Source organism: Ranitomeya variabilis, chromosome 2, assembly GCF_051348905.1.
Source record: "Ranitomeya variabilis isolate aRanVar5 chromosome 2, aRanVar5.hap1, whole genome shotgun sequence".
NCBI classification, from domain to species: Eukaryota; Metazoa; Chordata; class Amphibia; order Anura; family Dendrobatidae; genus Ranitomeya; species Ranitomeya variabilis.
Window position 1 is genome coordinate 79,755,835 of NC_135233.1, and position 246,797 is coordinate 80,002,631.

At 45.6% G+C, this 246,797-nt stretch overlaps 3 protein-coding genes and 1 long non-coding RNA gene across 4 annotated transcripts; 1 reads left to right on the forward strand and 3 right to left on the reverse strand.

Moving 5' to 3' along the window:
- Positions 1–773: 773 nt before the first annotated feature.
- On the reverse strand, positions 774–77,890 carry LOC143804467 (protein CEBPZOS-like). The gene is made up of 5 exons (XM_077282583.1): positions 77,631–77,890; positions 67,688–67,787; positions 63,184–63,228; positions 46,250–46,331; positions 774–1,352 (listed from the first exon to the last, which is right to left on the reverse strand). Coding segments are annotated over exons 1-5 (249 nt in total). The 5' UTR covers positions 77,652–77,890; the 3' UTR covers positions 774–1,351.
- Positions 77,891–77,949: 59 nt separating this feature from the next.
- Positions 77,950–161,954, forward strand: LOC143804468 (HEAT repeat-containing protein 5B). The gene is made up of 36 exons (XM_077282584.1): positions 77,950–78,023; positions 81,906–82,057; positions 85,115–85,326; positions 89,679–89,787; positions 90,409–90,552; positions 91,656–91,827; positions 92,999–93,156; positions 94,792–95,041; positions 95,203–95,358; positions 95,425–95,675; positions 96,355–96,466; positions 97,128–97,280; positions 99,054–99,153; positions 99,667–99,776; positions 101,314–101,477; positions 101,771–101,946; positions 108,407–108,512; positions 114,089–114,279; positions 114,596–114,755; positions 114,879–115,068; positions 115,603–115,772; positions 116,515–116,659; positions 133,299–133,478; positions 133,761–134,012; positions 136,579–136,760; positions 140,137–140,205; positions 140,294–140,473; positions 144,441–144,678; positions 144,991–145,245; positions 145,445–145,572; positions 146,717–146,861; positions 146,988–147,260; positions 148,414–148,638; positions 149,175–149,326; positions 157,368–157,581; positions 160,181–161,954. Exons 2-36 carry the CDS (start codon positions 81,932–81,934, stop codon positions 160,483–160,485), a joined length of 6,153 nt encoding a protein of 2,050 aa, XP_077138699.1. The 5' UTR covers positions 77,950–78,023; positions 81,906–81,931; the 3' UTR covers positions 160,486–161,954.
- Positions 161,955–173,066: 11,112 nt separating this feature from the next.
- On the reverse strand, positions 173,067–184,272 carry LOC143809115 (uncharacterized). The gene is made up of 4 exons (XM_077292271.1): positions 184,184–184,272; positions 175,318–175,459; positions 174,452–174,596; positions 173,067–174,345 (listed from the first exon to the last, which is right to left on the reverse strand). Exons 1-4 carry the CDS (start codon positions 184,241–184,243, stop codon positions 173,550–173,552), a joined length of 1,143 nt encoding a protein of 380 aa, XP_077148386.1. The 5' UTR covers positions 184,244–184,272; the 3' UTR covers positions 173,067–173,549.
- A 15,719-nt stretch (positions 184,273–199,991) lies between these two features.
- On the reverse strand, positions 199,992–227,981 carry LOC143809116 (uncharacterized). The gene is made up of 3 exons (XR_013222076.1): positions 227,948–227,981; positions 201,232–201,393; positions 199,992–200,089 (listed from the first exon to the last, which is right to left on the reverse strand). It is a non-coding gene; the product is annotated as an uncharacterized LOC143809116 (long non-coding RNA).
- Between the last annotated feature and the right edge of the window lie 18,816 nt (positions 227,982–246,797).

The following is a 246,797-nucleotide window of genomic DNA, read 5'->3' on the forward strand; positions in this document are numbered from 1 at the left end:
TTAACTCTTCAGCCTAGGAAAAGGCCAGCTGATTTTCCTACGTTGAAGAGTTCATTTGAGTACATGCTGCCAGGGGGCCCAGCTTCGGTGACGGCACCGCTAGTCAAAGGAGCTCAGCTAAGTGCCGGAATAGGCACATCTTACAGATGCGCCTTTTCTGGGGTGGCTGGGGGCAGATGTTTTTAGCCGGGGGGGGGGCAATAACGATGGTCCCTCTGTAGTCTATTAATATCTGCCCTCAGTCACTGGCTTTCCCTCTCTCTGGCGGAGAAAATTGCGCGGGAGCCCATGCCAGTTATTTCCATGAATTAATCCTTTAATTTAACACCTACAGCTCCCAAGTTTTACACACACACACACACACACACACTACTAACATTATTAGTGAGGGACATATAAAAATCTAACGGATATACAATGGTTTACCGTATGTAAACCATGTCTCATATCCTGTCGGGTTCTGCAATGATTTTACAGAACCCGACAATTGAATTATCGGCTATTCTGCCATCTAACTCTCTATGAAATATAAAGATTATATATATGTGTGTGTCAATGACATATATACCTATACTATGCGTAGACATTTATTTTATCTATTCTAGTCTAACCTGTCAGTGTGATTTTACTGTACACCGCACTGAATTGCCGGCTTTACTAAAAGGACACCGCTGCGTATTTCTCGCAAGTCACACTGATGGTCTGTGTGGTGTGCAAGTTTTTCTTGCAGTTTTATGTTCTAAACTCGATGTACAGAAATAAAAGAAAACACCTTTTATTTGTACTTTTTAATCATTCTTGCTTGAGCAAATTCAGTTGAATACAAAAAGCCATAGAAGTGTGTTAAAATAATGTAATTCACAAACAAAATGCCACTCAGGCCTGATACAATATGTAAAAGCAAAGCACTGGCGCTCCCAAAAAATTCTAATAGAGGAGAAAGTCCTCTATGTAGAGTGCTGCTGGTGATTGTAACAGGTTCTGTGTACACCTGTTGTGTATATAGTTTGGTTAATAGATAGTATTCACCTGCGCTGTCTACATTAAACTGAGCAATGCGGAATGAACCTGGATATTAAAGTAAATATGAATTCAAAGGCACTTACTGTTGGATATCGTTGGTGATAATGTAAGTTGCAGATCCTATTTGATACCAGTTACAAGTAGAGTCTTATAAAGGATAAAGGAAATGTACGCTGTTTGTAACAATTACACTTGTGGATGAAACAGAATGGTGAGATACAAACAATTTAAGCAATTTCCAGATCATGATAGAGTCCATATGGTGAAACAACATAAAAAATAAAAATCTGTTCGATCTGTATATTGATGTACTTGGCTCTGGAGCACATCTAGAAGAAAAAAAAACATGTATTTTTAAATTTAATATTTTTCTAGCATTTGGCTAAATGTAAATTTAACAAAAAAACTATATATTATATTTTTTAAATTCAGCAACATCAAGTATCCAAACTCTAAAACCATCAACCATTTCAAAATGAAAAAGATAATCATGACTAACCTCTCTGCAAATGCTAAAGGAGTTTTCCTGCTATGCAGGAAAATCAGACAATGTCTGTCAATAAGGATATACATGTACAGTGGTGCTTGAAAGTCTGTGAATCCTTCAGAATTTTCCATACACTCCCGGACAGAAGTTATGTCGCTTATCCATGTTATATAAATAAAAGCTTATAACCTGACGTTAATTTATACAACCAATGGATGAATTTATTTTTTTTGAAAGCTGAAACCCTCCGAAATGTGGTTTAGGTAAAGAAAATAAATTGTCATCCATGCAGAAATATTGATCAGTTAATGGACACAGAATGGTCAGATTTTGACAAGACAAAAGTTTTGTCGCCCACAGAAAGTAATGTGATACACAAATAATTAACTTAAAATACAAATATATGTTGCATAACATTGGTGAATGAAGTTGTGGTGCTATTAGAGTCATATTTAATATTTTGTGTGACTTCCATGAGCTTGAAAGACTGCATCCATGCGGTTCAACAATGATTCATGCAATTTATTAATCAAGTCATCAGGAATAGCAAAGAATGCAGTCTTACATGCCTCCCAGAGTTCATTTAGATTCTTTGGTTTTGTCTTCCAAGCTTCCTCTTTCATCCTACCCCAAACATGCTCAATGATGTTCATGTCTGGTGACTGGGCTGGCCAGTCCTTGAAGCACCTTGATCTTTTTTGCCTGGAGGAACTTTGTTGTGAGATGGATGTATGAGATGGAGCACCATCCTGCTGCAGAATTTGACCCCTTTTATGATTTGGAATATAAGAGGTAGCTAATACTTCTTGATATTTTAGGCTATTGATATTGCCTTCCACCTTGCAAATGTTTCGCACACCCCATACTGAATGTAACCTGTTGTGAACTCTGTTTTCAGGCTCCCTCTTGTGGTCACTGGTGGTATGGTGTGACTTTTGCTTTGGGCTCCCCCTGGTGGCTTTGTTTGTTATCCTGCTGGTCTCTGGCTATCAGCTGGTTCGTTATCCTCTGGGAGGTTCCTATATAGCTCTGTTTCACTTCCACTTGTTGCCGGCTGTCGATGTAATCAGTGCTACTCAGATTCCTTCTGACTACCTCGCTCCCAGTCCATCCAGGACAAGCTAAGTTTTGTTTGCTCATTTTTTGATCAGCAGTGTTTATCATGTTTTCTTGTCCAGCTTGCTAAAATGTGATTCCCTCGCTTGCTGGATGCTCTAGTGGACTGAGTTTCTCCCCACACACCATTAGTTGGTGCGTGGGTTCTTGAAATCTCAGGATGGATATTTTGTAAGGGTTTTTTATTGATCGCATAGACCCCTGCTCTATTTTCTGCTTTCTAGTACTAGTGGGCCTCTTTTGCGGAATCTGATTTCATCCCTACGTATGTGCCTTCTTCTTACTTCACCGTTAATATTTGTTGGGGGCTTCTATATCTTTGGGGATTATTTCTCTGGAGGCAAGCGAGGTCTTTCTTTCTCTTTAGGGGTAGCTAGTTCCTCAGGCTGGCTCGAGACGTCTAGGAATTTTTTAGGCACGTTCACCGGCTACCTCTAGTTGTGTTAGATAGGTTCAGATTTGCGATCAGTCCAGTTACCATCTCCCTAGAGCTTGTCCTTAGTTTATTCACTTGTTGGTCTATTCGTGATCCTCAGCCACTAAGGATCATAACAGTAACCCCAGACCATGATCTTTCCACCACCAAATTTAACTGTTTTCTGGTGTGTATTTTGGATCCATACGGGCTCCAGTAGGTCTCCTGCAGTATTTGCAGCGGCTGTGGTATAATTCTACTGAAGATTCATCAGAGAAATCCACCTTCTGACACTTTTCCAGCGTCCGTCTGTTTAGCAGGCTGTGGGATTTTGCAAATGCCACATGGTTTTTTATTTGCCTTTTGTTTAGTGCTGGCTTCTGGGCACTGATTCAACCATGGAGGCCATTTCCAGACAGAATTCTACAAACTGTTCTAGTTGACACAGGGACTTGAGGTGATCAGGCCTGTTGGAACTCTGCTGCAGTGGAAGAGGGGCTTGCTTTGGATTTTCTAACCAACAAACGTTCCTCCTGAGCAGTTGTCTTGCGGGTTTGCCTGACCTGGGCTTGTCAAACACATCTCCAGTCTCTTCAAATCTTTTTTTAATTCTTTGTACTTGAAGTTGAGACACATTAAAGGTGCCAGCCACCTCTGCAGTGGATCAGCCTCTTGATAATCCAGGGTTTGGTTGCAGGGTGGATTTTTGGCATGTTGTCAGAGCTCAAGTTGCAGTTCAAGTGAAGGTCTGGGGTGCTGGGTTTCTTTTTATACACACACACACACACACACACACACTAATTAACCGATCATTTACTGAGCACAGGTGAGGATGTATACTAGGATTGGGTGCATTATATGACAAGGCGACAAAACTTTTGTCTTGCCAAAATCTGACCATTCTGTGTCCATTAATTGATCAATATTTCTGCATTGATGCTAATTTATTTTCTTAAACTAAACCATATTTCGGAGGGTTTCAGCTTTCAAAAGAATCATTTATACAACCAATGGATGAATTTAACGTCAGGTTATAAGCTTTTATTTACATAACATGGATAAGCGACAATTTCTGTCAGAGAGTGTATTTCTACATAAATTAGAGTTAAACTACATCAGATTTTTACACAAGTTCTAAAAGTAGATAAAGAGGATCAAATAAATGAGTCTTATTAAAGTTTATAATTTCCTATAATGGAAAATGATCCAATATCACATCTGTGAATAGAAAATTATATGATCCTTTTCTTTCAACATGTGTGACCCACATGTGCGGTAATAATCATCTGAATGTTTCCAGTAATTGTTGACTACTGCTGCACACCGGCTTGGAGGAATTTTAGGCCATTCCGCCCTATAAAACAGCTTCAAATCTGTGAGTTTTCTCCCATGAACTGCTCAATTCAGGTCCTTCTGCAAGGATTAAGGTCAGGATTTTGACTTGGTCATTCCAAAACTTTAATTCTTCTTTAAAGGGAATCTGGCATCGGGTTTTGACCATCATATCTGAAAGCAGCATGCTGAAAGGGCAGAGAGAGGTCCTGATTTCAGTGATGTATCATTTACTGGGCTGCTGTTACTGACATACCACTGGAATCAGGATCTCTGTCTCTACTTTATGCTGCTCTTAGATTAGATAGTAAAAATCTGTTGAAGAATTACTTTAGTGTCATCGTCTTTCTGTATGATTCACATTCTCTTGAGATTCTTCAGCTTATGGACGGATATCCTGACATTTAGGGCTTGTTTCCACTTGCGAGAAACACGTCCGTGTCTTGCATGTGGAAACCAAGCTTTGGCGCCGGCACGCCAGAGCGGAGCGTGCGGCCGCATAGGAACACATGGAGCCGCACGCTCCGCTCTGGAGTGCCGGCGCCACAGCTTGGTTTCCACATGCGAGACACGGACGTGTTTCTCGCAAGTGGAAACAAGCCGTTACCCTTAGAATTTGCTGATGAAAGAATTGTTCCATCAATGATGGCAAATCACGCTAGCCCAGCAGCAAGGAACAAGCCCAAATCACAATGCTACTATCACTGTGCCATGACACAATTTCACAAACCAGTGCTGTGAAGATCAGACTTTGTTGGATCCCTGTTCTTTAAAGGGAATATGTCACTTCCTGGGACACAAGCTATTACTATGGGCATACAGATGAAAGAATGGTTAAAATACCTGTATTCCTGATAACTGCTGTCTAGTTGTTGAGAAATTGAATTTTAAATGTTTTATGTTAAACCTGTCAGCAGGATTTTGCTAAATAAACTACAGACACTGTCATGTTGCTGCTGTTATACTGGTTAAAATGATACCTGTGGTGATGAAATCCGTCTTGTGGTTCTTGCGTAATCAGTGTTAGAATTTTTCAGTTAATGAGATGCTCATGCTCCGGGGAGGGAATATAGACAGAGTCATCTTCCTGTTCTAAGCCAGATAAACCCGCGGGCCGCACTTTGCCCAGGTCTGATCTAAAGTTCTAATTTTGTCACCATAAATCCAAACGCTGAATGTAGCACCCAGATGTATGCAGCTATGTGGTAGGCTACGTTCACATTTGCGTTGTGCGCCGCAGCGTCGGCGCCGCAGCGCACAACGCAAACAAAAACGCGGCAAAACGCATGCACAACGCTGCGTTTTGCGCCGCATGCGTCCTTTTTTTCATTGATTTCGGACGCAGCAAAAATGCAACTTGCTGCGTCCTCTGCGCCCCGACGCGGGCGCCGCAGGGACGCATGCGGCGCTAAACGCAAGTGCACCGCATGTACATGCGCCCCCATGTTAAATATAGGGGCGCATGATGCATGCGGCGCCGCTGCGGCGCCCGACGCTGCGGCGAGGACCGCAAATGTGAACGTAGCCTTATTCAGTTGCATATAAAGACCTGCCAAAAAATGCATACTAAGGGTCCAATTTATCAAATTGTTTATTGCCAGTTCTTTTATTTTTTTACATAACTTGAAGTTGTGACTTTGTTTTTACTCCAGTTTCAGGCCAGCTTGGCCAAAGCGAGCGGAGCATTTGCGAGTCAGAGGGTGGTTAAGTTGGCACGGCAAACTAATCAGAATTTACGCCACTTTGAGGGGCGTGTCCGGATGCCAAGCTGAACGGACCCATGTGGGAGGAGCTCCTACCGGGCCAGGATTGGAAGCGGCTTTAAGCGCCTGTCCTGGCTTACTTACCCGGTTATTCAGATAGTACCCAGGAAGGTGAAGATGTCAACGCTGGCGGGATTGACTCCAGCGGCACCCTTGACAGCTCTCGATGCATTTCTCCTGAGGGAGCAGGCAAGCGCGGGAGTCTAGGCGCCATCTTGCAGGGAGGAAGAAGAAGTTGCAAAGCATGTAGGGCAGGCTGTTCCAGAAGGTACGAGAGGAGAGGATTCTCAGAACTCTCCCGGGGTGTGCATGCTTGATGGGGGTGGAGAAAAGGCACAGCTTGGAGGCACATCACAGCAAAGGCAGGCTCAGGGAGAGCACAAGGAGCTGAGATTCCTGGGACATCATCCTCTCCAAGATGGCGAATCACCACAGGGAGATGCGAGTGGGTACCTCTCCCCCCTTACTCCACTATCATACAGTACACCTGAGTCTCCTAAGCCCCCCAGAGATGAGAAGACACCCCTGTGTGAGGCTGGAATGGACAGGGAATGATAAATGGTGGCTTCCCAGAAAGGTCCCCTCAATAGAGCTCTTACTGCTAATAATTCAGGGTCTTATAGTGATGATACTGGGGACTCCTCTGAGGAGGAGCATCAAATGGAAGCTCCCCCGTAATTATCATCCTGGAGGAGGCTTCTTTCACAATTTCTTTCTAATTTTCCTTCCTTCACTAATTGCAGAAGTCAAAGAGACCTGTAGGTTTGAGATTGCTTGTGTGAGACAGGATTTACAGCACCTATCTGGCTGCATAGACTCTTTAGAAGGTGATCAGGATACCACCAGATCTCATGGTGCTGAACTGCATCAGTTAACCATTTCACCACTAAGGAATGTTCGATATTTATGAGTTCAACTAGAAGACCTGGATAATAAGGGAACGAGATGTAATATTAGGGTTAGTGGCATCCCAGAATCTAAGGATCAAGAAAATCCCAAAGCAGTTCTTCAGGTGATCTTTAACTCAGTACTCGGAGATCTTCTCTTAACTCCTATCAAATTCGACAGAGCCCTTCAGGCCCTACAGCCTAAAGGGTCATCTCCATACCCACCCGTGATATCATCTGTTGTCTCCATGACTATGAGACTAAGGAAGAGATCATGGCAAAGGCCGGGACTCAGAAAGATTATATATTCTGGTACTCTGGTTCAGCTGTTCCCGGACCTTTCCCGTTTCACTCTACAGAAAAGACGGCTCCTCAGACCCTTGTTGGCCGGTTTAAAAGACCTTCGTATCCCGTACAGATTTGGTTTTCCCTTTGCACGGACAGCTCGAAGGGAGGGAATCTGCGAGACGCTGCGCTCTTTGAAGGACCTGACAGCTTTCTGTAAAGCCATGGGGTTGCAGATCCCTAAGATTGTGGACTGGGATGCTCTATTTGTGGGTTCACCTCCACCCCCAGTTTGGAACCAGAAGAAAAGAAAGGCTAGAGGAGGAGTGGGAGACTGAGCAGATAAGGCTGGTTTTACACTTGCGTTTTGATCTGCAGCGTTTTTAAAAAAAACGCATGTGGTGAAAAAACGCATGAAAACGCATGCAAACGGTGCGTTTTTTAGACGCATGCGTTTTTGCGGAAAAAAAACGCGGCAAAACGTGGCGTTTTCCCACGTTTACATGCGTTTTTTTCCCGCGTTTGCGTTTTTGAAACGCATGCTGAGAAGTGTGTGACAGCTGCCAATCATCAAAATCAACTAGAAAACACACTAATAATAGAATTAGCTAGGGTTAGGGTTAGGATCCCTAGGGTTAGGGTTAGGGTTAGCTTTTTATTAGAATGTCCTGGTCACCAGGTCACTGATAAGCCACCCCCCACCATCAAGGTGATTAAGGGATCCAAACCCTAACCCTAACCATAGGGATCCAAACCCTAACCCTAACCATAGGGATCCAAACCCTAACCCTACCCCTAACCATAACCCTTGGGCTCCTAACCCTACCCCTAACCCTTGGGACCCTAACCCTACCCCTAACCCTAACCGTTACCCTAGGGATCCTAACCCTTAGGGTTAGGATCCTAACCCTAAAGGCCCCGTCACACACAGCGACGCTGCAGCGATACAGACAATGATGCTGATCACTGCAGCGTCACTGTTTTGTTGCTGTGTGGTCGCTGGGGAGCTGTCACACAGACCGCTCTCCAGCGACCAACGATGCCGAGGTCCCCGGGTAACCAGGGTAAACATCGGGTTACTAAGCGCAGGGCCGCGCTTAGTAACCCGATGTTTACCGTGGTTACCAGCGTAAAAGTAAAAAAAAACAAACCGTACATACTCACATTCCGGTGTCCTTCAGGTCCCTTGCCGTCTGCTTCCCGCTCTGACTGAGTGCCGCCGTAAAGTGAAAGCAGATCACAGCGGTGATGTCACCGCTGTGATCTGCTCTTACTTTCCGTCCGGCAGTCAGTCAGAGCGGGAAGCAGACTGCAAGGGACCTGAAGGACACCAGAATGTGAGTATGTACGTTTTTTTTTTTTTTTACTTTTACGCTGGTAACCACGGTAAACATCGGGTTACTAAGCGCGGCCCTGCGCTTAGTAACCCGATGTTTACCCTGGTTACCAGTGAAGACATCGCTGAATCCGTGTCACACACACCGATTCAGCGATGTCAGCGGGACCTCAACGACCAAAAAAAGGTCCAGGCCATTCCGACACGACCAGCGATCTCACAGCAGGGGCCTGGTCGCTGGTACGTGTCACACATAGCGAGATCGCTACTGAGGTCGCTGTTGCGTCACAAAACTTGTGACTCAGCAGCGATCTTGCTAGCGATCTCGCTATGTGAGACGGGGCCTTAACCCTAAGGGTTAGGGTTAGGATCCCTAGGGTTAGGGTTAGGATCCCTACTGTTACTAGGGATCCTAACCTTAGGGTTAGGGTTTGGATCCCTATGGTTAGGGTTTTCTTGTTTTTTTTTGTGTTTTCTTGTGTTTTTCTATAAAAACGCATGCGTTTTTAACGCAAACAAACGCATGTGCTTAAAAACGCATGCGTTTACATAGACAGCAATGCATTTTTTTGCCGCGAAAAAACGCATGCATTTTTTCACGGCAAAAAAACGCCGGTAGAAATTACTACAGGTTGCATTTCTGCAAATGAACGCACGCGTCAAAAAACGCATGCGTTGCCGAAAACGCGTCAAAACGCATGCGAAAAAAACGCATGCGTTTTTAATGTTAAGTATAGGGAAAAAAACGCATGTTTTTTTTGCGTTTTTTAGCGCTAAAACGCAGCTTACAAAAATGCAAGTGTGAAACCAGCCTAAGAGAGGATTGCCTTCTAACAGACTTCGTGAGAAAACCCTTATCTATGTTGTTTGAAATCGTTGTTGATCATCTTATAATATGTTGGTGAAGGTTCCTTTAGCCTTTTATTTTTCTTCAAATGTGTTAGGTGGTCCAGTCACATTTGTATGACAGTAATTTAGTTTTATGTAGCTGCTTAAATGTTTGCGGAATATTCCGCATGATTTAATTATTAGTGGCCTAGGGGAGCTCTGGGCCTCTGAGTCGTTCATACTTTGGGCCCAGCCCCCCCCTTGGTGACTTCCCTGGGCTTCAGTTGCAATTCTCTCATTTCTGGTTGGGTCAGCTTGATCCACAGGAATTGACCTGGGCCAGGAGTTTCTCCTGGGAATTGTGGTACTTATGTTACTAAAGTTCGCTTTCTGTTTTTTTGTCTGTCCTTGTCTTTTCCTTGCCCTTCTGTTTACACTCTTCCCTTTTTATCAGGTATGGTCCCTTGGAGGGGTGAAAAGAGAATATCTGATAGATCAAAGAATGAACGCCTGCGGAGAGGCCTGAGTAGGGAGACATTTGGGGTTTACTGCTTATATGCGTATTTAAGTCGCTCAACGTATAATATCAATGAATGTTAGGGGTCTCAATTCCCCTAGAAAAAGGAAGCTTACCCTACGGAAATTGAAGTCTCAGAAAGCTGATATTGCCTTTATACAGTAAACCCATTGCAATACTGGAACGCTTAAGCTTGCCCTCAGCAAATTTCCTGAGTCTTATTCGGCTTTTAATAATAGTAAGAGGGGAGGAGTAGCAATATTAATATCTTCATCGTGCCCTTTGCAAGTGCATAAGACACATTGACCCTGGGTGTAGATTTATTGCTCTGGAGGCATTTCTGACGGGTAGGCACATTATCTTATGTAATCTATATACCCCCAATACAGGGCAGATTCGCAGGCGGCTTTGTTAGCTGGAGGGGACTTTAATATTCCATTTTCGGAGGTATTCGATGAGCATCCCCTTGGGCATAGGCCCCCATCACACAGATTAGCGTTAGACTTCAGGAAATTAATTAGAGCTAATTCTCTCTTTGACCTGTGGAGGATAGACCATCCTAAAGAAAGGGGCTTTTCTTTTTACTCCCCTCCCAATCAAACCCATACCAGAACGGATTTCTTTTCTGCTACTATCATATCTCTTAGGATACTGGAAAGAGTGGAGATGGGTCAAATTACCTGGTCTGATCATGCCCCGGTCGTGCTAGATCAAGGGTGGGGAACCTCAGGCCCCATTTACGGCCCTCGATGTCTTTTTATCAGGCCCCCAAGCAGATTCTCAGGGACCATATTCTTGGGCAAGGAGCTATATTTTGATTGCCACAAGCTCATTAATTTCTTCTTGCTGTTAGCACACACACACAGTGTTCACTACTGAACATTGAAGGGCATGCAATGAAAGATTACGTCCTGAAACCAGTGCCAGAGTCAGGATGTACTTTGTGGGCAGAGTTTGTATGGCCCCCGAAGGATGGTATGAATATCCAAATGGCCCTTGGCACATAAAAGATTCCCCACCCCTGTGCTAGAGCTTAGATCTGATCAACCTCACTCTCGGGTCTGTCATTGGTGTCTGATGAGCTCTTAATTAAGGACCCTACTATTAGAAAGACGTTATTGGGCCATCTTACTGAGTTCTATCATCTTAACGAGGGTCCAGTTTCTTCTCCTTCAGTTCTGTGGGAAGCCCATAAGGCAGTGATGAGAGGTTATTGTATACAGGAGGGCTCCAGAATGAAAAAAAAGCTAACTTTGAATATGAGAAACTTACCTCCCAACTTAGGGAAGTTGAAAGAAAATTGACGGCTTCACCCTCTTTATGGGTATTGAGGAAGGTGGTGGGGATTAGGAATAGGCTAAAAGATATTGATATACATAAAGTAGATAAACTACTCCTTTATACAAAACAAAATTATTATGAAAAGGGTAACAAAGCTCACACATTATTGGCTAGGCAGTTGAAGGAGAAGACCTTGTCCTCTAATCCCCAGGCTCTTAGAGGGAGTGATGGTACGATCAATTATAATCCAGCGGAAATGTAAAACTTATTTTTTTATTTCTACCGCAAATTATATAACCTGAAGGATACCCTTCCCCTAAATAAGGATGCTAGAGGCAACCTATTGCAACGCTATTTTTTTAGGTCTAAACCTTCCAGTGCTTCCCCTAGAAGCTATAACATTTTGTAATCAACCAGTTACTAACGAGGAAATTGTAGACATCTTAAAAGATCTACCCCTGAGTAAATCCCCTGGTCCAGATGGGCTGACTTATTTATATTACAAAACTTTTGCAGAGGAGCTTACTCCCCATATGATCAGGATGTTCAAATCCTTTATGGAATGTTCCCACATGCCGGACTCACTGTAACATTCCTATCTGATCCTTATTCCTAAGGCTGGGAGGGATCCCTTGGATTGCTCTAACTACCGTCAAATTGCCCTATTAAATTTGGATCTAAAAACTTTCACCCATGTGCTGGCCAATAGGCTTAATTGTTGGCTGCCTTGACTTGTTGATAGAAATTTCCAATAGAAATAATGTACAAACCCTTATTTTGAGCCTGGACGCAGAAAATGTGTTTGATTGTCTAAACTGGCCTTATTTGTTTGCATCTATGAGGGCGTTTGAGATCTTGGGTGCCTTTTTAACAGCTATAAATGAGCACTATACAGATCTCCTTTAGCCTCAATTAAACTGCCTTATCAATTCTCTCCTTCTTTTAACATCTCAAATGGCACACGCCAGGAATGCCCTCTATCGCCCTTGTTATATGATATGTGTATAGAACCTCTAGCAGCCATTATAAGACAAAATCCTAATATTTCAGGGGTGGAGGTTAGGAACAAAACTTACAAGATATCATGGTTTGCAAATGATGTACTCTTGACCCTCACTAAACTTCTTACACTTCCTAATCTGATGGATGTTTTAAAAGTGTATGGGGCCTATCGGGATATAAGTTGAATACCACCAAGACAGAAGCCATGCCTTTAAATATTCCTCTGGAGATTCTAGACCATTTAAAATTAAACTTTAAGTTTAGATGTAAGATTGAAGCTGTCAAGTACCTGGGGGTATATTTATCCTCCTCCTACATTACCCTATACTCTTGCAATTATCCGCCATTATTTAGGGATTTGAGACAATTACTGGATAGGTGGATGCTGCTCTCGCTTTCCTTCACAGGCCACATTTTTTCAATTAAGATGTCTCTCCTCCCCAAGGTGATTTATTAATTAGAAACTCTCCCGGACAAGATCCCCATGGGTGAACTTAAGTCTCTCCAGGCAGCTATAATGAGGTTCATCTGGAATGGTAAGGGTTACTAGATTTCTAAGCAAGTCCTCATCTCCCATAAAACGCAGGGGGGCTTTCTGTTCCTGCATTGTGGGGTACTGTTGGGCAACCAATTTGTGTAGAATCCCCTCCTGGGCCTGTCTGTTGGCTTTTAATAAATGGACAGAAATAAAAAAACTATGGCTGGCCCCAATCCACCCGAACTCCCTAATATGGACAGCTAAACCTATTAATGTTCCAGTTTTGTTATTGGATCCTATGCAGTTTACGAGGGAGGTTTGGCTATAGTGTATGAAGAAGTTTAAACGGTATTCTCCCAATTCACCAATGATATCTTTTATCTATCAACCTCTGATACCAAACAGCATGGATCCTGTGATAGTCCACCCTTGGATCTCGGTGGGTTGTTAAGATTTGTGGATCTGGTAGAGGGGGACAAGCTGGAGGTCCTTTCGTTTGATGACATTAAGTTTGTCATATCTAATAGGGAGTTTTTTCAGTATATGCAGATTAAACATCTTGCTCTATCGCTATACGGAGGGTCAAAGCTGTCTCTACCATCTGATTTCAAGAGGATTTGCAAAAGAGGCCCATCAACTAAGGGATTGATCTCAGTAATATATAGTGAAAACAAAAACAGTTTAGACCGCACCAACGCCCCTACAAATTAGCCGACACTGCTCACCTGCAGTGGAGGTCCAGTCTTCAGATTCCGGGTGCCGTAGACAAATAAACAAGTGGAGTAATCCGAAGCAGAAGAAAAGAGAGGCATCACTCACCGATCTTCCGAGACAGGTAAATTTATTACTCACAATAAAATCTTCACGGCCGGGGGTGCTGGAATTCTGAGAGCGGCAAGCCTGACGATGGCCGTTTCGTGCCTGACGGGCGCTTCTACGGGTCAGTGAGTGAGTGCCAGAAACGCCGGGGGAAGTAGAAGGTCGGAGCTAGACGCTCCTCCCTCCACCTTCACCCCTTGTGACTCAGACACACCCCTCTCTGTGACAAAATACTTAAAACACATTAAAAACAATACACACCAAATGAAGTCACTGACATTGCTATTAGACATATATCAAACAGCTTATTACACTTATAATGACTAAACCTTAACACTTACGTTGGACCCATCAGATTCTTATATACTACCTTGTGATACTTTTATTCGGAAAAACTGCCATATAGTGCAGTTTTGTGAGGAGGGACCGACACTCTCGATACCTGCACAGAAGCTAAGACACAGAGAAATGTCATCTTCACAAACTTAAATTGCGCGGGATTGCTCTTTAACGAATAAGGTGAGTATATCCCAAATGTGTTCATCTTATAAAAAATGGACATGTCAACTCTATCGTTGAAACCTAGGGGGCCCATGGCATTTGTCTGCATAATCCATCGTGCCTCCCTTCTTAATAACAAAATATGCAGATCTCCGCCTCTTTTGGGTAATGTTACTTTGTCGACTCCTGCGAAAGTCAGCACATTGGAATCGCCCCCATGTGTATCGCGAATATGCTCAATTAGTCTGGGGACTCCTTTCCCCGTCATAACAGATCTGCAGTGCTCACGGAACCGTGTGGTGTAAAGGCAACGTATGGTTTTCCCGATGTAAAAACGCCCACAGGGGCAATACACTACGTACACCACGTACTTGGCTTTGCACGATATAAACGTATTAACTACATGTCTGATAGAACCTATAGTGAGGGTCTGCCCTGTGACGTGATATTTACAACCTGGACAGTGTCCGCAGCGATGATTGCCTTTTGGTGCACTGGAATCTAGCCAATTCCCATTATGGTTATGTATCTGGTTACGAACCAGGACGTCCCTTAGTCTTGCGCTGTGCTTGCTTGATATTAATGGACCTCTGTCTGCTATTTCTACAAGGTCTCTGTCTTTACTGAGAATATGCCAATTCTTCCTGATGGCAGTTCTAATATGCATATCCATCAGGCTAAATTGGAAACAGAATGTAAAACGTTTCCCAATGGAATTATTGGATTTCGGACTTTTATTGTTGGTACTTATTCTATTTCTAGCTTTTTGTAATAGCTTTTTTGGATAACCTCTTTTTACAAACCTTTGACATAATTCAACCGATTGTGCTTCAGCTCCTTCTAATGTGCTATTGGTTCTCTGTACTCGTAGGAGTTGGCTATATGGTAATGCCTGTTTTACGTGGGGTGGATGGTAGCTATTGAAATGGAGTAGTGAATTGGATGCTACTGGTTTCCGATATAAGGTTGTATTTAAAGTATCGTTTTTAATTTCTATGGTGACATCTAAGAAATCAAGTCGTAGCCCACCAAATACTGATGTGAACGACATGTTCATCGCATTGAGATTCAAGTAGGCTACAAACTGGACGAAACTCTCCTCAGGTCCATCCCATACGAATAACCTGACATCCACATATCTACAGTAAAATTTGATGTGTTTCAAATACGTATTTTGGATGGCATAAATATATCTTTCTTGAAAAGGCCTAAAAACAAATTAACAAAAGTACATGCTACCGGAGTCCCCATGGCAGTCCCGCTTGTCTGGATATACCACTGTCCCATAAAAGTGAATGCGTTATGCGTCAAGATAAACTTGAGACTATCACATACAAAATCAACAAAAGACTGAGTGCGATCGGTAGTGTTAAGTATATATCTAATTGCTTCAACCCCTTCTTCTTGGGGTATTCGTGTATATAGATTAGCTACATCTACTGAAGCTAATGTAAACCCTGGTTGCCACTCAAAGTGTTTGATGTTTTTTAAGAACGCATTCGTATCCTTAGTATAAGATGGAATACTGATCAATATAGGGCGTAAAAGCCAATCTATATATCGGGACAGCGGTTCAGTAATTGATCCAATTCCGGATACGATGGGACGTCCGGGTGGATCTACTATAGACTTGTGTATCTTAGGGACATGATACCAATGTGGTTTCACGGGGAACTCCGGTAGCAATTTTTCGGCCTTTTTTTGTGAAATTACGCTTGCTTCTACTGATCGTTTTAAGAAGGATCGTAATTCTCCCTTAAATTTCTGTGTGGGATCTTTTAATAGCTTAACGTACGTATTCATGTCTGCCAATTGTCTATTTGCTTCTTTTATGTACATTTCTCTGGGGATCAATACGGTTTTGCCACCTTTGTCCGCTTGTCTCACTATTGTGTCAGACCAACCAGTGATATCTTTTAAAGCCTTCTTTTCAGAGCTGGTTAAATTTGGCGGCGCCTTCTTGTAAATTAATGCCTCGACATCTTTTATTACTAATGTCTCAAAGAGATCAATCACGTTACCCGGTGACACTGGGGGCATATATTTGGAAGGCACTCCTCCCATGAAAGGCACCCTTGGCAAGAAATTATCACTATGGGGGGGAGTTGCCCCTGCACCCGTTAAACTTAACAGTAACTCAGCATCCTCCCTACTATCAGCCAAAGTCTGAGCTCCTGCGCCTGCCAGGAAACCAAGTGGTCCAATGCTTACGGGTTGCTCACCCTCTTTTATTACTGGAACATGTTGATTAGAGCTAAAAGTCTTATGCAGATGCATCTTTCTAATCGCTTTAAAGAGATCAATTTTAAAGTCTGTGAGGTCAAAATCCGCCGGAATACAATAAGAAAGCCCTTTACTCAGCAAAGACAGATGTTCAGGACCTAGTTGATGATCAGTTAGATTAAGTACATGTTGGTTGCGATGAACATGTCGTTCACATCAGTATTTGGTGGGCTACGACTTGATTTCTTAGATGTCACCGTAGAAATTAAAAACGATACTTTAAATACAACCTTATATCGGAAACCAGTAGCATCCAATTCACTACTCCATTTCTATAGCTACCATCCACCCCACGTAAAACAGGCATTACCATATAGCCAACTCCTACGAGTACAGAGAACCAATAGCACATTAGAAGGAGCTGAAGCACAATCGGTTGAATTATGTCAAAGGTTTGTAAAAAGAGGTTATCCAAAAAAGCTATTACAAGAAGCTAGAAATAGAATAAGTACCAACAATAAAAGTCCGAAAGCCAATAATTCCATTGGGAAAAGTTTTACATTCTGTTTCCAATTTAGTTCGAAGGATATGCATATTAGAACTGCCATCAGGAAGAATTGGCATATTCTCAGTAAAGACAGAGACCTTGTAGAAATAGCAGATAGAGGTCCATTAATATCAAGCAAGCACAGCACAAGACTAAAGGTACCTTCACACTCAGCAACTTTACAACGAGAACGACAACGATCCGTGACGTTGCAGCGTCCTGGATAACGATCTCGTTGTGTTTGACACGCAGCAGCGATCTGGATCCCGCTGTGATATCGCTGGTCGGAGCTAGAAGTCCAGAACTTTATTTGGTCGTCAGATCGGCGTGTATCGTCGTGTTTGACAGCAAAAGCAACGATGTCAGCAATGTTATACATGGAGCTAACGACCTGTGAGAACGATAAGTGAGTCACCGTTATGTCACAGGATCGCTCCTGCATCGTTGTGGAGCTGCTGTGTTTGACGTCTCTACAGCGACCTAAACAGCGACGCTGCAGCGATCGGCTCGTTGTCTATATCGCTGCAGCGTCGCTGAGTGTGACGGTACCTTAAGGGACGTCCTGGTTCGTAAGCAGATACATAACCATAATGGGAATTGGCTAGATTCCAGTGCACCAAAAGGCAATCATCGCTGCGGACACTGTCCAGGTTGTAAATATCACGTCACATGGCAGACCCTCACTATAGGTTCTATCAGACATGTAATTAATACGTTTATATCGTGCAAAACCAAGTACGTGGTGTATGTAGTGTATTGCCCCTGTGGGCGTTTTTATATCGGGAAAACCATACGTTGCCTTTACACACGATTCTGCGAGCACTGCAGATCTGTTATGACGGGGAAAGGAGTCCCCAGACTAATTGAGCATATTCGCGATACACATGGGGGCGATTCCAATGTGCTGACTTTCGCAGGAGTCGACAAAGTAACATTACCCAAAACAGGCGGAGATCTGCATATTTTGTTATTAAGAAGGGAGGCACGATGGATTATGCAGACAAATGCCATGGGCCCCCTAGGTTTCAACTATAGAGTTGACATGTCCATTTTTTTTTATAAGATGGAACACATTTGGGATATACGCACCTTATTCGTTAAAGAGCAATCCTCCGCAATTTAAGTTTGTGAAGATGACGTTTCTCTGTGTCTTAGCTTCTGTGCAGGTATCGAGAGTGTCGGTCCCTCCTCACAAAACTGCACTATATGGCAGTTTTTCCGAATAAAAGTATCACAAGGTAGTATATAAGAATCTGATGGGTCCAACGTAAGTGTTAAGGTTTAGTCATTATAAGTGTAATAAGCTGTTTGATATATGTCTAATAGCAATGTCAGTGACTTTATTTGGTGTGTATTATTGTTTTTAATGTGTTTTAAGTATTTTGTCACGGAGAGGGGTGTGTCTGAGTCACAAGGGGTGAAGGTGGAGGGAGGAGCGTCTAGCTCCGACCTTCTACTTCCCCCGGCGTTTCTGGCACTCACTCACTGACCCGTAGAAGCGCCCGTCAGGCGCGAAACGGCCGTCGTCAGGCTTGCCGCACTCAGAATTCCAGCACCCCCGGCCGTGAAGATTTTATTGTGAGTAATAAATTTACCGGTCTCGGAAGATCGGTGAGTGCTGCCTCTTTTTTCTTCTGCTTCGGATTACTTCGGTAATATATAGGATTATGTATAGCCCACAAGGAGGTCAACAGTTAAAATATTCGTACATGAGCAGATGGGAGTCTATTTTAGGTCGGGAACTCTCGCCCCAGGCCTGGCAGCACATTTGGGAGAAGTTGCCAAATCTTCTATTTGTTCTCTTTATAAGAATCAGTATAAAATTCTGATGTTCTGGTATCCTATCCAGGACAAAGGTCCTTCGCGGCGCGCAATGCATCCCTGGGAAAGGAAGCCACCGCATCCATCGCGGAGAGCCGGGAGAACTCCGGGGGCCGTCGGAAGGTAAGTATATCCATATTTTTTTTTTTTTTTTTTACACGAATATGGATCCCAGGGCAGAACTTGCAGAGAATAAAAAATGCAACTGATTGTCAAAAAACAGACATACAAGAAAGACAAGAGGGAAGAGAAAGGAGTGGAGGGAGCAAGAGAAGAAAAGAGCAAGCGAGTTAGAAAGAAACCAAGTTAGGTTTAGACATGGGGAACTAATATAAGGTGGGAAGTCAGTAGTGAGGACCAAAGTTTTTGATAAATGTAAGTGGGACAAGTAATGAGACAGGGGAGACGGGAATAAGGAAAGCAAGGGACGTGACTTGCGCCATTTCAAAATACTTCTGTAGAGGGAGTAGGAGAGAAAGGCCTCCCAGTGAAAACATTTAGAAGCAGTGGTGGTCTTTACTAATTGAGTGGGCAAACAGAGATTGCATACGGTAGATTGTGGCTATTTCAGCAGACCACTCTTCCAGAGAGGCAGGGTTTGTTGACTTCCAGTGACGTGGAATTATTATTTTGGCGGCCTGAAGTAGATGTTGCATCAGCCCCTGAAACTTCTGATGGAAGTACACGCCATTTGCAAAGATACGCCTAAGTCAGGGAGGGGTGTTGCTAGAGTCCTAAAAGATCAGGGGCCCAAGCCCCAAAGTACGTGTTTGCCTATACAACCTCCCCGCCACTTAAAAGAGGATCTATACATATATAATTACAGTATACCACTGTTGCTGATCTAAAATACTACAAACAAAATACCAATATTACCAAAATCACTACTATACAAGGACAAAATAATACTGCTACACAATGTCCACTACCATCACCACTACACAGTGACTACAGCACATATTATAATATGACCATTGCGGCTACATAACACACACTGTACAAAGACCGATAATACTGCCATACACCTACCATTGCATGACTGAAATGTATTAAGCTATTAATAAAAAAAGAAAAAAGCGATATAATCGCCATATGGTAAACATGTCATGTAGTGGTGGATTCCAGTCCTGCCAACAATACTACAGAGATTACTGTACAGATATATATAGTACAGGGACTTACAGATGACGTTCTTTCTGGTGGAGTCATTTTTCTCTACTTTTTAATTTGACCCAGACAGACATGATGACCTCTTCCAGCCAGGACTCGGCTGCACATATTACAGCAAAAACACTTTTGACTTCTCAAATTTCCAGCACAGTCCCCATCTATTCCCAACCTGCACAACCTCCCCATCCTGCCTGCTCTTCCAGCATGGAGGAGTGACCCCAATACTTAAAACATTATGTAATATCTACGAATACTACTACTATTACCCTTCCATAAATTAATGCTGCAAACACAACTTGCCAGATAGAGGGGACCTATAAAAATAATAGCGCCCCATAGAAAGTAGTAAGGCCCCCAATGTGCTACCTAGCAAGTAATAAAGCTAAATATGCTCTTCTGAAAGCTATAATACCCGAAGTGTCCCCTCCAAGCAATAAATACAATTGAGTATCCCCTTTAAGTAATAATGCCCCCTGAAATCCACAACTAAGACAAATAATGCACTCATTTAAAAGAAATAATGTCCTGAGTACTCCCACAGCTCCCTACATACTGCATGATGCCCCCGACAGCCCCCTACACACTGCATGATGGTCACCACAGCTCCCTATACACGGTATGATGGTCCCGACAGCTCTCTAAAAACTGTATATTGGTCCCCACAGCTCTCTATACACTGTATGATGGTCCCTACAGCTCTCTACGCTATGTATGATGCTCCCCACAGATCCCTATACACTGTATGATGCCCCCATAGTTCCACACTCTGTATGATGGTCCCCATAGCTCCCTACGCTCTGTATGATGGTCCCCACAGCTCCCTATGCACTGTATGATGGCCCCTACAACTCACTATATCCTGTATAATGGCCCCCCGAAGCCTGATATATACTGTAAGATGGCCCCCTTTGTACACTATATTATGGCCCTCACCCCCCTATAAGTAGTATGATGGCTCCACTGCCCCTATCTCATCAGTACGATTATGGCAATACCAAACTTGTGCAGTTTTTTCAATATTTTTGCTGTGAAAAGAAAAATTGCAAATTTGTAAAATATAATATACACTCACTGGCCACTTTATTAGGTACACCTGTCCAACTTCTTGTTAACACTTAATTTCTAATCAGCCAATCACATGGCGGCAACTCAGTGCATTTAGGCATGTAGACATGGTCAAGACAATCTCCTGCAGTTCAAACCGAGCATCAGTATGGGGAAGAAAGGTGATTTGAGTGCCTTTGAACGTGGCATGGTTGTTGGTGCCAGAAGGGCTGGTCTGAGTATTTCAGAAACTGCTGATCTACTGGGATTTTCACGCACAACCATCTCTAGGGTTTACAGAGAATGGTCCGAAAAAGAAAAAAAATCCAGTGAGCGGCAGTTCTGTGGGCGGAAATGCCTTGTTGATGCCAGAGGTCATTGGAGAATGGGCAGACTGGTTCGAGCTGATAGAAAGGCAACAGTGACTCAAATCGCCACCCGTTACAACCAAGGTAGGCCTAAGAGCATCTCTGAACGCACAGTGCGTCAAACTTTGAGGCAGATGGGCTACAGCAGCAGAAGACCACACCGGGTACCACTCCTTTCAGCTAAGAACAGGAAACGGAGGCTACAATTTGTACAAGCTCATCGAAATTGGACAGTAGAAGATTGGAAAAACGTTGCTTGGTCTGATGAGTCTCGATTTCTGCTGCGACATTCGGATGGTAGGGTCAGAATTTGGCGTAAACAACATGAAAGCATGGATCCATCCTGCCTTGTATGGAGCATCTTTGGGATGTGCAGCCGACAAATCTGCGGCAACTGTGTGATGCCATCATGTCAATATGGACCAAAATCTCTGAGGAATGCTTCCAGCACCTTGTTGAATCTATGCCACGAAGAATTGAGGCAGTTCTGAAGGCAAAAGGGGGTCCAACCCGTTACTAGCATGGTGTACCTAATAAAGTGGCCGGTGAGTGTATATACACACACACACATCGATATATATATATTTTTTTTTATTTATTATTCATGTGTCACCATTTCCAAAGACCCTTTATGTTTTTATTTTTCAGTAGATGGAGCTGTGTGATTCCATATTTTATGTGGAGCAAGACTGTTTATTTTCATACAATTTTGAAGTAGATGATATTTTGCTCACTCCTTACTGTATTTTTTTGCAGCTTTTCTTTGCATTTTTTTTATATTCAATTGCTAATTTATTATTAGAAATTATAATATTGAATAATATACATTATTCATTATGTAAAATAGGGGGCAGGTCAGTGAGGGATCAGTAACCTATTATAAGCCATACAGAGTAATATGTAAGCATAGCACCACATGAAGACCCCCCACAGGTTGCCTGTGTTTTAACTCAAAACTGAAAATCAACCCAGGTATCATCAGTATAACAGCGCCGACCTGACAGAGCCTGCAGTTTACTGTGTAAAATCATGCTGACAGGTTCCCTTTAAATAGACATCACATGTGAGGGCAGCACTTGTCTCTGCAGACCAGGTATTCTTACAATGTGCACTGACAATGCACTCTCTTGGCAGCTCATTAATTTTGATCAGAAGCGGCGAGGAGCGCACTGTCACTTGTGAGGATTGTACAATGACAAGAATCTACTGAGCATCCATTGGAATTCACAAAACTCATGCTCAGTAGAGCATGGACTAGCCCAGGTCTCTGAAACGAGCCTCACTGATGATACTTCGTTTCAGGGAGAGGGCAGAGTCTGTGGTAGTGACCGCATCCTCTGCCCCTGATGACGTTTTGTTTGAGTATTTATTTTATAGCTGCAAGCACTGGGATTCTCCAAATAAGCGTCATCAAAATAGTAGTAAATTAGTAAAAAAATAAAGCAGTTCAATAGTGTAGTGAGGTAATGCTAGGGAATTATTAATTAAAGTATACTAGAAAATAGATTATATTTTGGTATTACATAGATAGGCATTTAGGATGAAAATGAATTTGTGCTTCAGACCACCCCTTTAAGTGACTACACTTGTAGTGGCACAAATGGGGCAAAATTCACCATTTTAAACAATACATCCGTAGAATTAAAAATGCTTAAAAACTTATGATCAACACGGGGTTAAGTTTGTAAGGAGATGACAATGGCTGGAGTGAGCGCTGCTTGACCTGAATCTGGCCCTGTACTACACACTCCAAAAATCCGCCCCTTCCCCCCCCCCAAAAAAAAAAATCTGCACATGAATATACCCTGAAATTGGCCTAATACGGCAGTGTCCAGTAGAGCAATGTTTCTCAAACTGTGAGGCGCCCCCTAGTTATTAGTCAGGTACAGCAAGAGGATGTGGGGTCAGTTTTTACAGTAGTGATGTCTGTCTGTTTTTGGGTTTCGTGATAATTATGCAGTAAAAACGACATGGCGACATGATTCTTCAGGTTAGTATGACTACAGTAATAGCAAATATGCATACTTTTAAAAAAACCATTTTTTACTTGATTTTTATTTTAATCCTCATAGGGGACTTGAGCCTGCAATCATTTGACTGTTTGTACTCTATACCATAGCAGCCCATTGGCCATCCGTGATGGATTCAGGGGGTTGATGGGTGCCTGGCAAGGCTGGCGTCAGCACCCGGGCAAGTGTTGGGGCCTTGAGCAGGCGGGGGGCCCCACTCGCCGTCAGAGACACGGGCGCACTATGGGGGCCCAGCACCCGCGAGTGGGCCCACCCCATTGCTCAGGACCCAGGCACTTGCAATACTTACCTCTCCCTGTTCCACCGCTGTTGTGTCTTCCGCGTCCTCTGACCGTGATGTTTCAGGTCAGAGGGCGCGATGACATCACTACAGTGCGCCCTCTGCCTGATCAATCACAGTGCAGAGAGCCGGAAGTTGTCGATGCTGAGTAGTCTGGAGCAGAGCAGCGAGGAGAGGTAAGTATGCCATTTTTTTTAAATTTCTTAATGTTTGGAGCATCTTATGGGACTCATTACTCTGTATGGAGATCTATGTGGTGGCCATAATACTGTATGGAGGACTATACTGTCCAGTTTCTGAGCTATTGTAAAACTGATATCTACAATAGATATCACTCATGTAATGTAAGTAGTAAGTGAAATCTTTGGCATTTTACTATACCTAGATCTCTCTGCTGTATCTGTGCATCATGAATTGTATTATGTGTTAAAGGGGCCCACTGAGATTCTCTCGCCCGGGGCCCACGAAAACCTGGAGCTGTATGAATCATATGATTTCAATGCTGCGGTAAATGACTGACAGTGATATTTAAACAGGCTAACAGCAGCAACTGGACCTCACTCTGGTAGTTGCTGTTGGAGGCAGATGTTGGCTGTGTAATACAGTCAGTATTTGCCTTACGAGGAACAGCATAAATTCCAGAGCTCAATCCATACACCAGCATCCACTCAAATAAAAGTATGTCATTGGGTAGAAAGGGGTTAAACAGGCAGTTTGATGACATCACAATGCACATGACCATCATAGACATCATATGACATCACAATTGGTATAGAATGGGCAAAGTGTAACACCCGAGCCATCTTGTTTCATTAGAGCCTGACAGCTTGAAGGGAACAAGTCCAGGTAGGTAACTCTTCACTTATGTCCCGACTTCCAAATTATATAGATGGGGGGTTAGTAGTGGGATTCGGAACTGCATCACTCACATTAAAATCTCAGCAAAACACTCTGTATCATGTGTGCCTTGTTGTGATTCTTAGAATGATTCTATGATTAAAAAAAAAATGTTATTAATGAGATTCCAAGGAAAATATGCACACTTGGGTTCGTTAGTGAGTGAGTGTGAGCCCGGCCTGACAGGGGTTACCAATGTGGACAAACCCTTCCCTAAATGAGGACTTGCTGGCGATCAACTGATCATGTGTCACTGGTCTTGAAGACCCTCAGCAATCGGCTGGTTTTCAGAATGCATAAAGGTCTAATCCTCAACCATCTTGTGTCCCCAGAAGGAGCAGCTTGAGGAAGTCCCGGTAGGTAGCTGTTCACTTAACACTAAGGCCCCAATCTCACATTGTGTAGCTGTAGGGTGCTTGTGGTAAAGTTCAGAACTGAACCATTTACCCCTAAAAAATCTTAGCAAACATCTCTGAGTGACATGTTCTCTCTTGTGTATCAGGAGGATTCCTTAAATAGGTTCTATAATATCATTTTCTTTTTTGTAATGATAGGTGTTATGCTTCATTTAGTTCAGATGAGCAGCTGTAAAGAAGCACGGACAGATGACGGTGGCGCAGCAGGATGGCCGAGCAGAAACAATGGAAAATATTGGAGCTTGATGGCAGCAGGAAGACAAGAACTGGAACCACAGGATATCATGAGAATTGGGGCAACGGAAACTGGCGCAATAGAGTTACAGACTCTAATCAGACTTTCATGAGAGAGGCATCAGTTTTTCTCAGATGTGCAGATGGAAAAAAAAAAAAGGTTTCTCCACCTTCTCCATTCTCTCAGTCTATGAAAATCGGACCGGTGATGTCCAATTTTTTCATGGCCCCATAGACTTGCATGGCAGATTTTGATAGAACCCTCAGAGGAAAATTGGACTTATCTCCAGTTTTTTTGGCAGACCACTCTTTCCGAGGAAAAAAATCTGATGCAGCCCCAAAGAATATCATAGGTAGGAGTGCTAATCGTCAAAACTACGGTTAGCACTTGTACGAGAAAATCGTTGTATGCACGAGCCCTTATGTGAAGTGCATCAGTGGGGTACGGGGTCCTGAGAAATCCACTGATTGCTCAAAACAGCTGCTCTTAGTCCGGTTCACTATGTAATTTCGCCGGAATTTTCTGGAGAGTTTCAAATATGTACATTTTTGGAAAGGCTATGGTATAAGCAATAAGAAAAACAATGTTTCCATTTGCCCCGAGTCCTAAGTGGCCGCCATCTTGGATTTTACAAAATGGCTGATTTACATCGATTTTCGTTAATATCTCAGCTTGTAAGTAACGTAAAACTTAAATTTTGACAGCTAAACATACATTTTGAGTACTAAGAAATGCAGTGGTATCCAAATAAATACTCTATATACGACTACAAATTGTATCGGTTTATATTTGAACAAATTTTCGAACTCGAAAAGCAGAGAGTTAATGTTTTTAACTTTTGAACAACTAGAGTGTCTTTACATATCGCCACCATCACTGTCATCATCAGTTTCATATTTGGTCTGAGTGTCCTCGTCATTCATACACTCGCTGTCACACTGACAAAGATCGGTACAGGATAAGTTATTTTTTCGGCACGAACACCTTGAAGAAGAACAGTCATGTTTGCATTGACAACTAATCATCTCGATTATTGCTTTTGGAGCTGGAAGAACATCTGTCATGGTTGGTTTCAACTGTCCATCCAACCCTTTGTGATAGCCATTCTTCTCGGGATCCAGCTGAGAATCCTGCAAAGCAATGTTAGCTTGTCCCCACACTCTGGCTTGGATATGGACTCTGAGGACATGTTGTTTTAGAGCTCCGAGTGTAGGAGGTAACCTGTCACTTTCTGCCATATGCTTGCAAAATAGATGCCATCGCAGTTCGGGAATATTCTTAATAAAAATGCCTTTTGGAGAGTAAGCAAAACATACGAAGGTAGCAAGAGTTGACAACATAGTTTCGCTCACTTCTTTTTCAGTCGAAAGCATCTGCAGAGAACTGATTACATCTGGTGTTGCGTTCATGTAAGCTTGCAGCCAGATTGCTTTGCCAATTCGAGAGAACCTTCCAGTTGTGTCAGCACCAGTGAATGCATGGAAGGCTGTCAAAGCCTTTGCTCTGTCTGCCCCTATGACTCGCCTTATTGGCTCTATCTCCATCATCCCAGAGACCATTGAAATCGATGTATTCTTCAGCATGAGGTCATAGTTAGCTATGACCAACACCAGTACATCGGTATCAGGGGAGAAGAAAACCATCCTTGCATCCGGTGGGTTTCGTTGTGTTGCCAAGACAGCTTGGTAGATCAACAGTGTGTCTGCTTCTTCGTGATTGTTGTCGTCGAAAACTAAGTTTTTGTTGCTCCTGGTACACCCTGAAGAACAAGTGATGACCAGTTTTTGTGATGAACTGTTGAACTCTAGAGTCTTTGCAGCAAGATAGTTGGTCAGGTCAGCCTTTGTCTTGTCATGTGAAAGGAACCTGTTCATTGGAATATGATTAATGTTTGTTTCATCTCTGACCTGGTACTGAATTGGTGCCTTTCCTTTTCTTCTTTTATCCCTGGTAGCATCCTTGAGAGAATTTTCCCTATACGTATCAAACACAAGGATTATTTCATCGTAATTTTCTGTGAGAGACATAAGCCTGTCATTGAAGCAGTAACTGAGATCTTTGACTGTCACTAGTGTTGCCGGTTTCTTGGCCATCTTTTGCAGAAGAACCATTCCATCTACCAGGGCTATCTTGCGACTTGGAGCATCTGATCTTGTGTCCATCCTATCTTCTGGCTGCAGATCTTTCTGTGGAGTTTCTACTATAACCAACTTGTTAAGGAGACTGATCAGTTTTGATTTGTCATGGCATGGTAACATTGTACCATCTGGAGCAAAAAAGGCTCTTGGGGTCAGAGTGAATTCGTAGTTCCCAATGGCCACTTTCTGGTTTATGTCTCTGTTGGACCTTGCCAAAACCATCATTCTTCCATACAAGTCCTTGGTCTCCTTAAGATCAACAGTCTTGTCTCGGAGTTTTACTGTGGTTTTCTTGTTTGCCGACATGAACATCCTGTTGTTCTCCTTCTTTACTGGTGCCCATAGGCTAACATCCCCATTGATTCGCGCCAACACATAGTCTTCATACAGCTTTTGACCTGTCTCATCTGCATTCAGGATCATTTTTACGTACTCATCAGGGATGTAGGCATGGGTGATTACATTGTGCAACTTGTCACCTACAACAGCAAATGGGTTGCCATGTTTCAAAATTGCTTCCTTAATCTTGTCAATAACATGATGACACTTCTTGACTGCACTTGGCCCAAGATCGTGATGCTCTCTGGTTTTGTCACGTTCTAAATCAAACTGTCTGGTATATTCTTTGACAACTCGGGAGAGTTCAGGTGTGGCCATGAAGAATCTCTGACGAGCATTGGCATTGTTCGAGATGCCGACTATGCCAGCATGGATTTTCATCAGCTTGTTCAGATGCTCGCATGCATGGTCCGCCCCAATGGATACAAATGGGATAGCACTTTTCGTGACTGAAATGTTACCCGCTTTCATTTCTTCCCATGTTTGATGTCAGATGTTAATGAACCTGATTCGTCCATTTCAGCACGTCCTCTTTTTAATCCTCGTTTCTTGGTAATGTGGCTACCAGTAGCTAATGCATGTGCATAACGGTCCCGGGCTCGTTGTATTTGGTCGTTGTTAATTGCATTTGTGTAACAACTTCGATGGTAGACTGCCTGATGTGTAGCGATTGTGTCTTTCCTGTTGCTAATCCGTCGATGGATATCAACATAGTTGCCATCTTGTAAACTTGCCCTCTCTGCTACTATGTCCAAAACGCGCTGGTAAGACTGTATCCGAGGATTTTGCACCAACTTCTCATTGCCATTGGAAGACTGACAGAGCATACATAGCTTCCAGTTGATAGGTGCCTCACCTTCACAAGTGACTTCAGTAGCTTGTGGTTTGTCTGTCATGTTCAACTCCTGTAATAAAAGAAAAAAAAAAACATGTGATTCCTGTCATTATGTATTATTATGTCAATACTAATTAATTATAAAAAACTGCTGTAGTAAATATCTAAAACACATCTGCAACTAGTAATATTGCATTTCTTAGCCCTAAAATGTATGTTTAGCTGTCAAATTTTATTTTTATGTTATTTATAAGCTGAGATATTAACGAAAATTGGTTTTACGTCAGCCATTTTGTAAAATCCAATATGGCGGTCACGTGGGACTCGGGGCAAATGGAAACATTGTTTTTCGTATTGCTTATACTATAACCTTTCCAAAAATGTATAGTTTTCAGACTCTCCAAAAAATTCCGGCGAAGGCCTAAATCAATACATAGTGAACCGGGCTATCTATAGCATGCTACTCAACAGGCAGAAGCACAGAGCTTCAGCCTGAGAGGGCTCAGATCTATGTACGGGCTCAGGAGAAAGTCTATAGGCCTGCACTCCGCTCTGTGTGCAGGCCTATATACTTGTTCAAATACGCACACACACATATATGTATGTATATATATATATATATATATATATATATATATATATATATATATATATATATATATATATATGTTACGATTTTCACAGACTGACAGAATGGAGTGGGTTGAGAGAAAAACTGATGGCACGCTCATCAAACTCTGATCAAAGTCTGATCAGAGTCTGCAGCACTATTATATTATATATGTGGCTGCAGAACAGAGGCATACCTAAGGGGGAGCAGCTGGGGCACGTGACCCAGGCGCAGCCTACAGTGGGGCGCAGTCGGGCCACCTAATGTGGCAGTCCAAAGTGTCTCCCTCGGCGGCTGAATTCTGCAGCCCCCCGGACTGGGAGTCAGCCGTTCTCCGAGCTGGATGTCAAGCTGACAGCCGCCTCACAGAAGCTGCAGTGCACCAGCTCCCAGAGAATAATTGTACGTGGGTCTTACAGACGTAAAACAGAGTACAATTGAGGCTCTGACCGCCGCGTCAGAGCGACGCCAGCAGCGTGATCAGGTCATGTGATCACACTGCTGATGTGGGGGTCATATTTTGTGCAGGGAATATAGTGAGGGGCAATTATGTATTCAGGGTCTGAGCATAGGGCAGATATTTTTATTCAGGAGCTTTATACTGACACAGCTGTATTTAAGGGCATTGTGTGGGGAAGTCTGCAGAAATGAGCTGTGGATGAGAAAAGTCATCATGGGGTCTGGACAAAATGAAGATGAAAGGAAAGAGACGCTGTCTCTGTAGTTGTTCATCTAAAAAGGTACCTGGATGTAAAAAATGTTTGTGATACTAATTCTCAATTTCATTTCTGTTACAAACATTAAAGGGGTTGTCCAAGTTAGCGATGAGACTGCAGGCTTCTGAATTCTCACAGTGCGCACTGCACGCTGTCAGGATTCTCTCGTGCCGGCGATTTGCATACATGCAGTCACATGCTGACAATGAAAATTAATTGAGCGAGGCCGGACATGTTTAATCGGAATGCGGCCAGAAGTATACAAATCGCATACGTATGCTCACATGACTGTCCACTCTTGCCATCGGCAAGGAAGAGTCCTAAAAGTGTGCAGTGCATGTGCTGTAAGTATTCAAAAGCCTGCAGTCACATAGAGTGACTGCAGACTTTCATCTCAAACCTGGACAAGCTCTTTAATTATAAACTGAAGCCCTGCACCACGCCAATCCTAACAGCGAGTCATATAGTCACTGTCAGGATTCAGCTCTTTTTGCATGTTCCAGCCACTTCACTCACTGGTGATTTTCATGCTTAGGGTCACATGACAACAAGCTTCCTGCTTCTCTCAGTTTTTCACTGAACATTGAATCAGGGTGAGCAGCTCGTTAGCACGTGACTGACTGTGCAAATCGCATATGTGCTTGGGGGGGGGGGGGGTTGGGGGGGCACACTAAACTGAACTCTTGCCCTGGGTGCCAGAAAACCTAGATACACGTCTGCTGCAGAAGCAGGGGACCGCTTTGTGAATGGACAACTGTCCAGTTTGTGCCCTTAACGCCTGCCTTTCATAGATGTTTAGCAGCCTTGTGGTGCAATAAATTACCCGAAGTGCAGCCTATCCCCACTGGTTGACTCGGCTTCGGATATTTAATGAACGATTTGTAATAAATCACTCAGTGTGCATAGGCTGACAATATTCTCGGCAGCACATGCCCTGTTTACACAGTATTATGTGGAGTACAGAACAATGATCTTTTTGAGCAGCACAAAAGATAATTTCACCTGATGAAAGTGTTTTGCTCATTCATTGGATGATCAGCAGCCTATTTAGACGGCACAATTATTGTGAACGAGCGTCCCTAGGAAACTTGTTTGCCACAATCGTGCAGTGTAAATGCACCTTTGGCAGCAGAATATCTATTGCTTATTAGATCATCAACGTATTCATGGCATCTATAATATAACGGTGGGAGCGTCACTGTCCGAAGCCTTTATAGACTGCGCAAGCGCGACGCACTGAGCCTGCGCAGTCTGGACCAGAGTGACGCAGCTGAACTTACTTATCCCCCCCCCCAATATACCGGCCATGGGGGCTCCACACACCCGTGTATCCCCCATAATATAGCGGCCATGAGGGCTCCATGCTCTGCAGCTCCGGTCAGGGTAGATGTAGAGCCCAGCGGAGCCCCAGGACCTTCGATGATGTCACCAGCATGTGATCAGTGACGGAGTCAGCCCTCGCTGTGCTGGCTGCAGGGGTGCTGTATCCATTATAGCCAGCGCCGCACTCAGGCAGTAAGTACAGCCACACTCATGCAGTACAGCCACACTCAGCCGCACTCACACAGTACAGCCACACTCAGCCGCACTCACACAATACAGCCACACTCAGCCGCACTCACACAGTACAGCCACACTCAGCCACACTCACACAGTACAGCCACACTCAGCCGCACTCACACAGTACAGCCACACTCACACAGTACAGCCGCACTCACACAGTAGAGCCACACTCAGCCGCACTCACACAGTAGAGCCACACTCAACCGAACTGACGCAGTACAGCCACACTCAGCCAGTACAGCCACACTCAGCCGCACTCACACAGTACAGCCACTCACACAGTACAGCCACACTCAGCCACACTCACACAGTAGAGCCACACTCAGCCGCACTCACGCAGTAGAGCCACACTCAGCCGAACTGACGCAGTACAGCCACACTCAGCCGCACTCACACAGTACAGCGACACTCAGCCGCACTCACACAGTACAGCCACACTCGCACAGTACAGCCACACTCACACAGTACAGCCACACTCACACAGTACAGCCACACTCACACAGTACAGCCACACTCAGCCGCACTCACAGTACAGCCACCCAGTACAGCTACACTCGCATAGTAGAGCCACACTCAGCCGCACTCAAGCAGTACAGCCACACTCAGCCACACTCACACAGTACAGCCACACTCACACAGTACAGCCACACTCACACAGTACAGCCACACTCACACAGTACAGCCACACTCACACAGTACAGCCACACTCACACAGTACAGCTACACTCACACAGTACAGCCACATTCAGCCGCACTCACAGTTCAACCACACGCAGTACAGCCACACTCTGCCGCAGTCACACAGTACAGCCACACTCGCACAGTAGAGCCACACTCAGCCGCACTCACGCAGTAGAGCCACACTCAACCGAACTGACGCAGTACATCCACACTCAGCCGCACTCACAGTACAGCCACACTCGCACAGTAGAGCCAAACTCAGCCACTCACGCAGTAGAGCCACACTCAACCGAACTGACGCAGTACAGCCACACTCAACCGAACTGACGCAGTACAGCCACACTCAGCCGCACTCACAGTACAGCCACACTCACACAGTACAGCCACACTCAGCCGCACTCACACAGTACAGCCACACTCACACAGTACAGCCACACTCACACAGTACAGCCACACAGTACAGCTACACTCGCATAGTAGAGCCACACTCAGCCGCACTCAAGCAGTACAGCCACACTCAGCCACACTCACACAGTACAGCCACACTCACACAGTACAGCCACACTCAGCCGCACTCACAGTTCAACCACACGCAGTACAGCCACACTCTGCCACAGTCACACAGTACAGCCACACTCGCACAGTAGAGCCACACTCAGCCGCACTCACGCAGTAGAGCCACACTCAACCGAACTGACGCAGTACATCCACACTCAGCCGCACTCACACAGTACAGCCACACAATACAGCAACTCACGCAGTACAGTCACACTCCCACAGTACAGCCACACAGTAGCCACACTCACGCAGTACAGCCACACGCAGCCGCACTCACGCAGTACAGCCACACGCAGCCGCACTCACACAGTACAGCCACACGCAGCCACACTCACACAGTACAGCCACACTCGGCCGCACTCACAGTACAGCCACACTCACACACTACAGCCACACTCACACACTACAGCCACACTCACACACTACAGCCACACTCACACACTACAGCCACACTCACACACTACAGCCACACTCACACACTACAGCCACACTCACACACTACAGCCACACTCACACACTACAGCCACACTCACACACTACAGCCACACTCACACACTACAGCCACACTCACACACTACAGCCACACTCACACACTACAGCCACACTCACACAGTACAGCCACACTCACACAGTACAGCCACACTCACACAGTACAGCCACACTCACACAGTACAGCCACACTCAGCCGCACTCACGAAGTAGAGCCACGCTCAGTATAGCCGCACTAATGCAGTACAGCCACACTCAGTATAGTCGCACTCAGGCAGTACAGCCACACTCAGTATAGCCGCACTCAGGCAGTACAGCAACACTCAGCCGCACTCAGGCAGTACAGCCGCACTCAGTATATCTGCACTCAGGCAGTAAGTACAGCCACACTCACACAGTACAGCCACACTCACACAGTACAGCCACACTCACACAGTACAGCCACACTCAGCCGCACTCGCACAGTAGAGCCACACTCAGCCGCACTCACGCATTACAGCCACACTCAGCCGCACTCACGCAGTACAGCCGCACTCAAGCAGCACAGCCGCACTCAGTATAGTCGCACTCAGGCAGTACAGCCACGCTCAGCATAGCCGCACTCAGGCAGTTCAACTGCACTCAGTATAGCCGCACTCAGGCAGCACAGCCGCACTCAGCACAGCCGCACTCAGCACAGCCGCACTCAGCACAGCCGTACTCAGCACAGCCGCACTCAGCACAGCCGCACTCAGCACAGCCGCACTCAGCACAGCCGCACTCAGCACAGCCGCACTCAGCACAGCCGCACTCAGCACAGCCGCACTCAGCACAGCCGCACTCAGCACAGCCGCACTCAGCACAGCCGCACTCAGGCAGTAGAGCCGGAGAGAGAAATATGGGAGCAACATATGGCAGAATGGAAACAGAAACAGGCAGAATGGGTGCAGCACATTACAACAGAATGGGGGCACAGGATGGGAGCAGCACATGACAGAATGGTTGCGCAGGATGGGAGCACCACATGACAGAATGGGGGTGCAGGACGGGAGCAGCACATGACAGGATGGGGGCACAGGATGGGAGCAGCACATGACAGAATGGGGGCGCACACATGACAGGATGGAGGTGCAGGATGGGAGCAGCACATGACAGGATGGGGGTGCAGGATGGGAGCAGCACATGACAAGATGGGGGCGCAGGATGGGAGCACATGACAGGATGGGGACGCAGGATGGAGCAGCACATGACAGGATGGGGACACATGTTGGAGCAGCACATGACAGGATGGGGGCGCAGGGTGGAGCAGCACATGACAGGATGGGGGCGCAGGATGGAGCAGCACATAACAGGATGGGGACGCAGGATGGAGCAGCATATGACAGGATGGGGGTGCAGGATGGAGCAGCACATGACAGGATGGGGACGCAGGATGGAGCAGAACATGACAGGATGGGGGAGCAAGATGGGAGCAGCACATACCAGGATGGAGACCATATACCAATATAAATGCTCGCCATCCGGGCGTAGAATGGGTTCAATAGCTAGTTATATTGTAAACTCCTAGGAGCAGGGTGTAGATTAGTCTGTAAGCTCTCAGGAGCAGCCTGTATAGTGTATATTAGACTGTAAGCTCCCAGGAGCACAGTGTAGGTTAGTGTGTAAGCTCTCAAGAGTAGCCTGTATAGTGTAAATTAGACTATAAGCTCCTAGGAGCAGGGTGTAGATTTGTCTGTAAGCTCTCAGGAGCATCCTATATATTGTATATTAGATTGTAAGCTCCTTGGAACAGAGTGTATATTAGTCTGTATGCTCTCAGGAGCAGCCTGTATATTGTATATTAGATTGTAAGCTCCTAGGAGCAGAGTGTAGATAAGGCTACTTTCACACTTACGTTGTTTAGAATCCGTCACAATGCGTCATTTTGGGAAAAAAACGCATCCTGCAAATTTGCCTGCAGGATACGTTTTTTTCCCATAGACTTGTATTACCGACGGATCGCGACGTTTGGCCACACGTTTCGTCGGTCGTGCACTGGTTGAGTCAGATTTTGGCGGCCCGTCTGGCCCGTTCAAGGGAACGTTTTTCTGTGCGTTGTATCCTGTTTTTCCGTCTGCGCATGCCCGGCAGGAAATCTCTCTCTCTGTCTCTTTCCTCCCCGGGACTGCAGATGGAAATGTCAAAGGACACACTTCCGTCGATACGTCGCGCCGACGCTTTGTGACGGGCGACTACCAATGGAGATGTGAAAGTAGCCTTAGTCTGTAATGTCTCAGGAGCAGCCTGTATAGTGTATATTAGACTGTGAGCTCCTAGGAGCAGGGTGTAGATTAGTCTGTAAGCTCCCAGGAGCAGCCTGTGTAGTGTATATTAGACTGTAAGCTCCTAGGAGTAGGGTGTAGATTAGTCTGCAAGCTCCCAGAAGCAGCCTGTATAGTGTATATTAGACTGTAAGCTCCTAGGAGCAGGGTGTAGATTAGTCTGTAAGCTCCCAGGAGCAGCATGTTATAGTGTATATCAGACTGTAAGCTCCTAGGAGCAGGGTGTAGATTAGTCTGTAAGCTCACAGGAGCAGCCTGTATAGTGTATGTTAGACTATTAGCTCCTTTGAGCAGGGTGTATATTAGTCTGTAAGCTACCAAAAGTAGCCTGTATAGTATATATTAGACTGTAAGCTCCTAGGAGAAGGGTGTTTAGTAGTCTGTATGCTCTCAAGAGTAGCCTCTATAGTGTATATTAGACTGTAAACTCCAAGGAGGAGGGTGTAAATTAATCTGTAATCTGTTTGCCTTTTCCTTCCTAGGGTTGGCTCTACTGATCTTATAATTACATGCAGATATACAGCAATATGCAGCAGGACTGACGTGATCCAGGGAAATATCCGATCGCCACAAGTGGGGTCAGGAAGGAATTTTTTCCCCCCCTGAGGCAGAACTCTCCGGGGGGTTTCTTTGCCTTCCTCTGGATCGTTGGATCCAGTGGCTCTCAGCCGGTTCTCAATTACCACAGCTAGTTCTGTGGTCTCCATGGGGCCTGACCTGAGAGTCATTGTGATCATGGTTTAATTTCTTAAAAGGCCAGTAAGATTTTTATTACAATGTTGCTTATTGCTATTCCAATAAAAAAAGAAAGTAAACAAAAGTGTCATGTGAGTTTTTATCTCTTGACTTTTTTTTTTTACACAGTTACAATGATGGGAGTGATCATAACTACTCTCATTATTTCACAAGTAGAGCCAGGAATTATGGGGGTGTCATTTACAGAAGGCAGATCACATACAGTATAACTCCACCGATTGTGGTAACAATGTCAACTCCTGTCCCAAGTTACATTATAAGTGTTATAGGGGCCAATCTCTATGATGGAGCAGGGTCCTAAAATGGTATATATCCTACACAACAAACTACATGAGCACATGGAGGACTGGGACACAGACGCTGAATACAAGAGACACAAGGTTCTTGTATAAAAGTAGGAAACAGACTAAAGAGGTCTGGAACAAATGGCCATCGGGGTTCATGATGTTTACCTTTCAGGTTACTTAAAGCACCACTCCAGGCATTTTGTTTTCTTTCAGCGCTGAAGTGGTGCTGCTAATATAATTTCCCTGCCTCTAGTCTTATACTTACCAGCCGCCATCTTCAGCTTTTCCCGCTGCCGCTGATGTCCACTACCTTGTGACCACACCTTCTGACTGACAGTAAGTCTGAGGTGACAGTCACAAGGGCTCAATGTGAGGCTATGAGAGTCTCGTTCTGGCCTCGTTCTGCTTCTGCTTATTACAGCACCGCGAGCACGACGCAGGATGGCTGATGGGCACACATTGTTAAAGGGGTTGTTCAGTGTTTTTGCTAAATCTCTGTAGTCTCTGTATGTGTCTGCGACTGCTGAATCATTTTATCACGTATGAGGATTCTCTGGTGCTGACAGTAAGAGAGGGCTGTCATGTGACCACAAATATTTGATTTCTAAATTTCTGACCATATTCAGACAAGACGTGCCTCGCTCAATACACGTCTAGATGGAATGTGGCTGGAAGTATAGAAATCTCATACTTATGGTCACATGACCGCCCACTCTTACCGTCAACACCAGAAAATCCTCACAGCATGTGAAGCTCGCTGTGAGGATTCAGAAGTCTAAAGACACAGAGTGACTACAGATCTTTAGAATAAGACTGGACAACATCTACAACTGGACCGAGCCTGCACTATAATGCTGCACTATAATGCTGGCTCAGCCTGTGAGACCGCTCAATGCACCTGCTCCCGACTTGCACCGTATATGTATGGCGAATGTCAGGAAGGGGTTAAAGTGACCATGATGCTTGATAACAGATGTGAGTGGGGCTGGTTTTGTGCAGGATAAATTTGGGTTTTTATTGGTAACATTTTGGGGTACCTAATATTTTTCAATCGCTTCCAGAATAATGCGGGGATCACATTCTTATGTTCTACGCTTTCCGGGTAAATCATACAAAAATGCGATTCAGGCAAAAGCCCCCAACAGAACCAACCATCATGAGGCAGATGGAGGCACTTCGTACTCCATTTGGGGTCTGCTCTCATGATCTCCATCTTTCTAGACGTGCACAGATCTGTGATCGCCCACACTTGTGCTCTAAAAAGACGCCTAAAATAATGGGACACCGCTGGAACAGAGACCAGTCCAAAGAGACTCCATCTGCATCATAAGTGAGTGGTTCCATTGGAGGTTTTGTCTGAATCGTTGTTTGGGGGAATTGACATGGAAACCCCAACGTAAGAGATAAGCGGAGAGCGGAGGATAAATGGGAGGTAAAATGAACAAATAGACAGCAGTACAAGAGTAGTTCTTTTTATTTTGGCGCAGTTCACTGTGCGGTATAAGTGATAAGGCGGATTTATTCTTCGGATCAGTGCGATTATAGTGAAAATACTTTTTTTTTTATAAAAATTATAATTTTTGTTACCATATTCTGAGAGCTGAAACTTTTTTATTTTTTTGGTGAATCGAGCTGTATAAGGGCTTATTTGTCGCACTACTTGAAGATTTTTTTAGTACCATAGTGACTCTGAAAAATATGAATAAAAAGCGGTCAAAAAACGGTAATTAGACCTACCGGTAATTGTATTTTCAGGAATCCATCCTGACAGCACCATTGGAGGACGTCCTTCTTACCCTCAGTGGGACAGGAACAACAAGCAGTTAAAAGGACCCTCCCCACTCCACCCACCAGTGATTTTCTAAGTACCACATCTGGATGGATGCAAAAAAGAGTTTATTAACAATCATACACCAATGTTACATCACATTAGTCTATAATACAATTTTGCAGTGGGAGGGAACTAGTAGTGCTGTCAGGATGGATTCCTGGAAATACAATTACCGGTAGGTTTAATTACAGTTTTCCAGTTCACCACCTGACAGCACCATTGGAGGAATACCAAAGGATGGTAAACTAGGGTGGGACTACTGCATGTAATACTTTTCTATCAAAAGCTAACTGATCTGATGAGACATCTAATTTATAGTGTCTGGCAAAGGTAGAAAGGCTGGTCCAAGTCGCCGCCCTACAGATCTGGTCTGCTGAGGCTCCCCCTTTCTCTGCCCATGATGTAAAGATAGCTCGAGTTGAGTGGGCTCTAAGAATGTCCGGGGGATCTTTCCCTAGGTCTGTATACGCTAGGCTTATCATGGTTTTAATCCACCTAGCAATGGTTGATTTTGCTGCCTTACAACCTCTATTTGGGCCCCTGTACTGTATGAACAAGTTAGTGTCTCGTCTCCAACCTTCCGTCGCCCCAAGGTATTTTAGAACATTCTCCCCAACGTCAAGGTTATGGTAGACCCCTTCCTTCGTGTTTCTAGGGTGTTGGCAGAATGAGGGAAGGATTATCTCCTGATTTATATTTGTTGAGGACACTACCTTGGGGAGGAAGGCTGGGTTAAGTCTTAAGACTATTTTGTCATCAAAGACCTGAAGATATGGATCCTGAGTGGATAGAGCCTGCATCTCTACCAATATTTTAGCTGACGTGATGGCAATCAGGAAGGCTGTTTTAAAAGAGAGATTGGCTATGCCCATATCTTCTGATAATAAGTACGGGGTTTTACACTTAAGGACCAGGTTTAGGTCCCAAGGAGGAGTTGATTTTCTTACAAGTGGTCTTATTCTCTGTGTGGCCCTGGAAAATCTTGCTATCCAAGGATGGGAGGCTATTGACATATCAAAAAAGACACTAACAACTGCAATCTGTACCTTTAGAGTACTAGGCCGGAGGCCCTTCTCAAACCCGAGCTGCAAGAAATTGAGGATTCTGGGAATGTCAGGTTTTGAAGTATCTACAGGAACCTCTCCTAGGAAGGAACAATAACGCTTCCAGATTTTGTTATAGATAGCTGAGGTCACCGGCTTTCTGCTCGCCTGGAGTGTGGTAATAACATCCTCTGACAGGCCTCTGGATGTTAGAGTTCGCCGTTCAGGATCCAAGCAGATAGATGTAGAGAGTCTGGATCTTTGTGGAACACCGGCCCCTGTAGCAGAAGGTCTTGTCTGTTCGGTAGTAAGATTGGTTTCTCTGTTGCCATTCTGGATAGTAGAGAGAACCAGCTCCTTTTTGGCCAAAAAGGAACTACCAGGATTACGGTTGCTCTCTCGTCCCGTATCTTCCTCAGTGTCTTCGGTATCAGAGGAAGAGGCGGAAATGCGTACAGGAGACCTTCTCCCCAATGCTGAGATAAGGCGTCTACTCCTGTGGCTCCATCTAGAGGATTGAGAGAGAAAAATGCTCTTGTCTTCGTATTTGACCTGGTGGCAAAAAGATCTATCTGAGGTGTTCCCCACTGCTGGCACAGACTGCTGAATATTTCTGGGTTCAGTTCCCATTCTCCGGGATGTACAGGCGTTCTGCTCAAGAAGTCCGCTACCTGATTTTTGGCGCCTTCCAGGTGAACTGCCAAGATGGATCTGACCGATTTCTCCGCCCATCTGAAGATCTGGTCTGCTAGGTGTTGCAGCGGTGGATGTTTCGGACCTCCTTGGTGTCTTAGAAATGCTACTGCTGTCACATTGTCGGACAGTATCCTTACGTGTCTGTCTCTGACCTGTGACTGGGCCTGATATAACACCTTCCAGATCGCATATAGTTCCCTGAAATTTGACGACCTTGCAGCAATCTGAGGACTCCATTCTCCCTGGTAATATGTTCTTTCTACATGTCCGCCCCATCCGAATTGACTGGCGTCTGTGGTAACAGTGACACAGGGATGAGGACCCATGGAACTCCCTCTTTTAGGTTCTTCGGTGTGGTCCACCAGGTTAGGGATTTCTTTCCTGATGGAGAAACCATCATCTTCTTGTCCACGGAGTTCTGTCTCGAGAGTGGAATTGGCTCCATTTCACACAGGATATGCATGCCATCATTAAGCCCAGAATCCTCATTGCCTCGCTTATGGAGGGGGGTACTCTGTCTGAATTGGTGTATGTGCCTGATCAAGGCCTTCTGTCTGTCTTCTGGTAAGTACAACACATGTAAGCGTTGATGGGATCAAGTTTCCCGTTCACTAGCACCTTACAACCCAATTCCAGTCATGTGCTAGCCATTCCTCTACTTGTCTTCTGGTAAAAACGATGTTCTGGCATTGAGTCTAATATGACACCCAAAAATTTCATTCTGGAATTTGGGACCAGGCATGATTTTTTCCAATTCACAATCCATCCCAGGTCCTGTAGAATGGAGAGTGTGAAGCTGCAGTCTATCTTGAGAAGTTTCTCCGACTTCGCCATTATCAGAAAGTCGTCCAGATATGGCACTATGGCAATATTCTGGTTCCTTAGATAGGCTACTACTTCCGATATTAGTTTGGTGAATATTCTGGGCGCAGAGGCAAGCCCGAAGGGGAGACATCTGAACTGGAAGTGATACATTACTCCTTTGTTCATTAGGGCAAATCTCAGAAACTTTTGGTAGGAAGCGTGTATTGGGACATAGTAGTATGCATTGCTTAGATCTAAGGTGCATATCACCATGTCTTTGTCTATGAAAGGCGTTGTGGACCTTATGGATTCCATCCTGAATCTTTTGTACCGGACCCACTTGTTTAAGGGTTTTAAATTTATGATCGTTCAGGTTTTTTTTATTGAAAACAAGTGAGAATAATGACCCTTGCCTCTTTCTCAGATGTGTACCGGGATGATTGCCTCTAACTCTAACAACTCCTGGATGTTTGTCCACATAGATGAGTCTGAGAGCGGACAGGGTCCGGTTACTACAAATCTTTCTGGGGGACGGTTGCAGAACTCTAGTTTGTACCCCTCAGCAATTACCTGCAGAATCCAAGGATTTGGGGATATTTTCTGCCAACCCCCTAGAAATTTCTGTAAGTGACCTCCCACCTTGATGTCATTTGTTTGGCTTTCCTGCACCTGTACTTGGGAAGATGGATTGTCTACCTTTTCCACCCTTGGGATAAGACCACCTCCCTGACTTCCCTTTCCCTTTGTAGTCTGTCCTCTGACCAGGTCGGGATCTACGAAAGGGTTGGAACTTTTTTGTGTTTTCCTCAGGGAACTCTTTCTTTTTATCTGAGGCTTTTTCTAAAATGTCATCTAGAATAGGCCCAAATACTTTACTCCCTGAGAATGGGATTCCACCCAGTTTATTTTTTGACTGGATATCCCCTGACCAAGTCTTGAGCCAGATAGCTCTTCTGGCCGTGTTGGACAAAGACTCGCTTCTGGCGGCGAAGCGTACAGATTCAGCTGAAGTGTCAGCCATAAAGCCTGTTGCGAGTTTTAGTAGTGGAAGGGATTTGAGAATAACATCTCTAGAAGTCTTAGCTTTGAAATGCTCCTCCAAATCGTCTATCCACAAATTCATGGACCGGGCTACCGAAGTTGCCGCTATATTGGCCCGTATTATTGCCGCCGAGGATTCACAAGTTCTCTTGAGCAGTCCTCCTGCCTTGCGATCTATTGGATCTTTTAAAGCAGAAGAGTCTTCAAATGGAATTGACGTCTTCTTTGCCACCTTTGCTAATGGCACATCTATCTTGGGAACTTCATCCCACACCTTAATATCCTCTGGATTATAGGGTAAATAGAGTCTGAAGTCTCTAGGAACTACTAGTTTCTTTTCTGCTTCCTGCCACTCCTCCAAAATCATGGAACGGATATGATTGTTTACTGGAAACACTTTTGTGACTTGAGCATGTAAACCGCCAAACATTTCATCCTGGATTGAGGTCTCCTCAGGCTTATCCTGTAACTGCATAGTGCTACGTACAGCATATAGGAGTTCATCCGTATCTGCCGCTGAGAAGAGATACCTCTTTCCTCTTCCTAATGGTTCCTCTCTTCCTTCTTGGTCCGATTCAACTGAATCCTCTTCCTCCAAAGGACTAGAGTCTCTTGGTCTTTTCCGCGATGTTTGCGGTTCCGTCTGGCTGGTGTGGGGAAGATTCAGGCTCGAGATGGATGTCTGAACTTCCTGACGTATCATTGTTCTCATATTACTTAACAAAGAAGTCTGTTCTTCTCCAACAATTTTGGATGTGCACGACTTGCATAGTGGCTTTCGCCAATTTTCCGGGAATTTAGCTGCACAAATAGGGCATTTACTATAGGCGCAGGGACGGGAGGCTCAGCCTAAAACACATAGAGATCCTAGTATGTAGGGGAGTAGGGGAAAGGATAAGAAGACTTTTACAGCAACGGGCTTGGTGAGTGCGAACTACTTTTTTTCTTTTCTTTTTGAAAGGATAAGAAGCCTTGTGGTATGGCTTTGATTTAGCCCACTCACGTGCCCCTGTGGCTGATCTGGCCCCTCAGGTCTGGCTGCTTCCTCCATTGTACTGATACCTTAGCCAGGGTGCACCTTATCAGGATGGCGGGCGGTATACAGACCCCCATAGATTGCTTATATATGTTTTACCTGGTTGATCCTGCCCTCCTTACCGCGTCCTCGTGGCTGAATGTGCTGAAAGGCCTCTCCTGAGGCCGGCGCTGCCGCTAGCGTCCCTCTCACCGGCACTCGCCGCGATCGGAAGTGACGAGGCCGTTGTGGCCGGTAGTGACGCGGCCGCTGTACCTGGAGGCAGCCGCCGCTGATGGAGGCGGCCTCCACTGATGGGAGCGGCCGCATGCCGGAATCGCCGCTGCACTGGAAGTGGCGCCGCACTCATCCCCCAGCCGACGAGCACCCGGACCGAGAGCCTTCTGTACGGAGGAAGCGGACCCGACCCCAGGAGCAGCGCTACACTGGGGAGGCTGAGGGACCCCCCATAGCAGGTATCAGCCGCAGATACTTGCAGCGGGGAAGGGAAAGGCTGGGCCCCCCGATCCCCACCATCTGCACAGCACCTTCGGAGGGAAATCTTGCCGTTCCTATCCACAGTGGGACAGGAAAAACAAAGGTTGGTGGAGTGAGGAGGGTCCTTTTAACTGCTTGTTGTTCCTGTCCCACTGAGGGTAAGAAGGACATCCTCCAATGGTGCAGTCAGGTGGTGAACTGGAAAATGTTATCAACTACGTTACATTTTTTTATCACTTTTTATCCAGACTTTTCAGACTCACAATGAATAAAGACCAGCTGAATTGCTGTCGTTGTTTTTAGATTTATTTTTTTGTGCGGTTCACCGTGCGGTAAAAGTGATTAGATGACTCTATTCTTCAGTTCAGTGCAATTACAGTAAAGCCAGAGAGATATAAAATCTATCTATCTATATATATATATTTTATGCTTTGCTACTTTTCAAAAATAAAAACAATATTTTATAAAAATTAATTTGTTTTTCCATCGCCATATTCTGACAGCTGTAACTTTTTTTTGTTTTTTTGCTGAATGAGCCATATTAGGGCTTGTTTTTTGCAAGACAATTTGGGGTTTTCATTTTTTTTCTTTTACATATGACGTTTTGATTACTTTTTATTCCAGTTTTTGTGACAGTATAATGAAAAAGTGACATTTTTGGCATGTTTTTTATTAACTTTTTCATGAATGGAATATATAACATCATTTTTCATAGATCGGATCGTTCCGGACGTGTAGATACTAATTATGGGTACTTTTTTTGTTTATATTCATTTTAACACAAACGCTGCATTATTAGTGGTGAAACAGCTTTTTGTGATTTTTGTGCAGATTTTTTTTTACTTTTTTTTTTCCCATCTTATTTAACTTCTTTTTACTTTTTCACTTAGTTCCGTTGTGGGATATTAATATTTTTTGCTTTGATAGTCGGTCTCATACACTGCAGGACTTATGTACTGCAATGCCTGAGACCTGTCAATTCTGTACTGATTCAGCCTGTTAGAACTGGCTTATAGCTGGGTCTAACAAGCCACCATCGGATGACCTCGTGGTACCATGGCAATGATCACGATTAAGATTGCGGAGGAACTATGGTGTTAAAGGAGGTGTTTTAACCACTTCGATGTTGCTGTCGCAATTGACAGCAAGGTTTAAGGGTTTGCTGCAGGGTGTCAGTTGTCATATATAGCTGTCACCGAGGGATTTTCGCCCACTGGGGACACGTTACACTCAATCCTCGGCGCCGTGAGAAAGCAACGCTAAGGATTGAGGTCCCTTAATAATCTCCGTCACAAGACGTATTCGGTGGTTGTTAAGGGCTGGTGCTTACACATATTACATGTGCAACTACTCATTACATGCTACCATAAATCTACACACACACACACATAGAAACACACATTCACATAGAAAACACACTCATATACACAGACAATGATATACACACACCAGTGTATACACTCATATACACACACATCTATAAACACAATGATACACACACACACACACACACACACACACCAGTTTATACACTCACATACAAAGAGAACAAGACCAGCACATCCAAACTAGTGTGAACAGGCGCCAACCAACAGGTGCCCAGTGTTCCAGTTTGTCATACTGATAAAATAGATATTATCTACTAAAAATTCCACGTACAGATTGCATGGTGGCCATGAATGCGAGTATATTGCCTTCCTGGAGTCCGGTGTTCGCAGGTGTGGTCTTTGGACAGATATGAAGAGTTTGTATGTTCCCCCTGTGTTTGTGTCAATTTTACAATGGCACAAGCTTTGTAAAATAAAGATATACCGTATTTTTCGGACTATAAGACGCACCCAGGTTTTAGAGGTGGAAAATAGGGGAAAAAATATTTGAAGCAAAAAAGGTGGTAAAATATTTAATAACATAAACATACTATTATATGTGGTGTTATTATATATAATAGTATGTTATTATATTGGAAGCTGCGGGTAGAAGATGTTGCTGCGGGACCAGTGTGGCGTCTGTAAAGTACTATATGAAGACGCTGGAGGGTGAGTATAAAAATGGGGGCACAGGGCTTAAATTCAAAGCACCACTCCAGCACTAAAAAATAACACTGGAGTGCTGCTTTGAGATCCCATTGGGAGAACTATAACTACCAGCATGTCCTGCAGATCCTATGGCATGCTGGGAGTTACAGTTCACCACAGAAGTGGCAGAGTGCTTTATTGTGTGTTGTAGTAACTAACCTTTTAATTGTGGCAGCCAGCCAGCTGTGGTGAGATAAAATGCTGGAGCATCCCATCCATGACACCACAGAGCGCTCCCTCTTGTTGCCTCTCCACAGCACCGGAGGAAGCCAGCAGATTGTAGTGTGGTGTCTGCAGGACCTGTGATGATATCAGAAGAGGGAGGGTTCTGTGCTGCCTTGTGATGCTCCAGCCCACCCACTCCTGACATCACACAGGTCCTTGTGCTGGAGCACTCAGCACAGCCCCGACAGGCAGGTATGCCGCGATTTTGTGTCTCCCCTCTGGCCCCTGCTGCTGCCTCCTCCACCAGACACACAGATCTTCCCAGCTGCTGCAGAAATCCAGCGCTGGGGAAACCGTGTGTGTCCCTGTTTCAGTGAAGGAGTATTCATTTGCTGCTCCCAGCTCACTGCTCAGCTGACAGGTGGGCGGGGAAGCAGCTAATGAATATTCACTGCACTTTAATGATTGGGACCATGTGGTTTCCCCAGGGCTGATTCCTGAAGCCCAGCAGGGACACTTTTCTGCCTCCTGCCTCCCAGTGCAATCACACTCGCTGCTGCCCCCTCCCCACGTTACATCCCTACCATAAGACGCATCCACACTTTCCTCCCAAATTTGGAGGAAAAAAGTGCGTCTTATGGTCAGAAAAATACGGTAGATCTACACAAATCTGTATACTGTACAAGGTATAGCAAATATATAACTTACCATTTCTTCTTGGTTTCCCATGTTACAGCATCTCGCTCCCGGACTCCCTGTACGCCGGCCCATTCATTGGATTTATAGTAAACTGTTCACAAACCAAAGAAACATGCAAAAGTCCGTTACAGCTTCTGTACTGATCTGCATCAATTAAAACTTTGCTCTGCAGGGAAATATTCTAGGAGACGGCATACACATAGCACTGCCCATACCTAGTCATTTTCTATTTTCCACCTCCAGTTTAGAGATCACCCCTTCACTCCCAGGCGATTTTTAGTTTTTGTGCTTCCGCTTTTTTCCTCCCTTATTTGCAAAAGCCATGATTTTTTTATGTTTCCACCATTCATTTTGTTATACAATGTAGTGGAAAAAGGAAAAAAAATTTCGAAGTGCAGTGAAATGGTAATAAGAAGATCTCTCAATTCCAACCCTTTTTTTCTTTCACGGTGTTCATTGGGCAAGATTATTTTCTATGTTCGTAAGCTCGCATAGATACCAAAATAGTAACTGCGTTTTGGGGGGGTGCCTCCCCCCCAAAACGCAGTTACTATTTTGGTAACTGACTAGTAGTAGCTGACTAGTGGTAGCTGACATTTTCATCGATACTTTTTTAGGTCACGTTCAGTATGTGATCAGTATTTTACATCAGTATTTTTAAGACAAAACCAGGAGTGGGACAATTAGAGGAAAAGTATAATAGAAACACATCACCACTTCTGTATTTGTCACCCACTCCTGGTTTTAGCTAACAAATACTGATGTAAAATACTGACCAAACACTGAATGTGTGAACATGGTCTTCTTCAGATACAAAGTTTTGATCGCTTTTTCTTGCAATTTCATTTACAGATGCTTGGTGAACAATAAAAACGAGATCAGGAGCCAAGTCTGCTCCTAAAATGCCGACATCTACAGTGCCTTACGAAAGTATTCAGCCCCCTGGAACTTTTCAACCTTTTCCCACATATCATGCTTCAAACATAAAGATACCAAATGTAAATTTTTGGTGAAGAAACAACAAGTGGAACACAATTGTTAAGTTAAACGAAAATTATTGGTTATTTTAAATTTTTGTGGAAATTCAAAAACTGAAAAGTGGGGCATGCAATATTATTCGGCCTTTACTTTCAGTGCAGCAAACTCACTCCAGAAGTTCATTGTGGATCTCTGAATGATCCAATGTTGTCCTAAATGCCTAATGATGATAAATATAATCCACCTGTGTGTATTCAAGTCTCCGTATAAATGCACCTGCTCTGTGATAGTCTCAGGGTTCTGTTTGAAGCACAGAGAGCATCATGAAGACCAAGGAACACAACAAGCAGGTCCGTGATACTGTTGTGGAGAAGTTTAAAGCCGGATTTGGATACAAAATGATTTCCAAAACTTTAAACATCCCAAGGAGCACTGTGTTCATATTGAAATGGAAGGAGTAGCATACCACTGCACATCTACCAAGACCCGGCCGTCCCTCTAAACGTTCATCTCAAACAAGGAGAAGACTGATCAGAGATGCAGCCAAGAGGCCCATGATCACTCTGGATAAACTGCAGAGATCTACAGCTGAGGTGGGACAGCCTGTCCATAGGACAACAATCAGTCGTACACTGCACAAATCTGGCCTTTATGGAAGCGTGGCAAGAAGAAAGCCATTTTTCAAAGATATCCATAAAAAGTGTAATTTAAAGTTTGCAACAAGCCACATGGGAGACACACCAAACATGTGGAAGAAGGTGCTCTGGTCAGACGAAACCAAAATCGAACTTTTTGGTAACAATGCCAAACAATATGTTTGGCTTAAAGGCAACACAGCTCATCACCCTGAAAACACCATCCCCACTGTCAAACATGGTGGTGGCAGCATCATGGTTTGGGCCTGCTTTTCTTCAGCAGGGACAGGGAAGACGGTTAAAATGGATTGGAAGATGGATGGAGCCAAATACAGTACCATTCTTGAAGAAAACATGTTGGAGTCTGCAAAAGACCTGAGACTGGGACGGAGATATGTCTTCCAACAAGACAATGATCCCAAACATAAAGCAAAATCTACAATGGAATGGTTCACAAATAAACGTATCCAGGTGTTAGAATGGCCAAGTCAAAGTTCAGACCTCAATCCAATCGAGAATCTGTGGAAAGAACTGAAAACTGCTGTTCACAAACAATCTCCATCAAACCTCACTGAGCTTGAACTGTTTGCCAGGGAAGAATGGGCAAGAATTTCAGGCTCTCGATGTAAAAAACTGATAGAGACATACCCCAAGCGACTTGCAGCTGTAATCGCAGCAAAAAGTGGCGCAACATATTATTAAGTTAAAGGGGCCGAATAATATTGCACGCTCCACTTTTCAGTTTTTGATTTTCCACAAAAATTTAAAATAACCAATAAATTTCGTTCAACTTCACAATTGTGTTCCACTTGTTGTTGATTCTTCGGCAAAAATAAACATTTGGTATCTTTATGTTTGAAGCATGATATGTGGGAAAAGGTTGAGCCGAATACTTTCGCAAGGCACTGTACATCTAACTAGGGCAGATCGCTTCTGTTAATCCATTAAATAACCAGGCATCCATTAAATGCTGCTGTCAATTACGGATTTAAACCATGTGATTCTTTCTGGGAGCCAATACTGTGTCTGTTCTGGGCACTCATGCCCCCCACAGAAGCAATTGCAGGGTGCCGATGGCTTTCCATGGAATTAAAGTTTTTTTGTTCCCTGCAGTGCTGCAAAAATGCAATATTAAACTATTACAACGTATCTACTCCAAAATGGTATCCACAGAAAAATCAGCCCCCTCCATGCAAAAAAAACAAGCCCTGACATAGCTCAATCTACGGAAAAATAAAACAGTTATTGATCTCAGAAAATAGTGGCACAAACCTAACATACCGGTATATATTTTTTTTCTACAAATGTGTGATTTTTTTACCACTTAAAGTAGAAAAATATAGGGATTTTTGTGTACTCACCATAAAATCCTTTTCTCGGAGCCAATCATTGGAGGACACAGGACCATGGGTGTAAAGGCCCCATCTCACATAGCGAGATCGCTAGCGAGATCGCTGCTGAGTCACAAGTTTTGTGACGCAACAGCGACCTCAGTAGCGATCTCGCTATGTGTGACACGTACCAGCGATCAGGCCCCTGCTGCGAGATCGCTGGTCGTGTCGGAATGGCCTGGACCTTTTTTTGGTCGTTGAGGTCCCGCTGACATCGCTGAATCGGTGTGTGTGACACCGATCCACCGATGTCTTCACTGGTAACCAGGGTAAACATCGGGTTACTAAGCGCAGGGCCGCGCTTAGTAACCCGATGTTTACCCTGGTTACCAGCGTAAATGTAAAAAAAAACAAACAGTACATACTCACCATCTGTTGCCCGTCAGGTCCCTTGGCGTCTGCTTCCTGCTCTGACTGAGCCGCCGTAAAGTGAGAGCACAGCAGTGACGTCACCGCTGCGCTCTGCTCTCACTGTACGGCGGCTCAGTCAGAGCAGGAAGCAGACGGTAAGGGACACCGAAAGGCGAGTATGTACTGTTTGTTTTTTTTGGTAACCAGGGTAAACATCGGGTTACTAAGCGCGGCCCTGCGCTTAGTAACCCGATGTTTACCCTGGTTACCCGGGTGCTGCAGGGGGACTTCGGCATCGTTGAAGACAGTTTCAACGATGCCGAGGTCGTTCCCCTGATCGTTGGTCGCTGGAGAGAGCTGTCTGTGTGACAGCTCCCCAGCGACCACACAGCGACGCTGCAGCAATCAGCATCGTTGTCTGTATCGCTGCAGCGTCGCTGTGTGAGACGGGGCCTTAATGCTGCTGCCACTAGAAGGACACTAAGTGAATATAGAAAGATTTAGGGTATGTGCACACGCTGCGGATTTTGCTGCGGAACCGCAGTGTTTCCGCAGCTGCGGGTCCGCAGCGGTTTCCCATGAGTTTACAGTACAATGTAAACCTATGGGAAACGAAATCCGCAGTGCACATGCGGAAAAAAACGTGCGGAAACGCAGCGGTTTATATTCCGCAGCATGCCAATTCTTTGTTCGGATTCCGATGCGGGTTTACACCTGCTCCAATAGAAATCTGCAGGTGAAAACCCGCAGAGGAAACCGCAATAGAAACCGCGATAAATCCGCAATAAAAACCGAAGCGGCTTTGCACTGCGGATTTATCAAATCCGCTGCGGAAAATTCCGCAATGGAATCCGCAGCGCGTGCACAAGCCCTTTTCAAGCTAGTTTCACACTAACATCCGCCCACTGCCGCGCCTCTTCCTTCAGCTCGGCCTACGTCTGCATTTGTCCAGTGCACCCTATCTTTAACATTGGGTACGCATGCCATGCGGATGTATGCGGATGCCTCCACATGCGTCATCTTGACGCTGCACTGACCTGCGTCAAAAGCAACATGTTGCATTTTGCTGCAGTCAGCGTAGCTTCAAAACGATGCGTGCGGAGGCATCCGCATGGCCTGCGTACCAAATGTTAAAGATAGGGTATGCAAGACGCATGCAGACGTAGGCGGAGCTGAAGGAAGAAGCGCGGCAGTGGGCGGGGCTTCATGAAGGAAGAATGCTTTCGTCTGCAGCCCTGTCGAACGCTAGTGTGAAACTAGCCTAACTCCTCCTCTGCAGTATACACCCTCCTGCTGGCTCTAAGTGAACCAGTTTGGTAACCAAGCAGTAGGAGCTTTAAACCATTAACAAGAATAAACTACAACCCCTGGCAAAAATTATGGAATCACCGGCCTTGGAGGATGTTCATTCAGTTGTTTAATTTTGTAGAAAAAAAGCAGATAACAGACATGGCACTAAACTAAAGTCATTTCAAATGGCGACTTTCTGGCTTTAAGAAACACTAAAAGAAATCAAGAACAAAAAATGTGGTAGTCAGTAATGTTACTTTTTTTAAACCAAGCATAGGGAAAAAATTATGGAATCACTCAATTCTGAGGAAAAAATTATGGAATCAACCTGTAAATTTTCATTCCCAAAACTAACACCTGCATCAAATTAGATCTGCTAGTTAGTCTGCATCTAAAAAGGAGTGATCACACCTTGGAGAGCTGTTGCACCAAGTGGACTGACATGAATCATGGCTCCAACAGGAGAGATGTCAATTGAAACAAAGGAGAGGATTATCAAACTCTTAAAGGAGGGTAAATCATCACACAATGTTGCAAAAGATGTTGGTTGTTCAGTCAGCTGTGTCTAAAATCTGGACCAAATACAAACAACATGGGAAGGTTGTTAAAGGCAAACATACTGGTAGACCAAGGAAGACATCAAAGCGTCAAGACTGGAAACTTAAAGCAATATGTCTCAAAAACAGGAAATACACAACAAAACAAATGAGGAACGAATGGTGGAAATTGGAGTCAACATCTGTGACCGAACTGTAAAGGTACCTTCACACTAAACGACTTTGCAACGAGAACGACAACGATCCGTGACGTTGCAGCGTCCTGGATAGCGATATCGTTGTGTTTGACACGCAGCAGCGATCTGGATCCCGCTGTGATATCGCTGGTCGTTGCTGAAAGTCCAAAACTTTATTTGGTCGTCAGATCGGCGTGTATCGTCGTGTTTGACAGCAAAAGCAACGATGCCAGCAATGTTTTTTTTGGTAACCAGGGTAAATATCGGGTTACTAAGCGCAGGGCCGTGCTTAGTAACCCGATATTTACCCTGGTTACCATTGTAAAAGTAAAAAAAAACCAAAACACTACATACTCACCCTCTGATGTCTGTCACGTCCCCCGGCGTCCGCGCTGCTGCTCAGAGCTTCCTGCACTGAATGTGTCAGTGCCGGCCGTAAAGCAAAGCACAGCGGTGACGTCACCGCTGTGCTTTAGGGCCGGCGCTTACACAGTTCAGGGAAGCTGAAGGCGAGGGATGCGACAGACACGGCAATGTAAGTATGTAGTGTTTTTTTTTTTTTACATTTACACTGGTAACCAGGGTAAACATCGGGTTACTAAGCGCGGCCCTGCGCTTAGTAACCCGATGTTTACCCTGGTTACCCGGGGACTTTGGCATCGTTGGTCGCTGGAGAGCTGTCTGTGTGACAGCTCTCCAGCGACCACACAGTGACGCTGCAGCGATCGGCATCGTTGTCGATATCGCTGCAGCGTCGCTTAATGTGACGGTACCTTAAGAAATTGCCTAAAGGAAATGGGATTTACATACAGAAAAGCTAAACAAAAGCAATCATTAACACCTAAACAGAAAAAAACCAAGGTTACAGTGGGCTAAGGAAAATCAATCGTGGACTGTGGATGACTGGATGAAAGTCATATTCAGTGATAAATTACGAATCTGCATTGGGCAAGGTGATGATTCTGGAACTTTTGTTTGGTGCTGTTCCAATGAGATTTATGAAGATGACTGCCTGAAGAGAACATGCAAATTTCCACAGTCATTGATGTTATGGGGCGGCATGTCAGGTAAAGGCACTGGGGAGATGGCTGTCATTACATCTTCAATAAATGCGCAAGTTTATGTTGATTTTTTGGACACTTTTCTAATCTCATCAATTGAAAGGATGTTTGGGGATGAAATAATTTTTCAAGATGATAATGCATCCTGCCATAGAGCAAAAACTGTGAAAACACTCCTTGAAAAAAGACACATAAGGTCAATGTCATGGCCTGCAAATAGTCCGGATCTCAATACAATTGAAAATCTTTGGTGGAAGTTGAAGAAAATGGTCCATGAGAAGGCTCCAACGTGCAAAGCTGATCTGGCAACAGCAATCAGAGAAAGTTGGAGCCAGATTGATGAAGAGTACTGTTTGACACTCATTAAGTCCATGCCTCAGAGACTGCAAGCTGTTATAAAGGCCAGAGGTGGTGCAACAAAATACTAGTGATGTTTTGGAGTGTTTTTTTTTGTTTGTTTGTTTTTCATGATTCCATAATTTTTTCCTCAGAATTGAGTGATTCCATAATTTTCCCCCTATGCTTGGTTAAAAAAGTAACCATTACTGACTACAACATTTTTAGTTCTTGATCTCTTTTAGTGTTTCTTAAAGCCACAAAATTGCCATTTGAAATGACTTTAGTTTTGTGCCATGTCTGTGATCTGCTTTTTTTCTACAAAATTAAACAACTCAATGAACATCCTTCAAGGTCGGTGATTCCATAATTTTTGCCAGGGGCTGTATGTCAAATCCAAGAAAACAAACAAATCATTAGACTTAGGCTGATTTCACACATCAGTTTTTTGCCATCAGTCACAATCTGTTGAATTTTGAAAACAACGGATCCATCGCAGATTGTGAAAAACTGATGCGACGGATCCATTTTTTCGCCAGATCCGACTAGCTGATCCTGCTAATTGGATCCTTAAAATAAAAAATAAAAAAAATAATTGACGCATGCTCAGTTTAAAAAAAACAAACAGATTTCATTGCCGGATTCCATCATTTGACGGATCCGGCGCCAAAGGCTTCCACTATAGCAAACGACGGACGGCAACGGATCCGTCGCTGTCCGTTTTTTAGACGGACAAAAAACGTTACTATGTCCGTTTTCTCCGGCCGTCGGATAAACAATTTTCAAAAAATGGATGAAACGTGAGACCATCCGTCGCAATCAGTTTTTTTGTTTTCACAATTCGCCGGATTGTGACTGACGGCAAAAAACTGTGTGTGAAAGCAGCCTAACAGGGTGGGTGCTGTGTCCCTCAATGAAAAGGATTTTACGATGAGTACACAAAAATCCCTATTTCTCCTACGCCTCATTGGGGGACACAGGACCATGGGACGTCCTAAAGCAGTCCCTGGGTGGTAAACAATCAACTGTTATTACCCCATGTACCAATGAGTTACAGATGTGGTACGGCTGCCTGCAGAATCCGTCTGCCGAGGGCCGCATCTGCAGAGGCCTGAGAATGAATACTGTAATGTTTTGTGAAAATATGCAAGCTGGACCAGGTCGCAGCTCTGCAGACTTGTTCTGCTGACGCCTGGTGCCGAATGGCCCGAGAGTCACCCACTGTCCGAGTGGAATGTGCCTTAATCCCCGTTGGGACAGGTTTGCCCCTAACACGGTAGGACTCCTGAATAGCCGAGCAAATCCACTTGGCTATTGTGGCCTTTGAAGTGGCTAGGCCCTTCCTATGCCCCTCCGGAACCACGAATAGGGAATCTGTCTTGCGAAAAGACGCCGTCCACGAGACATATCTCTTCAGGGCTCTCACTAGGATCCAGGGTGTGAAGAGCCTTCTCGATACGATGTACTGGTGCTGGACAGAGTGAGGGCAAAACAATATCCTCGTTGAGATGGAAAGAAGAGAACTTTCAGTAGAAAAGACGGGGACGTTCTCAGAACCACCTTGTCTTGATGGAAACGGAGCTCGGCAGGACAGGGCTGACAACTCCGAGACACGCCTGATTGGCGTGACCGCGACTAGGAAAGCTACTTTCCAGGAAAGTTAGTGATACATCCTTCGAAAAGGGATCTCCTGTAAAACCCCGAGGACCAAATTAAGATCCCATGGTTCCAATGGCATCTTATAGGGAGGCACCACATGAGAGACTCCCTGAATGAAGGTCTTCACCTGTAATCTGTTGGCAATCCTGAGTTGGAACAGAACCAATAAGGCTGAAATCTGCCCTTTGAGTGAGCTAAGAGCGAGACCTGACTCCAATCAGGTCTGTAGAAATTCCAAAATGGAAGGAATGGAAAAGTCAAGAGGAGAGAGTCCACGGTCTTTGCACCATGAGAAGGTCTTCCAGGTGCGGTGATAAATGCGCATAGACGCGGGCTTCCTAGCACTTAACATGGTGGAGATCACTTGACGAGAGAATCCTGCTTGAGCTAGAACCCAGGATTCAACGGCCATGCCGATAAAAACACAGGGCCTCGGAATTCTGATGGTAAATAGGGCCCTGGGACAGCAGATCTGTGCGATCCGGCAGTCGCCAGGGAACGTCGGCGACGAGTTGAACTAGTTCCGCATACCACGCCCAGTGCGGCCAATCCAGCGCAACCAGGATCACTGGTGCCCCCTCCGCTCTGATCTTCTTCTGATCGGAAGTAAGGGGAGTGGGGGGAATACCACGGAAGGACCAATGCGTCCGATCCGATGGCAACTGGGTCGTGGGACCAAGCTATGAACTTGGGAACTTTGGTGTTTAGCCTTAAGGTCATCAGATCCACATCCGGAGTCCCCCAGAAACAGCAGATCTGCTGAAAGCCCTCCGGATGCAGAGACCACTCTCCCGAGGCGAGACCCTGGTGACTGAGAATGTCTGCCGCCCAATTCTCTACGCCCGGGATGTGGACTGCCGAGATCACCGAGTGTTTCCTCTCAGCCCATCAGCGAATGTGACTTACTTCGATCATGGCTGCCCTGCTGCGGGTGCCCACCCGACGGTTGATGTACGCCACAGCTGTGGCGTTGTCGGACTGAATCCTGATGGGTCGACCTGCCAGTAGTTGATGAAACCGCAGAAGGGCTAACTTGATTGCCCGTATCTCCAAAATGTTTATCAGCAGACTCGAATCTCGAGAAGATCAGTGTCCCTGTGCCGTGTGATGGTGGAACACTGCCCCCCAGCCAAGAAGGCTGGCGTCTGTGGTCACCACTAGCCAATGTACTAGAAGGAAGGACTTCCCCTGTTCCAGCGAAGACTTCAGCGTCCACCACCTGAGGGACTGTGTCACGATGTGACTGACCCGGTATGAAACGACCCAACCGTAGGTTTGTCACAAACAGCACAACAAACAAGGGAACACCGGGGACACAATTACATCAGTGGGCCCTGTCGGTAGGGACTGGGGGAATGGGCACCTCCTGCACTGGCCTGCAGATGTGCACTGATCTTGCTACCGTCCCTATACGGGTTCTTTCACCCTGTCGCCGACCAGGATACCTAGTCCCTCACTTGCCCTGCACCTATCCCTACACAGGTAACTGGCAGGTGAGAGCACTGGTCCCACCGCTGCACTAATACAACAAGGGGTAAGGAAAGACAGACAAGGTATAGGAGAACAACACTCAGCTTAATGCTGCAAAGCACAGCGGGAAGAAACACCAGATACACCGGACTCAACAGTAGAACAACTGTTCCCAGCAAGCTCCTTCTCCCAGCTTGGTCGCTGCAGTATGAACTAACACTGACAGTCAGCTGATGCATCAGGTGACCACTTAAAGGATGGTGGGAGTGGTCACTACCAACATCAGCCGACCCAGCAGCAATGCAATAACACCAGCGGCCAACGGGGGTGGGGGGTGGGGGTGGGGGTTGGGTTGGCAAAAACTGCATTAACCCCCGATGACCAACTGAGAGGAACCAGATCTGCCACAAATCCAGAAATGGATCGTGACAGTCTGCTTGACCCGTGGAGAAAGCTGGAATCGACGGTCGAGAGTGAACGGATTCCTGTCCCAAGCCGCCGGAAGGGCATGTTACAAGGGGCGGAGGTGTAGCTGTGCGAATGGAACCGCCTCTACAGCTGCCACCATCTTGCCAAGTACTCATACTGAAACGCAGAGAGTGAGAAAAGAGCGGGAGAGCATCTGTGTTCCCCGCTGTAAGGCTAAGACTTTTTCCGGAGGAAGGATCACCAACCCTCGGGAAGTGTCCAGAATCATTTCCAAGAAAGGAATTCGCTGAGCTGGTACTGGCGAGGACTTTTTGAAGTGTATCTTCCAGCCCAGGCGAGAAAGTGTATCTATCGTGATACTCACGTACTCTTGCAGGTGTGAAAAGACGGTCCCTTGATCAGGATCGTCTAGATACAGTAGCACTACAACCCCCCCCCCCCCCCCTGAGCGTGAAGGATAGCCATGGAAGCCGCCATGACCTTGGTGAAGATTCTGGGGGTGGTGGTGAGGCCGAAGGGCAAGGCAGCGAATTGAACCGCGAATCGTAGAAATCTTTGGTGAGGGGGATGTGAAGGTAAGCGTCCTGGATGTCTATGGACGCTAGGAAGTCTCCTTTTTCCATTGAAGCGATGACTGAAGGGAGCGACTCCATTCCGAACCGTCACACTCTGATGAACTTGTTCAACAGTTTTAGGTCCAGTATGGGCGGCACTGTTCCATCCTTTTTTTGGGAACACAAATAGGTTCGAGTAAAAACCCTTGGACCTTTTGTTTTGCAGAACCGGTAAAATGACCCCGTCCTTTCTGAGGGCTTTTATGGCTCGGAAGAATGCTGCTGTCTTTGCCTTGGGAGGAGAAGACAGGAAAAACCGCATTGGTGGAGGAGACTAAATCTATTTTGTATCTGGAGGACACCAGATCTCTGACCCACTCGACATGAACAACCGAGAGCCAGGCTTGACGGAACAAAAGCAGACGACCTCCTACTTTTTTGGCGCCCCCCGGATACCACACTGAGTCATTGTGCAGAGGATCTGTGTGATCTGGCTCCCTTAGGTCAAGGCTGTCTAGGCCTGCTCTTCCAGGAATGGGTTGGTCTGTATGAGACCTGGGAACCTCTATCCATACGCGGGGCCCACCCTGGTCCCGAAGAGACGGTTGTAGAGGACCAGCTGGGGTTGTTACGAAAATACTGGGTCCGAACTTGTTGTTGTTGGTTCCGAAATGGTCGAACAGGCCTCTGCTGGGGAAGCAACTTACTGTTCCCTCCAGTAGCGTCGGAGATTAGTTGATCAAGTTTTCTCCAAATAAGTGACCGCTTTGATAGGGCAGAGAGGTTAAGGACTTTTTGGAAGCAAAATTCGCACACCATTCTCTGAGCCATAGCGCCCTCCTAATGGTGATTGCTGCTGCTTGTGAAGCGCAGTTCGCCGCATCTAAAGAAGAGGACATAACGAAATCCCCAGCCCGAGATATCTGGCTAGCGAGGCATGCCACCTCAGGCGGGAGGTTAGTTTCCTGAACGGATGCGGACAAGGCCTCAGCCCAATAGACCATAGCCTTAGCCACCCAGGTTGCAGCAAAGGATGGAAAGAGCACAGCTCCAGAGGCCTCAAAGACTAACCAAGCAAGATTGTCAATTTGGCGGTCACTAGGATTTTTGACTGCTGAGCTATCGGACAAGGATAAAAGAGTTTTAGATGTTTAGATGCAAGCTGCGATACGGGAGGATCCACTGGGGGGGGGGGGGACTGTAACCAATCCTTTTTTACAGCAGGAGCAAAGGGATATCTAGACTCCATGGGCTTCTGCTCTGTGAGGCGCTTATCCGGTCGATCCCTATGTCTCTCAACGATGTCCTTAAACTCGGGGTGGTTGGCAAGACACGGCGTGATCTGGGATAGATACGGGTTCCTTGTCCACCCTCAGAGCCTTGTTAACTGACTCAATAAGGGAATCAACTGTCTCCTGATAATTCTGCGAGTCCTGATCTGAGGACGCATCAGATTCGTATTCTGAATCATGTTCGCTACCAACCCCTGGAGAGAGGGAGCGAGAAGCCAAACATACGGAAGGCCGAAGCACGAGAAGGTTCGGGGGACGTGCCATGTGTCCTTTTTCTAGAAACATGAGCACTTTTTGATAAAGCAAGACCCCTGCTGGATGATGAATCTTGTCCGTTGGAAGGGTTTTTCGCAACTGACACCCTGACTTGAGGAGGGGTCCCAGAGAGAGTCTATTGCCTTGGCCAGAGAAGCCATAGACCGTGACAGGGAAATAGCCCACTCAGGGGGACTAGGCTCGCTAGGGTCGGTAGCAGTGGTGGGTGGCTCCTGGGCAGATACCGGGTCACAGGCTGTGCAGAATGCAGTATTGTGACCTCGGGGCAAAGAAATCTTGCAAGTGGTACATGATGCAAAAAAACAGTATGTGTTTTGTTAGCCTTTTTGGATGCTTTAGGTTGAGACATAGTGTACCCTGGCATCCCTTGGAAAAGAGAGAGAGAGGGAGGATGTATGTGCAGAGAAAGGGTTAAGCTATGATTCTGTAGCTTACCCAGGTCCTGTGTCTTGAGTACCCAGGGGAAATGCCGCTGTCCGCCGCCCATGCAGCGCTTCTGTCAGTGCTGCTGTCATGCTGTCCCTGCTGGTGTCCAGGTTCCAAGGCTGCGCTGCCAGAGGTGTAGAAAGATGGCCGCCGAGATAAGGAAGGTGCTTCTTGTTTGGAACGAGAAGCGCCAGAACGCAAGAATGGCGCCACCCCCGGTAGGCGGGGCCATTAAAATGCGGCCTATCCCGGCTAGAAGCCAGGAACTAAATTTCTGGAGCCGGGTTAAAGTGTGGGCCGCAGTCGTTCACCGCAGCGCCCGTTGAGCCTGCAGCCTATCCCGGCTAGAAGCCGGGGACTAAATTTTTGGAGCCGAGTGAAAGTGGGGGCCGCGGTTGTTCATTGCAGTGCCCGCGAGCCTGCTAGAAGCTGGGGAGGAACCGGAACCCTGTCGCTGCTGGGGGGCAAACTGAGAGGGGCTGTAACGGTGTACAAAACGCCACGGGACACCTCCCCCTCCCCGGGACCAGGAGCCCCCTTCTCTGCGCCCAGATGGAGCCTCTTCTACCAGCTGTAGTCTTACTCACGGAGTGCCAGGAGACGTAGCAGAGCCGTAGCTGCAGGTGTGCTGGTCCTGGGGTTCACTCTCAATCCACCATCCTCATAGACAAAGGAGGTGGAGAGAGCCTTTCTGCCACCTTTCATCATCCGCTTAATATAAGTGGGGGCTGCACGGACGCCAATGGAGGGCCTCTGTACATCCAGTGGGTTCACTTCCATAGGGTGGGACAGGGCAAGTTGTCCGGCTATAGGCCTGGCTCCAGGAGAGGATACATAGAGGCGACACTCTATGTGCTCGCCCGTTGCTGGTGTGGGGAGATCGGGACCCGAAGGAACCGTTGCTCCTAAAGTGAGCTCAAGTATGGCATCCCACATCGCAGGAGAGGGTACGGAGAGGCGACACTCCGCATTCTCGCCTGTTGATGAGTCGGGGGAGATCGGAACCTTGAAACGATCCGTCGCCTCCTTCACTCCGTTAAGCAAAAATAAAAATAAAAAATAAAAATAAAAACGTTTGGGTCTGAAAACCAGACCCAAGTGCCTCCTACAGACACTAAGCAAGAACTGGTTCACTTAGAGCCAGCAGAAGGGTGTATACTGCAGACGAGGAGTTAATCTTTCTATATCTATAGTCACTTAGTGTCCTCTTAGTGGCAGCAGCATAACACCCATGGTCCTGTGTCCCCCAATGAAGCGTAGGAGAAAAACAGATTATATATTTACAGTAATATATATATATATATATATATATATATATATATATATATAGTGCAGACCAAATGTTTGGACACACCCTCTCATTTAAAGATTTTTCTGTATTTTCATGACTATTCACACTGAAGGTATCAAAACTATCAATTAACACATGTGGAATTATATACTTAACAAAAAAGCGTGAAACAACTGAAAATGTCTTATATTCTAGTTTCTTCAAAGTAGCCACCTTTTGCTTTGATGACTGCTTTGCACACTCTTGACATTCTTGGCGTAGCACCCCATCACTCTCTTTCTTGGTCAAATAGCCCTTACACAGCCTGGAGGTGTGTTTGGGGTCATTGTCCAGTTGAAAAATAAATGATGGTCCAACTAAAGGCAAAAAGGATGGAATAGCATGCCGCTGCAAGATTCTGTGGTAGCCATGCTGGTTCAGTATGCCTTCAATTTTGAATAAATCCCCAACAGTGTCACCAGCAAAGCACCCCCACACCATCACACCTCCTCCTCCATGCTTCACGGTGGGAACCAGGCACGTAGAGTCCATCCGTTCACCTTTTCTGCGTCGCACAAAGACACGGTGGTTGAAACCAAAGATCTCAAATTTGGACTCATCAGACCAAAGCACAGATTTCCACTGGTCCAATGTCCATTCCTTGTGTTCTTTGGCCCAAACAAGTCTCTTCTGCTTGTTTCCTGTCCTTAGCAGTGGTTTCCTAGCAGCTATTTTACCATGAAGGCCTGCTGCACAAAGCCTTCTCTTAACAGTTGTTGTAGAGATGTGTCTGCTGCTAGAACTCTGTGTGGCATTGACCTGGTCTCTAATCTGAGCTGCTGTTAACCTGCGATTTCTGAGGCTGGTGACTCGGATACACTTATCCTCAGATGCAGAGGTGACTCTTGGTCTTCCTTTCCTGGGGCGGTCCTCATGTGAGACAGTTTCTTTGTAGCGCTTGATGGTTTTTGCAACTGCACTTGGGGACACTTTCAAAGTTTTCCCAATTTTTCGGACTGACTGACCTTCATTTCTTAAAGTAATGATGGCCACTCGTTTTTCTTTACTTAGCGGCTTTTCTTGCCATAATACAAATTCTAACAGTCTATTCAGCAGGACTATCAGCTGTGTATCCACCAGACTTCTGCACAACACAACTGATAGTCCCAACCCCATTTTTAAGGCAAGAAATCCCATTTATTAAAGCTGACAGGGTACACCTGTGAAGTGAAAACCATTCCCGGTGACTACTTTTTGAAGCTCATCAAGAGAATGCCAAGATTGTGTAAAGCAGTCATCAAAGCAAAAGGTGGCTACTTTGAAGAACCTAGAATATAAGACATGTTTTCAGTTGTTTCACACTTTTTTGTTATTTATATAATTCCACATGTTTTACTTCATAGTTTTGATGCCTTCAGTGTGAATATATATATACTAGATTGTGGCCCGATTCTAACGCATCGGGTATTCTAGAATATGCATGTCCCCGTAGTATATGGACAATGATGATTCCATAACTCGCGGCAGACTGTGCCTGTCGCTGATTGGTCCATGATTGGGACATGCATATTCTAGAATACCCGATGCGTTAGAATCGGGCCACAATCTAGTATGTATGTATATATATATATATATATATATATATATATATATATATATATATATATATATATATATATATATATATATATATATATATATATATATACACACACACACATACATACATACACACACACCAATTTGTCAATGTTGTAACCGTACAGACCTGGATAATCACATTGCCAGGCCTTGATTACTGCACAATGACTGTAATGAAATTAAACAACAATTGGAAAATTGTGTTATTTTTTTCCCCCCCAGAATTAATGATAACCGAATGTGCTCAGATAAGGAGTTATCAGAGCATGCTCATGTGCTACCTGGTTGTCTTCGGCATGCTCAATAAGTATGTTCGAGTCCCAGCGGCTACATGTTTCAGATAGCACACAAGCATGTTCGCTCATCGCTATTCAGAATCACTGGAATATTTTACTATAGTTCAGTACACTTTATGTGAACATGAATGGCGTCAGTTAAAACTAAAACTCGTCCCGCAGAATGCTAACCCTCATATGTATAGTGCAATACAATAAAATATAGTCAAAATGACGCTCTTCTAGGAAGCCCAGCCACAGACATGAATAACAGCCCATCAGCTGCTCTGTGATCAGGTAGCAGGCGGGCCAGTGGTAGCTGGTGCACCCAAGAGTGTGTCATCATCAGTAATTGACAACAGAATTTAAATGGTTAAACAGCTGCGATCAGAGCTAGCTCCAGTTGCTTCAGTTACACCAAGATGCTGGCTACGTACCACAGCCGGAATTTCCAAGGACGATGCCACTTTACATACCGGCAACAGACATGTGATGTTCTGTTACATGTCGTTAAGGGGTTAACCCATACCTGCATTAACTTATGCTCTCTTTGTCTTTTAAGGGAGGTTGTGTGACCACTGCAGCCAATCAGTGTGCCACCACCGATACCAATATATAACTGCAGTGGTCACGTACCGACCAAGTAGGAAAATGTGAAGCTGCCTGCTTTTCCCCCTGGCAGGAGACTGAAGGAGGAAGCAAGCAGCAATACAGAGGAATAGCTGGGGTCCCTCTGGTTTAGACATGTCTGCATTTTTCCTTTTGGGACCACCATGGGTCAGTTTTAAATAAGAAAGGGTGTCTAATTCCCTTAATATTATTTAGTATATTACTGGATAGTATTTATTCTGAAAAAAATATATAAATAATTGTTACCTTCTAAAACGGAAGGAAATCTTCTGTTCATTGTATGCCGGAAATCTGACAGAGGAGAACACAAGATTAATTAGATGGTATAAAATCTGCAGAAATACATGAAGACCCTCAGTCATATGGCCTTATATAATTGTACATGTCTGCGGAAGGTGGCATAAAGTATGATTTTATGAAAAACAATAGTTTTCTTTTTTTAAATATATTATATAATTTGTATATTTGACTAGTCTTTCTAGTCTGTTTCTTGGGCAGCATGGTTGCTCAGTGGTCCTGGATTCAAATCCCACCAAGGCCAACATCTGCAAGGAGTCTGTATGTTCTCCCCTTGTTTGTGTGGGTTTCCTCCGGGTTCTCCGGTTTCCTCCCACACTCCAAAGACATACTGATAGGGAATCTAGATTGTGAGCCCCAATGGGAAGAGTAATGATAATGTCTGTAAAGCGCTGTGAAATATGATGGCGTTATATAAATATATTATAAATACATTTTCCTATATGCCAAAGTAGCACAAAATAGTCCACTGTATTCAGGTTAAATGTGGGGAGAGGTATGAACACACCAGACACTCAGGGATGGGTCCATTGAATTCTTTCATCTTTCCTATTAACCAAAGGCATAAAATGTTTTTGTGTAGGTTTTAGGCCACGTGCACACATTCAGTATTTGGTCAGTATTTTACCTCAGTATTTGTAAGCCAAAACAAGGAGAGGAACAATCAGAGGAAAAGTATAATAGAAACACGTCACCACTTCTGTATTTATCACCCATTGGTTTTGGCTTACAAATACTGAGGTAAAAAACTGACCATATACTGCTAGTGTCCTTAGGATGGAGTCATACTAGCATTTAAAATTTTTTGTCATGCGAGTACAATGTGATTTTTAGCAAGTACCACTCGTCTGAGATGAGTATGCAATGCGTTAACATCTGCTTTTATATACAGTAATTCTCTGTCATTTCAAGCTACCGTATATACTCGAGTATAAGCCGAGATTTTCAGCCCACTTTTTTGGGCTGAAAGTCCCCCTCTCGTCTTATACTCGAGTCATACCCAGAGGTCGGCAGGGGAGGGGGAGTGGGGGATGTCTAAAAATACTCACCTAGTCCAGGCGCGGTCCCTGCAGGTCCCTGGCTTCCCCGGCAGCAGCAGCTTGAGCTTCTTCCTGTACTGAGCGGTCACATGGTACCGCTCATTATGGCAATGAATATGCGACTCCACCTCCCATAGAGGTGGAGCCGCATATTCATTACTGTAATCAGCGGTAACAGTGACCGCTCAGTACAGTTAGAAGCTGCGGCGTCGGGGAAGCAGGGACTGCACAGCGCCAGGACCAGGTGAGTATACGGGGAGGGGAGGGCAGCGCTGCGCGATAGTCACCTTTCCTAGTTCCGGGCGCCGCTCTGTCTTCAGCAGTGACGCTCAGGTCAGAGGGCGCGATGACGTGGTTAGTGCGCGCCCTCTGCTGAACGTCAGTGCTGAGCATGGAGTGGCGCCGGAACGAGGTGCAGGTGACTATTGAAAGTGCCGGGGGCCTGAGCGACGGAGAGGTGAGTATGTGATATTTTTTTTTTTTAATTGCAGAAAATGGGGCAAGTGTCTGTATGGAGCATCTATGGGGCCATAACATTTGTGCAGCACTATATGGGGCCATAAAGTTTGTGCAGCATTATATGGGGCCATAACATTTGTGCAGCACTATATGGGGCCATAAAGTTTGTGCAGCATTATATGGGGCCATAACATTTGTGCAGCACTATATGGGGCCATAAAGTTTGTGCAGCATTATATGGGGCCATAACATTTGTGCAGCACTATATGGGGCCATAACATTTGTGCAGCACTATATTGGGCCACAATGTTTGTGCAGCACTATATGGGGCCATAATGTTTGTGCAGCACTATATGGGGCCATAACATTTGTGCAGCACTATATGGGGCCATAATGTTTGTGCAGCACTATATGGGGCCATAAAGTTTGTGCAGCATTATATGGGGCCATAATGTTTGTGCAGCACTATATGGGGCCATAATGTTTGTGCAGCACTATATGGGGCCATAACATTTGTGCAGCACTATATGGGGCCATAACATTTGTGCAGCACTATATGGGGCCATAACATTTGTGCAGCACTATATGGGGCCATAACATTTGTGCAGCACTATATGGGGCCACAATATTTGTGCAGCACTATATGGGGCCATAATGTTTGTGCAGCATTATATGGGGCCATAATGTTTGTGCAGCATTATATGGGGCCATAATGTTTGTGCAGCATTATATGGGGCCATAACATTTGTGCAGCACTATATGGGGCCATAACATTTGTGCAGCACTATATGGGGCCATAACATTTGTGCAGCACTATATGAGGCCATAAAGTTTGAGCAGCATTATATGGGGCCATGTTTGTGCAACACTATATGGGGCCATAATGTTTGTGCAGCACTATATGGGGGCCATAACGTTTGTGCAGCACTATATGGGGGCAAGTGTCTGTATGGGGCATCTATGGGGCCATAACGTTTGTGCAGCACTATATGGGGCCATAACGTTTGTGCAGCACTATATGGGGCCATAACATTTGTGCAGCACTATATGGGGCAAGTGTCTGTATGGGGCTATAATTAACGTTTGTAGGGCACTATGGTATATGGTGCAAGTGTCTGTATGGATCATCTTATGGGGCCATAATAAAGGTTTGTGCAGCACTATATGTTGCAAATATCTTTATGGAGCATCTTATGGGGCCATAATCAGCATTTGTGCAGCATTATATTGGGCAAATGTGTCTATGGAGCATCTTATGGGGCCTTTATTAACCTTTATGCAGGATTATATGGGGCATACTCTAATATGGAACATCTTATGGGGCCATCATAAACTGCATGGAGCATTATATGGGGCTCCTGATTCAATATGGATATTCAAAAACACTTAACCTACTGATGTCTCAATTAATTGTACTTTTATTGGTATCTATTTTTAGTTTTGACATTTACCGGTAGCTGCTGCATTTCCCACCCTAGGCTTATACTCGAGTCATTAAGTTTTCCCAGTTTTTTTGTGGCAAAATTAGGGGGGTCGGCTTATACTCGGGTCGGCTTATACTCGAGTATATACGGTAGTTTACTAACTAATAAAACAATCTAATATACAGGTATAGATAGATGATAGAGGTCATTGAGATATACAGCTCTGGCAAAAATTAAGTGACCACCAAACCCTGTCATGGGCAGCCCAATCTCCAGACCTGAACCCCATTGAAAACCTCTGGAATGTAATCAAGAGGATGATGGATAGTCACAAGCCATCAAACAAAGAAGAACTGCTTACATTTTTGCTCCAGGAGCAGTGTGAAAGACTGGTGGAAAGCATGCCAAGACGCATGAAAGCTGTGATTAAAAATCATGGTTATTCCACAAAATATTGATTTCTGAACTCTTCCTGAGTTAAAACATTAGTATTGTTGTTTCTAAATGATTATGAACTTGCTTTCTTTGCATTTTTTGAGGTCTAAAAACGCATTTTATTTTTTTTTTAATTTTGACCATTTCTTCTTTTCAGAAAAAAACAAAACAAAATCTATTGCTTGGAAATTTGGAGACATGTTGTCAGAAGTTTGTAGACTAAAAGAACAATTTACATTTTACTGAAAAATATACCTATAAAGAGAAAAATCAGAGAAACTGAACATTTTACAGTGGTCTCAATTTTTACCAGAGCTGTATAATGTGTAGCTTACTGTACATGTATTTAGCGAATAATGAAATAAATAAAAGAAAAAAAAATGGCGTGGGGTCCCCCATACTTTTCTTAACCAGATGAGGGAAAGCAGACAGTTGGGGGTTGAAGTTTATACTCTGGGAAAAGGATAATAAACATGGAGCTTCCCAGGCTATTAATATCAGCTCACAGTTAGCCTTTACTGGTTCTTAACAATGGGGTGACCCCCCCCCCCCAAAAAAAAAAAAAATGACGTGCGGTCGGCAGGCACGTCAAAACGACGCATGAGGACGCATCCGCATACAACGCATGTCCCTGCGTACCCAATGTTAAAGATAGGTACGCAGGACGCATGCAGAAGTAGGCGGAGCATAAGGGAAGTGCGGAAGTAGACGGAACTTAAGGGAGGAAGTACACAGCCCTACGCACTCTACCCAAACGCAAGTGTGAAACCGGCCTAACCGTCCCCCTCATTTTTGTGTCACACATGGAGCACTCTCTTTGGTGTTTTTTCCTTTACATGTTTCAAATGCAAGCAGAGGGGCTCATTGATTTCTATGGGGTTAGTCTGTTTTCCTTTTGTTTATTTTTAAAATTAAAAAAAAATAGTGAATGCAGAATGATGGAAAGAAGAGTGACACCATAGAAATCAATGGGCCCCTCTGCTTTAGTTTGAAACAAGGTTGCACAGGATAACAAAAGGAACAAACGGAAAACAAACCGATGTGAATTGAGATTTATGTAGATTTGGAAATTGAGAAAAACTTAAGGGACCCGACCTTGGCTTGAATCCATCTTGAAGTATAGCAGGTAGACGCCAACTACACCAGCCAGTTCCAGTGCCAGCACACCCTTCACAAGCCTGCTGTTAATCTTCACCTGTTGGCAAGAAAACAGTAAAGATTGTATGCTTTACTTTTATTATCATTCTTCTGAAAATCACTGAAAAAAAAACAAAATTTCAAACCTCTTTTCAGATGCCAAGAGTTTTTTTTTTGTAAATCTTTAAAAATCAAATAGATGTGGGGTGAGGCAGGAGGAGGCATCTTATAGCCTTGTAAGAGCTACAAACATACAGTGGCATGTAAAAGTTTGGGCACCCCTGGTCAAAATTATTGTGAACAGTTAAGCAAGATGAAGATGAAATGATCTCTAAGGGTACGTGAAAAAGTATGTGCACACGATCAGAAATTGCTGCGGTTTTGACACTGTATTTATGCAGACTAAAAAATGTTGCAGCTATGGAGAATCTGTGGTGGTCACACACTGCTACGGGTTGTCTGTGGTGGGCATTCACTGCTACAGGGCACCTGTGGTGGGCACGCACTTCTATGGGGACATCTGTGGTGGCCATTCACTGCTACAGGGCACCTGTGGTGGGCACGCACTTCTATGGGGACATCTGTGGTGGGCATTTACTGCTACAGGGCATCTGTAGTGGGCACACCTGTGGTGGAGATACACTGCTACAGGGCATCTGTGGTGGGCATGAACTTCTATGGGGACATCTGTGGAAGGCACGCATTGCTACGAAGAATCTATGAAGGGCACGCATTGCTACAGGGGAGTCTGTGAAGAGCACGCATTGCTACGGGGTAGTCTGTGAAGGGCACGCATTGCTATGGGGGAATCTATGAAGGGCACGCATTGCTATGGGGGAATCTATGAAGGGCAAGCATTGCTATGGGGGAATCTATGAAGGGCACGCATTGCTACGGGGGAGTCAGTGAAGGGCACGCATTGCTACGGGGAGTCTGTGAAGGGCACGCATTGCTATGGGGGAATCTATGAAGGGCACGCATTGCTATGGGGGAATCTATGAAGGGCACGCATTGCTACGGGGGAGTCTGTGAAGGGCACGCATTGCTATGGGGGAATCTATGAAGGGCACGCATTGCTATGGGGGAATCTATGAAGGGCACGCATTGCTACGGGGGAATCTATGAAGGGCACGCATTGCTACGGGGGAGTCTGTGAAGGGCACGCATTGCTATGGGGGAATCTATGAAGGGCACGCATTGCTATGGGGGAATCTATGAAGGGCAAGCATTGCTATGGGGGAATCTATGAAGGGCACGCATTGCTACGGGGGAGTTTGTGAAGGGCACGCATTGCTACGGGGAGTCTGTGAAGGGCACGCATTGCTATGGGGGAATCTATGAAGGGCACGCATTGCTACGGGGAGTCTGTGAAGGGCACGCATTGCTATGGGGGAATCTATGAAGGGCACGCATTGCTATGGGGGAATCTATGAAGGGCACGCATTGCTACGGGGAGTCTGTGAAGGGCACGCATTGCTATGGGGGAATCTATGAAGGGCACGCATTGCTATGGGGGAATCTATGAAGGGCAAGCATTGCTATGGGGGAATCTATGAAGGGCACGCACTGCTATGGGGGAATCTATGAAGGGCATGCACTGCTACGGGGGAGTCTATGAAGGGCACACATTGCTATGGGGGAATCTATGAAGGCCATGTAGAGACCGCAGATAAAGAAGGATGCAGGGACAAAGAGGAGTCAGAAAGCAAATAATGTTTTTTTCTAACTTTCCTTTAACTTCCAACCCAACAAAGAATAACAACAGTTTTCCACGCAGGGAACTTAGGTACACGATCACAATTTCACAGTAAATACTATCTACTATATAGGCGCCCTGAACTAAACCCGCGAAACACGACAGCGCCTCACTAGTGACCCACTAACAAGAACAAGTCAACCAAGTTCACTTATCAGCGTTGTTTCAACGATGCAGTCCTGATGGTGAAGCTCCGTCAGCGGCGTAGTCCTGATGGTGAAGCTCCGTCAGCGACGTAGTCCTGATGGCGAAGCTCCGTCAGCGACGTAGTCCTGATGGCGGGGGAAGGAGGTGTCCTCCGTTGGCGGGCCCAGGTGTAGATTCGAGTCCAGAATGTCTTTTGCGGTGCTGCGTTACCTCCCACAGGCGGACGTTGATCCGGGGTAACAGTTTCCACGTCCAGAGAGGGGTCTTTTTGAGAAGAATTAGCAGAATAATCGGTATCAGTCACAGCTAAGAAAAACCCAGGAGGGCCCGGAGCACTCTGCGGCAAGATGCTTCCGGGGAGCACGGTAATATTGTCCCTGAGCTGATCAGCGCTACCCCTCTGCCTGGGGGGTCGCTGACGACGAGTGCGCCTCTTTTTGGGGGCTCTGGTAATTGCCCGCAGTGTCTGCTGCACGTTCTCCCCCTGCTTCCAGCAAGTCTCACTGCGGCCTGCACCCACACAACAACTGCGCTGCAGTTTCCTCTCCTCAGAGATTTCCCGCGCTTCTCTGTCCCTGCTTTCGCGCGTTTTGCTTTTTATCCTCTCCTCTCCCTGCGTCACTCTGCCTCCTGTCACATGAGCCTGGCTTCCCATGCGCCCCTCAAATCTGTCCCCCGGAACCCCGACTCCCGGCAACAATGGTTCCACCCGTCTGCACAGCTCACCAGGTCCCTGTCCCCTACATTCCCCCACCCTGTATGCTCGCCAGTCCCCGGGCGAGGCCTTCGCACTGACAGGTCGCCCATCTGACGGGTTGTTCCACACTTGGGTCTGTCTAGTGTGTAAGTCAGGACTGTAGCGAGTTGGGGGTCTACCGGCAGTAGAACGTTCAGAACGTCGTGGCTCGGGTCCTTGTGTAGGGGGTGTTGGGGGAATGTCGTCAGCGGAAGGGTGACTGGTCAGGGGTAGTGTAGTTGTCGAGATAGGGGGAGTATTTTGACGCCGTTCTTCTTCTTCATCATCTTCTTCATCCCACCAATGGTTGTTGGGGGACTCAGTCGTAGGTGGCTCTTCCCTGATTGCGGATTCCGGGGTGTCCGAGTCAACAGAGCGACACAACCGGAGCATGTTGCGATGAAGAATGCGAGTACCTGTACTTCCGGGGGCCTCAGACTGCACTTCATATACAGGTCCATGCGGGTCTACACGGCGAAGCACCCGATAGGGTGTTTTTTCCCAACGATGGTCTAACTTGTTTTGCGGTCTTTGCTCTCGAACGAGTACTCGATCACCTGGCCGGAACTCTGGGGGTTTTGCTGTAGGGGTGCTCCGATGCTCCACTTCCCGAATTCGAGTGTGTACCAGTCGGTGTAAGGTCTGCAGCCGATGCCGATGATCACGCACCCACGAAGCCATCCCTGTTCGGGGGCCTTCTTCCTCCGAAGACAGTTCCAGATCTGTCATGCCTTTTCCTGGGCGCCCAAAGACCACTTCATACGGGGTGCGTCCTGTGACTTGATGAACTCTATTGTTGTAGACCCACACTAGGTCAGACACATACTCCGGCCAGCGGGCCTTCTGATCTTGTTCTAGCGCACGCAGCATTTGAAGCAAAGTCCGGTTAAACCGCTCACAAGCCCCATTTCCCTGGGGGTGATACGGTGTGGTGCGTGACTTATCAATGCCGTAGAGGCGATGCAGCTCTTCCATGACTTTGCCCAAGAAACAGGCGCCTTGATCTGAATGTATTCGCCTCGGACAGCCGTAAACTTGAATAAAGTTCTTACAGATAGCGCTCGCCGCCGACTCAGCTGTCTGATCACGGGTAGGGGTGACTACCGCGAATTTTGAAAAATGATCTACCATAACGAGGCAGTGTTCGTAGCCTTGATGCGCTGCTCCAATGGTAATGTAGTCTATCATTAATACTTCAAAAGGGGCAGACGTCGTGATGCTCTGCACAGGCGCCCTTTCCTCCGGTGACTTGGTTAGCTCACATTGTCGACATTGTCTACAGGCAGTTTGTACTTCCGCAAGCAGCCGAGGATGATAGAACCGAGTTTGCAGCCACTTAAACGTCCTCTTCACTCCGAAGTGTGCCCCGGACTCATGAGCTTCTTTAGCAACTGCGGCCACCACGGGCCCTGGTAAGACCATCTGCCAGGTCGGCTCGGAATCTGCCTGAGCCATGGTTAAGTGGCATAAGAGCCCGTCCTGAAGAGTTAGGCGCTCCCACTGCCGCAGAAGAAGGTTCAGGTCTGACGGGAGAGTTTGTCCAGGGGTTCTCACGGGCAATAGACCATTCGTTATCCACTGTCGCAATGGAGCTAGTTCCTGGTCTTCCTGTTGCAGCCGTATCCATTCGTCCCGACTCTGAACCAACAGTCCTGTAGCCGTTCCGTTCCCGGTCTGTTCCCGGCTCACAGCCGTCCGAGCAGCGCCCCCGATGGCGTAGGGGATTTCTTCTCCCTCCAGCTCCTCATCTCGGTTAGTTCTTGGGGGGTTCTTCCGCAGACGAGATAACGCGTCAGCATGAACATTCTCCGCTCCTCGCTTGTAGAGGATACGGTATCTGTACTTGGCCATCCGGGCTACCCAGCGCTGTTCCAGGGCACCCAATTTCGCATTTTCCAGATGTGCCAATGGGTTGTTATCCGTGCGTATCAGCACCTCGGAACCGGCCAGGTACTCAGCGAACCGCTCCGTCATAGCCCACACCACGGCCAGCAGCTCCACCTTGAAAGAACTATAATTGTCCGGGTTCAACTCAGAGTCATGAAGAGACCGACTCGCATAGGCGATCACTCTCTCCCGCCCATCCTGAACCTGAGACAACACAGCCCCCAATCCCTGAGAGCTGCCGTCGGTGTGTAGGATGAACGGTTGCGAAAAGTCCGCATAAGCCAACACCGGCGGCTCCATGAGAGCTGTCTTCAAGTCCCGGAACGCTGCTTCTCGTGGCTCCTGCCATTGTATCTTCTTTCCCCGTTCCTTGGGGGAGCTTCCTTTCAGCAGGACTTGTAGATTGTGAGAACGGCGAGCAAAGTTCTTCACGAAGCGCCGGTAGTACCCAGCGAGGCCCAAGAACGCCCGTACATCCTTGGCGGTCTCCGAGGATACGGTATCTGTACTTGGCCATCCGGGCTACCCAGCGCTGTTCCAGGGCACCCAATTTCGCATTTTCCAGATGTGCCAATGGGTTGTTATCCGTGCGTATCAGCACCTCGGAACCGGCCAGGTACTCAGCGAACCGCTCCGTCATAGCCCACACCACGGCCAGCAGCTCCACCTTGAAAGAACTATAATTGTCCGGGTTCAACTCAGAGTCATGAAGAGACCGACTCGCATAGGCGATCACTCTCTCCCGCCAATCCTGAACCTGAGACAACACAGCCCCCAATCCCTGAGAGCTGCCGTCGGTGTGTAGGATGAACGGTTGCGAAAAGTCCGCATAAGCCAACACCGGCGGCTCCATGAGAGCTGTCTTCAAGTCCCGGAACGCTGCTTCTCGTGGCTCCTGCCATTGTATCTTCTTTCCCCATTCCTTGGGGGAGCTTCCTTTCAGCAGGACTTGTAGATTGTGAGAACGGCGAGCAAAGTTCTTCACGAAGCGCCGGTAGTACCCAGCGAGGCCCAAGAACGCCCGTACATCCTTGGCGGTCTCCGGTGTGGGCCACTCCTGGATTGCGGCAATCTTCTCCTGCGATGGCCGGACTCCTTCGGCGGACACCACATGCCCCAGGTACTCGATCTGTTCCCGGAACAAGTGACACTTCTGGGGCTTCACCTTAAGCCCGTATTTCAGCAACCGGTCTAGTACCTGCTCCAGTCGGCACAGATGTTCCTCGAATGTTGGAGCATAGATGATGATGTCATCCAGATAAATGAGAGTGGCCTCGAAGTTCAAATCCCCCAGACACCGCTCCATTAATCGTTGGAAGGTGCCTGGAGCGTTGGCCAGCCCAAACGGCATTCGATTGAACTCGAATAGTCCCATGGGAAGGATAAACGCTGTCTTAGGACGATCTGCTTCTGTCATCGGGACCTGCCAGTATCCGCTGGCTAGGTCTAAGGTGGAAAAATATTTGGCCCGACCCAGCACGGAGAGAGACTCCTCGATACGGGGAAGTGGATAAGAGTCTCGGACGGTGCATGCATTTAGCTTACGATAGTCCACACAGAACCGGAGCGTGCCGTCCTTTTTCCGCACCAGCACGATCGGGGCAGCCCACGGGCTCTGACTCTCGCGGATCACTCCCTTTTGTAGCATCTGGCCTAACAACGTCTTTACTTCCTGGTACATCTGCGGGGGAATCTGTCTGTACCGCTCCCTGATGGGCACTGTATCTCCGGTCGGAATTCCATGTTCGATGGCCGTGGTACAGCCAAAATCATCTTCATGTTGTGCGAACACTTTAGCATAATGTCCAAGGAGTCGCTGCACTTGTGAGATCTATGATGGATCCAGGCCCGACAATTCCGTCCGCATGTGCTCCAGAATAGTTTGACCCTTTCGAAACGCTATTGGCTCAGGATCCTGCATTGACCGGACACTGACCATCCAGGGATCAGGGGAATCCACCGTTAACTGCAAAGTATCTGGAGGGGGCATCACTTCTAAAGGTCGTAACACTTTGGCCATCTCACTTCGGACCCGTAGCACGACATCGTGTTCGTCCACATTCACACATCGCACTGGTACGGCCCCATTTTTAACAGTAGCCAGGGATCGGGCCACCAGCAGTCCTGTGGGCAAAGGGGATGTAAAGGTGGGCTCAATCTGTACTTGTACTCCTTCTAGAGGGATGCGAGCTCGTATGGGCAGGGATATAACAGTCTGTCCTGGGGGGAACGTCACCTTTGCTGTCGGGGAAGTAATTACTCTCCCTAGTATGTCTCCCTCCTGACAGGTCTCTTGTACTCGGACTTCCCTCACTAACTGTCTGAACACGGAGCCGTGAGGTGTACTGGTCCCCCACTGATTGAGTGTCTCTTGCGTAGTCTCCCCTAACAGAAAACTGCCAAAATCTTTCAATACGTTCATCCCCAAGGTCACAGTATGTTGTGGGCCGGGATCTCCCCGTGTTAACACAACCCCCCGGCGGCCCAGGTCCTTCCCACATAAAGATATTTGCATCCAGGTGACCCCTTCCACTGGGATGGGCAGCTGATTGGCGGCCTGTAACCGAATTACGGGACCCCATTGGGGTCTGACTGTCAAAGGAAAGTGTTTTCTAAAATAAGCCTCGGGCATAGTCGTGACTTGGGACCCGGTGTCCACCAGACAACGGACAGCCCGCCCTTCAAACTCTGCCCAAACCAGGGGGCAGCTGGCAACCAACTTTCCGGGACTTTCACCACCCATCCGCGGGGACTCTGGCTCCGAGCGTCGTCCCCTTAGCTCGGAGCCCTCTAGTTTAACGCCTGACGGGACGAGGCCCTCCCTCTCTGGGGGCACTCCCGTGCGAAATGTCCTGCCTCCCCGCAACCATAGCAAGCACCGGGGACCGGATAATATCCTGGACGAGCGCCACGAGCTGGACTCCCAGACCCTTGCCCCCGGGGTAGCTCCCTTGGGCTTCGCGCATTCTTTTTAACTTCAGCCAGTTCGTCCCTGATTTGTTTGAGCTCCTGCCGCATCTCCTGAACCCACGACGGCTCACCCCCTCCTGGTGCAGCGGTCTGGATAACCCGAGTCTCTCCTGTCAGGACCGTCACCCCCCTCTCTTGCTCCCGGGTGCGGGCCTCATTGCCTATGTCGGAGAAAGTCAGGCGCGGGTCGACCCGCACTCGTTCACGTAGAGCCTGTTTGGTCAACTCATCTCGCAGTCCCGTCACCAGTTGGTCGCGCAGGGTCACGTCAACATGTCCCATCCCCATACCATCTTTCCGCACGATTGCAATGTTTAGCTCTTGCAGAGCATTCATGTACTGAGTGACAGTCTCGCCTTCTTTTTGTCGCCGTCCAAACAACCGGGCCCGCAGCTCTCCCACGTCGGTGGGATCCCCGTGCGTCCCCTCTAACACATTTAACACCCCGGTAAAAGTATTCCGCTCTGTGGGGGGTCTCAACATCACTGAATCTCGGGCCTCTCCGTCTAAGGCCATAATGGCCACCTCTGCTTCCAGGGCCGGGGTCATAGGATGCATCCTCAGCAGCCCCCGCATCCTTTCATTCCAACTCCACAACAACATGTTGCTCCCATTAAACTTGGGCAGGTTATTCAACATGGCCCCCAATGAGAGAGACGCTCTCGGGCCAGCCCCATCCTCCGTATCTCCTGGCTCCCTCTTTGGATCCTGCATCCTGCCGACTACGCCAAATGTAGAGACCGCAGATAAAGAAGGATGCAGGGACAAAGAGGAGTCAGAAAGCAAATAATGTTTTTTTCTAACTTTCCTTTAACTTCCAACCCAACAAAGAATAACAACAGTTTTCCACGCAGGGAACTTAGGTACACGATCACAATTTCACAGTAAATACTATCTACTATATAGGCGCCCTGAACTAAACCCGCGAAACACGACAGCGCCTCACTAGTGACCCACTAACAAGAACAAGTCAACCAAGTTCACTTATCAGCGTTGTTTCAACGATGCAGTCCTGATGGTGAAGCTCCGTCAGCGACGTAGTCCTGATGGCGAAGCTCCGTCAGCGACGTAGTCCTGATGGCGGGGGAAGGAGGTGTCCTCCGTTGGCGGGCCCAGGTGTAGATTCGAGTCCAGAATGTCTTTTGCGGTGCTGCGTTACCTCCCACAGGCGGACGTTGATCCGGGGTAACAGTTTCCACGTCCAGAGAGGGGTCTTTTTGAGAAGAATTAGCAGAATAATCGGTATCAGTCACAGCTAAGAAAAACCCAGGAGGGCCCGGAGCACTCTGCGGCAAGATGCTCCCGGGGAGCACGGTAATATTGTCCCTGAGCTGATCAGCGCTACCCCTCTGCCTGGGGGGTCGCTGACGACGAGTGCGCCTCTTTTTGGGGGCTCTGGTAATTGCCCGCAGTGTCTGTTGCACGTTCTCCCCCTGCTTCCAGCAAGTCTCACTGCGGCCTGCACACACACAACAACTGCGCTGCAGTTTCCTCTCCTCAGAGATTTCCCGCGCTTCTCTGTCCCTGCTTTCGCACGTTTTGCTTTTTATCCTCTCCTCTCCCTGCGTCACTCTGCCTCCTGTCACATGAGCCTGGCTTCCCATGCGCCCCTCAAATCCGTCCCCCGGAACCCCGACTCCCGGCAACAATGGTTCCACCCGTCTGCACAGCTCACCAGGTCCCTGTCCCCTACAGCCACGCATTGCTACGGGGGAGTCTATGAAGGGCACGCATTGCTACGGGGGAGTCTATGAAGGGCACACATTGCTATGGGGGAATCTATGAAGGCCACGCATTGCTACGGGGGAGTCTATGAAGGGCACACATTGCTACGGGGGAATCTATGAAGGGCACGCACCGCTATGGGGGAATCTGTGAAGGGCATGCACTGCTACGGGGGAGTCTATGAAATGCACACACTGCTATGGGGGAATCTATGAAGGGCATGCACTGCTACGGGGGAATCTATGAAGGGCACGCACCACTATGGGGGAATCTGTGAAGGGCAAGCATTGCTATGGGGGAATCTATGAAGGGCACGCATTGCTACGGGGGAATCTATGAAGGGCACGCACCACTATGGGGGAATCTGTGAAGGGCATGCACTGCTACGGGGGAGTCTATGAAGGGCACGCACTGCAACGGGATAAGGTGTGGCGGGCACGCACTTCTATGGGGGCGCCTGTGGCAGCTCTAATCCCTGCAACTATATTTCTTTGTTATTGACAATGGATTATTGAAACCATTCACGAGATCAGTGAAAAGTCTGCGTTCCTGCTGTTCTCATTACCCTAATACCCCCTTGGGGCAGTTAGAGGACTGGGGTGCAGTGAGGAGACATTACTTTTTTGGGAGTCTATGTAAAAACGTGCAGATCCCCCGGTGATCCGTCCCTGCACACTCACCATTGTGCAGCAGAGGCTCATCCACTAGGGGGCGCACCGGGTCACATTAGCTGTTATCCTCTCCTGCACACACCATTACAGCTACTGGCAATTACACTCATTTTGAGAACTTGCAGGAAATTCATATCTGCAGCGCAGACAAGTGATGTTCTAGCTGTCGTCAATATGGGCTAACTGATGGTTACACCTCGTAGTTTTCAGCCAGACACATCTAGTCTCCGGCTTTGCCCCAATCTAAGATGGTTGCTTTGAGCACGGACGCAGAGTTTGTAGCTGCGTGTCGCGATCTATTGACGTCATCAAGTGCCTGGAAACACTGCTTCCGGGAGGCGGGGCTATGTGTGACAGCAGAAGTGTAAGCAGAGGCTGAGGAGCTTGTAGACGTGTATCCAGGTAACGATCGCCCGACCATGGTGGTTGGGGCTCACGGGGCTAGCAGCAATGTGGGCAGTGTGCGGCATAGTGGCTGCAGGGTGTGGGCACCGGGTCTCACTGACCCCGGGTATAATGACGCTGAGACCTGGTGAGATGTGTCAGCACCATTATACATGGTCCACTATATTACCTGGGGTCAGAGGGGGTTCTCCCTGTACAACACATCCCCAGTCTGCAGGACAATGATAAATGGGCGACTGCTGGGACTGATCATGAGAAAGGAGGTCCCATCCACTTTTATGTGTGACCACCACTCCATTCACTTCTATGCGTGACCACCACTCCACTCACTTCTATGTGTGACCACCACTCCATTCATTTCTATGTGTGACCGCCGCTTCATTCACTTCTATGTGTGACCACCACTCCATTCACTTCTATGTGTGACCACCACTCCACTCATTTCTGTGTGACCACCACTCCATTTCTATGTGTGACCGCCGCTTCATTCACTTCTATGTGTGACCACCACTCCATTCACTTCTATGTGTGACCACCACTCCACTCATTTCTGTGTGACCACCACTCCATTTCTATGTGTGACCGCCGCTTCATTCACTTCTATGTGTGACCACCACTCCATTCACTTCTATGCGTGACCACCACTCCACTCACTTCTATGTGTGACCACCACTCCATTCATTTCTATGTGTGACCGCCGCTTCATTCACTTCTATGTGTGACCACCACTCCATTCACTTCTATGTGTGACCACCACTCCACTCATTTCTGTGTGACCACCACTCCATTTCTATGTGTGACCGCCGCTTCATTCACTTCTATGTGTGACCACCACTCCATTCACTTCTATGTGTGACCACCACTCCATTCATTTCTGTGTGTGACCGCCGCTTCATTCACTTCTATGTGTGACCACCACTCCATTCACTTCTATGTGTGACCGCCGCTCCATTCACTTCTATGTGTGACCACCACTCCACTCATTTCTGTGTGACCGCTGCTCCATTCACTTCTATGTGTGACCGCTGCTCCATTCATTTCTATGTGTGACCGCCGCTCCATTCATTCCTATGTGTGACCGCCGCTCCATTCACTTCTATGTGTGACCGCCGCTCCATTCATTTCTATGTGTGACCGTTGCTCCATTCACTTCTATGTGTGACGTTGCTCCATTCACTTCTATGTGTGACCATTGCTCCATTCACTTCTATGTGTGACCGTTGCTCCATTCACTTCTATGTGTGACCGTTGCTCCATTCACTTCTATGTGTGACCGTTGCTCCATTCACTTCTATGTGTGACCGTTGCTCCATTCACTTCTATGTGTGACCGTTGCTCCATTCACTTCTATGTGTGACCGTTGCTCCATTCACTTCTATGTGTGACCGTTGCTCCATTCACTTCTATGTGTGACCGTTGCTCCATTCACTTCTATGTGTGACCGTTGCTCCATTCACTTCTATGTGTGACCGTTGCTCCATTCACTTCTGTGTGTGACCGTTGCTCCATTCACTTCTATGTGTGACCGTTGCTCCATTCACTTCTGTGTGTGACCGCTGCTCCATTCACTTCTATGTGTGCTTCTGCTCCATTCACTTCTGTGTCATTCACTTCTCTTGGATGTATGTGTGACCACAGCTTCCATAGAAGTATATTTTGTGGTGGTCATACATGGGTAAGAACAACCAATTTGAAAGGACGCAGGACCCTATTCTGATGATTGGTGGGGGCCAAATGGTTGGAGTGGTTTGTACGTGAAAAATGTTTGTAGGATATCCCCTTTAAAGGGAATCTGTCACCAGGTTTTTGCCACCTGATCTGACAGCAGCATAATGTAGAGACAGATACCCTGATTCCAGCAATGTGTCACTTACTGAGCTTCTTGCTGTAATATTCATAAAATGATTGTTTTATCAGCAGGAGATTATCGTTAGAGGACTAGTAAACCTGCTGCCATGTAGTCTTCCATATCTAAGAGCTTTGTATAACCTCACTCCCACCACTGATCGGCAGCTTTCTGCCTACGCACAGTGTACACAGGAAGCTGTCAATTTGGTGCAAAAAAAATCATCAGCCTATACCACTAGACAAAAAAAAGAAAAGAGACTTAATAAAACCCCACAAAAAAGTATTAATGGCTTCCATCCAGTTTGGTCAGGACTGTCCTGACCAAAGTACGAGACTATAGTATTACATGAGACTATACTGTAATAGTAAATGGGACCAGCGTCAGACCTCATTGTGACACACAGCTGTGATCAGGCTCTGCAGCCTAGTAGACCTGTTTAAAGGGGTTGTCCACTAGTTGGATATTGATAGCCTATCCTTAGGCTTGGTCATCAATGTAAGATCTGTGGGGGTCCAACACCCGAAACTCCCACTACTGGATGTAAGAAATGTACGAAGTAGAAAACCGCAACTCCATACAATGATTAGAGGATTTTGCAGCCCAGGTCCTATTCAATTGAATAGACATTATTCTACACATGTGGAGCACGGATGGCCATTATTCTGCACATGTGGAGCACGGATGGCCATTATTCTGCACACGTGGAGCACGGATGGCCATTATTCTGCACATGTGGAGCACGGATGGCCATTATTCTGCACACGTGGAGCACGGATGGCCATTATTCTGCACATGTGGAGCACGGATGGCCATTATTCTCTACATGTGGAGCACGGATGGCCATTATTCTGCACATGTGGAGCACGGATGGCCATTATTCTGCACATGTGGAGCACGGATGGCCATTATTCTGCACACGTGGAGCACGGATGGCCATTATTCTGCACATGTGGAGCACGGATGGCCATTATTCTCTACATGTGGAGCACGGATGGCCATTATTCTGCACATGTGGAGCACGGATGGCCATTATTCTGCACATGTGGAGCACGGATGGCCATTATTCTGCACATGTGGAGCACGGATGGCCATTATTCTGCACATGTGGAGCACGGATGGCCATTATTCCTCACATGTGGAGCACGGATGGCCATTATTCTGCACATGTGGAGCACGGATGGCCATTATTCCTCACATGTGGAGCACGAATGGCGATTATTCTGCACATGTGGAGCACGAATGGCGATTATTCTGCACATGTGGAGCACGGATGGCCATTATTCTGCACACGTGGAGCACGGATGGCCATTATTCTCTACATGTGGATCACGGATGGCCATTATTCTGCACATGTGGAGCACGGATGGCCATTATTCTGTACATGTGGAGCACGAATGGCCATTATTCTGCACCTGTGGAGCACGGATGGCCATTATTCCGCACATGTGGAGCACGGATGGCCATTATTCTGCACCTGTGGAGCACGGATGGCCATTATTCCGCACATGTGGAGCACGGATGGCCATTATTCCGCACATGTGGAGCACGGATGGCCATTATTCTGCACACGTGGAGCATGGATGGCCATTATTCTGCACATGTGGAGCACGGATGGCCATTATTCTGCACACGTGGAGCACGGATGGCCATTATTCTGCACACGTGGAGCACGGATGGCCATTATTCTGCACACGTGGAGCATGGATGGCCATTATTCTGCACACGTGGAGCATGGATGGCCATTATTCTGCACACGTGGAGCACGGATGGCCATTATTCTGCACACGTGGAGCACGGATGGCCATTATTCTGCACATGTGGAGCACGGATGGCCATTATTCTGCACATGTGGAGCACGGATGGCCATTATTCTGCACATGTGGATCACGGATGGCCATTATTCCGCACATGTGGAGCACGGATGGCCATTATTCTGCACATTGTGGAGCATGGATGGCCATTATTCTGCACATGTGGAGCAAGGATCTCATGAGGGTCTTACTAATTCTCTTAGTAATTTCTCCTTCCAGTTGTCAGCACCTATTAATCGACAGACATGGAGCTCGCCCACAGTTTGCTACTGAAAGAAGATGCTCTGGCTCAGGTTACAGAGGCTAAGAAACCAGTCTTTATCTTTGAATGGCTGCGCTTCTTGGACAAAGTGCTCATCGCGGCAAACAAGGTAAAAGTACAATCAGCACATGGTCACATTTATGTATGTCACAGAGTGTGTTTGTGCCGGGGATGATCTGAAAAACCATCAATGTACTGGAAAGTAAAAGAAGTTTTACCAATTTATGTTGGAACGGCCTCCTTCTATGTAGAGAAATCCCTCCATCACTCTCGCGGGTTGCTGGCTCTGTAACAGCTTTTTCCAGTTATCATTGTATTGAATAGAAGGGAACAGGACCACTGCAGTAATTAATGGGGTGTTCCCATATTATGCATCGATAATATGCTGCTTAGATATGAGTGGTGTGGGACTAAGCTCTGGGACCCCACTGATCCTCAGCACCCCGGCTACCTGCTGTGTAGAGAACTGCAGTGTAGCCCCATACAATGAATGGCTTGGGATCGGTGGGGATACCTCTTTATCTTTGGTGTCATACAGCTTTTTTTTTCAACCACAGAATGCCCCATCATTTTATCCCCAGTAACTGTCTAGGGCTGATGGCACAGAGGCCTGTCGTTATGTGAAGCTTTCCTTTTCACTATTATTTTAAAGGGGTTGTTCACTGCTGAGATATTAATGGCCTTTTCTTAGATCCTTAGTATCAGACTAGATTGTGGCCCGATTCTCACGCATCGGGTATTCTAGAATATGTATGTAGTTTATTTATGAAGTTTTCAGAATAATACAATTTATACACAGGATTCGGGCGGCCGGGTATATTGCTCAGCCACGTATATTGAACAGCCACGTAGTATATAGCACAGCCCACGTGGTATATAACACAGCCACGTAGTATATAGCACAGCCCTCGTGGTATATAACACAGCCGCGTAGTATATAGCACAGCCATGTAGTATATAGCACAGCCACGTAGTACATTGCACATCCACGTAGTATATAGCACAGCCCACGTAGTATATAGCACAGCCCACGTAGTATATAACACAGCCCACGTAGTATATAACACAGCCCACGTAGTATATAACACAGCCCACGTAGTATATAACACAGGCCACGTAGTATATTGCCCAGCCACGTAATATATTGCACAGCCCACCTAGTATATAGCACAGAGACGTAGTCTATTGCCCAGCCACGTAACATATTGCACAGCCACATAGTATATAGCACAGCCCACACCGTATATAACACAGCCACGTAGCATATTGCCCAGCCAGACTGCATAGGCAGCATCAATAGTAAAAAGTTGGTCATACAGGGTTAATAGCAGCGTTAACGGACTGCGTTACGCCACGGCATAATGCGGTGTAACGCAGCCATTAACCCTGTGTGAGCGCTGACTGGAGGGGGCACTGACAGAGAGTAGGAAGGTGCGAATTCGCGGCCGGACTGTGCCCGTCGCTGATTGGTCGTGGCCATTTTACCGCGACCAATCAGCGACTTGGATTTCAATGACAGACAGAGGCCGCGACCAATGAATATCCGTGACAGACAGACAGAAGGACAGACAGAAAGACGGAAGTGACTCTTAGACAATTATATAGTAGATCGATAGATTGGTCCGACACCCCTCACCCCCACTGATTAGCTGTCTGCAGAACCAGAGGCAGTTTTGGGTATTGCCAATCAAATACTACTAGAGGTTACAAAGCAGTGAACGGAGCCATGTGGTTCCATTATGGTGCGCTGTATACATCGGGCTGAGACTGCAAGAGCTGATCAATATGGAAATGTGGAAATGGTGACAACCCCTTTACACTGCTTTGCAGACAATCTCATTTTTTTATTTATTTTGCTTTTGTTTCCTCTAACTTGTATGGATGATATTGTGCTTGTGTGCTGAGTGACCTCTGCGGTGCGATGGGCTGAGATGTCACCTACCAGTCTATTACAGGTGCTTCTCGCAAAATTAGGATATCATCAAAAAGTTAATTTATTTCAGTTCTTCAATACAAAAAGTGAAACTCATATAGAGTCATTACAAACAGAGTGATCTATTTCAAGCAGTCCACTCCTTGTGAATCTCCCCCAAATGTTTGAATGGCCTTTTCTTAACAATCCTTTCAGGGCTGCGGTTATCCCGGTTGCTTGTGTACCTTTTTCTACCACACTTTTTCCTTCCACACAACTTTCCATTAATATGCTTGGATACAGCACTCTGTGAACAGCCAGCTTCTTTAGCAATGACCTTTTGTGGCTGACCCTCCTTGTGGAGTGTGTCAATGACTGCCTTCTGGACATCTGTCAGGTCAGCAGTCTTCCCCATGATTGTGGAGCCTACTGAAACAGACTAAGGGGCCATTTTAAAAGCTTAGGAAGCCTTTGCAGGTGTTATTTGTTAATCATTCTAAGTTACTAAGATAACAACTTTTGGCTTTTCATTGGCTGTAAGCCATAATCATCAACATTAACAGAAATAAACACTTGAAATAGATCACTCTGTTTGTAATGACTCTATATAATATGAGTTTCACTTTTTGTATTGAAAAACTGAAATAAATTAACTTTTTGATGATATTCTAATTTTATAAGAACTTGTATATTTACGTCATAGGGTTCAGTGCATCGGAGCTGCAGTAAAGTCATCATGGTGGTGGAGCCTGTTTGGCCCGAGATGTTACTGGGGGGGAACACAAGACAGGAGCATCAGGGGAATCCATGCCCCCGTCAGGACATAATAGTGGCATGAGAGGTTAATAGGCGGGTGGTCTTGAGCTAGAGAGAAATGTTGGAGCCTATGTATTACATTGCACACTAAATGTATTAGGTTACTTTCCTCTACAAGTAGACCTTTCATGCTACACTCCTGTAGTCACTGTCTTATCCCCTTTAAATATGGTTTTCCTGTATATTAAAAATAATTGAAAAAAATACATAAAAATATTGTAAAAATTAGATTTACCTATGATGAACATCAATGGGATAAAGTTGAAAGTAACTAAACATTCATACCAAAAGACTGTTTGATGGCAGGATTGGTGGCCTATTGAAAACACAGAATATTGACACTTGTATAAGTGTATTGGGTCTATAGCAGAAGTGCTGTATGGATCGGTCCTGTAATTACACACAATGTATTCTATACAATGGCTATTTTTCTTGCAGACCGACATCAAGGAAAACCAGAAAAAACTTGTGGAGCAGCTGACTGGGCTCATAAGTAGTTCCCCAGGGCCACCTACACGCAAACTACTGGCCAAGAATCTCGCCACCCTCTACAGCATCGGCGACACCTACACCGTGTTCCAAACACTTGACAAGTGCAATGAAATGATAAAGAGCAAGGATGACACGGCTGCCTATCTGCCAACCAAACTGTAAGCCTCCCTACATTGGACGCGCCTATAGCAATCCGTAGAAATCCAGTGTTGTGCAACAGGGCACAAATGTACATCCAGTGTATGGTGGTTTATTGGGGGTTTCCTTCCTTTTTTCCTTTTTTGGTTGTGTCTGATATTGTGGCCCAGGTCTATGGATGTGAATGAGGCTGCAGTACCACATACAACCTGTGGACAGGTGTGGCATTAGTTTCCAAAGAAAGAGGACATGTTTTTTAATCCCGTCCCATCTTTTTTTAATGTTTTTTTGGGGAGATTCTAAGAAAGTGGTCTATAAACCGAAAAAAAAACAACTCTTGCTCAGTTGTTAAATGTCCCACCAGTCTTGCTGGCCAACATTACAGCTGACCCTGCAGCCGCTCACTGTCCTCAATAGTAATGATTTCAGGTTCAGCATGTGGCCACGTTGGTCATGTAATTGATGCACATGGCATCATCGCTGCTAAGTTGTCAGGGGCCACCAGAGTGGCAGTGATCGAGCAGCATGGGAGTTAATAAGTGTGTATAGTGTAAGATTGTAGTAGCATGGTACGCAGTGAAGAGGCAGTGACCCACAAAGTTCAAACACAAAAGTCTCTTTTAATGTGTTTCTTCAGAGCATTAAAGTCCAGTTCACATAAATGCATATAACTTCAGTGTATATTATCATTATTCAGTTCACACCAGTTCATAGCAATACAAATCATATGGCTTTAGATTGTGGTCCCTAAACAGGCCAGACTTTGCTTGTCCAGTTTCCCTGGGCGACTGCACGCCATATTACAGTCTCCGTACACACAGCTTCATATGTTGCAGACACTACACACGCCAGCCCCCTCCGACTAGTTCTGGTGGGTGTCCTGCATTACTGTATCACAGTCTCTTACAGTGTCTTTACTCACACAGCAGTACATAGTCCAGGATATCCTGCGGATAGCAGCTGGGCACCATATCCACCTGTTTGCAATCGTTACACATTCTAGTCCTCTTTCGGGCACAGGACTGTCCACATCCGACTCCTTCGGGCACAAGACATCCACCTCCAGGCACAGGACTGTCCACATCCGACTCCTTCGGGCACAGGACATCCACCTCCGGGCACAGGACATCTACCTCCAGGCACAGGACTGTCCACATCCGACTCCTTCGGGCACAAGACATCCACCTCCAGGCACAGGACTGTCCACATCCGACTCCTTCGGGCACAGGACATCCACCTCCGTGCACATGACTGTCCACATCTATCTCTTTCGGGCACAGGACATCCACCTCCGGGCACAGGATTGTCCACATCTGACTCCTTCTGGCACATGACATCCACCTCGAGGCACAGGACTGTCCACATCCGACTCCTTCGGGCACAGGACATTCACCTCCAGGCACAGGACTGTCCACATCCGACTCCTTCGGGCACAGGACATCCACCTCCGGGCACAGGACTGTCCACATCTGACTCCTTCTGGCACAGGACATCCACCTCCAGGCACAGGACTGTCCACATCCGACTTCTTCGGGAACAGGACATCCACCTCCGTACACATGACTGTCCACATCAGTCTCTTTCGGGCACATGACATCCTCCTCCGGGCACAGGAGTGTCCACATCCGACTCCTTCGGGCACAGGACATCCACCTCCGGGCACATGACTGTCCACATCCGTCTCTTTCGGGCACAGGACATCCACCTCCGGGCACAGGACTTGTCCACATCCGAGACCAGTACCATGGATGACATGCATCGCTGTATACGCTGCGGGTGCCAGGCTATTCAGCTGCCCTGGGTGCTGGCTCCGCTGGTCTGTGCCTCCATGCATTCAGCCAGCGCTCTGCAGGACTCTGCTCTGTACACCAGCACACACCAGACTGACACTGACGTGCACCTCGCACACCTGACACACCCATATCTCTTACTGCACGGCTTTTAAACACACACAAACCTGTGGCAGTCAGCCACATGGAAAACCCGGACTGGAAATCCGTGACTCTCATGCATACCTATGGACTTCATCTGTCTGCATGCACAACCTGGGGAGAACACACAGCGACCCCTACTTGTGACACAAGTCACTGCCTCACATTGCAATCAGAGCTACACCTGCGACTGCCATGCACACCTATGGACTTCATCCGTCTGCATGCACATTCTGGGGAGCACACACAGCGCCCCCTAGCTGTAACAGAGGACACAGTATCACAATAGTTATTGCTTAAAGGGAACCTGTTACCTAGAAGTATGCTATTTATATGCAGATATAAGGTTAATATGCAGGTAAATAGCGTTATAATGCTACCTGACCACCTTACTGAAAGGGTGGCTACCGGAAGAAAATTAACTTATTTCCTCCTGGGAGCCACCGGCTTTCAGTCATAACATTTTCTACTGCTAGACTACTTTCTTAAAGGGGTTGGTCCGAAATCCAAATTCCTTTTCATCCTAAATCCCTGTCTATTTAGTGCCATAATTTAAACTATTTTCTAATATACTTGAATAAAAAATTCCCTATCCTTCCCTAACTACACTATGTACCATAACTGATTTTTTTTTCCTACTTTCTTTTTCATAACACTTCGTTTGAGAATCTCAGTGAAAATGAAGCATCATCAGGGGTTAGAGGCTGTGGTCACTGCCACAGCCTCTGCCTCCTCCCTAAAAACAAAGTGTTATCAATGAGGATTGTTTCAGGGGCTGGGCTAGTCCCAGTGCGATGTGCACAATGACAGTGCGCCCTTGGTTCGGGGCTCAGATCAGCAGTAACAAGCCAGCAGCAGAGCGCATTGTCAGAATGCCTGGCTTGGAGAGACCAGTGCTGCCCTCGCAAGTGGTGGTCACTGCATTAGCCTCTTTCCCCTGATGATGCTTTGTTTGCGTATCCCAACCTGCACTAGGATTCTCAAATGAAGCGTCATCAAAAAGGAAGTAGGAAAATAAAAAGAAATCCCACCAAGGACAACATCTGCAAGGAGTTTGTATGTTTGCCCTGTGTTTGTGTGGGTTTCCTCCCACACTCCAAAGACATACTGATAGGGGATCTAGATTGTTGTACCCCAATGGGTACAGTGGCGATAATGTATGTAAAGCACTGCAGAATAAGATAGCACTATATAAGCAAATCATAATAAATAAATAAGAGCCGTTAAATAGTGTAGTGATGGAAGGATAGGGAATTTTTAATTCAAGTATATTAGAAAATAGTTTAGATTATTGCATTAAATGAATAGGGTGAAAAGTAATTTTGGATGTCGAACCACCCCTTTAGCATCTCAGCCAACCCTTTTTAATCCTATTTCAAAGTCAGAGCTAATATTATGAGAGAGCTTGTTCTAAACTTTCTTTATTTAAATGGGGACAGTGTGTTTTTCAGTAGGAGGGACCGTGCAGTCATCAGATGCTGATCACCCTGCATTCTCCTGCTGGGAGCTCTGTAACAAACCCCCATCACTGAAGGGGAACATTGGCATTACATGGTATCTATTGAGATCAGCTTTGTCATTCAGCAGCACAGAAAATTTCCATTTGAGAAAAGGGAAAGAAAACTTTAACAATGAAGAGTCTTTAACCCATTGAAGTCACAAAAATGATTCTAAATCAGCATGGACGTATTTGAGCTAAAGCCGTGGTGGTTCCGTATGTCTGCCTCCGGAGTTACTCAGTATTTAGAATATCAGCTATTTAGTATGAAAATCCAGAGGTATCATACAAATCGCTGACTTGGTAGTTATTTTTTCACTGCATTATCAACATAACAAAACCCAAAGAAATGGAAACGCAGAACAAATATTTATCCAAAATATAAAAACATATTTAATTCAAATTTAAATAAAACAATTCCCAAAAAATCCATGAGAACATTAGAGGCAAAAAGAACACAGGGGTGAGGGAAATATACAAAATATTGCAAAGGTGCAGAAGAAAAGTCACATATAAGTAGGTAGGCACCCACCCGAGCAGAGAATATAAATACATGTATTTAATAATCAGAAAAGTCAATGCATAGATGGAATCCATAAAGAAAATTATCCAGAAATTAAGAGATGAAATAGTCATAGCGAATAGAATAAGAATTCTCACCTACTCAGTGTAAACCCGACAAGCGTTTCGCAGATGCTTCATCTGGGGCATTATTCTTTATATCATTTTGTGGTATGTGTTTAAATTTTGGATAAATATTTGTTCTGCTTTTCCATTTTTTTTTTATTACTTTGCGTTAGTCATGGGTTAACAAGGCATGGCACTAATGGTAGCTGATGAGGAAAGTAAAATGATGATCCCTAGCATAGTTTGTTACAGTGTAGATGCAGTAATCCTTTTTACATCATGTATACTTTTTAGTAATGTTTTATGTCTACTGTAGGGCTGCAGTTGCTTGTGTGGGAGCCTTTTATGAAAAGATGGGAAGGATGTTGGGAAGCTCATTCCATGAAACTGTGAATAATCTCCTAAAATCTCTAAAAAGCGCAGAGGTAAGTGCTGTGCACCTGTTCAGCTGTTTAGTAATCTAACATCCTTAGTTATGAAGGCGTAAGCTCAGTACATTACCGTGTGGGCAAATTCCTCATCATCCTTCTGTGGAGGTACCATTGTCAGTAGTGATGGATGATGCATGAGATTTCAGACGGCCGGAGGGATGACGGAACCTGGAAAATATGTCAGTCGGGGACAGGAGGGGAGTATCGAAGAAGATGGGGCAGGGTTGCCAATTGCATCCATGATTTTTTTGAGTTCTGGTTTTCCAAAGTCTTCCTAAAAAAATTGTTGGCTGTCTAAGTTGTCCAGGCAAAATAAATATACTTCTTCTTCAGCACAAAAAAACCATGACTGCAACCTTAGGGTGAGAACATATGGTGTGGCTTGCTGTGCTAATGAAACTCTATCTAGGAGCGGGGACCAAAGGCATCACAGTTTTGCTACAAAATTGTGCGTTCATTGGCCACCACAGGCGTTGGGCATAGCTACGGTTGTGTGTGGTCAGCCCCACAATGCGGTCTCGCCTTTACAATAAGCTAAAAAAATATGCGGCCTTCTACATGTTCAGAAACAGTTTTAAGAAATCGGTGTTTAACTCTTATTTTGGCAATTCACAGGGGCGAAGTGAAATCCTAATGAGCCTTCAAAAAGTTCTTAGTGGTCTTGGAGGGGCTGCAGCTTCCAGTCACAGAGACATTTACAAAAATACACGATCCCTTTTGACAGACAGATCCATGGCTGTTAGATGTGCAGTCGCCAAGGTAAGTCAGTGTGTATTCTTTTCTTGTATCGCCACGTACAGTCCTGGGTTCTCCTCTGTAGATATAAGTGAACATTGATCTCAGGAGGGCTCTCTGGTGACAGGGGCACTAAATAGAAACAAACCACATAGGCTTTAAATGGGTCTGGCTAAGCCACAAACACAGATAACAGGACTGGTCAGTTATTGGCATTTAGAGATGAGCAAATATGTTCTGAAAACGATTGTTGAATCCAAATTTGCCATATTGGTACCCTATTCGTACTGAATTTATGTGTGACCATTGTTTCCGAACATATTCGCTCATCTCTACTCCCATTGACTCCAGTGGCGTTCAGCTATGTTCGGCAAATATTGCAAATACGGCGATCGTAATCCGAGCTGAAGATTGAATAATTTGCTCGTCTGTAATTGGCACTCTAAGGGTATGTGCACCTGATATATTTTTCAGATGGTCCGCTCTGAAACAGGCCTGAAAAAATGCCCTAAAAATGATCAGAATAATGAATACATACATTTTTATGTCAAAACAACTTGCGTCTCATATTTTCAGGCTTTTAATAGTTTTTTAGCCACTTTAGGTTTCTAAAGATGCCAAACTGTTAAAAGAAGTGACATGTCCGTTCTTCTGGCATCTTCCGCTTGGAAGATGCCACAAACTATGAAGAGCCCCAAAAGACAGAAGATGACTGTCTTTTATTCTACAGTTAAAAACAGCACGGGTTCCGCATAAAAACTCTGTAAATGACAATGACAGTTCAACTTAAAAATGTAGTAAAAGATAAGCATCATAGTGATTACCGGCTGTAGAGAAAAAATTCACTCTGAGGTCACGTTCAGTAATTGGTCAGTATTTTACCTCAGTATTTGTAAGCCAAAACCAGGAATAGAACAGTCAGAGGAAAGTATAATAGAAACACGTCACCACTTCTGTATTTATCACCCACTCCTGGTTTTGGCTTACAAATACTGAGGTAAAATACTGACCAAATACTAAACGTGTGACCGTGGCCTTATTGCGACCTTCTGTCACATGTGGGTGTCATGTCTTACGTGGATTTTCACGAACTATGTGAAGTAATAACACATGGCATGTTTCTGCAGTGCTTGCTGGAGCTTCAGAGTGAGGCCGTGTTCATGTGGACAGCGGAGCTGGAGAATGTAGCCACATTGTGCTTCAAAGCACTAGAGGGCTCTAACTATGGGGTCCGGGTCGCAGTATCAAAACTCCTGGGAACAGTAATGGCTACTGCTCTAATGCCAAAGCAGGCAGCAGGTAGGTTTAGCAATAAGAATGTGATGCCACATCATTGTGACTGTTGTAAACTCCATTCTCTTTAGTAAGTCTTGTTTATCGGCTGCTGGAACATAAAGACGTGGATTATAAGGGGTCTTCCAGCCTGTTTAAAAATCTGACAGCAGGAAAGCCATAAGCTGTTTGCTCTTCGCTTCAGTGCTGCAGTCCCAACAGTCTCCGCTTTTGTAGCAGTGATGACGTCGTGATTACCAACCTCCTGATCCTGCAGCCGATCAGTGGTTAGGTGACTGGCGGTAGTGATGCCATCCGGCGTAGACCATCAGAACGGCAGCACTGGACTGTGAACTGGATTCCTAGGGCAAATATATCTTCTTTTTTCTTTAAACCCAATGGCAGATTTATATAAAAGTCAGAAACCCACTTTACCAACCTTAAAACTTACAAATCCTTGTATGATATTTAATATATTAGCAGCATACATGATCCTGAACATTTTAATAAACTTGACAGTTACTTCTTTAGTACAGAGCCTCATTTTTCTGCCACCCCACAAAATCTTGGTTACCACTATGGCTCCACTTTGCGTAAGTAGTAAGGTGTTGTGTATAAGGGGGTACAATATGGAATGGAATAACCGTATCAAAGCGTGACACTAAAATATTCATGATTTTATCCTGCTGGTTTCTGGTATTTTGCATCTATTAGGGATGATAATAATTGCTGTCTAATGTACTAATAGATGAGAATGTAGCCTCTTTGGGATGATGGTATCCATACACAATTATCATTGAGGTTACCTTCTAATTTATTGCGACTATCCACACCATATTTATATAGGTCTTTACATGTTATGTGCCCATTCTACTATTGTATTATCTGCAGGTATAACAGTTGTCTTTCTTCCTCGATTTTCTATTACCCTTTTGATACTGTTCCTATTATTGGCTGTCTGTCCTCTTGTCTTCCTTTGTAAAACCACCCTCCACCATTGATTTGAACTTTAATAACGCCCTTTTTTTAGCAATTCTAGTTTGATTAGCATTGTAGATAACCATTTTTCAGCTTTCATGTAAGGTCTGTGTGATGACCCAGGCCTTCATCTGTGGTTTCGTGATAGGTTTCACCATTGAACACTCTGACATTTGAGTCCACCTTATATTTATTAACTGTTTTATTTTAATTACTAAAGTGATGCGTCAGAATGTGAAAAAAGCCACATTAGAGGAGGTACTGGAGCTGTTGGCAACCGGATTTCTGCGTGGAGGTTCTGGATTCCTTAAAAGTGGCGGAGAAATGCTGAAGGGTGGAGGATCTATTAGTAGAGAAGTCCGAGTTGGCGTTACACAGGTTAGTAAATGGCTTCCACGTGCATGGCTATTTCTTTGTTAGGATTCGGACTCATGTGGCAGATGTTTGAGCCTTTACACCAGGGATACACAACCTTTTTAGCTGAGATGGCCACATTGTCAAATTAACTTTTCCCAAAGGCCACAAAAAAAACCCTAAATGGATAATACCACGTGAGACACTTATGGCAATGTACAATGTATCAAATGTACAAGCTATAAATATCTGATAGATCCCGGTTACTTTTGTGGAGTTCCAACTATCGGTAGAATTGGGGTCCTCTTCTGCCCCAGTCATTAATGCAGAGAGAAGGGTGGCCATGCATGCATGTTTCTCACCGTTAGGCTGTGTGCACACGTTCAGGATTTTTCACGTTTTTTTCGTGGTTTTTCGCTATAAAACCGCAAAAAAAAAAAAACGCATACATTAAGCATCCTATTATTAGAATGCATTCTGCACATGTTGCGTTTTTTTCCGCGGCAGAATCGCATTTTGGGAAAAAACGCAGCATGTTCATTCTTTGTGCGGAATCGCGGGGATTCCACACACATAGGAATGCATTGATCTGCTTAATTTCCGCAAGGGGCTATGCCCACCATGCAGGAAGTAAGCGGATCATGTGCGGTTGGTACCCAGGGTGGAGGAGAGGAGACTCTCCTCTAGGCCCTGGGAACCATATACCTGTAAAAAAAAAAAAAAAAAAAAGAATTAAAATAAAAAATCGTGATATTCTCACCTTCCTGCGTCCTCGGCAGCCTTCCCGCTCCTCGCGATACTTCCATTCCCAGGGATGCTTTGCAGCAATGACCCCAGATGACGTGCGGTCTCGAGAGACCGCTACATCATCTGGGGTCATTGCCGCGAGGCATTACTGGGAACGGAAGCTTCCGGGAGCATCGCGAGGAGCGGGAAGGCTGCAGGGGATGCCAGAAGGTGAGAATATCACGATTTTTTATTAATTTTTTTAATTATTTTTAACATTTGATCTTTTTACAATTTATACTGCATAGGAAGCATCAATAGTAAAAAGTTGGTCACACTTGTCAAACACTATGTTTGACAAGTGTGACCAACCTGTCAATCAGTTTTCCAAGAGATGCTACAGATCGCTTGGAAAACGCTAGCATTCTGCAAGCTAATTATGCTTGTAAAACGCTAGTGTTTAGCGGGAGAACACATGCAAATTCCACATGCGTTTTACCCGCAGCACAGTTGCGGATTTGCCGCGGAAATTCCCGCGGAAATTCTGGACATGTGCACATAGTTTTAAAGTTTTCACAGCCCCTAGAAGCTATGGTGGAGACTGCCACGAACTCATATACTCTTTTATTGGGAACTAAACACACCTAATTTATAGGTGGCCCAGAAATTGCTACAGAGTGCACCATTAATGCTTGCCATCACGACTTGTGAGCTGTGAAGAATCACGCACAGAAACATTATCATGGCAAGATTGTTGGGGGTCATACAGAATGGCAAAGCGGATCTGCGCATTAACATTTGGAAAACTTTTTAACTATTCGACTGTTATGTGATATCCACTTGATGAAAAGGAAGTGGACAGTAAAGAACATGAAAAGACTAAAATGAGAGAGTATTTGCTTCCTCTGCTGATATTCTCTCCTTTTGTCATAGGCATATGTGGTGTTTGTCACATCATTAGGAGGACAATGGCTGGAACGCAATTTTGCCACGTTTCTCTCCCATGTACTTGACCTTGTGTCACATCCTCGGGCTACACAGACACACGTGGAGGCTGTCTACTCTAGGAGATGCGTGTCCTTTATCCTAAGAGCCACAGTTGGCAGTTTGTTAGGAGAAAAAGCTCAAAATGCAGCAGCTAAAGAAATATGTCAGGCTATCGCCAAGCAAATGAAGTCTGTCGGTAAGAAATCTACATTTATTTTTCTGTAATGAAGGCTTTCTCATATGGAGCAACCAGAAATGTGTCAACCCTTTCAGCACAGTGTTTCATCCAGTATATCTTATAAAACTTCACAGCAGACATAGAACATTCATTTTTTTTTATATTTGCCTGTTTTGCAGAGGCTGTTGTAAATGATGCCAACAATGAGAATAAAATTGGTACTGCGGATGTGTCTGCCAGTCAGCATGTAATGGTATGTGCTCTTCAGGAACTGGGAAGCCTTGTCCAAAGTCTGAACTCTACAGCATCTCCTCTGATACAGGAGCCGTCCATTGGCATGCATATGTTCTTAATACCTTGCATACATAACCACTTTTGCTCCATCTCTATTTTATACGTAGGGCTCCTGGATACTGTCACCTCAGTGCTGCTTCACCCCAGCATGGCGGCAAGGCTGGCAGCTGCATGGTGCTTGCGGTGTGTTGCAGTGGCACTACCCTACCAGCTCACTCCGCTCTTGGACAGATGTGCAGAGAGACTTAATAACCTTAAAAATTCACCTGAAGCCGTCAGTGGGTACAGCTTTGCTATGGCTGCTCTGCTTGGAGGGGTACATCAGTGCCCCTTGGGTATTCCTCACTCCAAAGGAAAGGTAAGAATAAATTGCATCTTACTCTATTGTGGAGATAAAATGATACTTAAATATGCTTTGTTCCCTATTTCAACAGTCTGGGTCCTAATTTCTTGTTAGGATAATTAATACTGTAATTTCAGTTAATTGATCCCTTGACTATGTTAGAAGTTTTCATATAATACTATGAGATCAGTGGGGCATCTCTTCTCCCATTTGTGACCCTATTTGACAATAAACTCCCCAACCTTGAATAAACAAGCGTTTTTGATTGATATGATTGTGCCTGGTTATGACATGGTCTGGATTTGTTGTCCAGCCAACATTTTGTTTTGGATGACCAGCTTATTAATAAAGCCCTAAATAATGCTTACGATTTACGGACTGAATACACTGACTAGAAGCTCATTACAGTCTTTATGAGAGGAAAGAAAAATGCTTCCATCTCAAGTAATTCTGCTCTACCTGATCAGGTGGATTCATTGAAATTAGTGCAGGGGAAAAGAGATTGAATCTAATTGATATGGACAACAGCCCCAGGGTTCTTTGCCCATGCTATGATGTCTCCTACATTGTATCTTAACAATGGTGCCAGGTTGTCTGCAGTTTAATATATATATACAGTGTATATCAATACATTCCGATAGATGAGATTGAAGACCATCTTATATGAGGGCATTTTTTTCTCCTCCCTTTATAGATGGTGGTGAGTATTGCTGAGGACCTGCTCCGCACAGCATCCCAGAACAGCAGGCTTTCTCTCCAGCGCACACAGGCCGGCTGGTTGCTCCTTGGTGCTCTGATGACCTTGGGTAAGCACACTTCTATGCCATCAACACTTGTATGCCAACTAAAGTGACCCTCCACCCTGGGACTGAAAGGTGACCATACATCTCATGTATAGTTGCCCTACCTTGGTGCCATTTGCTTTCTGCTATTTCCTCTGCCCAGGTTGGCGCTTCATATCTCCTGCCTCCAAGGTGGCCACAGCAGTGGCAGTGGTCAGTGTAAACCACAATTTCAGTGTCTTTCTTATCTCGTATAACAGGACATGCAGGGGAAGTGTGCTTTAGACTTAGAACTGTGCCTAATGACGCTGCGGTGGCCATGCTGTAAGCAGGTGGAACAGAACGCCGATCTGAGCGGAGAAACAGCAGGAGGCAGATGGAGATGATCAGATAGTGTGGCTTATACATGAGAAAGGTATGGTCACTTTCAGTGCCAGGATATTGGGTCACTTTAAGGGCACAGCCAGACAGCCTTATAAATTGGACGCGTCGCAACCAGTTCGACCATTGCTGTCCGATTTATATGGCTGCCGAATGTCCACTAATACTACATCAGATTTAAAAAATGACTAATAGTGTATGGTTTTTATTTATGTGAACAAATATTTCCTTAATTTTTATCCAAAATGTATTCTTTATTATACTGGCTCTGCAGTTTGCAATAACAGAACACCTTATTCTCTAGGCCCCTCTGTTGTACGATACCATCTCCCTAAAATGCTTCTGCTATGGAGAAATGTCTTCCCTCGTTCCTTGAAAGAGTTGGAGGCTGAAAAAGCACGAGGAGACTCTTTTACGTGGCAGGTGACCCTTGAAGGCCGTGCTGGAGCACTTTGTGGTAAAAATCTCTTCTTAAATGGCTGATTTCTTTTTGACAACTAGGAAAAATAATTTCTGTGGAGCAATTAAATGTTTCTTAGATTTCCCCAGTTCATATCTCAATATCCTCTGCTGCTTCATTTCTTCAGGTTCAGGCCAATGGGTGTGTTGGGAGTCATACCCACACCAGTGTGATATTAATGGCCTAATGGAATCATATACACTGCTCAAAAAGCAGGTATCACTGACTGAAATATTCCAGTTGCAAATCTTTATTTATTACATAGCGGAATACGTTGAGAAGAATAAAAAAAAAAAATGATCAATGTAAATCAAAATTAAAATCCCGTGGAGGTCTGGATTTGGAGTGATGCTCAAAATCAAAGTGGAAAATCAAGTTTCAGGCTGATCCAACGTCAGTGGAAATGGCTCAAGACAAGGAAATGATGCGCAGTAGTGTGTGTGGCCTCCATGTGCCTGTATGATCTCCCTACAACACCTGGGCATGCTCCTGATGAGACGCAGATGTTTATTAAAGCATCAATCACTTCCTGGAGAGTCTGTTGCAATGTAGCGTTGGTGGATGGAATGTGCTCGATTGGATTCAGGTCAGTAAACAGGCAGGTCAGTCCATAGCATCACTGACTTCGTCATACAGGCACTGCTGACACACGTCAGCCACATAAGGCCTAGCATTGTCAAGCATCAGAAGGAACCCAGGGCCCAGTGCACCTGCATATGGTCTGAGGATCTCATCCTGGTATCTAATGGCAGTCAGGGTACCTTTGGCTAGCATATGGAGGGCTCTGTGGCCCTCCAAAGAAATGCCTCCCCACACCATTACTGACCCACTGCCAAACCTGTCAAGCTGGATGATGTTGCAGGCAGAAGAATGTTCCCAACGTCGTCTCCAGACTCTCTTACGTCTGTCACATGTGCTCAGTGTGAACCTGCTCTCATCCATGAAGAACACAGGTCGCTAATATCTAATCTGCCAATCTTGGCATTCTCTGGCAAATGCCAGTCGCCCTGCATGGTGTTGGGCTGTAAGCTCAACACCCACCTGTGGACATCGGGCTGTCATACCACCCTGACAGTTTAAGTAGACACATGGAAGTTAGTGGCTTCTAGAGGTCATTATGCAAGGCTTTGGCACTGGTCTTCCTGTTCCTCCTTGCAAAAAGGAAGAGATAGCGGTCCTCCTGCTGGGTTGTTGCCCTCCTACGGCCCCCTACATGTCTCCTGGTGTACTTGCCTGCCTCCTGGTGACGTAACTGCTCCCTGCGTTAGACACTGTGCTGACAGACAAGCTACCTTTCTTGCAGCAGCTCGCATTGATGTGCCATCCTGGATGAGCTGCACTACCTGAGCAACTTTTGTGGGTTGTAGACACTGCCTAATGCTACTGTACCTCTAGGGGTGAGAGCAATGCAAAATGCAAAAGTGACCAAAACAACAGCCCAAAAGGATGAGAAAAGAGAAATGGTCTGTGGTCACCACCTGCAGAATCCCTCCTTTATAGAGGTTGTCTTGCTAATTGCCTATCATGTCTACCTGTTACCTGCTACATTTGCACAACTGCAGGAGAAATTGAGTCACAATCAGTGTTTTTTCATAACTGGACAGATTGATTTCACAGAAGTGTGATTGACTTGAAGTTACATTGTGTTGTTTAAGTGTTCCCTTTATTTCTTTGAGCAGTATATATAGATCTAGCTGTCTTTTTGACTGCCTACCTATGTATATATCTGTGCGCACAGTAACTAACTTTGGAGAACTTTTTTCTTGCCAGCCATGCGCAGTTTTGTTGCTCATTGCCCGGAGCTTCTTACAGAGGACGTGATCAGGAAGCTGATGACTCCCATTGAGTGTGCTATGACCATGATGTCTCAGTAAGTAGCATATTGACTAGTGGGCTGTTCACTATTGTTTTAGATTTTGGATATAGAACTTAAAATATCTTTAAATATTGGTTTTCCTATTCCACGCTTATGTGATTTTTCCCTACCAGTTTCACTCAATGGCTGATGTCGTGACTACCTTTGCTATGTAAGGCTGCATTTTATTTGTTGCGTTCACATGCCTAAATCTTAACAAAATCCCCCTATGTTCCACCTGTGATTCATGTAAATAGGGTGTCATATACTCCATATATGCACTCACACTCATGAATATGCATAAAGATCACACCAAGGATTTACAGGTGAGAACCCGCAGATGAGCTCCATTACAATGGATAATCTACGTGTAAATCCACTTGCCAATCTGCATCAGAAATTCAATTTTCCACTGTGGATTTCTAAAAAATCCATCTTCAGCATATCTAAATGTTCTGTTCTCCTTAGATTATAAGGTGGTTTTTAACGTGTGTGTTTCTGATATTATACCACTGTTCTGGCTTTCAGCATCTTGACTGTGATTAAAGCTCATGGTGCTCACCTAAAGGCGAGTGCTGCTATGGTCCGTCTCCGACTGTATGACATTTTGGCTTTGTTACCTCCAAAGACATATGAAGGTGAGGACATTTTAATGGTTCTTTTGGCCTGTTTATAGGTAATGGCCCAAATGAATCAAAGTGTTTTTTGTCCTAAAAAGCAAAGTTCAATCAATCAATGTGTTTTTGGCTTTTAATTTTTTCGAAAAAGTGTGAACAATTTGGTCTACAACATTTTAAAATTGAGAAACTTTATTAATCAGAGAAAGGGAAGATGGCACTAATTCTATAGCTTCTGCTTTATGGAAATCTGCTTTTGCCTAAGACAGATGGCAAGGGACGATTGTTTTGCCTGTTACAGTATAAAATATTGCTATAGAAGTCTGAGAATATTTTGTGATGTGATGAAAAATTACATGTTTCTGATGCCATTAGATTGTGTTTAGTGTAAATCCTGGTTCTTGTCCTGGGGTTCTGCTCTTACATGGCAATTTCAGACCCTAAGAACTGTAACTAAACATCAGCATATTTTTTCATATATTGCTGCCCTTTAAATTGAATCTGTCAGTGGGATCAAAAGCCGTCTATATGGGCATGTAAGTCATAGGAAGTTGAATATAATGATACCTTGAGATCTGTGATACGATGTCAAATTCTGGAGAAAGCCACGTTTTTTTATATGTAAATGAGCTGTTAAAATGTATGCGCCGGACACTGATATACATGAGAATATGCCACCAGGGATTATGTAAAATTAAAATGGGAGTTGCCATTGTGAGACATGTAATGACTGTCTGCTCACATAATCACATGCACCTCAGCAGTTAGATCAAAGCTAACACAGCCGCTGCAGAGCTAACACAGCCGCAGCAGAGCTAAGACAGCCGCAGCAGAGCTAAGACCACCACAGCAGAGCTAAGACAGCCGCAGCAGAGCTAAGACCACCACAGCAGAGCTAAGACAGCCGCAGCAGAGCTAAGACAGCCGCAGCAGAGCTAAGACAGCAGCAGCAGAGCTAAGACAGCGGCAGCAGAGCTAAGACAGCGGCAGCAGAGCTAAGACAGCGGCAGCAGAGCTAAGACAGCGGCAGCAGAGCTAAGACAGCGGCAGCAGAGCTAAGACAGCCGCAGCAGAGCTAAACAGAGTACGGCAGAGCTAACAGAGTACGGCAGAGCTAACAGAGTACGGCAGAGCTAACAGAGTACGGCAGAGCTAACAGAGTACGGCAGAGCTAACATAGTACAGTAGTGCTTAACACATTACAGCATAAGTGAAACCTGTCTCTGTAGTGAGGGTCTCCTAATCAGATACCTGCCAATATACAGAGGGGCAACAATATATATATATATATATATATATATATATATATATATATATATATATATATATATATATATATATATATATATATATATATAAAAATATACAAAATCTAGTTTACACTTGAAATTATAAAACTTATTCTATGATAGTTGGAATCATTTGGGAATAGTTAGATATCCTACAGTGTCTTTGGTTGGGGTCTGTAAAACATGTAGATCCAAATAAGACTTGCAATATAATTTTCTACTTCTTTATTTCTATCTAATGTCACAGACTTTCTGATTGTAACTTTTAGGAAACTTTAATGTGCTTCTCCGGGAACTTGTGGCTGAATTTACCTTGACAGACAACTCTTCTAACACTACCACGTCTTTACTGCGCTCCCTCTGTCACTACGATGACAGCGTTCTGCTGGGCTCTTGGCTGCAGGAGACAGACCACAAGTCAATTGAAGACCAGGTAAAGGAATGTATCTTCTTAATAGTTGTAAATTCTCAAAACCCCCAAATAACAGAAAACTAATACTTCAAATATAGAAAATTCAATCTCTTTGTAAATCAATGACATTACTTGCCCATACATATGGTATGATGGCGCCGAGTCTCAGAACTCTTTATCAGTACATAGGAATACATGTACTGGTGTTGTTTTGGGGGAACTACTATAAAAAGGGCTGATTACATTGTAATCGATACCGTTTATAATGTGCATCATGTTTGAAATTCTGAAGTTTCTGGAATCCCTTTGTGCAGCTACAACCCAACAGTGCGTCTGGAAGTGGCGCTCTGGAGCATGACCCCTCCTCTATCTACCTCCGGATCCCAGCCGGTGAGGCTGTGCCAGGACCACTGCCCCTTGGTGTTTCGGTCATTGACGCCTCAGTAGCTCTTTTTGGTGTTGTTTTCCCTCATGTGTCATTCAAGCACAGGTTAGTATGGCAATAGTCGGCTGCTTTATTTCAATAATGTAGTCTGTACTAATTTTAAAGGGGTCGTCCAGTGAAAGCAAGTGTTCATTGGATCATTGATAACCTACTGATATTTGGGTGTCCCACACCAGTCAGTAGGTCGGGGAACTTTTATTCCCAACCGGAGAACTTTTATCCGTGTTACAAAATGGCAGAGATTGTTGGATTCCCGACTGCCGCTCTATTCATTCTCTGTGGGGCTGCTGGAAAAAGCTGAGTGCAGCGCCTGGCAGCCCCATAGGCAATGTACCCGCAATCGGGCATGTGCACTGCTGCTCCATTATAATGGGGATGTAGGTGCGCTGTTCTTTGATGGTGGGCCTGATTCGCGATGTGCACGTAACACAATTTGAAAGTTACATATTTCTTAACTGGAGAGTGCACAAAAATATTACTCTGTCTCTTTATAGCGTTTGGGTTCTGTTACATTTTGTAGAATAAAAAATATAATGAAATGGTTTTTCAATGAAATTTATCAGATTTTTTATTTATTTTTTTCCTATCGCCACGACAGCACCCCTACGAGAGAGGGGATCCGCCCACCTTCCGGACAGGAACCTACAGGATTTAAAGGGGCAGTCCCCCTCACCACTCCAGTTTGGGTTCCTGTCCGGACGGCGGGAGCCTGCAGAAAGAAAAGTTACCCGGGTCCGCCATGCCTCTGTGCGGCGTCCGTAGCGAGCGCCAGAATCGGGGGCCCGGAAGCAGCGTCGGGGGTGTCCTGCATGCAGACCCCTCCTCGTCTGGCTACAAGGAGCACGTTCCAGGGGTCGGGCAGTGCCGTCCTGGTCCATAGTGCGGGCGCGGTGTTCAGCGCTCACACCGGCGCAGGTGAACCCGGAAGTAGTTCTCACACTTCCGGGGTAAGCTGGAGGAGGAGCGCTGCAGCGTTTCAAAAAGAGCGGCGGCTGTACAGGAAAGCGTGCAGCAATGTCTTCAGTAGGAGACACCGAGCACCCTCAAGGAGAGGGATCGCAGCAGCGCAGCGGAAGCCGTTCTAGAAGCAGCAGCAGCGTGGTACGGGGGCAGCAGCGTGCGAGCGCCCCAGCGTCACAAGTGGATCGTTCTCCTCCAAAACCGGTATTCACAGATTCAGCCTCATGGTGAGTGTTATCATTGCTCCTGGTGCTGATATGGTCTGTTATTCTGTGCTTTGTTTTAGGGGAAAAGATCATCTAAAACTAAGCACAAGCAATGTGCATTATGCATGACCCCTATGCCTGACAGTTATACTAAGAGGCTTTGTCAGGCGTGCATCTGTCAGACCTTAGAAGAGGAAGCTCCCCTTCGTTCTTCAGATCTTAGAGAGGTCATCAGGGAAGAAATAAACTATTCCCTTAGAACCAGCCGCCATGGGAGATTAAGCAGGGACATATCGCCAGGATCTAGTCCGTCCCTACAAGAAGGGGAATGTTCCCGCTCCTTATCACCATCCTCCTCAGAGGAAGAAGGAAGACCATGTTTCTCAGTCGATAACATGGATATATTGGTTAAAAGTATCCGAGCAACCATGGGGGTTACTGAGAGCAGGGAACCGAAATCGGCACAAGACTTAATGTTTGCGGGCCTGTGCCAGAGGAGTCGTAAATCATTCCCGGTCGTGGATACAGTGAAAACCCTTATAAAACGGGAATGGGACAAACAAGACAAAGGGTTCCTTCCATCGTCAGCAAAAAGAAGGTATCCGTTTGACGATGATGATCTGTCAGTATGGATGAAGGTCCCAAAAGTAGACGCAGCAGTGGCCTCTTCATCTAAAGCCGGAGCCTTACCTCTTGAGGATGTCGGCCTTCTCAAAGATCCGTCAGATAGGAAGGCGGACATGTTTTTGAAGAAGGTGTGGGAGTCGTCTGCGGGTGCTTTCAAACCGGCAATCTCCAGTACTTGCACGGCTAGATCTGTCATGGTTTGGATTACCCAGCTGGAGGAACAGCTGAAATCCAAAGTGCCCAGAGACAAAATACTAAACTCCCTATCACAAATACGGGAGGGAGTGGCATATTTAGCAGACGCATCTGTGGATTCACTGAAATTAGCAGCCAGATCAGCAGGTCTTTCAAACGCTGCTCGACGAGCCCTGTGGCTTAAGACCTGGAAGGGAGATACCCAGGCAAGAGCAAAACTGTGTACGATTCCATGTAGGGGTGAGTACCTGTTTGGCCCGGTATTGGATGATATTCTAGCTAAAGCTGAAGATAGGAAAAAGGGCTTCCCTAAAGTGTTTAATCCTACCTTTAGGAATACCTTCAGGAGGCGCTTCCAATACAGAAGACCTTATCAGAACCGGGACTGGGAACCAACAGACCCGAAGAAAAAAGGTTCGGACTCTAATGCCCCATCATCTTCATCAAGAAGAAGAAGAAATTACCGCTAATAGTGATTTCCCAGTAGGGGGCAGGCTAAAAAACTTCTATGCTCAGTGGGCCAAAATATCATCAAGTAACTGGGTTTTGGGCATAATTAAATCGGGGTTAAAATTAGAGTTTAGGGAAAAACCTTCAAATTTTTATATCTTAACTACCCCCGATTCCTCAGAACAACAAAAAGCCCTTGAAAAGGAAGTTCATATGTTAAGACAGAAAAACGTGATTATAGAGGTTCCAAAGCAACAACAGGGGAAGGGGTTTTATTCCCCTTTATTTTTAATTCCCAAACCAGATGGTTCCTTTCGAACTATCATAAATTTACGGAAATTAAACAAGCATCTACAATATCATGCTTTTAAAATGGAATCTATTAAATCAGCAACTAAACTTCTCTTTCCCAGATGTTATATGACAGTCCTGGATTTAAAGGACGCGTATTATCATCTGCCTATTCATCGAGACCATCAACAGTTCCTCAGAATGGCGGTGCGTTTAAACGACCAGGTCAGACATTTTCAGTTTACTGCAATGCCATTTGGTCTATCTATGGCACCGAGAGTGTTCACCAAGGTTATTTCGGAAGTAATGGCCTATGTCAGGGAACACGATACGTTAGTTGTACCCTACTTGGATGACTTCCTAGTAGTGGGGAATTCGTTTTCTCAGTGTAAAAATCGCCTAAATCATGTCATATCTTCCTTACAGGACTTAGGTTGGCTAGTCAACTTGGAAAAATCAAAGTTGATTCCGTCATCAACTCAGACCTTCCTAGGTATTCTGCTGAATTCGGAAGAACAACTATGTTTCCTTCCAGAAGAGAAAAAGCAGAAGATTGTGCACAAAGTCAGTTCTGTAACAAAAAGGCCAGATCTGACTTTGAGAGACGCTATGTCCCTTCTGGGATCCTTGACATCATGCATACCGGCCGTCCAGTGGGCTCAGTTCCACACTCGAGTATTGCAGTCCCAGGTCTTGATTGCAGAGAAGAGTCTTCAGGGACAATTAAGCAAAAGACTCAGACTGTCCACCGCCACTCTAGACAGTCTGAGATGGTGGTTAGACATGGATCATTTAGGGAAAGGAGTAAACTGGAACATAATACCAGACAACACGGTCACAACCGATGCCAGCCCGATAGGATGGGGAGCTCATATAGGGAAAGTCTGGGCTCAAGGACAATGGTCTCTCTTAGAGGCCCAAGAGTCCTCGAATTGGAAAGAGCTTACGGCAGTCAAAGAGGCCCTACTCAGGTTGCTACCATCTCTGCTGGATTCACATGTAAGAGTCCAGTCAGACAACACAACAGTAGTGGCGTATCTCAACCATCAGGGGGGTACAAGATGAAGATCCCTAATGAACACCGCCACAGACATTCTCAACATAGCCGAAGCTCATTTTCGCTCTCTATCGGCCGTTCACATTCGGGGAGAGCTCAACACAGAGGCAGATTACCTCAGCCGTCATTCTCTAAGACAAGGAGAATGGGTTCTAAGTCGACGAGTGTTCAGACAGATAGTAGATCTTTGGGGGTTGCCTGTCATAGACCTATTTGCAACGAGAGAGAACAGACAGACCAGGAAATTTGCTTCGCTTCAGGTGGCAGACAAACCCTGTGTGATAGACTCCCTTCAGATGCACTGGAATTTCCCTCTAGGGTATGCATTTCCTCCAATGTGTCTGATCCCTATAGTCCTCAGAAAAATCAGGGAGGAGAGGGCGAGAGTGATCCTGATTGCCCCCTTTTGGCCCAGGAGGGCATGGTTCTCACTACTCAGAGCAATGTCTGTGACCGATCCCTGGGTATTGCCAGTCACTCCGGAGCTTCTTACTCAGGGTCCATTCCGTTACCCCAATGTGGAATCCCTACATCTGACGGCGTGGAATTTGAGAGGGAGTTATTGAGGAGAAGAGGGTTTTCAGAAGCTCTCATTTCTACGCTGTTAAACAGCAGGAAGGAAGTTACTACCAAGATCTATGCTAAAACTTGGAAAAAGTTCCTTGCCTTCTACCAACAACCCTTTTCAGGCAAGGTTCCAATTCTGGCTATTCTGGAGTTTTTACAGAAAGGCCGAGAATTGGGCTTGGCAGTAAATACCCTTAGAGTCCAAATTTCAGCTCTGGGGGCATTATATAGCAGTGATGTGGCAGGGAACAGATGGGTATCCAGATTTGTTAAGGCCACTGAACGTTCTAATCCAGTGTATGTGCCCAGTCTGCCACCATGGGATTTAAGTTTAGTTTTGGATGCTTTAACTGAACCCCCCTTTGAGCCAATTGATTCAATCTCCATTAAAAATTTAACCTTAAAGACCGCCCTCCTAGTGGCCCTAACTTCTGCTAGGAGAGTGAGTGATTTACAGGCTTTATCGGTAGATCCCCCTTATTTTATGGTCTTTCAGGATAGGATCGTGTTAAAACCAGATCCAGCATATCTACCAAAAGTAGCTTCCAAGTTTCATAGAAGCCAAGAGATAGTGTTGCCATCATTTTGTGACAATCCGGTTTCAGCTGAAGAGCAGAAATGCCATATGCTAGACGTTAGAAGAACGCTGTTAGAATACCTCCACAAAACAGAGCCAGGGAGGCAGAGTAGGGCCCTGTTTGTTTCCTTTCAGAACCCGAGAAAGAGAGCGAGTGTAACGAAAGCGTCTATCGCCAGATGGATAAGAGATGCCATATATCTTGCTTATATTGCCAAAGGCCAAACACCACCAGATGGCATCAGAGCCCACTCCACTCGAGCCATGGCCTCATCCTGGGCGGAAAGAGCGGACGTCTCCATAGACGTGATATGTAAGGCGGCAACCTGGTCATCTCCTTCCACCTTTTATAGACATTACCGTCTTGACTTATCAGAGGCCAATTTAACCTTTGGCCGTTCAGTACTTAGTACTGTAGTCCCTCCCAGGTGATTGATCTTTGAAAGTCTCTCGTAGGGGTGCTGTCGTGGCGATAGGAAAACCGGTTTTTACGTACCGGTAATAGGATTTTACGGAGCCACGACAGCACCCGCACATTCCCCCCCGTAGTTAATCACTGGTTTCCTGCACTCTATTGGAAGGTGTGCAATTAGTTGTCACTCTTTTAGAGGTGATGGTATTTAGTAATGTTTAAGTATATATGTTTATGTACTAACTCAATGGGCGGTGTCCCTTATACTCTGAAACACAAACTGGAGTGGTGAGGGGGACCGCCCCTTTAAATCCTGTAGGTTCCTGTCCGGAAGGTGGGCGGATCCCCTCTCTCGTAGGGGTGCTGTCGTGGCTCCGTAAAATCCTATTACCGGTACGTAAAAACCGGTTTTAAAGTGCCCATTTCGGCTGATCGGTGCAGGTCCGAACAGTTGGAGCCCCACAGATCAACAAGTTATAACCTATCCAATGGATTGGTGATAACTTTTTTTCACTGGACAACTTACTCTTTTGTGAATGATGAGTGCAATGTGCCCACAATCGTACCGCACCCCGATCTGGCACTGTTTACACTATGTGGGTATCTAAATGCAGTTATGTAAGAAAATGACTTGTACTTGTATGTGGCTGATGTCGGCAAGCGCTGCACTTTTATTAGTGAGTTATAGCCTGCTATAATCTGTGATTTGACTTTTGTGAATATCCAATGTATTTTTTGCCCTGAGCCACTTACACCTAGATACAGATGTAGGAGAGCTGGTCGCCCTTTTTTCACCACTGTTCGCGACATCACAACTTAACACGTTTTCCCTAGCTTTGTAGGTAAACTTACCAAGGTGTGGCAATACTACAGACTTAGGAGGCCATAGATACGAAGCCACGCACTGAGGTCCTGTTCCCACAGCTGTAATACTGCTCTGTGCATAAATTGTATATTGGGTGTAAGGAATGGGATTGGATTCGTCAAACAAAGCAGGAAAACTTTTTTGGCACTTTTTTTGGCACCTTGAAGCACTGTATTACTGCTATGTGAATGCATCTTTACTCGGATACTCTTCATGTCCTGATGGCATCAGTGAGTCTGTACATAGCAAATAAAATGTGTGATTCTGATTCTAAGAAATGTTTGGCCTTCCTTTCTAGATTACAAATGCTGGACCATTTTGCAGAGTGTGTGAAGCAGGCGAAGGGAGTCCGCCAGCAGTCCGTGCAGCTCAACATCTTTACGGCAGTGCTCAGTGCTCTCAAGGTACAGACTTGTGCAGTGGGGAACTGGATTAAATATCCTAACTGTCTTTCAAAAATGATTTGTTGCAATTTGCTACCTTATTCCACGTTCACACGTTCAGTATTTGGTCAGTATTTTAACTCAGTATTTGTAAGCCAAACCCAGGAGAGGAACAATCAGAGGAAAAGTATAATAGGAACGCGTCACCACTTCTGTATTTATCACCCACTCGTAGTTTTGACTTACAAATAATTATGTAAAATACTGACCAAATACTGAATATGTGAACGTGGCCATATAATAAACTGAAAGGGATTGTTCATTCCAAGCATAGGTGCACTCCACACTCTTGGTATGGCCAAACAATTTGGTGCACCTTCCCACATACTTGTTTTGGAGATAGATGGAAAATAAGTTGTTGGGAAGGTGCAATTAACTATCCGGTATGAACAGTGGTTTTGTGATGACAGACTCACTTTAATGCAGGTAACGCTCTGTAGTGTGTAATTTGAGGTTTAATGTAGCCTAAAATCTTATTGGATACTTTCTTACTATGGATTCTTATCCTTTATCATGGTACCTACCTTACCTTAAGTCTTCTTTCAATGCATCTATAAAATGTTCTTCTCTTCGTTGTTTCTTAATTTTGTTTTTTTAAGTCCCGACCCCATTTTGTATTTGGTCTTTATTGCCACTTATCTTTTTTCTCTATCACTTCATTGGGGGACTCGGGAAACCATGGGTGTATACTACTGGCACTAGGCAAGAAAATAAAAAGTTAGCTCCTCTTCAGTAGTGTATACCCACCAACCGAAGTCAAGCCGATCAGTTTTAGCTTGGTGCCAGAAGGAGGCAGACATGGGCAGCACTCACCCCTTTTCTAATTCTTAGGTTGTGTTGTGTTTTATTAATGAATCATTTTCTCTTTCAGATACAGTTTACAAAGCAGCCTTCTAGGCTGCTTCGGGCGACAGAGTGGATTGTGTCACTCTGATCACCCCCCCATCCCCAGAGACCAACAGCACAGTGTGGAGGTGTGTCACTACTGTGCCATCTCGTGTCTATCATGCAGGACTCTATCCCCCCCCAACACATCAAGAGTGTTTGGGGCATACGCACAATCCTCGGCCTGCTTGCCCTCCCAGAGCCTAACGTGCAGGGAAAGGAAGACGGAACCTGTACTTTCTAGCCACTTGGCTGACCGCCTCCAGGATCCGCTTGCTGACTGTCTTCCTTATCGTGCTGCGAAGATGGGCTCTGGGACCTTCAGGACAGGTATTTCCCCTTGTCCCCAGGTCCTGGCTCACAGTAGCTCTCCTGTTTTGTTTTTTAACCCCTTAATGACTGCCGATACGCCTTTTACTGACCTGATATATAAGAGCATAGCCTCCCCATACAGGTGACAATCCAGCAGCTGTCGGCTGTCCACTATTGCTGACAACTTGCTGCATCAGCCGCGATCAGTGTTTGCACCGTCCAACTCTGTTTAACCTCTTAGATGCTGCTGTCAATAGTGACTACATCATATAAATGGTTAACAGAGTGTGGGGGCTTCCTATTTATCCCATTTATCCCAATTGGTGCCCTCAGATCATGATTGTGTGGTCCTGATGTTTGTCATGGCAATTCATGACCAAATAGCGGCCATAGAGTCTGACGACTATAGTAATCTGTTCAGAAGTTTGCGGCATTTAGGTGGTAAAAACTCACATTTTCATTTCTGTCATGCCACTTTGCATTAATTCCTGAAAATCACCTGAAGGGTTAATAAACTACCTGACAGAAGTTTTCAATATGTCAGGGGGTGCTGTTTTTAAAATGGTATCACTTTTGGGGGTTTCCCAATATATGGGACCCCTAATGGCACTTCAAACATGGATAGGTCCCTAAAAAAAATACATTTTGTAAATTTCCTTGAAAAAATGAAAAATTACTGCTTCATTTTTAAAACCTCCTAAAATGCTAACAAAATAAAAGAACATTTTACAAATGGTGCTGATGTAAAGCAGATATGTGGGAAATGTTATTTATTAATGTTTGCCATTCAGTTCGGATAAGCGATTCACTGGACAGAAGCCTCTACGTGGGATGCCATGCCTGGCCTGATTTTTAAGGGCGACGGGTCCTTTAAAGGGCACCGATCTCCCCACACCATCAACAGACGAGCACACGGAGTGTCGCCTCCATGTTTCCTCTTCTGCATCCTGACCTAACGCCAGACAACCTGTCCTGTCCACCCGGAGACCTGAACTGTGTGGATGTACAGAGGCACCCTTTTTGGCGTACGAGCACCCCCCTCTGCATCACCACTATTTAGCGGATGATGCAAGAAGGCGGACAATTCCTCTCCACTTCCTTGTTAAGAGGTTGATGGATCGAGAGTTTCTAATTTTTATCTCTGCACCGTCGGTGAGAGCGGCGATGGCAAGACACTATGACCTACTGGATGCAGCCGCACATTCTGCCACGGGCAGATTAACCGGATAAAATCTCCTGTGGTATACCTACCAGTATCCCTACCCGATGGGTCATCAATTAAAAATACCACGGACTGTCAGATAGCAAATCTGGTTCGTTCCGTCTTGCGGCTTCGGGTTCAGCGCTCTATCCTCCCTAGCCGCCGCATGGATTGCTAGAGCAATGGTCTCCTGGCTGGAGCCCTTAACTACCTTGACTCACACCAGTAACAACTGGCCAATCAAATCTTTTGAGCGGGAGACTGACAAAGGATTGTATAAGGATTGTCCAGCACAGTCTAGATCTAAGGGATCTTGGTTCCAAAAAGGGGAACGAAAAGTAAGATTGACCCTGGACCTCAAACTTCTAACAACCTTTGACATGGTCCTCCTTCTTCGGATAGAGTTCCTCCGCTCAGCCATTACTTCAACAGAAAAAGGTGCAGTTTCCGGCATCCATCGACATTCGGGTTGCTTACCCTCTTCAAAAATTCCTTCGCCTTTCCATTCATCAATAGCATTTTCAAGTCACAACCTTGTCCTTCGGCCTTGCTTCCGCACCCAGAGTGTTTGCACGGGTCATGGTGGCTGTCATGTTCCTCTTTCACCCTAGAGGCGTTCTCGTCCTGCCCTGTTTGGTCGACTGTCTAGCCGCCCTTCCAGGACTACGCTGAGTCATCTATATCACTTGCGATACCCTCTCACCTGGGCTGGCAGCTACACTTAGACAAGTTCTCCTCATTTCCAGCCTAGCAGATGTCATTTTTGAGGATGATCCTGCACACTTCTAGAAGGATGGTAATTCTCCCTCGAGACAAGGTCATGGCCCTTCAACAGGGAGCTCGCGCAAGGAGAGTTCTGAGGACTTGATTACTCACCCCCTCATTTCATTCAATTTGCTAGGAGAGTTCTGAGGAAAAATGGTGACGACAATGGAAGCGGTTTCCTTCGCTCCGCTCGTTTTCAGCAAGTCAAACAGACTATCAGACGATAGTCTCTGAGCTCCTTCTTCATCCAGGGCCTTTCTCCCGGTTCAATGGTTATTAGTGACTACCTGTGCCAGCCGCCTTCTCCCTATCATTGCGCTGGAGATCCTAACGGTAGTCCTACAGCAGGTCCACTGCCTTCTGGCGGGTCACCCTATCCGAATTCAATTGGATAATGCCACGGCGGTGCCATATGTCAATCATCTAGCAGGTACCCAAGGTCAGGCGCCATGACCGAGGTACCTCATTCTCTGGTGAGCCGAGATCTATCATTCGGTGATCTCGGCAGTATATATCCCAGGAGTAGAACTCTGGACTGCAAACAAATTCAGCCGTCAGGGTTCCGCCTCAAGTCAGTGGGAACTTCACCCCGAAGTCTTCCATCAGATCTGCCTTCACTGGAGTTCTCCAGTTGTAGGTCGGATGACGTCCAGACTGAAGGCCAATATACTCGAGTTCGTAGTTAGGCCTCGAGATCCAAGAGCCATCGCACTCCATGCTCTGGTTCTGCCGTAGTACCAGTTTCCATAACTCCCCTTCCACAACTTCCGAAAGCCTTTCGGAAGCAGAAAGGGGCCCCAGTGATCCTCTGAGATCCGCACTGACCACGTCCGTTTTTTGTTTGTAGATTGTAAGCTCTCACGAGCAGGGTCTTATTTTGCTTTATTATTGTATTATTAACGTTGTTACCTATGACTGTTGTGTTTGAAACTGTTAAACTGTAAAGCGCTGCGGAATATGTTAGCGCTATATAAATAAAGATTATAATTATTATTATTGTTTGTGGAGCTAGTATCTTCCCGCCTTATCGCAGCAAAACTGCAAGTAGGGACTTTCTCACAGGGAGTTTTCACACAAAGTTTTTCCCTATCGCATACCGTTAGATCATTGGGACCATAATAGTCCTAGGAGCCTTACAGTAGACTCCTTTTCATCCGGGCAGACTTTACTATCGGGGAAAGTCACCCTTTTTTCTCTGCGATATCCTCACTCTGACGGGTCTTTGGAGCTAGCTGCTCTGCTCTTTCAGACTTTTTTCCCTTATTACCTTCAAGGCAAGGTTGTCCTCAGGCCATCCCCATCCCTTGTTACCACGGTAGTACTGTATTACCACTGTCATGAGGGCATAGTTCTTCCCTCATCTCTTTCGGCTCCAGTCCACAAAATGGAATTAGCTCCCCATGTTCTGGACGAAGTGACTGCTCTGAGTAGGTACGTCTCAAGGACGGCGTCCTTCCGACGGTTGGACGCTTTATTTGGGTTTCCTGACGGTAGAGGAAGGCTTCCTGCCGTTTTCAGGAAGGGTTTAGCCGTTTCATCTCCCATGATTACATGGTGAATTAGTTTCACCATCCAGGAGTCCTTCCGTGCTAGATGTCAGCCTATCTCCCTGTCTATCGAGGGTTCTAGGCACCAGGCGTCGGCAAGGCACGCCTGCAAGCTTGCGGATTCGTCCAGTCCGCATGCATTCGGGAAGCACTAGAATTCCCACACTTCCACAGATGTGAGTCTGGGCAGGCGGACTCTGCAGGCCGCGGTGGCGCACTTGTAAGTAGCAGTTATATAGGGCCTGATCTGATGTTGTCCCCACCCAGGGACTGCTTTGGTACGTCCCACGGTCTGTGTCCCCCAATGAGGCGAAGGAGAAATAGGGATTTTTGTGTACTCACCGTAAAATCCTTTTCTCCGAGCCATTCATTGGGGGACACAGCTCCCACCCTGTTATTAGCTTATGCTTGTTTTTATAATCTGACATGCTGTACTCTCATATATAATATGACATGCTATACGCTCATATGTTATTATTGATCTCCTACTGCTTTTGCACCGAACTGGTAAGCTGAGAGCCAGCAGGAGAGTGTATACTGCAGGGGAGGAGCTAACTTTCTTTGTATCACTTAGTGTCAGCCTCCTAGTGGCAGCAGCATACACCCACGGTCTGTGTCCCCCAATGAATGGCTCGGAGAAAAGGATTTTACGGTGAGTACACAAAAATCCCTATTTTAATTAGCTCGAGTATTTTTTATAGTTTTCACCAGAATTATATCATGGAGTATCCACTGATTCTATTATTTCTTAGTAAAGGTTTTAATACTAGATGTTATAACACTATTGAATTGTAAAGCTTGTATATGCCTTTTTCTCTTATGATTAGGGTCTGGCAGAAAACAAAAGCTCACTGGGTCCAGAAGAAGTCCGAAAATCCGCTTTGACTTTGGTTATGGGTGCCTTGGATAATCCTAATCCTATCCTGAGATGTGCCGCTGGAGAGGCCTTGGGCCGAATGGCTCAAGTGGTTGGAGAGGCTTCATTTATTGCCCGAATGGCTCAATTTAGCTTTGACAAGTGAGTCTGTGAGGTTTGGGGGATCTGCAGTGAACGATAGAACTGACTCTGGGATTTATTCAAGTGATTATTGCCACTGCATTGCCTTTCATTTGGTAAAGGGAATACATTAATTTCATATTACAAGGACCCGCACCATCATTACAATCAAATTACAAGGACCCACATTGTTATTATGACATATTGGCATTATCTTTATTGAAGTGGTCCGCAATCTGTATTTTTCTACTAAATGTCTTATCTTTTATTTTAGAGTGTTACTCAAAAGTATGATTGTTAATACGGTCCATCTTGGTTTCTTGTTTTACTAATTTAGGCTGAAGTCGGCTCGGGATGTGGTATCCAGAACGGGCCATTCGCTTGCGCTCGGCTGCTTGCATCGGTATGTTGGTGGTATTGGGTCAGGGCAGCATCTGAAGACCAGCGTCAGCATTCTCCTGGCACTTGCTCAGGATGGCACTTCACCAGAAGTTCAGGTAAGAAAATATCATATTCAAGTTCTTGATTATGTGACTTAGTGTTTTCATTGTATCCATTGTGTTAATAATAAGAAATTTGCAGATCTTCAGTTTAGAAACTTTTTTTCAATTTCTTCCTAGACCTGGTCTCTCCATTCACTTGCACTAATCGTGGATTCTAGTGGTCCGATGTATCGGGGTTATGTGGAGCCAACACTTTCTTTAGTGCTTACATTGCTGCTGACGGTCCCTCCCTCACATACAGAAGTGCATCAGTGCCTGGGTCGATGTTTGGGTGCAATCATAACAACTGTGGGTCCGGAGCTGCAAGGTAACTGGTATAGGAGGTCTGCAGATCTCCCAGTCACATAGGGAGATTTTCATTTTAAAAAGTAATGCATTACTCCATGGTTGGTGGGGGTACAACATCTGGGACCCCACCGATCCAGAGAATGAAAGGCCACAGCATTGATGTAGTACTGCGGCCTCTTCACTATTTTACTTTTCAGCCCTCAGCCACAAAGCTGTATTGGAAACTGTTCCCTCCTTCAAGCCGTTTAGGGACATTTTAAAAGGGCATATGATGTGACAACAGCGCTGTGGCCCCAGTCACTGGATCGGTTGAGGACTTTGGTTCCCTCATCCTAGCAATACACCATCACTTTTATAATTTGAGAATACCTTTTGGGATGTTCATGATCATAACATATAATGGGATGTAAATGAAGAGGTAATACATTTCTTGTTTATAGTTTTTTTGGGGTTTTTTTCCCATCCAGAATCCAAACATAAGTTTTATGATAATTGGTTGTACTGTTTGCAGTTGCTATATCATAGAATAATAATAAGGGATATTCCTTCATAGGCAACGGACCAACAATATCTACCATTCGATCGTCGTGTCTTGTGGGCTGTGCAATCATGCAGGATCACTCAGACTCACTAGTCCAGGCTGCTGCCATCTCCTGCCTTCAGCAGCTTCACATGTTTGCTCCTCGTCACGTCAACTTGTCAAGTCTGGTCCCTTGTCTCTGTGTAAGTTTACATTTTCATAGCATGATAATTGCACAAGGGTGTTTATAGAAATAGAAGCTGTGCTTAGATATAATCTAAGTTGTTTTGTTCATTTTTATATATAAAATTGGAATAACTTTCCATACCATGACTCAAAATAGAAGGAATAATGCAGTGGTTGTGGGGCAAAATACTTTATTGTAAAGGTGTCTACTTGAACAACCCTTTCTGAATCTCTGTTTCCCCTCAGTAAATAATAACACCTATACTCACTGCCAGTGCCATTCCAACAGCATCGGCACTGGCTCTCCCAGTGATTGCATGACATTGTCACTCGATCCCTGCTGCCAATCCGCAGCTGCTTCACTGCCCTCTTCTTCGGACAAATCAAGACATGTGGAGGAAGTGAGAGAGCAGGCGCGGTTCTCAATTCCTCTGTATATCAATTCTGTTCATAGGAGAGGAGAGTGAAGATTGGTCACAGGGATCACGTGAAATAACAATGTCATGCTATCCCTGGGAGAGCCAGTGCTGATGCTGCTGGAAGGACATCCGCACCAGATGTGAGTATACTGTAAGTGTTATTATTTTATTGGGGTCAAACATAGGGATTCAGAAGGGGTTGTCTGAGTAGTGGAAAGCCCCTTTAACGTATTTCAGTTAAATTAGGACAAGAAATGTATTTTTTTATACAGTTTTGCAAACATCTAAGTTCAACCACTGAATGTGAATTCACCCTTAGATATAATAATTTTTGTTTTAGGTTCACTTGGGCAGTTCCCATCTGCTCTTGAGACGTGCGGCTGTAGCTTGTCTCAGGCAGCTGGCCCAGAGAGAAGCAGCAGAAGTATGCGAATATGCTATGAATCTTGCTAAAAATGCAGGAGACAAGGAAAGTAGTGGCATCAGTAAGTAGAAATGTGATAAATTATCACGTATCTGTTTTACTTTAATTTAAAATTGTACTTAATATTAAAATATAAGTTAGGCTTCATTCAGACATTCATTGTTTTTGTACTTGAAAAAAAACAAAGATTGTCATCAGTATTTTTGATCTGTGTTTCATTTGAGTTTGGTCAGTGTATCAGTTTTTACAAAAAAGAAAACTAATGGAATTTCATCAAGGTTCAAGGGGGCGCCGATAGGTTATCCTGACAGTCAGGGGTCTGTAGAGGGTCCCTGTGCCTGTCATTACAGTACCCTTACAGCCGCCCTTACTAGGTAATAAGTTGACTGATATGGTGGTAGATGAGAGGATGGTGAACTGGATAAAAGACTACCTGACAGACCGGCCGCAGATTGTAAGGATGGGGGAGGTGGTATCTGGCAGTGTACAGAGCAGTGTTGGAGCCCCTCAGGGTACAGTGCTGTCGCCCTTCCTCTTCACATTGTATACAGCTGACTTTCAGTATAAATTAGATTTTTGTCACCTCCAAAAATTCTCAGATGACTCAGTGATAGTAGGGGGCATTGTGGGGGGCCGGGGGGAGGAGGATTTTAGAAGGGTGGTTTCTGACTTTGTGGATTGGTGCTGGACTAACTGTCTAGAACTAAATGTAAAGAAAACCAAGAAGTTGGTGGTGAGTTATAGAAAGAAAAAGGAGGATTACTTACCGATCAATATTGCTGGCCAGGAGGTTGAGATTGTTGGGAGCTACAAATATTTAGGGGTTCACCTTGGCAGTAAACTCGATTGGAGGTGTCATACAGAAAAGGTTTACAAGAAGGGAATGAGCAGACTGTACTTTCTTCGGAAGCTCAGGTCATTCAATGTGTGCAGTACAATGCTGGAAATGTTCTACCAGACCGTTGTGGCAAGTGCCATTTTTTTGCTATCGTATACTGGGGCAGTAGTGTGTGAGTAGCTAACGCTAATAAGTTCAACAAACTTATCAAGAAGGCAAGTGCGGCTGTTGGCCTCCATCTGGACTCTTTTGAGGAGGTATTGGAGGATAGAATTCAGAAGACGTGTAGGGCTATAATGATCAATAATACACACCCACTATACGAGCTGTTCTTGAAGCAGAAGAGCACATTCAGCAGCCATCTAATCCTACTAAGGTGTAAGAAGGAGACATTCAGGAAATCGTTTGTGCCTACTGCTATGGGGATGTATAATAATTTCCTAAGGGTGGTAGACAGCAATGACTGATTGCCGGTTTACTAATGTCAATTAACAGTGATTTATATACCTGAACTACCCACATTTATTTGTTATGTAATGTTTTTATTCTTGTGCAAGATTTGTGTCTAAATATTTTATGTACTGCTGGGGGCGTGGCCAGCAGCTAAAGGAGCAAGACGTGTTTTCCTTGAGCTCCTCTGCTGGCTATAACAATCTGCTCAAATCCACGATTTTGATGGCCCATCTACTAGCCTGATTGACATTGACTGGCAGCCCTTCACCCAGAGAATGCCTTCTGACTGCCCAAAGCGCGGACTTGTGTCCTGGGCACAGTGAAAACCTTGGACCCACAAGCGGTCCCCAGGGCCTACCAGGGAGCTGCTCTCCCCGCTGGCTGGAGTCGGGTCCGGTTTGGGTGAGGTGCCGGAGCGACCTGCGGAGGTGGAACCTCCTCATACCGTGGAACCCCGGGGACTTTCCGGACCTGGCCGCGATCCTCGTGGAGCCTCCTTCCCCCGCTCCCTGGCTGGTGAGAGAGGTGAGAGGGACGTGGAGGCGCCATCTTGGTTCCTGCCTCGTGGTGAGCGGAGCTGCTGAACGGACGCGCCGCCTCTGAGAGAAGACCCAGCTTCCTCTGCCCGAGACCAAGAAACGCTGGTCCCACGGTCCTGCAGTGTGAGCCCCAGGGTCTGCTCCCCGCAGGTACGAACATTGCGGACCCCCGCGGTCTCCCCCTCGCCCACCTCGGCTTCCCTGCGCCACAGCCCCGGAGGTACCTGGCGACGCACGGACGTCTGAGTGCAGGTCGGTGCTTCTCCAGCTCACCCCATCCCACCATTGGCCGCCATCTTAAAATATCGCAGCGGGACGGGTGGTGGCGGCTCCTTTAACTAGACACCTCTGAAGGTGCCCGTTGCTGCACCGCACCGCCGTTACAACCACCCGGCCTCTGTGCCTGGAAACACAGCTGGACAGACTCACCCTCAGCAGCGGCGCGCCTTTCCCCTGGTGATCCGGTGGATATCCCTGACACTCCTCTATCAGCGGTGAGTGGAGGGCTGGGATTTCCCCGCCAGTCCCGGCGCCATCTTAGACCTGTCACCTGTGGGGAAAACCCCTGCACGCCCGGCCAGGAGACTGTTCCAGCCTGAGATCATCTCCCGCCTGCAGCTTATAGTTACACTCTGCACGCTGCCTCCTGACCCTCCACTTTCACCTAATTGGTAGCTAACAGATTAGAAGAATTCTTTGTGACCAGAACGCACATTGCATTGGGTGTGCTCTGATGTGGGAAGTGTCTCCCTCTGCCCCGTACCCTTTCACCTATATCTAGCTTCAGCTCAATCAATGCAGTAACCCTCTGCAGCCCTGAGCAATAGACTGTCTTTTAGACTGACTTTCCCCACTGCAGACTCAGTGCTTAACGATAAAGAGGGGATTCTGGAAGACAGAGGAGACTGCAGAGAACATTAACCCCTTCACCCCCAAGGGTGGTTTGCACGTTAATGACCGGGCCAATTTTTACAATTCTGACCACTGTCCCTTTATGAGGCTATAACTCTGGAACGCTTTGACGGATCTTGGCGATTCTGACATTGTTTTCTCGTGACATATTGTACTTCATGTTAGTGGTAAAATTTATTCGATATAACTTGCGTTTATTTGTGAAAAAAATGGAAATTTGGCGAAAATTTTGAAAATTTTGCAATTTTCCAACTTTGAATTTTTATGCCCTTAAATCACAGACATATGTCACGCAAAATACTTAATAAGTAACATTTCCCACATGTCTACTTTACATCAGTACAATTTTGGAACCAAAATTTTTTTTTGTGACGGAGTTATAAGGGTTAAAAGTTGACCAGCAATTTCTCATTTTTACAACACCATTTTTTTTTAGGGACCACATCTCATTTGAAGTCATTTTGAGGGGTCTATATGATAGAAAATACCCAAGTGTGACACCATTCTAAAAACTGCACCCCTCAAGGTGCTCAAAACCACATTCAAGAAGTTTATTAACCCTTCAGGTGTTTCACAGGAATTTTTGGAATGTTTAAATAAAAATGAACATTTAACTTTTTTTCACACAAAATTTATTTCAGCTCCAATTTGTTTTATTTTACCAAGGGTAACAGGAGAAAATGGACCCCCAAAGTTGTTGTACAATTTGTCCTGAGTACGCTGATACCCCATATGTGGGGGTAAACCACTGTTTGGGCGTATGGCAGAGCTTGGAAGGAAAGGAGCGCCATTTGACTTTTCAATGCAAAATTGACTGGAATTGAGATGGGACGCCATGTTGCGTTTGGAGAGCCCCTGATGTGCCTAAACACTGAAACCCCCTACAAGTGACACCATTTTGGAAAGTAGACCCCCTAAGGAACTTATCTTGATGTGTGGTGAGCACTTTGACCCACCAAGTGCTTCACAGAAGTTTATAATGCAGAGCCGTAAAAATAAAAAATCATATTGTTTCACAAAAATGATCTTTTCGCCCCCAATTTTTTATTTTCCCAAGGGTAAGAGAAGAAATTGGACCCCAAAAAATGTTGTGCAATTTGTCCTGAGTACGATGATACCCCATATGTGGGTGTAAACCATTGTTTGGGCGCATGGCAGAGCTTGGAAGGGAAGGAGCGCCATTTGACTTTTCAATGCAAAATTGACTGGAATTGAGATGGGACGCCATGTTGCGTTTGGAGAGCCCCTGATGTGCCTAAACATTGAAACTCCCTACAAGTGACACCATTTTGGAAAGTAGACCCCCTAAGGAACTTATCTTGATGTGTGGTGAGCACTTTGACCCACCAAGTGCTTCACAGAAGTTTATAATGCAGAGCCGTAAAAATAAAAAATCATATTTTTTCACAAAAATGATCTTTTCGCCCCCAATTTTTTATTTTCCCAAGGGTAAGAGAAGAAATTGGACCCCAAAAAATGTTGTGCAATTTGTCCTGAGTACGATGATACCCCATATGTGGGTGTAAACCATTGTTTGGGCGCATGGCAGAGCTTGGAAGGGAAGGAGCGCCATTTGACTTTTCAATGCAAAATTGACTGGAATTGAGATGGGACGCCATGTTGCGTTTGGAGAGCCCCTGATGTGCCTAAACATTGAAACTCCCTACAAGTGACACCATTTTGGAAAGTAGACCCCCTAAGGAACTTATCTAGATGTGTGGTGAGCACTTTGACCCACCAAGTGCTTCACAGAAGTTTATAATGCAGAGCCGTAAAAATAAAAAATCATATTTTTTCACAAAAATGATCTTTTCGCCCCCAATTTTTTATTTTCCCAAGGGTAAGAGAAGAAATTGGACCCCAAAAAATGTTGGCCAATTTGTCCTGAGTACGCTGATACCCCATATGTGGGTGTAAACCATTGTTTGGGCGCATGGCAGAGCTTGGAAGGGAAGGAGCGCCATTTGACTTTTCAATGCAAAATTGACTGGAATTGAGATGGGACGCCATGTTGCGTTTGGAGAGCCCCTGATGTGCCTAAACATTGAAACTCCCTACAAGTGACACCATTTTGGAAAGTAGACCCCCTAAGGATCTTATCTAGATGTGTTTTGAGAGCTTTGAACCCCCAAGTGTTTCACTACAGATTATAACGCAGAGCCGTGAAAATAATTTTTATTTTTTTTCTCAAAAATGATTTTTTAGCACCCAGCTTTGTATTTTTACAAGGGTAACAGAATAAATTGGACCCCAAAATTTGTTTTCCAATTTGTCCTGAGTACGCTGATACCCCATATGTGGGGGGGAACCACTGTTTGGGCGCATGACAGAGCTCGGAAGGGAAGGAGCGCCATTTGGAATGCAGACTTAAATGGATTGGTCAGCAGCCGTCACGTTGCATTTGCAGAGCCCCTGATGTACCCAAACAGTACAAACCCCCCACAAGTGACCCCATATTGGAAACTAGACCTCCCAAGGAACTTATCTAGATGTGTTTTGAGAACTTTGAACCCCCAAGTGTTTCACTAAAGTTTATAGCGCAAAGCCGTGAAAATAAAAATTCTTTTTTTTTTTCACAAAAATGATTTTTTAGCCCCCAGTTTTGTATTTTTACAAGGGTAACAGGATAAATTAGACCCCAAAAGTTGTTGTCCAATTTGTCCTGAGTACGCTGATACCCCATATGTGGGGGGGAACCACTGTTTGGGTGCATGACAGAGCTCGGAAGGGAAGGAGCGCCATTTGGAATGCAGCCTTAAATGGATTGGTCTGCAGGCGTCACGTTGCATTTGCAGAGCCCCTGATGTACCCAAACAGTACAAACCCCCCACAAGTGACCCCATATTGGAAACTAGACCTCCCAAGGAACTTATCTAGATGTGTTGTGAGAACTTTGAACCCCCAAGTGTTTCACTACAGTTTATAACGCAGAGCCGTGAAAATAAAACATCTTTTTTTTCCCACAAAAATGATTTTTAGCCCCCCAAATTTTTATTTTCCTAAGGATAACAAGAGAACTTGGACCCCAGAAGTTGTTGTTCAATTTGTCCCGAGTACGCTGATAACACATATGTTGGGGTAAACCCCTTTTTGGGCGCACGGGAGAGCTCGGAAGGGAAGGAGCACTGTTTTACTTTTTCAACGCAGAATTGGCTGGAATTGAGATTGGACGCCATGTCGCGCTTGGAGAGCCCCTGATGTGCCTGGACAGTGGAAACTCCCCAATTCTACCTGAAACCCTAACCCAAACACATCCCTAACCCTAATCCCAACGGTAACCCTAACCACACCCCTAGCCCTGACACACCCATAATTCTAATCCCAACCCTAATCCAAACGTAAATGTAATCCAAACCCTAACCCTAACTTTACCTCCAACCCTAACCCTAACCCTACCCCTCACCCTAACCCTAAACGTGACTGAAATACGTGTCACTAAAATACGTGTCACTAAAATACGTGGCACTGAAATACGTGGCACTGAAATACGTGGCACTGAAATACGTGGCACTGAAATACGTGATACGTGGCACTTAAATACGTGGCACTGAAACACGTGGCACTGAAATACGTGATACGTGGCACTGAAATACGTGGCACTGAAATACGTGGCACTGAAATACGTGGCACTTAAATACGTGGCACTTAAATACGTGGCACTGAAACACGTGGCACTGAAACACGTGGCACTGAAACACGTGGCACTGAAATACGTGGCACTGAAATACGTGGCCCTAAAATACGTGGCACTGAAATACGTGGCACTGAAATACGTGGCACTTAAATACGTGGCACTTAAATACGTGGCACTGAAATACGTGGCACTGAAATACGTGGCACTGAAACACGTGGCACTGAAATACGTGATACGTGGCACTGAAATATGTGGCACTGAAATACGTGGCACTGAAATACGTGGCACTGAAATACGTGGCACTGAAATACGTGGCACTATGACTGTCAGAAAATGTTCATTAAACGGTTAGGGGTGAGGTTAGGGGTAGAGTTAGGGTTAGGGTTTGGATCCCTTTATCACCTTGATGGTGGTGGGTGGCTTTTCAGTGTGTTTTCTGTTTTTTTTCGATAAAAATGCATGCGTTTTTAACGCAAACAAACGCATGTGCTTAAAAACGCAAGAAAATACTGCAGGTTGTATTTCTGAAAATGAACGCATGCAGAAAAAAACCGCATGCGTTTGAAAACGCGACCAAACGCGTACAAAAAAACCGCATGCGTTTTCAATGTCAAATATAGGGAAAAAACGCATGCGTTTCTTTGTGCAAAAAACGCTGCAGACAAAAACGGAAGTGTGAAACCAGCGACGCTTTTTATAGCAAAAAAGTTTTTGCGTCTCCACATTTTGAGACCTATAATTTTTCCACATTTTGCTCCACAGAGTCATGTGAGGTCTTGTTTTTTGCGGGACGAGTTGACGTTTTTATTGGTAACATTTTCGGACACGTGACCATTTTTGATCGCTTTTTATTCTGATTTTTGTGAGGCAGAATGACCAAAAACCTGCTATTCATGAATTTCTTTTGGGAGAGGCGTTTATACCGTTCCGCGTTTGGTAAAATTGATAAAGCAGTTTTATTCGTCGGGTCAGTACGATTACAGCGATATCTCATTTATATCATTTTTTTATGTTTTGGCGCTTTTATACGATAAAAACTAAAATATAGAAAAAATAATTATTTTGGTATCGCTTTATTCTCAGGACTATAACTTTTTTATTTTTTTGCTGATGATGCTGTATGGCGGCTTTTTTTTTGCGGGACAAGATGACGTTTTCAGCGGTACCATGGATATTTATATCAGTCTTTTTGATCGTGTGTTATTCCACTTTTTGTTCGGCGGTATGGTAATAAAGCGTTGTTTTTTGCCTCGTTTTTTTTTTTTTTTTCTTACGGTGTTTACTGAAGGGGTTAACTAGTGGGGCAGTTTTATAGGTTGGGTCGTTACGGACGCGGCGATACTAAATATGTGTACTTTTATTGTTTTGTTTTTTTTATTTAGATAAAGAAATGTATTTATGGGAATAATATATTTTTTTTATTATTATTTATTTAGGAATTTTTTTTTTATTTTTTTTTACACATGTGGAAAAATTTTTTTTTTACTTTTTTACTTTGTCCCAGGGGGGGACATTACAGATCATTGATCTGGCAGTGTGCACAGCACTCTGCCAGATCGACGATCTGCTGTGCAGGGCTGCAGGCTTTCCAAGTGTCTGCTCTGAGCAGACACTCGGTAAGCCACCTCCCTCCCTGCAGGACCCGGATGCCGCGGCCATCTTGGATCCGGGACCTGCGGCGAGGAGGGAGGTAGGAGACCCTCAGAGCAACGCGATCACATCGCGTTGCTCCGGGGGTCTCAGGGAAGCCCGCAGGGAGCCCCCTCCCTGCGCGATGCTTCCCTATACCGCCGGTACACTGCGATCATGTTTGATCGCGGTGTGCCGGGGGTTAATGTGCCGGGGGCGGTCCGTGACCGCTCCTGGCACATAGTGCCGGATGTCAGCTGCGATATGCAGCTGACACCCGGCCGCGATCGGCCGCGCTCCCCCCGTGAGCGCCGCTGATCGATGATGACGTACTATCCCGTCGGCGGTCATACGGGCCCACCCCACCTCGACGGGATAGTACGTCAAATGTCGGGAAGGGGTTAATGTGCACCTCAATCTGAATGTAACTACCTCTCCTTTTCAACTCAACGCTGCGTTTCCATTGTTGCTGTTTCTCTCGCATCAGCTTCCGGGCTATACTTGCAGAGATATAGCTGCATTTCAAACAACTTAAAGTGTCACAATTCCACAGACTTCAGTCCCCGGTGTCACTGGTGTCACCCAGGGACTCATAAATAGAAAGAAAGCCCTCTGAAAAACAGACATCTAGTGACATCTAGTGCCCAATCTCAGAACTGGTGGTACATTTTATAATATACAAAAAAGACTCAGCAGGCCTCAGAACGTCCCCACTGATACAATAGCGACACCTAGTGTCCATGTTGAGCTTTATCTATGAACACACTATGAGGATTATCTAAAAAAATCCTTCTCTTAGAGGCGCATGTGCGGCTTTCAGTGGTGACAGTCATGTCCTGCTGATCTCCGCTACCCGACCTACCTATTTAGGCCCTAATCAGCACCTGAATCACTTCAAACGCACTGCAATTGGACTTATTGCACTCTCAGGAGACCCTCCTATTGGTGATGCCTAGGAAGAGAGGCGCGGCACAAACACCAGGCCGTAATATCGCAGATCTTTTTCTTAGTAGCAACATTTCCAAGACAACTACTACGACTTCTCTCCCCTCGGCCTCAACGGGGAACACGGGTGATATAATGGACCAAGATGAGGCCAGTCCCCACATGGAGACAACGATCTCCACGGCAACCCTTACCAAGTCCTTACAAGAGACTTTCCGATCTGAGCTTTCCTCAGCTATGCAAAAGATCTCCTCCCAGATACAGGACATTATGCAACGTACAGTGGCCCTGGAAGAAAAGATGGATGCCACCGCAGATGCCTTAGAAGAAGATCGCGAAACCCTCAAACTACATGCAGAACGTGTTGCAGATCTAGAACTACGATGTGAAGATTATGAGAACAGATCACGTCGGAGTAACCTGCGGATCAGGGGACTCCCTGAAAATATTGTAGCTCTCAAAGACACTGCTACTACCCTCTTCACCGCACTACTCCCTGACACAGATCAGTCTATGCTGCATATCACCAGAATCCATAGAGCCCTGGGCAGGCCACGCAACAACGATATGCCCAGGGATGTGATCCTAAAACTACATTATGAGGAGGCACGAGACCTAATCCTGAATGCTGCACGTGATAATCCAGACCTACCGGGACTGCCATCCTCAGTACATATCTATGCGGATATCGCATCAACCACCCTCGCCAGGAGGAGATCCCTCAAACCAATAACATTAGCCCTGCAGACGGCACAGATTAAATACAGATGGAGCTTCCCCTTCGCCCTCGTCTTTACATATAACTCCCAAGTGTACACCTGTCGTACACTAGAAGAAGGGATGCTCAGGAAGGATATAATGGAACTAGAGAGAGTACAAAGGAGGGCAACAAAGTTAATAAAGGGGATGGGAGAACTACAATACCCAGATAGATTAGCGAAATTAGGATTATTTAGTCTAGAAAAAAGACGACTGAGGGGCGATCTAATAACCATGTATAAGTATATAAGGGGACAATACAAATATCTTGCTGAGGATCTGTTTATACCAAGGAAGGTGACGGGCACAAGGGGGCATTCTTTGCGTCTGGAGGAGAGAAGGTTTTTCCACCAACATAGAAGAGGATTCTTTACTGTTAGGGCAGTGAGAATCTGGAATTGCTTGCCTGAGGAGGTGGTGATGGCGAACTCAGTCGAGGGGTTCAAGAGAGGCCTGGATGTCTTCCTGGAGCAGAACAATATTGTATCATACAATTATTAGGTTCTGTAGAAGGATATAGATCTGGGGATTTATTATGATGGAATATAGGAATATAGGCTGAACTGGATGGACAAATGTCTTTTTTCGGCCTTACTAACTATGTTACTATGTTACTATGTAAGGGAAACAAGCCATGCTTAAAGCTGGGATCCCGATCTCAATAGAGACTTCAGCCATGCCACAGAGAAAACCAAGACCGCCAAGAGAATGGCAAAACTCTCCCAGAACAAGGAGCCAAAACGCACGGGTCGTCTGATATGTTCAATTTTCAAGACTGTCTACCTTGATTTCCGTGAGAAGGAGCGAACTGCTACTGTTCATCCCGATTGCTCCCGGAGATGGGGGGAGGGGGTTGATGGTTATCTGCTGCCTCTCCTTTCAATTCTCCAGAGTTTGTAGTTATTTACTGAATATTTATACAGATACTTTATTCTGACTTTAAACGCAAGTGGTTCCTCAGATTGTCACTTCCCTAATTGATCCTATTCCTTCTCTATCTTATCCCGCTCTAATTCCTCCCTACCTCCCTCCTTCTTCCCAATAACTACCGTACCGCAATCCCCTCCTTTTCTCCTCCCTCTCTCCTCATAACCCCCCTTTTCTTCCATCCCCCCTTTTCTTCCCCCCTCCCCTTTCTACCCCAACCCCCTCATCCCTCCCCCCTCCCCCATTTCTCCTTCCTGCCCTTCCCCTCCCCTCTCCCCCCTTCCTTTCTCTCCCGCCTCCCCTTCCTCACCTTCCATCTTTTCCCCATCTATCTCCCTCTCCCTCTTTTTTTTTTTTTTTCTTTTTCTCTCTCTCTTTTTCCTCTCCTGTTTCTTCTTTTCTCTCTCCTCTTTATACCATTCTCTCTACCAAGGGCCTAAATGTCGGGTTTATGTCATGCTGCCTAAACTTGGCGACACCTGGTACTCCAATTAATATGGTAAACCAGATCGCCATATTTTCCGGATTTGATATCCGTTTGTTATTATTAACTGTTATGTTGGTCTTTGTCTTCCCCCAGTCTGTTCCCTTCCTATTGTTTCTTCACAGAGATCATCACTGCACTTACAGATTAATTTATCATCTACTAACCGGAGACACGGTTCTTGTTCCCGCTCGAGCCTTCACACTCTTCAGCGGTAAATATTCACTGAAAAATGTGTAATGTTATTTCACATAATGTCCGAGGATTCAACTCACCCATTAAACGTAAGAAAGCCTTCTTTGACTACTCAAAACACGCACCAGACATTATTTGTCTCCAGGAGACTCATTTCTCCACCTCCTCCCACCCTAAATACTTTGATGCCAAGTATTCACAACACTATATGTCAAACTGGGACAAAAAGACGAGAGGTGTCGCCACTTTCATTAGGAATAACTTCCCATTTCAGCTCATTAAAGCACATTCGGACTCAGAGGGCAGATTCCTCATTACTCTTGGAACTTCACGAAACCAGACAATTTGCATTGTTAATAGCTATTTGCCTGCAAATTCCCAGAGATCGGTCTTTCAGCTAATTATATCAAAACTAGCCACTCTTACATACGACCACCTTGTCTGGTGCGGCGACTTCAACTTTATCGTTAATCCTAAATTAGATAGCAGCGCCCAGAAGCGGTCGGATTTAACAAAAACTGATAAAAAGAAAATCCAACACCTAATGAAAGACAACTGCCTGGTCGATGTATGGAGAGAACTAAATGGTCCTATAAAAGGTTACACATACTTTTCACCTGCACACCAGTCCTATTCCCGAATAGACCTACACCTAACTACTGTAAGAACGGTCCCATCTGTCCTAGTCTCCCGTCATATTCCATCATCGTGGTCTGATCATGATGTTGTCCTATCAACATTTAATTTCAATGTCACCACTTCTAAATTATTCAAATGGAGACTGAACGAATCCTTACTAACTGACCCTGCTACACTCTCTAAAATTAAAGAGGAGTTAGGATTGTACTTCCAGACTAACTGCACTGAAGACATTTCCCCTGGTCTAGTGTGGATGGCGCATAAACAATTTATTACTGGCTCACTAATCAAAATTGCGTCCAATAAAAAGAAACAAAGGTCTGATCTACAAACACGTTTAGAGACTAAACTTGTGAAACTTGAACTCGCTAACCAAGCCACCACTTCCCTCTTCCTGATTAAACAAATCAGAGACACTAAGCTACAGTTAGACACTATTCTTACAAACAAAACAGAGAGAGCGTTAACATGGACTAAGTCAACTTTTTATAAATATGCAAATAAGCCTTCTGGCATGTTGGCACGTAGACTCAGATGCAAGGAATCCTTAAATAATGTCACTTCCATCAAAGACTCCAAAGGCAGAATTTCCGCACACCCGGATATGGTATACGAAACATTCCGAGACTACTATCAAAAACTATATACCGCTCCACAGACACCTTCATCACAATCCTTACCCTCCTTCCTAGATGAATTGAAATTACCTAAAATCCCCAACTCCTCGTTAGACCAACTGCATGCACCAATATCTGAAGATGAAATTTCTGTAGTAATTAAAAACCTAAAAAAAAACAAAGCCCCCGGACCTGACGGCCTCACGGCGCTCTACTACAAGAAACTTACAAACATCCTCACACCGCACATTAAAAATTTCTGTAATGCTTTACTAAATGGCACCCAGATGCCCCCTGAATTCTACTTTGCGCATGTGACGGTAATTCCAAAACCAAAGAAAGACCATCTCCTCCCCAAGAATTATAGGCCTATATCGTTGCTAAATGTTGACCTCAAACTCTTTACATCCATCATTACCACTAGGCTCAACAAATTTTTACCTACCCTTATTCATCGAGACCAGGTGGGGTTCATACCTAATAGACAAGGTCCCGACAATATTAGAAGGAACCTAAATATTATACATACAGCAAACTATCATAAACAACCCCTGCTACTGCTAGCTTTGGACATAGAAAAAGCTTTCGACTCGGTCTCGTGGCCCTACCTATTTGAGGTCCTAACCAGATTTGGTATCCCTCGCACCCTTATTTCATGCCTTCAACTATTGTACGACAGTCCAACAGCCTACCTAAAACTTCCGTCAACTAAACCTACTCCTATTATCATACAAAGGGGGACGAGACAAGGCTGCCCACTTTCCCCAGCCCTATTTGCCATGGCCATGGAACCACTGGCTGAGGCATTAAGGCTTAACCCGAACATACTTGGACCTGTAGGGCTTGACGCACAATATAAAGCAAGTTTATTCGCGGATGATTTACTGTTGACTATATCCAGCCCACTCACCACTCTTCCAAATTTATTTTCAGTCCTACGTAGATTTGAGTCGATCTCAGGACTCAAAATTAATGTTGACAAATCCGAAGCTCTATTTCTTAATACCACCAAAGAAATGCAAACAAATATTATTTCCCAGTTCAAATTTACAAAAAATGAACATTATATCACTTATCTTGGAGTCAACCTCACCTCTCATAGGTCGACCCTATTTAAATGGAATTATCTCCCATTAATAAAAAATCTCCGAGCTGACTTAACTAGATGGTCCGCCATGAGATTGTCCTGGTTGGGCAGGCTGCATGCAATTAAAATGGTCTCTTTGCCTAGATTTCTGTACTTATTCCGCTCTCTCCCCATACCATTGCCCCATGATACCCTGCGCGAAGTTCACTCCATGATCTCAAAATTTATTTGGCAGGGGAAAAAACCTAGAATCCGTCAAAAAACTATGTTCATACATAGAAGAATGGGGGGCTCTCCTTGCCTAACTTCACACTGTATTACAAATCAGCTCAGATAGCCCAATTGACCAATACCTGCGCTACCAACCGTGCACCGAGATGGGTTGACCTGGAATCATCTCTCTTGTCTCCATTTTCCTTGTCGGGACTTATGTGGTCCACGCAAAAATTACCAAAAGGTCTACACATTACAGCACCTTTCACAGCACACTCCCTGATCCTCTGGAGGAAGGAAAGATTCAAATTTGAACTCCAATCTGAGTCTGCCCCACTGACCCCTCTCTTCTACAACCCCATGTTCCCTCCAGGACTTGACCCACGTTCTTTTGCATGGTGGAAAGTTAACGGGATTACTACTCTAAAGCACCTCTGTTCGCCCTTTAATACAATTTTATCTAGACAAGAATTTCTCCAAAAATACAATCCACCCATTAGCGAAACCTTCCGTATTCATCAGGTTTTCCATTTTGCGGAAAGGTTCTTGCAGCGGAAAACCCCTTTTCGCGTGACTGGCTTTGAGCAGAGATGCATGGATGACCCACTGGGAAGGGGAACTATTTCTTTATTATATGGATCCCTCAATGCGGCACATAGAGTCGACAAATTACACTACATGAAACAGTGGGAGGAAGATCTGGGTATCCAATTAACCTTGGAAAATTGGAGACGATGCTGTGACACAGTCTCCAGGGGTAGTCATCAAGCCTCCCTAGCAGAGACATCCATTAAGGTGTTACACAGAGCTTACCAAGTTCCAAGTAAACTTCACGCCATATACCCCAACATTTCAGATAGATGCTTTAGAGGATGTGGCGCAGTAGGAGATATGAAACATATTTGGTGGGAATGCCCGATAGCCTCGGCTATGTGGCAGGAAGTTGGATTATTAATCGGAAAAATGTATGACCGGACAATACAACCTGACCCAGCCACATTCCTCTTAGGAGCCAAATACCCGGGGTTTACTAACAAATTTCACAGGCTGATAGGCCAACTGCTTATGGCCGCCAAGCTACATATAGCTACCAACTGGAGGTCGCCGTTTCTCTCTGTTCAGGCAGTTAAAGATAAAATGAACTCAATCCTCTTATATGAACGTATACACGCGACTAGGGAAGATCTGTGGGAGACCTTCTACCAGATTTGGAAACCGTGGATGGAACTTAACACGAACTTAAATCTTGAACAAAACCTGACTTTATCTATTTGAGACTCTGTTGTCCTGTGAGAGATTCTGATAACACCGGGGTTGAGCCGGCGTGGGGCGGGGTGAGGGGAGGTAGGAGGCAGAACTCATAAAACGGAACATAGTTTAACCTTGTCTGGTAAATATACTATAGCCCACTACGAAATAAAGTGTAGTATCTCATTTCCCTCCCCACTTTCCCTTTTTTTTTTTTTTATGTCTCCCCATGTTCTTGTCTTGTCACACTTGTATCTTCGAATTTGAGTTAATATATGTTTGGTTTTGCCACTTTGTTCTTATTGAACTCCCTTGTAAGGGAAACTGTTGTTCAATTGCTATGTTATTGAAAATAAAAATTATTGAAACTAAATATTTTATGTACTGCTGTTTGTATTGCTGCTGTAATACCGTAATTTCCCCCGGGATTAATAAAGTGTATCCTATCGTATCGTATATACACATATGTGGTATCACTGCATTCAGAAATGTCTGATCTATCAAAATATAAAGTAAATGAATCAGATCGGCAAACAGCATAATGAGAATAAAAAATTTACTCACCAGAATTACGTTTTTTTGTCCGCCGAACCATTGCAATACAATGCAATAAGCGGCTGTGAAAACATCGAATCTGCACCAAAATGGTATCAGTAAAAACGACAACTCAAGGCGCAAAATTAAGCCCTCACCCAGCCCTATATCTCAAAAAATGACAACATTACCGGTCTTGGAAAATGGCAACAAACACACATACTTTTTTTCATACAAATGTTTTTATTTTTTTCACCACTTAAATAAAAAGAATAAACTAGATATGTTTGGTAACTCTGTACTCTTACAGTATGATTCCCCCGGTTCAGTTTTACAATATACTGAACATGGTAAATAAAAAACCTCAAAAACAATTGTGGAATCGCACTTTTTTTCTAGTACACTATATGGTGAAATCAATGGTGTCATTCAAAAGTACAACTCATCCTGCAAAAAACAAGCCATCATATGGCCATATTGCCAGAAAAATAAAAAAGTTATGACTCTGGGAAGAAGGGAAGGAAAAACGAAACAAAAAAATGGCCATGGCGTGAGGGGGTTAATCTTGCCTATAGTCTGTTCAAGTCCATTGAAAAATAAAATAAAATCAGGGCCGATTGTTTCTGCCACATATCCAGTCCCCTGAACTCCTAAATCAAGTCAGGTAGAAGCTTTGGTTGCCGCCAAGCTCATTTGTCACTGACTTGATTTCTGATGAGCTCAGAGTGCTGGAGATGCGGCAGAAACACTTCCTCCTGTGATAAAACAGGCAGGGAGAAAAATGTGTTTCTTCATAGAAAGAATCAGCTGAAATCCTGTCTGTATACTCTTTTGCTTTCTCCCATGCCCAGGAGCTTTGGTATGATTAGATCATGTTCCTGCACGGTCAGACGCAGCCATTACACAGTATATAGCAGGGACTCATTTAAAAAATTCTCAAGACAAGAATATTTTTTAATACATCCAATTGTGGAACTAATTTTTCCAAGATCTATTTATTAACATGTACTTTGTGTGTGGGACAACCCCTCCTATATTTCCCTGCAGATATCAACATAACAGACACGGGTTTGGAAGGAGTGTTGTTTGGAATGCTGGATCGGGAAACTGACCGCAAACTGTGCTCAGATATACACGACACATTGGGTCACATGCTGTCTTCCTTGGCAGTGGACAAATTGTCTCATTGGTTGCTGCTGTGCAAAGATGTACTGGCAGCCACCAGCGGTATGTATCTGTATCTGTACTTGTTTTATGAATTGATTCTGGATTTCAGATGATTGCCTTTATTCAGTGATGAAGACTACTTATTGCTCATAGATAATACGAAAAGGCTCATGGTTATGAGAACTGTGCAGAATTTCAATGCTTTATTTAATTTTTTATTTAAAAACCTGTAATACATCTTCAGGTTGTTTTATACTTTTATTCTTTATATTTTTTTTTATACTACTTACAACCAAGTTTTTTTTCTATCTGTTTTAACATTGTTGCTATTTCTTCTCCTAGACGTAGGCACTACCAGCTTGGTAGCTGGAGTAAGGGACGAAGATACTGAAAAAAAGGATGAAATGGATGATGACACCATGTTCACCACTCTGGGAGATGATGACAAATCCAAACCATTTGTAGCCCCTCGTTGGGCCACTCGTGTATTTGCAGCAGATTGTCTTTGCCGGATTATCATGCTTTGTGAAAATGCTAATAACCCACACTTTGATTTAGCTGCTGCTCGGATCTTAAAAATGAAAAATCCTAAAAGTAAGATTCCATTTATAGTTTTTATTTTCATTTTTAACATCAAATAAGATCTGTCCCATAATCTGTATACATCACGGAATTTATCACCGAGCCATGATGAGCATGGTGTACTTACGGTACCTTGCAAATCAAACCTAGAATGACTCTATAATCCTTCCTGAAAAATGTAGGACTTTGAGTCCAGCTATACACTGCCAGATTTTATAAGTCCAAGTGTATTCAGGCTGCAGTCTATCTCCACCCACCTAGCTTGATTGACAAGCTTGTTTCACTGTCCTCCCTGCTCCTGCTGTAGAAATCTTGCACCTGCTCATAAGAAGCTGCAGTCTACAGGAGGATATCGCCCGTCTTCCAGCAGCACTTTCAGTGTGTAATATATGTCTCTAACACAATTTACTGCACAACCAAGTACAGGTTAGCATCCTCAATAATCAGAACCTCCCACTCCCGTCTCCAAGACTTTACACGTGCGGCGCCGATTCTTTGGAATGCACTACCTAGGTTAATACAATTAATCCCGAATCCCCACAGTTTTAAGCGTGCACTAAAAACTCATTTGTTCAGATTGGCCTACCGCCTCAACGCATTAACCTAATTATCCCTGTGTGGCCTATTAATAAAAAACAACAACATAATTACGTTCCTCCATCATGTTCTCATACACTTTATGCAGTTAATAGCCTCTGTGTCTGTACTGTTACATACTTAGGCAGTTAACTGGTTCATGCAGCTTTACATGAACACCCGAGCCTTACACTATGGCTGGTCCAAATAACTAAAGCAATTGTTACCATCCACCTCTTGTGTCTCCCCTTTTCCTCATAGTTTGTAAGCTTGCGAGCAGGGCCCTCATTCCTCCTGGTATCTGTTTTGAACTGTGATTTCTGTTATGCTGTAATGTCTGTTGTCGGTATAAGTCCCCTCTATAAGTTGTAAAGCGCTGCGGAATATGTTGGCGCTATATAAATAAAATTATTATTATTATTATATTATTATAAGTACAGTACAGCGTAAGATACTGTATGATAGTATCGCATTCTTTAGGCATCACAGAGAACATTTGATTCATGGATGTCCATGCTGGGACCCACATTTGCTCTAACTGCGGGAAAGATCATATCCATGCTCCTTGTAACTGCTGTGGCAGCTCCATCATGTGCAGAATGTCCCATTAGAATCACTATTTGCAGGATGCACAGCATAAATAGAAAAATATCTATGCCAGCCTTACTTGTAGCCCGAGCCCTTACCCAGTTACTCTACAATGGCCAAATATGCTGCTGAAACCCACACCATCGCTAATCTTCTAAAGGTCAGGATGCATTGGATGGTGGGAGGCTAAGTCTTAGCATTGCGGAATTGCAGCTCTGTCCCGGTAAGCTTCTTGGGGTTGCGTTTTGGCGTGTATTGCTGAGAGTACGGCGGCCACCTTAGTGCTGGATCTGGTTCTGCAGGGAGAGAGTGCACTAGGAACAACTCTCTGCCATACTTGCGAGTCCTGCCAAGTCTGCATGTGCTTCGGATGGTAATTAGCCTGTTATCCGGTCGCAAATCTGCTTCTCTTTTCTTCCCGACGGAGCCACGTTAAACCAGGAGTGCTTCCCTGGGTTCTAGTGCCATTGTCTGATCCTGTAAAATAAGGATTGCTCTAGTGTGAAGGGGCCTATATGGGAGCAGAAGTCTTCTGGGGGCTGGGAGTGAGGGTAGTGATATAATGACCTGCAGTAATATGCTGGGGAAGAAGGACAGTGAGTCACAGGCCGACTTCCAACATTCAGGAAATTACTACCATAAGTCGTCATGATGTGCAAAAAATTATAACCGTGAAGGTCTAGAAGGTTCCTTGTGAGTGAGGTGGAGGACGCTCTTCTTCTGGTCCGTAGAGACATTAAAAACCATACACAACCTGTGTCGGCTTTGGTAGCTAAGGTGGATGACCTGGAGAATTGCCAAAGATGTAATAACATCAAACTGGTTGGGGTAACTGAGAAGGTGGAAGGGGGGACCATGACAGTTTTTTTGAAAAATGGTTACTGGACATCTTCAGTAAAAAGGTAATCACACCCTTGTTTGTAATAGAGGTCTACGAGACCTGAGCTGGCGGACAAACCCCCTCAGCCTGTACTGATCAAAATCCTCCCTCCACTATAAAGCATAGAGACATTTTAGTAAGGAAAGTGAGTGAGAAGCAAGATATTAGACTGGGAGCGCAAAAGATTTCTTTTTCCTGGTCTTCTTAGTAGAGGTCCAGCCCGAAAGATCTAATTTTCTGGGCATTGACAGTTAACCTAAGGCTGTGATCATAAATTTTCTTGGGCATCATAGCAAAATTGCATGTTTCCTCTGTGTCAAATTCTCCACAAGGTTGACAAACTAGGGCTTTGAAATAAACTGTATCAGTCTCAAAAAAGGAACTGAATAGATTCCAGTTGAGGGAAAACGGTAATAATCACTAAAGCGGCCCAGCAGAAATCTGTGGACCTTGTCTGGTCATTAAGGTTAAAAATTACCCATATACAGTATGAACCAGTTACGTTAAACTACTTGTTTTTGGCTTATTTCATAGGTGACTCTTTGGTGTTACATCTTTCTGACCTTATTCGTATGGCTTTTATGGCCGCCACAGATCACAGTAATCAGCTGAGGATGGCTGGTTTGCAAGCCCTGGAGGATATTATTAAGAAGTTTGCTGCCATTCCGGAGCCGGAGTTTCCGGGACATGTAATCTTGGAACAGTATCAGGCCAATGTAAGGCAGAATTGAAGTGTGTGTTGCCTTGGCTCTCATCTTTAATCATTCTTCTATTTTGCTCATACCGAACACTACATCAAATCTCGTTACTGAGAAATAGTAATACTGTTGTGGTTAAGAGTTTTGGGACTAAGACAAATTTAGATTTTTTTTTTGTTTCATAGCATTACTTAAGTTTTTACACTTTTGACAAATACATCAAGTTTATATAAAGACTCAATATTTATTGTCTGCCCCTTATTTTTCAAGACTTCTGCAGTTCGCCTGCCCCTAGTCTTATACTTTCCCATTGCCATCTTCACCTTTTATTGGTGCCACTTCGGTTTTGTGCTTACATCTTGTGACTACAGCTTCTGACTGCCTGGAAATCAGAGGTAACGGTCACAGGCTCTCAGTCTCAGTCTATGAGAGTCTCCTTCTGGCCTCATTCTGGCTCTCATAGACTTAAATTGAGTTGTGACCTCCGGCACACCCAGCACACACTGTAGTGATCCGGCAGGTCCCAAACTGCTGGAGACCGACCAGAGCGGCACTGATAGAAGGTGAGGACGGTGGCTGGTAAGTATAAATGTAGGGTTCAGGATCTGAGATCAGAAGCACCACTCCAGCTCTGCAATTCAAAAAAATGCTGGAGTGGCACTATAATGCACAAGTCAAATCAGAATTTTATGTTTCATTCTCTCATTGTGTCCATCAGCCGATAAAACTCGTATGAAGCTTCAACTTAATATATTTATTTTTTTTAGTTTATAAATAGTTTTTAGTGAAATATCTTGCAGATGGGGAAAACAAATCAAAGAAAAAATATTGTGTTACAGTTTTTAAGTCTCTATACATCATGGATCAATAATAACTTATCTTTTGAATAAAGCCATTGTTTAAAGTGTGCCTGTCAGCTTTCAGGCATACCTCTTGTAGGTAAAATTAGCATTACCTTATGATGTAACAATGCTGGAGCGCCTTTTCTTTGAACTCTGCACTTTGCTGTTCCTCTGTTATTTCTCTTGGCAATTAATACTAAATAATGAAATAAGATAACTGGACTTTAGCATTCCTCTTATCAATAGGGTGCACAGATTAATAGGTTTTCTATAAAGGGTTATTCCCAAGAGAGTAAGTTATCCCTTATTGGTAAATTACGGAAGGCAGAAACTAGGAAAGAAAAAGCGCAAAAGGGTCTTATCGGATGACAATGGGGTGTAAGGAAAAGGGGAGATACGCGCACCTTGCTAGGTTGCTGAATTGCAACACATAACAGGCATATAAAACAGCTGCTGCACATATACCGGTCGAGAGGACGACTATAGATACAGAGAGGAAGACGGAGGTATCACTCATGCGTTGCTGATATCGAAACCAGGTTTTGTCCTGATGAAGAGGTCATGTGTGACTTCAAAACGCGTTGACTTTTAAACCTGTCTAAATGTTTTCATTTCACCGATATTTCTATAGCAGCGCATGAGTGATACCTCCATCTTCCTCTCTGTATCCCTTATTGGTGGCAGAGGCTTTGGAAGCAGGCTCTGCAGAGCTCTGACTTGAGTGGAAGGGAGGTCAGTATGCTTGACCTCCACTCCATTTATTGTCTTTTGTGATCTCCACTCCGTTTATTGTCTCTTGTGACCTCCACTCCTTGTATTGTCTCTTGTGATCTTCACTCCGTTTATTGTCTCTTGTGATCTCCACTCCTTGTATTGTCTCTTGTGATCTCCACTCCGTTTGTCTCTTGTGACCTCCACTCCTTGTAGTCTCTTGTGACCTCCACTCCTTGTAGTCTCTTGTGACCTCCGCTCCTTGTATTGTCTCGTGTGACCTCCACTCCTTGTATTGTCTCGTGTGACCTCCACTCCTTGTATTGTCTCTTGTGATCTCCACTCCTTGTATTGTCTCTTGTGACCTCCACTCCTTGTATTGTCTCTTGTGACCTCCACACCTTGTATTGTCTCTTGTGATCTCCACTCCTTGTAGTGTCTCTTGTGATCTCCACTCCTTGTATTGTCTCTTGTGACCTCCACTCCTTGTAGTGTATCTTGTGACCTCCACTCCTTGTATTGTCTCTTGTGATCTCCACTCCTTGTAGTGTCTCTTGTGATCTCCACTCCTTGTAGTGTCTCTTGTGACCTCCACTCCTTGTAGTGTCTCTTGTGACCTCCACTCCTTGTAGTGTCTCTTGTGATTTCCACTCCTTGTATTGCCTCTTGTGACCTCCACTCCTTGTAGTCTCTTGTGATCTCCACTCCTTGTAGTGTCTCTTGTGTTCTCCACTCCTTGTAGTGTCTCTTGTGATCTCCACTCCTTGTATTGTCTGTTGTGATCTCCACTCCTTGTAGTGTCTCTTGTTACCTCCACTCCTTGTAGTGTCTCTTGTGACCTCCACTCCTTGTATTGTCTCTTGTGATCTCCACTCCTTGTAGTGTATCTTGTGATCTCCACTCCTTGTAGTGTCTCTTGTGATCTCCACTCCTTATAGTGTCTCTTGTGATCTCCACTCCTTGTATTGTCTGTTGTGATCTCCACTCCTTGTATTGTCTCTTGTGATCTCCACTCCTTGTAGTGTCTCTTGTGATCTCCACTCCTTATAGTGTCTCTTGTGATCTCCACTCCTTGTAGTGTCTCTTGTGATCTCCACTCCTTGTAGTGTCTCTTGTGATCTCCACTCCTTGTATTGTCTCTTGTGATCTCCACTCCTTGTAGTGTCTCTTGTGATCTCCACTCCTTGTATTGTCTCTTGTGATCTCCACTCCTTGTAGTGTCTCTTGTGACCTCCACTCCTTGTAGTGTCTCTTGTGACCTCCACTCCTTGTAGTGTCTCTTGTGATCTCCACTCCTTGTAGTGTCTCTTGTGATCTCCACTCCTTGTAGTGTCTCTTGTGACCTCCACTCCTTGTAGTGTCTCTTGTGACCTCCACTCCTTGTAGTGTCTCTTGTGATTTCCACTCCTTGTATTGCCTCTTGTGACCTCCACTCCTTGTAGTCTCTTGTGATCTCCACTCCTTGTAGTGTCTCTTGTGTTCTCCACTCCTTGTAGTGTCTCTTGTGATCTCCACTCCTTGTATTGTCTCTTGTGATCTCCACTCCTTGTAGTGTCTCTTGTGATCTCCACTCCTTGTAGTGTCTCTTGTGACCTCCACTCCTTGTATTGTCTCTTGTGATCTCCACTCCTTGTAGTGTCTCTTGTGATCTCCACTCCTTGTATTCTCTATGACTTCCGGAAATAGCTGCACACAGTGCCACCATATTTGTTAGTCAGATTGTGCAGTTGGTTAGTAATATCTGGCTGCATATGATTGGTTTACAGTCAGAAAAAGGCGCGGCATATGAAACAGTAGCGGTAAAGGTGCGCTCTCTAACATAGTGATTGTTTTATCCTCAGGTGGGAGCTGCGTTACGTCCGGCATTTTCACAGGACACTCCCTCAGACATCGTAGCGAAAGCCTGCCAGGTATGGAGATGCATTCTGCTTGCATATGTATACGGAGGACTTGATCTTTTGGGAATTACTGCAGCAGCATCTGTGCTCTTTTTGTCAGGTGTGCAGTGCCTGGATAGGGAGCAAAGTGGTCAGTGACCTGAATGATCTTCGTAGAGTGCACAACCTTTTAGTTTCTTCGTTGGATAAAGCACAAGCTGGGAAAGGCTCGTCCAGCCAGCTATACCGGGAGAGTGCCATAACTATGGAGAAACTTGCTGTATTAAAAGCTTGGGCAGAGGTCGGTACTTCCTCTTTAACCAGTTTATGACATAAGATGCCTTGGAATTTTTTTTTCTTTTTCCCGTCTTTTGGGACGTAGTGATTTTTTTTTACATTTAAAATTAAAGAATACTTAACATCTGATATATGCTGCAAATCCATGGGCAGCAGATATCAGACACTGGTTGTTCAATCTCTGCCATGTGTAACTCATATTTTTAATAGACATCCGCTGCTAGGGCAGTGGGCGAGGGAAATCTGGGGGCCCACCTGTCCGACAAGTTTCTTGTGCTGCTGAGTCCCCAGCGGTTATTAAAAAATGTGTCTTTCTCTGAAACGCTGCTGCGTTGAGGTCGTACAGCCAATGCCTGACATATGATGTGCAGTTCATGAGCAGCATGTATTAGGTTCACTACTTTAAATCACATATCAGTTATTTTGAAGATCTTATTTAGGGGAAAAATAAATAGTTTTACTAATAATTGTATGTTCTGGTTTAACGAAGTTTGTTCAGAGAATATTTGTGTCCCAAAGTGAATCCTCTAATTCCCTCATGTGTACAGGTCCTTCTCAAAAAATTAGCATATAGTGTTAAATTTCATTATTTACCATAATGTAATGATTACAATTAAACTTTCATATATTATAGATTCATTATCCACCAACTGAAATTTGTCAGGTCTTTTATTGTTTTAATACTGATGATTTTGGCCTACAACTCCTGATAACCCAAAAAACCTGTCTCAATAAATTAGCATATTTCACCCGTCCAATCAAATAAAAGTGTTTTTTAATAACAAACAAAAAAACCATCAAATAATAATGTTCAGTTATGCACTCAATACTTGGTCGGGAATCCTTTGGCAGAAATGACTGCTTCAATGCGGCGTGGCATGGAGGCAATCAGCCTGTGACACTGCTGAGATGTTATGGAGGCCCAGGATGCTTCAATAGCGGCCTTAAGCTCATCCAGAGTGTTGGGTCTTGCGTCTCTCAACTTTCTCTTCACAATATCCCACAGATTCTCTATGGGGTTCAGGTCAGGAGAGTTGGCAGGCCAATTGAGCACAGTAATACCATGGTCAGTAAACCATTTACCAGTGGTTTTGGCACTGTGAGCAGGTGCCAGGTCGTGCTGAAAAATGAAATCTTCATCTCCATAAAGCATTTCAGCCGATGGAAGCATGAAGTGCTCCAAAATCTCCTGATAGCTAGCTGCATTGACCCTGCCCTTGATGAAACACAGTGGACCAACACCAGCAGCTGACATGGCACCCCACACCATCACTGACTGTGGGTACTTGACACTGGACTTCAGGCATTTTGGCATTTCCTTCTCCCCAGTCTTCCTCCAGACTCTGGCACCTTGATTTCCGAATGACATGCAAAATTTGCTTTCATCAGAAAAAAGTACCAGGTCAGGCGCTTCTGCCGCTGTTTATGGTTCAAAAGTGGCTTTACCTGGGGAATGCGGCACCTGTAGCCCATTTCCTGCACACGCCTGTGCACGGTGGCTCTGGATGTTTCCACACCAGACTCAGTCCACTGCTTCCTCAGGTTCCCCAAGGTCTGGAATCGGTCCTTCTCCACAATCTTCCTCAGGGTCCGGTCACCTCTTCTCGTTGTACAGCGTTTTCTGCCACATTGTTTCCTTCCAACAGACTTACCATTGAGGTGCCTTGATACAGCACTCTGGGAACAGCCTATTTGTTGAGAAATTTCTTTCTGGGTCTTACCCTCTTGCTTGAGGGTGTCAATGATGGCCTTCTTGACATCTGTCAGGTCGCTAGTCTTACCAATGATGGGGGTTTTGAGTAATGAACCAGGCAGGGAGTTTTTAAAAGCCTCAGATATCTTTTGCATGTGTTTAGAGTTAATTAGTTGATTCAGAAGATTAGGGTAATAGGTCGTTTAGAGAACCTTTTCTTGATATGCTAATTTATTGAGACAGGTTTTTTGGGTTATCAGGAGTTGTATGCCAAAATCATCAGTATTAAAACAATAAAAGACCTGACAAATTTCAGTTGGTGGATAATGAATCTATAATATATGAAAGTTTAATTGTAATCATTACATTATGGTAAATAATGAAATTTAACACTATATGCTAATTTTTTGAGAAGGACCTGTATATGCACAATCCACATACATGGCATTCATTATAAACTGAGCAGTAGTTCTCAGCAATGACCGATAAACCGTGTATGGAGCTGTGCTGTTCTGCTCCGCACACTTCTTACATCTGACTACCTACGCAGCTAATAAAAGCAGATCAATTGGAGTGCTGGATGTTGGACCCCTACCGAACTGATATTGATCACCTTACCTTTGATAGATCATCAGTATCAAAGTAGTGGGCAATCCCTTCAAAAATAATATTTTTATGTTTCCTTTATGTTAAATATTTTTAATAAGGATTAAATTGCTTAAATTTTTTTTTAGAAATAATACTTACACTCACTGATGCACCACATGTCCTGTTCAGACTCTTACCCACTCCCCACCGGTCTCCACCTCCTCGTCCTTACTCCCCACCGGTCTCCACCTCCTCATCCTTACTCCTCACCGGTCTCCACCTCCTCATCCTTACTCCTCACCGGTCTCCACCTCCTCATCCTTACTCCTCACCGGTCTCCACCTCCTCGTCCTTACTCCTCACCGGTCTCCACCTCCTCGTCCTTACTCCCCACCGGTCTCCACCTCCTCGTCCTTACTCCCCACCGGTCTCCACCTCCTCATCCTTACTCCTCACCGGTCTCCACCTCCTCATCCTTACTCCTCACCGGTCTCCACCTCCTCGTCCTTACTCCTCACCGGTCTCCACCTCCTCGTCCTTACTCCCCACCGGTCTCCACCTCCTCGTCCTTACTCCCCACCGGTCTCCACCTCCTCGTCCTTACTCCCCACCGGTCTCCACGTCCTCTTCCTTACTCCCCACCGGTCTCCACATCCTCTTCCTTACTCCCCACCGGTCTCCACATCCTCGTCCTTCCCACCGGTCTCCATCTCCTCGTCCTTACTTCCCACCGGTCTCCACCTCCTCGTCCTTACTCCCCACCGGTCTCCACCTCCTCGTCCTTACTCCCCACCGGTCTCCACCTCCTCGTCCTTACTCCCCACCGGTCTCCACCTCCTCGTCCTTACTCCTCACCGGTCTCCACCTCCTCGTCCTTACTCCTCACCGGTCTCCACCTCCTCGTCCTTACTCCTCACCGGTCTCCACCTCCTCGTCCTTACTCCTCACCGGTCTTCACCTCCTCGTCCTTACTCCCCACCGGTCTCCACCTCCTCGTCCTTACTCCCCACCGGTCTCCACCTCCTCGTCCTTACTCCCCACCGGTCTCCACATCCTCTTCCTTACTCCCCACCGGTCTCCACCTCCTCGTCCTTACTCCCCACCGGTCTCCACATCCTCTTCCTTACTCCCCACCGGTCTCCACATCCTCGTCCTTCCCACCGGTCTCCATCTCCTCGTCCTTACTTCCCACCGGTCTCCATCTCCTCGTCCTTACTCCCCACCGGTCTCCACCTCCTCGTCCTTACTCCCCACCGGTCTCCACCTCCTCGTCCTTACTCCCCACCGGTCTCCACCTCCTCATCCTTACTCCTCACCGGTCTCCACCTCCTCGTCCTTACTCCTCACCGGTCTCCACCTCCTCGTCCTTACTCCCCACCGGTCTCCACCTCCTCATCCTTACTCCCCACCAGTCTCCACCTCCTCGTCCTTGGCTGAGTGGCCATTTCTGTTGTGTTCAGACCAGAGGGAAATCGGCAAACGTCAACACAGGAGCCACTAGGGATTGATGAAGACGAGTATCACATCTCCTTTATTATTTTAGGTAGTCTCAGTCCGTGAAACAATAATTTGTAATCACTGGACAAGCCCCTTTTAATCAAATAACCGAAACTTAGGATATTAATGCCATGTCAATTTCTGACCTGTGTGAGCAATATAATGAAAATCCCTTTTTAACTCTGAATCCTAGGTCTATGTTGTCGCCATGACTATTAAAAATGAAGGTGACAGTAAACCTAGCAAAGCCATGAAGACAAATGATGATGAAGATGACGATTATGGTACGGCAGATGAGCTTCCTCCAGATAGCCTGATCTCATTGGTTGAATCCGCTCTGCCTTCTCTTAGTCGGTTGTGGCTGGCGGTGTTGAAAGACTACGCGCTGCTCACGCTGCCCCCAGAGTTTGCCAGCCAGCTTCCTCCTGATGGTGAGTACAATGCACACATTGTAATTTAGTGTAAATGTGGAGAGGGCGTAGACATTTCTATTAATTTGGTATATGAAGAATCCCACTGCAGTAAGGGTATGTACAAATTTGCAACATGTCAATTTATTTCACCGCGGATTTAACCTTTTGAAAAAAATGTGGATTTTGCTGTGCATTTGTGGTGAATTTTACACTGTGCACACATCCTCATGGATAACTCGTATGTATGTTTTTATCATTTTGCCTTGTTCTTTACCTTGCTTTGTTTAGGATATTGTAGCTAAAACTGATTTTCTTTATATTAATATGCAGGAGGAGCATTTTACACCCCTGAAACTATTGACACAGCAAGGCTCCATTACCGTAACTCCTGGGCACCTATACTCCATGCTGTGACCCTCTGGCTCAACTCCACCGGCTTTATCCATTCACAGACTGCAGACGATGCAACCATGACGGGCTCTCAGAAACGTAACCCTACACTAGCGCTAAACCAGCCACCGGGTACACCGCCCAGCCCTAAGTCACTTATGGAGCTTAACAAAGATAGAATGCATCTGATTTTGGGTGGGTGAATACAAAGACCTGAAATTTAAGTGCTGGATTGTGTTTATTGTTGCAAATTTTGTAATCGTTGCAAAACTACAATTTTTTTCTATAATAAACCAGGGAAAATCCCCATAAAAAAAGCAAAGTAACGACAAATAATGGCTCGATGGACAAAAATATTTAAATATGATTATTAATGTGCTATGTATCTCATCAGGTATCAGCATTCAGTTCTTTTGTGCACCTCGACCTGAGGAACCTGTTGAACATGTCACAGCTAGTCTTCAGGCTCTGCATATTCTTTTGGAGTCTTCTTTTGCCAGAAGTCATATAGCAGAAGATCAGGTACATTTTAATAATTTCCAAATCAATGTGCTTTACCCAATATTTTGTGTCCATCATGTCAGACGCTGATTGTAAGGCCTACTTAACACTTTCGGCATTCAGGGACTGAGTAACACCGATGTCCAGACTGACCAGGGTCTCGTGACTCGAACTCAACAACCTCATAGGCCATAAAGAGAACCCATCAGCACTATTTTGCCTGTTAAAGTAAAAGCATGGCCATAATGGCGCTGTTAGACAGATGAGATAGATACTTTTAGTGAAGAAATCCGCATGGTGGTTGTTCTTTAATCAACATCTGAAGTTTTGGTGTAATAAGCTTTAGGTGCATAAGGGCAGGATTGCGGGTAGAGAATTGGGCTCCTGCCCGGCCCCTCCGCCAATATCTTATGTCTGTATTACAGGTCACCACTTTGTGAATGACCTGCCTCCTGTTTGAGAGTTTGTGGCGGCGCCATCCATGCTGCAGGCAGCTCTTGAGCAGATTGATCTAACGGCAGTCTTCAGTAAAATGGCGCCAGTGGCGGCACATGCCCAGATTGAGATTGAGGCTCAATTAAATCTCTAAAGGACATCACTGAGCCGAGATCTCAATCTGCGCATGCGCTGCCACCTACGGAGCTTTACTGATGACTGTCGGGAGGTCAGTCTGCGCCGCTACTGGCACCATTTTATTGAAGACTGCTGAGAGATCAATCTGCACAAATGCCACCTGTGGCGAGGATGTCCCCAGTGCAATTTTTTACACAGGAGGCAGATACAGATACCAGTGGCAGGCAAAGAGGCTGGACAGGAGCTGAAGACCCTACCCACAATCTCACCCCTAAAGCTTATTACATCAAACTTCAAATGCTGATTAAAGAACAACCACCATGTGGTATCTATTTCATCTGTATAACAGCGCCATTGTGGCCATGCCTTTACTTCAACATGCAAAATCGTGCTGGTTCTCTTTAACTTGATTTTTTTTTGAGTGGGGTTCTTACTGTTAGGTGACAAGATCCACCACTATAATGACAGTATCTACCGCCAGGCCAGTGTATAAAACGCCACTCCTGATAAATTCTCACATGGTCTCATATTAGTAACCACACTAATGGTATGTATAAATGTGGCATAAATATTCTTCTGTCTTCTATTCCAGGTCATTGGAGTGGAGCTTCTAAATGTCCTACATCGTTTACTACTAACCTGCAATCCAACCTCTGTACAATTGCTTGTTACTAGTGTGGTGCAGCAAATTGTGCGAGCTGCGCAAGACAAACTACAGGAGCAAAGAAATACTCAAAGTAAGACAAAAAACATTAGTTTTACGTGATTTTCATGTTATACAGATTGTTACTCGGCATTGACTAGTCCAGTCCATTATTGTAATAATCACTATTACTAGAATAATTTCTGATATTTCTCTACAGATAAAGATGACACAAGTGAAAAGGAAACGCAGATACTCTTGGGTGAAGGTGAAGAAAGTGGTGGCTTGATCCCAGGAAAGTCTCTGGTCTTTGCTGCCATGGAGCTGCTAATGTTCATCCTGGTACGACACATACCGCAGCTTAGTTCCAAGGTTTCAGACTCTCCGAGTCATGTCCTCAACAGACATCAGCAGCTTTCAGAAGAGAGTGCTCGCCTCGTGGCATCTACAGTGACCATCCTAGCTGACCTTCCTACTTTGTGCTCACCTGCAGGTATGTCTTCCAAAATAATTGACCTTAAAACCAGTTTGGAGACGCATCAAATAGTTTAAAGGGAACCTGTCACCCCCCCAGTCGTTTCAAACTAAAAGAGCCACCTTGTGCAGCAGTAATGCTGCATTCTGACAAGGTGGCTCTTTTAGTTCTGGGTGCTGTAACTAGAGAAATAATCCGTTTTTTAATTTGTCAGAAATACCTTGTCTTCAGTCAAGGAGGCCGGCCTTTCCCCCCTGCTGCAGACGCCACACACCCGTCACTCACATCTTCTTGGCGCCGCCTCCTCCTTACCGCTGTTTCGAAAATAGCCGGCACCTGTGCTCTTTTCCCCTGCCTGGTGCAGGTGCAGTGAGCGCTGCCCGTCTGTCCTCATATGCAGCCCAGCTGACTTGCGCCTGCGCGGCCGCCCTGCTTGTGAATCCCAGCCCCGCATTGACTTATGATTTATTCACATTGCGGGGCTGGGATTCACAAGCAGGGCATTCGCACAGGTGCAGTCAGCTAGGCTGCATATGAGGAAAGACGGCCAACGCTCACTGCGCCTGCACCAGGCAGGGGAAAAGAGCGCAGGCGCCGGCTATTTTCAAAACAGCGATGAGGAGGCGGCGCCAAGAAGATTCGAGTGACGGCTGTGTGGCGTCTGAAGCAGGGGGGAAAGGCCGGCCTCCTTGACTGAATTTCTGACAAATTAAAAAACGGATTATTTCTCTAGTTACAGCACCGATAACTAAAAGAGTCACCTTGTCAGAATGCAGCATTACTGCTGCACAAGGTGGCTCTTTTAGTTTGAAACGACTTTGTGACAGGTTCCCTTTAAGGCTTGTCTGAACCTGACAATCTTTGGTCACGAGCAATCACACACTGGTATGTTTCTGTCTCCAGCTCTGACATTTGGTAGTAAAATACAGCAGTGGCTAATAACAGCCTGCAGCAGGTTAAGGGGGATAGTCGGTATCCCCTAAAACCAACCTACAAAATGATGAGCTAATGCAAACAATTAAAATTTGAGTTTGGAACAGTGAATATCTAGACTACTACTAAAGCTCTAATTAGAAAACTTTAATAATTTTAGCCTTATAATTTATGTATACATACAAACATACATACATGCATATAATGTGTTTATTCGTTTTTTAATCATTTTTTTCAGGCTGTATGACAATCCTGCCTACCATCCTTTACTTGGTAACTAAAGTTTTGAAAGAGACTGCTATAAAATCTTCAGATAACCAGAAGCCATTGCCGGTCAGTGCTTGCTTACAAGCAATAAAAACCATTGTGACGTCATCACTGGCCAAGACCGAAAAAACTCAGAAGAAGTGGACCGACCTGATCCGTAGCACTTTAGCATCTGTGCTGGAGTATCCACAGACAGGTAAGAAACGAGGGTCACCAGGAAAGAGAATGAAGCATCTTGATAGATCAAGTAATCGTTCCCGAGTTATTCTGATTGTGGCATTCAACTAAACTATGCCATCAATTTATCTGCAGGGGAGTCCGCCCTCTGAAAGTCCCACTAGTTCCTAGAATGATGGATCAAGGCTCTGAATTCCCTCTTTTGCCCTACAAAGCAAACCCTCAGCACTTGTTATACAGGTTCCAATTAAGTGAATAGGATCGGCTGTAATTCTGTGTAGAGCCCCGTGGCCGAGAGTACCATAGTGCAGGGTTACCATTAGATGGGGACGCAGTACTGCAGCTCTTTAGTCTCAGAATTTATTGGGTTTCAAAGGGATCACAGAGCTATGGCATAACCAAGCAACATCTATTACTTTACTAGGTACAAAATGCTCCTTTAATAAGTAGCATCCCTAATTTTGTGTTTGTCTCTTTTGTGCTTTTTTTTCATTATGTTTTTCTCCCAGGCTTTTTGTGCAAGTGTAATTTTTTTTACTGTTTTGTGCATTGTAGGTGACTCCAGTCATACACTGGATGAGGTCAGCATCCTGACGGCTGTTGTACTTTTCCTGTTGTCTGCAAGCACTGAGATTATAGGTGTGCAGGCATTACAGACCGGGTGTATAAACAAGTTCAAAGCAGCCATTACATCCAGTGATCCGTGGGTGAGTTTATAGAGCTTGAATCCTTCAGTTTTCACTATTTGACACATACTAAATCTTAACTTAGGGGCTGTTTGAAATTATATACAGTTTATTGATGACCTGTCATCCCCTGGAAAACTTCATGTAGTAAAAGGAGACCAAAATATTCCAAATATTAAAACACACTGTAATCACGCTCCTTGACTGAATTCCTGCTCTGAAGCCTGTGTGCAAGAGCCGGCTGTCAATCAAGGTGCTACGGGAGTGATTACCGAGTGCTGACTGGTACAGCTCACTGCACCGCCCTGATGACTGGAAGCAAGTGGCTGCAGGGAGAATATATTAATTTTCTCCCTGTAGCCTCTCTTAGGGTAAGTTCACACAGGGCGTTTTTGCTGCGTTTCTTTGCTGCGTTTTTTTATGCTAATTTTCAGCTGCTTTTTACAATACCAGCAAAGCCTATGAGATTTCAGAAATCTCATGCACACACATTGTTTTTTTGTTTGATCAGTATTTTGTGCTTTGCTGCGTTTTTTGGACATAGAGCATGTCGCTTCTTTCAGCTTTTTTGCTGCGTTTTTTCACCCATTGACTTGAATGGGTGTTGAAAAAAACGCAGCAAAAACGCAGGTATTATTATTTGCTGCGTTTTTGCTGCTGAAAATCGAAGGACATTAGGATGGACAAAGAGAGAAAAAAAAACGCATAAAAAAACTGCACCAAATAAAATGCAGCAAAAACGCACCTAAACCTGCGTTTTTGACGCAGCTTCTTTCCTGCCAAGAAGGTCAGGTTTTGCTGCAGAAAAAAAAAGCAGCAAAAGCGCCCTGTGTGAACTTACCCTTATAATTTGACTGCTGAACATACTTAAGGGACTCTGTCAGTGGGATCAACCCTCCTAAGTTATCTATATGTACACATGGGTCATAGGAAGCTGAATTAAATGATATATTGAGATCTGCGATCTGATGTCTTTTTCCAGAAAAATCCATGTTTTTCTTATATGTAAATAAGTTGTTCCAGGCTATGGGGAGGGTACTGATGTGCATTAGGGTATGTCTCCACGGTACGTATGGGCGGCGGTATCGCCGCAGCGGCGAAGCCGCTCGGCGCTAAGCCCCGCCCCCTTAATGGGACGCGATCATGCCGGATGTGTTAACTCTTCACATCCGGGATGATCGCTCTCTCCCATAGGGCCCTGTGATATGCCTTGCGCGGACGCTGCGTCTCCGCAAGGTGTACGGGCATGCTGCGATCTGAAAAGACGCGCAGCATGTCCGTAGTCGCAGGGCCTCCGCGTGCGGGTTTCCACGCATAGTGGAGACGGGATTTCATAAAATCCCCTCCACTATGCTGGAACATCTGGACGCTGCTTGTTTGACGCTGCAGCGCTGCGCAGCGTCAAACAAGCAGCGTTTCCTGAACGTGGAAACATACCCTTAGACTCTGCCTCCAGATATTACTTTAATAAAAAGGGAAAGAGTGTGAGACATGTCTCTAACACAGGACAGTAAAACTGAACTTTGTCTCATACTAACACATTTGCTGCAGCTCCTGAGCTCCTCTGTATTGTAACAATATTGCAGCTCTGTCTGCCTGTGAGATGGAAGCTGAGAGGAACCTGCCGATGTGTCAGGTATAATCACACACAGCTCTGCAGTGAGATCAGGAGAGCAGAGAGCGGCCATCACACCTCACACTGGTAACTGCCCCTTCATGTAGAATAATCTCTGGAGGCAGAGTCTCATGTAGATCAGTGTCCGTCCCATAGTCCAGAATAGCTAATTTACATATAAGAATAACATGGATTTCTCTGGAATGATACATCGGATCGCAGATATAAAGGTATTATTTTATCAGCATTCTATGACCTACATGCCCATGTAGACAGCTTAGGAGGGTTGACCTTACTGACAGATTACCTTTAAAACTTTTACCTGCAAATTACCACTACTGTATTTCTGCAGGTATATAGTGTTTTCTCCTTCGCCTCATTGGGGGACACAGACCGTGGGTGTTATGCTGCTGCCACTAGGAGGACACTAAGTGATACAAAGAAAGTTAGCTCCTCCCCTGCAGTATACACCCTCCTGCTGGCCCTCAGCTAACCAGTTCTTGCTTAGTGTCTGTAGGAGGCACTTGGGTCTGTTTTCAGACCCCAACTTTCTTATTTTAATTTTAATTTTTCTGTAAATTTTTATTTTTTATTCAACGGAGTGAAGGGGGCGACGGATCCCTTTTATAGGGCCCGCTCTCCCCCGAACCAGCAACAGGCGAGCACGGCGAGTATACCTCCCCGTCCCTCTCCTACGACGCTGGAGCACGCCAATTTTTACTGGGGCGACGGGTTTCCATCTTTGGTCCCGATCTCCCTTCCCCCTGCAAGACGGCGAGTACTTGGAGCCTGCTCTAATGTTCCTCTCCGAGGGCCCGACATACTAGGCCCACATTACATGGCGTTGCACAAAAGGGATTACAGAAGAGGATGGCAGGATGGATGGAGCGCGCAGGGACAGGGGGACCTGCATTACCGGACTGTGAGTACATCAGGAGTTCCCCTCCTGCGCTCCGGATCGCTTTGCGGCCGCGCCGCCTCACACCGCCGGGCAGGCCAGAAATTTAGTCCCCGTTTTTTTCAGCCGGAGTAGGCCGCAGTGGCCTCTATGGGGCAGGCGCCGGCGGTACTTGCGGCAGAGTCCCTGGGGAGAGGCGCCGGTGGTTGGGGAACTGCGGCGGTTAGCGTCGCTCCGTTGCGGCCGCCGCGCATCGCCAGGCAGGCCGGAAATTTAGTCCCCGGCTTTTCAGCTGGAGTAGGCCGCAGTGGGCAGATCCCTCCCACGGCCGTAACCCCGCCCCCTATATCGGCGCTTCTCGTCTGGGACGAGAGGCACCCTGCAGTTCTCGGGGGCCATCCTTCCTCACGCTGCCTGCGTGGAAGATGCGGTCCTGGGGGTGCCACTGGCCGGTACGCCAGTGGCAATCATTCGGCGCGCGGCCCGCCGACGCGCTCCACCGGCAGGTTCCATAAATTTAGTCCCCGGCTTTTTCAGCCGAACTAGGCCGCAGTTGAAATCCCCTTCAGGGGCGAAGGTGTCTTCACGGTCCCGATGAGCTGAACTTCGTGGATGTACAGAAGCCCCTCTCCATGGTCCGGGCAGCCCCCACTGTCCCACCACTGTGAAAGCGGATGGCACAAGGAGGCGGACGGTTCCTCTCCACCTCCCTAACAAAAGGGATGATGGATTGAGATTTATCCCTCTATCTCTGCACCTGAGGTAACGCCCATCCACGCTGCAACATCCGCGGCGGCTCCATGCCGGGACGCGCACCGTTGGTGAGTGGATCCTGGCAGCGATGGGCTTCTGCAGCGGGATATTCACAGGCAGTCTCAGGCTTCCCTGTGGCCACCTCCTTGAGGTAACGCTCCAGCCGGCTACAAAATTTAGCTCCCGGCTTCGGCCGATGTGTAGGCCGCACCCCAGAAGCGCACTGTGGCGCCTTAAGGCGGCTCTGCCTTTTTTCCTGGCGCCTTTCGCCTGGCACGGAAGCGCTCAATTTTCTCGAGCAACGGGCGTGACCACCCCTCACTTCTACGCTGGCGCCGGCTGCAAAAATTTACGCCCCGGCTTGGGCCTATTCATGGAAGTCTCGAGGCTCCGCCCACGTCGTGCCTGTGGCTCCGCCCCCTGAATTGGCGCTTCTCGCTCGCTGCGAGATTTTACCTAAACCCGCATGACCAGTATTCCTGGTCTTAAAGGCACGTGACCAGTATTCTCTGGTCTTAAAGGCACGTGACCAGTATTCTCTGGTCTTAAAGGCACGTGACCAGTATTCCTTGGTCTTAAAGGCATGTGACCAGTATTCCCTGGTCTTAAGGGCACGTGACCAGTATTCCCTGGTCTTAAGGGCACGTGACCAGTATTCCCTGGTCTTAAGGGCACGTGACCAGTATTCCCTAGTCTTAATGGCACGTGACCAGTAATCCCTGGTCTTAAAGGCGCGTGACCAGTATTCCCTGGTCTTAAAGGCGCGTGACCAGTATTCCCTATTTTTAAAGGAGCGTGACCAGAATTCCCTGGTCTTAAAGGCGCGTGACCAGAATTCCCGGGTCTTAAAGGCACGGGACCAGTATTCCCTGGTCTTAAAGGCACGGGACCAGTATTCCCTGGTCTTAAGGGCACACGACCAGTATTCCCTGGTCTTAAAGGCACGGGACCAGTATTCCCTGGTCTTAAGGACACACGACCAGTATTCCCTGGTCTTAAAGGCACACGACCAGTATTCCCTGGTCTTAAAGGCACACGACCAGTATTCCCTGGTCTTAAAGGCACATGACCAGTATTCCCTGGTCTTAAAGGCACATGGCCAATCCGAAACTGGTCATAAATAAGGAGCCCTCTTCCGCTGAAGTTTATCCCAGTGTAACTAGTTCCCTCAGTCTAAACTCCCTCGTAGAGCTTTTGCCATCCAGTCCGGATATGCGATTCACTGGATAGAAGCCTCTACGTGGGACGCTATGCCTGGTCTGATTTTTAAGGGTGACAGGCACTTTAAAGGGCGCCGGTCTCCCCACACCATCAACAGACGGGGACATGAAGGTCGCTTCCAGGTATCCTTTTCTGCACCCAGGCCTAACGCCAGACAACCTGTCCTGTCCACCCGGAGACCTGAACTCTGTGGATGTACACCCTTTTTCGGGCGTCTGAGCACCCCCCTCTGCATCACCACTATTTAACAGAAGATGCAAGAAGGCGAATGTTCCCTCTCCACTTCCCTGTTAAGAGGATGGTGGATCGAGGCTCCTAATTTTTAACTCTGCAATGACCTGCTGGAAGCAGCGGCGCATTCTGCCACTCGGCAGATTAACCGGGTACAATCTCCTGTGGTTTACCTACCAGTATCCCTGCCCGATATGTCCTCAATTAAAAATGCCATGATCTGTCAAATAGCAAATCTGGTTTGTTCCGTTTTGCGGCTACGGGTCCAGCCCTCTACCCTCCCTAGCCGCCGCATGGATTGCTAGAGCAACGGTCTCCTGCTTAGAGCCCTTAACTACTTTGATTCACACCAGTACCCCTTTCCTGAAGAGAGTTCAGCTGGTCAATCAAATTTTTGAGCGGGAGACTAACGAAGGATCGTACGTTCCTACAGCCCCGACCAACAGTGAAAAGGTTGTCCAGGACAGTCTAGATCTAAGGGATCTTGGTTCCTAGAAGGGGAACGAGAAGTAGGACCGATCCCGGACCTCAAACTTCTAACAATTTTTTCACAAGATTCTTCTTCGAATGGAGTTCCTCCGCTCAGCCATTACTTCAACAAAAAAGGTGCAGTTTCTGACATCCATCGACATTCGGGATGCCTAACCTCTTCAAAAATTCCTTTGCTTTTCCATTCGTGAACAGCATTTAAGTCACGACCTTGTCCTTCGGCCTTGCTACCGCACCCAGAGTGTTCGCAAGGGTCATGGCGGCTGTCATCTTGCACCTAGAGGCGTGGCCGTCCTGCCCTGTTTGGCCGACTGTTTACCCGCCCTTGCAGGACTACGCTAAGTCGTCTATATCACTTGTGATACCCTCTCACCTGGGCTGGTGGCTAGACTTAGACAACTTCTCATTTCCAGCCCAGCAGATATCCTTTTTGAGGATGATCCGGTACTCTTCCAGAAGGGTGGTAAATTTCCCTCCAGACAGGGTCATGGTTTTTCAACAGGGAGCTCGCGCTCTTGCTCACTCATCCCCTCATTTCATTTGATTTGCTAGGAGGGTTCTAAAAAAAAACAAACAAAAAAAAAACGGAGACGTCAACGGAAGCAGTTTCCTTCCCTCCGTTACTTTTCAGCAAGTCAAGCAGCCTTTCAGACGATAGTCTCTGAGCTCCTTCTTCATCCAGGGTTTTTTCTCCCGGTTCCATGGTTACTAGTAACTTCCAATGCCAGTCCTCTTCTCCCGATCATTGCTCTGGAGATCTCAAAGGTAGTCCTATAGTAGGTCCACTACCTTATGGCGGGTCAACCCATCCGATTTCAATTGGACAACCCCACGGCTGTGTCATACGTCAATCATCTAGCGAGTACCCACGTTCAAGCACCATGGCCAAGGTACCTCACATGGGCCGAGATCTATCACTCGGTGATCTTGGCAGTACATATCCCAGGAGTAGAACTCTGGGCTGCGAACATATTTAGCCGTCAGGGTTTCACCTCAAGTGAGTGGGAACTTCACCCGGAAGTCTTCCATCAGACCCGCCTTCACTGGAGCTCTACAGTTGTAGTTCGGATGGCGTCCTGACTGATCGCCTGTGTACTCGAGTTTGTTGTTCGGCCTCGAGATCCAAGAGCCATCGCACTGCATGCTCTGGTTATTCCGTGGTACCAGTTTCCACTTCCGAAAGCTTTTCAGAAGCAGAAAGGGCCCCAGTGATCCTCGGAAATCCTCACTGACCACGTCAGTTCGCTTGCGGAGCTGATAGCTTTCTGTCTTTCTGCAACAAAACTGCAAGTAGGGACCACCTCGCAGGATGTTTTCACATGTAGTTTTTCCCTATTGCATACTGTTAGATCATTGGGATCTATTCTATTAGGGAAGGTCGCCCCCTTTTTTCTCGGCGATATCCTCATCCTGACGAGTCTTCGGTGCTAACGGGTCTTTTCAGACTTTTTTCCCTTACTTCCTTCAAGGCAAGGTTGTCCTCAGGCCTTCCCCGTCCCTAGCTATCAAGGTGGTATTGTATTACTATTGTCATGAGGGCATAGTTCTTCCCTCATCTCTTTTGGCACCAGTCCACAAAATGGAATGAGTTCCCCATATTCCGAACGAAGCGAGTGCTTTAAGTAGGTAAGTCTTGAGGACGGCGTCCTTCCGAAGGTTGGACACCATATCTTGGGTTTCCTAACGGCAAGAGGAAGGCTTCCTGACGTTTACAGGAAGGGTTTGGCCGTCTTCATCGGCCATTTAGCCTGGTGTATTCCTTTCACCATCCAGGAGTCTTTTCGTGTTAGATGACAGCCTATCTCCCTGTCTATCGTGGGTTCTAGGCACCAGGCGTCGAAAAGACACGCCTGCAAGCTTGCGGATTCGTCCAGTCCGCATGCATTCTTGAAGCATTATAATTCCCAGACTTCCACAGATGTGACTCTGGGCAGGCGGACTCTGCAGGCCGCGGTGGCGCACTTGTAAGTAGCAGTTACACAGGGCCTGATCTGACGTTGTCCCCACCCAGGGACTGCTTTGGTACGTCCCGCGGTCTGTGTCCCCCAATGAGGCGAAGGAGAAAGAGGGATTTTTGTGTACTCACCGTAAAATCCTTTTTCTCTGAGCCAATCATTGGGGGACACAGCTCCCACCCTGGTATTGGCTTATGCTTGTTTTTATAATCCGATATGCTATACTCTCATATATAATATGACATGCTGTAAGCTAATATGTTGTTACTGATCTCCTACTGCTTTTTGCACCGAACTGGTTAGCTGAGGGCCAGCAGGAGGGTGTATACTGCAGGGGAGGAGCTAACTTTCTTTGTATCACTTAGTGTCCTCCTAGTGGCAAGCAGCATAACACCCACGGTCTGTGTCCCCCAATGATTGGCTCGGAGAAAAGGATTTTACGGTGAGTACACAAAAATCCCTCTTTTTACAGGTTCAATTTTAAAGTTCCTCTAAATGATTAAAAAATGAGTTCAAACTTGAAAACATTCATTGTTTTTACTTTGTGACAAATACTGTGTGTAAAAAAAATTCTAAAAAAAATAAAATCCTATCAATGCAAAAAAAGAATTAAATAACATAAAAAAATCAAAACGTATATCGCATGTAAAAAATGGATGCATATGGTCTAGTTTGAAGGGGTTACCCAGCCTGTTAAATTAAGAGTGGTGGTAGGTCGGGTGCTAAGAGACGGACTAGCTGCTGTTTGAGTGTTGCTGCCATTTCAACGCTTACATTGGCTTACATTCCGAGTCATACTTGTCTGCACTTTTCACAATCACTACAACTACTCCTTAGTGTTTTACTTTGTATATACTAAAGCTATAGTAAATGAATACTTTTGTGCTTTCCATTTCCCAGGTTCAGGCTAAAAGTTATCAGCTCCTTTTATCAGTGTTTCAACATTCCAATCGAGCAATTTCTACTCCGTACATTCATGCTCTGGCGCCCATCATGGTGGAGAATCTGAAATCTGTTGAAAAGAAGAGACCAAACAGCAGTTCTGAGCTGCTGGCAGTTCAGGAAGGGATAAAGGTCCTGGAAAGATTGGTCTCTTTGGGAGAAGAGAAAAACCGTGAGTGAATAATTTTACTTGGTAAAAAATGATGAACAAGTGGATGTTTGTCCCTCCATTTTCATTAATAGTGACCACATCACATTGGGAGTTTAACAGAGGGAGAGCGCTTCATCTGTCCGCCTATCACCCCACACATCCCCATTGAGATTGTGGGATGCTATGGCAAATGAAGGCCTAAATATGTACCCCGGGTCAGTCATATGCTGATGATTATTATACCATGCCAAAGGAAGGAACTAATGTCAAAGAAAGCTCATCTAAACCGTAACAAATACTAATTGGGTGAAACTTGACCCCTTAACGACCGTCGATGTGCCTTTTAATGGTGGCAGTTAAGGGTACTTATTCCTCAGCACCGCTTTTTAACAGCACTGAGAAATAAGGTTATAGCGCCACCCATCGTCGGAAAATCGCTGGGGTCTCAGCTACCTGGGGTACCTGAGACCCCAGAGAACATGTTACGGTCGGTTTTTACTAACCTCAGTGTTGCAACCACCATTATTCATGGAAAGGAAAAAGGAGAGAGAAATGGGGTCCACCGGGCACCCCCGGTACCTCAGGTGTCCCCCAGCCCTCCGCGTCTTCTTCCGGGAAGAAAATGGCAGGCACCATAGGAGATTTTTCCTATTGGTTCATTTTGATCACTGTGATAGCCCCTATCACCCCCTTAGTTAGGTAAAAAAATAATAAAAATATGAATAATAATAATAACAATAAAAAAAATGTATTTATTTCCATTTTTCCATTAGGGTTGGGGTTAGAGCTAGGGTTGGGGTTAGGGCTAGGGTTAGGGTGGTGTTAGGGTTATGGTTGGGATTAGGGTTAGGGAAGTGTTGGGGTTAGGGCTGTGTTAGAGATGGAGTTAAAATTGGGGGGTTTCCACTGTTTAGGTACATCAGGGGGTCTCTAAACGCGACATGGTGCCCACCATTGATTCCAGCCAATTTTGGATTCAAAAAGTCAAACTGTGCTCCCTCCATTCTGAGCCCTTCCATGCGCCCAAATAGTGGCTTTCTCCCACATATGGGGTATCAACATACTAAGGAGAAATTTCACAACAATTTTATGGTCCATTTTCTCCTGATACCCTTGTGAAAATAAATAAGCTTGGTTTCGAAGTAAATTTTTTGTAAAATAAGTAAAATGTTCATTTTTTTCCTTGCACATTGCTTTATTTCTCGTGAAGCACCTGAAGGGTTAATAAACTTCTTGAATGTGGGGTTGTGCACCTTGAGGTTAGAAGTTTTTAGAATGGTGTCACATTTGGGTATTTTCTGTCATATAGACCCCTCAAAGTCACTTCAAATGTGAAGTGGTCCCTAAACAAAAATGGAATTGAAAATTTTGTTGTAAAAATGAGAAATCGCTGGTCAACCTTTAACTCTTATAACTTCCTAACAAAAAAAAATTATATATCCAAAATTGTGCTGATGTAAAGTAGACATGTGGGAAATGTTATTTATTAATTATTTTGTGCAATATAACTCTCTGAGTTAAGAGCACACAAATTAATGGTTGCAAAAGTTCCAAAATTTTAGCCAACTTTCCATTTTTTTTCCATAAATAAATGCAATTCAAATCAAAGAAATTTTACCACTAACATGAAGTACAATATGTCACGAAAAAACTTAGAATCAGCGGGATTCATTGAAGCGTTCCAAAGTTATAACCTCATAAAGTGACAGTTGTCAGAATTGTAAAAATTGGCCCGGTCATTAAGTACTAAATTGGCTCTGTCACTAAGGGGTTAAAGGGTTATTCACAACTGAGGAGCAAATTGTTACCTTTCAGCATGATACTGATACTATAACTCACCATCTGCTGGGATCCCCACATATTCCAAGATGGGGCCCTGATTAGATCAGAACGGTGACTGGTAAGGCTTCTTTCACACTTCAGTTGTTTGGCGTCAGTCTGCTCCGACATAGTGACGGATCCGTCACAATTGTTGAGAAAACGGTTCTAACGGATCCGTTTTTTTTGACGGATCAGTTACTTGGGGCTTGTCTGGGAAAAGTATCTACTTTTTGGAGCATGCGCAATTGAAAAAGCGGATTGGGGCGGCGGAACCGCCGAAATGACGGTCGCGACGGATCCGTCGCCCATAGGCGGCCATTCAATGGGATGGCGGACGCGACGGATCCGTTGCGAACCGCCATTTCGGTGCAGACAAAAAACATTATAATGTCCGTCAGTGTCTAGACAACGTCCGCCAAATTTCGACGGATCCGTCGCATGGCGGATGGAACGGACGACCATCTGCCACAATCTGTCGCTAATGCATGTCTATGGGAAAATAGCAGATCCGCCAAAAAAAAATGGCGGATCCGCTATTTGAGGAAAATGGCGGTTTCAGACTGACGCCAATAGACTGAAAGAGGAAAGAGGCCCAACATCTAACATGCATGGTTGTTTTGAGCCGCTAATGGCCAATATAAGCTAAAATGTTTATGGCTGCATCAATTTAACAAGTATTTTCCAGACAGATGTTTGCTAACTGATTGATCATTAACAACTTTCATCTAATATGTATGGCTAGCTTTGATTTTATTGGGTTTGTTATTAATGCTTTTTTTTTTTATTACTTTCCTTCCAGGAGTCCAGCTTCTCGCTCTTCTTGTTCCTACTCTAATTTCTTACTTGCTTGATGTCAACACATTTAGTTCTGCATCCCCCTCATCAAAGGATCTCCATGAGTTTGCACTGCAGGACTTGATGCGTATTGGGCCTCTTTACCCACACGCCTTTAAGACTGTAATGGGGGCTGCTCCCGAACTGAAGGCCCGGCTAGAAACTGCCATCAGAGCTAACCAAGCGAGCAAAGCCAAGGCTGCCTCTCGACAGCCTGCTCCCACCATCCAGACTGCTCCCACCATCAAACTCAAGACCAGCTTTTTCTGATCAAGTTTCCCTTGTAAATAGGAGCATATGCTAATTCCCCAGGAGCGTGGACAGTTTTTTTCCTCAGCAGAAAACTGGTCAACTTGTTTTAACATTTTCATGAAAAAAATCTAAGATCTATTCTAATTGTACCCTGCTTGGTTTACATTAGTGCAAGGATGGCATAGAAGAGGCTGGCATCAATGACCGACTTACTAGAAGGGCTTTCTGAGGGTGCCTCACTCATGGGATTGGCTTAATGTTGTATTTATGCTTTTTTTTTTCCATTCGGATCCACATAAAAGATATAAATTATTGCCATGCGACTCGACAGTAAAGTGGTTCTGCTATTTCCATAACTCCCATAGAGGAGAATGGAGAAGCACACAATTTTCTTTACATCTCTCGATTCCTTCTTTGCGTGGATGTTGCAGCAAGTGTGGTCCACGTTTTCCCCATATTTGGAGGTGTCAGAGATGGAACCCCACCTATCACGATATTTAAGTCATACCCTATGGTTCTACCATAACATTTTCATGGGAAGACACATTTACAGTGTGTTTGTGCAGTATGGATATGTTGCAGATTTTCTGTCCTTATTCTCTTGCACACTGCATAACAGATCCATCTGGAGACTGACCTGCAGTGCAGATTTCAGTCTCAGTATGTCAGTATATTTTACGGACTACATGATTTGCAAAGATGAAATCTGCAGCAAATCCAAAGCACAATCTCCATGTAAGTCATGCTGATTGTTTCTGCTCTATTTACTGTTTGCCTTGGGAGGATGTATCCTATAAGAAGAAATCCTTCCCAAAGTATTTTATCATTTGTCAGAAACTAAAATTGGTTTGAGTCCAGAAGTTCTGCCCTGCAGCTTCTCGTCATGGTCCTGGAATTTTTGGCTTTTCCCATAACACCACAGTGCAGCTTTAGACATGCACCTTGTTTTGTGACCTGTCTGTAGGACCACCATAAACGTTGGCTGAACATCTAATGTACATGTGGCTCTTCTGACTTTTTACAGACAGATGATGAATTTGTTTGAAAAAGCTTGATCTTTTTGTTTGGTGGGGAGATTAGTCCCTGACAGAGGAGTCTGGCATCGGCTCTCAGAGACCACAGGAGCGCTCAACCAAGCTGGGTGTGACTGTGTATGGGGGAGTCCGGAGGGATAGCTGACAGCCGATCGTTTGGTCGGACCACAGCTATGTAATGTGTCTGGCCAGCGTAAGACTAGATACGTTTATTAGGGTGCAATAACTTATTTCTTCCTACACTTCAACATTAGAGTGAGCAAATGCTATGCAGTGAAGGGTTATCCTATCTCTAGAATATATGTTATCATCACATGTTGCTGGACTTTCCCTGGCTAGAGACTACAGTAGCCATCTGTTACTGTCATTCTCAGGATCACTAGGGGTCCTAGAGGTTCGGTGATGGGAATATTAAATTACAACAGTCACCCGAGGGGTGTGTGTGTGTGTGTGTATATATTATTATTATTTATTGTTATAATAATAATTGTTGTGTATATATATATATATATATATATATATATATATATATATATATATTATATATATACTGTCCAGCCAGCACAATGCTACCCTGCCTATAGAGGCTGCGTATGACTGCACATTTCTGTTGTTTATTATAAATGAATAAGTCTGAACATCTCATGTAAAAAGTAAGGTGGCACTTTTTGGGAGATCTGGGGCCTAAGTGACAGAGGTCACTGTGGTCTATCTGTTACAGTCTGAATGTAGAGGGCATCATTGCCAGCTTTTGGTTACTTCAGTCACGTATGATTAGTTATTTTACTGTGTATTATGGATTTTTGTTAGGAACTTTCAATTACTGTAAATTGCAAAATGAATTCAATTTAAAATATATTTTCTGCTTTCATGTCCACTGTAGATATACAATTTATGTTTAATTTCAGATTTTATGCACAAATGACACAGTATAAACACGACTTAACACTAAACCTTCCACTTACTGTATTCTGATGAACTCCATCATAAAGATATCTTCTTTCCTGCAAACCAGCAATACTAATAAAGTTCCTTCAACAGTATTCCTACTTGTAACAAACATTTAAAGGGGTTTTCACAAAATTCTTGGTGTTTTAATAAAACATTCTCTGCTTTACTCCCCCTCCCCGGATTCAGTTCTTGGTCTATGCCGCTTCTCCCAGTGTCTGTTAATTTCTGCAGCGCTGACTTCATGTCAACAGCGCTGCAGCCAATCACTAAACTCAGCGGCTCTACCCAAGAAGATAGCACGAGCTGCTGAGCTCACTGATTGGTTTCAGCACTCTTGATGCGATGTCAGCCCTGCAGATAAAAACGGACACCAGAAGCAGCGGTGGCGACTCTGAGATGGACCAGGGTAGGACAAATAAGCCAGTTTATATTTTGAAAACAAGCACTGGCTTTGTGAAGGGATTTATTGAAAGTGGAAAATCCCTTTAAGGTATGAGATGGGAACAGGATTTATTTAGTCATTTTATGCAAGCTTTGTTTTTCTCCTCTTTTAGGCTGGTTTCACTCATTTGACTTTCATGGTCGAAGGACGGATTGTGACGTCTGGACGGTCTGCAGGTCTCATGACTCAAACTCAACAGCCTCATATACATATACGAGTGCGAGTCATAGCATCATAGAATGGTAGAGTTGGAAGGGACCTCCTGGGTCATCTGGTCAGGAAACCCGTGGCTAGTGCGGTATGGCCTCTAGCCTGTACTCAGACTGTGAAAGGCAGATGTGAAAAACCAACCTCACACAGAGTTAATAATTGTGTGTGCACAGAAGGTTTCTTCTGAGGATTCCTACTTAAAGGGCTTATCCAGAATTAGCACTTTCTTATGAAGATCCGATCACTTTTATTTACTAAAGATAAGCTTACAGGTACTTCTCACAAAATTAGAATATCATCAAAAAGGTAATTTATTTCAGTTCTTCAATACAAAAAGTGAAACTCATATTATTTAGAGTCATTACAAACAGAGTGATCTATGTCAAGTGTTTATTTATGTTAATGTTGATGATTATGGCTTACAGCCAATGAAAACCCAAAAGTCATTATCTCAGTAAATTAGAATACTTTATAACACCAGCTTGAAAAATGATTTTAAAATCCGAAATGTTGGCCTACTGAAATGTATGTTCAGTAAATGCACTCAATACTTGGTCAGGGCTCCTTTTGCATCAATTACTGCATCAATGCGGCATGGCGTGGATGCGATCAGCCTGTGGCACTGCTGAGGTGTTATGGAAGACCAGGTTGCTTTGATAGCAGCTTTCAGCTTATCTGCATTGTTGGGTCTGGTGCCTCTCATCTTCCTCTTGACCTCACCCTATAGATTCTCTATATCGTTAAGGTCAGTCAAGCACAGTGATACTGTTGTTTTTAAACCAGGAGTTGGCCCTTTTGGCAGTGTGGACTGGTGCCAAGTCCTGCTGGAGAATGAAATTTCCATCTCCAAAAAGCTTGGAAGCATGAAGTGCTCTAGAATTTCCTGGTAGACGGCTGCGCTGACTTTGGTGTTGATAAAACGCAGTGGACCTACACCAGCAGATAACATGGCTCCCCAAACCATCACTGATTGGAAACTTCACACTAGACCTCCAGCAGTTTGGATTGTGGCCTCTCCACTCTTCCTCTAGACTCTGGGACCTTGATTTTCGAAATGAAATGCAAAATGTACTTTCATCTGAAAACAACACCTTGGACCACTGAGCAACAGTCCAGTTCTTTTTCTGCTTGGCCCAGGTAAAACACTTCTGGCATTGTCTATTATTATTATTTTTTTATTATTATTGTTTATTTATATAGCACCATTAATTCCATGGTGCTGTACATGAGAAGGGGTTACATCAAAATACAAATATCACTTACAGTAAACAAAACTAACAATGACAGACTGGTACAGCGGGAAGAGGACCCTGCCCTTGCGGGCTTACAATCTACAGGATTGTGGGGAAGGAGACAGTAGGTCAAGGGTTGCAGTAGCTCCAGTGGTGTTGAGGTGGCCGTGTAGTCTTTACAGGCTATAAGCTTCTTTGAAGAGATGGGTTTTCAGGTTTCTTTTGAAGGATCCAAAAGTAGTGGATAACCGGATGTGTTGGGGCACTGAATTCCAGAGGATGGGTGATATTCGGGAGAAGTCTTGGATGCGATTGGGTGAGGAGCGAATAAGCGTGGAGGAAAGGAGGAGGTCTTGGGAGGACCGGAGATTACGTGAGGGAAGATATTGAGAGATTAGTGTGGAAATATACGGAGGAGAAAGATTATGGATGGCTTTGTAGGTCAGTGTTAGTAATTTAAACTGGATACGCTGAGAAATTGGGAGCCAGTGAAGGGATTTGCAAAGAGGGGAAGCAGGAGTGTAGCGAGGAGAGAGATTAATTAGACGGGCAGCAGAGTTAAGGATGGACTGGAGGGGTGCGAGAGTGTTAGAAGGTAGGCCACAGAGGAGTATGTTGCAGTAGTCGAGGCGGGAGATGATTAGGGCATGCACGAGCATTTTGGTAGAGTGTGGGTTGAGGAAAGGACGGATTCTGGAAATATTTTTGAGCTGGAGGCGACAGGAGGTGGCGAGAGCTTGGATGTGCGGTTTGAAGGACAGGGCAGAGTCAAGGGTTACTCCGAGGCAGCGGATTTTGGGGACAGGGGAAAGTGTGATTTCATTTATTTTGATAGATAGATCAGGTAGGCAAGATATGCGAGAGTGAGGAAAGATAATTAGTTCAGATTTGTCCACATTGAGCTTGAGGAAGCGAGAGGAGAAGAAGGAGGATATGGCTGATAGACACTTTGGGATTCTGGAGAGCAGGGAGGTGACATCTGGACCAGAGAGGTAGATCTGAGTGTCATCGGCATATAAATCTATTTTATTTTTATAAGTCTATTGGTCATGAGTGGCTTGACACAAGGAATGTGACACTTGTAGCCCATGTCCTGGATACGTCTGTGTGTGTTGGCTCTTGAAGCAGTGACTCCAGTAGCAGTCCACTCCTTGTGAATCTCCCCCAAATTTTTTATTGTTTTTTTTAACAATCCTTTGAAGTCTGCGGTTATCCCGGTTGCTTGTGCACCACCTTTTTCTACCACACTTCCTTCCACTCAACTTTCCATTAATGTGCTTGGATACAGCACTCTGTGAACAGCCAACTTCTTTAGCAATGACCTTTTGTGGCTTACCCTCCTTATTCTAATTTACTGTGATAATGACTTTTTGGGTTTTCATTGGCTGTAAGCCATAATTATCAACATAAACACTTGAAATAGATCACTCTGTTTGTAATGACTCTATGCAATATATGAGTTTCACTTTTTGTATTGAAGAACTGAAAAATCTTAACTTTTTGATGATATTCTAATTTTGTGAGAAGCACCTGTTCCTCCAATACCAGACAGAACCTATGGACAGGGATGGAGCTGTTTATTAGAGATGATTGAGTTTGCCTAGGGTCTCGGGTATGCACCAAGTATCGCAAGTGCTTGAGTGACATTTTTGAGTCCCCACTCCAGCATGTTTTGTGGCTTTTAGACTGCCACAAAAGATGAATGGATTGCCTGTGTATGTCAGGAAATCCCCACATCTTTTGTGGCTGTCTAACCGCCGCAAAACATGCCGGCACCCTCAATACTCTGTGCATACCCGAGCACCCCAGGCAAACTGTACTTGGACTCATCACTACTGTCTATAGATGAAGGCTTCTATGTTTTACTGATCCAGGACAGCCCCTTTAATGACACCAAAATATTCAAACTCCTATGTACATCATAAGAGTTACCCGCCCTCTTGATTTATCAAGAAAACAGCATGTTCACTTAAAACACTGGACAGCCAATTAAAGGGTTTATCTGCCCTGTAAAAGGCAGCAAATGCTATAACATTATAAAAGAAGCTCTACTCATTTGCTCTACCCTAGTCGCTCCACCAGGAGGACATCCTGTTCCTCTGTCATCGGATCACTGCAGCCAAACACAGGCCTTTGGTGACCAAAGAACGAGACTGCAGCCCTTCTGGAAGAGTGGAGACCACCCGGGCACCTGTGCTGGTGAACAAGTATAGCTTCTTTTATTAAAGATGGGCAATCCCTTGGCTGGTGAAAATTGCATGATGAATAGGCGGTCTCAAGTGGGTTAAGTGGGCTAAAGATTCATTAAGTATTATTGATAGAGGAGTTGCTAAAAGAGATGAGCTGTCTTTGGGGGGTGGGGTTGGATTTGTTGGGAATGTTGGGGATTTTAAAATTGAGAAAATTTTGTATGGAACATAAGGAAACTTATAAATAAATGTTTATTCTTAATAAAAATCTATTTAAATTAAAAAAAGATGGGCAATCCCTTCCAACAATGAGATAAGTGCACCAAACAATTCTGTTCCCTAAATTCGCAGCAGTCTTCCTCTCCTAAGGTGTGACGTTATCTCCCATGTAGGCAGATATAATAGACCTATTCCATCCAATACGGACAATTTTACTGTTCTCATCTAGCAAAACCCCTGTGCTTGTAAATGCGGAGCCGTAACCAGTGTCCAAATAATAACTATCGTAAAGCTGTTGGAACAGGCCACAATTTCTACTCTGCGGGCTCATTTTATTAATGGCCTCTAGTATATCCGCACATTGCAGTGTTTTAGCAACGTGCTTTTTATTGGGTGCGTAATCTAAGTACACTGTTTACATAAAGAGGGAAACATCTTAAAATGCTCATTTCGTCTTTATAAGGAGGAATAAAATCCCTTGAGCACAACACGGAGGATACGGAAGACAAGCGTGTATCATGAATATGTGACATTTATGGTGTTCATCACAGTTTTACTGTAACCTTTTGTGTCAAGCAACAAAGTGCAAATAAAACAAGCATGAGCCAGGCATCCGGTGTTCACTGTGTGCGTCTGTAGTGCGGGGTGTTGTCCTTTCTGTGTAGTCGTGATCAGATGGGTCCACACCTCATTGAACAACACTTGGATATCACTTTACACAGGCAGCAGTAATCGGTAGGTTCCACAGTAAGATTATTAAAGGGAACCTGTCACCCAACCACAACCCCCCCCCCCCCCCCCCGGCATTTTTAACGCAGCACTAATGCTGCATTCTGTTAAGGTGGCTCTTCTATTTGTGGTCCCTTCCAACGCTGCTATATTACTTTTTATAATTTGCACGCCAAAGCACAGCGCAGGCACCGGGTACGTTACTGAAGACAGGGGAGGCGACGCCCGAAGGGGCTGAGGGATGGATGGGAGGCGTTTGTGTCCGGGGGAAAAGACGTGCCCCCCGGACAGACTAAAGGTATGGCGCGCAAAGTATAAAAAGTAATATTGCAGCGTTGGAAGGGACCACAAAAAGAAGAGCCACCTAGACAGAATGCAGCCTTAGTGCTGCACAAGGTGGCTATTTTAGTTAAAAGCGCCAGGGAGGGGGGGGGGGGGGGTGACAGGTTCCCTTAGAATGCTCCATAGACTTAAGCCTGTCAGGCATCCAGATGTAGCAGAGCTGGACTCGTCTAGACTGTGTGCACATACAACATTGAACATACACCATACAACCTGCAACATACACCATGCAACATTGAACATACAACATGCACCATGTGACATACGACATGCATCATGTGACATGCAACATACATGTGACATACAACATGCACCATGCGACAGACAGCATATGACATGCGACATACAACATGCACCATGTGACATACAACATGCGACATACAACATGCACCATGAGACATACATGCACAATGCGACATGCACCATGCGACATACATGCACCATACGACATACAACATGCACCATGTGACATGCAGCATACCTGTGACATACAACATGCACCATGTGACATGCAACATGCACCATGCGACATACACCATACAACACATACACTACATACAACATACATATAGACATACAGTACATACAACATAGAGTACATACTCACCATCACCTTGATCCCCGAAGCCATTGTCATCTATAAGAAATATTAAAATAATAAAACACTATACTCCCTGATCTGCAGAAATCCAATTAAAACAAGTGTCCCACGACGATCTCCCGTGGAGAGCAGCCACATCAGCTGATGCGACCGCTCCAGGAATACAATGACGGAAGGTATCCTTCAGCAATGTATTCCTCCGCCTCTGTGAGAAATAGTCCCTACTCTCACTTGTGGCACTGCTGTGGGAAAATTCCCACACAGCTTTGCCATAAAGTGAGACCCTGAACTCAGGTAACCTCTTCAGTGATGCACTGCAGGAGCCATTGTCTCCTGTAAGTGTGTCACTGGAGGGCCTATAGAGAGGTGACATCACCCAATGTCACTGTTCTATAGGGGAGACCATCGTGGGACACTCGTTATTAATTGGACTACGGCGGAAAGGTAGTATACGGTTGGTTTACTATTTTTAGTTTTTTGCAGGCGATCGAGTATGGTACGGTGAAATAAAGAATATTTAAATACTTTTTTCTGGCTGTGCCCTTTTTTTTTTTAACCCTTTCACTACTATAGGATTAGTAATGGATAGGTGTCTTATTGACGCCTCTCCGTTACTAATTGGGCTTAATGTCACCTTACATTAGCAAGGTGACATTAACCCCTTATTACCCCATATCCCCCCGCTACTCGGGAGTGGGAAGAGAGGGGCCAAGTGCCGTAATTGGCGCATCTTTCACCATTGATGCACCATTTCTGGGGCGGCTGGTATTTGTAGCCGGGGGGGGGGAGCAATAACCATGGACCCTCTCTAGGCTGTGAATATCAGCCCGCAGCTGTCTGCATAGCCTTTCTGGCTATAAAATATAGACCCCACGTCATTTTTTTGGGGGGTCCCCCTAATTTAATAGCCAGTAAAGGCTACGCAGACAGCTGCGGGCTGATATTCACAGCCTAGAGGGGCCACGGGTATTACCCCCTTCCCAGGCTACAAATATTGGCCCCCGGCTGTCGGCTTTCCCCCTCTGGTGCAGAAAATTTGGCGGGAGCCCACACCATTTTTTTCCCGTTTTTTTTTTATTATTATTAAACGTTCATTAATAAACAACAGCCTTGCTATTACATATCTACTAGATGGTGGCCCAATTCTAACGCATCAGGTATTCTAGAATATGTATGTAGTTTATTTAAGAAGTGGTGTTTAAATCCCGATGCAATATCGCTGATTGGTCGCGGCCGGCCGGGCTCAACCAATCAGCGAAGTGTGGTTTAAATCCCACACCAATTCGTGGCCGGACTGCGCCTGTCGCTGATTGGTTGCGCCAGCTGCCCGTGACCAATCAGCGAAGCGGGATTTCCGTTACAGACAGACCCTTAGACGATTATATATAGACTAGATTGTGGCCCGATTCTAACGCATCAGGTATTCTAGAATATGCATGTCCCCGTAGTATATGGACAATGATGATTCCAGAATTCGCGGCAGACTGTGCCCGTCGCTGATTGGTCGAGGCAACCTTTATGACAACATCGTTGCCATGGCAACCATTATGACATCTACGTCGATACTGTGCCCGTCGCTGATTGGTCGAGGCCTGGTGGCCTCGACCAATCAGAGACGCGGTATTTCTGCGTCGATACTGTGCCCGTCGCTGATTGGTCGAGGCCAGGTGGCCTCGACCAATCAGAGACGCGGGATTTCCTGGACAGACAGAAAAACTCTTAGATTATCCATCTATCTATATATATAATTGTCTAAGGGTTTTTCCGTCTGTCTGTCTGTCTGTCTGTCTGTCTGTCTTTCTGTCTGTCTTTCTGTCTGTCTGTCTGTCTGTCTGTCTGTCTGTCTGTCCTGGAAATCACTCCATATAAGGTATGGTCTACAAACAGAATACCTTATATGGAGTGGTCGGCGGTTTGTAGACCATACCTTATATGGAGTGGTCGGCGGTTTGTAGACCATACCTTATATGGAGTGGTTGGCGGTTTGTAGACCATACCTTATATGGAGTGGTCGACGGTTTGTCGGGCGGCCTCGACCAATCAGAGATGGGCACAGCATGGCGACGATGATGTCATAATGGTTGCCATGGCGACGATGATGTCATAAAGGTTGCCTTGACCAATCAGCGACGGGCACAGTCTGCCGCGAATCACATACTACGGGGACATGCATATTCTAGAATACCCGATGCATTAGAATCGGGCCACAGTCTAGTATATATATAATTGTCTATTTTTCCGTATGTCTGTCTGTCTGTCTGTCTGTCTTTCTGTCTGTCCTTGAAATCCCGCGTCCCTGATTGGTCGATGCCGCCAGGCAGGCCTCGACCAATCAGCGACGGGCACAGTACCGACTTTGAAATACCGCGTCTCTGATTGGTCGAGGCCGCCAGCCCAATCAGCAACGGGCACATCGACGTTGATGTCATAATGGTTGCCATGGCGACGATGATGTCATAAAGGTTGCCTCGATCAAACAGCGACGGACACAGTATGCCGCGAATTCTTGAATCATCATTGTCCATATACTACTGGGACATGCATATTCTAGAATACCCGATGCGTGAGAATCGTGCCACAATTCAGTGTAAATAATAAATACTATATTCTCCCATAGGAGCAATCTCGGAGAAGGAATAGAAGACGTCCAAAACGGATGTGGGTTCATCCCATTATTAATGAGCGGGAGGAAAAGGGACACTTCCATGTCCTTTACCAAGATTTAAGGAGGTAAGATATAGGTAGTAATGATATATTGTCTTCTGTGTTCACCTTTTTTTTTTTTTATGTTATAAACTGTTGTGTTATATATCTGTGGTTTGAGGGTTTTTTTTTTGTTTTTTTTTTACATTCAGTTTTCCTGAAAAATTTATCCAGTTTTGCCGGCTTACGATTCAAGCATTTGATCGCCTTCTTATAATTCTGGCTCCACAACTCAGCTACGAAGACACATGTATGCGAAGATCAATCTCTGCTGAGGAAAGGCTGCTCATCACCTTGCGGTAAGGCCCTTTTTAAAAAAAAAAAAAAAAAAAATCCACACATTGGCCCCATAGTTAATGCTGCAACAGTGCCCCCATAATGCTGCTATTACGTCCCAATGCTGCCAGTGCCTCCATAATGCAGCCACTGCGCCACAATGCTGTTAGTGACCCTATAATGCTGCCACAGTGCCGCCATAATGCTGCCAGTGCGCCACAAAGCTGCTAGTGCCCCTATAATGCTGCCACAGTGCCGCCATAATGCTGCCAGTGCCCCCATAATGCTGCAATTATGTCCCAATGCTGCCATTGCCCCCATATTTCTGCCACTGCGCCTCAATGTTTACAGATCTAGTGCCCCTGAATCGTACTATTTATGTTGTCATGCATATTTTCATAATTATTAAAAATATTCTAATTTTTTAACATTTTTTTCCAGGTTTTTGTCCACAGGAGAGAGCTACACATCCCTGCACCTCCAATTTAGGGTTGGCAAATCCACCATCTCTCAAATTGTGAGGTGCACATGTGCCGTCATCTGGCAGAAGTTGCAGCCCATCGTGATGCCTTGCCCAACCGAAGAGACTTGGCTGCAGGTAGCAGCAGGCTTTCAGTCTGTGACCAATTTCCCCAACTGCGTAGGTGCTGTCGATGGCAAACATGTGAGAGTGCTGAAGCCACCAAGATCAGGATCACGCTTCTTTAATTATAAAAAGTATTTTTCTGTGGTCCTGATGGCGGTGGCTGATGCCCATTACAAGTTTGTTGCCATCGACGTTGGTGCTTATGGCAGTTCTGGGGACTCTCGGGTGCTGCAATCATCACAGATTGGACTTCAAATTCTTCGAGATGGCGGAACGCTCCCAGCCCCAAGACCTTTGCCTGGTTCCACACATCCTGTACCCTTTGTGATGGTATCGGATGAGGCATTTCCCTTAAAAACTAACCTGCTGCGCCCATACCCACGAAGGGCACTGGATGACCGGCGGAGGATTTTCAACTATCGGCTGAGCCGTGCACGAAAATATGTGGAATGCACCTTTGGGATCATGTGTAGTCAGTGGAGGATCTTTCACACTGCTATCCAGCTAGATACGGAGACCGTGGACACTGTGATCAAGGCATGCTGTGTTCTCCACAACTACGTTCGTGACTACAGCACAGAGGTAGTTGAGGAGTCACAGCTGTCTGAATTAATTGCAGTGGACAACTTGGGTCAAGGCAGGCAATCCATCTCGGGGGTGCGTGTGCGAGAAACCTTCACTGACTACTTCATGAGTCCTGAAGGTGCCGTGCACTGGCAATACTCCTGTGCTGGTGTTGAGCAGCCTGAACAGCAGAGAAGATCGAACACTTAATCCCCATCAAGATGTCAGCCTGTTCAGAAGAGCAAATCGGATGGCTAACCCCAAAGCAATCACAGCCCTTGTGTTCTTCATCAGTACAGCTGAGCAGATTGGATGGCTAACCCCATGCATTCAATGTCCTTTTGATCTTTATCATTTAAAAAACAAAAGGAATTAATAAATAAGAATTTTGTTTGAAAAATCAAACCTTGTGTCCGCAACTTACTCTTTAGTCACTGACAGTTATTATCCCATTACTCACAGTTTATAATCTGCAAATTGAAATAACTTTTTTTTAGAATAAGAAATTACCAGACATTTTTGCAAATACAAATTTAGTTTTTATTCATAAATAACACTGTGTACTACACATAAAAACAAAACGTCTTTAAATGACGTTGGTATTATAACACAAGGACAAACATTGTCCAGAACAGTCCATCAAAAATGGACAATATAACAACCTGTCAACAGGACAAAATAGTGCATCAACAATGGATTTGTGAACAACCTGTCAACAGAACAGTTGGGTTGGGGACAGAAATCCAAACAAATTCACCTTTCTCCGGACACACATATTTCCCAAAAATATATGTATTATTTTTTTCCCAAACAAAATATGTGTACTACACATAAAAATGTTACGTCGGTAACAGACGTAGCTTGTAGAAAACAAGGACAAACATTGTCCAAAACAGTCCATCAAGAATGGACGCTATCAAAACCTGTCAACAGGACAAAAGTGCATCAACAATGGATTTGTGAACAACCTGTCAACAGGACAGGGGGGTTTAGGAACTAAATCATCAAAATTGCTGGTACTCTGGCTGGTACCCATACCCCGGAAACATATCTTGCGACAAAATACTCGTGTTTTGGGAAACATTCTGCCCAGAACTTTGACGAGTTGGACAGTGGCTTGAATTATAGGCTTCAGCAGCGTCGGGCCTGTGTGCTGCATGGAAAAACCGTTGAGAAGCAGCTGCTGGTGGTGGTGGTGGCGGCCCACTTGGGATAGTAAATGCTTTCATAATTCCCACAACTACGTCTTGTGGTGGGGGGATTGGTGATGGGACAGCAGCAGACATTAGAATTGCATTAACTGCTGTCATGCACAGGCTCTGCCTGTCCCATGTCATGGACCGTAGGCGCCTAGCTACCACAGATCCAAATTTATCCATGTCATCTTGTGGAGATGAATGGTCTATTATATTGAGGGTTCGACTTGTGAGTGCTTCAATGGCACTAGCCGAACCATCCTTTTTTTTCCCCTTTTTGGGTGCTGCCCTAACCATTGGCACAGGACGGGCAGAACCAGACCCCAACCCAGTGGGCCTTGAACCCCCAACAAAGGAGCTGGACGCAGCGGAAGAGGCAGCAACAACAGCGGAAGACAACACCGCCGCATCCACCACAGAGGAGGAACTTGCCACAGTACAGGTGGGGGACATAACTGCAGCATGCATGGAGGATGACTGCCTAGGCAAGTTTGGATTTGGTGAGGAGCAAATAGGATAGTCCTCCACCTCCTCTCCATCACCCAGCTCCAGGCTGTTGTCTTCCTGGACCGGTGGGGTTTCGGCCCTTACATTGCCTTCAGTTCTGTACAAGGAATAAAAAAAGACTTTGTCAATACAAGAGTACTGTGAAACGTGGAAAATTCCAATAAATATATATATATATATATATATATATATATATAACTTACCGCCGCAAATTTCTGCTTGTTAAAATGAATTGCAGCTGGTCTGCAAACGGCACCCTCTTTTTTGAGGGCGAGCTGCCACTTTCTACCTTCTGTGCCTTCATCAGTCTGTCGGTCACAGATCTCCAACGTTTTTTCACATCTTCCACTGAAATTGAACAATTTATAAAAATTAGTAAGGAAATAGATGGTGGCCCAGTTCTAACGCATCGGCTACTACAGAATATGCCTGAACACGTAGTATATTGCACAGGACAAGTACTATATTGCCCAGCCACGTATGTCCACAAGTTTCACCAATCCCAAGTGGCACTGGACAGAGGGGATTTCTGATCAGGTTGTGCAGTGATTTCGCAGAGACCGCTGACACGACAGGTACTGCTGCATCGAACTTGCCGCTTGCACTGCCAAGGACAGGGCGGGAGGTCGGAGGGTGAGAATAACGTTATTTTCATTATTTTTTACTTTCAATCTTTGTACTATTGATGCTGCATATGCAGAATCTATAGTAAAAACATTGTCAAACAGGGTTAGGTGTATAACCAGGGTGCGTAACACCTCGCTTTGTTAACGATGTCATTAACCCTGTGTGAGGCATGACTAGAGGGGAGTATGGAACGGGAATTTACCTGGGTTGAGGAAAGAGCGGCCATATTGACGCCAGTATTAGCCCGTCGCACATTGGTTGTGGCAATGTTTGTGTGCTTTTTGCCACAACAAACCAGCCACTTGGATTACATGAAAGACAAAACCCCCAAACAATGAATATCCGTGACAGACAGAAGGACAGACAGAAAGAGGGAAGTGACACAAATAGACAATTATATAGTACATACGTAATAAAAATAACACGAATTTAACATACTTACAAATAAGTTTTTGGCACGCTTTTGGTAGATGAGGCCACTGCGGATAAATTTCTGTTACAATGGCTGGCCAGGCATCACGTTTAGAAGCGGAGGCTTTGCACTCCTCACTCGCACGGTCCCAGACCTCCGGGTGTTTTTCTACCTACAATTTTGATAGAGAACCAGTCACTACATTTGATAAAATTATTATTTTGATAAGAAATATAAAAAAATCTGTACACTAAATGGTGTCACCATTCAAACGCAGCAGTTATTATACATATGTATTTCTGTATATAGCAGCCACATAATATGTAGTACAGTCCACGACATTTTGTAGAATACCCGATGTGTGAATACAGGCCACGCAGTACAAAACATTGTACACGCAGTATATGCCGGCGTCACACTCGGCATAAGACAATACGGTCCGTATTTTACGGCCGTAAATCGGTGACAATTCCCCAAAATATTGGTCCATATCTCCTCCGTAGGCAGGGTGTGTCAGCATATTTAGCGCATGGCATCCTACGTATGTCATCCGTATGGCATCCGTACTGCGAGATTTTCTCGCAGGCTTGCAAAACCGACATACGGACATACAATGGATCCATGTGCTCCAAAAATAATAAAAACATATACACTCTCTCTCTCTCTCTCTCTATATATATATATAAATATATATATATATATATCTATTTATATATATATATATATATGTTAGTGAGACACATATATATATATATATATATATATATATATATATATATATATATATATATATATATATTTCATACAGCGGTAGTTAGCTTAAAAGCCGGTAATTCAATTCCCGACTTTTGTTATCTCCTTCCTAGACCCGACATGATATGTGACATGGTTACATACAGTAAACCATCTCATATCCCCATTTTTTGGCATATTCCACACTAATATTGTTAGTAGTGTGTATGTGCAATATTTGTGCTGTCTATCTACTAAATGAAAGGGTTAATGCCGGAAAAAAATGGCGTGGGCTCCCGCACAATTTTCTCCGCCAGAGTAGTAAAGCCAGTGACTGAGGGCAGATATTTATAGCCTGGAGAGGGTCCACGGTTATTGGCCCCCCCTGGCTAAAAACATCTGCCCCCAGCCACCCCAGAAAAGGCAAATCTGGAAGATTCGCCTATTCTGGCACTTGGCCACTCTCTTCCCATTCCCGTGTAGCGGTGGGATATGGGGTAGTGAAGGGTTAATGCCACCTTGCTATTGTAAGTTGACATTAAGCCAGATTAATAATGGAGAGGCGTCAATAAGACGCCTATCCATTATTAATTCAATTTTAGTAAAGGGTTAATGAAAACACAAACAAATTATTTTACATTATTTTAATGAAATAAAAACAAAGGTTGTTGGAGTATTTTATTCTACGCCCAATCCAGTCACTGAAGACCCTTGTTCTGTAAGAAAAAAAACATAATAAACCAACCATATCCTTACCCTCCGCAGATCTGTTACGTCCAACGATGTAAATCCATCTGAAGGGGTTAAAATATTTTGCAGCCACGAGCTTTGCTAATGCAGTGATGCTCATGGCTGCAAAAACCCCGGAGAATGTAGGTAAAGTTGGTCAATGACCTATATTTACCTGCATTTGTGGTGAGGCGCCCTCTGCTGGCTGTTTCTAGATCGTGGGAACTTTCATAGAAAGCTCCCAGGCTCGAGTTCATATGAGGACAACCAGCAGAGGGCGCCCTCTTATGAACTTGAGCCTGGGAGCTTTCTAGGAAAGTTCCCACGATCTAGAAACAGCCAGCAGAGGGCGCCTCACCACAAATGCAGGTAAATATAGGTCATTGACCAACTTTACCTACATTCTCCGGGGTTTTTGCAGCCATGAGCATCACTGCATTAGCAAAGCTCGTGGCTGCAAAATATTTTAACCCCTTCAGATGGATTTACATCGTTGGACGTAACAGATCTGCGGAGGGTAAGGATATTGTTGGTTTATTATTTTTCTTTGTCACAGGGCGAGGGTCTTCAGATGGATTGAGGGTTCAATAAATTATTACAACAACCTTCGTTTTTATTTCATTAAAATAATTTTACATAATGTGTGTGTGTATTTTTTAACCCTTTACTAAAATTGGATTAATAATGGATAGGCGTCTTATTGACGCCTCTCCATTATTAATCTGGCTTAATGTCACCTTACAATAGCAAGGTGGCATTAACCCTTCATTACCCCATATCCCACCGCTACACGGGAATGGGAAGAGAGTGGCCAAGTGCCAGAATAGGCGCATCTTCCAGATGTGACTATTCTGGGGTGGCTGGGGGCAGGTGTTTTTAGCCGGGGGGGGACAAAAACCGTGGACCCTCTCCAGGCTATTAATATCTGCCCTCGGTCACTGGCTTTACTACTCTGGCGGAAAAAATTGCGCGGGAGCCCACGCCATTTTTTTCCGCCATTAACCCTTTAATTGCCTGTAGCTATTAAATTTTAAGGGTTAAAGGCAAATTAAGGGTTAAATGGCAGAAAAAAATGGCGTGGGCTCCCGCGCAATTTTCTCCGCCAGAGTAGTAAAGCCAGTGACTGAGGGCAGATATTAATAGCCAGGAGAGGGTCCATGGTTATTGGCCCCCCCGTGGCTAAAAACATCTGCCCCCAGCCACCCCAGAAAAGGCACATCTGGAAGATGCGCCTATTCTGGCACTTGGCCACTCTCTTCCCATTCCCGTGTAGCGGTGGGATATGGGGTAATGAAGGGTTAATGTCACCTTACTATTGTAAGGTGACATTAAGCCAAATTAATAATGGATAGGCGTCAATTATGACACCTATCCATTATTAATCCAATAATAGTAAAGGGTTAAAAAACACACACACAATCTGGAAAAAGTATTTTAATTAATCACAACAGGTTTTTGACAATTTTTTTCTTTGATGGCAAAGGGTTAACTATTCTGGCTGACCGGAGATGTTCATCTCCGGTCAGCCGGTGACTCCACGCAGCCGCAGTGACCACCAAACGAGCTGCCTTCGGGAGAACTCGGTATACAATGAACGGGATCGCTTTACGATCCCGTTCATTGTATCGGCGGCCGCGGTTTAGAGCAGCCGCATGTTATGTGGCTTCTCTAAACTGTAGATCATCGTGGGACACTCGTTTATTTGGATGCTGCGGAGGGTAGGTATATGTTGTGGTTTGTTTTTTTACTATTTTTTCTGACGAGGGATTCGTGGAATTGGGCGTATAGGTGAGTATGGGTTTTTTATTTTTTTATTTATTTGAGGTGGCGATCGGCGGGGACAGGTATGTATATTTTATTTCACAGGTAACCACTGGCCACCAATGAATGTTTATAGGGGTGTGGTGGGGGGGTTAATACGGGCCACTGGCCACCAATGAAACTTTATAGGGGTGGGTGGGGGGTTAATACGGGCCACTGGCCACCAATGAAAGTTTATAGGGAGGGGGGGGGCATCGTGGATATAAAAAAAAGTGTTTTTTTGCACGCAGGAACAGTTCGATGGGAAATACTGCTCCCATCGACCTGAGCCTGCTGCTACTATAGGGAATAGACATAGGCCGATGGGAGTAGTAGTAGTCTCATCGGCCTATGTCTGACAACACACATACACCACACACACGAACACACACAAAACACACACATAGACACTTACCACACTAATCATGAAAGGCACATCCAGCGCCATCCGGTCATACCAGTCCATGCTGGCAGCCATCATCCAGGAAGACGGATATTATCTTCCTGGATTATGGGATGCTCCTGGCATGATGGGATGGCCATGTGACTTCCGGTAGGCCGCACTGTGTACCTCCGCAAATCTGCTTGAATTCCGCAAATTTTTTATAGATTTGCGGAATTCAAGCGGTACAATACAAGTCTATGGGCACGGAATCGCCGCGATTCCGCAAATTAATGAACATGCTGCGTATTTTACCGCGAATCTTTTCCGCTGCGGAAAAATACTCAGTATGTGCACATAATTTGCGGTTTCCATTATAATTGATAGGATGCTTAATGTTAGCGTTTTTTTCGCGGTTTTATAGCGTTTTTATAGCAAAAAACCGCGAGAAAACCGCGATAAAAACGCTACGTGTGCACACAGCCTTACAGTCAGGAATATAAGTATTTGATGCAATTTATTATGATCTGGGACTGGGGAGAACCCAGAGCATGATAGGGAACAATCAATTTGTGAAGAATAATTTTTTTTTTTTATATTCTTAATTTAGTGACATTCAGAGTCAAAAGTACAGGTAAACAATACAAGTCAGGTGAATAAATGGCTAGACCATCAAAAACTTTCCATTTTAAGACTTAAGGTACCGTCACACTAAACGATATCACTAGCGATCCGTGACGTTGAGCGTCCTGGCTAGCGATATCGTTTAGTTTGACAGGCAGCAGCGATCTGGATCCTGCTGTGATATCGCTGGTCGTTGAACAAAGTTCATTATTTGGTCGTCAGACCGGCGTGTATCGTCGTGTTTGACACCAAAAGCAACGATACCAGCGATGTTTTACACTGGTAACCAGGGTAAACATCGGGTTACTAAGCGCAGGGCCGCACTTAGTAACCCGATGTTTACCCTGGTTACCAGTGTAAAATGTAAAAAAAACTAACAGTACATACTCACCTTTGCTTCCCCCGGCGTCCGCTTCCCACACTGACTGAGCGCCGTAAAGTGAAAGTGAAAGTACAGCACAGCGGTGACGTCACCGCTCTGCTGTTAGGGCCGGCGCTCAGTCAGTGCAGGAAGCGGACGCCGAGGGACGCGAATGTAAGTATGTACTGTTTGGTTTTTTTACATTTTACGCTGGTAACCAGGGTAAACATCGGGTTACTAAGCGCGGCCCTGCGCTTAGCAACCCGATGTTTACCCTGGTTACCCGGGGACCTCGGCATCGTTGGTCGCTGGAGAGCGGTCTGTGTGACAGCTCTCCAGCGACCAAACAGCGACGCTGCAGCGATCGGCATCGTTGTCGCTATCGCTGCAGCGTCGCTTAGTGTGACGGTACCTTTAGGGAAGAGAAGGAGGGATAGGGAGGCAGTAGGAGGGTATGGGGGGGGGAGGGAAAGATTGGTAGGGGAAGAAGAATGGGAAGAAGAAGACAACAACAGCTATCTGGTTCCAGAGAGTAATAATGGAATAGTAAAACAAAGTAAAAGATACAATCCGATCAGTGTGCGGCGGAAAAAGGCGAAATCTATTCTATATCAAACGTTCCAGATGAAACACAGTAAAAGAATACAACGGCTAATAGGTCAAAGGTTTAGCAAATTTCTCCAAGGGGTCCATGTCTTAATATATAAAAATATATAAATCATGTTTGCCTGTCTCCCAGCTAGAGAGCTCCGCCAGACGAGAAATTTAGTTAACCTTGGAGGACCACTCTGTCCAAGTGGGGGGGGGACTCGTCCTTCCAATGAAGAGTAATTAGATACTTGGCAGCACAAATCATTAGAAGGAGGAGGCGGTGTTTTTTGGGTCTAAAATTTTGGTTTGAGCAAGAAAGTAAAACTTTCATTGCTTGAAGGTTGGTTTTAATTATTTGTAGTTTCCGGAGAGTGTTATTTATATCCTTCCAATATTGTTTTAATTTTAAGCAGTCCCAGAATATGTGCGTGTGATGTCCCAAAGAATTATGGCATCGCCAGCATAGATTGGAATCTGCGAGCCCTAAATGGTGTGGTTTAGCTGGGGTTAGATGCCACCTAGTTAATATTTTGTAAGAATTTTCCTGAAGTAGGATGCATCTGGAGAAGCCTCTTGCATGCGTCAGGATTTTAGCTCTTTGAGTTTCTGTGAGGTTAATATTAAGTTCCAATTCCTAAGAGTGAATAATGGAGGGTTTTGATTTCTCCGATGGGGTAGTAAGTTGCCAATAAATGTGGGAGATATTCTTAATTTTTGGGTGAGGAGCTTTAGCTAAAATGTCTATCCAGGACAAGTTCGGCTTGGTTGGGAACTTTCGTCTAAATTGGTTGAGAGTTCTTTTAATATGTTGTGTCTGAAGAAAATTGTTTGGGCGGTTAAGTGAAGTTGTAGGCCAGGTTCCACCCTGAAGAATTTCGTTATTATAGTAACTATTTAAAGATTCCTTCGGCAGAGAGGACCAGAGCCCATATGGGTCTCGAAAATCGGGGTTAAGAAGGAAAGGGATGGTGCAAATGGGTGCTAGTATAGAGGGGAAGGTGTCTGCGGGAAGCTCGTTGTTCGCTAGACGTTTGATTCGGAGAGTAGTTAAGGTCACCTCATCAAGTCTAAGGTGAGAAGGGGTTCTGGCTAGTGACCAAAGGTAGGGAATACCTTCAGAACCCAGTAATGCTAAATCAGTGCTATTTGGGTCCCCATTACCAACACTTGACACTATTTTTAGCCATCTACAATGATGTACAGCTTTGAAATATAGGGTGAGATCTGGGGCACCCAGACCGCCTGATGAGCATGGGTGGGAGAGGAATTTATATGGCAGTCTGGCTGGTTTTTTGTTCCAGATGAATTTCGAAATTATAGATTTTAGATACCTGAAAAAGGTCTGCGGAACATTAATGGGGATCATGCAAAATGTATATAGGATTATCGGCATTATATATGCTTTAAAAATATTTATACGTCCCATCCAAGAGAGCGTAGGTAGGTTATAGGCCTTCGTCAAACTTTCAACTTTTTTAAGGAGTGTATTATAGTTAGCTTGAAAGAGATTATTAGGGTCTCTCGTTATCATGGTTCCCAAATATTTTATGGAGCTAGAGGCCCATGAAAGTGGGGTGAGGGAGCGCAGGGCAGTTAGTTGGGAGTGAGGGAGGGAGATGTTCAAGGCTTCGGATTTTGAGGTATTGATTTTAAAATTGGATATCTGTCCCAACTGTTGAAAGATATCTAGTATGGCCGGGAACGCATGGAAAGGGTTAGTAATCAAGAAGAGTAGATCATCAGCGAATGCTAACGTTTTTAATTCTAGAGGGCCTACCCTTTATTCCATTATAGAGGGTTCCTGTCTAATTCTCTGTAAGAGTGTTTCAATAACCAAGACAAACAGAGAAGGAGACAATGGGCACCCCTGTCTAGTGCCGTTATTTATGTCGAAACTATTTGAAAGGGTGCCGTTTATTCTCACTCTTGCCGTAGGCTGGGAGTAAAGGGAAAAAAACGCATGGACAAATTGAGGAGGATAGCCAAACTTGAGCATCACCTGTTCCATGTACCTCTAACTCACACATCCGTAGAGAGGAGGGTCAGGGGGATCCCCCTGTTCTGAGCAAATGTAATGGATTGGATAATTTTGACCGAGTTATCCTTACCCTCCCGTCCCCTCACAAACCCAACTTGGTCAGAATGGATAAGCTTGGGTAAAATGGTACTTAGTCTGTTTGCCAAAATTTTGGCCCACAGTTTTGTGTCTGCGTTAGGCAAGGATATTGGTCTGTAGCTAGCACAGGAGGTGAGGTCCTTTCCCTCCTTCGGGATAACTGATATAAAAGCCTCCAAGGATTGTTTGGGCAAGAGTTGGCCCTCCAGATACGAATTAAAGAGCAGAGTCAGGTGAGGCAATAAGCGTTTAAGAAACTTTTTATAGTAGATGATAGGAAGGCCATCTGGCCCTGGAGCTTTCCCATTAGCGATTGTTGCCAAAGTCTCTGATATTTCTTTGGGAGAGATAGGAGCTATTAACGTTAGGGAATCGTTTAAGAGAACCGTGGGAAGTTTAAGGGGTGTCAAAAATTCGTTTATTTTACTAGAGGTCTCTGAGGGTTCTTTTATGTTTATGGGGTTGGGTAGATTGTATAGGTCTTCATAGAAGGATCTGAATACCTCAGCAATATCGGCAGTATCGTATTTAGAGGATTTATTTGCAGCTTTAATCTGGTTTACGAACCTCTTCTCATTACGTTTCCTAAGTAGGGAAGTCATGAGTTTACTGCCTCTATTACCATGGAGGTAAAACTTCTGTTTGCATCTCATGTAAATTTTAGCCGATTGTATGTTTAGGAGGTTTTTTAGGGATTGATGTAATTTTACCAGCTCGGTTTGGATATTATCGCTACGTGATTTTTTGTGTATCTTCTCAAATGTATTGATTTGGTGTAAGAGAGATAAAGTTTGCTTTGTTCTTTCTTTTTTGACAAAAGACCCAAGGGAGATGAGCTCCCCTCTCGTAACAACCTTATGGGCTTCCCACACCATGGGGGGTGGAGGACCTGAGCATGTTTTATCCTGGAAAAAATTCTCGAGAGTGTCTGTTAACCTAGAAATGTGCAGGCTAGAATCTAGCAGGGTCTCATTTAGGGTCCAAGATTTCGTAGTCCTAGGGAGAGACGCGATGCTCATCTCCAGGAAAATAGGTGCATGGTCTGACAAAAGTATGTTGTCAATTGTTGCTGAATTTATGAGGTGGAGACAAGGCGCTTGGGTAAGGAGGTAGTCAATTCTATGATAGGTATTGTGTGGGGGCGAATAAAATGTTAATCCTTGGTGGCGGGATACAAGGTCCTCCATGGATCTAATAAATTTAAAGATTGTAGGGAAAGTTGGAGCCGTCTCAGGGCTTTTTGAGAGATAGATGTCTTTCCAGACGAAGTGTCAAGGAACGGGTTAAGAGGAACAGATGTCTTTCCAGACGAAGTGTCAAGGAACGGGTTAAGAGGAACATTGAGATCTCCACCTACCACCACGACACCCTCTGCAAATAGTTTTAGGATATTTAAAGTTTTGCATAGCCAACCCACTTGATTTGTATTGGGGGCGTATAAGTTGCACAGCGTTATTTTGGTGTTGGCCAAAAGGCCTTTAATCATTGCAAATCTCCCATCAGCATCAGTCAAAGAGTCTATTAGTTCAAAGGAAACATTTCTTTTTATAACTATACTCACTCCTCTGGAAGCTGAGGAACCCGTGCTATGGTATCCAGATGGGAATTGAGATCGGGACATGTCAGGAACCCTTCCTTTTTTGAAGTGAGTTTCCTGTAGGAAGACAATGCTAGCTTTTTTAGAGTTTAAAAATCTCAGAATTTGACCTCTTTTGTTTGGGGAACGCAGACCTTTATCATTAAATGAAGAAACCACTATAGTGGCGGATGGATTAATTGTAGTCATAACTATAACAGTGTGCAGGAAGAGACACCTGAGTCTGTGGACTGAACCAATCAAACATCTCAGTGAACCAGAAAAACAACAAAAACAATGGGAAAAAAGGTGAACATATATACAAGTATACTACCTATCTGCCGCAGAAGCGGGGGCTGGGAGTACCTCCCATAGCAGATAGGGTGGACACACTCCGACGCGCGAGTGGCAATCTAACATTAGAAAAACTGCATCTGTTACACAACAACTGATAAACAGTGAAGGCTATCTATGCATTAAGGAAGGCAACGGCGATAGAGATCTTTCATCGCAAGACCCGGGATGCTGTTCATGGAGGGGGTTTCTTCTTAACACTAGATCTTCCCTGTCTGGGCGACGCAAGACTTTTAACTGGAGTCCATTCTCCCTGATCTCCAGCAATAGCTTTCCATGGATAAGGGGCACGTGGATCCATATCCAGGGGGTGCCAAGAAGGGACTTCTATTTCGGTCAAGTTGAAAGTATCCCAGACTTTGGGGAGATCTTCCGGGCACCTGACGACCACTTGTTTGCCCCCACCATGTATGGCTAAACCAAAAGGAAAGAGCCATTTGTAAAGAATTTTTTTTCGAGCGTAACGTATCTAGTAGTGATTTTAGAATTCTGCATTTCATCAGGGTCGACGGTGCAAGGTCTTGGTACAGTTGAATGGGGGAGTTTTCATATGTGAGCGATTTGTTATCTCTGGAGGCCGCCAGGATGGCAGAAGTGTCCAGATAGCTCAGCAAACCACAGATAACATCTCTCGGTGGGTCAGAGGATTTTGGCTTAGGTCTGAGCGATCTGTGGACTCTTTCAATAATGATCTGGTCGCTTTTATCCCTTGGCAGGAGCAGAGCAAATATTTCTCTGGTAGCTTTTTCCAGAATCTCTTGGGAGACACTTTCAGGTAGACCTTTGATCCTGATATTCTTCCTACGGCTCCGGTTCTCCTGGTCTTCCAAAGCAAGCGCAGCATTATTTAGTTGCATTGTGTGGTAGTCCAGGTGGTCCTACATATTGTTTGAATGGTTAATAAGCGAAGCCTGTGAAGCCTCCAGAGATTCGACTCTGTTACCTATGTGTGAGAGGTCAGCCCTCATACCTGCTAGTTCAGCAATTAGAGGCTTCATAGCCTGAGCCAGAGACCTTTTGAGGAAGGATCTATGCATTTTTCCAGAGTCAGCTTGAGGAACGTCACTGCCTGAGGCCTCATCGCTCGAATCGGTTTAGTCAGCCATATGATCTGTTGCAATGCTTGAATGAGGGTTTTTTGGAGTGGCTCTAGCCGTTGCCTTATGTTTAAGAATTTTCTCCATTTCCCCGTGTTTGCCTTGATAAAGGGTTGATGTTAAGCTCTTGGGGCGTACCTTTCCTGTTTCCACCATTATAAATTTATGTGATGCAAAATGGAAGCTTCTTATATCGCCACTCGCGCCCAGGAATGTAGTTTATGATAGCATGTTTGTGGCGTGTGTTTTGATCCAGAATCTCCAAAGACAGACCATTATGTAAAGGTATTCCAGTAGAATATGCCAAACACACAGGGGCTATTTGTAGTATTGCCTTTAAATATCACCTTATAGGCTGTAATCAGACTGCAGTCAAAGGTGGACAGCGTCTAAGGTGGGCAGCGCCTGCCTTTTATAGTTTAAAATGCAAACCAAGGCAGCGGGGAGCAGTTCAGGAATGGGGGTGCAGTGATGGTCCTCACCATGGAACGCTCACAACGTCTCCCGCCATTTCAGGGAACCGAGCCAGAGGAGAGAGGCGAGCAGGGAGGTGGGTCCTTCCTCTACGCAGCGTCCGGGAGCTGCGAGCTAAGACTGTCGGCATGATGGCACTGGCCGCGTGTGGGTATCGAGGTGGGCGGGGCCATGCCTACCGCCCGTCCACCGCTCCGCTTCTCTCAGCCCACCGGGAAACATGGGAGCCCCCGTCAGACTCGTCCAGCCCCCGCCAGGTCCCGGGCCCCCACCATCCGTGAGCCACGAGCAGGTACCTTGTGTCGCGGGTCACAGGTCCGGCGCAGCCGCTCGGCCGCCGCGCGGCTCTCCGGGCGGCCCTCTGGTCTCCCTCGCTGCTCTCTCCGGGCACCCGAAGCAGCCCCAGCAGCCGACCGAGCCAAGGGGTGAGAGGTGATAGGAGCGACTCCGGCGTCTCGGGTCTAAGTTGCGGGCCCGCCAAGTCCCCGTGCGTGTCGGCATCTCAGCGTTTCCGTCTCCCAGCCGGTATGAAGGCTGTTGGAGCTGCCACAGAGGGACACTGGTACCGAGTCGGGGGTCCTAAACAATTTTCACCCGAGAATCCTTATTTTGAGGCATTAACATGTGACTGGGATCGGGAGCTCTTGCAGAGCACGTCCGTCCTCGTTCAATCCCAGGCCGCGCCCCCCTTGTGAAGAATAATTTTGCTGTGAATCGAATCTCTAAATAAAATCTGAATGATTTGGCAGAATTTTGTCAGAGCCTCTCATCAGTAATAAAGATGTAATTTTTTTTACAGACTCCCATGTACAATATAAATCATCCTTTACAATACTCACCTACATATGATGTTACAGATGACACCAATGAATATTCCAAGGAGGTAACTGGTGATGGGAATTACAACATAAATTATGTATTTATTCCAAGGGATGTTTGGAGGAACAATACCATCCACTGAAAAAGAAGAAAGAATATGTATATTATATATATTCAATAACTTGTCTGTAATACACAATGCCATTATTATCGAAGCAGTCCTATAAAGGGAATCTGTCACCAGGCTTTTGCCATATTATCTGAGACAACCATAATGTAGAAGCATAGACCTTTATTATAGCGATGTGTCAATTACTGGACTGTTTCAATAGAATCACTGTTTTACCAGTAATTGGTTATCACCACAGGACAACTGGTCTTGCTCCGCCTAGTCCAGCCAGGCCTCCAGCACTGTTTAGCCGCTTTCTGTCAATATACATTGTAAACACAAAGCTGTGGCGGGGTTATACATAGCTCAAAAACTGAGCTCTGCTCAATCTGCAGCAGAGAAATCTCTGACTGTATTATGTATTCTATTGGACTGTAGGACTTGGCAAGACGATTAAAAATATAGGACTTTTATTTTGGCAAAATTATGTAGCAGGGATGATGCCATATTAATATACAGTATAATAGATATAATGGACAATATAGAGATCTATCCAGTTGCTTATGTAGAGGCTGATGTGTCCCGGTAAAAAATTTTGACCTGGGTCCCCACCTGCATATTTCTCAGATGTATGGTCTCTTGTAGCATTCCAGATCCTGTGAAAACATACGTCTTTGCTCCCTCATGTACAATGTCCCCATCCTGTAAGAAAGTCCCCAATTCTGGCAATTCATATAATATCACCCATCCTGGCTCCTTCCTGTAATAATGTCCCCATCCTAACCCATTCCTGTAATAATGCTGCGTGCTTTGCTCAACTGAACAAAGCTGAGCTTCAATCTTCAGGCTTTTGGCCTATATCAGATATTAAACTGCATTTGGGCTACTGGTTTGGTTGGGCCTACTAACGGTGTCTGCCGCTGCTTGGTGTTCTCCTCCACTTTACAAAGCTGAGCTTTAATCTTCAGGCTTTCGGCCTATATCAGATATTACACTGCATTTGGGCTACTTGTTTGGTTGGGCCTACTAACGGTGTCTGCGGCTGCTTGCCTTTCTCAACTGAACAAAGCTGAGCTTCAATCTTCAGGCTTTTGGCCTATATCAGATATTAAACTGCATTTGTGCTACTGGTTTGGTTGGGCCTACTAACGGTGTCTGCCGCTGCTTGGTGTTCTCCACTTTACAAAGCTGAGCTTCTATCTTCAGGCTTTCGGCCTATATTAGATATTAAACTGCATTTGGCCTACTGGTTTGGTTGGGCCTACTAACGGTGTCTGCCGCTGCTTGTTGTTTGCCTTCACTGAGCAAAGACGAGCTTCAATCGTCAGGCTTTCGGCCTATATCAGATATTACACTACATTTGGGCTACTTGTTTGGTTGGGCCTACTAACGGTGTCTGCGGCTGCGTGCTTTGCTCAACTGAACAAAGCTGAGATTCAATCTTCAGGCTTTCGGCCTATATCAGATATTAAACTGCATTTGGGCTACTGGTTTGGTTGGGCCTACTAACGGTGTCTGCCGCTGCTTGGTATTCTCCACTTTACAAAGCTGAGCTTCTATCTTCAGGCTTTTGGCCTATATCAGATATTAAACTGTATTTGGGCTACTCATTTGGTTGGGCCTACTAACGGTGTCTGCCGCTTCTTGGTGTTCTCCTCCACTTTGTGTTCTCCACTTTACAAAGCTGAGCTTCAATCTTCAGGCTTTCGGCCTATATCAGATATTAAACTGCATTTGGGCTACTGGTTTGGTTGGGCCTACTAACGGTGTCTGCCGCTGCTTGGTGTTCTCCTCCACTTTACAAAGCTGAGCTTCTATCTTCAGGCTTTTGGCCTATATCAGATATTAAACTGCATTTGGCCTACTGGTTTGGTTGGGTCTGCCGCTGCTTGTTGTTTGCCTTCACTGAGCAAAGATGAGCTTCAATCTTCAGGCTTTCAGCCTATATCAGATATTACACTGCATTTGGGCTACTTGTTTGGTTGGGCCTACTAACGGTGTCTGCGGCTGCGTGCTTTGCTCAACTGAACAAAGCTGAGATTCAATCTTCAGGCTTTCGGCCTATATCAGATATTAAACTGCATTTGGGCTACTGGTTTGGTTGGGCCTACTAACGGTGTCTGCCGCTGCTTGGTATTCTCCACTTTACAAAGCTGAGCTTCTATCTTCAGGCTTTTGGCCTATATCAGATATTAAACTGTATTTGGGCTACTCATTTGGTTGGGCCTACTAACGGTGTCTGCCGCTTCTTGGTGTTCTCCTCCACTTTGTGTTCTCCACTTTACAAAGCTGAGCTTCAATCTTCAGGCTTTCGGCCTATATCAGATATTAAACTGCATTTGGGCTACTGGTTTGGTTGGGCCTACTAACGGTGTCTGCCGCTGCTTGGTGTTCTCCTCCACTTTACAAAGCTGAGCTTCTATCTTCAGGCTTTTGGCCTATATCAGATATTAAACTGCATTTGGCCTACTGGTTTGGTTGGGTCTGCCGCTGCTTGTTGTTTGCCTTCACTGAGCAAAGATGAGCTTCAATCTTCAGGCTTTCAGCCTATATCAGATATTACACTGCATTTGGGCTACTTGTTTGGTTGGGCCTACTAACGGTGTCTGCCTTCACTGAGCAAAGACAAGCTTCAATCTTCAGGCTTTCGGCCTATATCAGATATTAAACTGCATTTGGGCTACTTGTTTGGTTGGGCCTACTAACGGTGTCTGCCGCTGCTTGTTGTTTGCCTTCACTGAGCAAAGACGAGCTTCAATCGTCAGGCTTTCGGCCTATATCAGATATTACACTACATTTGGGCTACTTGTTTGGTTGGGCCTACTAACGGTGTCTGCGGCTGCGTGCTTTGCTCAACTGAACAAAGCTGAGATTCAATCTTCAGGCTTTCGGCCTATATCAGATATTAAACTGCATTTGGGCTACTGGTTTGGTTGGGCCTACTAACGGTGTCTGCCGCTGCTTGGTATTCTCCACTTTACAAAGCTGAGCTTCTATCTTCAGGCTTTTGGCCTATATCAGATATTAATCTGTATTTGGGCTACTCATTTGGTTGGGCCTACTAACGGTGTCTGCCGCTTCTTGGTGTTCTCCACTTTGTGTTCTCCACTTTACAAAGCTGAGCTTCAATCTTCAGGCTTTCGGCCTATATCAGATATTAAACTGCATTTGGGCTACTGGTTTGGTTGTGCCTACTAACGGTGTCTGCCGCTGCTTGGTGTTCTCCTCCACTTTACAAAGCTGAGCTTCTATCTTCAGGCTTTTGGCCTATATCAGATATTAAACTGCATTTGGCCTACTGGTTTGGTTGGGCCTGCTAACGGTGTCTGCCGCTGCTTGTTGTTTGCCTTTACTGAGCAAAGATGAGCTTCAATCTTCAGGCTTTCAGCCTATATCAGATATTACACTGCATTTGGGCTACTTGTTTGGTTGGGCCTACTAACGGTGTCTGCCTTCACTGAGCAAAGACAAGCTTCAATCTTCAGGCTTTCGGCCTATATCAGATAATATACTGCATTTGGGCTACTTGTTTGGTTGGGCCTACTAACGGGGTCTTTGGCTGCTTGCTTTTCTCACCTGAACAAAGCTGAGCTTCAATCTTCCGGCTTTCGGCCTATATCAGATATTAAACTGCATTTGGGCTACTGGTTTGGTTGGGCGTACTAATGGTGTCTGCCGCTGCTTGGTGTTCTCCACTGAACAAAGCAGTGCCGCCTGTTTACTCCTGTTACCAATTTTGAACTTCATTTGGCCCACTTTATTACTTGGGCCTACTAACTGTGTCTGCCACTCATTACAGTTTTCCTCCACTGAACAAAGCTATGCCGCCTGTTTAGTCCTGTTACCAATTTTGAACTGCATTTAGCCTACTTTATTCTTTGGGACTATATCTGTGTTTCCTCCTCATCCTGCCCATTGGCCAGCCTGTTATGATCCTAATGGCAGAGGATCTCAGGAGTACCAGCTAAGTCTGCAAACACAAAAAACCATCTTATAGGGAAGTGGTAACTTGACTGACCTTATACCTGATCCTAGCACAAACAACTAGCAGCAGCCGGGGAATGTACCTACGTTGGTTCTAGACGTCTCGCGCCAGCCGGAGAACTAACTAACCCTTTCAGAGAAAATAAGACCTCTCTTGCCTCAAGAGAAAAGACCCCAAAGTAATAATACAAGCCCCCAACAAATAATAACGGTGAGGTAAGAAGAAATGACAAACGTAAGAATGAACTAGATTTAGCAAAGAGAGGCCCACTGACTAATAGCAGAAAATAGGAAGATGACTTATACGGTCAGCAAAAAACCCTACAAAATATCCACGCTCAGGGCCGGACTGGCCATAGGGCACTTCTGGCAAATGCCAGAAGGGCCGGTGCCAGTGGTGGGCCGCTCAATCCGCCGCCCCCGCCGTCGCATTCAACTATACCGGCGTATAGACGCCGGTACAGTTGAATGCAATGATGGAGGAGAGAGCGTCTACAGACGCTCCTCTCCCATCATTCCCCGCTCTGCCTCTGACACTGCGGGTGCGCGATGATGTCATATCATCGCGCACCTGCTGTGTCCCGGGCAGACTGCAGCTGCTGAGACAGGAGCAGGAACCAGGAAGCAACGCTGGGCACGAGGAGAGGTGAGGAGAGTTTTTTTTTTTCTGGACTGTGGGGCCATTCTCGGAGGAGGTGAGGGGAGGAAGAGAAGAGATGTGGGCTGTATATAGTTCTCTGTGGGCTGTGCTCTGTGCTGTATACTGCTGTGGGCTGTATATAGTTCTCTGTGGGCTGTGCTCTGTGCTGTATACTACTGTGGGCTGTATATAGTTCTCTGTGGGCTGTGCTCTGTGCTGTATACTACTGTGGGCTGTATATAGCTCTCTGTGGGCTGTGCTCTGTGCTGTATACTGCTGTGGGCTGTATATAGTTCTCTGTGGGCTGTGCTCTGTGCTGTATACTGCTGTGGGCTGTATATAGTTCTCTGTGGGCTGTGCTCTGTGCTGTATACTGCTGTGGGCTGTATATAGTTCTCTGTGGGCTGTGCTCTGTGCTGTATACTGCTGTGTGCTCTGTGCTATATATAGTTCTCTGTGGGCTGTGCTCTGTGCTGTATACTGCTGTGGGCTGTATATAGTTCTCTGTGGGCTGTGCTCTGCGCTGTATACTGCTGTGGGCTGCATATAGTTCTCTGTGGGCTGTGCTCTGTGCTGTATACTACTGTGGGCTGTATATAGTTCTCTGTGGGCTGTGCTCTGTGCTGTATACTGCTGTGGGCTGTATATAGCTCTCTGTGGGCTGTGCTCTGTGCTGTATACTACTGTGTGCTCTGTGCTATATATAGTTCTCTGTGGGCTGTGCTCTGTGCTGTATACTACTGTGGGCTGTATATAGTTCTCTGTGGGCTGTGCTCTGTGCTGTATACTGCTGTGGGCTGTATATAGCTCTCTGTGGGCTGTGCTCTGTGCTGTATACTACTGTGTGCTCTGTGCTATATATAGTTCTCTGTGGGCTGTGCTCTGTGCTGTATACTACTGTGGGCTGTATATAGTTCTCTGTGGGCTGTGCTCTGTGCTGTATACTGCTGTGGGCTGTATATAGTTCTCTGTGGGCTGTGCTCTGTGCTGTATACTGCTGTGGGATGTATATAGTTCTCTGTGGGCTGTGCTCTGTGCTGTATACTACTGTGGGCTGTATATAGTTCTCTGTGGGCTGTGCTCTGTGCTGTATATAGCTCTCTGTGGGCTGTGCTCTGTGCTGTATACTACTGTGTGCTCTGTGCTATATATAGTTCTCTGTGGGCTGTGCTCTGTGCTGTATACTGCTGTGGGCTGTATATAGTTCTCTGTGGGCTGTGCTCTGTGCTGTATACTGCTGTGGGCTGTATATAGTTCTCTGTGGGCTGTGCTCTGTGCTGTATACTGCTGTGGGCTGTATATAGTTCTCTGTGGGCTGTGCTCTGTGCTGTATACTGCTGTGGGCTGTATATAGTTCTCTGTGGGCTGTGCTCTGTGCTGTATACTGCTGTGGGCTGTATATAGTTCTCTGGGCTGTGCTCTGTGCTGTATACTGCTGTGGGCTGTATATAGTTCTCTGTGGGCTGTGCTCTGTGCTGTATACTGCTGTGGGCTGTATATAGTTCTATGTGGGCTGTGCTCTGTGCTGTATACTGCTGTGGGCTGTATATAGCTCTCTGTGGGCTGTGCTCTGTGCTGTATACTGCTGTGAGCTGTATATAGTTCTCTGTGGGCTGTGCTCTGTGCTGTATACTACTGTGGGCTGTATATAGTTCTCTGTGGGCTGTGCTCTGTGCTGTATACTACTGTGTGCTGTATATAGTTCTCTGTGGGCTGTGCTGTATATAGTACTCTGTGGGCTGTGCTGTATATAGTACTCTGTGGGCTGTGCTGTATATAGTACTCTGTGGGCTGTGCTGTATATAGTACTCTGTGGGCTGTGCTGTGTATAGTACTCTGTGGGCTGTGCTGTATATAGTACTCTGGGCTGTGCTGTATATAGTACTCTGTGGGCTGTGCTGTATATAGTACTCTCTGGGCTGTGCTGTATATAGTACTCTCTGGGCTGTGCTGTATATAGTACTCTCTGGGCTGTGCTTTATATAGTACTCTGGGCTGTGCTGTATATAGTACTCTGGGCTGTGCTTTATATAGTTCTCTGTGAGCTGTGCTGTATATAGTTCTCTGTGGGCTGTGCTGTATATAGTTCTCTGTGGGCTGTGCTGTATATATTACTTTGTGGGCTGTGCTGTATATATTACTTTGTGGGCTGTGCTGTATATATTACTCTGTGGGCTGTGCTGTATACTACTGTGTGGACTGTGCTGTATACTTCTACATGGGCTGTGCTGTATACTACTGTGTGGTCTGTGCTGTATACTACTGTGTGGTCTGTGCTGAATACTGCTGTGTGGGCTGTGTTATCTACTACGCGAGCTGTGCTATAGTATGCAGGCTGTGCTGTATACTATGCGGTTTGTGCTATATAATATGCGGGCTTTGCTATATACTATGGGGAGTATATTATATTCTATGGGGGAGGCCATGTTATGTACTATGTGGCTGTGTTATATACTATTGTGGGGGTATATTATATTCTATGGGGGAGGCTGCGTTATATACTATGGGGGGCTGCATTATATTCTATGGGGGGCTACATTATATATTATGGGGAGGTGGGCTGTATTATATTCTATGGGGGTTACATACTCTGGGGTGGCTGCATTATACTCTGTGGGGTGGCTGCATTATACTCTGGGGTGGCTGCATTATACTCTGGGGTGGCTGCATTATACTCTGGGGTGGCTGCATTATACTATATGTGGGCTGCATTATACTGTATCGAGGACTATGGGGAATACGTTATACTATATGAAGAACTATGGGGTGCATTATACTATGGGAAGTGAATTGTACTACATGGATGACTGTGGCGGTGCATTATACTATATGGAGCACTATGAGGATTGTATTATGCTATATGGAGGACTATGAGGATTGTATTATGCTATATGGAGGACTATGAGGAGTGTATTATACTATGTGGAGGACTGAGCAGTGTATTTTAATATATGGAGGACTATAGGGAGTGTATTATACTATATGGAGGACTATGGAGCACATTATAATATATGGAGGACTATGGGGTGTATTTTACTAAACAAGTAAAATGCTGCATATTCGGATTGTTTTTGCTGGAACAAAAAGCCTTGTTGTCAGCAGCACATTGCCAGTGTAAACTGTAGATGTGCTGCTGAAAACATGATACTGTATGGTGATCTATTAGTGATCGTTCTGTCTCATCATTATTCCTCAGCTGGTGGAAAGAGGCCGGGAAACAAGCGTTGAACAACTTCAGTATTGTCGATCAAACTCGTTTAGCGGCCTGAACTCAGCGCACGTAAATACAACAGAAAGGCTTCTGTGTGATGTGCAATATGTTAGCATTTGGGGCCCCATTTTAAACTTTGCCTAGGGCCCCACTTTGCCTAAAACCGGCCCTGCCTACAAGTGTACAAAGGTATTATACAGTCACCGTGTGACAAGTGGGCCTGTGTAACTTCAAATGCCAGGGCTGAATTTTAGTCCCAGTCCGGCCCTGTCCACGCTGAATATCCAAGAACCCCCCCCGCACCGACTAACGGTGTGGGGGGAGAATAACAACCCCCCTTGAGCTTCCAGCAAAATCAGGAATCACATTTTAAACAAAGCTGGAACAAAATAAGGGAAATTCAAATGCACAGAAATAAGAAAGCAGGACTTAGCTTATCTTGCAAAATCAGGAGACCAGGAGACAGGAGAAAACAGAAAAGGTCTGATAACAACGAATCCAGGCACAATACTGAGTATCCAGGAAGATTATATAGGCACACCCAGGCCAAACGAACCAGGTGGGTGCCAACCTGGGGAAAGACACTCCAAGTGCCATACCGCTAACGACCACAAGAGGGAGCCAAGAACTATAGTTCACAACAGTACCCCCCCTTTAAGGAGGGGTCACCGAACCCTCACCAAGACCACCAGGGCGATCAGGATGAGCAGCGTGAAAGGCACGAACCAAATCGGCCGCATGAACATCAGAGGCGACCACCCAGGAATTGTCCTCCTGACCATAGCCCTTCCATTTGACCAGATACTGAAGCCTCCGTCTAGAGAGACGAGAGTCCAAGATCTTCTCCACCACATACTCCAACTCTCCCTCAACCAACACTGGAGCAGGAGGCTCAACAGCAGGAACCATAGGCACCACGTACCGCCGTAACAAAGACCTATGGAGACTCAATGGAATGAATGTGCTCTGGCCGCAAATTTCAGAAATGGCCTTTCTGAAGCCATTAAGAATGTGATGGTGGGTTTCACAATTCCTACAAGTCTGAATGATTCTATGGCGCTGGCTATTCAGATTGATCGGCGTTTGTGGGAGCGCAAATCCGCTAATCATCTGGCGGTGTTGTCTGAACAGACACCTGTTTCAATGCAATGTGATAGAAACCCCGATCCAGCAATGCAATGTGATAGAATCCTGACTAGAACCGAACGACAAAATCATAGACGACAGAATGGGTGTGTTTTTACTGTGGTGATTCTACACATGTTATATCAGCATGCTCTAAACGACTAACCAAGGTTGTCAGTCCTGTCTCCATTGGTAATTTGCAGCCTAAATTTATTTTGTCTGTGACTTTAATTTGTTCATTGTCTTCCTACCCTGTTATGGCATTTGTGGATTCAGGTGCTGCCCTGAGTCTTATGGACTTGTCGTTTGCCAAGCGCTGTGGTTTTGTCCTGGAGCCTTTAAAAGTTCCTATTCCTCTCAGAGGAATTGATGCTACGCCACTGGCGGAAAATAAACCGCAGTATTGGACACAAGTGACCATGTGCATGACTCCTGAACATCGGGAGGTGATTCGTTTTCTTGTTCTGCATAAAATGAATGATTTGGTCGTGTTGGGTCTGCCATGGTTACAGACCCATAATCCTGTTTTGGATTGGAAGGCTATGTCGGTGTCGAGTTGGGGTTGTCAGGGAATTCATTGCGATTCTCCGCCGGTGTCTATTGCTACTTCTACTCCTTCAGAGGTTCCTGAGTATTTGTGTATCCCACACCAAGAGGGGAAGAGGATGGACGAATATGTCCCTTCTCCAAAGACTCCTTAATATAAGCACGCATCGCGGCATGCTCAGGTACAGACAGATTAAATAGTCGTCCCTTAGGAAATTTACTACCAGGAATCAAATCTATAGCGCAGTCACAGTCCCTATGAGGAGGAAGGGCACTGGACCTGGACTCACTGAATACATCCTGATAGTCCAACAAATACTCAGGGACTTCAGAAGGAGTAGAAGAAGCAATAGACACCGACGAGGAATCGCAATGAATTCCCTGACAACCCCAACTTGACACGGACATTGCCTTCCAATCCAAAACTGGATTATGGGTCTGTAACCATGGCAGACCCAGAACGACCAAATCCTGCATTTTATGCAAAACAAGAAAACGAATCACCTCCCGATGTTCAGGAGACATGCACATGGTCACTTGTGTCCAATACTGCGGTTTATTCTCCGCCAATGGCGTAGCATCAATTCCTCTAAGAGGAATAGGATTTTCTAAAGGCTCTAGGACAAAACCACAGCGCTTGGCAAATGATAAATCCATAAGACTCAGGGCAGCACCTGAATCCACAAATGCCATAACAGGGTAGGAAGATAATGAGCAAATCAAAGTCACAGACAAAATGAACTTAGGCTGCAAATTACCAATGGCGACAGGACTAACAACCTTTGATGGCCGTTTAGAGCATGCCGAGATAACATGTGTAGAATCACCACAGTAAAAACGCAACCCATTCTGACGCCTATGATTTTGCCGTTCGGTTCTAGTCAGGATTCTATCACATTGCACTGAGTCAGGTGTCCGTTCAGACAACACTGCCAGAGGATTAGCAGTTTTGCGCTCCCGCAAACGCCGATCAACCTGGATGGCCAGAGCCATAGAATCATTCAGACTTGTAGGAATGGGAAAACCCACCATCACATTCTTAATGGCTTCAGAAAGGCCATCTCTGAAACTTGCGGCCAGAGCACACTCATTCCATTGAGTAAGCACGGACCATTTCCGAAATTTTTGGCAGTACACCTCAGCTTCATCCTGGCCCTGAGAGATAGCCAGCAATGCTTTTTCTGCCTGTATTTCAAGATTGGGCTCCTCATAAAGCAATCCGAGCGCCAGAAAAAACGCATCAATATTTGCCAATGCCGGATCTCCTGGCGCCAATGAGAAAGCCCAATCCTGAGGGTCGCCACGCAAGAAGGAGATAACAATTTTAACTTGTTGAGTTGAGTCTCCAGACGAACGAGATCTCAAAGATAGAAACAATTTACAATTATTCCTAAAATTACTAAATTTAAATCGATCTCCAGAGAACAGCTCAGGAATAGGTATCTTAGGTTCTGACATAGGACTGCTAATAACAAAATCCTGAATGCCCTGCACACGTGCAGCAAGCTGATCCACACTAGTAATCAGAGTCTGAACATTCATGTCTGCAGCAGAGCTTCAAGCCACTCAGAGATAAAGGGGAGGAAGAAAAAAAAAAAAACTCAACTTCTTTTCTTATAGTCCCGCTTCAGCAATGCACTTTTCGGCCTGGATTACTGTTATGATCCTAATGGCAGAGGATCTCAGGAGTACCAGCTAAGTCTGCAAACACAAAAAAACAGCTCATAGGGAAGTGGTAACTTGACTGACCGTATACCTGATCCTAGCACAAACAACTAGCAGCAGCCGGGGAATGTACCTACGTTGGTTCTAGACGTCTCGCGCCAGCCGGAGAACTAACTAACCCTTTCAGAGAAAATAAGACCTCTCTTGCCTCAAGAGAAAAGACCCCAAAGTAATAATACAAGCCCCCAACAAATAATAACGGTGAGGTAAGAAGAAATGACAAACGTAAGAATGAACTAGATTTAGCAAAGAGAGGCCCACTGACTAATAGCAGAAAATAGGAAGATGACTTATACGGTCAGCAAAAAACCCTACAAAATATCCACGCTGAATATCCAAGAACCCCCGCACCGACTAACGGTGTGGGGGGAGAATAACAGCCCCCCGTGAGCTTCCAGCAAAATCAGGAATCACATTTTAAACAAAGCTGGAACAAAATAAGGGAAATTCAAATGCACAAAAATAAGAAAGCAGGACTTAGCTTATCTTGCAAAATCAGTAGACAGGAGAAAACAGACAAGGTCTGATAACAACGAATCCAGGCACAATACTGAGTATCCAGGAAGATTATATAGGCACACCCAGGCCAAACGAACCAGGTGGGTGCCAACCTGGGGAAAGACACTCCAAGTGCCATACCGCTAATGACCACAAGAGGGAGCCAAGAACTATAGTTCACAACACCAGCCACTGCTACATGAGTCTGCTGGTACATTGACCCAGACCACTACATTCCCCTTTTACTGTACACAGCCAGAATCTGACCCTGCTGAAAGTCAAGTTCCCCTTCCCGCATACTATACCACCTAACACGGGGACAAAGAGGAATGTGCAGATGAAAATGCTGTTTCCTTCATCAGGTGAGGGGGCATACTCGTTGGCGACGTCACCCGCACAGGGCGCCGCATAGTACACAAAAGTGTCTCTGTCGGTGGGAGGCGCCCCCACCGTCAAACACACCGCCGTACTTTGAGGGGCCCTGTGCCAGTGCCAATGCGAACAAGTGGGCCCTCCCTGCTTGCTCGAGATAACAGCACTTGCAAAGTTTTAATACTTACCTCTCTCTGTTCCACCATCTTGACGTAGTCCATGTTTCCTGGGCCCACGAAAAAATTTAACCAGCCCTACCCCCCCACAACTTTAGCCAAATGACCCCCAATTTTCAATGCCTAACTATTATTATAAAGTACATTAATATTGACAAGCTTAAGTAACAAGAATTGATTTTTTTTTTCATTTGTTTATTAACAACAAAATAGTGTTACAAACATTTTGCATCCAAGAATGTCGAACATAAAATGTAATACATATAAACTGCATATTATTAAGCTTGAAATAAAATACAGCTGTCATCTATAACCAACGTTATATTATGATTATTAAAGCTGTTGGATCAATAGTAACACATGGAGTTAAAGAATTGATGTTTTTGACATTAAAATGGGCACTGTATGTGTTTTCCTGTCCTCCATTCACTGCCGACTTTGATTCCCCATTGATTGCATTGTGTTTTGTGTTTCTGTCGATCCCCAACTTTTCGCAATAATCGGCCGATTTCACCCGACCCGACTTTTGACAAAGTCGGGTTTCGCGAAAACCGACTCGATTCTAAAAAAATTTTTAAAAAAATTAAAAGTCGCTCAACCCTACCGACCACAAGAGCTAGTAATGGCAGACACTATAACAGCTTTCATAAAAGATCTGGATGATTTCCTCAATACACATAACATTGTGGGTTATAGTTAATAAAGTGACAAAATGAACAATCCGTGGAGAAAAGTTGAACTTGATGGACCTCGTTTTCAACCTATGAAAAAAAGCATAAGCAACAAGCAATGAATCAGAAAAAGAACACAGCCCCACTATACCTTAGAGCAGGTTTTTCAATGTGTGAGATAAGAGGATACAGCCCTAATCTCCTGGTCTAACCTTTGTGAGTCAGTGTGGAGGCAGAGGCAGCACAACTGAGTTTATCTGTGTCACATTACAAACCCTTCTATCAGCTTTCATCCTTCTTTGATACCACAGTCACCATCTCTGCTGTCCTGCCTCTTCCCCACACTGTCTGTCCAGAGATGCACCAGTCATCTGTCATGTCGGACGCTGTTCAGACCAGGTCGGCCGACAGACAGCAGTAATTCCGCTTTTGACCACTATTTGCTCATTGGCGTCTGCTAGATTTTATCTAGCTGTTCCGGGGTTAATTTACCTAATCCTTGGATTGGAAGCTGGGCCATGCCCACTGCCTTTAAATAGTTCTCCTGATCTTTGGGCGTCGCCGATTATAGCTTCTGTCTTGCGTTGTTATCTCGGTCTGGAGTGGAGAGCTGGTGGTTGGAGATTCGTTGCTGGAGGTGTATTTTTCTTTGTCTTATTTACTCCTTCCTATATTTGTATTTATTTTGCCCTGCACATTTACAGTGTATTCCTGAGTGACCGCGGCGTGGTGTGTATATTTTCCTTTATCCTTGTCTGTGCTAACTGTGGGTATTGGGGAATAACATCTTCACTGGGTGGCGGGCGGAGGTTTCAGCCTAGGGCTGAGCTCAGGAGACAGGGTGAGGTTCGAGGCCTGGACATGCACACCTTCAGTGTAAACTCCAGGTAGAGGGTCAGTCAGGATTTCCCTAGTCTGAGGGAAACTGCAGGGGCCCGGGTTATTAGCTCTCGCTCACTTAGTCTCTCCCTGACATCATCACACTAATGTCTAATGCAAAAATAAAAAAATAACAAAATTCATATATTTCACTATGCAGTCACTATTACATCATGTGACCAGTTCAACCAGACAACTTTGGTGAAAAGTCCTTTTTAAACTTCAACTCAATAACATATTGTTATACAAGCCAAATGTTTATTTTATGCAAGCAAAGAAAGTTAGATTACCAGCTGTTTTGGTGGGTGATGTCAGTAATCTTTTCTATCAGGGTCAAGGCAAAATTAACTTACTGTCAGGGGCGGTGACCGCGTCCTCATCTGGGTCCATGTTGATTATTTCATCACCGGCATCAGGCATAGGGATCATGGTGCTTTTGAGGATTTCTCTCTTTTCCACCATGGGTCCGGGAGGAGAAACATCATTTTCAATATTTAGTGTATTCTCATGTTTTCCTGTAACAGAAACCACAGAAATCAGTATTTTGATAATAAACACTTATCTATGCTTCCCATAGATTATTACCTCTACGTCTACGGACCTTTTACCGACAAGATTCTTTAAGAGACGATTTTTACAAGGTTGTTTTTCTTTTCATTGCATTTCTAATTTATTTTCGGAAGGGGAGATAAAACAGAAACGCAAAAAGGGAAAACCTCAATGTTGTGAAGGGATTAAAAATGGGTTTTACTCAATCTCTCCTCACAAAACTATATCTCAATGTACTCCGCTTCCTCTGCTCTCTAATATGGAACCTTCATTTTAAACTGTATTTTCTTGATGACAGGTTCTCTTTAAAGAAGACTATTCACCACAAATGTTTCTTGTTGAACTGGACACATGATGTAATATTGGCAGTAAAGTGGAATAAAACTTTTTAAAAAATTTGCCTCAGTTAATTTGATAATTAGTAATCAAAATTAGTGATGAGTAGTGTTGAGCATTCCGATACCGCAAGTATCGGGTATCGGCCGATACTTGCGGTATCGGCCGATACTTGCGGTATCGGAATTCCGATACCGGGATTCCGATACCGGGATTCCGATACTTGCCGCGTATCGGATACCGGAATCGGAAGTTCCAAGATTCAAAATGCAGAAATTCAGCCAATGAGAATGATTCCAAGTGTGGGCACATCCTGTTTAGCATGGAGGGCATGAAACTACTGGCAAGGCTGTGATTGGCTGCTGAAATGATGTCATGATGCAGTTTAACCCCTTCATGACCTTGCCGTTTTTTGCAATTCTGACCAGTGTCCCTTTATGAGGTAATAACTCAGGAACGCTTCAACGGATCCTAGCGATTCTGAGATTGTTTTTTCGTGACATATTGGGCTTCATGTTAGTGGTAAATTTAGGTCGATAATTTCTGAGTTTATTTGTGAAAAAAACGGAAATTTGGCAAAAATTTTGAAAATTTCGCAATTTTCACATTTTGAATTTTTATTCTGTTAAACCAGAGAGTTATGTGACACAAAATAGTTAATAAATAACATTTCCCACATGTCTACTTTACATCAGCACAATTTTGGAAACAAATTTTTTTTTTGCTAGGAAGTTATAAGGGTTAAAATTTGACCAGTGATTTCTCATTTTTACAACAAAATTTACAAAACCATTTTTTTTAGGGACCACCTCACATTTGAAGTCAGTTTGAGGGTTCTATATGGCTGAAAATACCCAAAAGTGACACCATTCTAAAAACTGCACCCCTCAAGGTGCTCAAAACCACATTCAAGAAGTTTATTAACCCTTCAGGTGTTTCACAGCAGCAGAAGCAACATGGAAGTAAAAAATGAACATTTAACTTTTTAGTCACAAAAATGATCTTTTAGCAACAATTTTTTATTTTCCCAAGGGTAAAAGGAGAAACTGGACCACGAACTTTGTTGTCCAATTTGTCCTGAGTACGCTGATACCTCATATGTGGGTGTAAACCACTGTTTGGGCGCACGGCAGGGCTCGGAAGGGAAGGAGCGCCATTTGACTTTTTGAATGAAAAATTGGCTCCAATCTTTAGCGGACACCATGTCGCGTTTGGAGAGCCCCCGTGTGCCTAAACATTGGAGCTCCCCCACAAGTGACCACATTTTGGAAACTAGACCCCCCCAAGGAACTTATCTAGAAGCATAGTGAGCACTTTAAACCCCCAGGTGCTTCACAAATTGATCCGTAAAAATGAAAAAGTACTTTTTTTTCACAAAAAAATTATTTTAGCCTCAATTTTTTCATTTTCACATGGGCAACAGGATAAAATGGATCCTAAATTTTGTTGGGCAATTTCTCCTGAGTACACCAATACCTCACATGTGGGGGTAAACCACTGTTTGAGCACATGGTAAGGCTCGGAAGGGAAGGAGCGCCATTTGACTTTTTGAATGAAAAATTATCTCCATCGTTAGCGGACACCATGTCGCGTTTGGAAAGCCCCTGTGTGCCTAAACATTGGAGCTCCTCCACAAGTGACCCCATTTTGGAAACTAGACCCCCCAAGGAACTCATCTAGAGGCATAGTGAGCACTTTAAACCCCCAGGTGCTTCACAAATTGATCCGCAAAAATGAAAAAAGTACTTTTTTTTCACACAAAATATCTTTTAGCCTCAATTCTTTCATTTTCACATGGGCAACAGGATAAAATGGATCCTAAAATTTGTTGCGCAATTTCTCCTTAGTATGCCGATACCTCATATGTGGGGGTAAACCACTGTTTGGGTGCACGGCAAGGGTCGGAAAGGGAGGCGTGCCATTTGACTTTTTGAATGGAAAATTAGCTCCAATCGTTAGCGGACACCATGTCGCGTTTGGAGAGCCCCTGTGTGCCTAAACATTGAAGCTCCCCTACAAGTGACCCCATTTTGGAAATTAGACCCCCCAAGGAACTTATCTAGATGCATAGTGAGCACTTATAACCCCCAGGTGCTTCACAGACGTTTATAACGCAGAGCCGTGAAAATAAAAAAATAATTTTTCTTTCCTCAAAAATGATTTTTAGCCCAGAATTTTTTATTTTCCCAAGGGTAATAGGAGAAATTGGATGCCAAATGTTGTTGTCCAGTTTGTCATGAGTACGATGATACCCCATATGTGGGGGTAAACCACTGTTTGGGCGCACGGCAGGGCTCGGAAGGGAAGGCACGCCATTTGGCTTTTTGAATGGAAAATTAGCTCCAATCATTAGCGGACACCATGTCGCGTTTGGAGAGCCCCTGTGTGCCTAAACATTGGAGCTCCCACACAAGTGACCCCATTTTGGAAACTAGACCTCCCAAGGAACTAATCTAGATGTGTGGTGAGCACTTTGAACCCCCAAGTGCTTCACAGAAGTTTATAACGCAGAGCCATGAAAATAAAAAATAATTTTTCTTTTCTGAAAAATGATTTTTTAGCCCACAATTTTTTATTTTCCCAAGGGTAACAGGAGAAATTGGACCCCAAAAGTTGTTGTCCAGTTTCTCCTGAGTACGCTGATACCGCATATGTGGGGGTAAACCACTGTTTTGGCACACGTCGGGGTTCGGAAGGGAAGTAGTGACGTTTTGAAATGCAGACTTTGATGGAATGCTCTGCGGGCATCAGGTTGCGTTTGCAGAGCCCCTGACGTGCCTAAACAGTAAGAACTCCCCACAAGTGACTCCATTTTGGAAACTAGACCCCCAAGGGAACTTATCTAGATGTGTAGTGAGCACTTTGAACCCCCAAGTGCTTCACAGAAGTTTATAACGCAGAGCCGTGAAAATAATAAATGTGTTTCCTTTCCTCAAAAATATTTTTTTAGCCCAGAATTTTTTATTTTTGCAAGAGTATCAGGAGAAATTGGACCCCAAAAGTTGTTGTCCAGTTTCTCCTGAGTACGCTGATACCCCATATGTGGGGGTAAACCACTGTTTGGGCACATGCCGGGGCTCGGAAGGGAAGTAGTGATGTTTTGGAATGCAGACTTTGATGGAATGGTCTGCGGGCATCATGTTACGTTTGCAGAGCCCCTGATATGCCTAAACAGTAGAAACCCCCCACAAGTGACCCCATTTTGGAAACTAGACCCCCCAAGGAACTTATCTAGATGTGTGGTGAGCACGTTCAACCCCCAAGTGCTTCACAGAAGTTTACAACGCAGAGCCGTGAAAATAAAAAATCATTTTTCTTTCCTCAAAAAAGATGTTTTAGCAAGCAATTTTTTATTTTCACAAGGGTAACAGGAGAATTTGGACCCCAATATTTGTTGCCCAGTTTGTTGTGAGTACGCTGATACCCCATATGTGGGGGTAAACCACTGTTTGGGCACACGTCAGGGCTCGGAAGGGAAGTAGTGACATTTGAAATGCAGACTTTGATGGAATGGTCTGCGGGCGTCACATTGCATTTGCAGAGCCCCTGATGTGCCTAAACAGAAACACCCCACAAGTGACCCCATTTTGGAAACTAGACCCCCGAAGGAACTTATCTAGATGTGTGGTGAGCACTTTCAACCCCCAAGTGCTTCACAGAAGTTTATAATGAAGAGCCGTGAAAATAAAAAATAATTGTTCTTTCCTCAAAAATTATGTTTTAGCAAGTAATTTTTTATTTTTGCAAGGGTAACAGGAGAAATTGGACCCCAACAGTTGTTGCCCAGTTTGTCCTGAGTACGCTGGTACCCCAAATGTGGGGGTAAACCACTGTTTGGGCGCACGTCGGGGCTTGGAAGGGCGGGAGCACCATTTGACTTTTTGAACGCAAGATTGGCTGGAATCAATGGTGGCGCCATGTTGCGTTTGGAGACCCCTGATGTGCCTAAACAGTGGAAACCCCTCAATTCTAACTTCAACACTAACCCCAACACACCCCTAATCCTAATCCCAACTGTAGCCATAACCCTAATCACAACCCTAACCCCAACACACCCCTAACCACAACCCTAACCGCAACACAACCGTAACCCTAATTCCAACCCTAATCCTAACCCTAATCCCAACTGTAACCCTAATCCCAACCCTAACCACAACTGTAACCCCAACACACCCCTAACCCTATCCGTAACCCTAACCACAAGCCAAATCTTAACCCTATTTCAAACCCTAGCCCTAATTCCAACCCTAACTCTAATTCCAACCCTAACCCTAAGGCTATGTGCCCACGTTGCGGATTCGTGTGAGATTTTTCCGCACGATTTTTGAAAAATCTGCAGGTAAAAGGCACTGCGTTTTGCCTGCGGATTTACAGCAGATTTCCAGTGTTTTTTTGTGCGGATTTCACCTGCGGATTCCTATTGAGGAACAGGTGTAAAACGCTGCGGAATCTGCACAAAGAATTGACATGCTGCGGAAAATACAATGCAGCGTTTCTGCACGGAATTTTCCGCACCATGGGCACAGCGGATTTGGTTTTCCTTAGGTGTACATGGTACTGTAAACCTGATGGAAAACTGCTTCGAATTCGCAGCGGCCAATCCGCTGCAGATCCGCGGCCAATCCGCTGCCAATCTGCTGCGGATCCGCGGCCAATCCGCTGCCGATCCGCTGCAGATCCACGGCCGATCCGCTGCGGATCCGCTGCCGATCCGCTGCGGATCCGCGGCCGATCCGCTGCGGATCCGCGGCCGATCCGCTGCCGATCCGCGGCCGATCCGCTGCGGATCCGCGGCCGATCCGCTGCCGATCCGCGGCCGATCCGCTGCCGATCCGCTGCCGATCCCCTGCGGATCCGCTGCGGATCCGCTGCCGATCCGCGGCCGATCCGCTGCGGATCCGCGGCCGATCCGCTGCGGATCCGCGGCCGATCCGCTCTGTGTGCACATGCCATAACCCTAACCCTACCCGTAACCCTAACCCTACCCCTAACCCTACCCCTAGTTCTAACCCTAGTTCTAACCCTAACCCTAGTGGAAAAAGAAAAAAAAATATTTTCTTTATTTTATTATTGTCCCTACCTATGGGGGTGATAAAGGGGGGGGTTTATTTATTATTTTTTTATTTTGATCGCTGTGGTAGAACCTACCACAGCGATCAAAATGTACTTGTAACGAATCTGCCAGCCGGCAGATTCGGCGGGCGCACTGAGCATGCGCCCGCCATCTTGGAAGATGGCGGCGCCCAGGGAGAAGACGGACCGACTTCGGGAGGATCGGTAAGTATGAGGGGGTGGTGGGGGGTGGATCGGAGCACAGGGGGGGGGGATCGGAGGACGGGGGGGAGCGGACAGGAGCACGGGGGAGCGAACAGGAGCACGGGGGAGCGAACAGGGGGACGGAGGGGGGTACCGGACAGAACGGAGGACTGGGGAGGAGATCGGGGGCGGTGGGGGGGGGGCCAGAACATGATTTCCAGCCATGGCAGATGCTATTGCAGCATCGGCCATGGCTGGATTGCAATATTTCACCATTTTCATAGGTGAAATATTGCAAATTGCTCTGATTGGCTGTTGCACTTTCAACAGCCAATCAGAGTGATCGTAGCCACGTGGGGGCAAAGCCACCCCCCCTAGGCTGAAGTACAACTCCCCCTCTCCCTGCAGATCGGGTAAAATAGGAATTAACCCTTTCACCCGATCTGCAGGGATGCGATCATTCCATGACGCCACATAGGCGTCATGGGTCGGGAAGGGGTTAAAAGTCGCTGGCGCCATTTTGCGATCACTCTGCTGTGAATTCAGTTAGTGACATGTTGTGAAATTGGATTCTGGGCTCCCCCGGTGGCCACTTGTGGAATTGAACTTGTGTGCATCATCCTCTCTGTTCACCTGCTCCTATCAGGATGTGGGAGTCGCTATATAACCTTGCTCCTCTGTCAGTTTCATGCCGGTCAACAATGTAATCAGAAGCCTTTCTGTGCATGTTCCTGCTACTAGACAACTCCCAGCTAAGTTGGACTTTTGTCCTTGTGTGTTTTTGCATTTTGTTCCTGTTCACAGCTGCTGTTTCGTTACTGTGTCTGGAAAGCTCTTGTGAGCAGAAATTGCCACTCTGGTGTTATGAGTTAATGCTAGAGTCTTAAAGTAATTTCTGGATGGTGTTTTGATAGGGTTTTCTGCTGACCATGAAAGTGCCCTTTCTGTCTTCCTGCTATCTAGTAAGTGGACCTCGATTTTGCTAAACCTATTTTCATACTACGTTTGTCATTTCATCTAAAATCACCGCCAATATATGTGGGGGCCTCTGTCTGCCTTTTGGGAAAATTTCTCTAGAGGTGAGCCAGGACTGTCTTTTCCTCTGCTAGGATTAGGTAGTTCTCCGGCTGGCGTTGGGCATCTAGGGATAAAAAAACGTAGGCATGCTACCCGGCCACTTCTAGTTGTGCGGCAGGTTTAGTTCATGGTCAGTATAGTTTCCATCTTCCAAGAGCTAGTTCTCATATATGCTGGGCTATGTTCTCTCGCCATTGAGAATCATGACAGTTTGACCGGCCCAAAAAAGGGTTAAATTACTGGCTGAGAAAGGAGAGAAAAAAGAAGTCTGCTACAATTTTTTTTTTTTTTTCCTCTAGTTCTGAGTGTGCTCTTAATTGAATCACTTGCTAGTCTGCCTATACTGCAGCCTTCCTCTCTTTCTCTCCTTCTAATCCTTGAATGGCTCTGTGTTCACCTGTTTCAAATGGATCTTCAGAGTGTAGCTACAGGTTTGAATAATCTCGCCACAAAGGTACAAAATTTGCAAGATTTTGTTGTTCATGCACCTATGTCTGAGCCTAGAATTCCTTTGCCTGAATTCTTCTCGGGGAATAGATCTCAATTTCAAAATTTTAAAAATAATTGCAAATTGTTTTTGTCCCTGAAGTCTCGCTCTGCCGGAGACCCTGCACAGCAGGTCAGGATTGTAATTTCCTTGCTCCGGGGCGACCCTCAAGACTGGGCTTTTGCATTGGCACCAGGGGATCCTGCGTTGCTCAATGTGGATGCGTTTTTTCTGGCCTTGGGGTTGCTTTATGAGGAACCTCATTTAGAGCTTCAGGCGGAAAAGGCCTTGATGTCCTTGTCTCAGGGGCAAGATGAAGCTGAAATATACTGCCAAAAATTCCGCAAATGGTCTGTGCTTACTCAGTGGAATGAGTGCGCCCTGGCGGCGATTTTCAGAGAAGGTCTCTCTGATGCCATTAAGGATGTTATGGTGGGGTTCCCTGTGCCTGCGAGTCTGAATGAGTCTATGACGATGGCTATTCAGATCGATAGGCGTCTGCGGGAGCGCAAACCTGTGCACCATTTGGCGGTGTCTACTGAGAAAACGCCAGAAAATATGCAATGTGATAGAATTCTGTCCAGAAGCGAGCGGCAGAATTTTAGACGAAAAAATGGGTTGTGCTTCTATTGTGGTGATTCAACTCATGTTATATCAGCATGCTTTAAGCGTACTAAGAAGCCTGACAAGTCTGTTTCAATTAGCACTTTACAGTCTAAGTTTATTCTATCTGTGACCCTGATTTGTTCTTTGTCATCTATTACCGCGGACGCCTATGTCGACTCTGGCGCTGCTTTGAGTCTTATGGATTGGTCCTTTGCCAAACGCTGTGGGTATGATTTGGAGCCATTGGAGGCTCCGATACCTCTGAAAGGGATTGACTCCACCCCATTGGCTAGTAATAAACCACAATACTGGACACAAGTGACTATGCGTGTTAATCCGGATCACCAGGAGGTTATTCGCTTTCTGGTGCTGTATAATCTACATGATGTTTTGGTGCTGGGATTGCCATGGCTGCAATCTCATAACCCAGTCCTCGACTGGAGAGCTATGTCTGTGTTAAGCTGGGGATGTAAAGGAACTCATGGGGACGTACCTTTGGTTTCCATTTCATCATCTATTCCCTCTGAGATTCCTGAATTCTTGTCTGACTTTCGTGACGTTTTTGAAGAACCCAAGGTTGGTTCACTACCTCCGCACCGGGAGTGCGATTGTGCCATAGACTTGATCCCGGGTAGTAAATACCCTAAGGGTCGTTTATTTAATCTGTCTGTGCCTGAACACGCTGCTATGCGAGAATATATAAAGGAGTCCTTGGAAAAGGGACATATTCGTCCTTCGTCATCTCCCTTAGGAGCCGGTTTTTTCTTTGTGTCTAAGAAGGACGGCTCTTTGAGGCCGTGTATTGATTATCGACTTTTGAATAAAATCACGGTTAAATATCAATATCCGTTACCACTGCTTACTGATTTGTTTGCTCGTATAAAGGGGGCCAAGTGGTTCTCTAAGATTGATCTCCGTGGGGCGTATAATTTGGTGCGAATCAAGCAGGGGGATGAGTGGAAAACCGCATTTAATACGCCCGAGGGCCATTTTGAGTATTTGGTGATGCCATTTGGTCTTTCAAATGCCCCTTCAGTCTTCCAGTCCTTTATGCATGACATTTTCCGCGATTATTTGGATAAGTTTGTGATTGTGTATCTGGATGATATTCTGATTTTTTCGGATGACTGGGACTCTCATGTCCAGCAGGTCAGGAGGGTTTTTCAGGTTTTGCGGTCTAATTCCTTGTGTGTGAAGGGTTCTAAGTGTGTTTGGGGTTCAAAAGATTTCCTTCTTGGGATACATTTTTTCCCCCTCTTCCATCGAGATGGATCCTGTCAAGGTTCAGGCTATTGGTGATTGGACGCAACCCTCTTCTCTTAAGAGTCTTCAGAAATTTTTGGGCTTTGCTAACTTTTATCGTCGATTTATTGCTGGTTTTTCTGATGTTGTAAAACCATTGACTGATTTGACTAAGAAGGGTGCTGATGTTGCTGATTGGTCCCCTGATGCTGTGGAGGCCTTTCGGGAGCTCAAGCGCCGCTTTTCTTCCGCCCCAGTGTTGCGTCAGCCTGATGTTGCTCTTCCTTTTCAGGTTGAGGTCGACGCTTCTGAAATCGGAGCTGGGGCGGTGTTGTCGCAGAGAAGTTCCGACTGCTCCGTGATGAGACCTTGTGCTTTTTTTTCCCGTAAATTTTCGCCCGCCGAGCGGAATTATGATATTGGGAATCGGGAGCTTTTGGCCATGAAGTGGGCTTTTGAGGAGTGGCGTCACTGGCTTGAGGGGGCCAGACATCAGGTGGTGGTATTGACTGACCACAAAAATTTAATTTACCTTGAGTCTGCCAGGCGCCTGAATCCTAGACAGGCGCGCTGGTCGTTGTTTTTCTCTCGGTTTAATTTTGTGGTGTCTTACCTACCGGGTTCTAAGAATGTTAAGGCGGATGCCCTTTCTAGGAGTTTTGAGCCTGACTCCCCTGGTAATTCTGAGCCCACAGGTATCCTTAAAGATGGAGTGATATTGTCTGCCGTTTCTCCAGACCTGCGGCGGGCCTTGCAGGAGTTTCAGGCGGATAGACCTGATCGTTGCCCACCTGGTAGACTGTTTGTTCCTGATGATTGGACCAGTAGAGTCATCTCTGAGGTTCATTCTTCTGCGTTGGCAGGAAATCCTGGAATCTTTGGTACCAGGGATTTGGTGGCAAGGTCCTTCTGGTGGCCTTCCCTGTCACGAGATGTGCGAGGCTTTGTGCAGTCTTGTGACGTTTGTGCTCGGGCCAAGCCTTGTTGTTCTCGGGCTAGTGGATTGTTGTTACCCTTGCCTATCCCGAAGAGGCCTTGGACGCACATCTCGATGGATTTTATTTCGGATCTGCCTGTTTCTCAGAAGATGTCTGTCATCTGGGTGGTGTGTGACCGTTTCTCTAAGATGGTCCATCTGGTTCCCTTGCTTAAGTTGCCTTCTTCTTCCGAGTTGGTTCCTCTGTTTTTTCAAAATGTTGTTCGTTTGCATGGTATTCCGGAGAATATCGTTTCTGACAGAGGGACCCAATTCGTGTCTAGATTTTGGCGGGCATTCTGTGCTAGGATGGGCATAGATTTGTCTTTTTCGTCTGCTTTCCATCCTCAGACTAATGGCCAGACCGAGCGGACTAATCAGACCTTGGAGACATATTTGAGGTGTTTTGTGTCTGCGGATCAGGATGATTGGGTTGCTTTTTTGCCTTTGGCGGAGTTCGCCCTCAATAATCGGGCCAGCTCTGCCACCTTGGTGTCCCCGTTTTTCTGTAATTCGGGGTTTCATCCTCGATTTTCCTCCGGTCAAGTGGAATCTTCGGATTGTCCTGGAGTGGATGCTGTGGTGGAGAGGTTGCATCGGATTTGGGGGCAGGTGGTGGACAATTTGAAGTTGTCCCAGGAGAAGACTCAGCTTTTTGCCAACCGCCGTCGTCGTGTTGGTCCTCGGCTTTGTGTTGGGGACTTGGTGTGGTTGTCTTCTCGTTTTGTCCCTATGAGGGTTTCTTCTCCTAAGTTTAAGCCTCGGTTCATCGGCCCGTACAAGATATTGGAGATTCTTAACCCTGTGTCCTTCCGTTTGGACCTCCCTGCATCCTTTTCGATTCATAATGTTTTTCATCGGTCATTGTTGCGCAGGTATGAGGTACCGGCTGTGCCTTCCGTTGAGCCTCCTGCTCCGGTGTTGGTTGAGGGTGAGTTGGAGTACGTTGTGGAAAAGATCTTAGACTCTCGTGTTTCCAGACGGAAACTCCAGTATCTGGTCAAATGGAAGGGATACGGTCAGGAGGATAATTCTTGGGTCACTGCCTCTGATGTTCATGCCTCCGATCTTGTCCGTGCCTTTCATAGGGCTCATCCTGATCGCCCTGGTGGTTCTGGTGAGGGTTCGGTGCCCCCTCCTTGAGGGGGGGGTACTGTTGTGAAATTGGATTCTGGGCTCCCCCGGTGGCCACTTGTGGAATTGAACTTGTGTGCATCATCCTCTCTGTTCACCTGCTCCTATCAGGATGTGGGAGTCGCTATATAACCTTGCTCCTCTGTCAGTTTCATGCCGGTCAACAATGTAATCAGAAGCCTTTCTGTGCATGTTCCTGCTACTAGACAACTCCCAGCTAAGTTGGACTTTTGTCCTTGTGTGTTTTTGCATTTTGTTCCTGTTCACAGCTGCTGTTTTGTTACTGTGTCTGGAAAGCTCTTGTGAGCAGAAATTGCCACTCTGGTGTTATGAGTTAATGCTAGAGTCTTAAAGTAATTTCTGGATGGTGTTTTGATAGGGTTTTCTGCTGACCATGAAAGTGCCCTTTCTGTCTTCCTGCTATCTAGTAAGTGGACCTCGATTTTGCTAAACCTATTTTCATACTACGTTTGTCATTTCATCTAAAATCACCGCCAATATATGTGGGGGCCTCTGTCTGCCTTTTGGGAAAATTTCTCTAGAGGTGAGCCAGGACTGTCTTTTCCTCTGCTAGGATTAGGTAGTTCTCCGGCTGGCGCTGGGCATCTAGGGATAAAAAAACGTAGGCATGCTACCCGGCCACTTCTAGTTGTGCGGCAGGTTTAGTTCATGGTCAGTATAGTTTCCATCTTCCAAGAGCTAGTTCTCATATATGCTGGGCTATGTTCTCTCGCCATTGAGAATCATGACAGTGACAGGACGCTGTTTGCTGACTGAGGGACAGTTTAGAGATAGCGATTTGCTTCTTTGTGCTTTCCAAAGGCTAATTTAGCAACCGCTGTGTTCACCTACTATTCACCTTGCTTTTGCCTTGTAGCGCTGTTTTCACAGCGATCTGCAAGGTCTGTGTGTGTGTGTGTGTGTGTGTGTGTGTGTGAGTGCAACCCACTCTCTAGTCTGAGTGCAGCCACATAGGCCATCCATAGCTGGTTGTATTCAGTTCAGGGAGGGTGGTTTATTGCCTCATACTGTTCTTTTTTTTTTTTTTTTTCAAGTAGTGTAGTTTGCTGCTAATTTATTCAAAAAAATCCTATTAGTGTCTTTCCACCCGTCTCCAGCTAATTTGTGGAAAAACACTACATAGGATAACGTAGAGGAGGGTTTTTGGGCCTTGCAGCGCCGTTTACGGCTGTCTGCACGGTCTCCGTGTGACTGCAGCTCGCCCTGTAGTCTGTGAGCAGCCATAGCCTGGTTGTCTCCAGCTCAGGGTTGTTCACTGCGTCATACCGCCAAATCAATTTTCATTTTGTTTTAAGTAGTGCAGGCTGCTGCACATTTTTTCAAAAAATTCCTATTAGTGTCTTTCCACCCGTCTCCAGCTAATTTGTGGAAAAACACTACATAGGATAACGTAGAGGAGGGTTTTTGGGCCTTGCAGCGCCGTTTACGGCTGTCTGCACGGTCTCCGTGTGACTGCAGCTCGCCCTGTAGTCTGTGAGCAGCCATAGCCTGGTTGTCTCCAGCTCAGGGTTCTTCACTGCGTCATACCGCCAAATCAATTTTCATTTTGTTTTAAGTAGTGCAGGCTGCTGCACATTTTTTCCAAAAAATCCTATTAGTGTCTTTCCACCCGTCTCCAGCTAACTTGTGGAAAAACACTACATAGGATAACGTAGAGGAGGGTTTTTGGGCCTTGCAGCGCCGTTTACGTCTGTCTGCACGGTCTTCGTGTGACTGCAGCTCTATCCGTTGTCAGTTCAGCCCCCAAAAAATAAATAAATAATAAAGTTCACCAAACACACCAGTTACACCACTTTACATTTGTGTAGGCCACATTAGCTCATATTAAAGTCTAGTCCACACTTTAGAAAATTAGTGTTTCTTATACCTGTTAGGAGGAGTTGCTCAGGAATAAGCACACAAAGCCGTTAGTACTTTTCTGCTTATCTTTATCAGTCAACCAAGATGAAGAAGGCAGTGAGTAAGGCACGTGGGCGTGGGCGCAGAGCAGGGAGGGGACGTGGGGATTCTGTGCCTGCTGCGGGCACCGGTGACTCATCAGCACCCACTTTCACCAGGCAACAGTCGTTCATGCGCAGCTTTGTGTCAGAGCGCCGTACACCGCTGCTGCGTGAAGACCAAATTGAAGCCGTTGTCGGATGGATGGCAGCTAATGCATCAACTTCAATTAGTGCCACATCCTCTCAGACACAGAGCACTGGAGAGCAGCCATCTGTCTCTTCACCACCTGCCAAATTGCCCAGGCAGACAGAGAGCCCAGGACAGGAGCCGTCTCTACTTCTGTTCTCTGAATCTCTTGGCTTGGAAACGGGGCCAGCCAAGCAGCATTGGAGAAATGGAAGAAGAGGCAGGGTGCAGTGATGCCCAACAGCTTTTTCTCTCTTCCTCTGAAGAGGCGGGTGGGCCAGTGGCTCCGGTCACCACATCGCAGGCCGCATCAGCTGATGATGACACTCAGGTGCCACTTACTGGTGCGTGCTCTGCTGCTGAGACTACCCAGGAGGAGCAGTTGGGGGCAGAGGGTAGTGTAGATGATGAGGTCCTTGACCCATCTTGGCGTGAGGGACAGGAAGGTGGTGGGAGCAGCTCTGAGGAAGAGATTCCCCGTACGGCCCAAAGAGGGAGAGGGAGGGGGAAGACTGCGGATCCTGCAGCCTCCGCTTTGGCACCCGTTAGGAGCATGTCTCTTCCAAAAGCCAAAAAGGGCGCTCCCAAGACTTGCAGTGCCTGGTCCTTTTTTGACACAGTTGCAGATGACATTTGCTATGTCAGATGCAAGGTGTGTCATCAAAAAGTCAAAAGAGGGAAAAATGTCAGCAGCCTCAATACCTCCAACATGTGGAAACATGTGCGCACCAGGCACCCGGCGTTGTTAGAAAAACACACTGAAGAGCTAGGCCAACCAACAGCGGCAGGTACCACCTCTTCAGCTCGTGTTGCCTCTTCCTCCAGCTCACACGCAGCTGGTTCAGCTTCCTCCCAGGATCGCCGTGGAAGAACCTCTGGCCCTGTTGTCCAGAGACCCGCTGTAATTCCACCCGCAGCACCACTTTCCCAGTCATCCACACACTCCCAGCCCAGTCTACAGCCATCGGTAGTACAGGCATGGGAGAAAAGGCGGCCTTTCTCGTCAAACCACCCACGAGCACAGGCTCTGACTGCAGGCATTGCCAAACTTCTGTCACTGGAAATGCTGTCATTCAGGCTGGTGGAGACTGACAGCTTCCGTGACTTGATGTCATTGGCAGTCCCACAGTACAATGTGCCCAGCCGCTTTTACTTCAGCAGGCAAGCCGTCCCTGCCCTGCACAAGCATGTGGAGGGACACATAAAACACGCGCTACTGAACGCCGTCAGTAGCAAGGTCCACCTCACCACCGATGCGTGGACCAGTCAACATGGACAGGGGCGATACCTTTCCCTCACTGCCCATTGGGTTAATGTCGTTGAGCCGGGTACAGACCGTGCGAGTGGCGCAGGACGTGTCCTGCCCACTCCAAGGATTGCAGGAATCCATTCTGTACGCATTGACTCCTCCTCTTACACCAGTTCCTCAGAATCATCGCTGCAGGAGCCGTCACAGTCCACCTCCACATGGACCCGTGATGAACGTGTACCTGTTACGACCGACATGAGCACAGCCGTGGCCAAACGTCAACAGGCCGTCTTGAAATTAATTTTTTTGGGGAATCGTAGCCACACAGCGCAGGAGCTCTGGAATGCCATCAAGCAGGAGAGCGATGTGTGGTTTGTGCCAGCGAATCTCCAGCCAGGCATGGTAGTGTGTGATAATGGCCGAAATCTGGTGGCAGCTCTGGGCCTCGGCAACCTCACTCACATCCCATGTCTGGCACATGTGCTCAATTTGGTCGTGCAGAGCTTTTTGAGGGAATATCCGGATCTTGATGCACTGCTGCACAAGGTCCGCCTAGAGTGTGCTCACTTGCGGCGTTCCAGCACGGCAAAAGCGCGCATTGCGGCTCTGCAGCGCCGACACCGCCTGCCGGAACATCGCATCATATGTGACCTACCTACCAGGTGGAATTCCACGTTACATATGTTGGAGCGGTTGTGTGAGCAGCAGCAAGCTGTAATGGAGTACCAGCTGCTTCAGGCGCAAAGAAGTCGCACTCAGCGCCGTACAGACTTCACAACCACAGAGTGGGCCACTATGAATGACGTCTGCCAGGTTTTGCGTCCCTTTAATTATTCCACGCGGATGGCGAGTGCAGATGATGCACTAGTCAGCATGACTGTCCCCCTTATCTGCCTGCTTGAAAAATCACTGCAAGCGCTAAGGGATGATGTTGTGGAAGAGGTGGAGGATGAGGATTCACCATTTCCATCATCTTCTGGACAGTCAGCGCCACGTGGTTCCTCACAAACGCTTAGGCAGGGGACAGTTTGTGAGGAGGATGAGGAGGAGTCAATGGAGGAGGAAGACATCCGTCCAGAGGAGGGAGTTACCGAATTGTCCAGTACTCAGTGTGTACAGCGAGGGTGGGGTGATGACGAGCGGGCAGAGATCACGCCTCCAGCAGGGGACAGCGTTTCTTGGGCAGTTGGCAGTCTGCAGCACATGGTGGATTACATGCTGCAGTGCCTGAGAAACGACCGCCGCATCGCCCACATTCTCAACATGTCTGATTATTGGGTGTTCACCCTCCTCGATCCTCGCTACCGGGACAACGTAGAAAGCCTCATCACACCGTTGAACCGGGAGCGAAAAATGCGGGAGTACCAAGACACACTGGTCAATTCCATCATCTTCTCCATTCCAACCGAGAGAAGTGCTGCTAGTGCATTCCAAAGCAGCTCAGTGCGTCCAGGCAGTGGTGGAGGCTCTGCACAAAGAGGGAGCAGAAGCAGTGCCTCTGCCCAAGGCAAGACCAGTATGGCCCAACTGTGGCACAGTTTTCTGTGCCCCCCACAAAAGTCTACACCATCACAGACGGCTCCAGTCAGCAGGAGGCAACGGTTCCGTCAGATGGTGACAGACTACATGTCTTGCCCTCTTGCTGTACTCCCTGACGGCTCTTCCCCTTTCAAGTTTTGGGTCTCAAAGCTGGATACATGGCCAGAGCTAAGCCAGTATGCATTGGAGGTGCTGGCTTGCCCTGCGGCCAGTGTATTATCGGAACGTGTCTTTAGTGCTGCAGGTGGTGTACTAACTGACCGTCGCATGCGACTATCCTCCGATAACGTTGACCGGCTTACTTTCCTGAAAATGAACAAGGCCTGGATCTCGCAGGAATTTGCCACTCCTCCTCCTGATTAAATAATTAGGTCACTGTATACGTTATCCAGGTCTCCTGTTGTGTTCATCTTTCTACCACCTGAACTTAAATTCCTGGGCTCCAACACCGCCAGTTGAGGCTCAGAAGTGCCGTCTGCACAGTCAAAACATACGACCCAGTGTTCTTGGGTTTCAGTAACGTCAGCTGATCCCCAGCTGTGTAGCTGGCAATGTGTCATGCGACCGCCACGCTGACACAACAACTGAAATGTAAGGGAATCTGTCCCCCCCCCCCAAGGCGTTTGTTACTGAAAGAGCCTCCTTGTGCAGCAGTAATGCTGCACAAGGAAAAGGTAGCTATTTTGGTTTAGCTCCTTGCACACGCAGAACTTAACACTTATAAAATGTGTCCACTGATACCGTAAAACCGTCCCGGAGGTGGGACTTTCCTTCGTAATATGACGCAGCACAGCCGTCATTCCTCCCCCCCCGGCGCCGCGCCCCGGCTCCTCAGCGTTGTTTGATTCCGTCCTGGAGCCTGCGCTGTTATGTTATCCCGTGGCCAGGCACACTTAGCGCTGCCCGTCTTCTGGCATCATTTGGTGTCAGGATGGCTGCGCCTGTGCGGCCGCGCTGGCCGAGGGCCCGCCTCGCAGTGTCTTCTGATTTAATCCCACTGGGGGCCTGGGATCCATGGATATGCGCAGTGCATATCTGAACCTCCACCTCTCTCTCATCTCCCTACGGCTTCTTCAGACTGTTCGGTGTCAGCTGGTCCCTAATAGCATGCCACGGCCGTGACAACGCACAGTCTTAAGAAGCCGTAGGGAGGGGAGTGAGAGGCGAGGATATGCACTGCGCATGGCCATGGATCCCAGGCCCCCAGTGGGATAAAATCAGAAGACACTGCGAGGCGGGCTCTCGGCCAGCGCGGCCGCACAGGCGCAGCCAGCCTGACACCAAATGATGTCAGAAGATGGGCAGCGCTAAGTGTGCCTGGCCAAGGGATAACATAACAGCGCAGGCTCCGGGACGGAATCAAACTACGCTGAGGAGCCGGGGCGCGGCGCCCGGGGGGGAGGAATGACGGCTGTGCTGCGTCATATTACGAAGGAAAGTCCCACCTCCGGGACGGTTTCACGGTTTCAGGGGACACATTTTATAAGTGTTTAGTTCTGTGTTTGCAAGGAGCATGATGAAAAGAGCCACCTTTTCCTTTTGCATCTTTTGTGCTGCACAAGCTGGCTCTTTCAGCTACAAACGCCTTGGGGGGGGGGGGGGGTTAAAGGTTCCCTTTCGACTTTCTCAGGCTTCGGCCTACATTGTGTTCCTCTGCTTTTCCACCTGTCCCTGGGCTCCAACACCGCTAGTTGTTGCCTGGTAGTGCTGTACGCACAGTCAACAGTCCCTCCTCTGTTATTGGGGTTCAGTAACGTCAGCTGTTCCCCTGCTGTGTGTGTGGCAATCCCTCCTACCTCCTCCACCTCCTCCTCCTCCACCTGTCCCTGGGCTCCAACACCGCTAGTTGTTGCCTGGTAGTGCTGTACGCACAGTCAACAGTCCCTCCTCTGTTATTGGGGTTCAGTAACGTCAGCTGTTCCCCTGCTGTGTGTGTGGCAATCCCTCCTCCACCTCCTCCTCCTCCACCTGTCCCTGGGCTCCAACACCGCTAGTTGTTGCCTGGTAGTGCTGTACGCACAGTCAACAGTCCCTCCTCTGTTATTGGGGTTCAGTAACGTCAGCTGTTCCCCTGCTGTGTGTGTGGCAATCCCTCCTCCACCTCCTCCTCCTCCACCTGTCCCTGGGCTCCAACACCGCTAGTTGTTGCCTGGTAGTGCTGTACGCACAGTCAACAGTCCCTCCTCTGTTATTGGGGTTCAGTAACGTCAGCTGTTCCCCTGCTGTGTGTGTGGCAATCCCTCCTCCACCTCCTCCTCCTCCACCTGTCCCTGGGCTCCAACACCGCTAGTTGTTGCCTGGTAGTGCTGTACGCACAGTCAACAGTCCCTCCTCTATTATTGGGGTTCAGTAACGTCAGCTGTTCCCCTGCTGTGTGTGTGGCAATCCCTCCTCCACCTCCTCCTCCTCCACCTGTCCCTGGGCTCCAACACCGCTAGTTGTTGCCTGGTAGTGCTGTACGCACAGTCAACAGTCCCTCCTCTGTTATTGGGGTTCAGTAACGTCAGCTGTTCCCCTGCTGTGTGTGTGGCAATCCCTCCTCCACCTCCTCCTCCTCCACCTGTCCCTGGGCTCCAACACCGCTAGTTGTTGCCTGGTAGTGCTGTACGCACAGTCAACAGTCCCTCCTCTGTTATTGGGGTTCAGTAACGTCAGCTGTTCCCCTGCTGTGTGTGTGGAAATCCCTCCTCCACCTCCTCCTCCTCCACCTGTCCCTGGGCTCCAACACCGCTAGTTGTTGCCTGGTAGTGCTGTACGCACAGTCAACAGTCCCTCCTCTGTTATTGGGGTTCAGTAACGTCAGCTGTTCCCCTGCTGTGTGTGTGGCAATCCCTCCTCCACCTCCTCCTCCTCCACCTGTCCCTGGGCTCCAACACCGCTAGTTGTTGCCTGGTAGTGCTGTACGCACAGTCAACAGTCCCTCCTCTGTTATTGGGGTTCAGTAACGTCAGCTGTTCCCCTGCTGTGTGTGTGGCAATCCCTCCACCTCCTCCTCCTCCACCTGTCCCTGGGCTCCAACACCACTAGTTGTTGCCTGGTAGTGCTGTACGCACAGTCCCAACAGTTCCTCCTCTGTTATTGGGGTTCAGTAACGTCAGCTGTTCCCCTGCTGTGTGTGTGGCAATCCCTCCTCCACCTCCTCCTCCTCCACCTGTCCCTGGGCTCCAACACCGCTAGTTGTTGCCTGGTAGTGCTGTACGCACAGTCCCAACAGTCCCTCCTCTGTTATTGGGGTTCAGTAACGTCAGCTGTTCCCCTGCTGTGTGTGTGGCATTCCCTCCTACCTCCTCCACCTCCTCCTCCTCCACCTGTCGCTGGGCTCCAACACCGCTAGTTGTTGCCTGGTAGTGCTGTACGCACAGTCAACAGTCCCTCCTCTGTTATTGGGGTTCAGTAACGTCAGCTGTTCCCCTGCTGTGTGTGTGGCAATCCCTCCTCCACCTCCTCCTCCTCCACCTGTCCCTGGGCTCCAACACCGCTAGTTGTTGCCTGGTAGTGCTGTACGCACAGTCAACAGTCCCTCCTCTGTTATTGGGGTTCAGTAACGTCAGCTGTTCCCCTGCTGTGTGTGTGGCAATCCCTCCTACCTCCTCCTACCTCCTCCACCTCCTCCTCCTCCACCTGTCCCTGGGCTACAACACCGCTAGTTGCCGTCCAGAAGTGCTGTACGCACAGAGCCAAACACCTCGCCAATGTGTTAGTGGGGTTCAGCACCGCCAGCTGTTCCCCTGCTGTGTATACGGCAACGTGTACTGCGACCGCCACGCAGGCACAACAAGTTAAATTTAAGGGAACCTGTCCCCCCCCCAGGCGTTTGTTACTGAAGGAGCCACCTTGTGCAGCAGTAATGATGCAAAGGGAAAAAGTGCCTCTTTTCGTGGTGCTCCTTGCACATGCTGAACCTAACACTTATGAAAAGTGTCCCCTCCTACCGTGATACCGTCCGGTAGGTGGAACTTTCCTTTGTGATGTGACGCAGCACAGCCGTCATTCTTACCCCCTTGGCGCCGTGCGCCGCCTCCTCAGCGTTGTTTGAATCAGTCCCGGAGCCTGCGCTGTTAGGTTAGCCCTTGGCCATGCACACATTTTGCGCTGCCCGTCTTCTGACATCATTTGGTGTCAGGCTGGCTGCGCCTGTGCGGCCGCGCTGGCCGAGATCCCGCCTCGTACTGTCTTCTGATTTCATCCCACTGGGGGCCTGAGATCCATGGACATGCGCAGTGCATATCTGAACCTCCACCTCTCACTCATCTCCCTACGGCTTCTTCAAACTGTGCGGTGTCAGCTGGTCCCTAATAGCATGCCACGGCCGTGACACCGCACAGTCTGAAGAAGCCGTAGGGAGGGGAGTGAGAGGCGAGGATATGCACTGCGCATGGCCACGGATCTCAGGCCCCCAGTGGGATGAAATCAGAAGACAGTACGAGGCGGGATCTCGGCCAGCGCGGCCGCACAGGCGCAGCCAGCCTGACACCAAATGATGTCAGAAGACGGGCAGCGCAAAATTTGTGCATGGCCAAGGGCTAACCTAACAGCGCAGGCTCCGGGACTGATTCAAACAACGCTGAGGAGGCGGCGCACGGCGCCAAGGGGGTAAGAATGACGGCTGTGCTGCGTCACATCACAAAGGAAAGTTCCACCTACCGGACGGTATCACGGTAGGAGGGGACACTTTTCATAAGTGTTAGGTTCAGCATGTGCAAGGACCATAATTAAAAGAGCTAAGTTTACCTTTTCCAGCATTAGTGCTGTACACGATGGCTCTTTCAGCTACAAACGCCTGGGGGGGGGTTAAAGTTTCCCTTTCAACTTGCTCCAGTGCAGGCTTCGGCCTACACTCTGCTCCCTCTCCTCCTCCTGCTGACCCTGGGCTCCAACACCGCCAGTTAGGGCCCGGTACTGCTAGCTGCACAGAGAAAAACACCAGCCAATGTGTCAGTGGGGTTCAGCACCGCCAGCTGTTCCCCTGCTGTGTAGCCGGCATCGTGTCCTGCAAAAGCCACGCAGACACAAGAACTGAAATTGAAGTAAACCTGTCCCCCCTCCCCCAGGTGTTTCTACGTTTTACAGCCACCTTGTACGACAGTAATGCTGCATGTGTGCAAGGTGGCTCAGAAACTTAGTCTCCTTGCCCATGGGGAACTGAACACGTCTAAAATGAGTCCTCTGCGACCATTAAAACGTCCCTCAGGTGTGATTTTCCTTTGTATTGACACGCAACAAGCTCCTTGGTAGCGCTGCCCGTCTTCTGGCATCATTGTTTGGCTGCCTGCGCCTCTGCGGCCGCCTTGCCCCACACAACGCCCCTCGGTGTCTTATTAATTTGGACTGCGAGGGTGTGATTGATGGGCATGAACGGTGCATTTCTTCGCCTGTCCCTCATCTCCTTCCGCCTTCTTCAGACTGTGCGGCTTCATGGCCGTGGCATGCGATAAGGGATCAGCTGACGCCGCATAGTCTGAAGCGGGTGTAAGAAACCAAGCGAGAGGCGAACATATGTACTGCACCAGGCCATGAATCCCAGCCCCGCAGTGTTTTAACAATGTTAAGACACTGCGGGGCTGGGATTCATGGTCATCGCAAACCGCAACGGCCGACATTACATGATGTCAGAGGATGGGCAGCGCTAACAGCGCAAGGCCAAGGGATAACACGACAGCGCAGACTCCTGTGCAACAAATAACGATGCTCAGGAGGCCGCGCCAAGCACCAAGGTGGCATTTTTGCCAGCTGTACTGCGTCTCTTTACGAAGGGAACTCACGCCTCAAAATCAGTTTGACTGTGTAAGGGCCTAAATGTTATACGTGTTCCTTTCAGCGTGTGCAAGGAGCAAAATTAAAAGAGCAACCTTTGACTTGTGCGGCACTACTGCTGCATAAGCTGTGGCTCTTCTAGTTTGTAACCCCTGAGGGGGGGTTAAAGGTTACCTTTGAAATCGGTTCAATTAGGCTTCGGCCTACACTCTGCTCCACCGGCAGAGCCCGGGCTCCAACAACGCTAGTTGCTGTCCGGAAGTGCTGGCTGCACAGAGCCAAACACCTCGCCAATGTGTCAGTGGGGTTCAGCACCGCCAGCTGTTCCCCTGCTGTGTAGCCGGCAACGTGTCCTGCGACCGCCACGCAGGCACAACAGACCCAAAGCTGCCGCCACTGCAGGCTTCGGCCTACACTCCCCTCCCCCTTGCTCCTCCTCCTGCTCCTCCTCCTGCTGACCCCGGGCTCTAACACCGCCAGTTGGGGCCCGGTACTGCTAGCTGCACAGAGAAAAACACCAGCCAATGTGTCAGTGGGGTCCAGCACCGCCAGCTGTTCCCCTGCTGTGTAGCCGGCATCGTGTCCTGCAAAAGCCACGCAGACACAAGAACTGAAATTGAAGGGAACCTGTCCCCCCTCCCCCAGGCGTTTGTACGTTTTACAGCCACCTCGTACAGCGGTAATGCTGCATGTGTGCAAGGTGGCTCATAAACGTATTCTCCTCGCACATGTGGAACTGAAAACACGTCTAAAATGTGTCCTCTGTGTGACCATTTAACCGTCCCGGTGGTGTGACTTTCCTTTGTAATGACACGCTGCAACCCCCTTGGTAGCGCTGCCCGTCTTCTGGCATCATTCTTTGGCTGCCTGCGCCTCTGCGGCCGCCCTGACCCACACAACGCCCCTCGGTGTCTTATTTATTGGGACTGCGAGGGTGTGATTGATGGGCATGAGCAGTGCATATCTTCGCCTGTTGTCACTCATCTCCTTCCGCCTTCTTCAGACTGTGCGGCTTCATGGCCGTGGCATGCGATAAGGGATCAGCTGACGCCGCACAGTCTGAAGCGGGTGTAAGGACCCGAGTGCGAGAGGCCAACATATGTGCTGCGCCAGGCCATGAATCCCAGCCCCGCAGTGTTTTAACAATGTTAAGACACTGCGGGGCTGGGATTCATGGTCATCGCGAACCGCACCGGCCGACATTAAATGAGGTCAGAAGATGGGCAGCGCTAACAGCGCTAGGCTGGGGGATAACACGACAGCGCAGACTCCTGTACAGCAAATAACAACGCTCAGGAGGCTGCACCCAGCACCAAGGTGGGATTCTTGACATCTGTGCTGCGTCTCATTACAAAGGGAACTCGCGCCTCCAACACAGTTTGACTGTATAAAGGGCTAAATGTTATACGTGTTTCATTCGGCGTGTGCAAGGAGCAAAATTAAAAGAGCAACCTTTGACTTGTGCGGCACTACTGCTGCATAAGCTGTGGCTCTTCTAGTTTGTAACCCCTGAGGGGGGGGTTAAAGGTTACCTTTGAAATCGGTTCAATTAGGCTTCGGCCTACACTCTGCTCCACCGGCAGAGCCCGGGCTCCAACAACGCTAGTTGCTGTCCGGAAGTGCTGGCTGCACAGAGCCAAACACCTCGCCAATGTGTCAGTGGGGTTCAGCACCGCCAGCTGTTCCCCTGCTGTGCAGCCGGCATCGTGTCCTGCAAAAGCCACGCAGACACTTGCTCTTGTACCTTCTGCTCCCCATCCTGGTTCCAGTACTGTCAGCTGGTTCTGGGCAGAGCCTTTGGCTTAGGTGCCTCCCTCTGGGTATCCGAGTTCCACCAACGTCAGGTGGTCCTTGGTAGTGCTTTCAGGCACGGGTACCTCCTGCTTAGTAACCGGGTTCCAGTAACGTCAGCTGGTCCTCGGTAGTTCCATTGGCTCTTGGACCTTCGGCTACCCATCCGGGTTCCAGCACCGTCAGCTGGTTCTCGGCAGTGTCTTTTGCTCTTGTACCTTCTGCTCCCCATCCTGGTTCCAGTACCGTCAGCTGGTTCCGGGCAGAGCCTTTGGCTTAGGTGCCTCCCTCTGGGTATCCGAGTTCCACCAACGTCAGGTGGTCCTTGGTAGTGCTTTCAGGCACGGGTACCTCCTGCTTAGTAACCGGGTTCCAGTAACGTCAGCTGGTCCTCGGTAGTTCCATTGGCTCTTGGACCTTCGGCTACCCATCCGGGTTCCAGCACCGTCAGCTGGTTCTCGGCAGTGTCTTTTGCTCTTGTACCTTCTGCTCCCCATCCTGGTTCCAGTACCGTCAGCTGGTTCCGGGCAGAGCCTTTGGCTTAGGTGCCTCCCTCTGGGTATCCGAGTTCCACCAACGTCAGGTGGTCCTTGGTAGTGCTTTCAGGCACGGGTACCTCCTGCTTAGTAACCGGGTTCCAGTAACGTCAGCTGGTCCTCGGTAGTTCCATTGGCTCTTGGACCTTCGGGTAGCCATCCGAGTTCCAGTTCCATCAGCTGGTTCTCGGCATTTTCTCAGCCTTCTTGTACCTTCTGCTACATTTCCAAGTTCAAGAGACTAAACACGATGACCCGGAAGACCACCCCTAAGATGACGACGACACCAGAGACGACAACCACCGTGATGACGACGACCCTGGAGACGATGACCCTGAAGACCACCCCGATGACGACGACCCCGGAGACGACGACCCTGGAGACGACGACGACCTGGAAGACCGAGAAGCAGAAGAACAAGAGGCTGCAGAACAAAGAGCAGAAGAACATTAAGCATAACACTAAATATCAGAGCAAAAAATATTATCTAAATTATAAGCAGAAGAAGACTAAGCAGTGTATGGGGGTGAGTCCGTTCCTCCTCGTGGTGCCCCTGGATAAAGCCTGATGCTGCAGGCCAAACTGAACGCGGACAAATGTAACTGTTTTGTGACAGGCAGAACGGAAGGTGTAATCTTCAAACTTTTATAGATAACAACTACGGGAATGCCTGTCACAAATAAGAATATGATGAAGAAGTAGAATATGATGAAGATAATAGTAAAATAAAAAGAATATGAACAATGTAACCAAAAAAATAATAGGTAGAAGATGAAGAAGAAGATGAATAAGGTGAAGAAGTTGATGTCAAAGAAGCTGATGATGAGGATAATGAAGAAGAAAGTGTGGGAGAAGTAAAAAAGAAGGTGAAGGGCGTGGAAGTAGTGAAACATCAATATCTGACAAAATTTAAAAAAAATTAACATAGTCAAAATCTTTCTACCGCCGAACGTCATAAAAAAAAACAAAATCCTGCTATTCTATTACATTGGGCTAAACCTCTGTGCCTTTAATGTCTCCGCCACGTCCCCCAATACAGCCTACATTATTCTTAGTTGTTTTCCTTCATGTAGAATTAACCTACAAGGAAAGAAAGGGTTTATTTTAATTCCGATATTTTCGTCCCATTGACTTGCATTGGGATCGGGTATCGGTATCGGATTAGATCCGATACTTTGACGGTATCGGCCGATACTTTCCGATACCGATACTTTCCGATATCGGAAGGTATCGCTCAACACTACTCATCACTAATCAAAATACTTGTTACTAAGGTAACTTTTGTGAAATCAGAGTTGGAATTTCCAGAAAGTTTTCACTGGGGGTGTACTTCTTTTCCCTCTATGACACTGGCCACATCTAGAATATGAGATCCAGTTTTAGGCTGCACATTTAAAAAAGGATATTCAGAAATTAGAGTCAGTTCAAAGGTGGGAAATTAGATAATTACATGGGATGGAAGGCCTCTCATATGATAAGAGGTGGAAAAGTTGGGTTTTTACATGATATTTCCTTAACATATATAAATGTATGTGTGGTCAATACAAAGGTTTAGCATATGACTTATTCCTTTCAAGGATCATACTTTTGACTAGGGGGCACTCATTACCGATGGAAGAAAGACGATAACTGCAGCTAAATAGGAAAGGGTTCTTTACAGTTAGAGCAGTCAGACTTTGGAATGCCGACCACAAGAGGTAGTAATGGCAGACACTATAGCAGCTTTTAAGAAAGACGTGGTTGATTTCCTCATTACACATAACGTGGCTTATAGTTCATTTAGTGACAAAATGCTTAATTGGTGGAGAAAGGTTGAACTTGATGGGCCTAGGTCTTTTTCAACCTATGAAGAAAAGCATACGCAACAAGCAACACATCAGAAAAGGAACACAGCCCCACTATAGCTTAAAGCAGGTTTCTTAATGTGTGAGATGTGAGGATACAGCCCTAATCTCCTGGTCTAACCTTCGGCATGAGTCAGTGTGGAGGCAGAGGCAGCACAACTGAGTTTATCTGTGTCACATTACAAACCCTTCTATTAACTTTCATCCTTATTTGATAGTACAGTCACCATCTCTGCTGTCCTGCCTTTCCCCCACACTGTCTGTCCAGAGATTTATCAGTCATCACACTAATGTCTAATGCAAAATTTAAAAAAATAACAAAATAATTGTATTTCACTCTGCAGTCACTATTACATCATGTGACCAGTTCAACCAGAAAACTTAGGGGTAAAAGTCCTCTTTAAACTGCAAATCAATAACATATTGTTATAAAGTGTTTCTTTTATGCAAGCAAAGAAAGTTAAAATAACAGCTGTTTTGTTTTTTTTTGGGGGTGGGTGATGTCAGCAATCTTTTCTATCAGGGTTGAGACAAAATTAACTTACTGTCAGAGGCAATGACCACGTCCTCATCTGGGCCCATAATGATTACTTCATCACCGGCATCAGGCATAGGGATCATGGTGTTTTTGAGGATATCTCTCTTTTCGTCATGCTGTCCTGTATTGTAGAATATTGAAATTAGTATTAAAAGCTTCCCACACAAAAGCTTCCATATGTTTAATGAAAAAAAAAAAATTAAACATGGGCTCAGTGGTTAGCACTAACGTCTTACAGCACTGAGGTCCTTGGCTAAAATTCCACCATGGACAACGTTTGCAAGGAGTTTGTGTGGGTTTCCTCTTGGTTCTTCCCACACTCCAAAGACATACTGATGGGGAATCTTGATTGTAAGCCATAATGGGGACAGTGATGGCAGTGTAAGTAAAGCATTAAAGGGAACCTGAACCCCTAAAATCGAAGATGAGCTAAGCTCACCGGCATCAGGGGCTTATCTACAGCATTCTGTAATGCTGTAGATAAGACCCCGATGTATCCTGAAAGATGAGAAAAAGAGGTTAGATTATACTCACCCAGGGGCGGTCCCGCTGCAGTCTGGTCCGATGGGCGTCGCGGTCTAGTCCAGGGCCATAAATGCCGTTTAAATTGAGCAAATTTTACCACTCTAATGGAGAACAATATGTTATGAAAAAACTGTCTCAGAATCTTAAAGAAGACTATTCACCACACATTTTTCATGTTGAACTGGACACATCATGTAATATTGGCTGTAAAGTGGAATAAAACTTTTTTTTATATCTGCCTCTCAGGTAAGTAGATATTAGTAATCAAGATACTTGTCATTACTGAGGAAACTTTTGTGAAATCAGAGTGGGAATTGCCAGAGTTTTCACAGGGGGTGTACTTCTTCTTTCTTCTCCCTCTATGACGCTGGCCACATCTAGAATATAGGATCCAGTTTTAGTCTGTGCATTTAAAAGGATATTCAGAAAGTAGAATCAGTTCAAAGGTGGGAAACTAGATTATTACATGGGTTGGAAGGCCTCTGATATGATGAGAGATGGAAGAATTGGGCTTCTTACATGAGATCTCAGTAACATCTATAAATATATGTGGGGTCAATAAAATGTTCTAGCTAATGAATTATTCCTTGCAAGGACCATACTTGGGCCAGTGGGCAATCATTACAGGTGGAAGAAAGGCGATTCTGGCAGCTAAATAGGAAAGGGTTCGTTACAGTTAGAACAGTCAGACTTTGGAATGCCGACCACACGAGCTAGTAACAGCTATAACAGCTTTTACAAAAGATCTGGATGATTTCCTCAATACACATAACATTGTGGGTTTTAGTTAATAAAGTGACAAAATGAACAATTGGTGGAGAAAAGTTGAACTTGATGGACCTAAGTCATTTTCAACCTATGAAAAAAAGCATAAGCAACAAGCAATGCATCAGAAAAAGAACACAGCCCCACTATAGCTTAGAGCAGGTTTCTCAATGTGTGAGATGTGAGGATACAGCCCTAATCTCCTGGTCTAAAGGTACCGTCACACTAAGCGACACTGCAGCGATAGCGACAGCGATGCCGATCGCTGCAGCGTCGCTGTTTGGTCGCTGGAGAGCTGTCACACAGACCGCTCTCCAGCGACCAACGATGCCGAGGTCCCCGGGTAACCAGGGTAAACATCGGGTTGCTAATGCTAAGCGCAGGGCTGCGCTTAGTAACCCGATGTTTACCCTGGTTACCAGCGTAAAATGTAAAAAAAACAAACAGTACATACTTACATGCGTCCCCCGGCGTCCGCTTCCTGCAATGACTGAGCGCCGGCAGTAGCAAGGCACAGCGGTGACGTGTGCTTTCACTTTCACTTTACGGCGCTCAGTCAGTGTGGGAAGCGGACGCTGGGGGACGCATGTAAGTATGTACTGTTTATTTTTTTTACATTTTACGCTGGTAACCAGGGTAAACATCGGGTTACTAAGCGCGGCCCTGCGCTTAGTAACCCGATGTTTACCCTGGTTACCAGTGTAAAATATCGCTGGTATCGTTGCTTTTGCTGTCAAACACAAAGATACACGGCGACCTAGCGACCAAATAAAGTTCAGACCTTCCAGCAGCGACCAGCAATTTCACAGCGGGATCCAGATCGCTGCTGCCTGTCAAACACAGTGATATCGCTACCTAGGACGCTGCAACGTCACAGATCGCTGGCTATATCGCTGCGACGTTGCTTAGTGTGACGGTACCTTAACCTTCTGCATGAGTCAGTGTGGACGCAGAGGCAGCACAACTGAGTTTATCTGTGTTACATTACAAACCCTTCTATCAGCTTTCATCTTTCTTTGATAGCACAGTCACCATCTCTGCTGTCCTGCCTCTTCCCCAAACTGTCTGTCCAGAGATGCATCAGTCATCACTCTAATGACTAATGCAAAAATAAAAAAATAACAAAATCCCTATATTTCACTCTGCAGTCACTATTACATCATGTGACCAGTTCAACCAGACAACTTTGGTGAAAATTTCTTTTTAAACTGCAACTCAATAACATATTGCTATACAAGCCAAATGTTTATTTTATGCAAGCAAAGAAAGTTAGATTAACAGCTGTTTTGGTGGGTGATGTCAGTAATCTTTTCTATCAGGGTCAAGGCAAAATTAACTTACTGTCAGGGGCGGTGACCGCATCCTCATCTGGGTCCATGTTGATTATTTCATCACCAGCATCAGGCATAGGGATCATGGTGCTTTTGAGGATTTCTCTCTTTTGCACCATGGGTCCGGGAGGAGAAATATCATTTCCAATATTTAGTGTATTCTAATGTTTTCCTGTAAACCACAGAAATCAGTATTTTGAAAATAAACACTTATCTATGCTTCCCATAGATTATTACCTCTACGTCTACGGATCTTTTACCGACAAGATTCTTTAAGAGACGATTTTTACAAGGTTGTTTTTCTTTTCATTGCATTTCTAATTTATTTTCGGAAGGTGAGATAAAACAGAAACGCAAAAAGGGAAAACCTCAATGTTGTGAAGGGATTAAAAATGGGTTTTACTGAATCTTTCCTCACAAAACTATATCTCAATGTACTCCGCTTCCTCTGCTTTATAATATGGAACCTGCATTTTAAACTGTATTTTCTTGATGACAGGTTCTCTTTAAAGAAGACTATTCACCACAAATGTTTCTTGTTGAACTGGACACATGATGTAATATTGGCAGTAAAGTGGAATAAAACTTTTTTTAAAATTTGCCTCAGTTAATTAGACAATTAGAAAATGGCCGCTGGGGGTGGCGCATGCTCAGATTCAGATCTCATCCCGAGATCTCGGGAGACGAGATCTGAATCTGAGCATGCGCCGCCTCCAGCGGCCATTTTCCCGGAGGCCACCGCATCGCAGCAATGGAGCTGTGGGGGCCTCTGGGCTTTGAGGAGATGCAGGAGGAGCCCCGGCTGACTCTGCATGAAGATACGCCACCGCCCCACACCACAGAGCCCCGACGCTACGCGAAGAGGAGCCGCCGCCCCACAGCACCCATGCGGCACAAAGAGAAGCAGCCGCCGCCGCTCCCCACGGTGACGCTGCAGCTACAATGAGGTAATGGGGCATACTCCACTCACACTTTCCTGTGAGACGCCCCCTCTTCGTCATCGGGACCACTCCCCCCCACCCACCATATACACCCGGCGTACAAGACGATACCCGGCGTATAAGACGACCTGCGACTTTTAAGAAGACTTTCAGGGGTTAAAAAGTCGTCTAAGGCTAGTTTCACATTTGCGTTTAAAAACGCAAACACAGGTGGTGTAAAAAAACGCATGTAAACGCGTACAAACGCTGCGTTTTTTAGACGCATGCGGTAAAAAAAAACGCAGCGTTTGTACGCGTTTACATGCGTTTTTCCCTGCGTTTGCGTTTTTTTTCCCATGAAGACAAATTTCACAAGAGAAAAATCAAGATAACCAGACACCGCCAATGGGACTAAAGAGGGCGTATATGTTGGGATCTCTATATATAGACCCTTGGGCTACTGAAATTTGCTACTGTATCCTGTGTCATGATGGATCTTCGCATGGAGAGCTTTTACTTCAACCTGGATTTCAGCTTCAAGCTGTTTCTTGCCTGTGCTTTTGCTTGGGAGCAAGACAGAAATTAGCGAAAGATGGAGAAGGAGACAACGTAGGCGTTTTTGGAGGCACCCCATTATCGAAGTACGTGAGAGCCGTGGAGCCTATCACACGCTCTATGCCGAGCTCAATGCCAACCCAGAGTAATTCCACGAATATACAAGGATGTCGCAAGACTCGTTCCGGGATTTGCTTGCTCGTGTCCAAGGAACCATACGGAGACAGGACACCCAGCTCCGTAGAGCGATTCCACCGGAGGAACGTCTGCTGGTTACATTAAGGTACGTTACAAATCTAAACCCAATGACAGTCCAAATTTTTAGTTTTCACACATGTATGTTTTGGCTATTTACCCATCTTTCTTTAGCATAAACACACCATAAATAGAATAGATTGTAATGTTTTTTGTTTCTGTTTTTCTTACAGATTTCTGGCAACTGGAGAGAGTTTATGATCCCTCCACTTCCAATACCGGCTTGGAATATCCACCCTTTCCGGAATAGTTGCGGACACCTGCCGGGCTTTGTGGAATGTACTCCGGGATGAGTTTATACCCGTACCCACCGCGGACATGTGGCTTGAAATAGCTGAAAAATTCTGGAGTGTGTGTGATTTCCCCAACTGTTTAGGAGCGGTGGATGGAAAGCACATCCGCATTATCAAACCTGCCAGAACAGGATCGGAGTACTTCAACTATAAAAAATATTTTTCTGTTGTGCTCATGGCAATAGCTGATGCGGAATGTCGCTTCATCGCCGTGGACATTGGAGCTTGTGGCAACGATTCCCAGACTTTCAAGAACTCAGATATGAGACGGCGTGTGTATGGACAAAATTTCAATTTTCCCCCGCCACAACCTCTCCCCAACACTCAAGGTCCACCTCTGCCATTCATTATGGTTGGGGATGAGGCCTTCCAGATGTGTGAAAACCTACTGAAGCCCTATTCTAGTCGGGACTTGAACCACACTAGAAGGATCTTTAACTACAGACTGACCAGGGTCTGAAGAACAGTAGAGTGTACCTTTGGCATTCTGGTCGCTAAATGGCGCATTCTTGCAACAGCCATAAATCTAAAAGTGGAAACAGTTGACGAGGTGGTCAAAGCCTGTGTGGTTCTCCACAATTACATAATGACTAAGGAGCGACCCAACTTTGAACTGGATGAACCAGTAGCACACCCACTGCCGATTTCCAGCATCACCCGCTGCGGTCAACTGCAGCCGTTGGCTACATGCGGGACCAATTTGCTGCCTTTTTTTATTCAGATATTGGCCGTGGGTCATGGCAGGACAATGTTGTGTAAATGTCCTGTTGTAATTATATCTGTACCAGTAATTTTCTACAATGATAATATTTCTCATTATTAATAAACTTAAGTTTTGTTTGTGTTGACCATCTCTCCTATCTTTTTCCTCTCCAAACCAAGGTTGTCCTAAAACTGGCAGTATTTGATCTGTATTTAGTATCATTTTTTGTAATCCAAAACCAGGAGTGGGTGATAAAGGCCGAGGTGCTAGTTATTATGTTAATATCATAACCCCGACATGATATGAGACATGGTTTACATACAGTAAACCATGTCATATCCCCCTTTTTTTGCATATTCCACAACACTAATGTTGTGTGTATGTGCAAAATTTGGGCCCTCTATTAAATTTAAGGGTTAAATTGCGGAAAAAATTGGCGTGGGCTCCCGCGCAATTTTCTCCGCCAGAGTAGTAAAGCCAGTGACTGAGGGCAGATATTAATAGCCAGGAGAGGGTCCATGGTTATTGCCCCCCCTGGCTAAAAACATCTGCCCCCAGCCACCCCAGAAAAGGCACATCTGTAAGATGCACCAATTCTGGCACTTGGCCACTCTCTTCCCATTCCCGTGTAGCGGTGGGATATGGGGTAATGAAGAGTTAATGTCACCTTGCTATTGTAAGGTGACATTAAGCCAGATTAATAATGGAGAGGCGTCAATTATGACACCTATCCATTATTAATCCAATTGAATTAAAGGGTTACAGGTAATACAGTGATCACCAGTGACATTATACACTGGAGCTCTGTATATAGTGTCAGTGTATAGGTAATACAGTCATCGCCATAATTTCTTCCAGCCAGGTCTCTTCTCTTTTCACAAGAAAATCAATGTTAAAACCAAGCACACTGTAAACAAGCGACCTTAAATCTTTAAAGATATACCAGATAAAACACAACTTTTAATAAATAGCCTTAAAACCATGAAAACAACCACAAATACACACGACAAACAACCGTGCTCCCTACCAACAGCCCTTGAGGCGTTATGACATCATGAAACTTAAGTATCTTTTCTTACTAGCTGCTATACCTTATCAATTTTGGGTGTGCTTTGGTGGACCAATTTTGTTGATATCATATGTTTGTTGATATGGTCACCATTGCTTTATAATTATTTTCCTGCCTCATTAGTTATTACTAGGGTCCGTAAGGGACAGCCGCCGTGGAGTGGGGGCGCCGATTCCGCTGCACAGTAGGGTGCCAACCCCCACAGATAGGTAGGCTTTGAGTAAGCAGGGAGCAGCCTAATGAGGTATTTTATGTTCACTTTGCACTATTTTTCCACTGTTTTGCACTTTTCTACCTGTGTCTCCCACCCTGCTGCAGTCCTCTTGTGACTAAGTTATAGCCATAATTGGCCTTGTCCTATCCCTATTTTCCTGTTGTATGATTGATAGTATTTATGGCACCAGCCTAGACTATAACAGGAGATTTAGGGACAGACTACGAGGAGCGGGGGCGCCAATCTCGGAATAATTTAGGGTGCCAACCTCCGCTGATAGGTAGTGAGTATCAGGGGATGCAATAGGGCTGTTGGTAGGGAGCACGGTTGTTTGTCGTGTGTATTTGTGGTTGTTTTTCATGGTTTTAAGGCTATTTATTAAAAGTTGTGTTTTATCTGGTATATCTTTAAAGATTTAAGGTCGCTTGTTTACAGTCTGGATTTTTCTGACCTTTAGAAAATAACTAGTTTTTGTTTTGTGTTAAAACCAAGAACACCATTGTTTTTCTTGTGAAATTCTCAATACGTTTGATGTGTCACATGACCCTCTTCCCATTGGGAAAAAATAAAGTTGGATCCAAAATGGCCAACTTCAATATGGCTGCCATGGTCACCGCCCATCTTGAAAAGTTTTCCTCCTCCCATATACTAATGTGCCACAAACAGGAAGTTGATATCACCAACCATTCCCATTTTAGGTGTATCTATATACATGGCCCACCCTGTATATGATGGTATTATGTTTGATCTATGCGTGAACTAGAGCGAGTACAAAGGAGGGCAACAAAACTAATAAAGGGGATGGGGGAACTACAATACCCAGCGAGATGATCAAAATTAGGATTATTTAGTCTAGAAAAACGACAACTGAGGGGCGATCTAATAACTATGTATAAGTATATAAGGGGACAATACAAATATCTCTCAGAGGATCTGTTTATACCAGGGCCGGACTGGCCATAGGGCACTTCTGGCAAATGCCAGAAGGGCCGGTGCCAGTGGTGGGCCGCTCAATCCGCCGCCCCCGCTGCGTTTTTTAGACGCATGCGGTAAAAAAAAACGCAGCGTTTGTACGCGTTTACATGCGTTTTTCCCTGCGTTTGCGTTTTTTTTCCCATGAAGACAAATTTCACAAGAGAAAAATCAAGATAACCAGACACCGCCAATGGGACTAAAGAGGGCGTATATGTTGGGATCTGTATATTTAGACCCTTGGGCTACTGAAATTTGCTACTGTATCCTGTGTCATGATGGATCTTCGCATGGAGAGCTTTTACTTCAACCTGGATTTCAGCTTCAAGCTGTTTCTTGCCTGTGCTTTTGCTTGGGAGCAAGACAGAAATTAGCGAAAGATGGAGAAGGAGACAACGTAGGCGTTTTTGGAGGCACCCCATTATCGAAGTACGTGAGAGCCGTGGAGCCTATCACACGCTCTATGCCGAGCTCAATGCCAACCCAGAGTAATTCCACGAATATACAAGGATGTCGCAAGACTCGTTCCGGGATTTGCTTGCTCGTGTCCAAGGAACCATACGGAGACAGGACACCCAGCTCCGTAGAGCGATTCCACCGGAGGAACGTCTGCTGGTTACATTAAGGTACGTTACAAATCTAAACCCAATGACAGTCCAAATTTTTAGTTTTCACACATGTATGTTTTGGCTATTTACCCATCTTTCTTTAGCGTAAACACACCATAAATAGAATAGATTGTAATGTTTTTTGTTTCTGTTTTTCTTACAGATTTCTGGCAACTGGAGAGAGTTTATGATCCCTCCACTTCCAATACCGGCTTGGAATATCCACCCTTTCCGGAATAGTTGCGGACACCTGCCGGGCTTTGTGGAATGTACTCCGGGATGAGTTTATACCCGTACCCACCGCGGACATGTGGCTTGAAATAGCTGAAAAATTCTGGAGTGTGTGTGATTTCCCCAACTGTTTAGGAGCGGTGGATGGAAAGCACATCCGCATTATCAAACCTGCCAGAACAGGATCGGAGTACTTCAACTATAAAAAATATTTTTCTGTTGTGCTCATGGCAATAGCTGATGCGGAATGTCGCTTCATCGCCGTGGACATTGGAGCTTGTGGCAACGATTCCCAGACTTTCAAGAACTCAGATATGAGACGGCGTGTGTATGGACAAAATTTCAATTTTCCCCCGCCACAACCTCTCCCCAACACTCAAGGTCCACCTCTGCCATTCATTATGGTTGGGGATGAGGCCTTCCAGATGTGTGAAAACCTACTGAAGCCCTATTCTAGTCGGGACTTGAACCACACTAGAAGGATCTTTAACTACAGACTGACCAGGGTCTGAAGAACAGTAGAGTGTACCTTTGGCATTCTGGTCGCTAAATGGCGCATTCTTGCAACAGCCATAAATCTAAAAGTGGAAACAGTTGACGAGGTGGTCAAAGCCTGTGTGGTTCTCCACAATTACATAATGACTAAGGAGCGACCCAACTTTGAACTGGATGAACCAGTAGCACACCCACTGCCGATTTCCAGCATCACCCGCTGCGGTCAACTGCAGCCGTTGGCTACATGCGGGACCAATTTGCTGCCTTTTTTTATTCAGATATTGGCCGTGGGTCATGGCAGGACAATGTTGTGTAAATGTCCTGTTGTAATTATATCTGTACCAGTAATTTTCTACAATGATAATATTTCTCATTATTAATAAACTTAAGTTTTGTTTGTGTTGACCATCTCTCCTATCTTTTTCCTCTCCAAACCAAGGTTGTCCTAAAACTGGCAGTATTTGATCTGTATTTAGTATCATTTTTTGTAATCCAAAACCAGGAGTGGGTGATAAAGGCCGAGGTGCTAGTTATTATGTTAATATCATAACCCCGACATGATATGAGACATGGTTTACATACAGTAAACCATGTCATATCCCCCTTTTTTTGCATATTCCACAACACTAATGTTGTGTGTATGTGCAAAATTTGGGCCCTCTATTAAATTTAAGGGTTAAATTGCGGAAAAAATTGGCGTGGGCTCCCGCGCAATTTTCTCCGCCAGAGTAGTAAAGCCAGTGACTGAGGGCAGATATTAATAGCCAGGAGAGGGTCCATGGTTATTGCCCCCCCTGGCTAAAAACATCTGCCCCCAGCCACCCCAGAAAAGGCACATCTGTAAGATGCACCAATTCTGGCACTTGGCCACTCTCTTCCCATTCCCGTGTAGCGGTGGGATATGGGGTAATGAAGAGTTAATGTCACCTTGCTATTGTAAGGTGACATTAAGCCAGATTAATAATGGAGAGGCGTCAATTATGACACCTATCCATTATTAATCCAATTGAATTAAAGGGTTACAGGTAATACAGTGATCACCAGTGACATTATACACTGGAGCTCTGTATATAGTGTCAGTGTATAGGTAATACAGTCATCGCCATAATTTCTTCCAGCCAGGTCTCTTCTCTTTTCACAAGAAAATCAATGTTAAAACCAAGCACACTGTAAACAAGCGACCTTAAATCTTTAAAGATATACCAGATAAAACACAACTTTTAATAAATAGCCTTAAAACCATGAAAACAACCACAAATACACACGACAAACAACCGTGCTCCCTACCAACAGCCCTTGAGGCGTTATGACATCATGAAACTTAAGTATCTTTTCTTACTAGCTGCTATACCTTATCAATTTTGGGTGTGCTTTGGTGGACCAATTTTGTTGATATCATATGTTTGTTGATATGGTCACCATTGCTTTATAATTATTTTCCTGCCTCATTAGTTATTACTAGGGTCCGTAAGGGACAGCCGCCGTGGAGTGGGGGCGCCGATTCCGCTGCACAGTAGGGTGCCAACCCCCACAGATAGGTAGGCTTTGAGTAAGCAGGGAGCAGCCTAATGAGGTATTTTATGTTCACTTTGCACTATTTTTCCACTGTTTTGCACTTTTCTACCTGTGTCTCCCACCCTGCTGCAGTCCTCTTGTGACTAAGTTATAGCCATAATTGGCCTTGTCCTATCCCTATTTTCCTGTTGTATGATTGATAGTATTTATGGCACCAGCCTAGACTATAACAGGAGATTTAGGGACAGACTACGAGGAGCGGGGGCGCCAATCTCGGAATAATTTAGGGTGCCAACCTCCGCTGATAGGTAGTGAGTATCAGGGGATGCAATAGGGCTGTTGGTAGGGAGCACGGTTGTTTGTCGTGTGTATTTGTGGTTGTTTTTCATGGTTTTAAGGCTATTTATTAAAAGTTGTGTTTTATCTGGTATATCTTTAAAGATTTAAGGTCGCTTGTTTACAGTCTGGATTTTTCTGACCTTTAGAAAATAACTAGTTTTTGTTTTGTGTTAAAACCAAGAACACCATTGTTTTTCTTGTGAAATTCTCAATACGTTTGATGTGTCACATGACCCTCTTCCCATTGGGAAAAAATAAAGTTGGATCCAAAATGGCCAACTTCAATATGGCTGCCATGGTCACCGCCCATCTTGAAAAGTTTTCCTCCTCCCATATACTAATGTGCCACAAACAGGAAGTTGATATCACCAACCATTCCCATTTTAGGTGTATCTATATACATGGCCCACCCTGCATATGATGGTATTATGTTTGATCTATGCGTGAACTAGAGCGAGTACAAAGGAGGGCAACAAAACTTATAAAGGGGATGGGGGAACTACAATACCCAGCGAGATGATCAAAATTAGGATTATTTAGTCTAGAAAAACGACAACTGAGGGGCGATCTAATAACTATGTATAAGTATATAAGGGGACAATACAAATATCTCTCAGAGGATCTGTTTATACCAGGGCCGGACTGGCCATAGGGCACTTCTGGCAAATGCCAGAAGGGCCGGTGCCAGTGGTGGGCCGCTCAATCCGCCGCCCCCGCCGTCGCATTCAACTATACCGGCGTATAGACGCCGGTACAGTTGAATGCAATGATGGAGGAGAGAGCGTCTACAGACGCTCCTCTCCCATCATTCCCCGCTCTGCCTCTGACACTGCGGGTGCGCGATGACGTCATATCATCGCGCACCTGCTGTGTCCCGGGCAGACTGCAGCTGCTGAGACAGGAGCAGGAACCAGGAAGCAACGCTGGGCACGAGGAGAGGTGAGGAGAGTTTTTTTTTTTCTGGACTGTGGGGCCATTCTCGGAGGAGGTGAGGGGAGGAAGAGAAGAGATGTGGGCTGTATATAGTTCTCTGTGGGCTGTGCTCTGTGCTGTATACTGCTGTGGGCTGTATATAGTTCTCTGTGGGCTGTGCTCTGTGCTGTATACTGCTGTGGGCTGTATATAGTTCTCTGTGGGCTGTGCTCTGTGCTGTATACTACTGTGGGCTGTATATAGTTCTCTGTGGGCTGTGCTCTGTGCTGTATACTGCTGTGGGCTGTATATAGCTCTCTGTGGGCTGTGCTCTGTGCTGTATACTGCTGTGGGCTGTATATAGTTCTCTGTGGGCTGTGCTCTGTGCTGTATACTGCTGTGGGCTGTATATAGTTCTCTGTGGGCTGTGCTCTGTGCTGTATACTGCTGTGGGCTGTATATAGTTCTCTGTGGGCTGTGCTCTGTGCTGTATACTGCTGTGGGCTGTATATAGCTCTCTGTGGGCTGTGCTCTGTGCTGTATACTACTGTGTGCTCTGTGCTATATATAGTTCTCTGTGGGCTGTGCTCTGTGCTGTATACTGCTGTGGGCTGTATATAGTTCTCTGTGGGCTGTGCTCTGTGCTGTATACTGCTGTGGGCTGTATATAGTTCTCTGTGGGCTGTGCTGTATACTGCTGTGGGCTGTATATAGCTCTCTGTGGGCTGTGCTCTGTGCTGTATACTACTGTGTGCTCTGTGCTATATATAGTTCTCTGTGGGCTGTGCTCTGTGCTGTATACTGCTGTGGGCTGTATATAGTTCTCTGTGGGCTGTGCTCTGTGCTGTATACTGCTGTGGGCTGTATATAGTTCTCTGTGGGCTGTGCTCTGTGCTGTATACTACTGTGGGCTGTATATAGCTCTCTGTGGGCTGTGCTCTGTGCTGTATACTACTGTGGGCTGTATATAGCTCTCTGTGGGCTGTGCTCTGTGCTGTATACTGCTGTGGGCTGTATATAGTTCTCTGTGGGCTGTGCTCTGTGCTGTATACTGCTGTGGGCTGTATATAGCTCTCTGTGGGCTGTGCTCTGTGCTGTATACTACTGTGTGCTCTGTGCTATATATAGTTCTCTGTGGGCTGTGCTCTGTGCTGTATACTGCTGTGGGCTGTATATAGTTCTCTGTGGGCTGTGCTCTGTGCTGTATACTGCTGTGGGCTGTATATAGTTCTCTGTGGGCTGTGCTCTGTGCTGTATACTGCTGTGGGCTGTATATAGCTCTCTGTGGGCTGTGCTCTGTGCTGTATACTGCTGTGGGCTGTATATAGTTCTCTGTGGGCTGTGCTCTGTGCTGTATACTACTGTGGGCTGTATATAGCTCTCTGTGGGCTGTGCTCTGTGCTGTATACTACTGTGGGCTGTATATAGTTATCTGTGGGCTGTGCTCTGTGCTGTATGCTACTGTGGGCTGTATATAGTTCTCTGTGGGCTGTGCTCTGTGCTGTATATAGTTCTCTGTGGGCTGTGCTCTGTGCTGTATACTACTGTGGGCTGTATATAGTTCTCTGTGGGCTGTGCTCTGTGCTGTATACTACTGTGTGCTGTATATAGTTCTCTGTGGGCTGTGCTGTATATAGTACTCTGTGGGCTGTGCTGTATATAGTACTCTGTGGGCTGTGCTGTATATAGTACTCTGTGGGCTGTGCTGTATATAGTACTCTGTGGGCTGTGCTGTATATAGTACTCTGTGGGCTGTGCTGTATATAGTACTCTCTGGGCTGTGCTTTATATAGTACTCTGGGCTGTGCTGTATATAGTACTCTGGGCTGTGCTTTATATAGTTCTCTGTGGGCTGTGCTGTATATAGTTCTCTGTGGACTGTGCTGTATATATTACTTTGTGGGCTGTGCTGTATATATTACTTTGCGGGCTGTGCTGTATATATTACTTTGTGGGCTGTGCTGTATATATTACTCTGTGGGCTGTGCTGTATACTACTGTGTGGACTGTGCTGTATACTTCTACGTGGGCTGTGCTGTATACTACTGTGTGGTCTGTGCTGTATACTACTGTGTGGTCTGTGCTGAATACTGCTGTGTGGGCTGTGTTATCTACTACGCGAGCTGTGCTATAGTATGCAGGCTGTGCTGTATACTATGCGGTTTGTGCTATATAATATGCGGGCTTTGCTATATACTATGGGGAGTATATTATATTCTATGGGGGAGGCCATGTTATGTACTATGTGGCTGTGTTATATACTATTGTGGGGGTATATTATATTCTATGGGGGAGGCTGCGTTATATACTATGGGGGGCTGCATTATATTCTATGGGGGGCTACATTATATATTATGGGGAGGTGGGCTGTATTATATTCTATGGGGGTTACATACTCTGGGGTGGCTGCATTATACTCTGTGGGGTGGCTGCATTATACTCGGGTGGCTGCATTATACTCTGGGGTGGCTGCATTATACTCTGGGGTGGCTGCATTATACTATATGTGGGCTGCATTATACTGTATCGAGGACTATGGGGAATACGTTATACTATATGAAGAACTATGGGGTGCATTATACTATGGGAAGTGAATTGTACTACATGGATGACTGTGGCGGTGCATTATACTATATGGAGCACTATGAGGATTGTATTATGCTATATGGAGGACTATGAGGATTGTATTATGCTATATGGAGGACTATGAGGAGTGTATTATACTATGTGGAGGACTGAGCAGTGTATTTTAATATATGGAGGACTATAGGGAGTGTATTATACTATATGGAGGACTATGGAGCACATTATAATATATGGAGGACTATGGGGTGTATTTTACTAAACAAGTAAAATGCTGCATATTCGGATTGTTTTTGCTGGAACAAAAAGCCTTGTTGTCAGCAGCACATTGCCAGTGTAAACTGTAGATGTGCTGCTGAAAACATGATACTGTATGGTGATCTATTAGTGATCGTTCTGTCTCATCATTATTCCTCAGCTGGTGGAAAGAGGCCGGGAAACAAGCGTTGAACAACTTCAGTATTGTCGATCAAACTCGTTTAGCAGCCTGAACTCAGCGCACGTAAATACAACAGAAAGGCTTCTGTGTGATGTGCAATATGTTAGCATTTGGGGACCCATTTTAAACTTTGCCTAGGGCCCCACTTTGCCTAAAACCGGCCCTGCCTACAAGTGTACAAAGATATTATACAGTCACCATGTGACAAGTGGGCCTGTGTAACTTCAAATGCCAGGGCTGAATTTTAGTCCCAGTCCGGCCCTGGTTTATACCAAGGAAGGTGACGGTTACAAGGGGGCATTCTCTGCGTCTGGAGGAGAGAAGGTTTTTCCACCAACATAGAATAGGATTCTTAGGGTATGTGCACACGATGCGGATTTTGCTGCGGGTCCGCAGCAGTTTCCCATGAGTTTACAGTTCATTGTAAACCTATGGGAAACCAAAAACGCTGTGCACATGCTGCGGAAAAAACCACGCGGAAACGCAGCGGTTTACATTCCGCAGCATGTCACTTCTTTCTGCGGATTCCACAGCGGTTTTGCAGCTGCCCTAAACAAAACAATTCAGATGCAGTTGAAGTTCAGACTTTCAGCTTTCATTTGAGGGTATCCACATTAAAATTGGATGAAGGGTTTAGGAGTTTCAGCTCCTTAACATGTGCCTCCCTGTTTTTAAAGGGACCAAAAGTAATTGGACAGATTCAATAATTTTAAATAAAATGTTCATTTTTAGTACTTGGTTGAAAACCCTTTGTTGGCAATGACTGCCTGAAGTCTTGAACTCATGGACATCACCAGACGCTGTGTTTCCTCCTTTTTGATGCTCTGCCAGGCGTTCACTGCGGTGGTTTTCAGTTGCTGTTTGTTTGTGGGCCTTTCTGTCTGAAGTTTAGTCTTTAACAAGTGAAATGCTGCTCAATTGGGTTGAGATCAGGTGACTGACTTGGCCATTCAAGAATATTCCACTTCTTTGCTTTAATAAACTCCTGGGTTGCTTTGGCTTTATGTTTTGGGTCATTGTCCATCTGTAGTATGAAACGACGACCAATCAGTTTGGCTGCATTTGGCTGGATCTGAGCGCACAGTATGGCGGCTCTGAATACCACAGAATTCATTCAGCTGTTTCTGTCCTGTGTCACATCATCAATAAACACTAGTGACCCAGTGCCACTGGCAGCCATGCATGCCCAAGCCATCACACTGCCTCCGCCGTGTTTTACAGATGTTGTGGTATGGTTTGGATCATGAGCTGTACCACGCCTTTGCCATACTTTTCTCTTTCCATCATTCTGGTAGAGGTTGATCTTGGTTTCATCTGTCCAAAGAATGTTCTTCCAGAACTGTGCTGGCTTTTTTAGATTTTTTTTAGCAAAGTCCATTCTAGCCTTTTTATTCTTGACACTTATGAGTGGCTTGCACCGTGCAGTGAACCCTCTGTAGTTACTTTCATGCAGTCTTCTCTTTATGGTAGATTTGGATATTGATGCGCCGACCTCCTGGAGAGTGTTGTTCACTTGGTTGGCTGTTGTGAAGGGGTTTCTCTTCACCATGGAGATTATTCTGCGATCATCCACCACTGTTGTCTTCCGTGGGTGCCCAGTTCTTTTTGCATTGATGAGTTCACCAGTGCTTTCTTTCTTTCTCAGGATGTACCAAACTGTAGTTATTGCCACTCCTAATATTGTAGCAATTTCTCGGATGTTTTTTTTCTGCTTTCGCAGCTTAAGGATGGCTTGTTTCACCTGCATGGAGAGCTCCTTTGACCGCATGTTTAGTTCACAGCAAAACCTTCCAAATGCAAACACCACACCTCAAATCCTCTCCAGGCCTTTTATCTGCTTAATTGAGAATGGCATAAAGAAGGGAATCCCCACACCGGTCCATGAAATAGCCGTGGAGTCAATTGTCCAATTACTTTTGGTCCCTTTTAAAACAGGGTGGCACATGTTAATGAGCTGAAACTCTAAACCGTTCAGACTTTCAGCTTTCATTTGAGGGTATCCACATTAAAATTGGATGAACTTCAACTGCATCTGAATTGTTTTGTTTAAAATTCATTGTGGTAATGTCTATAACCAAAATTAGAAAAATGTTGTCTCTGTCCAAATATATATGGACCTAACTGTATAGGGTGGTTCTGGCTTAGCACCTGTACATAGGTCTGGGGAAATAGAGGGGGCAGCGTGACCTCCAGTTAGGTGCAGTGAGAGGAGGGCTGGTGAGGCAGCTGAAGAGAGGGGGTCTCATTTTTTTTTCTGTTACTATATGGCTACATTTCCCCCCAGAAACAAAAAATATTTAAATATACCTAAAAAATATACTTTATTAGTAAGCAATAAAATTAATGACAAACAACCACAGACCAATACCCCAAAAACCAAAAAAATATACAAAAACATAAGCTCCTAGTAAACCCTATTGCTCTCTAGTATACCCTTCCTAACAGCGGAGGTTGGCACCCTATCTTGTACGCAAATTGGTGCTGTGCACGCTTTTTCTTGAACCAAGGTATTGTTGTTGATTGTTCTTGTTTCCTTAGGGTTCAATAGTGGATTTCTAGGGTGAGCCGTCGGTGAGTGGGGACGCCAATTTATGTACAAGATAGGGTGCCAACCTCCGCTGTTAGGAAGGGTATACTAGGGAGCAATAGGGTTTACTAGGAGCTTATGTTTTTGTATATTTTTTTGGTTTTGGGGGTAATGGTCTGTGGTTGTTTGTCATTAATTTTATTGATTACTAATAAAGTATATTTTTTAGGTATATTTAAATAATTTTTGTTTCTTTTTTGATTACTATTTCACTATATCATTCAGTTACTATATTTCCCCCCCAGCCTGATTCCCAGCGTCACCCCAGACTGCGCCTGTCGTGTCGCCTCACTTTCACACATCACCAGGACAGGATGGAGAAGACAGGATCTGAGGAGGGGAATGGGGTCTTTGAATGCAAAGTCTGGATCAGAACAGGCCATCAATCAGCAGAAATGTTTCCTGGATATCTGTGGAGCAGACGGTCCATCCAGTGTGTATAAAAGACAGCGCTCTATGTATAATCCCTGGCTGCTCCGCGCACTGAACAGGGTGTCCCCCCCATAGACCAGTACACTGCTCTTCTGAAATACGCTGTGCTGCTGTCACACCGCTCCATCCTCCATATATCTCCCTGTGTGACCCCCCCCCATAGACCAGCACACTGCTCTCCTGAAATACTCTGTGCTGCTGCCACCCTGCTCCCCCCACCATATATCTCCCAGAATCCTTGCTGCCTGCCATCCTCAGTGACTGTCTACTTGTCAGTATAAGGCCACGTTCACACTTTGCGGTGACCTCTGCGGGTTAATCCCACAGCGGAATTGATAAATCTGTGGTTATCCCTGCAGATTTATCGCGGTTTGTTCCGCGGTTTCCACTGCGGGATTACTCCTGTACTATTGATGCTGCATATGCAGCATCAATAGTAATGGTAAAAATAATAAAAATTGGTTTATACTCACCCTCTGATCTCCTCGGCGCTGCACGCGGCGGTCCGGCTCCAAAGATGCTGTGCCGAGAAGGACCCTTCGTGACGTCACGGTCATGTGACCGCGGCATCATCACGGTCATGTGACCGCGACGTCACCACAGGTCCTGTTCGCCCAGCAACTCTGACCGGACGGCCGCGGGCAGCGCTGAGGTGAGTATATCATTTTTTATTTTAATTCTTTTTTTAACACTATTTTTATGGTTCCCAGGGCCACCTGCACATTATCCGCTTACTTCCCGCAACGTGGGCACAGCCCCATGCGGGAAGTAAGTGGTTCAATGCATTCCTATGGGTGCAGAATCGCTGCGATTCTGCACAAAGAAGTGACATGCTGCGGGTTTTAAACCGCTGCGTTTCTGTGCGGTTTTTCCCACAGCATGTGCACAGCGGTTTGCGGTTTCCATAGGGTTTACATGTTAATGGAAACGCTATGGAAACTGCTGCGGACCCGCAGCATCAAAATCGCGGCGGTTCCGCGGTAAAAACCGCAAAGTGTGAACATGGCCTAACTCTTCAGTCACCAACAAAATGGCTGCTAACTGTGTTCCTAAATGTCATCCTCTTATCCCTTAGCAAACTCCCAGAAGGGGAGGAGAGGAGACATCACACACG

Bases quoted from the DNA above. Each gene is read 5' to 3' on its own strand.
- LOC143804467 (XM_077282583.1), bottom strand. From the start codon at position 77,651: ATGAGCCTCTGCTGCACAATG. The intron at 67,788-77,630 runs GTGAGTGTGCAG...TCTTGCCAACAG, and splicing joins TGAGCCTCTGCTGCACAATG to GTGAAGATTAACAGCAGGCT. The intron at 63,229-67,687 runs GTCGGGTCCCTT...CTCCTCTGTCAG, and splicing joins CAAGATGGATTCAAGCCAAG to ATTTCCGGCATACAATGAAC.
- LOC143804468 (XM_077282584.1), top strand. From the start codon at position 81,932: ATGGAGCTCGCCCACAGTTTGCTACTGAAAGAAGATGCTCTGGCTCAG. The intron at 114,280-114,595 runs GTGAGTCTGTGA...TTACTAATTTAG, and splicing joins GCTCAATTTAGCTTTGACAA to GCTGAAGTCGGCTCGGGATG. The intron at 133,479-133,760 runs GTATGTATCTGT...TTCTTCTCCTAG, and splicing joins TGTACTGGCAGCCACCAGCG to ACGTAGGCACTACCAGCTTG.
- LOC143809115 (XM_077292271.1), bottom strand. From the start codon at position 184,243: ATGTCCCGATCTCAATTCCCATCTGGATACCATAGCACGGGTTCCTCA. The intron at 174,597-175,317 runs GTAAGTATGTTA...GTTCAATTTCAG, and splicing joins AGCGTGCCAAAAACTTATTT to TGGAAGATGTGAAAAAACGT. The intron at 174,346-174,451 runs GTAAGTTATATA...TTCCTTGTACAG, and splicing joins ACAAGCAGAAATTTGCGGCG to AACTGAAGGCAATGTAAGGG.